The sequence below is a fragment of the Hemiscyllium ocellatum genome, chromosome 3, assembly GCF_020745735.1.
Source record: "Hemiscyllium ocellatum isolate sHemOce1 chromosome 3, sHemOce1.pat.X.cur, whole genome shotgun sequence".
Lineage (NCBI taxonomy): Eukaryota > Metazoa > Chordata > Chondrichthyes > Orectolobiformes > Hemiscylliidae > Hemiscyllium > Hemiscyllium ocellatum.
In genome coordinates this window covers 78393165-78638050 of record NC_083403.1, presented here as the reverse complement: position 1 = coordinate 78638050, position 244886 = coordinate 78393165, and the positions used below count along the sequence as shown (strand labels likewise).

The 244886-nt window shown below is 39.7% G+C and overlaps 1 protein-coding gene across 14 annotated transcripts; it reads left to right on the top strand.

Annotated features, from left to right (window-relative positions):
• Nucleotides 1–18342: 18342 nt before the first annotated feature.
• epb41l2 (erythrocyte membrane protein band 4.1 like 2) lies at nucleotides 18343–230012 on the top strand. 14 transcript variants are annotated; one of them, XM_060851157.1, is made up of 23 exons: nucleotides 18343–18540; nucleotides 47156–47249; nucleotides 107983–108500; nucleotides 111068–111292; nucleotides 130213–130317; nucleotides 156169–156211; nucleotides 160438–160513; nucleotides 162629–162847; nucleotides 172636–172723; nucleotides 188203–188355; nucleotides 196492–196589; nucleotides 197125–197297; nucleotides 198083–198279; nucleotides 203088–203150; nucleotides 204035–204181; nucleotides 206025–206192; nucleotides 206499–206552; nucleotides 206709–207218; nucleotides 207684–207812; nucleotides 212125–212223; nucleotides 215309–215389; nucleotides 223713–223826; nucleotides 228867–230012. In XM_060851157.1, the coding sequence occupies exons 3-22, from the start codon at nucleotides 107997–107999 to the stop codon at nucleotides 223818–223820; spliced, it is 3240 nt and encodes a 1079-aa protein (XP_060707140.1). In that variant the 5' UTR covers nucleotides 18343–18540; nucleotides 47156–47249; nucleotides 107983–107996; the 3' UTR covers nucleotides 223821–223826; nucleotides 228867–230012. The 14 variants fall into 14 exon arrangements, with proteins under 14 accessions (XP_060707140.1, XP_060707204.1, XP_060707132.1 ...); XM_060851202.1 differs by lacking the exon at nucleotides 47156–47249 and having other exon boundaries at nucleotides 18344–18540; nucleotides 206709–206786; nucleotides 207072–207218; XM_060851221.1 differs by lacking the exon at nucleotides 47156–47249 and having other exon boundaries at nucleotides 206709–206786.
• The last annotated feature ends 14874 nt before the right edge of the window (nucleotides 230013–244886 follow it).

Here is a 244886-nt window from a genome sequence, read left to right as displayed (position 1 = left end):
GTATATGGGAATCATTAAATTTAAGATTTGGCTTTTGCCAAATTTTCATTCTAGTCTTTTTAAGTCTAAGGTGTATCAGAAAAGTACATCACTCTCTGACACTCCAGGAGATAGATTGTAGCCTTCTCGTGGCTGAGTTTAGCCACACCCTTAACTAACTTAGCTTCGTATTCAGCCGTTCATTTATCTCACTTTTCAAAACACCTGGTTGATGGCCAAATTACTGGTGAATTGCCTGTTCTCATTTATGTTGTTGAATCTTCATCTTTACTTTGGGCTTGGACCAGACTGGTGTATGTGAATACTGGGAACCTTTATGTGAACATGGCAGAAGGGCACTGGGGTCAGATTTATAATCGCACTGTCAATCCTGAACTGAATAAAATATATCTTCACCCTCAACCAGTCCCCAGTTGAGATTACTCTTTTCCTTTTCTAATTTTTGTCTGGGTCCCAAAACACATTGAAAGCCTCTCTGGTTGGAAATCTGTGACTCTAAGACATGTTGGTGTTTAGAATGATCAGCGTTCTGCACTTGTTGCTCACGCTATCCTTGATACAATACTTAGGTGCTGCCTGGAGATCTTTATATTTACTTTCTAGTTCCTGAGTCTTAAATTTTGACTCCTGAACTTGCCCCAGTGTCTTTTCAGCATTTCTATTCAAATCAGTTTTGATCATTTGAGAGGTAAACTATCCACTCTGGATTGTTAATCTCTAGGGATTTAACCTTTCCCTTTAACTCTGTTTTAACATCCCTTTCCTGACTAACAGTCTGTCGGGTATAAAGTTTCTGTTTTAGCTCTGCATTTTCTGACTTTAATTCCACATTTACTGACTTTAACTCACTTATCTCAGCATTTCTCTGCTTTAACACATACTTCAGATACCAAAATTCTGCAAAAAGATAATAAATTCCCACAAACTTCCTGACTGACTCTAACAAATAATCTACAAGCTTCACAATTCTCTCTCCGCTTTAGTAACTTCTTATTCAAATATTCCTTAACCAAACTCACCCATTCAGATTAATTCTCCGCCATAATTTCAAAGCTAAGTTTCAATCAGAAATCAGAAAATTACATACCTCCATCCTCATCCATCTGACACGATTTCTGATAATACAAGGCTGGTAAGTTCAACCTCAAAGCAATTTAAACTCACTTCTTATCAAAGTCCACCCAGGGACGCCAATTGCTGTGTGTAAATCACCACAAGTTACCTTTCAATCGGCTACTTATTAAGAAATTGAGAGACAATCAAATACTGAAACAAAAATTTAAATTTTATTGCATGTAGCAACCAAATAAAAAACCCCCTAGAGTAGGCAGGTGTAAGCCTACCATCCAACTTATCTATTACCTGATTAATAGTGAAATCTGGCCAGGACTTCAACCAACAGTGGTCTGTCTTTGGAAATTTCCAGGGTTCAATCCTTCTGCACTGTTGTTCTTTGATGTTCAGCTCAGGTGGGGTTCTGGTGTTCGATTCTTACATAGATTTTTGTCCTTTGGTTTATGTGTGATATTATTGATGGCTTTTTAGAAAGTCCTTTTATCAAAATTACTGCAAGTCTGCAGCTGACTTTCTTATCAGAAGTAATTTCTTTGTTTCGAGTCAGAGAGTCATAGAGATGTACAGCATGTAAACAGACAATATGGTCCAACTTGGTCATGCTGACCAGGTATCCTAAATTAATCTAGTCCCTTTTGCCAGCATTTGGCCTATATTCCTCCAAACTTTCCTATTCATGTCTCCATTCGGACGCTTTTCTAATGTTATAATTATACCAGCTTCCACCACTTCCTCTTGTAGCGTATTCCACATATGCATCACCCTCTGCGTGAAAACGTTGCCCCTTAGGTCCCTTTTAAATCTTTACCCTCTTATCTTAACCTATGCCCTCTCGTTTTGGACTCCCCTACCCTAGGGAAAAGACCGTGTCCCTCATGATTTTATAAACCTTTATAAGATCACTCCACAACCTTCGACACTCCAAGGAAAATAGTCCCAGCCTATTTAACCTCTCCCTATAGCTCAAATGCTCCAACTCTGGCAACAGCCTTGTAAATCTTTTCTGAATCCTTTCAAGTTTCACAACATCCTTTCAAGAGCAGAGAGACCAGAATTGAACACACTATTTCAGAAGTAACTTAACTTATGTCCTGCTTCTTCTTTCTTTTGAGATTGACTGACTGTTTGAAGACACAGCTTTCCTGTGAGTAACTCCTTAAATTCTTCTGCAGGATGATCAGTTATCCTTGTGGCAAAAAGCCTCCAGTTTATCAAGTGGGTGTCACTGCAGTTTTGTCTATGTAGCCTCCATTCCCAGACATGGCTAATTGCTTTCAATTCTTGTATAAATTTGTCCTTGTCCTTTAATAGTTTATCCCAGACAGAGCTATTACTGTGTGTAATATCTTGTCTTTTGTTGATTCATTCAGTCCACGAACAGTTATTAATGTTCTTAAATCTATAACATCACAATTGATAAAAAGAAAGCCGTCGATTTAATATATTTGGATTTTCGTGTGTTGATAAGGTACCACACATTAGGCTGCTTAAGAAGATGAGAGCCCATGGTATTGGAGATAGTCTATTAGCCTGGAATAGAGGTTTGGCTAAATATAAGACTGATGGCAACCTGTAACTAATTGCATGCCACAGGGATCTGTGCTGGTGTGCAATTATTTTCAATATATTGTTATGAAGTTGAAGGCATGTACTGTACCTTTAAGAGAGAATGAATGTTGTTCTGAGAGATTACAAGCACCTGTGATATGACAAGATGGCAATCCCAGTGTATCTTGGAAAATTGAAAATAGGTAACATTTAGATGTGAAAGAGATACCTGGATTTTGGTTGCTGTTTTGACAACAATTTGAGTTTAATTTATGCCCCAGGATACTAAAACCCAATCGAGTTTGAATTTATTATTTTTCAAATATCAAACCAATGAGATGACCCGATGTTGGGGGTATAAAAATGTGGACATTTTGAAAGTTGGAGAGAGAGCAACTGCCATCGAGACATCTTACTTTCCAAGAAATTAGGAAACACTCTCTATCAAAGGTACCTTTTCATATGAAACATACTTGCAGTAAAAAGAAAGAAAACAACCCAGGGAGATCTTTAGCTGGAAGAAGAAAGACAGAAGATGACAGCAGTTGTGTGGTTTTGAAATAAAGTTGATGTACTTTTAATCAGTGTCCTATTGGAACAGCATATTGTTATAGAGTCGGAGGCAGTTAATAAACAGTTATGAGAAAGGGGGACTTAGAATTGTGAATAGTTGTTTAATGTTCACTTCTAGAGTTAGAAAATAATTTGATGTTATTTTCTTTAAATGGAATTTGGGAGTTCTCGGTCACTCATATTTTACAGATTACAAGACGAGATGGGTTTTTCTGGGTGTTTAGTTTAATTAACAGAAGGGTTCATCTCTGTGTTGAAACAATATATTAATGATTTGGATGAGGCAAGTGAAGGTACTATAACTAGGTTTGTGGATGACATAAACATAAGAGGGAAGGAACATGGTGAGGATGTTAGGAAGAGTCTACACAAGGATGCAGCCAGGTTAAGCAAGTGGGCAGAAAATTGGCAGATGGAATATGACGTGGTGAAATATAAGGTTATATATTTGGCAGGAAGAATAGAGGATCTGAATATTGTTTAAATGGAGAAATACTACAGAAAGCCATGTAACAGAAGGATTTGAAAGTCTCTGTCCATGAATCACAAAAAGCTAGCATGCAAGTTCAGCAACTAATAGGGAAGGCAAATAGAATATTGGCCTTTATTTAAAGGATATGACATATAAAAGTGGGGAAAATTTTCTCAAAATATACAAGGCATGAATCAGACTACAGTTGGAATACTGTGAACAGCTTTTGTGCATCTTATTTAAGATAAGACATGCTGGCACTGGAGGCAATCTAGAGAATGCTCACTCTGCTGATACGAGGTATGGAAGGGCTATCTTATGAGGAGAGGTTGATTAGGTTAGTTCCGTACTCTTTGAAAAATAGAAGATTTTTAAGGGATATGCCAGGGTTGATGCAGAAGGGTTGTTTTACCTTGTGGGAGAGTTTCAGAACAGAGACCATATTTTCAGCATAAGGAGTTGCAGATTTAAAACAGAGATGAGGAGGAATTTCTGCTTTTAGAGGCTAGCAAAAGGATAGAATTCTTTACTGCAGAGGACTGTCAAGGCTGAACCATTAAGTATATTCAAGGTGAAGTTAAACTGTGTTTTCAACCAGTTGGGGAATCAAAGGGGAAAAGGCAAGAAAATGGAGTTGAGGGTTATCAGATCAGCCATCGTGTCACTGAGTGATGGAGCAAGCATAATGGTCTGAATGGCCTACTTCTCCACCCATGTTTTACGTTCTTATGTTCGGAAACACAACTCATCTGAAAGGCTCTGAGCAACATACCTGCTAATTTTAATTTTATTTGTGTGGACCTCCAAGGTCTGTATGTGGCAGTGGCTTATGGGACTGGAGGTCAATACTGCAAACAGCTTTGGCACAGGCAATTGCTTTATGTAGAATCTCAGAATTGCCGTGCTGCCACACGGCTTAGAGAGAATTACTTGACAGCAAAACTTTAAACTGCTGGAAAACTGAGCTTTTCCTCTGATCAAGTTAAATTCCCCCATTCTTGACCTGTACATTCCACCCAATGATCACACTTTGCCTTAAAGGCACTGGAACTTATTTTTACATCCAAAGATCTAGGAGCTGCACTTGCTGCGTGCTTGACGAATTTTGTGATAAGCCTAATGAGGAAAATAGATTTGGCAATGAAGTTTGTTCACTAATATTGTTCTGTGTGCGAAAAGAGCTGAGCCAGCTGGTGCATCATTTATCAAGATTGATTCATGTCAGAACTATGCATATCTATTCCATGTCTATCAGTTCTGGTAGTGCATTCTTGATGTAGAAATTAGTTGGGAAGCTAGGATTTTGAACAATTCAGTGTTTTGATGACTAGTTTTTATAGATCCAAAATAAAATGTTGCTGATTGTACCTGGGACGAGAAACTAAATTGATAGATAAATCTGACAGTCACAAACATTGACAATGGGTGTTGATTCATATAATTCTAACTCGTGAAGACTGGTTTTCTTCACATGAGTCACCTTGCATAATACCACTTTTCAAGTTTGATCCCATGTGCATTTTTTCTTTTAAAAGACCAAGTTGCTTTAAAAAATGCTTATGGACTCTGCTTCCATAACAGTTGGTGGTAAAGAATGCCACATTCACACTACCCACTGTTTCAAGAATTTGGCCCCTAAGCAAAGGCATAAGTCAAGACTTGCACTTTTGTGGGAGCTGGAATTTACAACAGGCATTAATTTTGCCTGATTGTATTTTCTGATACTTCATTGGGTGTGGAAACTCTGCTTCTGAGTGGCAGTCATTTTTAAGTCAAAGATATTGCATGGGGTGATGTAGTCGGCTGTAAATCCCACAAATTCTGCCCTTGCATCTGATTGAACATGACTTCCATGATAGGTGCAGTCACCAAAACCTACTCATCAAAACTGAAGTGTTTATTTGAGGAGAATATGCAGTTGAGGACTGTTTCTACATTGATTTGGTAATCTCTTAGGACTGACGGGAATTAGTTGAAAAGTTCTTCACTTCAGGAAGCCTTCATTTATATTCCCTAATACCCACACAATTTGGGAGAAACTTTCTGAAGGGAAATCCTACTTGAAATTTCATTTTACTTGATGAGGGGAGCAGCTACAAGGCTATAGAGTGTGGCAAATTAATCAAGAAACTTTAAAGCACAGCTAAACTATTCCAATGTTTTCCATCCACAGGATGTATTGACCTCATACACTTTCTGAGATTTCTCACATGAGCAGCTTCAATCATGAAGCTTTGAAGATCTCTGTTGTTGCAGAGAGAGATCTACAATCAACATGGACAGAGAAGGTAACTACAGTCTCAACATTAATATGTCAATGACAGTGCAGCATTCCTACAGCATGACATTAAAGTAGCACCTTATAAGCGTACAATCACTTTAATCTATAAGGGATAAGGGCAGCAGATGCATGGGAACTTCACCACTTGCAATTTCCACTCTATGGTACTCACCATCTTGATTTGGAAATATATCATCACTCCTTCTGATGTGATAGGCCAAAGGGCGATCTCTAAAGCTCTATGGTTCTGTGACTCTATGACCCTCCCCTGTCATTTCCACAATAAGATTTGTCTTCTTTCTCAATTACAAGTACAGCACCTTAGAGATCCACTGACATACTTTCCTTCTTTCAATCCCATTTGGGTTGAGAGTGTAGCAGACAACATGGTGTGGGATGAGGTGAAGAGCAGTCATATCAAGGAATGAGTCTTGGTTAGAAGATTCTTAAAGTGCTCCTTCCAACAAATGCTGACTATACTCAGTTGGATGCAGCAAGCAATGAAGAAGGCAAGTTCATCTCAAGTGGATTTGAATGCAGGAGTAAAAATACCTTGCTGCAATTGTATGGAGGCTTGGTGAGACAGCACCTTGATTATTGTGTACAGTTTCAAACTTCTTATCTAAGAAAGGTTGCAGTTGTCATTTAGCAAATGGAACAAATGTTCATTAGGCTGTTTCTTGGGATGGTGGGATTATTTTATGAGAAGAGATTGTGGAAACAGAGCCTTTTTTTAGAATGCCCATGGCAGACGTGTATAAGACCAGAGGGATAAGTTTAAGGTTGACAAACAAATGGTAGAAATATAGGATGCGTTGTGTGAGATGGTCGTGGAGACAGGTACTCACAAAACAATTAAGAAGCATCTAAATGAGCGCTTAAAATTCCAGGACATTGTAGTCTATGGACCGAGTGCAGGTAAATTGGATTAGTTTAGTTTGGTATTTTTTGGTTAGCATAGACATGGTGAGCTAAAGGACCTGTTGCTATGCTTTTGACTCTGTGACATTTTAGAGTTGAAGAATGAAAGGAACCCTCATTGACACCAACAAAGAATTCTTTCGAAAACAGGTAAAATATAGATAAAATATTTTCCTGAATCAGGCGATATAATCTCAGAATAAGTATTAGGCAATTTTAGATCGAGTTTCAGATGAATTACTTCCCTAAGGAGTGATGAATCTTTGGAATTCTCCACACGAGAGAGCTGTCAAAGTTCAATCATTGAGGACATTCAAAACAGAAAGCAGGAAATTAAAGCCATCAAGAATATGAGGATAGTGTGAGAAAATGATGATTTTTCTCTTGGAAAATGAAAAAATGAAAATCAACCATAATTTAATTGAATAGCAAAGCAGGTTCAACAGGCTAAATAGACTATTCTTGCTGCAATGTTCCCATAATATGTTCCAGAGTTTTCTCTCAATATATAAGGAGGTGGAATATTTGACACACCAATTTGATACATAATTTTATTTTGGTAATATTCAAGGACAGACCAGATCTCTTGTATGCAGAATTCATGAGATCGAGAGTGGCTAACAAATCTAGCGTAGAGTGGACAACAACACTGCAGTAATCTGTAAACTGCAGATCATGTATATCTATGGTGGTCAGTTTAGTTTTGGTGGAGCGGTGACCAAATAGAACAGTTTTCTATCTAGGTGGTATTTACTACTCAAACCAAAGAGCAGTTGATCCTTGATAAAGTAAATAACCATTGTCAGGAAGATTGTAAGTAGTACAGAGATTATCGTTCAGCCACGCTTAACACTGTTAAGAATTTTAGAGGTATCTATTTCAGATCTCCCTCTCAATATAGTTGCAGTCATGAAACAGTTGCAAGATTGCAGTTAATTTTCTAGGATGTCCAAATCTTTGGAAAACAATCCACAGATTCTCATGATTTACTTCATCAAATGCTTTGGTCGAATCACTGAATGCAATGAAGAGTTCCTGGAATTGTTCTTGCCAATGCTTTTTGGAATTTTCTCAGATTAAGGGCCATGTTAGTGGTTCTTTGCAAGGTCTAATACTGTGCCCTAACTCTAGGAGGAATCCTTCATGCAAAGGGATTTGGCAATTCAGGAGATTGTGTGTCAGAATTGATCATGCCTATAGACTACAGGGAAATACCTTGGTACATTCCATGGCATGATTTATCTCCGGGTAAAAAGTGAGGTCTGCAGATGCTGGAGATCACAGCTGAAAATGTGTTGCTGGTTAAAGCACAGCAGGTCAGGCAGCATCCAAGGAATAGGAAATTCGACGTTTCGGGCATAAGCCCTTCATCAGGAATGAGGAGAGTGTGCCAAGCAGGCTAAGATAAAAGGTAGGGAGGAGGGACTTGGGGGAGGGGTGATGGAGATGTGATAGGTGGAAGGAGGTCAAGGTGAGGGTGATAGGCCGGAGTGGGGTGGGGGCGGAGAGGTCAGGAAGAAGATTGCAGGTTAGGAGGGTGGTGCTGAGTTGAGGGAACTGACTGAGACAAGGTGAGGGGAGGGGAAATGAGGAAACTGGAGAAATCTGAGTTCATTCCTTGTGGTTGGAGGGTTCCCAGGCGGAAGATGAGGCGCTCCTCCTCCAGCCGTCGTGTTGTTATGTTCTGCCGGTGGAGGAGTCCAAGGACCTGCATGTCCTCGGTGGAGTGGGAGGGAGAGTTAAAGTGTTGAGCCACGGGGTGGTTGGGTTGGTTGGTCCGGGCGTCCCAGAGGTGTTCTCTGAAGCGTTCCGCAAGTAAGCGGCCCGTCTCCCCAATATAGAGGAGGCCACATCGGGTGCAGCGGATGCAATAGATGATGTGTGTGGAGGTACAGATGAACTTGTGGCGGATATGGAAGGATCCCTTGGGGCCTTGGAGGGAAGTGAGGGAGGAGGTGTGGCGCAAGTTTTACATTTCCTGCGGTTGCAGGGGAAGGTGCCGGGAGTGGAGGTTGGGTTGGTGGGGGGTGTGGACCTGACGAGGGAGTCACGAAGGGAGTGGTCTTTGCGGAATGCTGATAGGGGAGGGGAGGGAAATATATCCCTGGTGGTGGGGTCCGTTTGGAGGTGGTGGAAATGACGGCGGATGATACGTTGTATACGGAGGTTGGTGGGGTGGTAGGTGAGAACCAGTGGGGTTCTGTCTTGGTGGCGGTTGGAGGAGCGGGGCTCAAGGGCGGAGGAGCGGGAAGTGGAGGAGATGCGGTGGAGGGCATCGTCGATCACGTCTGGGGGGAATCTGCGGTCCTTGAAGAAGGAGGCCATCTGGGCTGTGCGGTGTTGGAACTGGTCCTCCTGGGAGCAGATGCGGCGGAGACGAAGGAAATGGGAATATGGGATGGAGTTTTTACAGGGGGCAGGGTGGGAGGAGGTGTAGTCCAGGTAGTTGTGGGAGTCAGTCGGTTTATAGTCTTGAAGACAGTTACAATTTGAGTATTGCTGAAAAAAAGACACATTTTTATGAAGTTTTTCATCTTGCACTCGGTAATACAATTCGCAAGAATCTCAACTTAAAGGGAAAGCCAACGTTTATACTATATGAAAGGAGAATGCTGATAGGTTGATAAGTGGTTGAAAATGGTTTATTAGATTCTTGAAGACAGTTTACCTGAGAGAGGAGTGGTGAGGTTTGCTTTGTCTGAACACAATATGTTTGTGCTGTACCTAGTCTCAACACAGGTGTATTAGTGCTGCAGATGTTCCTAATTTGAGTGTGTTTGCACTATTGCATGCATTGTCAAAACTCAGCAGTCTCAGTGCATTGCATTATCTGAACTTGTAATTGTTAACGTTGTATGCTCCATGCATACAGGAATGTTAAGATTTCATACTCTTGAACTCAGGGATTTCATCATTTTATGTTGTCAGCAAACACTGCCAGAAATACACTTTTTGATTGAAAACAGGATTAACGTTCCCCTAAGATGTTCAATTAAATTGTACATTTTAATCATTATCTCAAGAGGTTTTTAAACAAATTATTCTTTAATCTTTTCTAACTCAATCAGGAGAATTAAATCCTTTAGTAAAAATTGTTACAAGTTGTACGTTTACAGGAATTGTGAAGTCCTTATTCTCTGCTATAATAGAAGACAAATTAACAATTGTATGAAAGTTCTTTGCCAAGTTGACTGAAAACAATTTCAGCATCACTTCACACAGGAAACAAAAAAAGTGCCCACACAGTTCAACTGCTAATCTGAAAAACACGCATGAGTAAAAAATGTGCAGAAAGGCATGAAGAAGCTTTGACTAAATGAATAAAGATTAAAACAAAGCATAATAGGGAGCAAAATGAGTCTAGACCTTGTTAAAATTTCAGAATAATAAATCTGTAAATTTGTGATTAAAATACTTTACAAAGAAAACAACTGGAAAGTTGAAACTTTTGGAAACCAAAAAAAACTGCAGATGCTGTAAATCAGAAACAAAAACAGAAGTTGCTGGAAAAGCTCAGCAGACCTGGCAATATCTGTGAAGAGAAATCAGAGTTAATGCTTCAAGTCCGATGTCCCTTCCTCAGGATCTATTCTGAGGAAAAGTCACCAGGCCCAAAACGTTTACCCTGATTTCTCTTCTCAGACGCTGCCACACCTTCAAGTTTTTCCAGCAACTTCTGTTTTTGAAATTGTAACTTTTATATGCTTTCTGGACTTGAAAACAAAGTTAACTCTGCATCTTGTGTACAGGAAATTCGACGTTTCGGGCCAGAGCCCTTCATCAGGAACGATGCTCTGGCCCGAAACGTCGAATTTCCTGTTCCTTGGATGCTGCCTAACCTGCTGTGCTTTAACCAGCAACACATTTTCAGCTCTGATCTCCAGCATCTGCAGACCTCACTTTTAACTCTGCATCTTCAAAACTCAATTCAAATGTTGAATTAATTTTAATTCATATGTTAAATCAACCATTAATCCGTTTAGTAAAATTAATAATATTTTGCATATCACCTCTTCAATTCTACCAGAATATGTTACATTTTAAATTTCTGTTTCACTGTTCTTGTTTTTTGTGATTCTGCATTACTGCATCATCCCTGAAAAAGAAGGATGCATGCACAAATGTCATATACAGAAATTAATCATATCCCGAACAAAAAGATAATTTCTTGCTTTTATATTTGTTACACTCCAAATATATACAGCTCCATGCAGTTGATAAACTCAACTCACTTCATGTCAGCATTCACCCTTAACATCACTTAAAAGATATAAACAGGTTTTCAGCTTTTTTCAAAAGTTCTATAGTTAGACCACAAACGCTGCTGCAGTTAACGTAAATGAACTCCATGTTTCTAATTAAGACAACCAAACTGCTGCAAAGTTAATTTCCAAAGGTATTGATGAGGCTAACATCCATACATCTCTTTCCAAGAGAGTACAGTATAATTAGGTGGTATTCTGAAGTGCAGAGGCACACATCTGATTTCAATGCACAATGAATGATTTTTGAGGTTTAGTAACCTGGTCTAATTTCTTAAGGTATTTCTTGTCTGTGTTCCTGGCAATTAGCAGGATCAAATTCATGTTGTACCCATCTCTGACTGAATTTTTGTTGATTGGTTTTGCAGAACTGACTCTGGATCTTGACATCAATCTGTCCATATTTCAGGGTATCTGCATCCAATAATTCCAAGATCTATCACAAAGGATGTAAATACTACATGTTTCAAAAACAATTGGTTGATTGAACAGTGTAACTGTGGATTTTTGAAGGAGAATTTATATTTGACAAACTTTATTATGTTGTTTGAATATGTTAGAATTGATGGGAGAGCCAATGGAGTTTTGGATGCTTTTGATAAAGTTTGACACAAAAGACTAGTAAACAAAATTAAAGCACATGGAACTGTGGGTAATATACCAACATGGATTGAAAATTAGTTATCAGACAGAATGTAGAGAATAGGAAATAAATAATTTCTCCAATTGGTAGGCTGTGACCAATAGGGTAACTCACTTGTTCCCCAGATTCACAATGTGTACAAAATTTGGTGGGAATGTAAGTCTTGAGAAGAGAGTAAAGAGGATTCAAGATTTAGACTGGCTGAGTGTGCATGCAAGAAATTGGCAGATGGAATAAAACATTGACAGATGGGAAAAGCTCAGTCTATTTCTTAAATTGTGAGTGTTTGAAAAGATTTGATGTCCAAAAATGCCCTTGTTCATAAGTCCTTGAAAGCTAGGATGCAAGCACACCTACAAATCAGAAATCAAACAATGTGTTAGTCTTTATTGCAAGGGGATATGAGTCCAAGAGGAAAGATGTTTTGGTTCAGTTGTTTAGAGCACTGGCGAAGCTGCATCAAGAGTACTATGTGCAATTTTAGACCCCTTGTGTAAGGACAATAAAGCACTACACTAATGGTTAACCATGCTTAACCCAGGGATGCTGGTCTGTCCTGTTAAGAGAAATAGAGAAGCATCCACTTGAGTTTAGAAGAATAAGAAGCTATCTAATAGAAGCTTACAGCTTTAAAAGGATAGACAGAATTAGATGCAAAAAGGATGTTTCGTCTCACTGTAGTGTCTAGAAACATGGGACACAGTCTCAGAAGAAAAGACAATCCATTCAAGACTGAGATGAGGGGGCATTTCTTCACTCAGAAGCTAGTGAATCTTTGGAATTCGCTACTGTAGGGGCTGCGGAAACCCAGTCATTAAGTAAGTTCAAGACAGAGATTGATAGAGTCCTAGTTATTAGTGACATCAGGGAGGTAGCAACAACACAGGAGTGTGGCACTGAGGTAGATGATCAGCCACAATCTATAATAGCCAGGGAAGTTCAAGAAGCTGAAAGACATACTCATGCTTCTGTGATCTTATGGAGCACATCTTTCTAGCTCATGGGGTGCAGATTTGACTGATTTCAGTGCACACTTGGTGCAATCTGAGTTTAAGTGCATCTCCTCATTTTCCCAATTCATTTATGTCTTCTTGCATACTTCATGCACATTTTTTATTGTCATAATTTAACCAATCATTTTAAATTTAAGACTAGAAACCACTCATTTAAATAAGGTTTTTACAATCACTGATCATTCACTGAATGTGAACCCCAGTGGTCTAATGGATAAGGTAATCCAGGGATTATGGGTTCAAGTGGCTCAGTGGTTAGCACTGCTGCCTCACAGCACCAGGGTCTCAGGTTCAATTCCATGACTCAGGTGACTGTCTTTGTGGAGTTTGCACGTTCTCCCAGTGTCTGTGTGGGTTTCCTCTCACAGTCCAAAGATGTGCAGGTTAGGTGAATTGGCCGTGTTAAATTGTCCATAGTGTTCGGTGCATTAATCAGAGGAAAATGGGTCTGGGTGGGTTCCTCTTCAGAGGGTCAGTGCGGACTTGTTGGGCTGAAGAGCCTGTTTCCACACTGTAGGGAATCTAATTTAATCAAAAGTCCTATTTGGGGTGTTTGGTTTTAGGGTAATTTCATTCAGTTATTTCAAGGCTGAGACAGATTTTTCTGTGTGGCATGGTGGCTCAGTGGTTGGCACCGCTGTGTCATGTGTAAGGGACATGGATCGATCCCAGCTTGCCTGACTGTCTGTGTGCAGTTTCAATGTTCTCTCGTGTTAGTGTGGGTTTCTGCCTAGTGCTACTGTTTCTTCCCACAGGCCAAAGATGTGCAGATAAGAATTGGCCATGCTAAATCGCCCTGCAGTGCCCAGGGATATTCAGGCTAGGTATTTAAACATGGTTAATGCAGGATTCCAGGAATGGGATAAGGGGCTGGAGTTGGGGCTTTGTCTGTGTGGGATGATCTTTGGAGGGTCAGTGCAGGCTCAATGGGCTGAATGGCTTATTTCTGCAACATAGGGATTCTACAATTCGATTCAAGTATTTCACCTATTGAGTACTTTTCAAGTAAGATCTGCAACAACTAGTTTACGCATAGCAAATACAAATTACAAAATAATAACCTAATTTCTTTTGTAATGCTAATTGAAGGATAAATATTGGCTGGGACATCAAGAATGTTGATTCAACCAATCTATTGGAATGTTTTGAGGAAGTACTAGAACTGTATATAAAGGAGAATTGGTGGATGTACTCTATTTAAACTTCCAGTATATATGTTAAAAAGTCATATTAAATGTTCTTACAGAAAACAAAAACTCATGGGGTATCTGATAGTATATTAACATAGACGAGAGACTGGCTGGCTAGCAGGAAGCAGAAACATCAAACCGCCATTTTCAGATTGGAAGGATACAACAAGCTGTATGTATCAGGGCTGGAACCTCATACATCTAAGACTTGGATGAAAAATAAAAGATATAATTAACAATTTGTTTGTGTCACTAAAACGTAAGTAAATTAGGAAGAAGACACTGAGATGTAGACTAAATGTTTTCATATGATTTATTCTAAGTTTGGGTTCTGATTATTAAGTTAGTATCCGGTAGGTTTTCTGTGATTTTTTTTAAGGAAGATGTAGTTATTGTCTTGATAAGCAAAGATGTGGAAGGTTATTAGGCGTCCGGCTGCAGGAATATGGAATACAGTTACAATTAGATCAGCCATGATCTTATAAAATAATGGATCAGGCTTGGAATGCCGAAGGGCCTTCGCCAGATTCTTGTTCCTAAAACACTGAAATTAAAAAATCAAAAACGTTCGTTTCCGAAGACACCTGAAAATCTGGTAGCAATGTCGAGCCCTCTCTCCCACAGTCCGACTAACGGCAATTGGAAGTGTTTGGCGATGAGCGGTGACAGAGTGTTTGTGCTGAAGGTTGGATGGACAGACAGTATATGACGGCGGCTTGGGGACAAGTTACAGTTGCGTGAGAACCTCGATCTCACACATACATATTCGTTCTAAACTGCATAGCGGTCATGTGCGCAAGTTACAGGTATATTTGGGTCGAAATGCAGAAGAAACTCTGGGTCAAAAATGCTTGTCGTTCTGCCACGTCTGTCGTAGCCTTTCCTTTCTTATTTTCATATATTGCTATTTTTCATTTTGATGTATTGTATGGCCTGTTAAAACTGCGACATGTTATCAACTTGTTATCAGCAACAGATATCAAAATAGCTTACATTATTATTGGTCACAAACTCGGGATTGAACTAATGAAACGTGTATATTAAATCTTATGGGTATCGAATATGCTTTTCAAAACAAAATGTATTTATTTTCACTGGAAGGCCTTTGTGACATGACCAGCAGGTCCCCTGTTTTGCTCCATTGCCCGTGGATATTAGAGACTTGGCTGTCAAGGCGAATTAGCAGTCAAGCGTTCATTTACGAATTATTGAGAACGTGACAGTTCAAGGTTTGAATGGTGGTCGATATAACCCTATTGGTTTGTTAAATATAAACAGCAAAATTACTGTTCAATTCAGCTGTTAATTCGAAGATTTATGGAAAATATGACTTGCCAATTTCCTACCGACAGTAATTGGGCGCTAGCACTACCTTAGGTATTGATTTTTTTGAAAAAAATTGCTTCTTAATGATAACAATTTACTCCAATTATGTAAATGTCTGCGAGAAGCAGTAGGAATCACTAGCCACAAAGAACGACAATGTTAGATGAAACTGCAAGCAAAAAGACACAAACAACAGTGAAATAACACGACCCTACAATTTAAATACATTCCGAATTGAGAGAAGTTTAGGAATGAACTGCGGAGAGTGAGAGGCAAGTAGGTGATAGGAGAAAGATTCAAATGGGACCTGAGGAGCAACTATATGACTCGAAGTGTAAATTCAGGATTTATTGCAGTGAGTTTCAACTAATTAATTGCTAATAACCACACAACACCAGATTGTGGTGATTAGATTAGACTCCCTACAGTGTGGAAACAGGCCCTTCGGCCCAACAGATCCACACTGACCCTCCAAGAGCAACCCACCCCTCTCTGACTAATGCGCTTAACACGATGGGCAATTTAACATGGTCAATTCACCTGCCCTGTATATCTTTGGACTGTGGGAGGAAACCCACGTAGAATATGTAAATTCAGACAGTCGTTGAACCTAAGGCCCTAGTGCTAGGAGGCAGCAGTACAAACCAAGTTGATTTGGAAGCACTAGCTTTCAAAGTCCTGCAGATTCATCAGCTGGTTGTGGGGTATAAGATAGTAGCACACAGAATTTAAAGCAAAAGTTTACAGGGTGATGCAACTCAAATTATATATTGAAAAAGACCTGCTTTGCTTGCTATGTCGCGTATCGTTTAGAATGGCTATGTTGGTTTCAGTTCTTAAAAAAAAATCTGGGACTTACATATGAAAGTTACATTCTCAAGTGAATTTTAACAATAGGTGCCATGTTGGCCCAGATAATGCATTGAAGGTGTGAGGATATTTCTTAAAAAAAAGGGATTTACAGAATCTTATATGGATTCATGCAGTTTTTGAGCAAAATAAAACGTAATTCTATAAGTATAAATTCACCTCACAAACTTATTTGTGTATGTGTGCATGTGGGTGTGTGTGTTGGGGGGGAGCAGTATGAGTGTGAGTGTAAAGGGGTATAAGTCTGAGAGAGTGTTGGTGTATGGGTGCAAGTATGCATGTGTATGTATCAGCATATGAGAGAGAGCTTGTCTGTGAGAGAAGGTCTACACGAGTGTATGGGTCTGTAGGAGTGTGTGTGTTTGTGTGTGAGTGTGAGGGTGTAGTGCAATGGGGTCACCTCTAGAGTGACATGAACCCAAGGTCTCAGTTGAGGCCAACCCATGGATACCAAACTTGGCTATCAGCCTCTGCTTGGCCACTTTGCCTGAAGTCTGCCTTGGAGCATGGTCACCTGAAGGTCTAAGGTCGAATGTCTTGGACCGCTGAAGTGTTCTCCAACTGGGAAATAACACTCCTCTCTGTTGATTGTTGTGTGGTGTCCATTCAGGCATTTCCGTAACCTCTGCTCAGTCTTGCCAATGTACTTTGCCTCTATTTGAGATTTGGTGGTTGTTTAAAGACGAGCACGGGAGGTGTGGGGAAGGTCTTGGTGAGGTGCTCATTCTCATTGATAATGTGTTGCAGGTTGCAAAGAACAGAGCTTTTTTTTGGCTCCTGAGAAGTACTGGACGATGAAGAGGAGCCTGTTGGTTGCAGCTCATGTCTGTCTCCTGAGGAGATCATTACAGTTTCTCTTTGTGGCACAATGATGAATTGAGCATCATACCCCGTTCTTATGAGGGCATCCTTGAGTACTTCCAAGTGCCTGTCACGCTTCCCCTCATCTGAACAGATCCTGTGTATGTGTAGGCCTTGTCCATAGGGGATGGCTGTTTTAATATGTTTCAGGTTGAAGCTGGAGAAATGTAGCATCATAAGGTTATCCGTGGGTTTGCAGTAGAGTGAGGTGCATGTGTCCAAGAATGAGATAGATATTAAAGAATAATCCATGGTGAGTTTGATGGTAGGATGAAACTCCTCGATATCACTGTGTAGCTGTTTCAGTATTGAGAACTGAGACTGTTGCCATGATGCTGTCAACATGGGGGATGTTGCTGTACAGTGCTGACACATCCATTGTGACAAGGAATGTTCCTAGTTCGACTGGCCCTTTGGGTACTGAGTTTCTTTAAGAAGTCTGAAATGTCACAACAGAAGCTGGGCATCCTTTGTACAGTGAGTTTCAAGATGCCTTTGACATTGCCTAGTATCCAAGCACAGACGGATAGCCAAGTTCAGTACCCATGGGGATAGCCTCAACCAGGAACGTGGGTTCATGTGACATTACAGATGACCCCACTGCACCACACACACACACACTCTCTCTCTCTGTATGACTCACGCACATACAGAACTTCCAAATGAACGTCGTGTTGTGTGATTTTGAACTTTGTACACCCTAGTCTAACACCAGCTAGTCCAAATCCTAATTAATTGCAGCATCTTATATTGACGTCCATATGCTATAACATGGTTTATTTTTTGACAGGTTTGGCTTTCCAATTTAAACACTGCACAGTCAAACTGTCACTTCTTTAGATTCATTTCCTGTTGATTTCTCTTTCCTGGGCACAGTATAAGACGAAGACTTTCTCTAACCCAGAATATATCAGACAGTCGCGGAATAGATAATTGATACAAAATTGAACCACTCACAAAGCAGGGATTTAGAGTGATTGACGTCACACACGGAATCGAGCCAATAGATTGCGCCCCTTGAAGGTTTGGGACACACCTTAAGATTTTTAAAGAGCGGGAGGCAGGAATTGATTGGCTTCGGGGAGGGGGCGGAGTGGAGGTGGGGGAGAGGTGACCAGAACTGCTACCCCGCCCCTAATAGTAGGCTGACGTCTGCCGCTTGGCCCCGCCCCCCTCAGGGAGATCGATGGCCGCCCTCGGCCCCGCCCCCTCCTGGGTGATTGATGCCCGCCATATCGGCCCCGCCCTCCTCAGTGGGAATGACGCCCACCGCTCGAGAGGGGGGGGGCGAACGATGCGCGCCAGTCAGTACCGCCCCCCTGAGCTGTCGTGGAAGCTCAGTCAGTTTAGCGCGCGCTCGAGTAAAATTTCAAGTGTGGAGTGTGAGTGCGCGCACGGTGTGTTTACCGCTGTCTGCACCGAGGGTGTTGGGTTCCCAGTCCCCGGGCAGGCGGGCAATATTCACACAGCAACAGCGGCAGTGAGAGCCAGCAGCTCCGAGAGCAGGTAACCGCTGTGGGCAGGGGGCTAATGCCGAGGTTCAGTACGGGTTGTCGGTTTCGGGACTATCGTACCGGCCGAGGCGGGGGGGGAGGGGGCCTTTACTCCCGCTGTCTGATTCTCCCCACCAGCGTTGGCGCCATTTTGAGTGGAGATCCCTGATTTTTACAATTTTTACTATTTTTTTTGGTGGTTTCTCTTTTCGTTTTCTTTTTCCTTCTCCCCGCAATGTGTGTTTAACGATGCCTTGTCTGGAATTGCCAAATAGTACAAGAGCGGAAAGAAATCACCCTGAATGTTGCCCATCAGCCAATTCCTCCATCTGATTTGTGTTTGCGTAAGGGATAGTGAGTTTCTTTTTAGTTGTTTTTCTTTCTGAGCGGATCTCTCTATTCCCCTTGCTGCTGGCTGTGTAACGGTGTCTCTTGACAGCAGCGGCGTGTCGAGCACCCAGTCATTCCGCTTTTAAAGACCCGCGGCTAATATTCGCCTCGCCCACATTATCACGCTGAGGTTTGCAAAACTCTTCTCTTCTCCCCCCACAAAACAACTTCATTTTAATGGGGACTTTCTGAATGAAGTTTTTGCGCTGTCGTGTTTTTAAATTTCGCGATTACTGTTCAGACGCTTGCAACAGTTTGCTTATGCAGCTTTACTGAAACTGGGACGCTGTTCGTAGAGGAAAAATAACAACTGAAAATCCCTACTTGACCGACAGTTAAGGTTTGACCGCTGCCATTTGTAGAATGAATGCAATAGTTGTTTTGCTGTGGTTTTGAAAATTGTGGATCCGATCTCGTTTTTGCAATAACTTGCGCGAATGTCACCCTCGTTCCCTAGCTGTGTTGCATGTCATAAGTTTACATGCAGTTATTTGCCCCAAACAACTGTTGGTTTTAGATTTTGGGTTAGTCGTCCCACTATTGTATTGCCCCAAAGAACTGCATTAATTTCTGTTTTGATACTTTTAAAAAGTGTTGAACCCACATTTGGTTTGCTGCATATCGTTCGCATTCTGCGGTGTACATCTGTTGTTGAGCAGTTCACATTTTGAGTTCAAATGCAGTTTTGTCTGTAAGGTATGTGATAAATAAAAGATGCATCCGGCACCAGCCTATAACTTATTGAGGCTTAAGAGTGCTTAATTTGTGACCTTTTGGTACGGAAGGGATACGAGAGTTTTTTGTCAGTGCTTTAGGAGTGTACTGTATTTGGATCTTTCTAGAGAGCCACTGTACTGTGCCTTTTGCTTTTTTTCTTCGCTGGTTGCTCTTTAACAATCTCAACTTTTTAAAAAACTTGTACGAAGAGTTCAGTGCAACACTGAGTCATTTCACAAGGAACGTTAATGAAAAAGTTAGAAAAGGTAGAAGCATTGACAGTTTTTGATGACACCAGGAGCTGGATAAAGATAAAGCAAGACGAAAGGATTTTGCAGAAGAGTTTCAGTGCGGCTTTATGGTGGCAGAAAGCTCAAAACCTGATGCTGAAATCGAAGGCTTCGAGAACAGGAACAGTGTCCAGGAGCAATGGTTGAGCAGATGGAGTATGTGATTGAGAATACTTAATCTGTTTGCTGAAGGAGGGGGCACTGTGAGAAGGGTTAGGTTGCTCGTTTGTTAGTCATAGTACGTTTAATAAACAGGATGGCCCCCTACTGAGATGTAAAGTTTCCATATATTCTAAATATGTGAAAAGGAGGAATGTGTAGGGATATGGAATTGTTCCTTACAAGGATCAGCATGGACGTGATAGGCCAAACCGTTTTCTGTACAATAACAGTTTTGTAAATATATTGCAAACAGTACAGTTTGGGTTGGGTAGACGTTTGCATGGAATTGAGCTTGAAAATTATGGCTGACTCAGGAGGTGTCAAAAATATGACAGAAAATTAGTTCTTGCTAATGAATAGGGCATTGAAGCTCAACCCCCAATACCAAAGGGCTCCATAGCATTTTTTGAGCATTATTGAAACTGTACAGGAGGCCAGGGATAGATCTGGAGTGGGACATAGAATTTGAGGAATGCAACGGGGTGCTTGGAGTTACTCTTGCTTAAAGAAAGGAGGCGTTCAGTGAAATGTTCAGTTAATCTGTTTCGCTTGTTGCAACTAGGATGGGAAGGATGTACTGGTAATTGAGCGATGTTAGTGGTATCGTTAGTATAAATGTGTTGATTCCCTTTTGTACTCCTATGTAGAATAAAAGGGACTTTCACCAGATTTCTTTTTTTAAATCAAAGTTAACCTGTTTAAGGTACCACAAAACTAATTTCTAAAAACAAGTGGCAAACCTTGTTAATCTCAAAACTATAATCTGGAATTAGAACTATATCCCATTTAATCCCAAAACAAAAACACACTCGACATAAGACAACAAAGACTCTACCAAGCAAAAGAAAAAGTACTCTTATTGCCCAGTGGGCTGAAAAACTAAGGATAGAAATTAATGAATCCTCATGATCCACTGGGCTTCTGTGCCTATGGGTTTCTTGTGGCTGACAATCAAAGGCTAAAGCAAGGTCTTCTAAACAAGTTTCAACTTTGATGAAATATAATATGGTTCCATGTGTGTAGAAAATAGTCATAGGTCAGCTTCTCAAAGTTTACAAGGCAGTCAAAATAATAAGATGTGGAAACATTATCGGGTTGCCAATTTCTTGGAGGGGTGGGGTGGGTGGGGGTAGAGACAGACAGAGAGACTTGCAGCTCTGGTACAAGCTTTGGAAGTTTTCTTCCTTTTGAACCCCTAGGCATTGAAAACAGAAACTAAGCCCAGAAATGGTTGCTAGTCCACTTTCAGCTCAGGTGTCCGTTCTCTCTTCCAAAACTGGGTTTTTCAGAAAATAAGGTCAATTAACCCCATCTCTTAGCTTCTTAAAAGCGTTACTTGGCTGTTTCTTCCAAATTCATTTGTAATGACCTAAAAGCTACTTTAAGGAGAAAGTGAGGACTGCAGATGCTGGAGATCAGAGTCAAAATGCGCAGTGCTGGAAAAGCACAGCTGGTCAGCAGCAACATTGAGGAGCAAGAGAGTTGACGTTTTAAGCAGAAGCTCTTCAGGAATGTCGGGAGGCAGAGTGGTGGCCCAAGGTGGCAGAGAGATAAATGGGAGAGGAGTAGGGCTGGGGGAAGGGGGGATAGCTAGGGATGTGATAAGTAGATGGAAGTGGAGATGGAGGTGGGGTTGATGGTGATAGGTTGGTGCAGAGTATGGTATGGATACTGCCTTCTTGAACTGTTCTATCTGTTGATCTTTCTTCCTACCTATCTGCTCCAACCTACCACCTTTACCCCTCCACCTCTATCGTGTTCCCCACACCTCCTGTCCACCCCCTCCCATTTATTTCTCAGCCCCCTTGCCCCCCCCCATTCCTGATGAAGAGCTTGTGCTCGAAACATCAACTCTCCTGTTCCTTTGATGCTGCCTGACTGGCTACGCTTTTCTAGCGCCACCCTTTTTGACTAAATGTTACATTGAAGATCTTATTTGCTTAAAAATCATGGATTCTGGTGGGGGAGGGGGGTAACTGTTAACTGTAGCTCTGTAGTATATTTTAAATTTTTTCATCCTATCGTGGGGTGCCTGGGTCAAGGGTGGGGCACTGGTTGGGAGAGGATATGAGGGACTTTTGGAAAGGAAGTGATGCCCCTTGGGAACAAAGGGGAAAATCTCCATTTAAGTACGTTTTATATTTTTTTTATTTAGAAATAGTTTTTTATTATATTGATGTGAGTGTATTAAAGAGCCTTCGTTTTTGTGAATTTTATATGCTCTATGCTCGGGATATTCTGGATAGTGTTTCCCTTCCTGAGGGGTCTCGGACTTGCCTGGACGATTATGGTTAATCAGTCTGTTAAATAGTGCACCTGGAATGTCAAGGGGAATAATTCACCAGTCAAAAGGAAGAAAATATTATCCAAACTCAAGAAAGAAAGGATTGATATAGCTCTCCTATAGGAGACACACTTATTGGATAAAGAGCATTTGAAATTACGACAGGGTGGATTTGATCAGGCCTTCTTTTCTTCCTTCAGCTCAAAAAGTAGGGGAGTTGTTATTCTTATTTGGAAGAATTTCCCTTTCAAAATCCTAAATCATATAAAAGACTAATCTGATTAAAGCCCTTATAAATGGAGAGGAATATGGGATCTTAAATTTGTATTGCCCTCCCCGGCACATCTTTTAAATTTATAACGGAAGCCTTCTCAAACTTGATGGTTCTTGGTGCTCATCATACAATTATAGGGGAAGATTTTAGGATTCCCAAGAGTACTGCAGGAGTATCTCCTAGATCTAGACAATTGGTGGATTTGAACAAAGAATTAGGACTAGTAGATGTATGGAGATGCCTTCGCCCATAGGGCAGAGATTTTTCTTTTTACTCCAATCCACATAAATGTCAAACCAGAATTGATATGTTTTTTGCCCCCTCGATTTTTAAAAAATTCCATATCGTCCTGTAAAATAGGCAGTAAAGCAATTTCTGATCACGCTGCTGTATATATGGAAATCAAGGCGAAGAACAATGAGACATCCTCCCCCCGCCCCAGCATTGGCGTATGGACCCCTTCCTGATGAAAGATAGTAAATTTGTAAAGTACTTTTTTCAAGAATTTAAAACTTTTTTAGAAATTAATTCAGGTACGGCTAGCAACTCATCAATGATATGGGAGACCATCAAAGCTTACGTGCGAGGTTTGATCATTTCATACTCAGCGACCCAGAAAAAATTAAAGGGAGAACAAGAGCGTCTGCTCAAAGCTCGCTTAAAAGCGGCTGAAACAGCATATGCTGACAGACCTGAAAATGTGTTGCTGGAAAAGCGCAGCAGGTCAGGCAGCATCCAAAGAGCAGGAGAATCGACATTTCGGGCATGAGCCCTTCAGGCCCGAAACATCGATTTTCCCACTCCTTGGATACTGCCTGACCTACTGCGCTTTTCCAGCAACACATTTTCAGCTCTGATCTCCAGCATCTTCAGTCCTCACTTTCTTCTACGCTGACAGACCTTCTATTATCAAATTACAAAGGGTTATGACCCTTGGGACAGCTCTAAACACCACACTTACCTAAACGGCTAAGAGAGAAATATTATTTGCAAAACAAAGGTTATATGAATTTGGCGATAAACCTGGTAGATACTTAGCATTTCTCGCAAAGAAAAAAAAGGCCCCTCAAACTATCACGTCTATCAAGGAAAGTACTGGTTTTCTGACTCATGATCATAAAAGGATTAACGCAATCTTTAGAAAATTTTATTCTGAGTTATATAAATCACAGTATTGCGAAGACAGAGCTAGGAGGATGTAGTCATTTTTTAAAAACCTGACCTTTCCGGATCTAACTCCAGCATAGGTATTGGTCCTGAATGTTCCCCTAACAAGCCAAAAAATACTTGACACAATCGGACAACTTCAGAGCGGTAAGGCGCCTGGCCCAGATGGCTTTCAAGCAGAATTCTATATAGAATTTACAGGAATATTAGCTGACCCACTTATGGACATGTATAACTACATATACAGTCAGGGCTGCCTCCTGCCTTCCCTGAAAGAGGCGAATATCTCTCATCCTCAAAAAAAAGGAAAGGACCCAGAAGATTGCGTGTCATTCAGTCCAATATCCTTGCTAAATGTAGATTTTAAAACCCCCTCTAAAACGTTAGCATTGAGGCTAGAAAGGGTATTGCCACACATCCTAAAGGAGGATCAGACTAGGTTTATTAAGGGCCGTAGATCATCCAATAATATTAGAAGGGTTTTGAATATGATTCAAGCCTGCCATCAGGGAAAGATCCCAGGAGTAGTTGTCTCATTAGACTTATTAACCTCTTTTAACCTCTTGTTTTCAGACAAGAGGAAAATCATCACAGATTAATGTAAAAACCCTATAATACTAAACACAATTAAAGCTTGGAATATAATGCGGCAAAACGAGGGCAACTCACATAAAATATCCCCCTATGCTCTGATAGTGGGAGCATGTGGATTTCAACCAGGGCTTACAGATGCCACTTTCAAACTCTGGAGATCCAGTGATATCTACTGTTTAGGGGGTCTGTTTAAAGAAGGGGTCCTGATGTCTTTTGAACAGCTGCATCAGAAATTTGAATTACCTAATGGAGACCTCTTTCGATACTTCCAAATTAGAAATTACATACAAAAGAAGACTACGCTATTAGATAGTCTTTATAAATCAGATAGAGAATGTAGAGTGTTATGGCCAATAGGGGTATCTTCCTTCAGCACTATTTATCATTTATTACATGATGAACTATCGGGAGATATGGACAATATGCTTAAAACATGGGATCAGGATTTGGGACTGGAAATCTCTATAGAAATGTGGAAAGACATTTGGGAAAATGCCAGAAGAATCTCCCATCTGCAACAGGACTCAGGCCATTCAGTTTTAGATACTTCATAGGGCCCATATAGCACCGGACCGATAGGCAAAATTTAAGGCAGGAGCATCTCCAATGTGTCCCAATGTAAAATAGAGGTGGGCACTCTTGTACATTGCTTATGGACCTGTCATAAGATCTGTAGATATTCGACTAAAGTAGCAAGTGCTCTGACAGAAATCTTAAGAACGGAAATTAGAGTGGATCCTGTATCTCTCCTTTTGGGCTTTTCGAACTTACCCTCCCTGGATAAGCACAGGAAGAGATTGTTTTCAATTCACTCTTTCTGTGCAAGGAAAAATATTTTGGTAAACTGGGTGGCTGAGGGCCCCCCGGACTTTCAGATTGGCACAGAATAATCATGGAATGTATTCCCCTTGACTTCCTTACAAATATGGTGTACCAAAAGACCAAAATATTCCATAAAATATGGCAGCCCTTCTTGAATTACATAAGTAGAGGGCTTTTATTTAACTGAGATGGCAAACCTGGCTGGTCCGGGGCCCCTTGGGAGTAGAATCCCGCACGAATACAGGTTTTGTTACGATCTGATGTTAACACATTCCGAGCATGTATCTCACTACTCAATTTCTCTGTTATCCGTCGGTTTTTATTTTCTTCTCTGAATAATGTAAGAGGCTTAATTATACACTCTGGTTAGGTGTAGGTTAGATTAGTAGTTAGTTGAATTTTGTTTTCTCTCTCTTGGAATCTCTTTTTTCTTTTTCTGTTTGATAAATTTTGGTTATTATTTATTTAAGATTTAATTGTATATCAATGTTTATACTTGGGTTTTTTTATTTGTAAACTTGTAAAAATGTTAAATTTTCAATAAAAATATCTATTTAAAAAAACATCATGGGTTCCCTTCTTCCTTGAATGTTTTTGTAAAACCCTGCTTCATCCAGGTGTCCAAGCAGTTCATTGTCTTCCAGGTTTCCACATCGTCCATAAATGTAGATGTGTAGTCTCAAAGGGTGTCTGATGCAAAACTGTATACAGTATATCGTAAGCTTTTTGGAAAGTGAATGTGGTGGGAGGTCAGTGGCTAGGTGTTGGATCTCCTGGACCACCATGGAATGAACAGAGATTCTGTTTAATATAATAATATGGAATCCTTGAGAAATCAGTAAATTACAAAAGATCATATGTGGAAAATAATGTAGCAGGTATAAGCTGAGATTGAGAAACTGAGAAGAGGATGGAGTTCTTGAAAGCCTTGTTTGATACTAAAGCTATGAAGCATTTAGAGGCATTTTACAATTTAAAAAAAAGTGATATGCAAGCTTGCCACAATTGGAGAGGGAGAAAAAATACATGTGGGAATTAGTGGGATTGTAATAGGTGAGATAAGAGCAACTGCCCTTGTAATCAATGGGTACTTGACCAAATGTGGCATCAAGGAGTCCTAACAACACTAGAGTTAACAGAAACTTGGGAGAAAACTCTCCGCTGGTTGAATCATCCCTAACACGAGGAAGATGATTACGATTGTTGGAGGTCGGTCATCTCATCTTCAGTACATCAGGTGTGTCGATATCAATGGGATAGTGTTTTTGGTCCAAATATCTTCAGCTGCTTCATCGATGATCTTTCCTCCATCAGAATGTCAGTCATGCAATTTGCTAATAATTGCACAGCGTTCAGCATAATTTGTGAATCCTTAGATTCTAGAACAGACCATGACCTAGTTTTGCTGCATTTGGACAATATCCAGGCGTGGACTGATGAGTGGCAATTAACATTTGTGCTAGGTAATGACGGTCTCCAGCAAAAGAGAATCAAACTGTTGTCCCTTGGCATTCAAAGGCAGTGCTGCAGCCCATCCTGAACATTCTGGGGCATCACCATTCACCAGATAATGAACTGGAATAGTGGAATAAACATAGTGAGTCAGAGGCTTGGAATACTGCAGCAAGTAATTCAGCAAAGCCTTTTCACCACCTGAAAGGCACAAGTCAGAAGTGTGATGTACACTTCCCACTTGCCTGGATGAGTGAAATCGAATACCATCTGCAAGGTGTATTGCAGAAATTCAGCAAGGCTCCTAAGACATTGCCTTCCGATCTCATGATGATTCTCATTTAGAAAGACAAGAGCAGCAGATGCAAGGGAAAGCCATCTGCAAACTCCCCTCCAAGTCGGTCACAAAGATCCAAGAACTCTCTCGCTAATAGCATTGTCAGTCTACATCACCAAATGGCTTGCAGTATTTCAGGAAGGTAACTCACTACCAGCTTCTCAATGGGAATTAAGAATGGGTAATAAATACTGGCCAAGTCAGCAGTGCCCACTTCCCTGAATGCATTGAACATGTGAGCAAGGAACAACAGTAAGCTATTTGCTCCTCTCATGTCTGCTCTGCCATTTAATAAAACCATGTCTGATCTGATTTTAACCTCAACTTTACATTCCTGCATACCCCCATAATTTCTCATCCCTTTAGTCAAAATGAATCTGCTTTCAAAATATTTAAACATTCTACATCCACTGCCTTTTGAGGAAGGGCATTCTAAAGGCACTTGACCCTCTAGGAGAAGAAAAGAATTTCCATCTCAGTCTTAAATGGGCAATCGCCTTTGTCAAGAAAGAAGTCGTTGCAGGAAAAACTCAGCAGGTCTGGCCGAATCTGTGAGGAAAAAACAATTAACATTTCTGGTCTGTTGACCCTTCCTCAGAACCACCTTGTCCCGAGTTCTAGATTCTCCCATTAGAGGAAACAGATTTTCCACAGAGGTCTAGTCGAGACTCCTTAGGATCTTGTATCCTTGAATTCCGTCACTCTTTATTGACTGTGTCAAACTTCGGAGGATGTAGCCTAGCCTTTCCACAAAACAACAGTTTGCGTATTCTACGTATTAGTCTAGTAAATCTTGACTGAACTATATAGTTAACATTCTTCTGTAATTAGCCAAATGGCAGTGGACACTTTCAGAATACTTGAAAGTGTATGGTAAATTAAGGCAAAGTCAGCATGGTTTCATCAAAGGGAGGTCATCCCTGACAAATCTGCTGGTCGGCATGGACAGGTTGGACCGAAGGGTCTGTTTCCATACTGTACATCTCTATGACTAAGTAATGAGCAGGTTAAACCAAAGAGAACCAATGGATGTTATCTACCTGGACTTCAAGAAGACCTTTTAACAAGGTGCTACACAGGCTATTTAGTAAGCTAAGGGGCCCATGGTGTCAGATGCAAACTTGGCAGAAAGCAGAGAGTGGGGATAAAAGGTTCCTTCTCAGGGTGGTAGCCGATGACTAGTGGTATTCAGCAAGGCTCACTGTTGGGAATATAACTTTTCACTTTATACATTAACAATATAAAAGAAGGAAGTGAGGGCATTCTGACTAAGTTTGCAGATGATACAGAGAGAGATAGAAGGATAGGAAGCATTGGGGAGGCTCAGAAGGATTTGGATAGTTTAGCAGAGTGGGCAAAGAAGTGGCAGATGGAGTACAAGGTGGAATAGTGAGGTCATGCACTGGTAGGAAGAATAGAGGCATGGACTATTTTCTAACTGGGGAGAAAATTCAGAAGTCTGAAGTGCAAAGAGACCTGGGAGTTCTAGTCCAGGATTCTTTCAAGATAAATTTATAGATTGAGTTAGTAGTTAGGAAAGCAAATGAAATGATGGCATTTATTTTGAGAAGACTTGAATATAAAAGCAGGGATGTAGTTCTGAGGCTCTATAAGGCTCTGGTCAGAACAAATTTTGAGTATTGAGAGTAGTTTTTGGCCCTAATATCTGAGGAAGGTTGTACTGGTCTTGAAATGTGTTCCGAGGAGGTTTATGAGAATAGTCCCAGGATTGAAAGCTTAACATATGAGGAATGTTGGAGGACTTTGGTTTATACTAAAAGGAGTTTAGAAGGATTGGGGGGGGTGGAATTAATTGAAATATACAAAATACTGAATGGCCTGGACAGCGTGGACATTGGGACGATGTTTTCATTGGTAGGAGGGACTGGGACCCGAGGGCACAGCTTGAGTGTAAAAGGAGGACCTTTTAGAACAGAGATAAGGAGAAATTTCTTCAGCCAGAGAGTGGTGAATCTATGGAATTCATTGCCACAGAGGCTGTGGAGGCCAGGCCATTGAGTAGATTTAAGACTGAGATAGTTAATTGATTGTCAAGGGGATGAAGGGTTATGGGGAGAAAGTGAGAGAATGGGGTTGAGAAACCTATCAGCCATGATTGAATGATGGAGAAGAATCGATGGGCTGAATGGCCTTGTTTCTGCTCCCATGTCTTATGGTTTTATGGTTTCTTTTTTCTTTATCTTTTTATTTTCTCTGTTTTCTTTCATCGTCTTCTCTTTCTTCTCTGCATCGGACTCCCTACCTTAGTGCGGACTTGGACTCCTGACCCAATGTGATGGTCTTTCAGCCCAGCATGGACTTGAGGTGATTCCAGAGTGGTCTTCCACCTTGAACCTGGAGGTGAAACCCTGCAATTTCTGAAGACTAGGTGCCAGTGTGGACTGAGTTGGAAGAACCGTTCTTCTGGCCTGATAATTTCTCTATTTTCTAATTTATTTCTACAATTTGCAATGCTGGTCTTTTTCTTTCTTTCCTTTTCTAGTTTTTTTTCCTAAGATTTGTACTAAAGGATCTGTCCCTAGATACCTTTGTACCTAAGATGGCACCGTAAGTGATGACTTGTAAACTTTTCACTGTACTCATTTGAGTACATGTGACCCTAAAGCTAATTCAATCCAAGTACATTGGCCAGTACTGTACACAGAATGTCAGATGCTGTCCTACCAGTGCCTTATACTATATATATTCATCAGGACCTGGGGTCAACTTGCAGTTCCAACAGTTTGCTTGTACTATTCTTTGGTAATTATAATTTTCATGACTTCCTCCCTCTTTTCAATTCTTGATTTACAGCTATCTCTGGGATACCAATTTTGTCTTTTGTGGTGAAGACTGATACCTGTTCAATTTGTCTGCCATTGCTTTATCCTTTATTACTAATTCCCAGACTCCTTTTCTAAAGTATGAATACTTCCCTGTGAATTCTTTAAATATCTGAAGAACTGTTTGCTAAAATTCTCTTGTACTCTAATTTTCCCTCATTAGCCTTATGGTAATGCTTTGGTTTTATTTTAATGTTCTGTTTAATCTTGTGACCTGCCACTATCTATCTGTATTCAGTTAAATGTCTTTTTTTTGAGTCTGATATGATCCTTAACTTTTTCAGTTAATCACAGTCTATGCCTTAGAATTTTTTTTATTTGTTGGAATGCATCTATTCTACACTTTCTGGAATATTTTAAAAAATGTTTGCTATTGCATCTCTATTGACCTATTCCTTAACCTAAATTGCCAGTTCACTTTACCTAGCTCTGCTTTCATGACTTGATAATTACCTTTTTCTTAATTTCAGAATAATAGTCTTAGACCCACATTTCTGTTCCTTTAAACTGTAAGGACAATTCAATCATATTATGGTCTGGGGAAGTTCTACCCAGAGGCACTTCCACTGTGAGCTCAGTAGTTAATCCTATCTCATTAGTCAAAACCAGGTCTCATAAGCCTGCTCTCTGGTGCCACAACATGCTGGTCAAAGAAATTGCCTAGAAAACAATTGGCACGTTCCTCATTGAGTCAACTTTTACCCAACTGATTTTTTTCCGGTCTGTATAGGTTAAAATCCCCCATGTTGCATTTTTACTTTTGGTAGTCTTTTATTTATGTCTCAATATCCTGCACTACCGTGCAGTTAGTGTTAGGGGGCTGTATACAAATCATATAAGTTCATCTCTATCCAGACTTTATCCTGGTTTCTTGAATTTAGAGGAGAAAGTGAGGTCTGCAGATGCTGGAGATCAGAGCTGAAAATGTGTTGCTGGAAAAGCGCAGCAGGTCAGGCAGCATCCAAGGAAATTCGACGTTTCGGGCAAAAACCCTTTTTCAGGAATGAGGAAAGTGTGTCCAGCAGGCTAAGATAAAACTTTTATGCCTGATTTTATGCCAGCAACACATTTTCAGTTCTTGAATTTAGATCGTTACTCTTTATTGTACTAATATCTTTAATTATCGGAGCCAATCCCCTACCCTCCTAGCTTTCTATCATAGAAGGTTGTCATGCTTCCTGCTTTTGAAGCAAATGTTATCAGTGGAAAAGACTTCCATTCTTGAAAAAGGAGAGTTAAAAATAAATAACTTGAAGGTAAAGCACAGATGGAAATTTTGAGGCATCATTAAAATTCCCTAGATCATGATGGAAGCAGGAGACAACACTGACAGAAGTAATCAGAGGAAAGGGAATGCACTGAGTAAGAATAGAAAGAAAAAATGTTCCAAAAGCAAAATATAAAGGTAGATATTGCTTGGAAACATACCGGTTAATGCATTTTTAAATTTGCATGTACATTATTGAAAGGATCCTACTCCTTGTAGCAATTTATTTTGAGATTACTATTTTCCAGTGTATCTCCTGCTCCTTAAAAAAACTTCCTCTGATAATCTTGACGTGCATATTCAGTGGGGACCATGCAGTTGTTATTTAAAAGGGTCAGGTCTAAGGTTACTTGCTGTCTTGACTGGGCAAGTCTGGCAGCATCTGTGGAGAGAAAACAGAGTTCTAGTTTCTAGTCCAGTAACCGTTTACAAGAACTAGCAGCAGCTTACAAAAAAGATTTGGTGGGGTATTGTTGTGGATGATATCCATTGCCTGCATTGTCTCCCCAATGTAGAGGAGACCCATTGTGAATAGGAAGTGGAGATAACTGTGATCTTGGATGGATTTGAAACATGAGGCTGAAACTACAATTGGAATCCACATGGAGTAAGTCTGAGCCAGAAGCAGTCACTAAGGAACGATAATTTGCTATATTCGCTGCTCACAATGTGGTCTCCTCTACATTGCGGAGAGGAAACCTAGATTGTGTGACTGCTTTGCGAGCACCTACGTTTTGTCCATAAAAATAACCCTGAGCTTCCAGTTGGCTGTTGGATCAGAACCACTGTAATCCCATACATTTCTGTCTGAAGCCTGCTGCGGTACTTCAGCGAGACTCAACACAAGCTCATTGTCTTTCTCTTAGGTACCTGATAGCATTCAGGGCTCGATATTGAGTTAAACCATTTCTGAGCATGAACCTTTTTCACTAACAACCTACAATCCTATTGCTTGTGATGAAATGGGTTGCTTTCACCACAACTGAATTATTTTCACCTACACAATCCCCATTGTCAACTACGTAACATTTCCTCTTTGGCTTAGTATAAACAATCCCTTTGTTCACTCTCTCTCTCAGTCTCTCTCTCTCAGTCTCTCTCTCTCAGTCTCTCTCTCTCAGTCTCTCTCTCTCAGTCTCTCTCTCTCAGTCTCTCTCTCTCAGTCTCTCTCTCTCAGTCTCTCTCTCTCAGTCTCTCTCTCTCAGTCTCTCTCTCTCAGTCTCTCTCTCTCAGTCTCTCTCTCTCAGTCTCTCTCTCTCAGTCTCTCTCTCTCTCAGATCACCTATTTGCTCATTGTAGGCTTTCCCTGGTCCAAGGTGTCCAAACATTGCCCTGTTGGTCCTCTTCACCAGCCTGGTGTGTTTGTTAGTATTAAAGAATACTACTCCCTGATTCCAAGCCCAGAAGCTACACATGAAGCAAATGAGTAGGCCAGGTTGGTACTCCATATTTTATGCAACAACCCAACAATGGTGGGAGATGGAATTTCATGATCCATAACTTGTACACAAGCTTACTGGCAGCCTGTGCAATGTTTAGTGTATAACTTTTAGCTATCTTTGGTATAAAATCATAAATCCTCTGGCATCCACATTGCCAGTTGCTATGATGAGACCTCTCAAGCTCATGATAACCTACATATTGCCTTGCAGAACAGAAGGGGCTTATTATGGACTCTTGCATGTTATGTGTAACTTCCTACTGCAAACAGTAAGGAGTGTTTAAGTAACAATCTTGAGTTTTTTTTTGACTAGATTGTCATGGAAGATGTGAGGTTTGGGTGAGAGAGAGAGATTTGAGGATTAACAGCTGAAGTGGTGTTGTGCATTGATTTTTAGAAACTTATAAAAAGCAGGTGAAAGACATTTTGATAGTATTGTGACTGCAAGTGTGAGCTAACAGTAAGAGACAAGATACTTATTTAACAACTGAGAACATGATTTTTTTTCCCCCAAAATTAAAGCCAAGTTCTCTGAATTAGGTTCTGAGCAGTGGGTTCCTCCACCAACTCTTCCATTTGCTGGTATTGTCTTTTTACGTACAGGCAATCAAGATCTCATGTTTTTGAGTACCTTCTGAACCAGGGTTTCTGTAGTTTCTGGAATACTGGCAGCCATTTTTAAATCTCCAAATTTACTCCGGTGTTTGCCCAAATGTAAATGTCATCCTTGCTACCTGCCTTTTAAATATCATCATAAAAGACTAGTTCTCTTTTTTTTCACCACATCCTGAAGTCGTCTTACACTGTCTTTCTTTTCCCCCCATCATCAAATCACCTGTGTTTTTTTTTCATCAATGAACCGCCACCACCAGTAAATCACCCATGTTTTCCAACTGATTAAGTTACATGCAAAGGGCAAATCAGACCATAAAAGTTGAGCGAGAGGGGAGGGGGGTGCACATGTCTGGTTCTCTCCTCGCTACTCAATCCCAAACAGGTGTGCAGACATCAAACAGTACAGGCTGGTTACCAGCACACTTCACCCATAATGAGCTGTTGAGAAAAACTGATGGTTGCCCTGAACTCATGTGAACAGGTATGCAAAATAGTTTAGATTTAATTTTTAGCTTCCTTTTGTTTCATTAATTCCTCTACACATGCATCTTATTGACAATCATCACTTCTACTATATAACCATCTTTTTTCCATTTTGAGTAAATTTCCAGGTCATATTTCCTTCCTGTTAGTTTTCCTTTCAAATCCTGCTCTGATCTGTTAAAGAGCTGTTCACCTCTGAACAGCTTCGAGTGCTAATGACTAGGCAACACTTGAACTATTAATTTTTCTGTTGCTTTTGCCAATGTTGTCTGGCCTGAGCTTTTCTAACACTTTTTTTTCTTAAACGTTCATTGTATCTAGCCCTCAACGTATACTATTTCATGGGATGTTGTGTCGGTTTGACACTATTGCAGATAGTAAGACTTTATGCGGATGAGTGAAGTGTCAAATGCTTATTACATTGTGGCAATATTCTTATTGTGAAATTTTCTTATGGATTTATAATATTTGGGCTCCACACAGGCTGATAACTGTAGTTCAGGTTTCATAAATATAGGGTACTGTTAAGTTGTTCGATTGAAAATTGTATCAGTTATACTGAGGATGAAACTCTGAATTGTGCTGTCAGTTAAAATGTTTAGATCACACATTTTGGTGTTTGGACCTGTAGGAATTCCAGAGATTTTTGCTGTTTTCAGATTTCTTGTATTTAATGATTTACTAGTACATTACTTTCTGTTGTCAGGCATATAATTTTAAAAATTTTTTTCCTTGGTGTATTTGATGCAATTTGGGAATTTAGATTGGTTTTCCTGGAAATGCTCAATAGACCTCAAAACAAAAAAAAGTTGACCCCCAGTTAGTAGTGGACCCTTGAACAACTTTAAAATTGGGTTTGATATTGAGAGTGGATTTGGTAAAAGAAACTGCTGTCTTATTACAGAGAGCTACTGATGATTTAACCCAAGGGTCACCTTGCGTCAGGCATGGGGACAGATTGAGAAGGAGAGTCCTTCATGGTAACCTCAGCTGGTGTGGGAATTGAACCAATGCTGTTGGAGTTACTTTGCATTGGAAACCAGCCATCCAGCAGAGCTAACCGATGCCCTCAGGTTAAACAGTCTTTTGTCTGAGAGAACACCGTATGGTCCACTTGGACAGGGAGTCAGTAAGGACTGCAGATGCTAGAAGTCAGAGTCGATAGATGTGAAGCTGGAAGAACACAGCAGGACAGACAGCATCTGGGGAGCAAGAAAGTCAATGTTTTGGTCTGAAACATTGAGTTCCCTGTTCCTTGGATGCTGTCTGATCTGCAGTGCTCTTCCGGTTTCACATCTATTGATTCGGTCCCATTGGACCAAGGGTGACTTCACTTGGAGATGGTACAATATGTGAGACTGCTTCAGCAAGTCTCTTCTTTGCTTAGAAGTGAGGTTGCGCTCTGAGTCCGTGCTCATAGTAAATCTGTGTGCAAATGCATCCTACTGAGCAGTACAGTCAACTATTTGGAAGAGTACCATTGTGATTAAATTGCATGTTGTAATATTGTAATAAAAATGTTATTTTAAATCAGAAGTAACTTGGAAACAAATCATTATAGCAACTAGAATTGCTTTGCAAGTGCATGTCTGAATTCAATTTTTCAAAAAAATGTGGGCAAGGTAGTGTTATAAACAAACACACAGATCTAGATACCATCTATCAACCCCTCAAAATGAACAGGAAATGACATCACCACAAACCCCAGGAACCCCATCCAGGAGAAAGATATAAGTAGAAAGCAGGAGACAACAGCTTCGCTTCACTTGGAGATCTCCGTTGACGATGTTACCTAGCCAGGTAATGAAATGTCTAGATATCAAACCTACAGCTCAGTGAGCAAACCTACACCCTAAACCTCAACCTGAGCTGCAAACCTTGCGGTGTTATTGACCTTGCCATTTTTTGGGTACTTTTAAGACTCCATTTTTTTATTCTTCTATCATTGCTAACTTCTCATATCAACATTGCCTACATCAAACAGCAAAAGAGATTTTCTAAAAACAATGATTAAATATGAGGAAGATCAATTGAAGGTGACACTTGATTTTGTTTTGCTGATTTCTTAGTAATTTAGTATACTGTTTGAAAAGACACTTAAGTGCAAACTTAATTATCCAGTTCTGTACATTTGAATATTCTGTTTGAAGCCAATTAATTGATGTAATTGGTTTATAATGCAGTAATGATTTGGAAAGGAAGGTACTGTGTGATCTAGTACAGTCTAAAGCAGTCTCCAGTGGTAAATTACACAGCTGTATAGTGTTTCCTAATCTTTGTTTATACTGGCATGTAAAACAATGTGTACTGCTAAAGCTGGATTGTCTGGCTCATACCCTAGGCCTCCATTAATACCACCCTAAGACCTTTTCTGTACTGTGCATCCAGTACATTGAGTTTCAGGAAAACAAAGCTCAGTCTTAGCTTTGAGTGTTTTACATTTGTAATGATTGGAACCAGGTGGACCTCTTGTCTACAAGATCCTTGACTGGAATTGTTAATCTGGGCCAATCAGGAGGCATTGGCTGACCAATATTAACAAGGGATTTTCTGCCAACACTTTTTGAAATCTTTATGTAACATCACATCTTAAATGGATCAGATGTGTTGTGATGTAAATTCAAGTCTAAAGTGTATCTCTAATAAAATGACCCAAGCCAATGATAATTTAAAAAAAAAATTAAGAAGGGATTTAGAATCTCCTCAGTTCAGGAGACTGACTCTGACTCTGAGCTGGCTGGCTGGCCAGCCACAAGTTTAGGGTGAGTTGGTGAAGGGATACTGATCTCTGTGCAGATAGTTCAACAGTGAGTTGGATGCTTTTGAAGCTCCTCCAGTCCCCTTTCTCAGCGCAATAATTGTTAACTAATGATAAAGACTATTTGCCCTTTGTTACTGAATCATAGGGTTATAAAGAATTGTTACATTAGCGGAGGAGGCTATGCATTTGATCTCTCTTTATGCTGGTTCTTACAAAGAACAAGTCAGGTATTTCACCAATCGCCATTTTTCTTGTGGCCTTGCAAACTATTTCCACTCACATGCTTACCCAATTTTCTTTAGAAAGCTGCATTTCTGTTTTCTTCCAACACATTGAACACTGCATTCTTGTTCAATAAAAAAAATCTTATTTTACCAATAGCTCCTTGCACTTCGCATTGGCGTTCTCTGGTCTTCCAACCTTTCACTGAGAATAGTTTCTCCTTATCTATTTAGTTTTGTCTAGACCGCTCCTTATTACAAACATCTAATCAAGTCCAATTGATTTCAGAACAGCTGTAGCTACTGCCATGTAACTGTCCAAGTAACTGAATAGTGGAGTTGTTCTGCGCAGTCACATAAACCTTTACTCCCTTCCTAATATATGGTGCCTTGAATTGAATGCACTACTCCACTAAAGGCTGAGCTTGTCTTTTGGAAAAGTTTGTAAAAACTTTGCTCTTGTACTTCATGTCTCTACTTATAAAGCTCGGTATATATTAGTATTTTCTTAACTTTTTAAACCTATTCTGCCACCTTTGGTTTGTGTGTGTATACATATACATAGATATGCACCAATATTTCTATGCTTTGGAATTGAAGCATTTATCTTTATAATACCAGTCCCACATTATTCCTACCAAAACACGTTACTTCTCTGCATGAAATTTGTTCTGCTACATGACTGCCATTTCCATCATTCTTGTCTAAGCCCAATTAAAATCTGAACCTATCCTCCTTTCAGTTAACTTCGCTTTCAAGTTTTGATGTTATGCAGTGTGCAATCATCTTGGGAAACTCCTTTGTTCAGTTTTCAGTAGATTATCCAGCATCATGGACTTGGAGAGTGTTTTTAGAATCTTAAATCTTTAAATCTTAGTCAGTAATTGTCATGAACAAGTTTCCTGAATTCAAGTTATTTAAAAGTAGCTCCCATTATGTTATCTCCCTGTCTTTACTTACTGTCCCACCAGCATCTACTTCCAGATCATTAGCTGCCATTTTCCCCACCTCCAGCGAGATGCCACCACCAGACAAATATTCCCCTCCCCTCTCTTGCCAGCCTTCTGCAGGAACAGTTCTCTCTGGGACACCCTGGTCCACTGTTCCCTCACTACCAACAACCCCCCCCCCCCTCCAACCACCAGCCTCTCAGCATCTTCTGCTGCAACTGCAGAAGGTGTAACATCTATCTGTTTACTTCCTGCTTCTGTATCCAAGGGCCCAAACATACCTTCCAGGTGAAGCAGCACTTTATCTGCACTTCTCACAATCTTGTCTATTACATTTGTTGCTCACAATGTGGTGATCTCTACATTGGGGAAATGAAGTGTAGACTGGGCGAACATTCTTTTCCATTCGCAAACAGGACCCTGAGCCTCTAGTTGCCTGCTACTTCTACATGCCACCCTGTTCTGTGGTCAACATCTGTCTCAGGCTTGCTGCAGTGCTCCAGCAAAGCTCAGTGCAAGCTGGAAGAACAGCACCTCATTTTCCAGTTGGGAACCCTAAAGTTTTCCAGACTCAATACAGAACTATATCGATTATCCGAACGAAACAGACAGGGAGTATTTTGTTCAGATAACGTTTTTACAGGATCTTGAGATCTTGTTTGAATAATCTGAAATTCGAATAATTGGTATTCAGATAACCGAAGCTGTTTTGTATACAGTGTCCTTATCCCCAACTCTGTCACATCAGGTCTTGTTAACACATCCTGCCAATACACACCACCTACTGTTAGCCACTTCCGTTGTCTGTTTCTCTGTCTCTCAAAGGGAATTTTTTTAGTTATGCACCTATTTGACTTGACGAAATTATTAATTCCTGGAATCTGGATTGACAAGACTCCAGTGATCAATCAGCAAGAACCTCATGCAGTAGTACCCTTGAAGCACTAAGAACATTGCACTCACTGTATCTGTGTACTTTGTACAGTGGTGCATCCTTCAAGGGCAAACTATACTAATTCCAAAACAAGGGTCGAAATAAAGGGTTTATGCTTGAATCTCCTGCTTCTTGGATGCCGCCTGATCTTCTGTGCTTTTCTTGCACTACACACTTTTCGCCTCTGATCTCCAGCAACTGCACTTCTCACATTTCTCTTAATTCCAAAACAAGACAACTTCAATTTTCTTGCTGCAGCACATTTTCCAATTTTTTTTCTTTTCCTTGTTCCTTTTGGCGTATGTTTTGTTACATGAGGTGCCATTTAAAACACATGGCTCTCTTTAAGTTAAGATTTTGATTCGCTTCTCTACTTGTTTGATTTATCTAAATGACAGACAACAAAATAATGCTAACAAATTACATTCAATATGACTGTTGTCCTTTGAATTGTCTGCAACCTTTGACGTGTGTGATTATATCTTGTCCAAATGGATGAGACTGTTTTCGGTCTTATTTATCGTGGGCAGCACGGTGGCACAGTGGTTAGCACTATTACCTCACGGTGCCAGAGATCCGGGTTCGATTCCCGCCTCGGGTGATTGTGAGGAGTTTGCACATTCTCAGCGTGGGTTTCCTCCGGGTTCTCCGGTTTCCTCCCGCAGGCCAAAAATGTGCAGGTCAGGTGAATTGGCCTTGCTAAATTGCCCGTAGTGTTAGGTGGATTAGTCAGGAGTGAATGTAGGGGAATGGGTGTGGGTGGGTTGCGCTTCGGCAGGTTGGTGTGGACTTGTTGGGCCGAAGGGCCTGTTTCCACACTAAGTAATCTAATCTTATCTATTTGTAACTTAGAGTATCACTTGCAATGGCTTTTATTCTCAGTCCTGCACCAGTATTTTTGGTGTCTTCCCCCACTCCCATGCTTCCAGTTGAGTGATGCGAGCTTTTTGGTAATATCACCGAGCTACAGCAAACCATTATTCACACATACATTGACTTTGAGCTTTGACTGGGCTGCCAAGGAAAGTTTTTCATTGCCCTTGAGAAGGTCATGATGAACTGCCATTTGTCTGATGCAGATGCAGCCACAGTGCTGTTGGGAGGAGAGTTCCAGGATATTGATCCAGAAGCAGTGAAGTAATGGCAATATATTTGCAAGCTAGGATGGCATTGGTTTGGAGGGAAATTTGCTGATGGTAATATTCCCATGAATCCGCAAGGTGATAGGAATTATGGGCTTGTTAGGTGTTGTCAAAGTACACTTGAGTTTCTGTTGTGCACAGAGATGGAGAGATTGAATGCTTAAGTTGGTGATTGGAATTACAATCAGACTTGGCCTCATGTGATGGATGATATAGAACTTCTTCAGTGTAGTTTGTGCTGCACTGATATAGACAAGTAGAGAGTATTCCATCACATTCCTGACCTGTGCTTTATAGCTGTGCGTCTGGAAGTGAGTTACCTACAGCAGAATTTCTCAGCCTCTATTGTACACTTACAGCCAGTGTTTATATGCTGGATTGATTCAGTGTTTGATGAGAGGTAACCTCCAGTATGATAATTGTGGTGATGCAGTGATGGTTATGTCATTTAATGCAAAGGGGAGACGTTTAGTTTATTTTTTATCGGAGATGGTCATTGTCTGGCACTTCTGTAACATGAATGTTATTTCCTCCTTATTAACCCAAGCCCAATTCATTTTCTGATCTGCATTTAATATCTGAGGACTAGGGAATCCTCTCAGCTGGCTCTGTGCTATTTCTTAATTCTCTAACTGCTTATCTAACATTAGTACTGGATGAGCAGAGATTTCTTCTAGTGTAACATTGGAAAGATTGAAGCTATTGTTTCAGTTTCTGTCTTAAACTAGAGCAGATTCTGTCGTCCTATCTGGCGATTTTCTGAAATTAGGCAAGGCTGTTTGCAACTTTAGTGTGACATTTAACTGTGAGCTGGGTTTCATCATGAAAATCACCTGGTTCCGCCTCCACAATATTGTCCAGCTGGTCTCCTGCTTTATGGCCTCTATAATTGAGGTCACCCAAAACCCTGCTGCTTTCTAACTTACACCCTGTCCACTTTTCCTATCACTCCAATAATTTCTGACTTATAAATGGTTCCTGTCAGGCAACATTTTGATTTCAAAATTTTCATCCTTGTTTTCAAATCGCTGCATGATCTTGCCACCATATCGTTGTAGTCTTCCTCACCCTCATAACCTTGAGACATTTATGCATTTTGACTTTAGTTGCACAACCATTGGTGGATGTTGCTTTTGTTGCCCAAACCATAAGCTCTGAAACTTCCTCTCTAAACTTATGTGCCCCTATCCAGCTTGATTCTTCAAAGCCACTTAGTAGAATGCACCTTTTTGGCCAAACATCTAGTCAAGACTTAACAGGATGTTGTTAGGAATGGAGAGTTTGTGAGTTAGAAAAGTAGGCTGGGACTTGTTTCACAGGAGCAAAGGAGGTTGAGGGGTGACCTTATATAGGTTTACAAAATCCTGACGGACATACATAGTTGAATGACAAGAGTCTTTTCCCTTGTGTGGGGGAGTTCAAAATGAGAGGACATGTTTTTGAGGTGAGTGGAAAAGCTTTTAAAAAGGACATGGGGGCAATTTGTTTTTGTGATTTTCATGTGGAATGAATTGCTAGAAAAAGTGGTGAATGGAAGTACAGTTAGAACACCTAAAAGACATTTGGATAAGTACAAGAATACAAATGATTTGGGGGGAGATGGGCCAAATGCAGACAGGTGGGACTAGTGTAGTTTAGAACATGGTTGGTACTACTTGGACTGGAGGGTCTGTTTCTGTGACTCTGACACTCTGATTTAATATTTCTTAATGTGGCTCATAATCATGCTTTGTTTCATTTTTTAAGAAAGCAAAAATGCAATCGGACAGTTTATTACATTGAAGGGGTGATGCAGTTATGTAAATATGGTTTCAGTTGAAATGACATAACAACCTGGACAAAAGTTTATTGTTGCTTTTGTGACGTTTGCTGTTGGAAGTGCCCCTGTTGATTTTAGTATTCGTTTCATTAATATTAGGATTATGGTTAAATGTTTTAAGCTTTTCAATTTGATTAGCAGTTTCCTGCAGTTTGACTTCATGTTTTATATATGTTTTACACATCTGTCATGCCCAGAAATATTGTGGGTATATTTCAGGTTCCAATGCAGAGTTGGATTTGCACTCTTATTGTTAAGCTCTTCACCAATATGCCAGACTTTCTTAGAATCTTCAGCAATTGATTTTTATTTCAGATTGCCAGAATTGGCAGCATTTTGCTATTTTCATATTTCAGGTTTATTTTTTAGCAATAAATTGTAGTCTTTTTGACTATTAATGGTTATGTAGTTTACTGATTGTGAAATGAAAGCTGAATAAGTGCCTCACATTTGATCAAATGTAACTTGTGTAAGTTGTGAACGAGATGTGTTGTGGACTGTATCGAAAGCGGGGTGCTAGAAAAGGTCAACAGGTTGGGCAGCATCTGAGGAGCAGGAAATCGACGTTTCGGGCAAGACAACTTCATCTGGATTCCTGATGGACTCTTGCCCAAAATGTCAATTCTCCTGCTCCTTGGATGCTGCCTGACCTACTGGGCCTTTCCAGCACCACACTCTTGACTCTGATCTCCAACATCTGCAGTCCTCATTTCTTCTGTGTTGTGTACCGTGCCGTAAACATGGCAAAAATCTGGCAATTGAGCAAATATGCTCAAAACAGGCTTGAGGGTCCCTTGTCTCTCGTAGAATGTCAACTGTGTGACTTAGTTGATGACACTCTTGGCTCTGAATTACAATGTTCTAAATTCAAATCCTACTCCAGAGCTTCAGCATAAGGATTAGATGTGCAGTGAGCAAATGCTTCACTGTCAAAGATGTTGGTTTTGGATGAGATATTTCTGGTGTCCTGTCAATGTTTATTCCTCAACAAATGTCACCAAGACAGATTGACTATTATCATGTTGCTGTGTGCATATTGTCTGTTGTGCTTTGTATGTAAGTGCTTTTGAGGTGCAGTCACTTAATTAGCAGTAATTATGCTTTGAGATATATATGCAGCTGTTTGTAGCTACATCTGTACATTTGGTATACTGAATATAAACTTTTAAAAAAATGTAGGCAATATAAGATTTGGAGGGTGGCTATAGATCTATGAACTAAACAATGCAAGTTCACCTGCAAAGGAAACTAGTGTAAAGTATGCTTTGTAACCACTAAAGCTAGTTGCATCTTGAACAAGCAGGAAGCATGCCAAATTCAGAGTTGAGTGTCTAATAGCTAGTTTTCCATTCAGAAGCAATGACTCTCATTATTGGCTGTATTTCAAAGTTGTTAAGTTACTACTTAAACTGAGTCTTAAAAGTAGAGTAATTTTGTTTGGAATTTTTCGTCTATCAGTGGATCCTAGTTAACAACTTGAGCTATCTCTTGTTAAAAATGTTCGAACAGGAAAGTTGTAAAGTTGAAACTCAAGAACTTAATGTGACAGTGTAATAGAGCACAATACATTAAAAAGTGATTTAGAACTCGTGAAAGTGTTGTAAATCTCTTTAAGAGGTGATAATTCCTTCCAAAGTCCATTTTATTTTTCTGCAGTTTTGTAACCGACGTGCATGCAATGAATTACGAGTGGAAATGTAGTTCACCTGTGTTTATATTCTATTGCAATGTATATGGAGGCATGTTCGAAGTTTGGGGTTACAGAATGATTAATCTTTTTTCATTGATTTATCAAACTATGTTTAATATTTGATCACACTGAAAGTAGATGAAATGTACTGTCGTCTTAAACAGCTGCAAAGAGGAAGTCTCCATAGTTTCACTAGTGTGATATAATGTCATTCTATTTACCAATAACTTGACTCAGTTATCAAATTGATGTCTGTGTAGTCTGGCTTATTTTAGTGATTCATTCTATCCATTTCATTTAGAGTCATAGAGATGTACAGTATGGAAACAGACCCTTCGATCCAACCCGTCTATGCCGACCAGATATCCCAACCCAATCTAGTCCCATCTGCCAGCACCCAGCCCATATCCCTCCAAATTCTTCCTATTCATATCTGTCATTAAACTGGGTTGTTGTTTTACTCTAGTAATGTCACACTCAACACTAAGTTGCCATTTTAGTAATCAACATTTTATTCCCTTTATTTGAGGCAATGGTGAGTGATTATGTCTGGACTAGTAGTCCAGTGTCTTAGATTATTGTTCTGGAATATGGGTTTGAAATTCACCATCTGCTTTGGTGGAACTTGAATTCAATAATGATATGGAAAAACTAGCCAGTGTTGAGCATTGGCAAATTTAACCTGACTGTTGATTGATCTTTTTTTTAAAAAGAACTACCTTATTTGCTTAAAACTTGTTTTGGCCTACATGTACCTGCAGACCCACAGCAATGTAGTTGACTTTTAAGTACACCTTGAATGGGCAATAATGTCTGGCCTAGGCAGCGCTGCCCACATCTCATGAACAGTAATAAGAAATAAATTGATAATTTATTCACCAATGTTACCATATTTTTATGATTGCAAGGCTGTTTGTGTCTCTGTTCTTGCTGTGGTTTTAAAGGCAATGCAGGAGAGCATGCCATATTTCAATATTAAACAGCTGTGTTGAATAGTATGTAGAGCGTGGCATGAGGTTATTTAGTATCATGTTTATTGTTTCTTCCACGAAAAAGTTGCATTTTTGAGTACAATATACACCATATTCAACAACTTCCCACACAAATTCTATTTCTGTGACTAATATTCTTGACTGTCCCATTGAAAATATAAACTGGCCATTTTGGTATTTGTGTTATTTGTCACACCCACTCAGCTGTATTTATGAAGTTTTGGAAAATGGACACTCTTTTTAAAACAGAATGGAAAATAATCTTTAAACCACATATTTGAGAGGTCAGGTAACCTCTTCTGTCAAATTAGGTGGAACTATAGAAGATTGTCTGGAAAGGACATTAAAATGCAAGCACAATTTTTTTGGACATTTAATTAAGAGAATGTCAAAATATAACAAACCTTTCCTATGGATTTATTTGTCATTGTCCAAAAGTAGACTATTCTATTAATGTTACCTCCTAGGTGCTACAAAGGGCAGAAACAAACCAGTGTCTTTCTGAAGCAAAATAAAACAAAACCTGTAGATGCTAGAGAAACTCAACCAATCTGAGAGCACCTGCTGCAGGCAAGCAGAGTTGATGTTTCTGGTCCAGTGACTTTTCCTAAGAACTATTAACAGCTTGGAAAATGTTCATGCTGAATTTGGGTTGGGGGAAGGTGAGTGGGTAGATGAAGATGGAGCCAAGAGAGAGAGATGAAAAGGATCGATAACAAGAAGATTATGGGAGGTGGGTTGGGGAGTAGCAGACCAACAGAGAGGAAAAGCTGAATAAATGATTTGAAGAGCAAAGAGTAGGTGAAAATGGATGAGCTTCGACTCCTCTCAATTCTTCTTTGCTTCAGATCAAAGATGTGGTCCCAGTTATGCCTGTTTCTTTGTGGGGTACATTGAACATTCCCTGTTCCACTCCTACTCTGGTCTCCCCCCAGAACACTCCGGTACATTGATGGCATCATCAGTACTGCTTTTCACCCCAGTTCTGATCAAGAATGATCAATTTTGCTTCCAATTTCCATCCTACCATCATCACCTGGACCATCTATGATTTCTCCCATTCCTTCCTTAACATACCTGTTTCTATTTCTGGGGATAGATTGCCCGTATATTTTGCAACTCCACCAACTTTCACAGTTACTTGACTATATATCCTCACACCCTGCTTCCTGTAAGCACTCCATCTCCCAGTTTCTACATTTTCTGTCGCATTGTTCTGACAATGGCACATTCTGCAGAGGGCCCTTACAAATGTCCACCTGTTTCTTCAACCCAGGGTTCCCCACTACTGGGATCGACATGGCCCTTAGATATGTTTGACCTATCTCTTGTACTTCTGCTCTTACCCCTTATACACCAATAATAGGGTCCTCACTTACCACCCCACCAACCTCTGCATCCAAAGGATTGTAAACTACCATTTCTGTCAACTTCAAAGGGATGCCGCAACCAGACACACTCCCCCTCCCCTTCCTTGTCAGCATTCCTCTGGGATCTCCTCTGGAACACTCTGGTCCACTCTTCTTCCATTCCTAATTTCTCCTCACAACCCCACAGCACCATCCCACGAAATTGCTATTGCTGTAACACCCACCCATTTGCTTCCTCACTGTCTAAGGCCTCCGACATACCTTCCAGTTGAAGTATTTTGAGTGCACTTTATTCAATCTAGTCTGTTTTATTCGCTGTTCACAATGTGGTCTGCTGTACGCTGGGAAGATGAAATGCAGACTAGGTGACTGCTTTGCAGACCACTTAGTTCTATCCGCAAAAGTGACCCTGAGCTCTCAGTTGCCTACCATGTAAACAGAACACCACCGTTTTTGTCACAGACCTGCTGTAGTATTCCAGTGGGCCTCAGTGAAGCTCGAAGAACAAAGTTCCACTTTCTGTTTGGGGACTGGGCAACCTTGGGGGTGATCGATATCGGATTCAATAACTTTACAGCTAATTCCAACCTTCCATCTTCTCTACCCACCTTATACCCAGTCTGTTAGGGCATGAGTTGCTTTTAGCACAGTCATTGCTTTGTTAAAAAAATAAATAATTTACATAATGCAGGCATCACTGGCTAAGTCAGCATTTATTGCCCATTCCTAATTGCCTAGAGGGCAGTTAAGAGTCAATCATTTTGCTGTAGGCTTGGAGTCACATGTAGGTCAGACATGATGAGGATGATAGTTTCCTTCTGTGAAGGACATTAGTGAATCAGATGAGTTTTTCCAACAATCAACAATGGTTTCATGTCATCATTAGATCCTTATTTCCAGATTTTTATTGATTTCAAATTCCACCATCTACCATTGCCTCCTTCACTTAATCACATATGGGTTGCAGTCATACACCTTTTTTATATTGTTTTTATTCACTCTTCTTCTTTCACTTTCTTTCTTTCTTTCTCTCTTTCTCTCTTTCTCTCTCTCTCTCTCTCTCTCTCTCTCTCTCTCTCTCTCTCTCTCTCTCTCTCTCAAAACAAATTACCCTCTATGACAAAATTAAGTGTTATTTCACTTGCAGCATCCCTCTCATTCTCACTTGCCCTGTATCCTTCCCAGACATCCTGTCAACCCAAGACAAGAAGCTTTGTTATTGCTCCTAGATTCCCAGTCTTACCAATGTAAACTAAGTGTTGGTCTGCTTGTGCATGAGCTGTACATTGTAATGTCAGATGTATCTGGAAGCTTGTCCCAGACAGTTAACATCACCAGCCCTGCATTTTGGCATTTGGAATAAAACCTCTAACCTCTAAGTAGTTGATTCTCAATGGGTTTGCACACTCCTTGTCGCAAAATGTAATTGCATGGAATGGATGTGTGAAGAATGCCATCAACTACAGAGATGCACAAACAGATGAAGCTCATAAACCAATGTGTCCCCGCAGCCAATTCATTGGGGACCATTTGGGTAGACAGTGGAAAACATATAATACGGCCAGCTGATATGAACCAACTTCTGATAAATATATTTTCCTTTTAATATAGTTCTTGAGAGCAATTTCAGTCTGTCACACAAGAAGACATCAAGGTTCAGATCCAGAATAGCAAACAAAGGACTTTGCCTCAGTCCCATAAGCAGGTAGGACTGGGGTTAAAACTACCGATTTAAAGAACAAGACCACATTTTTACTACATCAGTTCAAATGAATGGAGCCTGAAACCTGTTTCTGTAAGCGGTGAACCACGGCAATACAAAGGAAATTATCAGTGTTTTATCTCATTGGAATGAGGTATAAAAGTGCATTTTTTTGCTTTCTTAGAAGTCAAGAATAAGCTACCTCTTTTGCAACCATTTCTTGTGTATGTGTGTCTGTCAATCAGTGTGTGTGGGTGCTGTTGCAAAGACATTTAGATGTCATGAAATAAATATTTATTTGAAAAAAAACTGTTTTTGGGAGGTCTCCATACTGACTTAAAAAGCAATTTCTTTTATAAAGCATCAATCCCTAGTAAGTCAGGAGCTGGATAAAGGGATACTATCATCCCTCCCTTGTCCATATCATGCTGAAGATTGGAGAAGACATTTGGGTATAAATTATAAAACTGTATCATAAATTAATTTCAGATGAGAAATGCGGATGGTGTGATAAACACCAAATATACTTGAGTAAAAGTTGATCTTGGATACATATCGATTCCTTTTGGACCAAAAAGTCCATGTACTTCATATTTGTCACTCGTGCTGCTGAAGTCAAACTGGCCCTGATACATGCCTACTCATTCAAAGGGAACTAATCAACCCCTTGTTTCTGCTTCCATCACCCCCATAGTGTCCAAGTTTGTTGTCCATTGTAAGGGGGAGGTAATGACCTAGTGTTATTATCACTGGGCTGTTTCCCAATTAACAGCCATGGCAGATGGAATTTGAACTCAAAGAATCTGTAAGTGAGAGCTTAATGATGACGGCGAACCATTGTCAATTATCAGAAAAGCCCATCTGATTCACTAATGCCCTTTAGGGAAGAAAATCTGCCATCCTTACTTGATCCTTACCAGTGTTATGGTTGACTCTTAACTGCCCTCTGGGCAATTAGGGTTAAACAATAAATGCTGGCCTGACCAGCGATGCCCTCATTCCATGAATGTATATAAAAAACCCCACTGATTCCACCTTTCTTGTATGACAATATGATAAAAGGAAGGAACAGCTTATGTACAGCCCGGTTTGGTCTTGAAGTGGATGAGATCATTGTGTAGTACTGAGAAAACCCAAGACATCTGTGGGTGGCACGGTGGCATAGCAGTTAGCACTGCTGCCTCACGGCGCCAGAGACCTGGGTTCAATTTCTGCCTCTCTGTGTGGAGTTTGCACATTCTCCCCGTGTCTGTGTGGGTTTCCTCTGGGTGCTCTGGTTTCCTCCCACAGTCCAAAAATGTGCAGGTTAGGTGAATTGGCCATGCTAAATTGCCTGTAGTGTTAGGTGAAGGGGTAAATGTAGGGGAATAGGAATGGGTCTGGGTGGGTTGCTTCGGCGGGTCGGTATGAACTTGTTGGGCCGAAGGGCCTGTTTCCACACTAAGTAATCTAATCCAATCTAACATCAGAGATTTAGTTTTAAAAATGTCTCTACAGTTTAGGCAAATGTCTAAGAAGTGGAAAGCCTAATGTTAGCTTGAAAATGAAGTTGCAAAATATGTCACAGAAAATTATCAGAATGGTGTCTGTTTCCATGGATGATTAAAAAAATCAATAATAAAAATACTTTTTGATTCCTTTTGCATTAAGTTTAAGTGTGCGGTTGGTAAGAATACTCCAATCCTTCAACTCCGGTCAGCTGCTGTACTTGGTAGCAACATTATGGGGGAATTAAAATTAGTTTTAACTACTCAATTATTGCTTTGGACAAGTTGAATTCTTATATTTTTGACTAAAATTGTGGTCTCAGGAATTCTACATTTTCATGAGTTACAGTAGTTACTGAAATGTTTTCTTTGTATATTTGCTGGATAAAGTTACACTGTTGTTGCTTTAAATGTATACATTATGTATTACCATATGGTATAATACATCAAATTTTGTGGTGCACCAAATATAAAATATTCATTTAACCAACATTTTGGTTCCTGTCATTTACTATAAAGAATTTTTGTATACTCGAGTGAGCTTTGACCCAAATCAATCAAACTGTTCTGGTGTTCTTAATAAATCATTGGCTCACTTAGTCCATTTTAATTTGATATTGTGCAATGGCCATAATGAAACTTGCTTGTCCCTTCCTGGTTTCTTCTGACTTATTGACCAGGAATTGCTGGACCTGCAATATTAGTATAGAGAATTAGAAATTTCCCCCGACCTTTGTTTTATATGTTTTTTATATAGCAAGTTGTTGAAAATGCACATAGCTGGTGTGGTGATATTGGGCATGTGATCTTTTGAATGACTAGTCCAATTTCCTGTCTTAGCCAATTAAGTGTGTACATAGTGAAAGAAATAAAGCAAGTGACAGAAGGAAATAGCTCATTTGACTCAAATTCACACTACGAAGGAGAAGTAGAGGCAGAAAGAGTGGCTTAAGGGAAAATAGACAAAAAAAGTAAGGAAAAATAAGTTCTATTAAAGTCTCTGCTTCTTTCCCATCACTAAGGAAGCACGATTCCTTGGCTTTCTGTGATTGCTCATAGGTAGGAAACTATAGAACAAACCTACTCCTTTTAACAGAAACAGCGTGCATACAATGATTATTGCACCTCTGGGAAATCTATTTTTTGTCATTTAATACTACCTACTCCATCCAGTATAAGCATCATTACTTCACAATAGACAATAAAAATGAATACAGGCTTTACAAAATCCATATGTGTCATATAATTAGCCTATATGATCTGAGAGGATTGAGAAGAAACCAGTAATTAACCTAATCCTTACATCAGCACTCTATGTAATGAATGTCACCACATTGAAAGAAGAAAGTTCTAAATTCCAACCTCACCCTCTGTGTGACTGGCACTATCTAAGGTGCTGTAGATTAATCATCAGTTATCAATTGATGTTGCCCCAGCAGATCAAATAAAGAATGAAACACATTGTGTATATCAACAAAAACTCCAAATATCTTTAAAGCTGTGTAATCAATTTAAGTACCACACAGCTATTATTAAACCATGCTAAAGAAGTATGACCAGTTAACAAAATTATCTTGGCAACCCAATAACCATTTGGTGGTGGTTCCTTCAGCGTTTTCCTGTTGTGTAAAGTTGGAGAACTATGTACATGATTCTACACCACTGTTTATGCTGTTGGCAATCGATAACATTTTCTACCCAGTTTCACATGCCATCATATTATATTTTTCCTTCATTTGCTTCCTGATATTTGAACTTTTGTTTGCAGCAGGATTATCTTACCTTGTTTTCCTTTTCCTTTGGCAGTTTTGAAATTTCTTTTCCTGCTACTATATTTCAATTGGAGCTTTTCAAATAATCACCAAACGTTGATTGGTCGGACACAATTTAACCATTGGTACAACAAGTCGAGCTGTCTCAGCTTTTTGTTTGGCACTCATCAGAGCTATGACAAAAGAAACAGACTTCAAATAAAAGGGCACTAATCTATACTGCATGAGTTCAGTTGGGCCAGTGCTGATGTGGCGATGCAACAGGAGCAGTTAACTGTCAATTTTATTTCTTCGATTAGGCAGGTAGATTTTGATTGAGATTAATAATATAGGTGTGCAGCAGAGATTGACAGTGTTCATGATCCTTTTTTTAATATCAAAAAGGTGCAACGTATATACAAATTTGTTTTATCTATTAATGTTACTAGTTTTGACTTCTAGCATGCACAATTGCATGACTCTGCAAGCCTGATTGGTGATCTTAAACTGGGTTCTGATGTAACTCATAGCACAGTCCAGATTATTTAATAACTGATTCCAATAGAATCACATCTCATGTTGGATACACCTTTCTGAGGCTTGCAAGGATTGCCTGATTGAATATGAGTAGTATGCCATCTGCTGTGAATAGTGAACTGAATGGGTTGTTTGATATGGTTTACCAGTTATTGAAAAATATTACCTCTACCCAGTATCATGCTGGTATTGAAACTTATACTATCTCAATTGTGTGGCAAGCAGAGGTCTTTTTGGCTATTTGACATCATCCTATTAGTGGGGAAAGCCACTTGTGTATTTACTGTGTAGTAGGAGTGTGACGCAGCTACCTTCACCTCTTGTACAAAGTTTTGAGACACATTTCCCTTTCAAAGAATTATTTAATGGAATTGTTACAGTGCAGAAGGAGGTCGCCTGTGCCAGTTCTAGTTACAAATAACAATCTCCAGCCTTTTCTACATATCCCTGCACATCATTTCCATCAAGTAATCATAATTGCTGGGTCACCTAAGGTAGATTGGGCACTGGACACAGCTAAAAGCGAGATGAGGGCAGAGCAGTGGACGTGATCTATATGGACTTCAGTAAGGCGTTCGACAAAGTTTCTCATGGTAGACTGGTTAGCAAGGTTAGATCTCATGGAACAGATGTAGAATCAGCTATTTGGATACATAACTGAGGGTGGTGAGTAGAGGGTTGTTTTTCAGACTGCAGGTCTGTGACCAGTGGTGTGCCACAAAGATCACTGGGTTCGCTGCATTTATGTAAATGATTTGGATATGAACGTAGAAGGTGTAGTTAGTAAATTTGCAGATGGCACCAACGTTGGAGATGTAGTGTACAGTGAAGGAGGTTACCTTAGTACAACGGGATCTCGATCAGATAGGCCAATGGCCTAGGGAGTGGCAGATTGAGTTTAATTTAGATAAATGTAAGGTGCTACATTTTGGAAAGGCAAATCAGGGCAGGACTTGTACACTTAATGGTAAGGTACTAGGGAGTGATGCTGAGCAAGGAGACCTTGGAGTGTGGGGTCATAGCTACTTGAAAGTAGAGATGCATTAGCCATTATTGGAATACTATATGCAATTTTGGTCTCCCTGCTATAAGAAGGATGTTGTGAAACCTGAAAAGGTTCAGAAAAGATTGACAAGAATGTTGCAAAGGTTGGTGGATTGAGCTATTGGGAGAGACTGAGTAGGCTGGGTCTGTTTTCCCTGGAGCATCGGAGGCTGAGGGGTGTGTTTCTTGAAGTTTATAAAATCATGTGGGGCATGGATAGGATAAATAGACAAGGTCTTTTCTCTGGGGAGGGGGAATCCAAAACTAGAGGACATAGATTTAAGGTGAGAAGGAGAAGATTTAGAAGGGACTTAAGGGGCAATGTTTTCACGCAGAGCCCGGTGTATGTATGGAATGAGCTACCGGAGGAAGTGCTGGAGGCTGGTACAATTATAAAATTTAAGAGACATCTGGATGGATACATGAATAGGAAGGGTTTGGAGGGATAGAGGCCAAATGCTGGCAAAAGGGCTAGATTTGTTTAGGATATCTAGTTGGTGTGGATGAGTTGATTCGAATGGTCTGTTTCTATGCTGCATATCACTATGGCTGTATGACTCTAAGTGTTGATGGTAGAGTGAGTGAATGTTGGAACATGCAGTGCCAATCAAGTGAATGGCCTTGTTATGGCTGGTGTTAAGCTTCTTGTGTTGTTGGAGCTGAGCTCATTCAGCAAAATGGATAATATTCGCGACACTCTTGACATATTCCTAATACATACTGGACAGTCTTTGGGGAGTTGGAAGCTGAGTTTTGCTGCAGGATATTGATAATGGGCAGTTTAGAGATGGCAATGCCATTGAAACGGACCAGAGAGTGAAACATACCACACTTGGCCTTGTGTAATCTAACAGCATTCAATCATGATCTCCAGTAATGGCACCTCTGTGTAGTCACAATATTGATGTGTTGAATTTTACATCTAGTTTGAAAGAGAGAGAGGAATACCTCTAAGGCTAATATTTTAAATAAAGGTTTCTGTGTGGCCATGAGAATTTAATTCCAGGGTGAGGGCTTAGCTTCTATGATTAACTAACAACTTGAGGCAAGCATCAAACTTAAGGACAGAGTATATAAGTTGATGTAGGCTTGCTCGCTGAGCTGGAAGGTTCATTTCCAGACACTTTGTCACCCTACTAGGTAACATCTTCAATGGGCCTCTGGGTGAAGCATTGTTGATAATTCCTACTTTATGTTTGGGTTTCTTTGGGTTGGTGGTGTCATTTCCTGTTCTTTATCTCAGGAGGTGGTGGATGGACTCTAACTCTGTGTTGGTTGATAGAGTTCCAGTTGGAATGCCATGCTTCTAGGAGTTCTTGTGCGTGTCTCTGGCTTGATCTAGGATGGATGTGTTGTCCCAGTTGAAGTGGTGTCCTTTCTTATCTGTATGTAAGGATACTAGTTGTTTTGTGGCTAGTTGATGTTCATGTATCCTAGTGGCTAGTTTTCCACTTGTTTGTCCAATGTATTGTTTGTTACAGTCCTTGCAAGGTAGTTTGTAAATAACATCGGTTTTGTTTGTTGTCTGTATAGGGTCTTTCAAGTTCATTAACTGCTGTTTTAGTTTGTTGATGGGTTTGTGGCCTACCATAAATAGAAAGCAGGAATTATCAACAGTGCTTCGTGGTGATGAAATGTCTAGAAATGAACTTTGCAGCTCAGTGAGCAAACCTACATCCATAACCTCAACCTGAGCTACAAATTTTCTCAAAAGTGTATAAATGAGCAAAAATGAGTGGCAGGCCAGATAATTGTTTGTATTCTAACCAATGGCAAAGAATTTTTTATAAGTTAATCAGGACTAATTGTAGTCCGAGGGGAATCCATCTAGCAATGAAAAAAACAGACCACACGAGTTTCAATGGTTATCTAAAATGAGAAAGAGTCAGTGAATTGAATATTGGTCTTCTAGAGGATTAGAATGAAGAGCTAGTAGTAGATAATGATATGGCAGATGTAATAAATGATGAATTTGCTTCTGTCTTTGTTATAAAGGCTTCAAAATCACACCAGTTATACCTGTAAATCAGTAGGTGGAAGGGAGAGGGAAACTTGGTAAAATTATAATAAAAAGTGAAGTGGTACTGAACAAACAGATGAAATCGTGGGTTAATGAGACTCTGGATCCTTGTATACTTCATCCTAGGGGGTCTTAAAAGAGCTTGGTAAAAACAATGACTGCAGATGCTGGAAACCAGATTTTGGATTAGTGGTGCTGGAAGAGCACAGCAGCTCAGGCAGCATCCAAGGAGCAGCAAAATCTATGTTTCAGGCAAAAGCCCTTCATCAGGAATAAAGGCAGAGAGCCTGAAGCATGGAGAGGTCTTCAAAGAGCTGGCTAATGAGTCAGTGGGCCATAAGAATTAGGAACAGGAGTAGGCTATTCAGCTCTTCAAGGTAAAAACAATGACTACAGATGCTGGAAATATTGTCTAGATTAGTGGTGCTGTGCTTTTCCAGCACCACTCTAATCTAGACTCTGCCCTTCAAACCTGCTCCACTTTTTGAGAGTCATGGCTAATCCAGCATTCCTCACATTCCCTTTCCTGTGTTTATCCCATAACCCTTGTCCCACTTACTGGTCAAGAATCTATCTCAGCTTTAGTACAGTATCCACAATAACTCTGTCCCCACAGCTCACTGTGGCAAAGACACTCAGCCCTCTGAGAGAAGAAATTTTTTCTCAGTCGTAAATTGGCACTTCTTTATTCTGAGATTATACAGTTTGATCCTAGATTCTCTCATAAGGGGAAACCCCTAAAGAATGTTGCATACTTCAGTAAGATCACCTCTCATTCTTCTAAATTTCAATGAGTACAGTCCCAATCTGTTTAACCTTTGCTCATAAGACAATCTCTCCATACTGGGGACCATCCGAGTGAACTTTCTTTGAACTGCTTCCAATGAAATGTATTTCTCTTTGAGGTATTGTAGTATAAGCTATCTTTATTAACTCACCAGCTCACAATATTCATTAATACTAGGTTCCTGTTCATTGATTCATAACTCCTTACTAACCTCTTATTTACTATGATAGATTTTCATCCATCCATCCATCCAGCCATTCATAAAACTGTAGTTTTGTAGTATGTACCTTTAGAAATGAACTGACAAGACAGCACTTGTATGAAATTGTATGAATGAAACTCCTGCTGGCAAACAGTAAATAAATCTCACCACACAGCTGCAGTAGTCAGTTTAATATCCTTTATTCTTTTATTAAGATTTCCAACTTTTTTAGAGAAAAAGGTCAAGTATTTTTATACTAACATTTACTAATTTGAAAGACAAAAGAACTAACACCTCTAATTATACAAGCAGACCGGACAGACGTCCCAGCAGAAATAGCAGCCAGCAGTTAACACATTCTTAACCCATCTCCTATCTCCCAGGACAGAAGCCCTTCATACTTTGTGTAGATTAGATTAGATTACTTACAGTGTGGAAACAGGCCCTTCGGCCCAACAAGTCCACACCGACCCGCCGAAGCGCAACCCACCCATACCCCTACATACACCCCTTACCTAACACTACGCGCAATTTAGCATGGCCAATTCACCTGACCCGCACATCTTTTGGACTGTGGGAGGAAACCGGAGCACCCGGAGGAAACCCACGCAGACACGGGGAGAACATGCAAACTCCACACAGTCAGTCGCCTGAGTCGGGAATTGAACCCGGGTCTCAGGCGCTGTGAGGCAGCAGTGCTAACCACTGTGCCACTGTAGATGAAAAATGTAACACTATAGTAGTGACATGTAAGAACTGTGTATTTTGGGTTTCTATTGCTGCCTTGACCTTGAACTGTGATTGCTGAATAAAGAGACTATTTTTGCCACTCACTGATTTTGGTCATTATTTGAACACGATCCCACACCTTAAGTAAGGGTGCTAGTACTTCAGGTCTACTATCACTAGCAATGCCGTAAGATTTCCCTACTCTTGTATTCCAGCCCTATTGAAATAAGGACCAACATTCCATTCTCATTCTTGATTACCTGCTGTACCCTGTGTGCTTGTTTTGTGAACAACTAATCCCAAATTCCCTTTTCTGTTGCAGTTTTTTACAGTTTTTCTCCACTTAAATAATGCTCTTTCTTTTGTGACAATACCATGGCTTTAAGAGAAATATTTTGTCTTTTTTTCAAGAGAGATTTTCAGACAGGTTCCAAGCTGTAAAGTACAGTGAACAGCTTGAGTGGCCCTGGGTTTTTCTTTAAAGTTAGAAGTGCAAGTTCATAGTTCCTTGAAAGTGGAGTTGCAGGTTGATAGGATAGTGAAGAAGGCGTTTGGTATGTTTTCCTTTATTGGTCAGAGTATTGAGTACAGGAGTTGGGAGGTCATGTTGCGGCCCTACAGGACTTTGGTTAGTCCACTATTGGAATATTGCTTGCAACGCTGGTCTTCCTGTCAGAAAGATGTTGTGAAACTTGAAATGGTTTAGAAAAGATTTACAAGGATGTTGCCAGGGTTGGACAATCTGAGCTATAGGGAGAGACTGAACAGGCTGGGGCTGTTTTCCCTGGAGCGTCGGAGGCTGAGGGGTGACCTTATAGAGGTTTACAAAATCATGAAGGGCATAGATAGGATAAATAGACAAAGTCATTTCCCTGGGATCAGGGAGTCCAGAACTGGAGGGCAGAGGTTTAGGGTGTGATGGGAAAGATATAAAAGAGACCTAAGGGACAACCTTTTCAAGCAGCAGTGGTATGTGCATGGAATGAGCTGCCAGAGGAAGTGGTGGAGGCTGGTACAATTGCAACATTTAAAAGGCATTTGGATGGGTATGTGAATAGGAAGGATTTGGAGGGATATGGGCCAGGTGCTGGCAGGTGGGACGAGATTGAGTTAGGATATCTGGTCGGCAAGGGCAGGTTGGACTGAAGGGTCTGTTTCCATGCTGTACATCTCTATGACTCTATATTAGAAGCAGTGTGAATGGGTGGAGTTGGATTCCCTCAGAACCAGGGCTTAAATAACTTTTCAGTTGTTGGGGCTTTGAAGTTGGTTGTGAAAACTGCCATACCCCTCTTTCTACCAGAGTTTTCTCTTGGTGTTCTTTTCTCATGTACTGGAGAAACATCACATTTGAGACAATCTATTTTACTGCATTTGCTTTGTCAAGGGTGTGTTTATGGGTTACTTTTGGAAGAGTTGCTGTTTATTAGTTAAATACACTATTATTTTAAGTGTTCCAATAGAATTAAAGTTATACCAATTGTTTTTGTTTTGTTTATGTTTTATGTAGATATAAGCTGGCACAGTGGTTAGCACTGCTGCCTCACAGTGCCTGAGACCCGGGTTCAATTCCCGACTCAGGCGACTGACTGTGTGGAGTTTGCACGTTCTCCCCGTGTCTGCGTGGGTTTCCTCCGGGTGCTCCGGTTTCCTCCCACAGTCCAAAGATGTGTGAGTCAGGTGAATTGGCCATGCTAAATTGCCCGTAGTGTTAGGTAAGGAGTAAATGTAGGGGTATGGGTGGGTTGCGCTTCGGCGGGTCGGTGTGGACTTGTTGGGCCGAAGGGCCTGTTTCCACACTGTAAGTCTAATCTAATCTAAAAAAAAAGCATAAAGTGCCTTTTGCTTAAAACGGAATACTGTAACAAATCAAATTACATCTGGAACACAGCACCTTCCACTTATCTTGAAATAAGATAAAAGTTAGAGTCTAGGCTATTCCCTTGATATATTTGAAGGGTCTGGTCCATACAGTTCTCCCTTCCAAAATGGACAATTTCTAGTTTCCCACATTAACCATTTGCCAACTTTATGCCCACTTACTGAATCTGTACATATCTCTCTTATTCCCATCGCAGCTTGTGTTTTTTTTAACCTATCTTTTGTCATATTTTATTATCCCCACTCACTGTTTCCTGCCTATCAACCAATTCTCTATCTATCTCCATCATCATAAGCTCTTATCTTATGACTTCATCTTCTGTGAGCTGTCTTGTCAAAACCTTTCTGGAAATCTAAACCCAACACATGAACTAGTTCCCCTCTATCCCTTCTAGTTGAGAGTTGTCAAAAGATTCTTATAGTCAGGCATGATTTCCCTTTGCTTGATTAGATTACCATTTTCCACATGTGCTGCTATTACTTCCTTAGTAATGGATTTCAGTGTTTTTCCAACAATAGATATTGGCTAATCAGCCATAGTTTCCCGCTTTTTGCCTCTCCTGCCTTTTTGAATAGGGGTGTCGCACTGGCAGTTTTAAAATCCTCCAATACTTCACCAAGGATTTTTGGAAAATTACAACCGCTACCTCTAGCTTCTTTGGCTTCTGCTTTTTACATGAAATACATCAAGCCAGGGGGCTTAATTGCGTTTAGCTCCATTAGTTTGTACAATATTACCACTCCAGTAATGGTACTTAATTTTTCCCCATATTTTTTAGTATTAATGGAAGATTCAAGGTATCATCCACCATAAAGACTAATGCAAGATTTGATGCAAACAATCCTGTGCTGTTTCCTTGTTTCCCATAATTATCTTCCCAGATTAATTGTCTTAAGGGGTTTATGTTCTCTTTGGCTTCTCTCTTCCTTTTTATATATTTAGAGAAACTGCTATTGTCAGTTTTTATATGCCTTGCTAGTTTGCCCTTATAGTTCATTTTCTGTCTTGTCTTTTTAATCCTACTTTGCTGGATTCTGAATTTATCCCAGTCTTCGGGGCTATCTTTGACTTTTGGTTCTTTTGTATGCTTTTTCTTTCAATTTAATATTCTCCTTAACTTGCTTGATTAGTCATGGTTGGTTTATCTCTCTCTTAATATCTTTTTCCTTCTTAGAGAGATATTTTCCTTCCTTCCTTGTCTTTCTGAAAGTTCAAATATCTTTGTATGCAAGTTCCCAATTCTATGTCTCTGTAATTACCCAGTGATCATATCCATTTACCTTTAACTCGCTGTTAGTTCATCTACCTTTTTTCTGAATGCTTCACTTATTAAGACTCAAAGCCTTTAGGCTTGCATTTTTGGTGTTTATGATCATCCTGACTTTTCATTGTACTGTGGCTCTATTTGCTCTTCGTCCTTGATTACCCTCTACTGTTTTTTTGCATTTTGCTGTTATGTTTTTTAAATTGCTTGTCATGTTTCTCATCAATGTTGGCCTGTTTCGGTCCTCACCCCCCCCCCCCCCTCCTCCTCACCCCCCTCCTCCTCACTACCACTACTGGCTGTTCACTCTCTGCTGTAGCTGCTCTGAGACATCCATGGCCCTAACAGCAGGGATGCAACAAAAAACTCGGAAGAACTGCAAATACTGGAGGTTTGAAATAAAAACAAATTGCTGAACAGTCTTAGCAGGTATGGCAGCATTTGTGGAGAGAAATCAAAGTTAATGTTTTGGGTCCAGTGACCTGCCTTCAGCCCAGAATGAGGATACATTGTCCTATGGTCTTATTGTTCTGAAAAAAAGTGAATGTGGACCTTACATAGATCAGCCATGATCTTATTGAATGGGTTGAAGAGTCATATGGCCTACTTATGTCCCAAATTTGAATGTTTGTATCTGTGTATTTAATATGCAGAAGAATCTGAAAGTATGTGGATCCAGCTGAGATACAATGGAAATTTCATTTCCTTGTAGAAAATGCCTTTTTTATTTGTTGACCAGAACTTAACAATATGATAGTCTATAATGTCCTGACAAGGAGGGTATTTTGTTGCATCAACATCTTCAATAATTAAATAGTCTTTGTATGTATAGAAACTAGTGAGAGCTCAGTGAGCTAACTTACACACTTACCATCAGCCTGAGCTACAAATGTTCTCAATAGTCTTCGTTTTGGGCAGTTAGAAAATAGCACATTTTGGTACATCTATCAGTTGTAGAAGATGCATAATGTTTTTGTTATACAGTATGGTTTACTTAACATGTTTGTGACAATACATTATAGGAAGGATTAGATTAGTGCTATTTAATAATTCTGTAGTACTTGTGGGCTACCCCTCTGTTCAAACTTCTTCCACTTATGATATATCTCTACAAGAAATTAGTGCTCTACTTGCTGGAGAAGAAACATGAATTATTTTACCAGTGGAGGCTTTTCTTTGTTGTTTGAGTGGATATGGTACAAGAATAATCACAAGATAATGATTAACTAATTTAAGAGAAAAATGGTGGCATTTCAAACTTTGGTTTGGTGCTTTGAGTGACTGTCTTGCCAACCTCACTGCACTATTCTTCAAAGTCTGATTGAAATTCATAACAGCAGCCCTGTAACTAGCTGAGAGGGGCGTGGTATTGCTTTCTCCATAAAAGTTGTCTGTCTTGACTGTCTACGTGCAAAATCATGAGATATTGATATGTGCTTCAACACATAAAGACAACACTGACCTTTCTCTGGGGAATAGATGTCACTTTTTAAAGGGATTGATACATTACAATGTGATCCTATATTGAATTATTTCCAATATATGTTTGTCCCTCACTCCAAAAATTCTTTTTAGTTCTTTTTATTACATTTAGTTCAGCACACTGTGGAACAAAAAAAATGATTGTTTCCTTATTTTAATAGTTAATCATACACTAATGTGAAATTCATTTTATTTAGCCAACAGTGTTTGAAAAAGGCAGTATTCTGAGAACTAATCTATCACTCCCATCCTGATTCTGTTCCATCAATGCTTCCTTGGCTATTGCATTTTCTCCATGCTGAGCAAATTTTAATGCATGCAAAATTTAGTTTATATCCCAGATTGCACCAGGTGTTGCTTGTGTATCATCCATCCTTCCTGGTCTACATTGGCTTCTGATCCCCAGAGCTTCAAAGTTTAACATTCTCACATTTGCGAGTAAAGCTTTCCATAGTCTCAACAGTCTACTCTATTGCTAGTTCTCCATTCCTCTGACTCTGGTCAGTTGTGCAGTTAATTGTCAGCAAGTATGCCTTTAGAGGTCTAGATTTTAAGGAGCAATGCATTCACAAATGTAAAATAACTCCTGCTTAGTGAGTTATATATCTGTAACAAAAGAAATCTTGTGACAGCTACTCTTATTGTGTAATTGGTATGTGTTATTTGGTTACTTGAAGTAATTTGCTTAAACATTTAAATTATCAAAAGATTTGAATTAAACACAGCAAAACACTTTCTACGAAAGGAAAAAACCTAGCAAGTATTGAGATGCAAAATTGAAGTTTGAGCACTGCAATGTACAAGCTGCACAATGCAAACTTTAGTCATTCGCAAAATGGTACCTCGTGATGTTTTATGTTAATAGCACATTCTGTCCACAAACATTTAATACAGATAAAAATTCCATTAGGACACCTGATTTTATTGTACTAATTTCTCAGACAAAATTGGATGGATATCATGTTTGGAGAAATGTATTTGTATACTGTATACTTGCCATTGTTGTGTGATCTTGGATGTATTTTCTTTTGGTTTTTATGAGGCAAAAACCATCAATATCTGCCTGTAGAACAGACTTGATGAAGGGCTGTTGCCCAAAATGTTGATCCTCCTGTTCGATGCTGCCTGACCTGCTGTGATTTTCCAGCACCACGCTCTCAACTCTGATATCCAGCATCTGCAGTCCGCACTTTCTTCCTGTATAACAGACCTGCTGAGCTTTTCCAGAAATTTGATTTTGTTTTTGATTTTGATTTCCAGCATCTGCAGTTCTTTCAGTTTTTACCTCTGTCAGCAGTTTGGTTTTGTTATTTTTGTAGCTTTCTGAGCAACTTGCATCTCTGTCGTTTCATATGAGGAACATGTCCCAAGATACTTCAGATGCACATTAGAGAAAGGGGTGGAGGGTAAGGGGAGTGTCAGAAACCAATTCCTTTTGTGGGAAGGATTATGAGGAGGCAAGGGGTGGAGTTGAATAAGTGCCTTGGTAAGAGCAAGCAAAGCAAGTCACAGTCAGATGTATAGCACGGAAGCAGACCCTTCGGTCCAACCCGTCCATGCTGACCAGATATCCCAATGCAATCTAGTCCCACTCGACAGCACCTGGCCCATATCCCTCCAAACCCTTCCTATTCATACATCCATCCAGATACCTTTAAATGTTGCAACTGTACCAGCCTCCTCCACGTCCTCTGGCACCTCATTCCATACACGTACCACCCACTGTCTGAAAAAGGTTGCCCCTTAGGTCTCTTATATATCTTTCCCTTCTCACCCTAAACCTCTGCCCTCTAGTTCTGGACGATCCTAGTGAAAAGACTTTGCCTATTTATCCTAACTATGCCTCTCCCTATAGCTCAAATCCTCCAACCCTGGCAACATTCTTGTAAATCTTTTCTGAACCCTTTCAAGTTTCACAATAGCCTTCCGATAGGAAGGAGATCAGAATTGCACGCAATATTCCAACAGTGGCCTAACCAATGTCCTGTATAGCTGCAACATGATCTCCCAACTCCTGTACTCAGTACTCTGACCAGTTCTTCACTATCCTACCAACCTGCAACTCCACTTTCAAGGTGCTAGGAATCTGCACTCCAAGGTCTCTTTGTTCAACGACACTCCCAAGGACCTTACCGTTTAGTGCAAAAGCCCTGCAGTGAATGGCTTTCCCAAAATGCAGCACCTCGCATTTATCTGAATGAAACTCCATCTGCCACCTCTCAGCCCATTGGCCCACACCTGCTCAAGATCTTCATCAATGGAAATAAAAACAAAGTGTTTACAGAGAGCCTTTAAGAGTATTAAGAAGCAAGAATATTTAGGAAGGATAGGAGCCTGGGAAAAGATGTAAGGGTAGCTCTATTCATAAATGGATGATAGCAACGTTTTAGAGGCAAACGACCCAAGTTCAACACATTGCGTAGAGGCAGTTTGGATCAAGGTGAGAAATGATAAAAGTAAGAAACAGTTTGTAGAATAATATGCTGTCCCCTAATAGCAGTCACATAATAGCATTGAGCATAACAGAGGATAAAACAGGAGCTTACAAGCAATACTCTGACTATTTCTTCTGTGTAGACCTCCGAGGTCCATGTGCAGCAGCAACGTCTGAAATTGGAAGTTCTTCCATTGGCATGCCGGTCAACATGTGCAGACCCTTGCAACTGTACATTTTAAAGGGAACATTACTTGGCGGAAAGATACAGTGATAATTGTGGGGGATTTTAATCTACATAGACTAGAAAAGTCAAATAGACAAAAGTAGTTTCTATGACAAATTCTTAAAATATTTTGAGAATTGTTTCTTAGAATATCGTATTGTGTAACCAACCAGAGAACTGGCTATGGTCGACCTGGTATTGTGTTTTGAGATTGACTTAATCAGTTATGAAGATATGAAAGTGAATTGGTGAATAGGTCAATAGAAATTCAGTGGCAGACACATAAGACAATGTTTTGGACAACATTGCAGTGTTATGACGGATTAGAACCGAGAGTATTTGTGGATATGTTTTACTTTTAATTCCAAAATATCTTCCTTTTAAAAGGAGAGCTACAACAGAAAAACTACAGGTTTAAATTTTGTGACTGTTTGGTAAAATACTCTGTGAAGCCAATGGAATGTCATACATGTGAATCGTCAGGGCAACTTCAAATAGGGTGAGACTTGACAAGAAGAGAAAACGACAGGGCTGACTATCACTTCGTTCTTGATGGAAATCCACCATCTTGCAGACATGTCTGTTTTACCATCCAGAAATATTCAAGGACATGGATTAAAAAGACAATTTCAGTTCCACTGGAGTGAACTAGTGGAATTGAATACACTCATGGATCAGCCTGTGTTAGAGCATTACCATATTATTGAGGTCATAGTCAAAGAACTTTTCCCAGTTACCTTTGTGTTGCAAATAAGACTGTGTTTCTAACTCAGTCTGCAAATCAGTTAAAAAGGATACAGGACAACATAGGGCTCTCTCACCCATATTTCATTTCAATCATAATCAAAAAGCATCAGAGCGGCAGAATCTCAACCAAACTGCAAAACTAAGGATTGCAAAGTCTGCTGCTCACCTACTAATGTCAATATTACTGATAACCTCCACTGCAAAGGTCATAATGTTCAACTGTCTAGTCTTTGTGAACAATTTAGATGGATCCATATATCTCTTTTACACTTCAAAGGAGGGCCCCAAGCTATAAATCCTTGAACCACATTTTGGCCAGACTCTTCCATGGTCTTGAGCATTGGTAGCCTGTCAGAAAAGTGTATTACAAGGGTTTATAGTTTGGGGCCCTCCTTTGAAGTGTAAAAGTGCTGGTTAATTTTGTAAGCCCTTTTATGATTTCATCCACCATGGAACATTTATGTGCCACTGTAATTTCTTTCGCTGAAGCTTGAGCAGCTTCCACTAAAAGACGCAGTGATATTCTGGAAGCTCAAGTTGCATTTTCTTTTAAGCATAGATTGAATTCTTGCATGCCACAGTGGTTAAGGGATATAATGGGCAAGAGACCTTGCAGGGTATCACAGTATTCCTCATTTTATTGTGTAATATGTAATATTACAAGGATTGCTGAGGTTCTACCCTGAGAAACTGCTGTGGTCCTCTGAAGGACAGCATTCCCTCTCCTGTCCGTTAGGCAACTAGCCCTGACTACTGTCCAGTGCTGAGGTGGTGCACCTGTTCTTTGAGTTTCATGAAGTCATCTTCTTTGATCACCAGATGTTTACTTTGTTTCCATGAGCCCTTCAGCAACACTTGGAAGCCAAGCCTGAGCCGAATGTGGTGGAGTGATTTTGTTTTGTTAACAACACGTAAGGACTTGATTTATAAATTTGTAATGCTTATTTTGTGTTGGTCTTGTATTTGTGTTGTGTTGCTAAAATAACGCAGTGGCCAGTGACAACTGAAAGATGAGCTATGTGAATGGATAATTCAGTCGCATTCACAGGTATTTACAGGTACTAGTTCTTTCGCAACAGTGTGGCCAGAAATGGGTGGGTTAACTTCCTTGGTTGTTTTCTTTCTTTATCTTTCTATTCCTGCTCTTAAACTGCTTGCTCTATTACAGTTAATACAGGGCTAATTTATACAGAATACAGCAGGCCATGATTAATTTTGACACTTACTGTGAGTACCACAGGCTACTCAGAAATCCGGGCAATGGAGCATAATTTCAGCATAGCAGTGAAATCATGTTCATATGGAAACATCCTTGTATGAATTTTGCAGACAAATTGTTTGGCTATTAGTCATCAATTGTGTAGTGGATGGATAGCATTTATTGCCCATTATTTTGTTTGCTAATGCAGCTTGTGATGTTGGCACAATGAACTGCTGCACAATGAAGCCATCGTAACAGTTTCCATATGGTCACACGTTAGGTACATGTGGAGAAAGTGTAATCACTCAGTTATGGTATGGGGCAGAGTTGGTGCCCATAAAATGATGTATATATGTTTGACAGCATTGTGTTCCAAGAGAAAGTCTACAGTCTTGGCAAAGCTGCCTGTTCACTTTGCCTTCTGTCTGGTTATAAGGGATGAAATGTACTGAGCCTTCAGTATGTAGTGAATGTCACTAACCCCCCCGGGCAACAATAGATGGCAAACTGCAAGATATTGCAGATATTTTCAGCTCCAGCCTGTGAGAAATCAGGCATATAAATGATCATGATCACCTGGTTGGTGCTGGCCATTCAGTCCTTGCACTGCTTAGAAGTTGCAGTCACACACTGTTCCTTGCTGAGGTCCAAAAATGAAGATTGCTCCCTGAGTACCCTAAGTAGATAGGCAGGTGGCTGGAAGAACACAGCAAACAAGGCAGCATCAGGAGGTGGACAAGTTGATGTTTCCGGTGTAACCCTTTCTCAGGACTGGGGATGGGTGTAGGAGGAGCTGCAGATAAAAGGGGTGTCAGGGGCAGGGTGGTGAAGTGGGAATAGATGGAGACAGGTAGAGGTCAATGGGAAAAATGAATTGAGTTGGTGGCAGCGAGGAGTGGAAGGAGTTGGGGTTAGGAGTGGTGTTTTGCTGGGAAGGAAGTCGGGGGAAGGGACAGGAGGTTAATTGAAAATGAAGAACTCAATGTTGAGTCTCTGGGCTGTAGGCCGCCAGGTGGAAGATGAGGTGGTGTTCATCCAAGTCACACTGTGCTCCATTTTGGCAATGGAGGAGGCCAAGGATGGTCATGTTGGAAAGGGAGTGGGAAGGGGAATTGAAATGGGTGGTGACTGGGAGGTCTGGTGAGCCCTTGCAGGCTCAGCTGTGATGCTCAGTGAACCATTCTGTAAGTTTACATTTGGTCTCCCTGATGCAGAGAAGACCGCACCGGGAGTACCTGATGCAGTAAACTCGATTGGAAGAGAGGCAGGTGAACCTGTCTGTTTTAGGTCTGGATGGAGATGAAGGGGGTGGTGTGCCGGCAGGTTTTGCATATTTTCTGTTTGCAGGGCGAGATACCTGGGGATTCAGGCGTTTGGCTGGGAGAGTGGTGCAAACTAAGGACTATCAAAGGGAGCAGACTTTGCGGAAAGCAGAGAGAGGTGGGGAAGGTAAGATATTCTTGGTAGTGGAGTTGGCAGAAGTGTCTAAGGGTGATGCATTGGATGCGGAGACTGGTAGGGTTATAGGTGAAGACCCTCTATTGCATTGGGGGAGGGGGGATTTAGAGCAGTGGAATGGGGAATGGAAGTGGTGTGGTGGAGGGATGTCGGGATAACAGGGTGAAAAAGTATGTTCGAAAGAGATGGACATCTCGGATGCTCACCAGTGGAATGTCTCCTCCTCTGAGTGGAGGGCGGAGGAACTGGGAGAATGGGATGGAATTCTTGCAGGATACTGGCTGGGAGGAGGTATAGTCCAGGTAGTTATGGGAGTCTGTGGGTTTGTAGTAAACATCTGTCTGGAGACTATCACCGGAGATGGAAATATTGAGGTGAAGAAAGGGGCAGGAGGTATCCGAGATGGACCAAGTGAGTTTGAGGGCGGGGTGGAAGCTGTGGGCAAAGTCAGTGAATTGCTCCAGTTCAGCCTGGGTGCAGTACACTGTACCAATGCAGTCATTGATGTAACGGCAGAAGAGTTGGGGCGCAGTACCTGTGTAGGTACTGAAGGGGGACTGTTCGGCATAGCAGACAAAGAAGCAGGCGTAGCTAGGGCCCATCTCGGTGCCTGTGGCCACTCCCTAGATTTGGAGTAAGTGGGAGGAGCTAATGAAAAAGTTATTGAGAGTGAGGACCAGTTTAGCGAGGTGACGGGTATTGGTGGAAGGGGACGAGATGGGTCTGTTGGGGAGGAAGAAATGGAGGGCCTGGAGGCATTCCTTGTTGGGTATGGACGTGTATAGGGACAGCATGTCCTTGGTGAAGATAAAGTACAAGGAGATGGGGAAATTGGAAGTTGCTAAAGAGATGGAGGATGTGGTTGGTGTTGCGGATGTAGGTGGGAAGTGCCTGAGCTAAAGGGAAGAGGATGGAGTTGGGGTAGGCTGAGATGAGATTGTTGGGCAGCTGCATGCCGAGATATGTAGTTGGGCTTGTGGATCTTGGGGAGCAGGTAGAGCCGGGCAGTGTGGGACTAGGGGACCATGAGTTTGGAGGCAGTGGAGGGGAGGTCACTGGAAGCAATGAGGGTATGGACAGTGAGAATGATTTTGGCCTGATGGGTTGTGGGCAAGAGGAAGGTAGGGCGTGATGCCGGAGAATACCCTAGATAGCTCTGCGCACTCTTGCCCTGTGTCCGTGCTTCAACCGTTCCCCCTCTAAGCATGTTGTCTTGTTCTATGTGATCTTTGTTCATTCTCGACATCTCATTCCCTTGCCATTCTCTTTGGTTGTGTGTACTGTACTTAAACCTGCAGTACCTTTTTTTTTGCACAATTGTACATGTGGTATCTTAAGGTGATGACTTGTGAATGACCTTCGTAGCAACTTCTAAATTGCCATGCTGCTTAAAACATACTTACTGAATTCCAAAGGGAATAACTACTGGTGCCCCAGTGTCTTCGAGCAAATCGTTTGCTCAAAAACCTGAAATCGGCAAATAATCTTTTTGCATTGTACTTTCAATTTTTTGCAAATTGAAATAGCTTGTAGAAAGTATCAACACTGAAAGCAACCAAAAGAAATCAACTAGCACCAACCTTGGGGTTGCTCATGTTTAAACTGTGCTTATGAGAATAAGAATCATGTCTGCTGTTGATTGAGTATTTAATTATGTGAGGTTAAGAGACAAGGTTAACTGTTGCAAATATCTAATTCTAATGGTTTTCTATGTAACCTTTAGAAAAGAGAAATCACGTATTAGCTGTAAGGGACTGGGAAAAGCCCTGTTTAAACTGCTGAACATTCAATGTGAATGTAATTCGGACAAGCTTGAGTTTAGTGCAAGGTTGACTTTTGTTGATTTTTGAGATTAACAGCTAGTAAGGTAAGTCGTAAAGGGGGACATAATGGTGTACTGGTAATTTCACTCAACTAGTAATCCAGAGGACCAAACTAATGTTCTGTAGAGACTGGTTCAGTTCTATCTCAAATCATACATGTATCTGGGATATAACTGCCATTTTCTTCAAGGCACTGCTACTCATGTCCCTCACACATGTCGAGGAGAGTCGAGCAGCTGCTCACTTTGCTTCATCCCTCACTTTTCCCAGCTGCAGAGGTCAGATCAACTGTACCAAAGTTGTTTTGAGAATTCTGTCACCAACCTGCAGAGTTCATCAACAGAAAAGGTTTCCATTCCCCCAGTGTTCAAGTTGTGTGACTATCGATGAGTTTCTGGGTGCTGCTTTAAATATATGAAAAGGGAGAGGTCAAAGTGAAAGTACTCCCGTTAGAGGCTGTGGAAATTACAGAGAACCGAAGAATGGCAGAGGAGTTGAATAAATATTTTGCATCCGTCTTAGTAGAGGACAATGGCATTCCAAAAGTACTAAATCAAAGGGCAAAAAGTGAGTAGAATATAAATGCAATTGTTGTTGCTTGAGGAAAAATATGAGGGAAACTAATGGCGCTGAAGGCTGATGTCCCTGGATCTGATGGATTGCATCCCTTGATACAATGGAAGTAACAGTATAGAAAGTAGATGTACTGGCAGTAACCTTTCAAGAATCGTTTAGGTTCCGTAAAGTCCCAGACAATTGGAAAACTGCCAATGTAACACATATTCAAAATGAGGAGATAAATGAAACGTTAACTATAAGGATGTCCTTGATACAGGCAAAATTGGGGAATGACAACTATCTCCGGAAGTTGTGGATGAGGATCAGGGCATTTACCAGGAAGGCCGTCCAAGAAAAGTCTGAGCAATACACTGTTGAGACCAGAAAAAAACCTAATTGAATTACTTTCAGAATTAATAAACTGGGTTTGGACTTTGTTAAATTGTTGAAAATTCTGTTGGTAACCTGGCAAGCAGTCCATGCTTAGTGCGGAAGATATGTGGGCCTTGTTATTTTTGCAGTTTTTCATCTTTTATGTAACTGGTTGATTATTCAGCTGACTGTATACTTGATTTCTTTGGATGATCCTATTTTTAAATAACTGCATGTTGCAGCGGACGTTGGAAATTTTAAACAAAACCAAAGTGCTGGAGAAACTGAGCTTGTCTGGTAGGATCTGTAAATCCGCACATTACATGTCCTGCTGAGTACAGTGTATAAGAGTAAAAACAGCAGTTAGTGACCAAGCACCAACATTGCACAGAACTAAGATTATATTGTTGTTAAGTCTTTCATCAGATGATTATATCTAATGTGTATAATGAAATGCCTCATGATGATTAGGCTGAGCAGAATCCTGTGAAATCTCCTTTGACTTTTCCATCATTGGTGGCCCTTCAGTGCATGTGAGAGACGATGCTTTGACAGACCAAAGTGCTATGAAAGAGAGCAAACATGTACTACCCTTTGGACACGTCTTTCGAATAGCAGCGTACTCCTTTTGAAAAGCTGATAGAACCTTTCCCTGCAGGAACTTGTGAAATCATCACTAATTTCATGTTCCAACTCACAAGGTGGGTGAAGGTATGCAATGATTTGTGCAAGACAATGCATGCTCCCTGCATATTGCATTTAACCCCAGTAATGTCCATTTCAAGAGCAAAACCTTGTCCACAATCCTCAACCTTAAGGACTCTGGTATTCCAAGCTATTTGCAGTCAAGGATTTTGTTATTTTTGAAAAATGAAGTATGTTTGGCCATTACACCTCCATTCAAGTTGGGTGTCTGAAGAGGCTACTATTATCTCAGATAATCAGGTTTGAAAGGGAATGTTTTTACTACATCAGACATTTTTTATATATGTGTGTATATATATGTTTAAAAGTGAAAGGTTGTTTATATTTACAATGTTTCACCTATGCCACCTCTCTGCCCTCAATAAATTTTTTTTTTCTGCAATTCTGACTTCTCCACTTTTTGATCCTGCCTATTGAGTACGCTGACAATCCTATCAGATTATTTGTATGCATTTTGAGAAAACCAGTTCAGGAACAGGGGGTTGTCTTCTCCATGTGACCTAACATGCACCTAGTTAATTACAGTCCACCAAGTGCCAGAGACCTGCAGTTATTTACTCATTTGGATGTTTGGGTTTCTTTATAACGGTTAAGTGAGTTGAGTTTCAAGATTTTCTAATATCATTTTCAGTATTGATTTGATCACTGGTCCTCATAATATACGGACCACAATATGCAGCTGTTCATTGCATGCAAAATCACTCATGCTGTGGTGTTTGGGAGAATGACCTGAGAAGGATATCTGACCTTGAGTAGCACCCATTGTGGCCAAAGATCAGGTGCTAATGATCTCAATCTTGCATGGTGTGACTTAGCCTTTTCAACTTTTGACCTTGAAAGATAGAGCATTTTTTTAAAGAAGTAATTTTAGAGATTATAACTGGGGGTTTAAAGTAACATTTTCTTGATGGTGGGCAGTACAGTATGGAGGGGGAGGCATGGAATGACAATTTAGAGCAAGTTAGGTGATGGGAGATTGGTATTTGAATAAAAGGAAATTGTCTCTTTTTTTATTTTCATATCAGACCTTGTCATGCCTTTGTAATGATAATATCTTTTTTTTAAACAACTAGCTAATATCTATTGAAACTGACTAGGAGTAAAATGATGACTCCCTGAAGCTCAATAACTGTCTATTTCTGATTTACTTAAACCAGAAAGACAGATGTGCTGATATGATATCTCAGCATCAACCACAAAGAAAGCCATTTAGGGTTTTTGATTAACTCTTAGCTTTAAAGAAGGACTCATTGTGTTGTCTGAGAGAATTCAAAGCTTCTGAAATTAAAAAAGAACACACTATGAAGATCCCACAGGGAATTTCAGTATAATTGACCTTGCATTTTTGAAGAATGATTCATCAGAGTTACATAGCAGCCATCTTAAATTTTTAATCTGGAAAAACAAATTGAGATATAATCTTATCCATATATACGGACTCGTATCTGTATTTTTCATTTATAGCTATTACTTTTTAATTCAGTGACCGTTGACCATTATCTTGCTGAAGACTGCTTTGCTCGTAGTTATCTTTAATTTGGCTGTTTTTTTTCAAATATTCCAAATGAGTTATGTAAATTCACATTTCCATTCTTTGGATATGCCTGTTGTGGTCATGACCATCCAATTTTCCCATTTAACCAGGACATTCAAATCTTTGGATTTTGAGTCCTACTTCCTCTTTTTCCAATCACATTTTAAATTGTGATCAGTAGTCACCTTAAAACAGAAGATAGTTTTTTTTTAAAACAAGGAGGCCATTTGACACATTATATCTGTGCCAGCTGTATGAACAGCAACTGGTTTACTGCCACACTGTACCTTTTCCCTGAATCTCTGAAAATCATTTCTGTCCAGATTATTCAGTTCTTTTTTTTTGTAAGCTATGAGTGCATCACATTACAGGCTGAATGTTTTGTATCTCAACCATGTGCCATTAACCATTGTCTTCATGATGCTTCTAATTCTTTTGCCAACTATGTGGTTTGTGACTCCTCTGATTCTTGACCCTCCTGTTGATGAGAGTTCTTTTAGTGGCTTTCGAGATTATTGTAGTTCCCTTTTTTAATTATTCTGCACACATACATTTGTCAATGATTTGCTAACTTCCAATATTTTACCTAGTTCATTTTGATGATTATTGACCAAATGTTGCCCTTGATTTAAGCCACTTATTTGCTGTGCTACCTTTGCAGAACAATGCTGAGCTTCGTTCCTTGGTTGAATAGCAATATTTTTTTTTCATTGTGTTGAAAACTGTTCTTAAAATGTCTCTGTGTGCATTTCTGACATGACAGCAGGAACATGGGCAGCACGGTGGCACAGTGGTTAGCACTGCTGCCTCACAGCGCTTGAGACCCGGGTTCAATTCCCGCCTCAGGCGACTGACTATGTGGAGTTTGCACGTTCTCCCCGTGTCTGCGTGGGTTTCCTCTGGGTGCTCCGGTTTCCTCCCACCAGTCCAAAGATGTGCGGGTCAGGTGAATTGGCCATGCTAAATTGCCCGTAGTGTTAGTTGAAGGGATAAATGTGGGGGAATGGGTCTGGGTGGGTTGCGCTTCGGCGGGTCGGTGTGGACTTGTTGGGCTGAAGGGCCTGTTTCCACACTGTAGGTAATCTAAAAAGAAACTTCAATAATGCATGGGGAAAATAAGTTCATATAGGTCAATGACATATATACTGGACATTTACAAAAATGGTTGAGTTGAACCTCTCAAATCATGTTCCATGAAACTGAAATTCATGCTCCTAAATTCTTAGTTCCACATTTTAATGCTGCACTAGATTTATTTATCTTTTGTAATCTTTTTTCAATGCAAGCATGCAAGTATCGAGAGTCTTTATACTTTGAAACCATTATCTGAAATTCTTGAATAGCCTTAAAATTCTTTTAATTCAGTTAGCATTAATGACCTTAAGTGAATAATGAGCAGTGAAATTTAATTTGCATGACTGGAAACCAAATTAGAATTAGGATTCACAATTATACCTCACAGTTTTAGTTATCTTTAATGTTCCGTTAATTCCTGTTCAGTTTGGAATGTTTCTCCTTTACAATATATAAAATAATGAGATATAGCTGATATTGCAGCTTTTAAAAGTTGCGCCTATACTATATTACAGTACATTAAAAAAATGCCAACGTACAAACTAAAGCAGTTCAAGCAGGTTCATGATGTCAGGGTGACTCTGGATAGGCAATAAATGTTGGTGGCACCCACATTTAAAATGAATAAAAGATGTTATATAAGCAAACATTTGCTGTCAAATACAGCTTTGTTAATCACCATTCTCTGTCTGTTTAAACTGCTTTGAAGCAGAAATTATAAGTATTTGTCAGCTGTAGTCTATGAAGTATGTAACCTTTCAAAAGTCTTTACCAAAGGCTAGTTGTTCAAGAACTGAAGCAGGTTATGTATAGCTTTTTTGTGTATTGCTCTGTGTTCAGTCTTTACATTGGATTAGAACAAATGGTATTTAATCTGTAGGTGTAATACAATTCCTTACTACTCCCAGTCCTCCATGAATTCTTGGTTTCCTGCCAGATTGTTCTTCCAGGCGTGAAGTAATATTATAAGATCAAGGGGAAGTAGGTCTTTTTTGGAAAATGATGAGCTTTTCTAAAATCAAATCTTTTACTGCAAATAAGTTTAGCAGGCAGGTATATTTAGAAATCTTAATGTATTTTTGAAATACTTTGTAACATATTATTGGATTTGACTAATAGTTATTGCTATGCTTTACTTTTTATGAGATGGAACATGTGATCAATCCTGATGCATAACTTATTGATTTTTTTTAAGCAGAGGAGTCTATTAACAGTTTAAAAGCGGAGAGGAAGCATAAGATATTTGAAAAATGTGGAACAGTCGTTGATTATTCATTTTGAAGTTATGGTCTAACTTTTCATATTTTATCAAGATTGCTATAAACATTGGCCTAGTTTCTGAATGTAAAGATTTACATGACACTCTTCTAAAATTTTATTGACGCATTATGTGCACATTTCAATATTGTTTGAAGGAATCTGTTTCCGATGTCTTCCTGGTAATCAATCGAGAAAGAAAATTGCGTTCGTCATGATGTCTAGGTTGAGCCATCTTGATAACCTGATGAAAGTTCTGATAATTAAGTCTTGATTCAACTTTGAGGAAAAATTGAAGGCAGAGAACAATTGGTGTAAGCAATGCAAAGTAGCACCATCTTGTGAGAGTACAATGACTTAGGCCATTTATTTAAAGATGATTTCTAAATGCAACGTAAAGTGTTACATATTGATAGCAAATGAAAATTTCTTGCACTGCACACACTATTTTGTGGTCCAACGTGAGCTGTGGTGGGAGGAGGGTACAGTGGCAGAGTGTGAGAAGTATCAGAGTGATGATGGCACTTGCAGTGATGGAATGGCAAAGAACATTGATTTTTTTTTCTACATTGCTGTACGTGCCAGAAGAAGACAGAGCTTGCTTTAACCTACTTACTTTTATATTCAATTCATCTCTTAATCAATGGTAGTATCCATTTGTCTTTTTAATCACTTGATGTGTGTGTCATGAATCATACAATAGAGCACCTAGATATCTCTGTTTGGAATTCTTCACCACTTCTTTCTCAAATAATATTCGCCTTTTCTTCCTGACAAATTGAACTACTTCACATTTTCCCATATTTTGACTGCCATGTTTTTGACATTCACTTAGCAAAGACTGCTAGATTATGTCATCTTCACAGCATGCTTACCTAACTATTATTACGATACTGGGTAAACCCTTGTGCTATTTTAACCCCGATACACAGAAGCTCACTTTGAGCCATAATCTGTTAAATTTTGAGAGGCAAAGAACTATCCCAGAGGTCACTAAAGTAAGAATTAACAATTTTATTCCTTAAGTCTAACAGAGAACATTAAAACAATTTAACAAATAACTGTTTTCTCTTAAACCTATCTTTTACCTCCCACTCTACAATACTGGTCTGATACAAAACCCCAATTAAGATTTACAAAAAAAAAATCACATTTCAAAACCAGTCAGCTTTATCAATTCTCCTTTGTAGCTTTTCCTCTGTAGATCTTTTTTTACCTAAGTCAGCTTCAGTGTTCTGCTGCACAAACTTCTTATAGACAGGTGCCTTTCAGAGGGCTGTTCTGCTAGCAGTCTGTACTTGGTGGCTTGACAGTCCTCCCCTTAACTGTTGAAAATGTCTGTTTTTATTCCCCAAAGCATCAGATCACTTCATTAGTTTTAATGTCATCAAAAAACATTATATTTCAAATTCAATTGTATTTTGGTGTCTTGGGGTATAATTTAAACAGATTGGCCCAGTTTGATTTGTTTTTGTTTCATGGCAACTCAGCTGCAGCTATTTGTTTTGACCAAGTGTTACATTTTTACTTTATTCAGGACTCTGTGTTTTGTTTGTCCTTGTTAACATTTCAACTCTCTTAAAGGTACAGTACACACTTGCACCTTCATAACTCAATCATTGTATCATCTTCAAATTTAGCCATCATGCCTACATTTCCCTCATCTCGGTCTTTGATATGAAGTATAATCAGTTGAGGGCCCAGGAGAGGACCCTACTTGTCACATCCTACCACTCTGAAAAAAGAGCCATCTGTGTGTAGTCTGTTTTCTACCATCCTCCACCCTCTGTCCATACTGATGTTGGTCTCTACACCATGTGTTTTCGCTTTACATAATAACCTGTTATGTGGCACATTGTCAAATTCCTTCTGGAATTCTGAATTCACTTATCTTTTAATAACTTTTAATAAGTGACAAAGTAATTTCTGTAAACTGACAATTTTGTGTTATTTGGTTCACTACTTTTAACTTTGAATTTACTTCCATTTCTCCGTTGGAGCAGAGAAATTTTAGATTATGTGGCAGCAAATTAGTTGGTTACTCAGCTTTTTTGGGACTATTTTGTGAAACAGGTAGAATTCACAAAAAAAATCTCCAAGTGTTTTGAGTTGATTTTAAAAGGTAGGATGAATTATCATTTGATAAGCAACTGTTAATACTTTGGAACTGATTATAAATATAATCTTCATCCCCATGCATTATGGCAGGATGATTTGGAATTTAAATTATGTTCTTTGTTCATCTGTAAACCTGACATATAGTTAGACAGTCCTATGTATAGTATCTTACAATTTGTGGCTTTGCCTGAATTTTTTATTATTTGTCAGTTTTTATTTATTACGTTAATACATTTTGTTCCCGTGTTTGATGCCTCACTACAATATGAGATGTCTGCACAGATGTGAGTAAATAGGATGTCAAGTGTTGTTTTAACTGTCATATGTGTTTGTTTTTCTTTATCAGATTTTCCTGACATTGAAGGTTAACTGTGTGAATTTGCAAACTCATTTGTTTGGGATAAAGTTAAAATAGAAAATCAATCAAAACAAATGGCAAAATGAAAGTGTCTCCTTTTATGTTGGAATGTACATTGGATCCTTTGGCTCAAGCAATACATTTCTTGAATCAGAAATACACCTGATACATTGGAACAGCAAAGCTACATAAAGATTACCAAAGATGATATCTCTTGCACATTTTTAATAAATACTCAAGTTTTAAATGTTCAAATATGACTTAGGAAACTTACCTCTAGGTCCCAAATGCATAGCTGCAGAGCAAGTTTAGATATCATTCACCAAGTACTGAACACCACCTAAAATGAGACTGGGCAATGACCTTCTGGTGAAGAGAGACAAGTTCGTTGTGACTAATATCAGAATCTGTGTACATCATATTTTTCTGAAGGAACATGTGAAGTCTCTTCACATAATTTTACAAAACACATTTGCTGCCAAATTTTGGATAATCTGCTGATTGTGATGGTTAGGTATCCTCACCTTGTGTACACAAATATCATTCCAGCTACTTAAGTTAGACATTTTTTTTTCTCCTTCAAAAGTGTTCAGTTTGTAATTGAAATACCACTTTCCTGTAGGTCAGTTGTCCTGTAGTCAATTTATCCAATATATGTTAGAATTTTCACTCTGAATTCCTGTGTTGAACGTTTTATTTCTCAATTATTTTCTGGTCTCTTTCTATAATTACACTGATCTGAATTATGTTGTGGTCGCTGTTAGCTGGATAATCTACAGGTTTAGCACTCTCAACATGACTGACTTCATTTTGTAGAACCAGATCCAACACTACTTCCTTGTTAGGCTGGCGATAAGTTCAATGTGTCTGATTTTAAATCTGTCTACGTGGATGGACCTTCAGTGGCTAATTCTTCATGTTACCACTTCAGTTATATCTGTTCATCCAGTGTCTCCCTTTTTCAACTAGTTAGCCTCCAGCCCTAGTTTTGACATGCTAGCAGTTTATTATTGGGCTTTCTTTCAGCCCCTGTCCTCCAGAGAATGCTGGTGTCTGCTCAGAAGATTGCTTACTCCATTCCAAATACTGAACTGAAACAATCTAACAAAAATCACATTGCCCCTGTTGGAGATACTGCATTCATATTTTTTAAAAATTGGCATCAAGGGATATGGAGGGAAGACATGCAAGTAGGAGTTAATATACAGGTCAGCACTAATCTAAGTGAATTGTGGATCAGGTTCACGAAGCATAATGATCTCCTATTCCTATGTATCTGTAATACTTCAATGAAAAGGAGATTTTTCTTTAAATAATTTATTCAACATGTCACAAAACTCGTGTGATGAACAACAAATTTTAATTTGCTATCAATATAAAACACCTTTACATTGCATTTATGTAGCATCTTTAAATAAATGTCCTAAGGTGGATTTGGTCTGATTTCAAGCAAAGTGAGTTGAGTTGTGCAAAGAGAATTATAGTGAGCAAAAGCAGTATTAGGATGCATTTTTCAAAACTAAACTAAGATGGTGAGGTTTAACGAAGGAATTTCAGAACTTGAGAAGCTCAAAAAAAACCACCACCAAAGGTAACGCAATAGATATTAGATTATAGAAGAATCTAGAAGTTTAAGACATCTGAAGGTTTTGGAACATGTGGAGATTAGATATGGGAAAGAGTGAGGCCAGGATTTGAAATAAATGATGGTGATGATACTATGGCTTTAAGAGGTGTATTTTGTCCTTTTTTTGATTACAGGTTTTCAGCCACATATGCTGACCTGGCTTTTCCAAGTCAATAAAGTAAATGGCTTTGTGAGGCCTTGGGTTTTTTTTTAAGTTGGAACAATAGAAGCAGCATGAATGGGTGGAGTCAGGCTCCCACAAACCAAAGTTTTTGTTTCCTTTCCAGCTTTTGTTGGGATTTCGAAATTCACTGTGGAAGCCGGTGGGTCGTCTGTCACACTCTCTCTTCCTGAATTTTCTCTGTGACAGCTAATAGATTGGGTTCTGTTTCTGCTACCAGAACCACATGAGACAATCTGTTTTACTAACTTTGCCAGGGGTATACTTATGGGATGTTGCTATGTTGGAACAGTTAATGTTTCGTAGTTAAGCGATCTATTATTTTGTTAAGTTTTCCAATGGAGTTCTAATTATACCAAATTCTTCCTTCTTTTGTTTGTATTTTAACCAAGGGTAATGTATGTTTTGCTTTAGTGTGACCAATTGAATTACATCCGAACACAGCATCTTACACTTACCTTAGATCTGAAACATTTATATTATTTAAAAGTATCTCCTCGATGTACAGAGGGATCTCGGCTATCCGGCATGCGATTACCCAAATTTTGGATTATCCGAACAAGATCGCAAGGTCCCGATGCTTGGCTGACTGTTATCTGGCACTTGATTAACTGAATAAAATACTCCCTGCCCGTGTCCTTCCGATAATAGAGGTTCCTCTGTACCTGAAGGAGGTTTAATCTGGTCTAAACAGGATGCTAATTTAAAAATTGAAGTATAGCTGAAACAAGTGACCGTGTAGATCAGATACCACATTTTGGCGTTGAGTAGTATGATGTGCAAGATGTGGGGTCGGTTAGCTTGATTGGCTGGACGGCTGATTTGCAGTACAGTGTGATGGTTTCAATTTCCATACCAGCTGAGTTTGACATCCAGGATTCTTTTTCTCAACATCTCCCCTCACCTGAGGTATGGTGAACCTCGGGTTAAACCACTGGCAGTCATCTCTAATGAGAGAGCAGCCTATGGTTTGGTAACTACACCCCTCCTGTGTGCACATTAGCATATCAGCAGAAAAACTTTGTACCTGCCTTAAACTTGAGCTTTTAACAAAGTCAGAAGCTCATCAGGGAAGCATTGGTGTCAATAGGTTTAGTATACATAGGTCGGTACAGATTCAATGGGCTGGAAGGCCTCTTTGGTGCTGTATGTCTTTGTTGGCAACTGAGATATGGATGAAAGTTTCAGCAACAAATATTCTGATATAAAGATGGGTGATATGAAATTGTTGTTGTGGACATAGACATGGAGTAGGTAAAGGATTAGAAATCAATCTCAAAATCACTCAAAACACCAAGGATGTGACTGGATCAACCTTAGCCAGTGACCAGAGAACAGTTTGTAGGGAGGAAAACACCAGATTCTTGGTTTCTCAATATTTATCTAATTTTATAGTTTATTTCCATTATCAAAAAGAGCCTGTCAATCCATGTTACTGTAGTACTTATTCTCCACGTGAACATTCACTTGCCCTTCTACATCTAACCTCATCGATATATACTTTGATACTATTCTCCCTCATATGTTTTATTTACCTTCCCTTTAAATGTTGTTGCTGTTAATTACATGTGGTGAGTTTTGCATTAACCTTTGACTGAAGAAAGAAATTTTCCCTGAATTCCCTTTTGAATTTATTGATGACTATCTTGCAATTATAGCTTATAATTCTTAACTGCCAATGGATGTAACCTACCTACATTTATCTTAACGAAAACTTTCATAATCTTCAAGACATCTTTAGGCTCCCCCTTTGTTTTATGAGAATAGTCCCAGTCTATCTGGCTTAAATCTCTTTGGACTTTCACTGTTCTTAGCTTTTGATTATTTTAAGCAAAATATGTTCTATCCCCTCCAGACCAGAAATCCATTGTTTGAAACTCCAATTTCTAGACATTTTTTTGAACAGACCCAAAATTCCCTTGATATTTTAAATGTAAAAGATACAGGATTTGGATAAGTGAAATTAGTTTTATTTCTGATAGTTCAAGTATGTATTTCAATTTCTTTTTTTTTGGTTCACCCACTTGAGGTTAAGTATTTTAATGTCATTCTACAATCCAGAAATTTCAAAATCCTGAAATAACTTGGTCCCAAGCACTCTGCGCTGGAGAGGTTGCAGTGTACTCTGATCTATCCTTTCATGATCCATAATAGATGACCTCACACTTGTCTGCGCCATCTGCCACAGTTTTGCTATGCACTTGATCAGTCATGCACATTGTAAATTTACATCCCGTCTACACAACTTATTATATCACCAATCTTTGTGTCATTGACAAACTTGGCTATTTGGACTTCTATTTGTCATTCAAAGTATTAAAGTAATGAATATTCTTGAAGACAAAAGTCACAAGAGCAAGTACTGCACAGTTTATATTGTTAACTTTTACACAATAACTTAAACAAAGTCTGCTCTGGGGTAACCATAAAAGCTCCCCAGACACTATTTTTAAAGAAGAGCTGGGGAATTATAACCAGTGTCCTGGCTGATATTTATCACTGAATCAGCATCATTGAAACAGATTGTGTGGTTTGTTTTAACCAGGGAAATTACTCTGCTTACATTAGCTTTAAGTTTTCTTACTTTGCAATAATGATTATATTTTGAGTACTTTGGTGTCAGTACGGTACTTTGGAGGGCCGTGAGGTTGTGAAAAACACCCTGTAACTCTCTCTGCTTTCCTTCTTTATTGTGTCAAATCATCATTGATTTGTCCCTGAGCTCCATTTACCTGGCTTTGTTCTTTGTCTCTTAATACCCAAACAAACAATCAATTGATTTGTGTCATTGTCATAGCATCCTACAGCACAGAAACTGATCCTTTGGTACAACTCTTCAATGTTGACCAGACATCCTAAACTGAACTTGTCCCATTTGCCCGCTTGTATCCCTCTCATCATGTATCCATTGAAATGTCTTTTAAATGTTGCAATTGTATCTGCCTCTACTACGTCCTCTGGCAGCTCACTCCATATATGCATAGCTTCTGTGTGAAAAGCTTGCACCTCGGGTCCCTTTTACATCTTTCCCCTCTCGCCTTAACGCTATGCTGTCTGATTTTAGACTCTCTACTCTAGGGACAAAATACCTTGGCTATTCACCTTGTGTATATCCCTCATAATCTTATAAACCTCTATGATCACCCCTGTACCTCCAATGCTCCAAGGAAACACATCCCAGCCTACCTAGACTCTCCTTATGATTTGAACCTTCCAGTCCCAGCAACACCCTTGTAATTTTTTTTTCATACCCTTTTTAGTTCAGCAACATCCTTCCTATAGCAGGGCAACCAGAATCGTGTGCAGTATTCTAAAAGAGGCCTTGCCAATGTCTTGTATGGCCACAACATGATGTGCCAACTCTTATACTCAATGCTGTGACCAGTGAAGGCAAGCATGCCATACACAACCTTCACACTTTCAAGGAACTGTGTACCCGCACTCCTAGGCCCTTCTGTTCAACAACACTTCTTAGGGCCCTGGCTTTAACTGTGTAAGTTTTATCCTGGTTTGCCTTACTAAAATGCACCACTTAGAAAAATGCAAACTTAAACTCCATCTGTCACTTTTAGAGTCATGGAGGGATCCAGCACAGAAATAGACTCTTCAGTCCAATGCATCCATGCTGATCGTAAATTCTAAATAAGTCTAGTTCCATTTGTCAGCATTTGGCCCATATCCCCCTCTGCCCCCTCAATGCATGTCCCCATCCAGATGCCATTTAAATGTTGTAATTGTACCAGCCTCCACAACTTCCTCCTCTGGTAGCTCATTCCACACATGCACCACCCTTGCGTGAAAAGGTTGCCCCTTGGGTCTCTCTTAAATCTGTCCCCTCCCACCTTAAGCCTATTGTAACGAAGATGTGTGTGAACTAATCTTTGAGTGCTAAAAGCTAGCAGTGACTGCACCAAGTGTTCTCAATAAGACACAATGTAATATGTCCGCCAGTTACTGGAGTAGCTGGTTGTCTGGAAACGACAAAACAGATTCAAATATAGCCATTCAGTTTAAATCATACCCCAAAAAATACTAATTTCCAATCAAGTTTGAATTGTGTATATTGACAATCATAAAAGCCAGTGATGCAATCCAACGTTCTGGCATAAAAGACTGTGGAAAAAATTGACCAGTTAGGAGGAGAACTGCTGAGCCCTAGAGGGTAACATATTTGCTTGAAAAATAGTTCTCTTAAAAGTACCTTTTTGATCAGTAACGTGTGACACATAAATTCCTAAAAAGATGGCACCGGAAGATCCAAATAGAAGAACCGAAGGCTGCCTGGTTTTGAGATAAGAAAGTTTTTGTTTTGTAAATTGTAATCGGGAGTTTTATGAGACTAGTATTATAGAAGGGAAGGTAAAAGATAGGTTAGACTAAGGACTTGTACATAGTTTTTAGTTAACTCTATTTCTTAAGATATAACAGAGAATAGTTAATTTTTACTTTTAAATACTTTTTGGCCACTCGAATATTTACAGATTACTGCATGGAATAAATCTTTTGTGTTGCTGGCTTTAGATTAAGTAGGAGGGTTTACCACGTGCCGAAACAGTTTGGGGGCTCAGGTCCGTGATTTGAACTGGTTTAGACAGATTTGAACAGATTTGGAGGTATAAAAAAATCCTAGTAGATTTAAACGCTTGCAGGTTAGTGTCCTAGATCTTTAAATATAATGTAGGTGAAGCAATTTGTTTAATTTTGGTGACCTGTCATTGATTTAAATTAAATGTGAGAGAAATGGCTCTTAAAATTGTTAAAGAGGTTCTGGAATTTGAAGATGATTCTCAAATTTGCCAAGAATATTTAAAAGGAAAGAAAAATGCCATACTTTTACAATTAACAGAGAAGTTAGATTTGTGTTTAACCAAGGAAAAAAGTAAAACTGAAATTGTAAGGAAGTTACTCAAACACTTAGGCATGTCAGAGAAACAGACAAGTGCAGTAGAAGTAGAAAAATATAAATTATAATTGAGGAAAATGGACCTGGATAAACGAAGAGAAAGGTAAGAGGGAGAGAGAAAGAGAGTGAAAAAGAAGGTTCTTAGCTGAGCAAAGAGAGAGGGAAGAAAGGGAGAGACAAAAAGAGAGATTTGAACTTGAGAAGTTGTGACTTAGTGAGCAAAGTCAAGTTACTGGGATGGAGATTAAAAGAGAAGGTGGTGATATATATACAAATATGTCAATACCCTGCCCCATTTTGATGAGAAAGATGTTGAAACTGCCTTTTATTTCATTTGAAAGATTGCCTAAGCAGGTGAAGTGGTCTGAGGATTTATCGGTAATGCTAGCTCAGATTAAACAGGTAGGCAATGCTAGTGAAGTATTTGCCGCACTGCCAAATGAGAGGTCATGAGATTATTAAGCGGTGAAACAGGGTATTTTAAGTGCTTATGAATTGGTATCAGAATCATACAGATAGTGGTTCAGAATCACAGAAGGAACCAGGTCAGACTTCGGTTGAGTTCGAAAGAATTAATAAGTCATTTTGATTGATGGGTGCGTGCTTTCAACACAGAGGACATTTGAGGCTCCAAGAGAGACTATTCTGCTAGTGAAGTTTAAAAACTCACTTCCAGAGATGGTAAGACTTCACATGGAGGAACAGAAAGTTCAGGAATTGAGAAGGGTAGTTAAATTAGCAGATGAGTACATGTTGGTGTGTAAGACGAAGCTTCCAGCCAGAATTTTGTCCTGCGATGGAGAGAACTTAGGAGAAGGGGTGATCCTGCACTACAAAACCAAGAGTAGAGCGTGCTGTTAAGAATTTACCACAGGATAAAAAAGATGCCCAAGAGTGTGGAAAGGAGGTGAAAGGCCTTGGGTGCTTCTTCTACTGCAGTAAATTGGGACATGTAAAGAGACAGTGCTGATCATTAAAGAAAGGCACGTTGGGAAAAGTTGTGGTAAAAGAAGCTAAGCCAGTGGCATTAGTGAAAGTAGTAAAGGAGACCCCAAGAAGAGCCGAGCAGCTGCAGGAGAGTGCACAGCCTAGGCAGGGGCTGGGTATGGAGTTAGTACCTGATCTCTACAAAGAATTCTCCTCTGTGGATAAAGTTTACTTAGAACAGGGGAAGAAAGACAAGAAGTCATAATTTTGAGAGATACAATATCTAACTAGTTACTGATAGTAAAGAGGTGAGTGAATAAGCACTCTTACCAATCTGTTACCTAAGAGTGTGGTAATTTGGGAGATAGATAGGCAGAAACATTGGGAGTGATTGACCGAGTGTCAGTTCGAGGAATTCAGTTTGTTCTTGGAAATGATTTGGTGGGATTCAAGGTGGGAGTGACACCCCTTGTTGTGGAGAAGCCCAAGGTAGACCAAGAAACTGAGGAGTTAAAACCAAAATAACCTGATATTTTGCCAGATGTGTAGTAACCGGATCCCACTATCATAAGTCACAGCACGAAGCAAAAAGTAGATAAAGATGAAGGTGTTGAAGTTCAGTTAGCAGTTATTCTGTTTGACGTAATGGTGCAGAAAAAGCCTGAACAAGCAGAGGGTCAGACAGAAGTGTTTAGTCCTGAAAGGCTAAGAGCCTTCCAACAGCGAGACCAGATAATAAAAGTTATATATGTGGATGCGTATTCTGAAAAGGAGGCAGAGAATATTCTCAAGGGTTATTATCTGAAAGATAGAATCCTAAGACGGTAATGGCGACCATAGCAGGTTAGTGCAGAGGAGAAATGGGCTGCATTGCCCCAGATTGTGGTGTTGGTAGCATACAGACAGGTGGTGTTATGGGCATCACATGAACTATCTGTAGGAGGTCACCTAGGGGTGCGAAAGACTCAGGCCTGGAGTGCACAAGGATATGGTTAACTTTTGATAAACATGTCATACCTGCCAAATGGTAGGTAAACCACAGGCGATAATAAAACCAGCACCTTTGTTGCCAATTCCTGCATTTGAAGAACCTTTTATGTGGGTTATAATTGATTGTATAGGTCCCCTCCCAAGAACTAAAAATGGGAATTAATTCTTATTAACCATAATGGATATGTCTACCAGATTTCTGGAGGCAATTCCATTCCGGAGTATCAAAGCAAAAAGGGTAGTAGAGTAATTTCTTCACGTGGCAAGGGTTACCCAGAAAGATTCATTCGGACAAAGGGTCAAATTTTGCTGTTAGGCTGTCAAGAGAGGTTATATTTAGCTTTGGTATACAGCACTTTAAATCCAGTGCGTATCATCCTGAATCCCAGGGAGCTTTATAAAGGTGGGACTAGACATTGAAGACTATGCTAAGAGCATACTGTCAGGATTACTCAAATTATTGGGATTAAGGTATCCTATTTATATTGTTTGCCATTAGATATGCCCCAAACAAATCTACTGTTTACTCCCTTTTGAGTTAATATTCAGGCGTGAAGTGTGAGGCCCTTTGAAATTAAGTAAAGAAAATTGACAGGACCAAAGTCTGAGATCTCACACTTCGATTAGCTATACCCAACTTTTCAAAACCTTTTTCAAGTCACTATCCATGCAACTGACATAAAGAGTTGGCGCTATACTCCTATGGAAAGATGAGGCTGGGATTGAATTGCCATTTGGTTACTTTTCGAAGAAGATCAACATCCACCAGAGGAAATACTCCACAATCGAAAAAGAACTATTGAGTTTGGTACTGGCCTTCCAACATTTTAATGTTTATGTCATGAACAATGTGTCGGAGACTGTTGTGTATATGGATCACAATCCGCTTACATTCTTTGAATGCTTTAAAGACAAGAATATGAGACTATTTCATTGGAGTCTTATGTTCCAGACTTTTAATTTAAATGATACATGTTGCGAGTTGAAAGAATGTAATCGCAGATAGGAAGAAGTTAAGGTGGATTTATATTAAAGCTAGCTGTATGTTAGGGTAATGTGGTTAAAAAATAGGGAAAAAAATGAGGCCATCTTTTCATTTTTTTTCTTAAGTGGGGAGTTGTTATGAAGATGTGGATGAACTATACCTTTTAAGAGAGTTTAAAAGCTAGCAGTGACAGTACCAAGTGATCTCAATTTTAAAAAAAAGTAACATGTGCTCCAGCTCGAGTAACTGGTTGCCTGGAAACGACAAAAAAATTGAATTAGTCCAATCAGTTTAATTTATTCTCTGAAAAATACCAATTTCCTTCAAATTTGAATTGAGTATATTGGCAATCTTAAAAGCCAATTACACAATCCAATGCTCTGGGGTATAAGACCAGGGAAAAATGAATAGTTGGGAGGAGAACTGCCAAGCCCCAGACGGTAACAGACTGCTTGAAAAATAGCTCTCTTAAAAGTACCTTTTTGATCAGTAACCTGTAACACAGAAATTCCTAAGAATGAAAGATGACACAGGAAGATCCAAATAGAAGAACAAAAAGCTGCCTGGTTTTAAGATAAGACGTTTTGTTTGTAAATCTTAATTGGGAGTTTTATGGGAAGTATAGAAGGGAAGGTAAAAGATAGTTTAGAGTGAGGGCTTGTACATTGTTATAAGTTAATTATTGTCTATTATACTTTAAGAAATAAAGTTGTTAGTTTTTACTTTAAATAGTTCTTGGCCACTCAATTCTTTATAGATTATTGCACATGATAAATCTTTTCTGTGTTGCTGACTTTAAATTAAGCAGGAGGGTTTACCCTGTGTCGTAACACTATGCCCTCTATTTTAGATTCCCCACCTCATGTAAAGATCATTTGTTATTTTACCCTATCCATGCCCCTCATGATTTTTTTTAAACCTCCATAAGGTCACCCTTCAGTCTCGGCCCTGCGCCTCATCTAATTAATATCTCATTGTACTCTTCTTCACTGTCCATTATACCACAAATGTGGATGTCATCCACAAACTTATGAACCATATCTCCTATATTCTCATCCAAATTGTTGACATATATGCTGAACAACAGTGGACTCAGAACAGCTGACCAGCATCCACAGCATGTTTAGGGAAAGAGTTGTAATTTCCTATAGCCCTATTTTTTTTTTAAATCTCAGATTTCAGCATCTGAATTGTGTGTCATTAATGAAATGAGTATTATTTTCACCTTTTGTAAGGCGTACTGATCATTTGCTCCTTTACTGTAATTGATGGGGTTTTGGAAAACATTGTAGACAAGGCTCCAGGTCTATTGCTGACTGAGAGAAATACCTCTGGACCACTAACAGATTAGAGCGCCAGTTCATCAGAATATTAATATTACTCGATGTAATTCAACAGGAAATGGTCGTAATACTCAGCAGTCAGGCAAAATCTGTGAAGAGAAGCAGAGTTGAAACATGTTGTACAGCATCAAGTTGCTATGGTTTCATGATAACTATAACTAAACATGTGAAATTTTCAATAATACCATGTAAACGATTTACTAAGAGGGTCTCATGGAGCAGATTCAGAAAAGATTGGGAGCGTGTGAGGGAGGGTTAGAGAAGACTGGTCTTGCACGAGTGCTCAAAATTGGTGAATATACTGTCACGTAGCATATCCGACACACCACACCTCCATTTCTCAGCAGTGATCAGCATTTAGGACTTGCCCCCTAAAATTCATATACTTAGCACACCTGCAGTCATTTGTCAATCCTTCAAGCTGCATACCTGCCTCGCTGCTGCATATGTCGAAACTATTCTTATTTGATAGGCACGTAGCTCAGATGTAATACTACACAATTAGTGTCAATGTTCCTGGGATAATATTGCATTCATAGAAAAGAACAAATTCAGAACTGAAAGATGCCTACTCCTGAACCTAATGGAGCCACATCACAGCACTAGCTGTGACCGTGCACATGGCTATCCTGTGTTTCCAAGAACATTGAGGGTGATAGTAACTTTCTGCTTTATGCACCACCTCAACTTCCAACTTGCTCATCCTATTGATGGTGTAACAAAGACCTCTTTGCTTCCAATTCCACCCACTTCTCATAGCATCGCAGTTAGCCTGTTGTCGCTGCCTTTAACAACCTAAGACTGTCTGTCTGGCCAGCCAGAACAACACGAGGAGTAAAAAGAGGAACAGCACAGCACTGATGAAGAGGCCCATCATTTTATCTGGCGCACAGAGCCTTCAGATCAAATTTTGACACTTCAGGTTTCTTTGAGGCTAGAGTAACATTTGTTAGTCATTTGGGATTGTACAGTCTGTGCCAGGCCAAGGATAATAAATAGACCTTTCATTTCCTAGCTCAGTAATAGACAGCAACACTCTCAAATCTGCTGCAGTAGTGTGGTTCATTTGACTGGTTTACCAAATGGTCTGTTGTCATTGTCATGGAGCATAGACAAGACCGGCTTCAACTTGGCAGGGAACACCAGAATTTGGTGTCTCTATAGCTTCTGATCTTTCTCACTGCCATCTTACAGACTCTGGCTTGACATGGCTATCCCCATCCCTGCTGCATTCTTTTGTGGACTGATCCTTTCCTATGAGGAGACAGCAACATTCCCTGACAAAAACAAGAGCACATTGCAGCACCTCCAAAACATTTAGTTATTCCAGATACTTGTAAAATCATAATTTTTAACAGTAATTTTAATGAACTTATGTTTGAAATTAATTTTTTTTGAGAGTGAGATGGTAAACGTGCCATAGCACTTCCTTCAGATGCTGTTGCAGTTTTCTATCTTGAGTTTGGTGTCTATTGTCTCAGAGATTGCGAGAGTTGTGTCTACCCACCAGAAAGAGGCTATGTGGTTGTAAGGACTTTCTGCTGTTTTCCTGTTTATCTGATAGGAAAAGATCACAGTCGCAAATCTTGCTAATATTGCACTTTGATATTTGTGATACTTTATAAAAAGAAATAGTATTCTTTCAATTACCCCAATACCTATGTATGAAATTTATCTTCACCGATACTTAAGCTGGTACTGCAGGGAATGAGATTTTTCAAGTGAAAATAAAAATTCCTTTGCATGTTTTTAAAAAAAAGCAGTTCTCTCAGATTTCTGGCCAGTATTTATCTATCAACATAAATTGTTAAACTTACTGCTTGTCAACTTGCTCTTTATGGGCTCTTGCTGTCTGTAAGTTGACTGTTTTCCTGAACTGCAACAGTAGTCTTGTTTCTAAAGCGTTTGGGAATGCCCTGAAGTATGAAAGTCACTGTACAACTGCAAGTGTCAAATTTTTGTTTCCAAAAGGAAATTGAAATTGAAGATTTCTGTATCTCTGTGTAATTTGGGACAATCTGTTTTCCTTTTAAAGAAAGTAGGTAAATGATTTATCTATATTCAAGTATGACTTACTGGAACTGAGTCACAATTGATTTTGAAGTTTTCATTGGCATAGGAAATTATCAGCAAGTTTCTATTTTCTGACAACACTAATTGCAATATTGTGAATATTTTCTAATTTCTCATTTGAAAATTCCACTTTTATTAAAATCATTATGTTCAACTTCATGAGGGTATTAGTATGACTTCATTTAAGCAGAATGCATTTCTGTCAACTTGGGTATTTGTGCAATGTGAAATGTGAAATACAGACAAGTTCAGTTTAAAGAATAGAACAGTGTCAGAAAACTGAGCTAGCAGGTCAGCCAGTTGAAATGAGCATTGAGCAAAGATTCCTTTATGTGCTGCTTAGTTTCCCAGATACGGGAAGACTGTGACTATTTCACAATCAGGAACAGATGCTTACTCGGGGGAGGTGTCAAGGGACTTGAATCAAGGGAACTTATTTGTTATATAATGACAAATAAGGAATGTTGCTGCAAGCAAAAATAGCCAAATTATTTTGGAAGCTGCAGATAATACAACAAAGACTTTTGAAGTTGATTTTAATATTGCCTGAGACCAAAAAACAATCTTGTTCATTCTTTGCAAGTTAAGAGTTTCAGATAATCTATACAGACCTATGCAGTATTTTGAAGATGGTATTTGCATACATCTCTCATGAGAAGACATTTAAATTGTATTGCTTTGTCTTCATATTTTGTTGATCAACTCAAAAGTACATTATTGGCAAATCCTAAACCAGGAATACAGTTCGCAATCTGTCATTGTTACTTCATGTTACTGAATTAAAATTCTGAAACTCCTTTCCTCACAGTATTGTGAGCAACACTTTCACCCCAAGGACAGCAGCAATTCATAATGGTAGCTCATTACCACCACCTCCAGGGCAATTAACGATGGGCAATAACTGCTGACTTAGCCAGTGATGCCCACATCCCATGAACATATTAACAAAAGTGGAATGCTACGATTTAAAAACCTGACATCTCAATCAAATTGTTCAACAATTTTATAGGTAAAAATGTATTTCCCTTACCCAACCAATTAAAGATAGTTTCAAACGCACTGAATTAGATTTTGCTGTCAAATATTAGTGAGGCTGCTTGTGCCTTCCACTTCAGTCCATAAATGACGCAAACTGTCAGAAAAGTGGAATACTAACGTTCAGAAATTGCTTCTGGGGAAGTCTAAATGTAAGATAGATTCTACCTCAGGACTTGTGATGTCAGAGCAAAGTGCAGATCTCCAACTGCAGTGTCTACCTAGTCCCCTGAAGTATGGGATCCATTGGATGATATTCAACATAACTTGCATTTGTTTTACTTATTAAACAGAAAAACAGCTCATGATAATTCTTCAAATGACAGTTTTGGCATGTAGAGTTGTAGAGTTATACAGCATGGAAACAGACTCTTTAGTCCAACTTGTCCATACTGACTAGGTATCCTAAATTAATCTAGTCCTATTTGCCAGCATTTGACCCATATCTGCCTAAACACTTCAAATTCATCTCCTCATCCAGATGCCTTTTAAATGTTGCAATTGTAACAGCCTCCTCAACCATCTCTGGCAGTTCATTCCATTCATGATCCATCCTCTGCATGAAAATGTTGCCCCTCCAGTCTCTTTTAAATCTTTCTCCATCTCACCTTATACTTAAGCTTTCTAGTTTTGGATACCCTCACTATAGGAAAAACACCTTGGCTATTCACTCTATCCATGCCTTTTATAAACTTCTATATCATCACTACTCAGTCTCCGATGCTCCAGGGGAAGAAAATCCTAACCTATTCAACCTCTTCCTATAACTCAAACCCTTCAATCCTGGCAGCATCCTTGTAAATCTTTTCTGAACCTTTTCAAGGTTAACAACATCCTATTGAAGGGTGGCCAGAATTGAATGCAGTATAGTAGAAATGACCTCACCAGTGTACTGTACAGCTGCACGTGCTGAGACCGCTCCTCAATGCCCTAACCAATAAAAGCAATTGTGCCAAATCCCTTTTTCAACACCCTGCAACTCCACTTTCAAGGAGCTATGCACATGCACCCTTAGGTCTCTTTGTTCAATAAAACTCCCCAGAGCCTTACCATTAAATGAGTAAAACCTGCCCTTGTTTGCCTTACCAAAATTCAACTCCTCACATTTATCTAAATTAAACTCCATCTGCCACTCCTTGGCCCATTGACCCATCTGGTTAAGGTCCCATTGTATATTGAGGCAACTATCTTCACTATCTACCACACTTCCAATTTCGGGGTCATCTGCAAACTTGCTAATCATTCCTTCTATATTTATGTCCAAATCATTTATATGAATAATGAAAAGCAGTGGGTCTAACATTGATCCTTGCAGGATACAGCTGGTCACAGGCCTCCAATACAAAAAACAACCTTCTGCTACCACCCTCTGTATCCTGTCTTCAAGCCAATCTTATGTGCAGTTGCTTAGCTCTACATGGATTCCATGTGATCTAACCCAGCTAACCAATCTACCATGCAGAACTTTATTGAACGCCTTACTGAAGTCCATATAGACAAGTTTTACTACTTTCCCTTCAAATTTCTTTATCAATTCCTGAAAAAACTCAATTGTGTTCGTGAGGCACTAGTTCCCATCACAAAGCCATGCTGATATCCCTAAATAGTCCTTATCTTTCCAAAAACATTTAAATCCTGTCCCTCAGAATCCCCTCCAACAACTTACCTATTGCTCACCAGTCTATAGTTCCCTGGCTTGTCCTGTAACCTTTCTTAAATAGTGACACCACATTAATTATCCTGTAGTCTTCTGGTACCTCACTTGTGGCTGTCGATGATACAAATATCTCCACAAGATGCCCAGCAATCTCTTGTGGAGTTCAGATACACCTGATCAGTTCCCAGGGATTCATCTTTGCTTTTTCAGGCCTCCAGCATCTCTTGTAAGACATCAACAGTCAGTTGGAGAATTTGCACATGGAAGCAGATATTAAGTGGAAAGCTTAAAGGTTTGGTCAAAGGTATGCCTTAAAGGAAAAGGAGATCGAAGAATGAAAAAAAGCTAGTACTTAAGATCAAACTGGCTAGAGACACGTGTGCGGCAGGGTAGGACAGTGGTTAGCACTGCTGCCTCAGCGCCAGAGACCCGGGTTCAATTCCCGTCTCAGGTGGCTGACTCTGTGGAGTTTGCACATTCTCCCCGTGTCTGCATGGGTTTCCTCCGGGTGCTCCAGTTTCCTCCCACAGTCCAAAAATGTGCAGGTTAGGTGAATTCGCCATGCTAAATTGCCCATAGTGTTAGCTGTATGGGTAAATCTAGGGGAATGGGTTGGGGGGTGCGCTTCAGTGGGTCGGTGTGGACTTGTTGGGCAGAAGAGCCTGTTTCCACACTGTAAGTAATCTAATCTAAAGACCCAATCATCAATGGTGATGTGAAAACAGAAGAGGAGACCAATGTTTGTGAAATGTAGAATTCTTGAATTTTCTTTTGTCTTCTGTTAAAGTAAAATTCAGTTTACTTCAGCAATTAATGTTTTGCTTTCCTGGAGTAGTGAAGGTAGAGAGGAGATCTGATAGAGGTGTAAGATATAAGGGACAAAGTTACAGTGGGTAGGATAGCATTTTTTTTTGAGCATGGAGGGTCAATACCAGGGAGCATAGATTTAAGGCAATTGGTACAAGACTAAGAGGAGAATTGAGAAAAACATTTTCAACTGGAATGTGGCATGAATCTCGAACTCACTGCCTGAAAGAGTGGTTGAGTCATTAGCATTTAAGCAATATTTAGATATTCAGTAGTCTCTGGAGTAGTGGGCCAAAAGCTGAAAAATGAGATTTGTGTAGTCAGATGTTTGTAAAACATCATGGATGCTATAGGCTGAGTGGCCAAATAGAAACTCTGTAATAAAAATATTGTAAACATCTGAGAGTCTATGAATGAAAGTTGAAATGTAACATTGCATACAAAAAGAAAATACAAAGTTCCTTATTGTATTCATATAATTGGTTCTGCTATAATGCATGTTTCTTCAACATGAATTCACTTAAACGTTACTGAAGAATTCTGAAGAATCTGTTTCCATCTGTACATCTCTGACTCTAGAATGCGAACTTTCCTTGTCTGTATTGCCCAAAACACGATTCTGGTCTCCTTAAATGGCGCTGCTATTCTGCGATTTTGTGTGCAATTGCATGAGAGCGGAACTATTGTGTAATACCAGAAACGACTGTACAATAGGTTCATACTTCACTGAAACTCAACGGTTGAGAGAAAGAAACCAAAGAACGCAAATGTGAATTTTACATTGAATCCAGCATTGCTGTGGAGAATCTTTCCCTGTTCTTTTGTTTCAGATTTAAAGATTAAATGCAATTACAATTTTTGTTTCTTTTGCCACTGTACATTTCATGACTGCTATCAAAAATATTCTGAACTTCTGTTAGGTTTTGGAAATGCCCAGGTGAATGGATGTTCCAAATTTAACACCTCTTTGTAATAAAATACTCAAATTTTCATTGAACTATGAATGTGACCCATAATACTTTGGATAGGAACTTGGTCTTTTATATAACTTGTATTTTAACTGCTGGTCATTAGTGAATTAAGTTGAATTTTCTGTGAAGAAAGATGAAGAACAGCTGTTGTTTTAACTTGGCCAAGACCTAAGCCTGGAATGTATTTATTTCTCTGAGGAAGGCCCTTCCCCTCTTTATTTTGGCTTCATATATAGTTAACATTTTTTCTTCTTTGGTCAACTAAATGCTGATAATAGGGAAACAAATGAAAACTGTTGAGATAATTGAGCTCAAGTTGAATTTCTTGTCAGGATTTTAACCCAGATGTATCAGAATTTTATCTGTTGAGGGTATTTAAATATGTGATATATTTTTAAGTAGTATGGGAATGTGGACTTGTAATTAATGGCAGACTATGAGCCAATGTGATGGCCTGGTACTGGATAATCAGGTTTCCTGTGCCCAGGCCTTCTAGCTATTCACTGAGAGCTCTCCTCATTACCGTCTGATCCTTCCCTCTTCATTTCATCAAATCCCAGAAAATTTTGTTTCTGTGCTGCCAGATATTGTTGCTTTATTCCATTCCCTATAGTTCTCAAGGCATTCCATTCCCTAGAGAAGGCAGATTCCAACACTCATTAGTGCAATATGCCTCTTTGAGGTAACATGCTCAATGATACCATGTAAATTAATGACATAACTTGTCAACTGTTATTAAAGAATATATTTTCTGATGCAATGATAAAGAATGACACATGATATATCTTAAAATGTATAATCTTTGACATGTCACTGTTATGATATACACGTTGAAAATTTGGTGTGCTCAGAAATTTGCTATGGACAGTATGAATCACAAGTGAGGCAACAACTATGAAGCAAATGTGAAAGCAATTAATCCCAAGTGAATAGTGAGAAAAAGATAATGCTGGATTCTTGCCCTTGGTCAGCTAAATGATAGGTTATCCCAAACCTTATTTTACTTTTTCAAAAAAAGTGTGCTTTTTAATTATCGGTTTCAATTGTTAGGATAAACCAATTCTGTTTAATCTGACACTGTCTGATTAATTTTTAACACTACTGTCTTTTCCTCATCAATAATATCTGCTATCAATCCTCTGCCCATGTTAATGTTTATCTTACTTCAAACCTGTCTATCGTGTCTATGCTATCTATTGTCTTTCCTTATTTTATCCTTTTCCAAGCAGTGGGCTGTTTCATACCAAAGGCTAGAGTAACAGTGACTATGGTACATCGTTTTTTCTTAACCTTTGAACAACCATCAACACTGGTCAAATTTCTCCCCCTGTTTAAGTCCTTAGGAGTGTATTTGGTGTTTTTACTTATCTAAAAACAGTCATAGTATCCGCAATAATGCTCAAGCTCCTTTAACTTTGTAATCTGGAATATTCCATCTTTGCGCTCTTCATCATACCACATCATGGAGACATAATTTGAAATCATTAGATCAGCTTCCACAAGTTGATTATACCTAGTTTTATTCCTTTGCAATCTCAGAACAGTCAATTTTGTCACATTGTTTTTTTTTCCCCCCCAACATGTAATCGTAAATGTGGTTCAATTTGCCTATCTAAATATTAGATGTGCCTCAATTTCCTTTAACTGAAGAATGATCATCTTAAGACTGCATTCCCAATGAGATTCACCTTCCTTGGCTACTCTTTAGGCTGAACTATGCAGCTGTTGTTGAAAACTGAGCTTAATGTGAATCTTCTACAGCACTGAAGTTTTAGTTTTATATCTATTGCTATTTTAAGGGTATCTGGCACTGAAATCCTTGCACTTTTGTCACCTTCAAACCTGATTACCTGAGTGTACTCCTGACAAACTTGCTACATTATTGCATTCGCCATAAAATTTACTTCATTCAAGCGTTTGCTATTCCTATCCTATTCCCCGCACATTGATCACCTATTGAACCAGTTTTTGTTGACTTGTTAGCCACCCTCAAATTTTAAATGTTCAAATGTTCATGCTGTGTTTAAATCCCTCACTCCCCTATTTTGTGCAACTTCCTCTAGTTCTAAACTTTTTGTTTCTATGATCTGGAGTTCTCGCGCTCTCGCTCGCTCTCACACTCTTGCTCTCTCTCTCTTACACTCTTTCTCTCGCTCTCTCTCTGTGTCTCTGTCTCGTACACGCTCTCGCTCTCACGCGCGCTCTCTCTCTCTCTCTCACACTCACACACACTCACACACACTCACACACACTCACACACACACACACACACACACACACACACACACACACACACACACACTCTGTCTCTCTCTCTCTGACTCTGTCTGACTCTCTCTGTCTCTCTCTCTGGGATGACCCAAAGTAATTCATAACCAATTAATACATTCAAAGTGTAGTGAGGAGATTAAAAAAGCTCCTGCCTCATGAAATAGACTGGAGAATTAAAGCAGTCTTCAGTTTGCTGAAAGTGTGCAGTTTAGAATCTTCCTAAGAAGGTGAACTTTTAATTTTACTCAAAGTATTAATTACATTCCTCCTGTGAACGAAAGTACAAAGCTTTTATTATGTCATTCTGAAGTGAAACAGAACACAGCTGAGCTCCATTTGGCCATTGCTGTTTGGTTCTTGGGTGGAATTGCTTACTCAGTAAGTTGCTGAGGGAAATAATGTTTCATTTTAATGAGTTTTGATGTTAACTTTGTTTTAGTTTGTAGTGCAAGTGAACTTGGTCAAATGCTTCAGAATTAAGAGCAAAGTAAGCAATTTTCAATTCTGAGATTTTATTCTTTAAAGCGAGAGAATGATCATAAAGACTAATCTGTTGCAAAGTTTATTTTTCTGCCTGTGTCCAATCTGATGTGTTTTTTAAAATCTGTTGGCGTTGCTATGATATTTATTGATATCCATATTTACTGTCTATCTTTTGCAAAAGAGCATTTGAAAGCATGACAGTATTTAATTACTGGTCTTGTGACCTTGTCAGTCGTAGTAGATGTTAATTGCATTTGACATGTTTTATTCCTCATGTAAAACAAAAACACAAGGTCTGCAGGATATGAGGTCTGCTAGTCCCAGAAAGCTTAGTGTTTGTGGTGTGTAGTTGTGGTGGGGTGGGGTTGTCACTTGTTGTGTGATAGAGTTAGAATTATGTTTGGCACGGAGAGCTTTCTGTGTTGACTAATTTGTCAGAATTGAAGGACATTTTCATGTGAAAGTTATGCCTGTGTCTATAGATCATGATCTAAAAGGTTGATTTAGGTTGGATTTTGCTGGAAATGGGAAAGATATGTCAGGTATTGAATCCCACACCTTTATTTGGGAGAGGTTGGGTTATTGGACAGTTATTCACTTTTCTTCCTGTCTGTGCACTTTGAGTCAATTGTGGTAGCAAAAAAGAGGAGATAAATTGAGGACTGTTTCAACTTCACACCAGCAGCCATTACTGAAGTTGTGATTCACTCTGGGGGGACATTTGTGTATTATGTTGAAGCAGTCTCCTAAATCAGAGGGAAACAGAGTGTCACGAGGACTGGAGGTCAGGTATTCAGGCATGAATAGAGTCTCCACTTAATGTATGTTGACCCAGATCTCTCACTTGAGGTTTTGAGAATGAAGGAGGTGATTATCTTTTTGAAGGGTGCAGGAGGAGACCTACACATATGGCAGCTTCAACTCTGTTTGGCATTGTCATAGAGTCATATAGCATGGAAACACACCCTTTGGTCCAACCTATCCATGCCGACCAGATATCTCAACCTAATCTAGTCCCACCTGCCAGCACCCGGCCCAAATCCCTCCAAATCCTTCCTATTCGCATCTTTTGTCTCTGCATCTGGAAATACCTTCTGTACTATTGATGTGCTGTTTCCTCTTGGAGCTTATATTTTATTCACTGTTGGGATGTGGCTACCTTTTTTGCCTATCCCTAATTGCCCTTGAGAGGGTACTGGTGAGCTGCTGCCTTAAATTGCCACGGTCCAATTGGTGAGAGTACATCCACAATGCCATTAGTAAGGAGTTGCAGAACTTTGATCCAGTGACACTGAAGGAATGTTGTGACATGGAAAAAGCTAGATCAATAGAGGAATCAAGTGTTGTAGGGAAAAGGCAGGGTGTGGATTTGAGGAATACCAGTTCAGCTATTCTCTCATTGAATGGCAGAGCAGACTTGGTGGGCTAAATGGCCTACGTGGGCACCCACGTCTTGTGTTTTTGTGAAGGGGATCATGCAAGTAGAGGTATTCCCATGTATCTGCTTGCCTTGTCCTTCTAGATTGTTATGTTTGTGGGTCTGGAAGGTGCTGTCTTAGGAACCTTGATGAATTTCTGCAATATATCTTGATCTTTCAATGGTGGCGAGCTGAATGTTTGTGGTTGTGGTGCCAGCCAAGAAGACTGCTTGTCCTGGATGTGTCAGGCTTCTTGAATTGCACTAATCTAGACAAGTAGGGAATATTCTATCACATTCCTGACTTGTGCCTTGCAGATGATAAACAAGCTTTGGAGTGATTTGGGAAATGCAAAATTCCCAGCCTCTGACTTGCTGTTGAATCCACAGCACTTATATGGCTAGTCTAGTTTATTTTCTGATCAATGGTAATTCTAGTATGTTGTGCAGCCAATCCCACTTATGACCTTCCATAAGGCCAGCAATGAAGATGGTTGGGGCTCTGACAGCATGATGAAGAACTCTGACAAGCATCCCGGAGTTGAAATAACTATCCGCCAACCATTACAACAGTCTTCCAGTGTGCCAGGTATGACTGCAACCAGTGAAGGAGTTTTACTTGTGGTTCCCATTGATTTTAGTTTTGCTAGAACTCTTTAATGCTATGCTTGGTCAAATGTGGCTTTGATATCAAGGGCAGATACTTTCACCTCACAGCTGAAGTTCAGCTCTTTTGACCATGTTTGGACCAAGTCTGTAATGAGGCCAGGTCACGAGAGTCGTGGAGCTATGCTAACTGAACATCAGTGAACAGTTTGCTAAACAAGTGCAATTTGATAACACTGTTGATAACATGTGCCATCACCTCATTGATCTTTGCACAAGGTCTACGTCTCTCTGGAAACCCATATTATGTGCCCTAGCTAACCACGATAACCCAAATTCTTGAAGGAGTTAGGGATATTACCACGGTGCCACAGGAGGCTTTGATGCAACTTCAGAAGACTGTTGCCCTACTCAGTGGTTTTTTTCCTGAGCAGGTGGCTCTAGAAGGCAGTCTTCAATGGGTATTCCTCACTCCCTAAGATTTTCCAGTCAGTTTAGTGGTTAGAGTGAAGATCTAAGTCAACATGGACTGATGAAGAATAAAGATGTCCTGGACCTGCCAGAGAAGGAAGCACACACATAGTGGCAGTTCTTGTGCTCACAGGTCAGTTGGACTGAATCCTCCTTGTTGTTAGATCACATAGTGTGGTCTTTTTGTGCATTGATGAATGCAATTGATTATACTCTGATACCGAGATGAAATCCAATGTGCTCTGAGAGGCTCTGTCCCACATGAATCGGATGTCTTTTCAGTTCTGGCAAGGAAAGCATTAGTACTTGAGTTGCAGAGGTCCTACGTTTTTGAGATGCGATTTCTCTGTGGCTAACTTTTGGAGTGAGCCAAAAGAGAGGAGGTAGAGTTCCGCAGTTACTTTAGTTACTGGCAGATCACACATGCAGTGTTGTGAGGTATGAGATCTTTGCTGATAAGAACATGTCTGTGATAAACAAACATGTTCAAAGCCTCCTGTGTCACTGTGGTAATATCCCTAACTCGGGTCCCAGTTGATCGAAATACTTGTCAAAATGTACTCGAACATATTCCATTCAACCCCTGAGTCTGCTCTGCCATTTAATAAGATCATGGCTGATTTGGTTGTGATCTCAAATACATATTTCAACCTACTCTAATTAACATTTCATGCCTTGATTTGCCATGGGTATATCTGTCTCTGCCATAAGTATGTTCAAAGACTGATTCCTCAGCCTTTTCAAGTAGAGACTTTCATAGTCTCATGACCTTTTGTGAGAAATAAAACAACTCATCTTTGTAGGTGGGAGAAATGGGTTATGTTGGCTATGGTGGGGATGGGATGAGATTGAGGAGGGTGTGGAGAGGTGGATTGCGCCTGATGGTGGGAGGGGAATCCATTTGAGGTTGAAGGGTTGGATCTGGTAGCAGGGGAGGACAGACTAAGTTGTCTAGTCTGGTAAGTGGGGGGAAGTGTTGATTTTGGTTATCTGGGTGTTTAAGGTGTCAGTGAAAGCTGTATATGTAGGTAAATATCAAGTCTGTTACTCATGTTTTAGACTATTTATTTAACAAGAGACAATGGCATAGTGGTAATATCTTTCGGCTAGTACTCTAAAACTCTAGGCTAATGTTCTGGGTTTGAATACCAACATGACAGCTGAATTCAATAAATTTTGAATTCAGTAAAAATCTAGAATAAAATGTTGACCTAATGGTGACCATAAAAATCACTTGATTGGTGTTAAAAATCATTTGGTTCACGAAAGTACATGTGATTCCAAATCCACACCAATGTGGTTGAATCTTAACTTCCCTTTGGATAATTAGGAACGGGCAATTAATGTTGGGTTAGGCAGTGATGCCCAAACTCTGCAAATAAATTTTAAAAAGTCAAACACTTCCTGAGTAGATATTTTATGGAATGCGCCACACATGCTGTTTTTAAATGCAAACTTTTGACAGGTTCTAGGTGTAGGCGAATTGCACAGCAGTAGAATGTTTTCCTTTGAGTGTGCTATGATTCCACAAGGTCCCCAGGCACAACTCCCATCTACACTGGAGTAATGACTGTCTTTCTGTCCAGCTGATAGTCTGGGCTGCTGTCTCCAGTACTGGCAGTGGTTGCACCTATTCCTGGATATGTGTTATCACAGCCCACTGAATGTGTTGCTCAGTCTTCCCTGATTTAATTGTTGCAAGCTTTAACAGGAAAGAATTATGAAGTGAACTGTGAATGTTTTCCCATGCTTAAACATTGACTGGGAGTTTGACTTTAACTGTCTTCTGAAATGACCTAGCTTCCACCATGTGAAGCTCGAGGGAAATGTTACCAGACTAATTCATTCTTGTTTAAAGATTCATATTAATATTCAAAATGCACATAAATCTTCCATTTTGACTGCTGTCATGCCCATAATCATGCATTGTAATCCAGGGTCATGCATGGACATTGAACTTTTAAATTCTCACATGTGCTTTTTATCAAAGGGATTGATGGAACCAAAATGACTGTAGCTATAAATCCAGTGACTGGTGAAGAAGTCTGGATTGTCGTGCGTGCAGGTATCAAAGAAACTTGTGCTACAAACTGAACTGTAATTGACAGTGGGCATCTTATACTGTGAACATCATTCTTGAGACAGCACGGTGGCTCAGCAGTTAGCACTGCTGCCTTACAGCACCAGAGACCCAGATTCCATTCCACCCTTGTGCAGCTGTCTGTGAAATTTGCACATTCTCTCCATGTCTGCGTGGAGTTTCTCCAGTTCTCCGGTATCCTCCCATGGTTCAAAGGTGGCAGGTTAGGTATATTGGCCATGCTAAACTGCCGATTGTATCCTGGGGTGTTCTGATTATGTGGATTAACCATGAGAAATGCAGGTCTACAAGGATAGGATAGGGGAGTGGGTCTGGTTGGGATGTTTTTTAGAAGGGTGTGGGCTTGATGGGCTGAATGGCCAGTTTCCACACTGGGATTCTGTAATTCAATTATTCTACAAAAAAAACTTCATTGAGAGGCATAATTGTATTTTCTCCCTTCAATAAGGTATAGTCATGATCTGGCTGAGTTAGTGACCTAATTTCTTAGTGTATGGATCAGTGTGTAATGAAGGTCTCAGTTTTAAGATTAGTTATTATACACCCCTACATTATTGGTAATGGTAGGGCCAACATGCTGGAGCATTCTGAATGCTGGCTGCCAGCCAGCCATGTGTCAAAAGGAACCAGGCAAAAGTAGTTCAATCAAAAGTAGTCTCAAGATCAAATGTTCAACTGTCAGCATAACACTGCTGGTTGCAAGTGGATTGTTCTTCCATCTACATTTCAGAAACAACTCCAAAACTGATCCAGATATTTTAGCCCAGTGGTTAGCACTGCTGCCTCATAGTGCCAGGCATCCAGGTTCAATTCTGGCCTCAGGCTACTGTCTGTGTGGAGTTTGCACATTCTCCCCGTGTCTGTGTGGGTTTCCTCCGGGTGCTTTGTTTTCCTCCCGCAATCCATAGATGTGTAGGTTAGGTGAATTGTCTAAACTAAATTCCCCATAGTGTTCAGGGATGTGTAGGTCAGGTGCATGAAGTAGGTGTAAATGTAGGGTAATAGGATAGGGAAATGGGTCTGAGTGGGTTACTCTTTCGAGGGTCAGTGTGGGCTTGTTTGGCAAATTGACCTGTTTCCACACTGTAGGGACTGTATGATTTTTTTAAAAACACTTTTATCTTTATTTAACTCACTACTTATTCCTAAATGGTATGTATGTATGTTGTACTTTTCTCTTGCATATATTTCCTGTAAACTCACTCTTTTAACTCAAGAAAGCTTGATTAAACTAGCTGCTTTTAAAACGTAAATGCATTTTGGCCTGCACGAATGGAATCCTCAAGTAGGGAATCCTTTGTCAATGAATCTTGTTGCAACAGAGGATGTGGATGACGAAAGAAGTGGAGCCATTTCCTACTACTTCATGAGAGATTAACAATTGGAGGTATCCCATCTGGAATGGTAATAACTTCACTCAGGATCTGGTCATGACACTGCCCTGCTTGACCTTTTGTGTGGTTTTGTCATTAAATTGTAGGACACTATTATTGAATAAACCCTTATCAGACCATTCAAAGAATGCAATGTATCCAACTAACTGGATTAGGAAGTTAATTAGTTGTGGAAGTATGATTCTAAAACCAAAAGCACAAAATTTGATCCAGAGTAGGATCCTTATAAAGTTGTAGTAGCCAAAGTGATTTGAAATGAATTCAATGAACTCGTCAGATTGGATGCTACAGAGACAGAATTTGTCAATTTTGAAAATATACCATTGGAGAATTAATCCATTAATTTCAGTCATGTTGATTGAATATGAATGATAAATGTTGTTTCTTTTCACATTTAAAATGGGGACCACCTACACTAACTCAGCTGGTTCACATTTTATGCTTTCCATCTTATTCAACCCCACTTCTGGAAAGATTTTTATGAGGCTTCAGAGACTGACCTGCCTTGATCTACAGTATTTCGATGTCTTTTATGAATGGTATGCCATGGACAGTGTTGTGGATATTAGAATACGATTGCACTTCAATTTTTGTGACATTTTCTTCTCCATTTGAAGGAAGCAAATGAAAATTTTGGATCTTGTTGAAACATTTGGGGTTTTACAGATGGGCATTTGTTTGAATTGAAAAGCTAAGCTTCACTTGGAAGTACGCTACGGAATATTATCACTTCCTCAGAACTGTTCTGAGGAAGGGTCACTGGACCCAAACCGTTAATTCTGATTTCTCTTTACAGATGCTGCCAGTCGTGCTGAATGTTTTTGTTTCTGATTTATAGTATTGTAGTTCTTCTGGGTTTTATTGGGAGTATTCTCCTTGAATAGGCTGAAATCTTATTTGAAAGCTAAGATGAAGCTGGCATCTGCGGTAGCTGGCACACACTGTTCATCCTCTGTATACCTTCCAACAGAAGAATGTGTCCAATCTTCAAAGTAGTGTGCTACATTTTATGTAAGACTGTGATATTTATTAATGGAAGTATTTATACTTAGTGCTGAAGCATACAAACTTGTTAAAAGGACATTAACCTCATGAAATTTCAGGGAAATGTTTTCAGGCAACTTTATTCTTTCATTCCAGTTTAGAAATTCTTGTGATTACCTGCAATGCACAAAAATCTGTCTTCCTTTTTGACCTTTGAAAATAAGGGTGCTTTTACAGAATAGGCATTAGCAGATAAAAGTAAAATAGAAATAATTCACTTATTTTGACAAATCTATCATCATGTTTTTGCAAAATCTCAATTCCAGCACTGGGAAAATTTCTTAAGAAAAGGACTCTGCAGGAATGTATGTTCTCAAACGATGAATTATTTACATTGGGCTAAATATATTGGTTATATTAGAACAAGTCAATTATATATGTATACCAAAAAAATTTGCTATAATCCCACATACATATAAATGAATTGAAAGAATTGTTGTTCAAAATAATCACTTATACACTGATCCAGCAGTTTGAATGAAAGATCTGCACACACTGCTTGTTCCCACCCTATCAACAATAAAACTTTAGCTCCTCTTTCTCTGTCCTTTCTAAAAGTATTGCCAGCCTTACTGTCACCATTTCAAGACTTAAATGTTTTTACACCAATTTCTGAATGTTTGCATTGTTGCTTGACAGCACATGCAACACATACTGGAAAAGCTCAGCACGTCTGGCAGCATCTGTGAGTAGAAATCACAGTAACTGGGTCCAGAAGCACTTTGTCAGAACAAACTATTTCAGCTATTTGACCTCTGCCTTAAATAAGAGGATATGTAGGGAAGCTGTTAAGTTGTTTGATATAGACTGTCATTGCTATAACAATTAATAAAGCTCCTATCAGGGGAGTGTAGTACAAAAGGAGAAATATCCAAGTATCAATGACTCCCCAATGATCCTTTCATTGTTCTTTGAGGCAATGAGCTGCAGGCTGAAAAAATAAATCCAATGCTATTTTATATATATTGAATCCTTATAGTTATGCCAGAGAATTATTTCTGGGATACAGGTTGACCTGCGGAGAAATACAGTTATTGAATAAATATGGCCAGAAGGACAAAGCCTTGCCTTGTACTTGGTTTTTTGGAGCAAGGTGGACCTGCAGGTGAAATGTACATGGAGATTGTGAGGAGTGTTCCAGAGAGCACTGCTCTTCCAGGAGAGGGGTAATATGCTCAGGTGTATCTTGAGTTTGAAAATAAGAATGAACCCTGAGATCTCAGGAAAGATGTAAATTGATTTCTTGGTGAGTTCCACAGTGTGCGCAAAGTTGGAATGTAGAAAAGTGTAATATTTTAAAACAATTTTTAAATCCCTATCTTTGAATTAAGTGATAGTGGCAGAAATTCCGTTATTCATAAATTGTAAGATTTATTGGATTACAAAGATTTAAATTAGTGCCCAGTGTGAAGAGGCATTAATGTAATTCAGTAATTAGGAAAATGATTAAAGTGACAATTTCGATGGTAAGGCAGCTGAAGTATTGTGAAGGCAGATTGAGTGAATTCCTGGACACTATTGTTGTCCATTGCAAATGTGTCTACAGTAGTCATAGCCTAGAGTTTGTGAACTGGAGGCTGAATTCAGACACTGCATGCAACACATTGGTGGGGGTGGTGGCAGAGGAAAGTTAACTGGACACTTTGTTTCAGAAGACACTTTCACTTCATAGCATAGGATCTTCTGATTTAGGACAGTGGCAGCAATAGGATTCAGTGACTGTGAGAAAAGTACAGGGAACCCAGTTAGCAGTCTTTGCAATTTTCAAGTGCGTTTGTTGTTGTAGCTTTTATGGATGAAAGAGGTGGCTGAATGGTGGATGAGAAAACTGGCCATGATATAAGAAATCATTTAAGTGTGGAGCATTAATAGCAATGTGTGGTTGTAGGGGAATAGTATAGTCAGAGGAATTGGCTAGGAGCTAGTTGTCTGCTCTGTGCCAAAGTTCATGACATGTACTCTGGGCTGGAGAGGAACCTGCAATGGAAAGGGAAGGATCTAGTGATCATTGTTCAATGGTGTATCAATGACAGGTAGAACTTTGGCAGAAGTTCAGCTGAAGCAGTAGCTAAGGGCTAATAATTGTCTCAGTATTACTACCTGACTAAGGAGTTAGGAGAAAATTTATGCGAGTTAAATCCATGCCTTAAAGATTGCAGACGAAATGGGTTTTGATCCATGAGATGTTAACACCACCATTGAGGAAAGTGGAAACCTTGTGGTGAGTTGTATAACTCGCATGGTAGGGGGCCTTTGAACTAGATAGTGAGGGCCAGGAATTGTCTTAGAAGATGTGATAAATTGAATAGAGAAGATAAAGCAATGCAGCAAGGTAGAATAAGGCAAGTAATGATCAGTGTGGTAGGAAAGAACAGTGTGTGTAAACTTAAGATGCACCAGCAGATGAGGCTAAAGATTTCAATAATGCTAAAAGGACTGAATGGAAGGCTGTGTACCTGAAGGCATGTAACATTTACAACAAAGCAGATGAATTGATCGCACAAAAAAAGTACTTGTGTAGCCATAACAGTGACATGATTGCAAGTGGACAAAGACTGGACCTGAATGTCTAAGAGTGCACGAGATTTAGGAAGTAGAGAAAGCTAGAATAACATCCAGGGATAAATCTGTTAATTATGGATGATGTTGACTGTTTGGATGATGACAGGATATTTCTCTTGGTGGGAGAGACCAGGACAAGGTGAAGCACCTTAAAGAAAAAAGGGGGGTCTCTCATTAATGATGGAAGTAAGGTAAAATGTTTGAGGATTGAGTTTTTTGAACTTTCTTCCACAGAGAGCAGTGGAGGCTGAGACATTGAATATTTTTTAAGGGAGAAGTAGATTTTTCAATAACAAGAGTATTAATACTTTGGTCGATAGGGAATGTGAAGTTGAGACTACATTTAGATCAGCCATAATATTATTTTATCGCAGATCAGTGAATGAATGGCATACTCCCCTTAATTTCTATGTTCTTATATATGTTCATATAAGTGGAGGAAATTGTTTACTTTGGTTGTCAAAGGTTCAAAATGTGTGTCCCAACTATTTTTTTTCAATTCAAACCATTATATTGAAATGTTTTACTCTCCACTGGTAATGCATTTAATCATTGTCCTCTGATGTTAATCTAAAAAGAAAATTCTTTAATCTTCTTTCTGCCCAAAAAGAAAGATTGCATGTTCCTTCTAAGTAACCTAATGTCTTAGAGAACAAGATGAGAATTACATTTTTGAATCAGCACTTGAGGTCTGCCTATTATGTTACTGGTTGCATTGGGTTTGCTGCCACCTATAGTGAAATTTCAGAGAACATCAGTTCAAAGCATAGTTCTTCTAGACAGAGATGATAAGGTATGATGGCTTTGAATACTAGATACATCAAAGCAAGAGTGGAGACTAATAATATGATTTTCAGCCAGTGAATAACCTTACCAAGTGTTGACTTTGAGTTGTTTTGGAAGCATGCTAATTTAATCCAAGAGTCACATAATGATGCAATGTATATAAGCCATGTCATGGGCCATACAGCAGGTTGAGCAAAATGTATAAAGTTATTGTCACTCTTGTTCTTCAAGCATTGTCCAGTTTCCTGTTGCATAGCTATAGAACTGGGGATAGCTATGTTCTTGGTGACATATCCTGTTGCTGAAGTTTCTCACATATAGCTGGGAGAGAACACACTGCTTTCAAAATTATCAACCCAGCAGGTAGAATGTTCGTGTGTATATTTCCACGTAGCATCATGCATACATCTTGACCACAGATGGTTCACAATGCTGTTTGAGCTGGCAATTAGCTCTCCCATTCGATCATAGAACTGTGTGGTCATGTCTGGCTTGGAAGACAGCCTACTGCCACCTTCACAAGGGCAATTAGGGATGGGCAATAAACGCTGGTCAGCCAACGATACCCACATCCCACGAGTGAATATATTTTTAAAAAAGAACTAAATGAAGTGAGATGTATGACCACAATGGTGGCAATGTCCTTTGGCACTGAGAAATTGATAGACAATAAATGAGTAATTTCAAACTAATTTACTGAACTGAGATATTGTACAATTTTATTTGTATTTTTTTTCTTTATCTGTGAGTGATTATGCAATATTCTAGCTGAGATTGCTACATTGTATACCCTCAGGAGGAGAACTTTTTTTTAGCAAAATGCTTTTTATTACTGTAATTATGAGTTTAGGGTTACATGAATGTATACTCACAGTTTAAACTTCAAATTAAATCTGCAGACAATTGTAAATCTTATGAGTCTTCAAATAATGATGTTTGAGATTTTGTTCTTGTTTAAATCAAGTTTGAGTTGTAATTTAGTGTCAATTCATGAAATAATATAAATTTCCTTGTAAAGCGCAGTGAAATAATAAATTTTCTTTGAATTTCAGTTTCTGCTTTGATCATGACAACCAAAGGTGGATCTCTAACTGAAGTTAAGGAAGAGCCAGAACAAATTGAAGAGGATCATGTTGAAGCTTCAGATTCTCAAGAACCTGTCAACATAAGTCAAGAACAAGAGAATGATGTCAAAGATGATGGACAGCCAGAATCCATAGAGCAACCTCTGAAAGAACAGGAAATAAATTCTCCAGCTCCAAATGCAAGTGCCCAAGCTAGTCCTTCTAGCAGTGAAAGAAAGGAGCAGACAGTTGGTAAAGGGCTGTCACGTTTTTTACCTGGATGGCTTAAAAAGCAAAAATCACTATCCCCACTAGAAACCACAGAAGACAAGGAAGCTGAGAAGGACATACCTCAAGCTGAGGATATGCACCCAGTTGAGGAAGAACAGCCAGAGCCAGTATGTACTTCATCAGAGCTTGAAGTAAAGAAAGAGGAGAAGGTGGATGAAGAGACTAAGATTGATGAAAGAGTGGAGCAGCTTTCAGTGAACAGTGGAGAGTTACAGGTATAGTAAATTCTTGTACATTATCAATTTTACTCTGGAATTTAGTATAGCAGTTTAAAGTAATATGTATCTGTAATTTGTTAAAATACTTCTGAATTAAATATAAAAATTCCTACAACGTGATAATTAACCATGATTACTCATGATTTCTGAAGTTAATTCATCTGATGTAAATTAAGAAGAAATTGTAACATTTGTAAATCTCAATTAAGAACACAAATGCAGCGTATGCACAGCAGTTCCTACATTTTCTCAAAGAGAAAGGCAGGTCGATATTTTAGAAATTAACTGATTTTCTTTCAAAAAGACTATGCGTCAGCTTTTTATTTCCAATGTTATCTGATTTGATGCAAATATTCAATAAAAATTAACACATATACACTTAATTGTTCTCTATATAACCTAAAATGTGTGCAAGAAAATATTTTTCAGGATCATTCAAAACCAATTTATAATATTTGAACATATAATGAGCCTAAGAGCAATCTTCATGTGTAACAACTTAACATTTAACAAGTATTTAGTTGTGCACTTGTGATGCCAAGACTATGGGCCAAGGTTAGAATAATTGGGCAGTTATTTTAGTCCAAGGATGTGCAGGTTGGGTGAATTGGCCATGCTAAAATTGCCCATAGTGCTAGGTACATCATTCAGAGAGGAATGGATCTGGGGGGGTGGGGGTGGGGGGGTTACTTCAGAGGGTTGGTGTGGATTGGTTGGGCCGAAGGGCCTGTTACCGAACTGTAGGGAATCTAATCTAATCTTTTCTGAAGCGTAGACTTAATGCTATAGGAAGGATGTTGTGAAACTTGAAAGGGCTCAGAAAAGATTTATTAGGATGTTGCTAGGATTGGAGGATTTCAGATATAGGGAGAGGCTGAATTTCCTTGGAGCGTCGGAGCCTGAGGGATGACCTTATAGAGGTTTATAAAATCATTGATAGACATGGATAGTGTGAATTGGGGTGTCCTAAACTGGAGGGCATTGGTTAAAGGTGAGAGGGGAAAGATTTTAAAGGCACCTGAGGGACAACTTTCTCATGCAGAAGGTGGTGTGTGCATGGAATGAGCTATCACAGGAAGTGGAAGAGGCTGGTAAAGTTATAACATTTGAGGCATCTGGATAGACATGAATAGGAAGGGTTAAGAGGGATATGGGTCAACTGCTGACAAATGGGCACTAGATTAATTCAGGCTATCTGGTCGGCATGGCGAAGTTGGACCGAAGGGCCTATTTCCAGGTTGTGTATCTCTGACTCTATAATGAGATAAATTGGAAAATCAGGAATATAACACCTCTATTCGACACAGGACGGTGAAAGACAGCCTAAAGTGAATGGGGAAAATAGGTGATAAAGTAGGAGATTTGAAGACACAGTGCTAGATATTTTAAGAAAGTTCATGACTCTCAACAAAGGTATCTTTCATTGGGAGACGACAACTCCAGGAGAAGAATGTACTGCCCATGGATGCAAAGGAATTTTGGAGTGGAATCTAATTGAAAGAAAGGAGATAGCACCAAGATGTTTAGAAAATCAAAATACAAATAGGCAAAATCAACATGGTTTTGTAAAAATGAAATCATGCAGGCAAATTCCAGAGAAGTATAAAGGTGGTAATATTAGGTGATTTCAACTGTCCAGCATTAACTTGGGGTAGTCACAATGTAAAAGGTTTAAATAGAGTTGAATTCTTAAGTTGGTATGTTGAAGGCCCTACAAGTGGGAGGACGGCCTTGGACTTAATTAAGCCAGGTAAGTGGTTGAGGGATCAGTCGGGGAGCATTTTGCAGATCATAATTATAACTGTTAGATTCAAGAATGTTATGGAAAAAGTCAAGGGTGGGTCTGAAATCAGGAGGAAAGGCTGATTTTAATAGGATTAGAAAAGATAAGATGCCAAAATGGACTGGAAGCAAAAACTTTGTAGCCAGAGATTGATGGGAATCTGGGATGGCAGTAGAGGTGGGAAGCGTCATACCTTTTAAAAGTACATGAATGAGCACTTATAGTGTCATAACATACAAGGCTATGGGACAAGTCCTGGAAAGCCTGATTGGTACAGGTAGATTGGTGTAATATGGGCTAAAGGGCTTCATCTGTGCTCTGACTCTTTGACTGCCTTAGAAGGGGAGGCAGTCTCTTTGCATCTACCTTGTTAAATCCCATAAGAATCTTTTATGTTTCAATTTGATCACCTCTCATTCTAAATTTGAGAGTCCAGGCTCAATCTCCTCGTAAGAGAGTCCTTCCATCAGCCTAGTGAACCTTTTTGGGAATGTCTCCAATACCAGTATATTTTTCCTTGGATAAGGTGCCTACAATTATTCACAGTATTCCAAATGTTGACTGACTCTTGACTTGGATTACCTTATTTTTATACTCCATTCCTTTTAAAAAGTAGGTTAGTGTTCCATTTGCCTTCCCTTTTTACCTGCTGGAAGTTTTAGTTTTGAAGCATAAAATATCAGTTATAAAATAACCAGTATTTTGAAATTCACTGACTTAAAGATGAGTCACATTTTTTTGTAATTAGTGAAATATATTAAACTTAAATCCACTTTTACAGCCAGTTGAAGAGGAGAAGATTGTGGAATCGTTGGAAAAAGATGTTGGTATGAATAATGCAGATGTGATAACAGAGGAGAAAAAGGAGGAAAGTAACAAAGGTGAAGACCCTCAGAAAGCTGAAGATACAAGCAAAAGGTCCCCTCTGAAAATTCCCAAAAAAATCAAGGTTATGCAAAGCAAAGTCCTTATGTTGGATGGTTCAGAATCCAGCTATGAAATTGAGGTAAGGAAAAGTTTAGTTAATGATAACAGTAGTTTTGTGAGCATTACGGACAGCATATGCACTCAATTTGGATGTCGTAGGACTTATTTGCCACAGCAGGGAGTACACCTCCAAATCATAAGTTGTTTAATATGTTCACTTCCAAGTTATCCTAGAATGTGAACACTAGCATATTTAAATGTTTAGATAAGAACTTTCATGGTTTTCAGGCAGTTGGAGTGGACATAGAGCAAATAGGTTTTTAATATTGTTGAGAAAAAAATTCATTTTATTAAAGCTTTTCATCTTCTACACATTAGGTTAATTCGTAAGAATTACCAAAGTGAAGGAACAGCAACATTTAGACTGTATGAGACACATGCTGCTTGGATGGTGAATGTATTCTAATTAGTAGAAGTATTGATGTAGACAATGCACCAGTCAGTGATAAGTGGTGATTAACTGCTAAATTTTACTTACATTCTAAATCAAATGGTTACTTCTGGTGAAGGCATTGTTTTGAGGAATGAAGCAGAGATTGGCTGTCACTGATTTTGTTGCATTGAAACAAGCAATGTCTGTATATATGTGTATATATATCCTTTCTGTCTGCAAAAAACAGGGCTCTGTGTACCAATATATGTAACTTTTGAGTACACGCAACTGCACAATACTGTAAACCTGGCTGCTTATTCTAAACTGGTTCTCAGCAGAATTATTGACATAATTGGGATTATTTAGCAAATGTTCTTTACTCACAGAATCAAATCTAATGTTGAACACTGAGTTGATATTGCAAGTTCAGCGTGGTCAGTATTTGCTTTTTGCGAACAGTTGAAGGAATGTTAGCTTCCACTGCATAATGGCACTTATTCAAACTTTTGAGATATCTTGTCTTTTTGAGGATAATCTGAGAGAGACTGAGCGTTTTTCAGATCCAACAATTTAGGCTTATCCAGCAAGAAATGATCTGATTAGGGGAGTTGTTAACCTGCACAGTCACTTTGATGTGCTCTATTTCCGCATCTGGCTTGCACAGTGACCAAATTGCTCTGGCCCTAATTACGAACTTGTCAATAATGCCAGCTGTGTGCACAATTGTAAGAGTCCTCATGAATTCATTGACCAAAGAAGGAAGACTTGTGGTAGATGGTATAAGAGAATCTTGGGCTTCCTTAACTAGGACATTGAAGAAAGGGAGATTAATTGACTGCACTATTTCAAAAGGCATTTGTGCATTCTTCAGAAATGTTTTCTAAATCCGCATAAGTAGATGCACAATAGTTTGGATGGTTCACACAGCTCCCTGATCCCCTGTAAAGGATGTTAGACTGAAATGGATTTCTAGTCAGGTACAAAATCTATGGCAAAATGTAATAAATGGCTGACATTTTTCGATTATAAAGTCCAGATCACTGAAAAGTCAGCTATTGAAAATGGAAGCATTTTAGTTCAAACTAAATTGTGTCTGCAGTTCCGAGTTGAGATGCATTATGTAATATCATTCATATATTAGTAAATATATTTGAAGAATCAGAAATAATTATTGTTGAAAACTTAAGTTTGCTCGGGAATGAAGTCCTTGAAGAAACTGTTGAAGAGGAGAAGGGGACTTGATAGTTGTATCACAATTTTAGGTGTTTGAATTGGGTATGTGTTGGAATATGCAGCTGGCAGACTTGATTTGGTCGACCAGAAAGAATGGGTTTTCTAGAGGGTGTCCTGAAATGCGTAGTCTTTGATGATTTGTAGTGAAAATAAAGGATGTGTGTGTATGAAGGAAATAGGCATGTAGAACCCTGGAAAGCAGAGAAGGTCATAAGATAATGGGTGGTGAGATAACTGCAGTTGCTGCTACAGGTGAGCTAATGATCCATGTGATAGGTTTGGCATGGGAAAGAGGTAGCTCAGACCCCAAGTATTGGTCTTTAGGCTATTAAAACTGTTCTATTATTTAAATGTTTACACTACACTAAAGTCCAATTCAATTTCCTGAGTTAGATGAGAGAACTTGTGGCCAGTGACATTAATATGCTGATGAATACATTGTTCTTTACATGACATATGGATTGAACTGTCTGAGGAAAAATGGCACAGATATGCTTAACATTTTATTATTATTTCAATGCTGAGAAACCATTTGTCACATCTCTTTGTGTCCTCTTTCAGCAGGATGCTAACATGACAGTTCATAGCTCCAGCAGGTCACATTGTTTAAGGAACTAGAATGTTGGAAAGTATAGATTACTAAGTATAGGTTATCAAACAGCAAAGTGCTGCAGATATTGGAGATCTGAAATAAAAACAGGATAAGCTGGAGAAGCTCAGCAGGTCCGGCAGTATCTGTGGAAAGAGAAACAAAAGTAACATGTTGTTAATTCTTCTATTGACTTGGATAGGAGTGGTTCCCTTGGGTTTCTATAAAAGAGTCATCGTGGATGTGAAACATTTCACAGATTTAACTTTTCAAGTTAATACTCATTAATTACTTGCGTATCAGCCACATTTTATATCAGATGTTGATTTCTAATTCAAAAGCACAGATGAAGAAAAATGTATGTTATTTCGAAGTATTACAAGATATTCATTGCAGTTCGCAAGTTTGACAGAAGGTTTTTGTACTTGGAAGTCTGCTTGGGAGAGGGTAAGAAAATAAATTCATCTGCTAGGAAACACACCAAAGACAGAGTGGATCGAAATGGAGAGTAAGGCTCAGAGCTACACTTAACTCGAGAAAACAGGCTTACAAGGAACCACACTGGGAACTGACCAGGATATAAACAGAGCATGACCTTTGGCTACATATTCCTGGGAGGGAACAGAGAATGGAACTGCAAGGAAAGACAAAGGACAGAGAAGGTGAAAATCAAACTGGAATATCACAGCAAAGTTATGAGCTGATTGGTTGCTGAGTATCTAAGGTGCATGTCTAATTGCTAAGAGCTAGATTCATTGGAGCTCAATTTTTTTCATTTCTTCTTATTCTAGTCTCCAGTAAAAGATAGGAAAATATTAGAAGCTAATCTTAAAACAAGTTACAGCAGAACATTTGGGTATGTTCAAGGTAATGAGGCTGAGTCAACATGGATTGTAAAAGGGAAATCACATTCAACAAGTCTATTGGAATTCTTTGAGGAATGTCACGGGTGTGGATATAAGGAAGCTGTTGGATGTACCGGGCTTGGATTTCCAGAAAGTATTTTAAATTGTACAGCATAGCATAATTTCATGAATAAAAGATTGGCTGGCCAACAAGAAACAGTCGGCATAAATTGGTCTTTTTCAGAATGATAAGATGTAACAATAGTGAGCCACAAGAATTGGTGTTGGGACCTCAAATTTCTTAAATGACTTAAATGATTTAGAAAAACAACAAAGTATGGTTGCTAAGTCTGGTGACAGTGATAGATTGAACAGTAAGTTGTGAAGAGGACTTAAAGAGGCTACAAGAAGACAAAAGATGGGTAAAGATAATAGGTAACTGGAATATAATGTGGAAAAATGTGAAACCTTCCATTTTGTCAGGGAGAATAAAAATGCATATAATTTCAGTGGTGAGAGATTAGTGTCCTACAGTCGTGCATGAATTACAAAAGGTTATGCAGGTATTGGGAAAGCTTATAGAATATTATACTTTATTGTATGAAAGTTGAGTCTTTTGAATTCTCTTCTTGAAAAGAGTCCTTGAATATTTTAAGGCTAAACTGGATAGATTTTTGTTAAGCAAGAGGATGAAATAATGTCAGGATTAGGCAGGAATGTGGGCTGGAAATTACAATCAGATCAGCCATGATCTTTCTGAATAGCTGAGCAGCCTTGAGGGCCTGAATGGTCTACTTAATTTTGGGGTCTAGTCAAAGATCTTTTGTGACCTCTGAGCTTCAAGCATCTTCGATTGTAATTTTTTCTTGTTCAGTTTCAGGTTTGTCTGGTGAGTTCTGTCTAGCAGTTGTGCCAGACTTTTTTTTTTGGTCAGCAATCCTTCTTCCATTGTGTCACCATATCCATAAACTAACTGATCATCTTCCATGGCCTCTGCTCCAGTAAGATTACTAAGTAGTTTATGTTGTCTAGTTCATATTCCTCTGGAGCTGTGGATAGGTTAATGGCATGCACAGCTCTGAAAGGTAATTCAAAATTTACTGAGGGAGCTGCTGATTTCATCCAATTTCACTTGCCACTAACTCTTTTGCATGCTTTGGTAAAGGTAATTGCATGTGCAGGTTGTGGCAAAATCCTTCAGTGGTTGGCATGGGGTGGGGAGATCTCTGAAGCTTTATTTACTTTTTTTATATTGACATATACTCTTAGATTTTCAGGTTGTTTCACTGCTACTGTACTGCTAAACTAACCTGTAGGAGTTGTCACTTTCTTGATTATTTCCTTCCCTTTCAGCATCTCTGTATTTAGTAGTAGATTTGCCAACTTTAAGGGCATTTAACTGGTTGTTGGATAAACATATGGATGAACATGGGATAGTGTAGGGTAGGTAGGCTTCAGATTGTTTCCACAGGTCTGCACAACATCAAGGGTCGAAGGACCTGTACTGCGCTGTAATGTTCTATGTTCTATTGTCTTTCAGACCAGACTTGAGGGCGGCAGCTACTGAACTGGTCTTACGTTCTCATTTAGTTTGAGATGATTTTCTCCAGGAAAGCACCTGCAAATGCATTATACCCTTGCTAGGTTTTAAAATATTCATTCATGTAGGCATTGTTGGCCAGACCAGCATTTATTGCAGATCCCTAGTTGTCCTTAAGGTGGTGGTGAGCTGTCGTCTTGAACTGTTTCAGTCCATTTTGTTGTAGGTATACTCAGAATATGTTTAGGAAGATGGATCTGTTCTACAGTCAATGGTTTAATGTTGCAAATCTCTTTTTTTTTTAAAATTTTTCTTTTGGAGGTTTCCAGTCAAATGTTCAAGACGGCTCGGAACAACGTGGCATTCATCAATTTTATTGCTTTTCTCTTGAGTGTGTCTCTAAGATGGTTGCCTGCAATATGTGTGCCTCATAGTGGAAATCACATAATTACACATGATCATAAAGAACATTTGTACTTAATTATACTTCATTCCAAGCAGTTCATTCTTAGTATGTTGTGTGGTGGTGTGATGATATACCTCCTACCAGCATATGGTTGTAGGCAGAGGTGTAATTTGTGTGAAATCTTTTTTAAAAAAGAAAATTTAACCTCCCTTTCAAGGAAACCAGCTCGATTTAGCACTATTAGTGTAGGGAAACATCCTGAATATCCATTTAATCAGAACAAAGTTGAATGAGGAACCAAAGGAGGAGATATTAAAGAGTTATTAAAAGCTTGGCCATTGAGAGAGATTTTTGACAAGTGTCTTAAAGGTGAAGGGGTGCAACAGCTTAGGGATGGAATTTCAGAGTATAATAACCAATTCTGCATATCTAGAGTTAACAAAATCATCCAGCTTAATTGTTGCCACATTCTACCAACAACTGTTCCCAGATGCTAGAAATTGATTTGTGCATCTTTTTAATTGTTAGAGTTTTATGCAATTCACTTGTCCAATAATCTGTGTATATACCTTGTCTTTTCTCACCTATAGCAGTTAATAAACTCGCCCTTATTAACTCAAAAAAGGCTGGTTAAACTGACTCCTCTTAAAACATAAGTACATTTAGACTGGGAGAAGGCATTCATGAGGAAGGGATCCTTTTTAAAATTAACTTATTAACCAGGAAAAGGATAAGTGAAGAATGGGAGCCAGTTCATCCCTCTTCACTCAGGAACTACAATTTGGAGGTAGTCTATCCAGAATCCTAATGAATTAGGTGCCCTTACCCAGAGTCCAATCATAGCATGTTACTCAGAAGGATTGGGGTGATCTTCATTTTCAGGGCTGAGGAGACTACCTTTGTCATTTATTTCTGCTGTGGCCATAACAGGAGCATATCCAGAAGGGAAATGCAGTCATCCTGTCTGTTGTTCCTCTGTTCATGGGTCAAAGTGTGGCGCTGGAAAAGGGCAGCAGGTCAGACAGCATCCGAGGCGTAGGAGAATCGGCACTTTGAGTATTAACCAAATGTGGAGGGTAAAGAGGGCTGAGAGATAAATTGGGGGTTAGGGCTGGATTGGGGTGGGCGGTGCAGGTAGCTGGGAAAGTAATAGTTGGATGCAGGTGGGGAGGGTGGAGTGGATAGGTGGGAAGGAAGATGGGCAGGTAGGACAGGTCAAGTGGACAGTGCCAAGTTGGAGGGTTGGATCTGGGATCAGATGGGGGGAGGGTGATTTGGAAACTAGTGAAGTTGATTGTTGATGCCCTGTGGTTGAAGGGTTCCAAGGTAGAAGATGAGGTGGTCTTCTTCCTGTTGGCGGGTTTCTTTGGTTTGGCGATGGAGGTGGCCTGGGGCTTGCATGTCCTTGGGGGAGTGGGAGTGGGAGGGGGAGTTGAAGTGGTCGGCCACAGAGTGGTGGGGTTTTTTTGTTTTGATGTGTGTGTCCTAGAGATATTCCCTGAAATGCACCATGAGGTGGGGTCCTGTCTCCCTGATATAGAGGGGCCACATTGAGAGCCACGGACACAGTAGTTGAGGTGGGCGAATGTGCATGAAAAGTTCTGCCAGATGTGGAAAGATCCTTTGGGGCCTTGGGTGGCAGTGACGGGAATGTGTAGGCGCAGGTTTTACATCGCATGTGGTGGCAAGGGAAGGTGCTGGGAGTGGAGGGTTAGTTGGTGGGGAGTCATAGAGGGAATGGTCTCTGCAGAATACACGGTAAGGGAATTATATCTTTGGTGGTGGGGTGTGATCGGAGGTGGTGGAAATGGCAGAGGATAATGCGCTGTGTCTGGAGATTAGTGGGATGGAACGTGAAGACTGGGTGCGGTGTGGTTTTATTCTTTTTGAGGTTGGAGAGAGTGAGATTCAAGGGCCAGAGGTGCAGGAAGTGAAGGAGATGCACTAGAGGGCATTGTTGAACACGTGAGAGGGAAATTACGGTCCTTGAAATAGGAGGCCATCTGTGTTGTCCTGGAGGTGGAATCCTGGGAGTAGATAAGTGGTGGAGGAAGATGGATTCGGAGTAAGGGATCATGTTTTTACAGGAGGGTGGGTGGGAGGAGGTGTATTCAAAGTAGCTGTGGGAGTCATTGGGTTTGAAATAGATGTCTGTGTTGAGTCAGTCACCAGAGATAGAGATGGAGAGGTCCAGGAGGGGATGGGAGGTGTCACAGATGGTCTGTGAGAGCTTAAGGTCAAGGTGGAAAGTGTCAGTGAGTTGATGAACTGATCAACCTCCTCTTGAGAGCACAAGGTGGCGCCAGTACAATCATCAATCAGGCGGGGATAAAGCTGGGGTATGGTGCTGTTGTGACTGTGTAAGATGGACTCTTCCACATAGCCTATGAAGAGGCAGGGATAGCTAGGGATGCCTCTGGCTACCCCTTTGGTCTGAAGGAAGTGGGCGGATTCGAAGGAGAAGTTGTTGAGGGCAAGGACCAGTTCCGCCAATCAAATGAGTGTCGGTGAAAGGTACTGGTTGGCAGTGGGAGAGGTAGAAACTGAGGGCTTGGATGCCTCCATCATGGCAGAAGGATGTGTCCATGGCAGAGATGAGGTTTTGGGGGCTGGGGAAACGAACATTAGGGAGGAAGTGGAGAGTGTGTGTGGTGTCCTGAATATATGTGGGGAGTTCCTGGACCAAAGGGGAACAAGACTGTGTCGAGATATGAAGAGGTAAGTTCAGGCAAAGACAATTTGCATCAGATTGCCTAGGGCAGTCAGGTTTTTGGATTTTGGGTAAGAGGTGGAATTGGGCGGTGTGGGGTTGCAGAACTATGAGGTTGGAGGCTGTGGATGGGAGATTCCTTGAGGTGATGAGGTTGTGGATAGTTTGGTGATGGGAGGTGAGGTCATGGTTGAGGGGCGGAGGGGTGCAGTAGGAGGAGGTGTCTGTGACTTTCAGGCATAAGCCCCCCATCAGTAATGTGAATGCTGCCTGACCTGTGCTTTTCCAACACTATACTTTTCACCTCAGACTCCAGCATCTGCAGTCCGCACTTCCTTCTGATCATGAGGAATATGTTTACTGGACTCGAATGCAAAGACATTAATAATAGTTTACTAACTAAAATTGTGAATTTCCAATCTTCATGGCACAACTATTTGAATATTCATAGAATAATAATGCTGGAACAAATGCTCATTATCTTGTTTGCACAATTCACAGTAGATAGAAAGTTTAGTTTTCAATATTGTGGCTGACAAATAAATAATCTACTGCTGCACCAAATTCACGTAATTTGTCGCCAAGTTCAAGTGATACCCCAAAACCGCCTTTATGCTGTTTAGATATGAAGGTAGAATGTGATTTCGATGGATTTTTTTGTCAATTTTGAAAATAGGATGCAAAACAGACAAATACCTTTCAGATTTACCATTGTTATGTCCCATGTCATACTCAGATATTGTGAACATAGTTCAGTCTGGCTGAGGTTGGCTTGAAGGACTCCTCTTCTCAACTCTCCCCTTGCCTGAGGGTGGGCTGACTGTCAGAGTAAACCACCCATCATTTTTCTCTAATGACAGCACAGATCTTTGATGCAGTGCAAGTGTGTGACTTTATCTCATATAAATTAGCAGCTATTGGAATATTTTAATGTTAAGCATTTGTTGCAGTATGCCTACAAAATAATTTTCAATAAACTACTTCATGTATATACCAAACTTTTGTAGTTGAGATTTATCAATAACTGTGAAGCTATTGATATGATTAGCATATGTTAATTATGCAATGGAAAACATTAACAGGACATTGAATGCATATTAATCACCAAAATTAGGTTCTGATAGTCTGAGAAGATCCCAGCATATGATTGCTCAGCAGTGAGAGCAAATCATATCACACTTGCTTCAACTTTAACTAATAATGTAGTGAACAATAGTTTCATAGAGTTGTATATTTCAGAATATTGTATAACCTGTATGATTGTCAATTTTTTTTGTTGTGTTAATAAGCTGTGATGTTGATTTCTTGGAATTATAACAGTAGCTAGAATACGTAATTGGTCTGTTGAAATTCAATCTGTGCGATTAGACAATATAAACAAGTTTGGAGCAACATACCAGTGCAAATGTTCAATAAAGGCAACACATTCATTGCTTTTGAATCCTGGATTCATAATGGTTTATAATTTAGTAGGCATTTTTTAAAAATGCTTACTGGTGTTGGGTGTTATGCTGAATTGAATAAAAGTCCTTTGTGTATTGAAGTTTGTTGTAAAGATCTTTTGGAATTGATCCCAAAAAGAAGGATCAGAGAGCCTTGGACAAATGGCTTGTTTTTTTTTAAACCTTTGTTTAAAGGTAGCTGATAATACAAGGAACGGACTCTGCTAAATGTGAAATAAGGATCATTCAATGTAGAAGGAAAGTATCAATAGTTATTACATCTGTTGCAGTTTGTTGGGCAAAAGAAAATGTGCAACGTTTGGTGTAATGTAGCAAACGAACTCTTGTGAGGGATGTGTTCTTCATGTTGGTATTACATTGTATTTGTCAAATTCAGTGGATGACATTCTACCAGAATAGGAAGTGAGGGCAAGAGGGCCCGGTCTGAAAGAGGGTATTTGGGTACAACCAAATACCCAATATACCTTCAATAACTTAAATTTATATTGCATCATGAATGAAGTAACACCATTCTAAGTGATTAAAGACTTAACAGCGATCTAGGTTTGTTCAATACTTTGCATCAGTTGTACAACAGAGAATGTACAACATGATAGCGCAGTACAGACCCTCTGGCCCTTGATGTTGCGCTGACTTGTGGAACCTGTCTGAAGCCGATCTAACCTACACTATTCTATTCGCATCAAGATGGCTATCCAATGACCATTTAAATGCTCCTAAAGTTTGCGAGTCTACTACTGTTGCAGGCAGTGCATTCCACGCCTATGTTGCTCTGAGTAAAGAAACTACTTCTGAAATCTGATCTATATCTATCACCCCTCAATTTAAAACTGTGTCCCCTCGTGCCAGCCATCGCCATCCGAGGAAAAGGGCTCTCGCTGTCCACCCTATCTTAACCCTCTGATTATCTTATGTCTGAATTAAGTCGCTTCTCAACTGTCTTTTCTTTGATGAAAACAGCCTCAAGTCCCTCAGCCTTACCTCGTAAGACCTTCCCTCCATACCAAGCAACATCCTAGTAAATCTCTGAGCCCTTTTCAAACCTTCCACGAACTTCCTATAATGCAGTGACCAGAACTGTACACAATACTCCAAATGTGGCCGTACCAGAGTTTTCTGCAGCTGCAGCTTGATCTTATGGTTTCAAAACTCAATACTGCAAATGTGTTGCTGGTCAAAGCACAGCAGGCCAGGCAGCATCTCAGGAATAGAGATGCTGCCTGGCCTGCTGTGCTTTGACCAGCAACACATTTGCAGCTGTGATCTCCAGCATCTACAGACCTCATTTTTCACTCAAAACTCAATACCTCTACCAATAAAAGCTAACACACTGTATGCTGCCTTAACAACCCTATCAATTTAGGTGGCAACTTTCAAAGATATATGTACCTGGACACCGGGATCTCTCTGCTCATCTACATTACCAAGAACCTTACCGTTAGTCCAGAGCTCTGTATTCCTGTTACTCCTCCCAAAGTGAATCACCTCTCGCTTTTCCGCATTAAATTCCATTTGTCACCTCTCAGTCCAGCTCTGTAGCTTATCTATGTCCCTCTGTAACCTGCAACATCCTACAGCACTATCCACAACTCCACCGACCACCTTGTCATCCACATATTTACTAACCCATCCTTCCACGCCCTCATCCAGATCATTTACATAAATGACAAACAACAGCAGACCCAAAACAGATCCTTGAGGTACCCCACTAGTAACTGAACTCCAGGGTGAATATGTCCTATCAACCACCACCCTCTGTCATTTTTCAGCCAGCCAATTTCTGATCCAAACCACTAAATCATCCTCCATCCAATGTCTTCATATTTTGTGCAATAACCTACCATGGGGAACCTTCTCAAATGCCTTGCTGAAATCCATATGCACCACACCAGCCGTTTTACCTCATTCACCTGTTTGGACACCTTCTCAAAGAACTCAATAAGATTTGTGAGGCACAACTTATCCTTCACAAAACCATGTTGACTATCCCTAATAAACTTATTCCTCTCTAGATGATTATAAATCCTATCTCTTATAACCTTTTCCAACACTTTACCCACAACTGAATTAAGGCTCACAGATCTATAATTTCCAGGGTTGACTCTACATCCCTTCTTGAACAAGGGAACAGCATTTGCTACCCTCCAATCTTCTGGCAATATTCCTGTAAACAGTGACAATGTAAAGGTCAAAGCCAAAGGCTTGGCAATCTCCTCCCTGGCTTCCCAGAAAATCCTAGGATAAATCCCATCCGGTCTAGGGGACATCTATTTTTACACTTTCTAGAATCGCTAACACCACCTACTTGCGCACCTTAATCCCATCTAGTCTAGTAGCATGTATCTTCGTATTTTCCTTGCCCACATTGTCTTTTTCTAGTGTGAATACTGACAATAAGTATTCATTTAGTGCTTCCCCTTTTTCCTCTGACTCCCACACACAACTTCCCACTGCTATGCTTGATTGGCCCTAATCTTACTCTAGTCATTCTTTTATTCCTGATGTAGAAAGCCTTGGGGTTTTCCTTGATCCTATCTGCCAGTGACTTCTTATGTCCCCTCCTGGCTGCTCTTAGTTCTCTTTTTTGGTCTTTCTTGACTAACCTGTAATTCTCAAGTGCTCTAACTGAGCAATCACATCTCATTCTGATATAAGGCACCTTCTTCCTCTTGAGATTCAACTTCCTTAGGAAACCATGGCTCCCACGTTGGACGACTACTTCCCTACCTGACCGGTACATCCTTAACAAGGACCTGCAGTAGCTAGTCCTTGAATAAGCACCACATTTCAATTGTGCCCATCCCCTGCCCGTTGATAGTTCTATGGTCCCCTCACTGAGACCAGCTTTATGTTCCAAATTTTATTTACAAAATTCAAATTCTAGCAGCTGCCATGTCCCTATAGCATTAACCTCTTCCCTCTGGATTACTATTCTCGTGACATTGTCACAATGTCGTCATCACCCTATATACTGTCCCATCTAGGAATAAAGTGCTCATTGAAAAATGATTTTCAAACTTCTCTCTTGCATCCTTGGATTTGCTTGCACAACATTCTTTTTTTAAATTGGCCAATAAAGACATAAATGTAGCTTTTGAAACCTTTTGATTTTAAAAGGCTTGTCTTGCATTGGAGTTTTGGGAGCATCACCACTCAGGTGTACATAATTCTGAATGTCTCACTGTTGTACTCAATGTAGAATTACCTAGTTGCTGAGGTTTTGAAAGGCTCCACATGAATACAACCATTTCTTTCATTTCTGTTATAAAGGAGGAGCTGAAGTGGCTAATTCTTTCTCGTTGGGTTATGAATTTTGACCTCCTGGGACTTGTGCGTTCTTTTATTGTTTTCAAGATAGCATCAGATCTTGGTGAAAATTTCAGAAAGTAGCAGACCTCTTTCATAGTTATTAGGAAAGCTAAATGATGCTTATAAAACTGTTATCTATCTATCTAGCTATCTATCTAACTATCTATCTATCTAAACTGGAACCAATATAATGACATTTATGAAACTGGTTAGACCACAGCTGGAGTACACAGGAACCTCAATTATCCAAATCAGATCGGCGGGCACTATTTCGTTTGGATAATTGATTATTCAGATAATCAATTTTAGCTTAAATGGGAAAACTACACTGATCTAAAGCTGTGCTCTATCGGAGAATTTGTTTAAATCTAAAATTTTAGTGTGTCTGCCATTTAAGCACACTAATCTTTGCAGTCTGCAAATTACTGGTTAAAACGAGAAGAACTGGACCCTTACAATGAAATCCCAGCATTAAATAAGGTCCCAAACAGCTTCTACAATCGCAAGCCCATTTACAGTATCAGTTTCCAGGAACTCATTCTCGTGATAGAAAGACAGAAGCCCCACCTCGCACGTGCATTTCCGTTCTCGGCTTTTTTTTAATGAACGGCCGGTTAAAGTGCCTGGAATACTGTAAAACACTTAGTTTTGCAAAGGGCTGTGTAGCAACCCTTATCTAAAAAAAATCCTGTCACTGATGCGTGACCTGCTTGTGTTTCTTTGTTTTTGCCAGCATTTTCACATCTTCAGTACAGGTAAATCGAATACACTTACCTTTTTAAAGTAACGTTTTTATGGGACCTTGAAATCCTCTTCGAATAATCAATTATTTGAGTAATTGGTTTATGGATAATGCAGGTTTCTCTGTATTACATCCAGTTTAGGGCACTGCAGTTTAAGATAGAAGTAAGGGTTGTCAAGAAGGTGGAAAGAAAATGTGCTTGAATGGCTTTAGGAATGAGGATTTTAACTGCAAGATTAGGTTGGAGAAGCTTTTTTTCCTGCTGGGAACAAAGGATTTTGAGGGGAGATTTCACAGAATCACAGAAGGGGAGTGTTCAGCCCACTGTTCTTGCACTCAATCATTAGGTGAACACAATTACCTATTATCAATTTTCTTCTTCCCATACTGTTGCACAATATTTTTATCCAAATACACATCCACTGTCCTCCTGCATGCCTCAGTTGAACCTGCCTCTATCACCTTTCCAGACATTGCATTCTATTAATTATTCACAAAGGGAAAAACCCATTTTCTTCACTTTGCCCTTTCTTCAGTTGCAGATCACTTTCAATCAATGTCCATTTTGTTCTTGTTCCTTTTGTAGGCAGGAGATCTATCCAGCCCACTTATGATTTTCTAACTGTCCCAACTAGTTCAGTCAATCCTCATAACCAAAGTTCCTCATCCCTGGAGCCATTCTTCTAAACTACTTTGCACTTTCTCCAATACACTCACATCTTTTCTATAATATGGTGCCCACAATTGCACACAGTACTCCAGCCGAAATCTAACCAGTGTTGTACACTTTAACATCATTAAAAGTCATATAACACCAAGTTGTAATCCAACAGATTTATTTGAAAGTACAAGCTTTCAGAGCGCTGCTCCATCGTCAGGTAGATAGGGGGCAGGTACATAGGACACAGGATTTATAAGTAAAAGATGAAAGTGTCATTCAATGGATGTGATGTATCACATAAACCGAAATGGCTGTTAAGTCTTTAATCACTTAGAATGAGGATGCAGGTTTCGATTGATGAATATGTAAATCCCAGAATTTCTTTCGAGGTAATTTAAGATTTTATCAGCAGATAATAAAGGGTGACCTCTCAGTTCAGATAAAGCATGAAAGGTGTGAAGTTAGAGTCTATCTGTATCCCAATCTGGAGTCAGAATGGTTTTATTTCCAAAGTAGGAATTTATAAAATGTCATATTGGCTGACTGCCTACAGATTGTGTGCTTTTTGTACAAAATAGAATGTACCTGCAAATACGAACCTGCAAATGCAAATTCACCCCGTAGACTTTTGTGTATGTCTGTCTGTGTGAGAGGGAGGGGGAAAGTGTGCGTGTATATATGTGGGAGAGAGGGAGAAAGTGTGTGCACGCGCGTGGATGTGTGCACATAAGAGAGTGCATGTGGAATTGTTAAGTTGAGCATCCTATCCCGTCCTTATGAGGGCATCCTCCAGCACCTTCAGGTGTCTATCACATTCCTCCTCATCTGAACAGATCCTATGTATGTGTAAGGCTTGTCGGTAGGGGATGGCTGTTTTAATATGTTTGGGATGGAAGCTCAAGAGTGCAGCACTGTGAGGTTTATCCACAAGCTTACTGTAGGGTGAGATACTGAGGTGTCCGTCCTTGATGGAGATGCATGTATCCAAGAATGAGATTGACTCTAAAGAGTAGTCCTTGTTAAGTCTGGTGGGATGAAACTTGTTGACGTCACTGTATAATTGTTTCAGTGACTCCTCGCCGTGGATCCGGAGAATGAGAAGGTCATTAATATATCTGCTGTACGTGTTGACTGGCGGTGTTTTCTGTCTGTCTTCCTGCTTTCCCATTAGTGAGGTTAATGTAACTAATCTGTAATTTCTAGCATTATCCTTATAACCTTTCTTGAGAAGGAATGTCATGTTTACAATTTTCCAGTCTTCTGGCACTTCCCAGAGTTTAGGTAGGAATGAGAGATTGTGGTCTTTGCTCCTTCAATTTTCTCTCTAACTTCCTTCAAATTTGAGCTTTGGGTACGAGACCAAAGGTTAGCAATTGGGCTTTCTGGATCTCCAATCAATGGGGTGGAGGTAAATAGTCATGCTGTCAAAGCAATTGGAACTGGTGGAATTATGGAGAGCATGGGAAAAGACTAGATAAAATGAGAAGAATATAGTTAGGTTGCATAAGTTCCAACGGGTAAAAGACAATTAGTGTCTGCCAGGCCAGTTGCATTTGTGGGTCTTGAGAAGTGTGCACTGTGTGGCTGAAGTTGGAGTCTGGAGAGAAAATTAATGTGTTTAAATCAATGACTCCACCTCCAATGGCAGACTGTGATCCAGAGGTGTTAGAACATGGTGTCAGAGTGTTCAGCCTCGATAATTTGGAGGCCAAGTCCATAAACAGCACCATGCTTGTCAACAGGTTAAGTGCTAATCAGGTATATTTAATGGTCTCCATATTGGATGTGTCCACTGGGTTGAGAGGCTGTGATAAGACTGTCTTGGTTGTGCACCTTCCTGGTCAGTGCTGGTGTGTCAGGTTTGTGCAGAGTGGATGTCTTACCTTTGAGAACTACCAACCAATCCAAGTCGAACAGTTCTCCAGTTGTACCCCTGCCACAGCAAGCAGTGACCATTGTCAGTACTGCAGTAGGGCCCAGGGTGCAGAAACACCATAGATCCCTGAGATTCTCATAAGTGGGATATACAGGCCTGGGTTGTTCAAGCAGGCCTTGGTGTGGGTGAGAGTATCATTTTAAAGGATTGTCTTTCCATGGGACTGCCCTTCCCTTTTGAAAGGGCCTTCCATTGGACATAGTGTGTCCAAGTAACTCTCCAAAGGTCTGGCAGATCATCTCTGGTATGCCTGATGATTTGACCACACTCCCTTGGTGCTGTTAGACAGTGACAGTGCTCAATTGCTCTCAGGATGGGAAGTCCATGCTTGACCCTACCCTCCCTTGACTTTGTTGCAGGGAGTCAGGCAAGCAAATGAATTTCCCAATCTGAGCTTTCGTATCCCATTTTACAGCTATCCTGAACTCCTAACCCACTCTACTCAATGTGTGAGTTGGATCTGAGAGAATGGAGTACTGAAAGGCAAGTTGAAAGGAGTAAATAGAGTAGAAAAATTGTGATGATGGATGTGCCACTGGCTGCTTCCAACAAAGCAAATCCTGCAGTTAAGAAGTCAGAAGGAGTGGTCCAAGTGAATTGAGAATTCTGAAGAATTGAGAGGCCTGACCAATCTGGGAGGCTAGGACTGAATGGGACAGGAGCAGAACCTCGTGCCATGCTCCATTCATCAAGGTAGTAAATGGCTGAAGCTGGATTCAAGAAAAGAACTGGTTGCTTTGGGGTCATAGAGGAAAGAAAGACTGAGAACATTTGAAAGAGGAATGGGTTTGATTGAAAAAGATTGGTAAGATGGATCTGGAGGTGTGTTCAGATGCAAGATTTGAGAAATTAGTAACATGATAAATTAGTTACTTATAAAGTGTTAATTGTTGGCAGGTGTCTCACCCAGCATCACTGGGGCAACCTTTGTTAGGGTCATGCTTAAAAGATTCCATTATTTGTGCACCAAATATATCCAGAAGCAGAGTGTTATTCTGTGCCAACCGATCTAAACAAGCATCATCCTCTTCAGACAAGAGAAATGTGCTAAACAAGATATACCCTTTTGCCCCTTTAGTACAGGATGCCACAGAATTTTCAGGAAAATTAGCTGACTACCAAAGCTCTGCGATGACATCGATCATACTTGGGCAGTTTCGGGTGAAGAATCAAGTGAAACAGAGCTATCTCCAAGCCCACCATTTTCTTTGATATATTCCAATTCATGTTCTTGAATTTTTCTTTCACTGCCAACATGGAAGGAATTTAATGCATATTGGGTAGGTGGCAAGCTCTAAAATTGTTCAGACTTTTAGTGAAAACAAAATGACAGGACATTTTGATCAAAGAGCTCCTGTACATTGCTGATGCATGCCACTCGTGCAGGTTTAGCTACAGCCAATCATGCAAACACTTTCCCATAGCTTTAACTTGTTTCTTTTGACTACAAGCATCAAGGTAGCTGTCATTGTAATTAGTTGTATGCCTGACCCCCTGCTTTATGGATACTTGCATATGTGACTTGACATCAACATCGCCTCTCACTCAGGGGGCACTTTCTGACAGGGAAGAAAATGATGTAATTGTCATGTGGTCCAATGAATTCAGCCATGATCACTGTCCACTTGGCAGCAGTGCCAACACACACATACCCAACATAATGATACCTGATAAACATTCCATATTGGCACATGTGATAGAAACTGTGTATTACTGATTAATAACGTCAGCTAACAGCAAAAGTGTGCTATATGGAGCTATACCAATCCAATAGGTTGGAATGTAAGAACTTAGGAATTAGCAGCACGTGTAGGCAATTCATGGCTGATCTTCTCCTGGTCCCAATTTCACTTTCCTACCTGCTTCCATCACCCTTTATCCCTCTTTTCATCAGAAACACATTTACTTCATTCTTGAATCTGGATATGATCCATATCCATAACCTTAAGCAGATGGAAGGATGCTGACAATGATGATTGCAATTGTAAATGTGATTTTATTTGCATTGTTGTATTAATTTGATACATACAAGGCTATTGAGAGTAATTTTTTTTCTTAAATGTTTACAGACATTTCAATATTCTGTCAGTTGGTACACCGATTTCTTTAATGGATTTTCTGTATTTACTAAAGTTTAGAATTTTGACAAACCAAATTATTTAATCCATATAACTATTTGAAGATCTGCATAATAATTCTGAACTGTCACTTTCTGCAAACAACTTTGAAAGTAAAACCGGATGCTGGAAATGTCCAGATGTCAGATAGCATCTGTAAAGAGGAAAGCAAAATTAGTAGCTAAGGTCCTAGCCTTTTATCAGAACTGCTTTTAAACCAAAGGGGAAACAAAAAACAAAAATATTCAAGGTGGAAGCTATGACAGAAAAAAAAATGAAACAATGATGGTGAAAGACAAAAGATAATGATTGGACAAAGTTGGTAATGAAGCATGGGTCCAATAAGGTGTAAATAGTTATAGATTTATACTACCTTTGCCTTGTTCCATATTTTTATTGCTTTCTCCACACATGACGAAATGTTTTGCTTTTATCTTGTCCTTTTCTTGGCTCTTTATTTGTTTAAAATTAGCTTTGTTAGTCCATAAATGTAGGGAAATTTCAGATGATAGCGAGATTTCAGAGATAGCGAACCCAAGTAAACCCAAACATATAAATAGAAAACGGGCTATACCACCAGTGCTTCATCCAGAGGCTCACTGAAGATGTTACCTAGTATGGTGATGAAACGTCTGAAAATGAACCTTCCAGCTCAGCGAGCAAACCTACATCCAAATTTTAGATGATTTTAAATTGTTGATATTTGTTTCATATGAAAATTGAAACATAAAATGCTGAGGATATTCAGCCAGGTAGTATCAGTTAGTGTTTCAGTTTGAAACAAGTTTACATTCAGTAATATTATTCAGCTTCATTTTAGCATGACCTTTCCAATCGTTGAGCAGAAATGATGAGCTTAAAATAAATTTGTTACTCTGTTCAACTACTTCTAATGACATTTTGCTGGCGATGCATATATGTCCCTTTTACATAAAATATTATTTTTGAATTTTTAGTGGGTATTTTTCACATTTAAATTTAAAATCTAAATTTGACTCTGACTTTTATTTGTTAGAAACGTGCCAAAGGCCAGGTACTATTCGACAAGGTGTGTGAGCAGATCAACCTGTTGGAAAGGGATTATTTTGGTCTTGCGTTTCGGGATGCTGCAGATGAAAAGGTAAGATCAAAAGTTTCAATAAAACTATTCAGAGCTTACTTTAAAGTGAAAAGCTGAAATAGGAGAGTTTCTAAATGCAAATATAACGCACACCAGCCAATGATGACAACAAACTACAAAACATCAATTAAAAAACTTGCTATTTGCACCTTTTCCTTTCAATTTATCATTTTGGAACATGATATTGCTGTAATTTGGAAACACATTTTCAGTACACAAAGTTGGAGCAATGAATGTCATTAGAGATTTACAGGGTAAAAAAACTGTATGATAAAGGTAAATCAAGCACATTGTCAGATGCATGACACACATTTTATCATGAAAAACCTAATTTAATATTGATGTGTGATAGAAGTTCTCCATGGAATTATGATCTGTCTTGTACTGTCTTATAATGATTAAAGATTAGGATTACTATCCTAGCGCATCTATTCAGAAAATAACCAGTTTCCATACCACACATGTTACTTAAATGATCCAAAACCTTACTCTACCCTATCTGATGTGTGCTGCTGCGTAATTGCCCAGTGCCATTCACTGGATCAGCAATCTGTTTATTTAGTATGCGTTCTTAAATTATTGGTACGGGTCGTTCTGTTACAACTCGTTTCGTTATCACAAATTCACTAAAGTAATTGGGGAATTGGGGTCACCTTTGAAGCATGTGTTGGCTGTAATGAGATTACATCGCCAACACTTTAAGCACTTAATAAAGCGCGACTTTTCTGTAACGCAGGGTTGCACAAAAACGCAGCCATTACATTATAGTAGAACCATTTGTATTTAGTCTTATTGTTACTACTTGTTGTCTGATTTAGTCTAGTTATTACTTGTAATAACATAGAATGTGGTTATTTTGGAATATAATAATGCCAGACACAAAGGTGTGCTTAAATGAAGCCTATCTTCTGAGTGTTCGACAATTTTCATCTTTTATGATTTAGACATTAAAACTGCAATTATACTCGATTATTTCAGAAGGGGAGTGCATCTCTGGTATTACCCAAAATATATTGTTGCAACCAAGTGAGAAGGAATGAACTGGCTTGCTTTTGTTCAAATTTCTTAGTTGATCACAAGGTTTAGAGTTTAAGATCATCTTGCACAAAGTTATACCTTTCTCCACATAAATATATTTGCCATGACAACTAAACGTACACTATTTCTTCAATCAAAGAAAGAGACATGTTGAACCCAAAGAAAAAACAAATGACAGCGCCAAGGTGGGGTTTGCACAGTGTTAATGTCACTAGATTAGTATCTGTGAACCCTAGGTTAATGTTCTGGGGATATGGGTTTGAATCCCACCAAGGCAGATTGAATTAAAATTTTTGCAATAAAATTTATGGAATTGCAGCCGGTCTCATAGTAACCATATAATCACCATTCATTGTCATAAAAACCCTTCTCATTCACAACTGTCTTTTAGGACAGGAAATCTGTGGTTGACTCTTGACTATCATGTGGGCACTTAGGGATGGGCAGTAAATGCTCCTAGCTAGTGACATCCACAACAAAACACAACACAGTCTTCATGTAGTCACTTGGTCCTCATATACATGTGCACATAGGTACTAAGTTAAAGTGGAATAGTATCAAATATAAAAGGAGATGAACGAATGTACATCCTAGACTCCTTTGATTGTCTTTGAAGCATCAGCTTTTAACCTGAGGTCAGTTTTTTGGCTAGTTTTTTTGGATGCAATCAATTGTAGGGTATAATGCAGGAGTTGAACATTTTGTTTCTTGATGATTGTCTCTGAAGCTATCTATGCGGGAATAGGGGTCTTAATAGGGACTGATTATGGATAGTCAACATGCCTTTGTGCGTGGGAAATCATGTCTCACAAACTTGATAGAGTTTTTCGAAGAAGTAACAAAGAGGATTGATGAGGGCAGAGCGGTAGATGTGATCTATATGGATTTCAGTAAGGCGTTCGACAAGGTTCCCCATGGGAGACTGATCAACAAGGTTAGACCTCATGGAATACAGGGAGAACTCACCATATGGATACAGAACTGGCTCAAAGGTAGAAGGCAGAGGGTGGTGGTGGAGGGTTGTTTTTCAGACTGGAGGCCTGTGACCAGTGGAGTGCCACAAGGATCGGTGCTGGGTTCTCTACTTTTTGTCATTTACATAAATGATTTGGATGCGAGCATAAGAGCTACAGGTTAGTAAACTTGCAGATGACACCAAAATTGGAGGGGGGTGGACAGCGAAGAGAGTTACCTCGGATTACAACAGGATCTTGACCAGATGGGTCAGTGGGCTGAGAAATGGCAGATGATGTTTAATCCAGATAAATGAGAAGTGCTGCATTTTGGGAAAGCAAATCTTAGCAGGACTTATACACTTAATGGTAATATCCTAGGGAGTGTTGCTGAACAAAGAGACCTTGGAGTGCAGGTTCATAGCTCCTTGAAAGTGGAGTCGCAGGCAGATAGGATAGTGAAGAAGGAATTTGGTATACTTTCCTTTATTGGTCAGAGTATTGAGTACAGGAGTTAGGAGGTCACGTTGCGGCTGTACAGGACATTGGTTAGGCCACTGTTGGAATATTGTGTGCAATTCTGGTCTCCTTCCTATTGGAAAGATGTTGCGAAACTTGAAATTGTTCAGAAAAGATTTACAAGGATGTTGCCAGGGATTGGAGGATTTGAGCTATAGGGAGAGGCTGAACAGGCTGGGGCTGTTTTCCCTGGAGCTTCAGAGGCTGAGGGGTGACCTTAAAGAGGTTTACAAAATTATGAGGGGCATGGATAGGATAAATAGACAACGTCTTTTCCCTTGGGGGCGGGGAGTCCAGAATTAGAGGGCATAGGATTAGGGTGAGAGGGGAAAGATAGAAAAGAGACCTAAGGGGCAACTTTGTCATGCAGAGGGTGGTACGTGTATGGAATGAGCTGCCAGAGAATGTGGTGGAGGCTGGTATGATTGCAACATTTAAGAGGCATTTGGATGGGTATATGAATAGGAAGGGTTTGGGGGGATATGGACCGGGTGCTGGTAGGTGGGACTAGATTGGGTTGGGATATCTGGTCGGCATGGTTGGACTGAAGGGTCTGTTTCCATGCTGTGCACCTCTGTGACTCTAAATTTCAGAAAGAAAACAATGGCGACAACATCTTCACTTCGATTGTCGGCCAATGTTCTCCCAGAACCTTTCTTGAAGTACTGGCTCCAGTGTGTATTTCTGAGGTTTGTTGGGTACGTTTGTCTGTCATGGCAGTTTTTTTCCTAAAATTTGCTTGTGGAACGTGAACATTGCTAGCTAGGTCAGTATTTTTGCCCATCCCCAGTTGCCCTTGAGAAGGTGTTGGTGTGCTGCTACAAACCAAGACCTGAAATGCCATGAGGGAGGGAACTCCAGATTTTGACCCAGCAGCAGTGAAGGAATGGCAATATATTTGCAAGTCATTGGTGAGTGGCTTGGAGCAGAATCTTCCAAGTTATTAGCTGTTCTTGTCCTTCTGTATGGAAATAGTAGTGGATTTGGAAGGTGTTGTTTTAAGGATTTTTGGTGAATTTCTGCAGTGCGTCTTGTAGACAGAACATATTTCTGCTATTCAGCATTGGTGGTGGAGTGACTGTTTGTTTGTTTGTTTGTTTGTTTGTTTGTTTGTGCCAAATAAGTGGCTGCTGGTCCTGGACAGTGTCAAGCTGCTTGTGTTTTTGGAATTGTGTAATGACAATTGTGTCAATGTCCAGTAGTTTGCAGACTTTAATGTCTTCCTGAAACTGTGATTGACCTTGGTGAAACATTGAACTATCCTAATAGAAACTTTGACTGAATAGTTGGATCAAGGGATCAAATTTGGGAAAATATTGTGGATCAAAGACTAGAGGCAGGGAAGAGAGGCTGTTATTAATGTGGGAAATAGTAAACAAAGACTGTGACAGGAAGTGGTAGCAAGTACAAATCGAACAGTAACTCCACCAATAAGGCTACTGGTTAGAAATAAAATATTCAAAAACAAGCCACACTGTGGAAAGATGGCATGTAAAGGAAGAAATAACAGAAGTTTGTCAGGAAGGTACAGGGATAACTATGGTAGATTTTAATTTATGTATAGACTAGAAAAATCAGTTGGGTAAAAGTCTCCTAAATGGGTTCAATGTTTTTGGGATAGTTTCTTAGAGCAGCATGTTCTGGAGTGAACTAGAGAGCAGGCAATAGCAGATATGATGTTGTGGTTCTGTTCGCCGAGCTGGGAATTTGTGTTGAAGATGTTTCGTCCCCTGTCTAGGTGACATCCTCACTGCTTGGGACCCTCTTGTGAAGCGCTTCTGTGATGTTTCCTCTGGCATTTATAGTGGTTTGTCTCTGCCGCTTCCGGTTGTCAGTTCCAGCTGTCCGCTGCAGTGGCCGGTATATTGCGTCCAGGTCGATGTGTTTGTTGATAGAGGCATGGCACTCATCCCCAGATTCCCCTCTCTGGTCTGATCTACATGTGATTCCACACCCACTCTTAAGTGCCTTCTGTGCAATTATAGGTAAGTAATTATTGCTGGTTTAGCCAGAGATGCCCACAACCTATGAAGAAATTTCTTGATGAGATTATTTTCAATAAAGATCCAGTGGCAGACAGATGTTTCAGAATACACAGGAAACGTTCTAATGAGAGAGAAAAATTCCAAAGTGCAGATTCACCATCTGTGTTTAACTAAAAAAAAGATACAATCTGACTTGTAGATTGGGCTTCTGGTTTTCCCACTACTCTTGGTGCCCATTTTTCATCGGAAGTGGAAAAATGACTCAGGCAAGAAACTCATTTATGTATCCAGTCTTATGAACTCAACATGAATAGTGCCAGATGCCTTTTCTTCATTCTTAGTTATGGGTTGAAGATAGCTATTGTTGAATCAAGGCAGAAAATTGCAATAATATTTTTGTAACTGGCTTTTTTGTTCAAGTTATGGGCTTAGAGGACTTTGCATCCCTACCTTGAATTAATGTTAAGCAGTTCTTTTATTGGATCCAAGCTTCTCTGTTAGCTGTTCAAAAAAAGCATAGTCGCCAGAAAATAAAATAAGTTAATTTGCAATATGAACCATGTTCACTTGTAAAGTTTGTTATAGTGTTTTGTCACCATGGGTGCTGCTGACTGGCTGGTTTGATTTGGGGGGTGGGAGTATAAATCTGATTTCCTTAAAAACCAAATTAATAAAGAGTGCAGTCATTTATTAGACTCATGCAGAGTCAGATTATTCTATTGAATATTGCAGGATATCTCCTTTGTTTACAAAGTTGTAAGTTATTCATAGCATAAAATAGCATAAAATAGATCAATCAGCCGAACATATATGCCAGTATGAATGCTCGATAGGAGCCTTCTGTTAGCCTCCTTAATGTAGCCCATCATATTCTATTCATGTCTCCCTTGTGTGTTCATCAAGCTTCTTAAATGCATCTAGGCTTGTGGTTTTCAAACTTTTTTATCTCTGTTTTTGCTTCCACATTAAATTCCACACGCTCCTACATTCTGTTAAAATGCAACAGTATTGAGACATGCAACAAATTATTTCATAAATGAAAGAATCTCTCCGTACTGTATTGTGAACTGAATTACTGCCTCTTGTATAGAATCATTAAGGGTACGGAGACATTTTTTAAAAGGAAAATTATGTTTAACTTATTTATTAGAGTTCTTTGAGGAAGTAATGCGCAAGGTAAGTAAAGGGTAATTTGCAGACTCAGTGTTTTGGATTTTCAGAAGGAATTTGATAAGGGGCCACAAAAGTTACTACATAAAACGGGCGGCACGGTGGCAAAACGGGCGGCACGGTGGCACAGTGGTTAGCACTGCTGCCTCACAGCTCCAGAGACCCGGGTTCAACTCCCGACTCAGGCGACTGACTGTGTGGAGTTTGCATGTTCTCCCCGTGTCTGCGTGGGTTTCCTCCGGGTGCTCCGGTTTCCTCCCACAGTCCAAAGATGTGCAGGTCAGGTGAATTGGCCATGCTAAATTGTCCATAGTGTTAGGTAAGGGGTAATGTAGGGGTATGGGTGGGTTTCGCTGCGGCGGGTCGGTGTGGACTTGTTGGGCCGAAGGGCCTGTTTCCACACTGTAAGTCTAATCTAATCTAAAAAAAACTGGGGTTGATGATGTGGTGAGCGGGGAAGTGGGTATGCAACATAGCATGCATAGAGAAATTGGATAGCTAATGGAAAGTAGCAATAAAGAGGTAATTTTCAAATTAGCGATCTGTTACCAGTGGAGAAACACAAGATCCTTTGTTAACCTTAACTATTCATAATCCATAGAAATTATTTAGATGAAGGGACAAAATCTGTGGTAGCTAAAGTTGCTCATGACAGAAAGATGATATGGAAAGTAAGCTGTTCGATGACATAGAATTAAATCTTTTTTTAAACGCTGAGTGGGGAAATGTTTGGCAGATCAGTAGATGTAGTGTACCTGGACTTTCAGAAAACTTTTGATGAAGTCTCACATAGGAGGTTAGTGAGCAAAGATAGGGCGCATGGTATTGGGGACAAAGTACTAACTTGGAATGAAAGTTGGTTGGCTGATAGGAAACAAAGAGTAGTGATAAATGGCTCCATTTCAGAATGGTAGGCAGTGACCAGTGGGGTACCGCAGGGATCAGTGCTGGGACTGCAGCTTTTTACAATATACGTTAATGATATAGAAGATGGTATTAGTAATAACATTAGCAAATTTGCTGATGCTACAAAGCTAGGTGAAATGTGAGGAGGATGTTAGGAGATTACAGGGTGACCTGGACAGGTTAGGTGAGTGGTCAGATGCATGGCAGATGCAGTTTAATGTGGATAAATGTATGGTTATCCACTTTGGTGGCAAGAACAGAAAGGCAGATTACTACCTAAATGGAATCAATTTAGGTAAAGGGGCAGTACAAAGCGATCTGAGTGTTCTTGTGCACCAGTCAATGAAGGTAAGCATGCAAGTACAGCAGGTAGTGAAGAAGGCTAATAGCCTGCTGGCCTTCATAACAAGAGGGATTGAGTATAGAAGCGAAGAGGTTCTTCTGCAGCTGTACAGGGCCCTGGCGAGACCACACCTGGAGTACTATGTGCAGTTCTGGTCTCCAAATTTGAGGAAAGACATTCTGGCTATTGAAGAAGTGCAGCATAGGTTCACGAGGTCAATTCCTGGAATGGCGGGACTACCTTACACTGAAAGACTGGAGCGACTGGCCTTGTATACCTTTGAGTTTAGAAGACTGAGAGGGGATCTGATTGAGACATATAAGATTATTAAAGGATTGGACAATCTGGAGGCAGGAAACATGTTTCCGCTGATGGGTGAGTGCCGAACTAGAGGACACAGCTTAAAAATACAGGGTAGACCATTTAGGACAGAGATGAGGAGTAACTTCACCCAGAGAGTGGTGGCTGTGTGGAATGCTCTGCCCAAGGGCAGTGGAGGCCCAGTCTCTGGATTCATTTAAGAAAGAGTTGGATAGAGCTCTCAAAGATAGTGGAATCAAGGGTTATGGAGATAAGGCAAGAACAGGATACTGATTAAGGATGATCAGCCATGATCATACTGAATAGTGGTGCAGGCTCGAAGGGCAGAATGGCCGACTCCTGCACCTATTGTCTATAATATGGGTAAATGTGAACCCGCTCATTATGGCACTAATGGTAGAAAGGCAATACATTATTTCAATGAAAAGGAACTTTAGAACTCTAAAGGATGGAGGGATTCAGAAATCCTGTATAGCAATCACAAAAGATTAGTATGCAGTTACAGCAGGTCATTAGGAATGCAAGTGAAATGTTGAATTTTATTGGAAGGAGAATAGAATTTAAGGAAGTGTTTTTGCAGTTGCACACTTTGAGTGAAACTGTTGGGAGCATGTTGTACAGTCTGGATTGCCTTAGTTGAAGGATTTAATTACATTAAACACAGTTCATTTGATTGACCTTCTCTAGTCGCCGAGATGAAGCAATTAACCTGTGATGAAAAGTTTGACCTGTGATGAAAGGTTTGGCCTGTATCTGTTAAAATGTTGAAAATTTGAGATGTGAACCAATTGAAACATCTAAAATCCTGATGAATCTTCAAAGATGAATGCTGAAAGGATGTTTTTCTTTGTGGAGGAGTTCACAGCAAGGAGATAAAGTTCAAAAACTAGCGGTTTCCTCTTATTGTGAGGATTCATAATCTGCAGAATTATCCAGGGAGAGCAATAGACATTGGGGCATTAAACATATCGAAGGTTGAGTTCAGTTTTTGATTGACAAAAGTGGAGTTGAGACCACAGTCCAATCAACCAGGATCTTATCAAATAGCAAAGCAGGCGTGATCGTTTAAATTACCTTCTCCTGCTCAGTTCTTGTATTTGTATCCTTTGATTCCCTGAGACATGAAATCTGTTTATCCCATAGTAAAATTTGTCAAATGTTGGACTTATAAAAACCTCCAGGTTAAGGAATTGAAGCAATTCACAACCATTTTGAGTGAAGAAATTTTACACAATTTGGTCATAAATTATTGACCCCTTTATCCTGAGACTTCCTCCATTTTCTACTTTCCCCAGCCAAGGAAGGCAACTTCAGTGTCTATTCTGTCAAGCTTTTTCAGAGTCTTGTGATTTCTTTGAAACATCACTTTTCATTCTTTAAAACTCCAGGGACTATAGGCTCCGTTTATTCAACTCCTCCTCAACACTCTGTTACTCCGAGGAGCGATTTATTGAACCACCTTTTTACTATCTCCAATATAAACATGTCTTTCCTTAAATATTATGAAGTTGAAGGCATGTGTACTGTACCTTTTGAGAGAGTGAATAATGTTGTGAACTGAGAGATTACAAGCACTTGTGTATATGATTGGATGGCAGTCCCAGAGTGTACTGGAAAATTGAGAATGTGTAATATTTGGCTGAGAAATGAATACTTGAGTTTTGGTTGCTGTTTTGACAACAATTTAAATTTAACTGATCAGTTTAAATTATGCCCCAGGATACTAAAATCCAATCCAGTTTGAATTTATTGTTTTGCCAACATCGAACCAATGAGACAGTATGATGTTGAGGGGTATAAAATGTAGTAATTTTGAAAATTGGTCAAACAGCAATTGCCATCAAGACAGAAATGTATGACGAGCTAGCACCTTGCTCTCCAAGAAATTAGGAAACACTCTCTATCAAATGTACCTTTTTTTTATATGAAACATACTCGTAGTAAAAAGAAAGAAGATGACCCAGGGAGATCCTTAGCCAGAAGAAGAAAGATACAGAAGACGACAGTGACTGTTGTTTTGAAATTAAGTTGATATAATTTTAATAAGTGTCTTATTGGGACAGTATATTGTGATAGAGTTGGAGGCAAATAGAAAGCAGAGAAAAGGGGGCTTAGCGTTGTGAATAGTTATTTAATGTTCACTTTTGGAATTAAAAAATAAATTGATGTTATTTTCTTTGAATAGTGGAATTTGTGTATTCTCTGCCACTCATATTTTAACAGATTATGAGGCAAGGTGAGCTTTCTTCAGTGTTTGGTTTAACTAGCAGAGGAGTTCACCTCCATGCCATAACAATATGGAGACCAAAACTTCGCACAGAATTCTAAAGACTCCTTTACTCTTGTACTCAATCGATTTGCAATAAAGATTAATAGTCCAATTGTCATCCTCATTGCTGCCTGCACTCACCTGTTTAATTTGTGTTCCTCATCCATCTAATTCCCTTTGAACATCAGCATTTGCAAGTTTCATACTACTTTAAATATATTCTGCTTGTTCATTCATAAGATCAGAGTGAATAAACTCTCATTTTTCCACATTAATTTTTTAATAATGGCACATGAAGTACAATATGTGGGTGTTACTGGCCAGGCCAGCATTCACCACCTATCCCTAATTGCCCAGACGACAGTTAAGTGTCAATAACACTGCTCTTTGTCTGGGGCACATATAGGTAAGGACAGCAGTTTCCTTCCTGAAAGGACATTAGTGAACCAAATGGGTTTTTCTGACATTCGACAATGTCACCATTATATTCCTAATTTCAACCCAGATTTACCATCATTTCCTTGTTGCCTATTTACTTGTTGATCCCTCTTTCCAGCTCCTGTGGAACCTCCCAACCTGCAGTCCTATCCAGCAGTATTCTAACTCTGTTTGTTGTTCATGTAGATTGTTAGTAAGATCCTAGCACAGACCCTTGAGGCATTGCATGGGTCATCATAGCATTTCATTGGTGACAGCCTGCCAACTTAATGTTCCATTTAACCCAGCTCATTCTTCACAATACAGTTAACTCTAACTCCATGAGCCTTAATCCCTTGTATTCATCTTTTGTGTGGCTCCTTATCAATGCATACTCCATCCACTGGTTCCCCTTTATCTATCCTATTATTTACACCATCAACAAACTCCCAACAAATTTGTCATGCACTGGATCCCTTTCACAAAACTAAGTTAACCTTTTCAATTCAAACCATGATTATCTCAGGGTGTTGTTAATAGATTCTAGCACTATCTTGATGCTTGACAGGTTTAATTGATGTGAAGTTCCTTGCTTTCTCGTTTCCTGCTTTCTGGTTTCCTCCTTTCCTTATGCTTGCTAGTTTCTAATCTACCAGGACTGTTCTAGAATCTAGGGCATTTAACAAAACAATGACCAGTCCTTGTAGCCATCTTTGTTAGAGCTCTTAGATGGAGGTCATCAGGTTTGGGGGGGATTTGTCAGATTTTCATCCTAGGAAGTATTTCCAAAATACTTTCACATTCATTACCCTCATTTCCTAGTCTTTTTAGCCCTAGGCTGCCCTCTATATTTCTGCCATTAGTGAATCGACATGGATCATTTGTTCACTGTCTGTGCTATTTCCCAGGGTAATTGTCCAGTCTCTGCTTGATAGCAATCGCTGGAGCAACTCTGTTCCTTTTTATCTACCTGAAAAATTCTTTAGATCTGTTTTTGTTATTGGTTTGTTTATTTTTATGTTCTACTTTTTCCTTTTTATCATCTTTGGGATAGGTGTGTCGCTGGTAAGACAGCCATTTTATTTTTTAATTCTTCATCCCTGATTGTCCTTAAAGATAATAATGGAATTCCTTCCTGAATCACTGCAGTCCATCTCGTGTAAATATGCTCGTAATTCTGTGAGGAATGGGCAATATAGTTCTAAGTTAGGATGATGCGTGACTTGGATAGGAATTTGTAGTCGGCGTTCTTGTGCCTCAGCTACCTTTATGGTGGTAGAAGATATTGGTTTGGAAAGTGCTGGTGAATTGCTGCAGTGCATTATATAGTTGGTAGACAATGCTGTCTCTTTGTCCTATTGCTGGAAGGAGTGATTATTTAATCTATGGACTGAGTGCCAGTCAAGTAGGTTGTTTTGTCCTGCATTGTGACCAGTTTCTTGGCTGATGTTGGAGTACACCCATACAGGTAAAAATAGATATTCCATTTGCAGTCGTGAAATGTGCCTGTTGAGAGTCAGGTGCAGAATTCCCGTCCTCTGACCTACTGTTTATATGACAGTTTAACTTCTGGTCAGTGTTAACCCCAAGATGTTGCTATTGACTATTTAATTGTGATATAATTGATTGTGAATGCATGCTGGCTAAGTCCTAGTTGGAGAAGGCCATTACCTTCTGCTTGTGCAGAGTGAATGTAATTTGCCACTTACCACCAAGTCTTGACGTAGTCCATATTATTCTGCATATGGATATGGGGTGTTTCAGTAGTTTGAACGATATTGACACCACCACCCACCCCCCAGTGTCATCCGTTTAGCCCTCCACCACACCACATCCATTCCCCGATCCACCCCACCAAATGCAATAAGACATAACCCTCCCCCTTGTCCTCACCTCCCATCTCACTAGTCTCCACATCCAACACATCATTCTGAAACACTTCCACCAACTCCAAATCGACCCCACCATCAAGAACATCTTCCCCTCCCCACCCCCTCCACCTTCTGCAAGGACTGCTCCCTTCGACCGTCCTTAGTTTGCGCTACTCTCCCCACCAACCCCCCTGGTACCTTCCCCTGCAACTGGGAAAGACCACCCCCCCTCACCTCCATCCAGGGTCCCAAGCAGTCCTTCCAGGTGAGACACCTGCTTCTCTTCCAACCAAGTGTACTGCATCAGGTACTCCTGATATGGTCTTCTGTCCACTGGAGAGACCAAACTGAGGGAATGGTTAGCTGAGCATCTCAGCCAGGCCTGCAGGGGACCTCCCAGTCACCGCCCATTTTAATTCCCCTTCCCACTCCCTTTCCGACATGACCATGCTTGGCCTCCTCCATTGCCACAACGAGCCACATCGCAAATTGGAGGACCAACACCACCTCTTCCGCCTGAGCAGCCTACAGCCCAGAGGACTGAACAATGAATTCTCCAATTTGAAATAACCTCCCTTCCCTTCCCGAAATTCCCTTCCCAGCCCCTTCTCCTCCCTTCCACTCTTCCCAGCCACCTACCGGGTTCATTTCTCCCACTGACCAACCAGGTTGTACCCTCTGCCTGTCATCACCTGTCTCCACTTCACCAACCGGCCCCTCACTCCTGCCAGCCCATCTGCAGCTCTCTCTTCTCTCTCTCCCCCCCCCCCCCCCACGCCCACCCCCCCGGTCCTGAAGAAGGGTTACACCTGAAACGTTGACATCTCTACCTCCTGATGCTGCCTGGCTTGCTCTGTTCTTTCAGCCTCCTGCTTGTCTATTTTGGATTCCAGCATCTGCAGTTTTTTGTCTCTAACCAAGTGGTGAACTTGGAAGTCTTTATAGAGAGACTGCAATATCTGTCTTTTTAGCTTTATTTCTTATTTTCCTAATTAATACAATGTATATCTGTAGTGTAGTATAACTTTTTTTTTATTTTTCTCAATTTTGTGTACTTAGGTACTTTTTACCTAGGATTGCACCATGTGCTGGCAACACTATACACTTTTCACTGTACTCCTATTTTTTTGTCATTTGAGTACACTGAAGATAAAAATAATTCTGATTTTAACTTCACCGGTACATTCCTGCTTATCCCCAATAATCTTATGTCCCCTTGGTAATGAAGAATCTATCTACCTATCTCTGCTGTATAAATATTTAAAGATGCTGCATGCACTGGCTTTTGAGGAAATAAATTCCAAAGACTGTCAACCCTCTGAGAGAAAATATTTTGAATAGATGCCCCTTTACATTTGAACTATTACTCCTGGTTTTAGATTCTTCCACAAGAGGAAACATGCTTTCAGCATCCAACCAGGCATTTCCCTCAGGATTGTATATCCTTCAATTAAGTCGCCAGCAATTAAATTTCACCTTTTCCATAATCCAAATGATACAGGCCTGGGTGTCTCGCCTTTCCTTACAAGGCATTCAGCTCATTCCAGGTATTAACCTGAACTGCTTCCAATGAATTAACATTCTCCCGTAAATACAAGGATCAGACCTGTACATACAGCTCCAGATGCGGTCTCTCAAATGCCCTGTATCACTGAAGCAAAGATTTCCTGGTCTTGCGTTCAGTGAGAGGGGAGGGAAAGGCCTCATGGTACTCTGACTAGACTATTAATCCAGAGACTAAGTAAAGTACTGAGGACCTGTCTTTGAATCCTGCCTTGGCAGATTGTTAAATTTGAATTCAGTTGGAAAACAAAAACTAGCATTATTAAGAGGCTAATAATGACCACAAAACCATTGTCAATTGTTGGAAAATCACATCTTGTTCATTAGTGTTCTTTAGAAAAGGAAATCTGTTATCCTTACCTGGTCTTGTCTACATGTGACTCTGAACTCACAGGTTGACTCTTAACTGTCCTCTGGGCATCTCGGGATGGACAGTAAATGCTGACCTAGCCAATAGCATCCACATCTCATGAAAGAATTTTTAAAAAATCCCTTGTCATAAACTGTAACATCCTATTAGCTTTACTGATTGCTTGCTGTACCTGTATACTAACATTCTGCGATTCATACACTAGACTACCCAGATCCCTCTGTATCTGAGTTCTGCAACTTCTCAATCCTGGATAACATGCTTTTTTAATCTTCCTACCAAAATTAACAATTGTGCATTTTTTTAAACATTATATTCCATTTGCTAGATCTTTGCCCACTCACTTCTATGCCCTTTGTAAGCTCCTCAAGTGCTCTTCACAACTCGTCACATCTAAACGCAATGGATCCACTGGTTCCTGTATAGCTACAGCATAAATTCCTTCTTTATAGAGCTCTAACAAATTAGTTAAATATGATTTCCTTTTGAAAAATGCTAGCTCTGCCTGATAAGCTTGAACTTATCCAAGTGCCCTGTTATAACCAATAACTAAAATATTCCCTTAGACTGATATTAAGCTAACCGGCCTATAGTTTCCTGCTTCTATCACTTTTTGAATAAAGACGTTGCACCAGCTATTTTCTGATCTAAAAGAGGCATTCCTCAATCTAATGAATTTTGGAAAATTAAATCCAATGCATCAATTATTTCACTAGTTACTTCTTTTAAGATCCTAGGATGGGTGGCACGATGGTTCAGTATTTAGCACTCCTGTGTCAGTGCTAGGGACTGGAATTCCATTCTAGTCTCTGGCAACTGTCTGCATGGAGTTTACATATTCTCCCTGCGTCTGAGTGGATTTCCTCCAGATGCTCCAGCTTCCTCCCGTAGCTGGTTAGGTGAATTGGCCATGCTCAATTACCCATCGTGTCCAGGGATGTGCAGGCTAGGTTGATTAGCTATGGGAAATGCTGGGTTACAGGGATAGGGTAGGGGCATGAGTCTGTGTGGGATGCTATTCGCTGGGTTAGTGTGGACTCAGAGTTGCTTGAGCACTGTAGGGATTCTATGATGAAATCCATCAAGACTTGGGGACTTATCAACTCAGTTCTAACAATTTATCAGTAATACTTAGTAATTGTAATGTTTTTTTGATTTCCTTCTTCCATTTCAATTCCTGATTACAGCTAATTATATAATGCTACTTATATCCTCTCCAGTGAAGACCATTGTAAAATGTCTGTACAAATTGTCTGCCATCTCTTTATCCTTCATTACTAATTTTCCAAGTCCATTTTCTGTAGGGACAGCACTTACAATGTTAACTTTTTCTTTTGAAAAACTTTTCCTATCTGTTTTTAAATTTTTGGCTAACTCATAGTCTAATTTCTCCCTCATTAATTTTTTGTAATTATTTTCCCTTTTTAATATTTTGTTCAACCCTCTCTTTTGCCACTCATGTTTGCGCAATTATATTGTTTCTTTGAGTTTGATGTTATCTTTATCCCACTGATGATGGATCTGTTCCTTGAAACATTTTCTTATTTATTATTATCTATTGTGTGCTTTCTGGAATATGCCATTAAATACTCACACTCCATCTCTATTGACCAATCCTTAAAAAGATTGCCAGTTCGCCTTCATGCCTCTATTTTCATGCGTTATATTTGCCTTTGTTTGACTTTAAAATAGTAGTCATGGACACACAGTTTTCTCCTTTAAGTTGTATGTAAAATTCAGTAATATTATGGTCTTTGCTACCTAGGGGCGCTTCCACTCTGAGATCAGCAATTAACCCTATCTCCTAGTTGATGCCATAAACATTAGAGAATGCGTTTTTAGCAATGAATAATCATGGTTGTAATTACTAGACTATTTTATATGCTAGATTTATGAATTGAATTTATATTCTGCCATTTCTTTTGCTGCATTTTTGAACCTGAATCTGCAGAAAATTAGCCCAACCCTTTGATAAATTAACCCTTTAATACTATGCCAGTTTTTCTCTCAATGATGGTTGAAATAAAGCTTTTAGATACTTAGACCTGGGCAGTATCCAGGCTTAGACTGAAAAGTAGCAAGTAAAGTTCATGCCAGACAAATGCAAGGTAATGACCAGCTCCAACAAGACACATTCAATGGCATTGCCATTACTGAATCCCAAACTTTCAACAGCCCAGGGGTTAATATTGATCAGAAACTGGCCTGGGTTCTCCACGCAATCACAGTAGTTACAAGAGCAGGTCAGAGGATAAAAATACTGCAATGATCTCCTGACTTCCCAAAGCCTGCCCATCATCTACAAGTCACAAGTCACGAATGTGATGGAATACTCCCCACTTGCCTGGATGAATGTAGCTCCAACAACACTCAAGAAACTAAACACCATCTCGGACAAAGCAGCCACTTGATTGGCATCACCCCCACAAATATTCAGTCTTTCACTATTGATGCTCACCAACAGCAGTGTAAACTATTTCTAAAATGCACTGCAGACATTTGCCAAAGTCCTTTCTAATCCCAGAAGGACAAGGGTAGCAGACACAACGGAACACCACCTTTGAGGTCCTCTCCAAGCCACTCATCATTCTGACTTGAAACTATATCGCTCACTGTCACTGAGTCAAAGTCCTGGAATTCCCTCCCTAAAAGTCTTGTGGGTTTACCTATAGCATATGAACTGCAGTGGTTCAAGAAGGCAGCAGCCCCCCCCACTATCTCAGTGGCAATTAGGGACAGGGAATAAACACTGGCCAGCCAGTGATGCCCATGTCTATCAACTGAATAACAAAAATCTGTTCAGACATGTTAAGATTTACCCCTAGAGGGATTTGGACACTAAAATTGCACACCAGTAGCTTTCAATATATGTCTTTTAGTTGATTATTTTTGATGATTCCCTTGAAATCTTCGGTTACTCCCCTGAAATAATGGCAATTCCATTTCTTCCTTAGCTCTGCTTCTGAAACCCTCCCAACTTGCATTTTTTTGTAACTATCTCTGCAGTTGCTGACAAATAGGCTCATGGTTGAGCAATTGCTCAAACTTAAAATTCTCAAACATGCTTCCAAATCCCTCTTTGACCTTGCTTCTTAAAATGTCTGTAACCTCCTTCAATCCTACGATCCTCACATTGATCCTGCTCCAACTCTGGTTCCTTGTGCCTTTCCTAAATTAACTGCTTCATGATTGATCATGCCTTGAGCTGCTGATGTCTTAAACTGTGGAATTTTCACCTTTATAATTGCTATTTCTCTATTTGTCTTCTCCTTTAAGACCCTATTTAAAATATACTTTAATTATAATTTGACCATTTGTCCTAATGTCGCTTTCTGGTCCAGTGTCAAATTTTTCATGACAATGCACATTGGGTTGGATTATGCAAATGTACATAATGATTTTAGTGAATCACACATTCTCATCACTCTCAGTAAAGGAGTTTCTTCTGATTTGTGTTTTTTAGTGACTATTGTAATAATACTTGTTTTAGTTCCTGAAACCTTTCTGGATTAACTGAAAATCACCCAAACAGAGTGAGAATGACATAACAAAAGTCTGAAAATTCAGTACTGCATTTTCTATTATTTGTGATGTGAGATAGAAATGTAAAAGTGCAATGCAAAAGGTGTACATGATTTCAAACAGTTTTAAAGTTGGCAAAAATCAAATAAAATGCGTGCTGGCTATCTCTTTATGGTGTCTTAAGATTTGCTTTCCTATATTGTAGGCGTTACAAGAATTTTGCTGTATAATTCCAAAATATTTGTCTTGCTTGCACTAATTCGTAATCTGTGGACACTTTTGTTAGTGCCCTTGGCACCAGTTGAATCTGTATTTTTTTTCTGCTTCCTCCCCTGCTGTGCTTGTTGATACTTCCATGTTCAAATGCTACAAATCTTTGACCTCCACTCAGTGCTTGCTGAATGCTTAATGATTTATTCTTACTGTTGCTCAGTTATCACAGCCAACATTTATCTGCCAGCTGTTCTCGGCTGCAGCTGGATAGTTTGTGAGCTGCATACCAACAACCCTCTGGCTGTGTTCATTAGGCTAGGCTTTATAATAGTGCAGCCGTGGGGCTATCATAGTTGATCCCAGGAGACAGCAGTGTAATAAATTATTTTGCTTTGGCCTTTGTCACTGCTAATTAGTCTAATGTGAGGTTGTCAGGTTTGGGGGTTAAGTAAGCAATGAAGTGTTTTCTGTGATGGAAGTTAAGCACTCCAAATCTGTTAACAGATCTATGTTGGTAATATTTCTGAATTCCTGTACAGCATAAATTAATCAACATATTAATGGTGCAAAATTTGACTTTTGGTTGGTGTTGTTTAGTAGAGGGAAGGATGCATGTAATTGAATGACACTGATTAAAATGAATAGAGCAGTTTGTAAATTATTTTTATACAAGCATTTCTGTCACTAATTATAAACAAACTTCTTTTTTTAGGTCTACTGCAAAAAGGTATATTTGAATAGTCTATCATGCAGCAGCCTTAGAATTATTTTATTAATTATACTTGGCGCAAGCCATTTTATGTTTTCAAGTAGACAGTGAGATGGTGTTGCTGAATATTTTCCAGGACCCAAGTCCTTGGAGTAGAGTTCCCACATGTTTACTAATATTAGTGCAATCCATGTAAAATCGCCAGATCAGCACAAACATTGAGAAATTTTAAACCTAACTGAATTATGCACAAACAACTTGCCTGAAAGTTCTTTGCGTTCGGACCAGGTTCCATCCATAAGTTCCAAACGTCAAGTTAAGGTTCCAACCTGAAACCTCAACTCCCCATCTCCTTTGATGCTGCTTGACCTGCTGTGCTTTTTTCAGCTTCACTCTTGATCCACTCTGATTCTCAAGCATCTGCAGTCCTCACCATCTCCTCAAAGTTTTTTAAAAAAAGGTCAGTTTTACGGTACAGAAAGATGTCCATTACATCTGCACAGATTATCAAGCACCTCTTCATTTGAATCCCATTTCCAGCACTTGGCCTAAAGCCTTGTATGCCAAGTTGTTTCAATGTTTTTTTTAATTGAGGGATTTTTTTTTACAAAATTACAAAAGAGAGAGTGTAATAACCATATGGGTACAACAATAATAACACACTAACTGCTTCTCAACAAAACAAATCAAAAATACCAAAGAAAAAGAACAATCTCCCCAAACTACAATAAATAATTAGATATAATGTAAATGAGGTTGAATTGAGTTAAACCAACTTAATTTACACCATTCAGTGCCACCCCACCGAAGCTCCCGTCATTGGGAGCATCAGTTAATATACCTGTATTTATTCAGGATTCTTCCTCTGAGTCCCCAGCCTGCCAGGTACAGTCTTTGTAGCTATACAAGGACCATAATCAGTATGGCTGACAAGTCTGCATCTGTGATTCAAAAAGGGCTGCCATGTCTTATGAAAAAAATTCAATTTTCTGTTCACTATACTTGTAAAGAAGTCTAGGGGAACATGCTCTATCACTATCCTACGCCATCCTGAAAGACCCAGGGAGTTTTCTGAGACCCAGCTCATCAGAATGTTCTTCCTCGCGCAATATGTAAGAATGTTAAACAATTTCTTCCTGTGCTTATATAGAGAAGTCAGATTCGGTGATTTTAAAAAGAGGGATACTGGATGTACCTTAACCTCAGTCTCCAAGATCTCCTCTAACACATTTGCTATGGTGCCCCAAAACTTACAAATCTTATGGCACAAGCACAAGCAATGTGTGAGTGTACCAATGTCTGTTTTACATTAAGGCCACTTTGGCAATGCTCCTTTTTTAAATTTTGCTAGCTGCTCTGGGGCCAGATGGGCCCTGTGGAGAATCTTTAGTTGCATGGCCTGCAGTTATTACAAATCAAAATCCTTTTTCTATTTCTCCCAGATATCCTCCCATACTTCTGACAAAATTTCTGCTCCCAATTGTTGATTCCAGATTCTGTAAAGCCTTTCAATATCTTCTGAGGCACCCCCTCTGTGTAGATGATAGAGGTTACTAATCGAGAGAGTGCCCGAGGACTGAAGCGCACTCCTCTCCACATCGGACTTATACGAATGAACCAATAGTGTGGTCCTTCTCTGTATAAAGTCCCTAATTTGAAAATAGCGGAAGATGTCCCTTCTGGATAAGCCATATTTATGACTCAGCTAATCAAAAGGCATCATGATCTTCCCCTCAAATAGATCTCCCAAACAGGAGACTCCCAGACTTCATAACATAAAGCCAGAATCCTTCGATCTCGGCCTAAATCCTGGTATTCCTACTATGAGGTTGAGTGGGGAGGTCTTATGCAAATTACCCTCGCTCTGTCACATGATTCGCCGTGCATTGACCATGTTAATGTCGATTGGATTTTTACAGTACTCTGCGACACTAATCATCCTGTCCATAATTAGCAAATTAATAAGGGGACTTTTTGCCTGGGAGGCCTCAATATCAAGCCAAATTGACTTCGGATCCTGACAAGCCCAATCATTCACATAAAACAATAACTAACTTATTTGATATCTTTTACACTCCTTTGATATCCCTCCCCCATTCCTTGTGGAAGCTGCAGCTGAGCAAATTTAATAAGAGGGTGCCTGTGGTGCCAAATGAAAGATTCAAGCCAAACAATAAGTCTCTGCAGCGCTTGCCGAGGTAACACCAGAGGGAGCATTCGCATGGGGTATGGTAGGTGAGGAAGAACATTCATTTTGATTAGAGCTGTTCAACCCAACCAGGCTATTGGTAGCTCCTCCCAAAATGAAGGTTTCCTTTTATCTTCTTGAGTAATTGTACGAAATTAACTTTGCACAATTAGTGAAAGGCGGGCTTAATGATAATACCTAAAAATAGGAAGCCTTTCTGTGATCAGCTAAAAAGAAATCAAATTTCATTTTCAAGATCAGGTACTCCCTCAAGATTCCCCTTAGGTATGACCTCTGATTTCATAAAATGCATTTTATATCCTGAAAAGGAGTCAAATAAATTAATATTTTGTATTAAATTGGGCACAGACATTGTTGGATGAGCCAGAAAGAGGAGGACATCATCTGCATAGAGAATGATTTTATGCTCTCCTATTCCCACTTCTGGGGTAACTATTTTGGGGTCCTTCCGAATAGTCTCTACTAGTAGTTCGATCACACTTGAATAAACAGCAGCAGTGAAAGGGGGCACCCTTGTCGGCTGCCTCTACCAATTCTAAAATTGTCTGATGTTATGCCATTTTTGAGAACCGCTGCCATGGGATCGCTATAAAACACTGCCACTACCTGGCGAGGACCTCCCAAGACCAAACCATCCCACAACATAAAAAAAAATGGCCGTTCCACCTGATCAAATGCTTTTTCCACATCTAGGGAGACTACCAAGCCCGGGTTCAATCTTTGCTGGCATGTCTGGACCATATTCAAAACTCTCCTGATGTTGTTCGAGGAGCTGCGACCCTTAATGAAATCTGTCTGGTCCTCCTTTACAATAGAGGGCAATATCTTCTCTAGCCTCAATGCTAACATTTTAGACAGAATTTTAAAATCCACATTTAGAAGGGAGATGGGTCTGTACAAGGCACAGTCCTCAGGATCTCTCTCCCCCTTAGGAATAAGGGGAATATTAGCTTCCCAGAGAGAGGGCGGGAGGCAGTCCTCACTGTACATGCCCAACTTTGGCTTGGCCAACATTTTTATGAACTCCTCATAAAACTCGCTCGGGAATCCATCTGGGCCAGGCGCTTCGCCACTTTGGAGCTGCCTTGCCATCTTTTGTATTTCTTGTGTTGTCAGAGGGGCATTCAAAACGGAGGCCTGTTCCGAATTTATACCTGGAAGATCCAAGTTCCCAAAAAAGGACTCCATCCTCGCCAACCCATCTTTCACCCCTCCGACCGCTTTAACTCTGCGTAAAGTTTCCTAAAATGCTGCGTTGATCTTTTTGGACTCTTGAGTGGGAGTACAAGTGCCCTCTCTAATGGACATGATAGATTGAGCAGCGCTCTTGTTCCTGGCCAGCTATCTCAAATATCTACCTGGCTTATCACCGTGCTTAAATAGTCTTTGCTTCTCAAAGGAAATCCCTCTCTTCACTGCCTGGTGAGCACGGTGTTCAGAGCAGCCCGGAGAGCTGTAATCCGCTGTAACTTAGTTACAGACAATCTGTCAAAATATGCTGTCTTGGCTGCCTTCAACTGAGCTTCAAGTATACACTGTTACTCTCTCGTCTGTCTCTTTTTGAGTCGCTGAGTACCAGATAATTATATCCTGTGAATAAGCCTTGGCAGTCTCCCAGAGCACTGATGGGTTACTGGCCATACCTGAATTAAACTCCCTTATGAAATATTCAATGAACTTACTGTCTTCCAAAAGAATAGGATCCATGCGCCAATGCCACGTATCTGTCCCATTACCCTTGATCTTAACCGCCAAATACACTTCTGCATGGTTCGAGATGGCTATATTCCCAATCTTACAGGTTAGTACCAAATCCAAAAAGGTCGGCGGGGCAAAATACTTGATCATTGTGTGGCATTTGTGCGGGTTGGAGGCGAAAGTAAAATCCCTTCCCTTTAAGTAAAGACATCTCCACACAACCACCAACCCCCAACTCCTCACATAGGTCCATCAACTGTTTGGATGACGGGGCGATGCCCGAAAGACCCCTTGGCATCCTATCCACCTTGGGATCTATTAGACGGTTGAAGTCTCCCCTTATAATCATGTGGCGCACTCCAAGAGCCATCAGGCTAGAAAGTGAATCAGTTAAAAATTTGAGGGTATGTGCTGGGGGGCAGTACACATTCAAAATGCCATACTCCTTCCCATGTATTAGGGCTTTGAGGATCACATGTCGCCCATGCTCATCCTTAATTTGGTCTAACAACTAGAATGGTAGATTCTTCTGTATAGCCACTCCTCTGCTTTTGAAATTAAAAGATGAGAACACCTGGCTGAACCCTCCCTGCTGTAACTTAAGATGCTTCTTATCATCTCAGTGAGTTTCTTGCACAGAGCAACATCGGCCCTCTCCTTTCTGAGACTTAACCGGTGAGTGACTCCCCTTTATGTTCCAGGTGTACCATATAAACGAACAACTAACCATAACCCTCTAAAGCAGCCTGTGAGCCCCACCTCCACCCCCCCCCTCCTCCCCCCAAGAAGAAGAACCCGACTCATAGTTCGCCAAGTGGAGGTAAGAAAAGATTCATAAAATCAAAAAAAAATACAATTACAAACATGATAAAAGCACAAATTCTAATTACAACTCCTGAAATAAACAAAAGACAAATAACTGGAGACGTTTCCCCTTGCTCAACCTACTCGCTGACACTTCCACGGCTCCTTCCGCACCCCAAACCCAGGCCAAAAAATATATCTTATACATGGAAATTAAAAGTGGGTATCCAACCTATCCCACGCATACATTGACCCCGCTTGTTGTCAATAAAAGAAATGACCACCCCAACCAAAAATAATAAAAAAGTGACTAGCAAAAAAAGCAAGAAAGGGAGAGGAAACACCCTACATATTACAGGAACAAAACCAGGCACGCAAAGTAAACAACAGAGAGAACGAAGGAAACACTATTGTCTATTGTATTTGACCCAACCAGTCTATTTTAAACTATCTAGGAAATAGCGAGTTTTGAGAAGATTTGTAGTTCAGGTTGAGGTTCTGGATTTGCTCGCTGAGCTGGAAGGTTCGTTTTCAGTGAGCAAACCTACATCCAGTATCTCGGAAATCCTTTGCCTTCTCTGCTGATTCAAAATTATGCACGGCCCCTCCATGGCTGAAGTGCAACACTGCTGGTCATCTTACAGAATATCGAATGTTCAAGTCTCTCAGCCTCCTCTATTTCATCATAAGATTTCCTCTTTCGGAACAGCCCCAGAAAAGTCATCATGGCCTTGGATCTTTCTGTAGTGTTCTGGAAGCTTCCATAAACATTTGTTTATCTCTGTAACACTGAAATCAAGCTAGGACCAGTGGCTGTTCCAATCTGGTGAGCCCACTCGACTCCCAATCCCTGGAGCTGCGAGAGTCATTGCTCCAGGAAGCTGACCAGCTGATCATCTTCCTCTCATTCTGGCAACCCGATAATGTGGATATTCTTTCTCCAACCTCGATTTTCAAGGTCATCGACCTGCTCGATTAAGACCTGCGCCTATTCTTCCAGTGCCTGAATCTGTCCCACTGAGGATTCCGCTGTGGTCTCTGATGCCATGATTTGCTGCTCTACCTCCTTCCCACGCTGCATGAGATGTTGGATCTCCTGCTCATGCATTTGTAGCATGGCCAAGAGAAGTTCCAATCTAGTCCGCGTTTCCTCCAATGCAGATTAAATCTTCTCTTGGAGTTTGACGAACTCTGAGACCAAACTCTGCTGGCTAGCTAAGTTCAAAGGCGCCTCCATGGGAGTTGGCATTACGGACATGGGTGTCTCTGCTGTTGCAGGAGCGTGCCCTGCATGTTGGGATCCACACAGTCCCTTTCCTTTAGTCATCTTTCCTGAGTGTTCAAAGTCATATTTACAAATTCTGGGGACTTTACGAAAATGACTAGTTAGGGGAGGGTGAAAGCACCACTGCCTGGATGGTGGTGCGGAACTCAGCAAGGCAGACCTGTTAGATCACCACCATCTTGAATCCCCATATTTCAATGTTCATTTAATGAATTCTTAAAGGTCTTGCGTGTTCCTGCCTCTACCACTTCCATTACAATTTTAGGCAGTCAGTTCCACATGGCACAACCCTAAGTAGGAGAAAAGAAATCCTTAAATCCCTTCTAAATCTCCTGCTCCTTACCTTAAAACTGTGCTTCAAAGTTTGAGAGAAGATTTGTAGCTCGGGTGCTTGTTGTTGTGGTTCTGTTGGCTGAGCTGGGAATTTGTGTTGCAGACGTTTTGTCCCCTGTCTAGGTGACATCCTCAGTGCTTGGGAGCCTCCTGCGAAGCACTTCTGTGATCTTTCCTCCAGCATTTGTAGTAGTTTGAATCTGCAGCTGGAACTGACAACCGGAAGCAGCAGATTCAAACCACTACAAATGCCGGAGGAAACATCACAGAAGTGCTTCACAAGAGGCTCCCAAGCACTGAGGATGTCACCTAGACAGGGGACGAAATGTCTGCAACACAAATTCCCAGCTTAAAACTGTGCTCCCAGCTACTGACTCTTCATCCAAAGGGAAAAGCTTTTCTTCATGTGTATGGCCCTCAGAAGTTTGTACACCTCACTCGATCTCTTTCTCCCCCCCCCCCCCCCCCCCCCCCCCCCCCCGCCAGGTGTTAATCGCACCAAGGAAAGTAAACCCTCAGGCTACTTGATTTCTCATCATAGATAACCCACTGCAGCTCAGGTATCATATGCATTCACACTCTTATACTGTAACAACCAGAACTGTAAACAGTACTCCACTTGTGGCCTAACAAATATTTTGCACAGTTCTATCATAACCTCCCTGCTCTTGCATTCAACACCTTGACTAATAAAGGCTAGTATCCCATATGCCGCCTTAACCACTTCATCGTCTTGCTGCTTTCAAGGTCCTTTTGACATCTTCTCCAAGGTCCTTATCATCCTTGGGATTTCTTAGTCCTACCAGAAGATTGTAAGCATTGCATTCTGCAATGGTTCAGAAAGATTCCAAGAATTGTTTACATTTTCTTTGTTGCAGAAACACCTTTTTGAAATTTCACACATGAAAAAGTATTGACTTTACTTAACTAATACATACTTGTTAATCTTTAAACTATTAAATGATTTGGTGTAGGTTTACAATGTAATTTTCAATCTGGTTACTTGTGGGTGAAGGAATAGATTCAAAATTGATGTGACTGTGCACTTCTGGGAAGTTTTTACGTTTCTAGATCTAATCATTACACAATGTGTATCATTTCTTTTCCATATTCCTCCTGTAGCATAGGTTGTTGTTCACTTTGAAATTTTGTGTTCTTTTAAGTGACATGATGAGTACAAGATGAAAGTTTTTGCAGCATGTTTCTCTTCAGAAATAGAACATAGAAAAGTAACAGCATAGAAGAGCTCTTTGGCCTACGATGTTGTGCAGAGTTGCTCTCCCATTTTGTATGCCCAAGAGATTATTTGCCCATTTGCTTAGTTCTAATGCACAACTCTATATCTTTTTTCAGAACTGGTTGGACCCGGCAAAGGAAATCAAGAAGCAAATTCGAAGTAAGTGCATTATTGTTAAACGTTAGTATGTTTCAGACAATTGAAGTTTAATTTTGTTATCTATAACAGTTGATCTTTATGCTGTGTGTGTAATCTTAATGAATACTTTTAGAAGCTATAATTGGAAGAAAAGATCAACAGGCAATTGGAGAAATTTGAGCTTGTTAAGGAGAGCCAGTATGGATATTGCCTGACTAACCTAATCAAATTTTTTGATGAAAAGACAGAAGATATTTGAGGGGAAAGGCTAGTTAAATAAATTGAGACTCATGGAACAAGGGATCAGTGCAAGCTCTACTACGTAGAAAAGACAGGTGAGTGGGATCAGGTTAGTTGTACATCCAGAGAGCTGGCATGAACATGACAAGCTGAATGGCCTCTATTTGTGTTCTGAACGTTTGTTAGTTCTATGGTTTAAAAAAGAATTATTTGGGAAAATTGGACAGAAAATGACAAATTGTGGTAAATGTGATTGTTTTATAGTTGGTGAATGGAACAGTGCAGTGTTCTCTCCTGGCACCCCAGGATTCCTAACTTTTAAAAGATATATGTATTCATGTTTAATTTCATTATGGGAATTCTACATAAATTACGAAAATTTGCTAAATAGAGTAAGATTGGAAGTATAGCAAATGACAAGGATGGTATCGTTCGAATGCATCTCTACAGAGGTTTGCAGAATGGACAGACAGGTTGTAGATGGGACTTGAGAGAAATGTAAAGTGATGACTTTTGGAGGAAAGGGTAATGAGAGCCACCATACACCACATGCTGCAGTTTTAACGAATTTTTGACAGAAGCATTGGATTTCATACGCTATATCTTTAAAGCTGGTAGGATATACTGAAAGAGTCATAAGCTAGATATTTGGATCTTGGACTTGTAAATAAAGACATTGAGTTCGTAAGCAGGGACATTATGCATGCTGCCCCATTAGAAAGCATTGGTTCGGCCATAATTGATTTTTTAAAAAATTATGTTTTGATCAGAACTTAGGAAAAATGTGTTTGATAAAATATCACACATTAGACAACTCAAAAAGATAAGAGCCCATGCTAATATACTGGATACAGTATATTAGCATGGAGAGAGATTTGGGTAACAAATGAAAGAGTGAGAGTGTGGAAAATGGGGCACATTTTCAGGATGGCAACCAGTAAATATGGGTGTGCCACATGATCAATGCTGAGGACATAATTATTTACAATATATATTAGTGACTTCAATGAGGATAATTAATGTGCAATAGCCACACTTACAGATGATATCAAGATACTTCGGAAGGCAAGTGGTAAGGATCTTATAAAGGGTCTGCAGAGGAATTTAGACAGATTAACTGAGGGGGAAAAATCTTGGCAGATACAATATAATATGGGGAAACTTGAGCTTCTGTAGTTTGGTAGGGAGGTTAGAGGAGCTGAATGTTTTAAATAGAGAAAGACTATAGAAAGCTACAGAACGGAGGAGTTTAAGAGTCTGCATTGAATTGTAAAAAAACTACCATTCAAGCACAGTGGATAAAAGGGCAAGCAAATGTTGGCCTTTATTTCAAAGGGAACGGAATATAAAAGTAGGGAGGATTTTGGTAAAATTTTGCAAGAAAGCTTAGACCATAGCTGGAATATTATGAACTGTTTTAAGTCCCTTATTAGATTAGATTAGATTAGATTAGATTACTTACAGTGTGGAAACAGGCCCTTCGGCCCAACAAGTCCACACCGACCTGCCGAAGCGTAACCCACCCATACCCCTACATTTACCCCTTATCTGACACTACGGGCAATTTAGCATGGCCAATTCACCTGACCCGCACATCTTTGGACTGTGGGAGGAAACCGGAGTACCCGGTGGAAACCCACGCAGACACGGGGAGAATGTGCAAACTCCACACAGTCTGTCACCTGAGTCAGGAAATGAACCCGGGTCTCTGGCGCTGTGAGGCAGCAGTGCTAACAACTGTGCCACCGTGCCGCCCACATATCTGAGGAAAGATATCTGCACTGCATCATATGCCAGTATAAAGTTCACTAGGTTGATATCAGGTATGGAGGGGCAGTTTTATGGGGGAAGAGGTTGAGTAGATTGTCCTTGTACTTGTCGAAATATTGAAAAATGAGAGGCGTTCTTGTTGAAACATCAGGATTCTATAGGGACTTGATATGGTAAATGTGGAAGATTATTTCTCTGTGGGAGAATCTAAAACTAGAGGGAATAATCTCAGATTAAGGAATTGAAATTAAGAGTTTCTTTTCGGAAGGTTGATGAATTCTTTACCACAGAGGGACTTTAAGGTTGGGGCATTAAGTATATTCATGGCTGATTCAACCAAGATTTGTTTGATGTGTCATTTCAGCTGCATGACACTGTAATCTTTTGCTATAAATTGTCTTATGATCATGCTTCGCTACTACCTGATGAAGAAGCAGTGATTTGAAAGCTACTGCCTCTTTTCAAGAACTTATTTCAAGTCACATTTCTGAGATAACTTAAAGTTTTATAAAGAAAAAAGACACCTCAACTCAGATGATACAGACTCTAACCTCACGCCTTTAATGTATGTATTCCAATCTAGTCAGACTAGCTCTATTTCCAAAGTAGGAATTTATAAAATATCACATGGATTATAAAAATTATTGGCCATCTACAGATTGTGCTACTTGAACGAAATAGAATATATGTGCAAATACAATTCTGTAAATGCAAATTCCCTCCCTATGTGTGTGTGTGTGTGTGTGTGTGTGTGTGTGTGTATATGTATGCTTGATAGTGTGTGTGTGTGTGTGTCTGTGCGAGTGTGTGATGGAGTATATGCGGTGAGAGTGTGTGTGTGTGAGAGAGAGTGAGTGAGTGAGAGAGATCACCTGTAGTGTGACATGAACCCAAGGTGGGAATGAATCGAAATCTGCAGCCATTCCAGAAGATTTCCTATTGGAAAGATGTTGTGAAACTTGAAAGGGTTCAGAAAAGATTTACAAGGATGTTGCCAGGGTTGGAGGTTTTGAGCTATAGGGAGAGGTTAAATAGGCTAGGGCTGTTTTCCCTGGAGTGTCGGAGACTGAGGGGGTGACATTATAGAGGTTTATAAAATCATGAGAGACATGGAAAGGATAAATAGGCAAAGTCTTTTCCCTGGGGTCGGGAGTCCAGAACTAAAGGGCATAGGTTTAGGGTGAGAGGGGAAAGATATAAAAGAGACCTAAGGGGCAACTTTTTCACACACAGAGTGGTACGTGTATGGAATGCGCTGCCAGAGGAAGTGGTGGAGGCTGGTACAATTGCAACATTTAAAAGGCATCTGGATGGGTATATGAATAGGAAGGGTTTGGAGGGATATGGGCCAGGTGCTGACAGGTGGGACTAGGTTGGGTTGGGATATCTGGTCGGCATGGACGAGTTGGACCGAAGGGTCTGGTTCCGTGCTGTATATCTCTCGCTCTGACTCTATTACAGATTTAAGAGCAATCCAGGTTTGTTCAATGTATCACATCAGTTGTATGACAGTATGATCTTTTGCTATAAATTCTGTGTCCTATGATCCTCCTCCACTAGCTACCTGATGAAGGAGCAGCGCTCTGAAAGCTTGTACTTGCAAATAAACCTGTTGGGCTATAACCTGGTGTTGTGATTTTTAACATTATCAGATCCTCCACAACCTCATTGGCAAAGCAAATTCCATGACCTACTTCTGCTCCTATGTCTTATGGTCTTATGTGATGGTCCTACCAGGATATAGTACAGATTAACCAGAATGAATTTTAGCTACAAGGTTAAGTTGGTGACCCAGAGTGGAGATTCTTGGAGCAAGTTGTGTTGATGGGGAGATTTGATTGTTACACAAGGTTATGTCAGGCATAGATAAGGGAAGAAAGAAAGCCATTCACCTTCGCTGAGAGTACAAGTACTGGGGGACACATTTAAGTTTTGGGCAAGAGATGCGGAGGAATGTGAGGAAGAAAATGTTTACACTGAGGATGCTAATAACCTAAACTTGCTGTCTATGAGATGACCAGAGATGATCAATTATTTCAAAAAGAAATTTGGTATCCATCAAGAAATTTGGTATCCACCTAGAAATTATCTTGTAGGACTACAGAAACAGAATGGCCAATGGAACTGACTGGATTGCTCTACAGAAAAACCTGCATCTCATCAATAGACCTGTACTGTAGTGACTTCTATGGCTCTGATTTGCTACATAGTTTAATACGACATGTTTTTAATTGCAGATTGTCCTTGGCAATTTTCCTTTAATGTAAAATTCTATCCTCCTGATCCTTCACAATTAACTGAAGACATCACAAGGTATAAATGCTTTGTTAGCTGAGCAAATTCTTGTGAAAATATTTTATAATCTTCCACAGTTTCAATCTGAAATTCAGCATAAAAAAGAAACTAGACTAATGTATTATATAAAATGTTTGTATGCATTACAAGAGTGTACTTTGGAATTCATTAACAGAACTACAAAAACAAAACCTAAAATTTGAACTAAAAATGAATTCAAGATATATAAAAAGTAAAGACAACTTAATATCTCAGTGTAAAACTAATACTGAAACTGTGTTATCTGCTTTTCCTCTTTATGGATACCAAGGCAACCTTTTGTTTTGTTTCAGTTCAGACAGCTCTATTTTCTTTATTAGGGATAAAGCTTAAGTATAATGTGGGTGGGAAATATGGCTATTCCTGGATTGGCAAACTGACTAGATGTGAGATCAGCTATGCAGTTCTTACATCACAAGTTGGGTCTCCTAGAGTTTTGGTGGGAAATGTTATGCAAAATGGTCAATGCTATTGAAGGAAGATTAGAGAAAGTTAAAAGTTTACAATCTAGAAACGTGGTGACTGTGAAGATCTTCACCAAAGTATTGAATTGCTAATTGGCATATGTGAAGTAAATGTAGATTTTTGTTTCAGGTTAAGAAAGTGAATCCTCTGAGCATGAATTAGTACATATGAAAAGTAATCTTGGAAAGCATATAGGGAAAAAAAATCTCCAAAACACACAATTCTTTAAAATTATAGTTGAAGCAAATTGAAGGCAATTATATCCCTCTCTTTTTTTAAAAGGGTGAGATGAGGTTTATTTGGCGACATAAATAGTTTTCATCTGACTTTCCTTAGATTCTGGAGTTAGAGTAAAGGAGAAAAATCATGGTGTCAAATTGATTTCATTCAGCAAGTGCGACATGTTTGGTATGAATCTATTTGCCATAGTGATTGATTGGGCCTTAGAGGGTCAATGGACGCAAAGCACCTTCCTAAGTAAGAGAAGTCATAGGTTTTTAAACTGGGATTCAGAGGCAGTCTCAAGGCTCTCAGTATGGCACACCTGCATATACTGGAAGGTATGTCTCTGAAAATACATGGATATAGATAGAAAGAACATGGACACATACTGCCTTTTTCACTTCAACATTCTCTGGTTCATTTCTCAGGGCTGTTCCTTGAGCGATCAGTGTCAATGTGCCATATTTAAAGTTAAAAATCACACACCAGGTCATAGTCCAACAGGTTTAATTGGAACCTGTTGGACTATAACCTGGTGTTGTGTGATTTTTAACTTTGTACACCCCAGTCCAACACCAACATCTCCAAATCATGCCATATTTAAAATTTTGACCAAGTTCACTGTCAGCTGATGCATTTTCCAGGGCAATACTTCTACCACTCAAAGTCCACTTGCCAAACAATCAGCATTTTCTTCTCATCCAGTATAAATGTTGTTTTCTCTTTACTTTGATGTTCCTTGTGAATTGTCCTAATGAATGCAAGATGAACAGCTTTAACAAAGTGTGTTTTTACAGCAATACTCATTGTTTATGTTGTAAACTTAGGCAAATATCGTATTGTTTATTGTAAACTTAGGCAAACATTGTATTGTTATCAAATGTGTTGCTGGTGGTCTTGCAAGTTCAATCAGCACACATTAAGCTGCATGTTTCTAATGTCATCAGTTCAACAAAAATAAAACTAATAAAATTTAATCAATGGCAAAACAAAAAGTTGGGAAATGTATAAATAAGTAGCATTGTGTAATTTTAGTGATAACTTCTAATGAAGATAGTTCAGAAGAGAAACATTCACTCTGGTTGGATCTTTATGTCAGCACGAAGATTTACCATGTCAGCATGGTAGATTTGAAATCCTTGAAAATAAGACTCAGTTAAATTTTTTTAAAGCTGTGTTGAATAGTATATCTTTATTACTGTGGTAGTTTGGTTCAGTATCAAGTTGCCTCAACTGAAGTCTTAATCTGATCAGTTTGAAGAATAACTAAATAATTCATTAGAATAAATTGTAATTTATATTTAGAGTGGGACAATAATAAAATCAATTGTGAGAACCGGTTTATGTTGTACTAAAGAGGGTATTTATTTTCTCTAAACTTGCTATCACCTCTTCTACCTACTGCAGATATTACTTATGCCTTCAACTCCGCCAAGATATCGTAAGCGGTCGTTTGCCATGCTCTTTTGTCACTCATGCCCTTCTTGGTTCTTGCACATTGCAAGCGGAACTCGGGGATTATGATGCAGATGAACATAAAACAGGTTATGTGTCAGAGTTACAGTTTGCACCACGCCAGACAAAGGAATTGGAAGAGAAAATCTGTGAACTGCATAAAACACACAGGTAGAATTAATGTTATTTCTTCTTCTTTTCTCGTGCACATCTATTTATTGCACCTTGGTAACAAGTTAGACACTTGTAGGGAATTGGCACTTTAACAAATGACAATAGACTATTTGATTGAAGTATATGATTTTTGAATAGTACTGTACTTAGAACCTAACAGCATTGTTGAATAAATTACCTGATAAAAATGCTCCAGTTAAATTATTGAAGCTTAATTTGGGTTTTGGACCATTGAGAAGTGAAATATTGCAACCAGTTGGTACAGAGCTAGGTTCCATAAACCACACACAACTGAGTTTAGAAACATTCAAATTAGGAGCAGGAGTAGACTATTTGAACTGATCAGCCTGTACTGCCATTCAATGTAATCATGGCTGATCTGATTGCAGATTCAACAGAACATTCCCATTTATAACTGGTAACCTTTGGCTCCTTTGTTAATCATTAACTCTGCCGTTGCTGCACTCTGGGTAAGACAGTTCCAAAGAAATGTTCATTTCTATCTTAAATAGGAGACTCCTTATTTTCAAATTGTTCTCTAATCATGGGATTTTCCACAGAATTCCTCTCAGGATGACTGACTACTTAAGGTGGTTTTCTTTTGCTTTTGAGCTATACCTGGAATGCCAGAGCTCACTGCTTTTGGAATGATTTTCATAATGGTTTATGCATCCACCTAGACAGGCAGACTGTTTATTCTCTCATCTGAAAGGTAGCCTTTCTGACAATTCCATCCCTTAACAAATTAGCTCAGATGTAGAAAAACTTATGGTAAAGAAAGTTAGTGAACAAAGTAAAAGTGTATTCAATGCGGGGTGAGATTGGCTAATGAGCAGAATCCTGTCAGGCTGTGACAAATGGAATACTACAAGGGTCAGTACTTAGGCCCCAATTGTTCACAATCTGTATCAGTGATTTGAATGTGGGGGCAATTGTAACGTTTCTCATGTTTGCAGGTGATACAGAACTTGGAGTTTGATTTAAAAGGGCAGCATGGTGGCACAGTGGTTAGCACTGCTGCCTCACAGTGCCAGAGACCCAGGTTCAATTCCTGCCTGAGGCGATTGTCTGTATGGAGTTTGCACGTTCTCCCTGTCTCTGCGTGGGTTTCCTCCCACAGTCCAAAAATGTGCATGTTAGGTGAATTGGCCATGCTAAATTGCCAATAGTGTTAGGTGAAGGGATAAATGTAGGGGAATGAGTCTGGATGGGTTGCACTTCGGCAGGTCAGTGTGGACTTGTTGGGCGGAAGGGCCTGTTTCCACACTGTAAGTAATCTAATCTAACCTAATCTAAAGTCAAGAGGTTTCAAGGGGATTTAGACTCTGAGCGAGTTGGAAAGAGCATAGCAGATGGAATATAATTTGGCTAAGTCTGAGGTTATCTGCTTTGGTAGGAGGAACACAAGAACAGAGCATTTCTGTAATGTTGAGAGTTTGTAAAGTGTGCAAAGGGACCTAGGTGCTCAGGAGCCAGAGAAAACCAGCATGCCAGTGCAGCAAGCAATTTTCAAGGCAAATGGTCTTAAGCAAGAGCTTTTGAGTATAGGAGCAAAGATGTTTTGCTTAAATTGTGTAGAATGTGCCAGGTGTATTGTGTGCAGTTCTGATTCCCTCACAAAAGGAAGAATGCACTTGCCAGTGCAGCAGAAGTTCACCATACTGATTCCTGGAATGGTGGGACTGTTCTATCAGGAAAGATCAAGGAGGCTGGGCCTGTACTATCTCGAGTTTAGAAAGATGGGTGGTGATTTCATAGAAATGTAGAAACTTGTTCAAGGAATGCAATGTAGATGTAGAAAGAATGTTTCTCCTGTTTATGTGTGCTAGAACCATGGTACACAGTCTTAGAATAAGAAGAAATACTATTGAAATACTGAGGAGGAACCTTGTCGCTCAGTATGGTGAATTTTTGAAAATCTGTGCCTAGAGGGCTAAGGAGCTTAATCATTAGTCATTAAGTAAAAAATTTCCAGTTAGTAGTGACATCGCGAATTATGTGGATAGCACAGGCGTATGATTAGCCAGGATCTAGAATGGCACTTCGGACTTGAGAAGCTGAAAAGCTAAATTGCTGCTTCAGTGCAGTGTTCCTTCTCATTTTCTTGCAGGCTGCATAGTCCTCCAAAAATCATACATGACAGTCACTTCCTCAACGAGCAGCTGTTGCCATGATCGGTGTCGGCAAATTAGATAGAACATTGCTGCTGTGTTCCAAAAAGCACTGGATTGGAATTTTTAACCAGTTTTCTGATTCAACTGGGAAACTGAGGCAAAAGCAGATTTTATACAGAATTTCTCAGACTGTACCTAACAGTTTTTTTTTTAAGTGAGCAGGACCACCACAAGATGGAGTGTTTATTCATCTGACATTTCCTTGTTGATGACTTTCAGATTTTAAATAGTATTACAATAAATATACAACATAAACATTAGATGGTCAGCCTAGCTAGTTGTTTATATTCCACGAGTCTCCTTATTTTCAATTCTAGTCCATCTGAGCCTTTTATTTAACCATCTCATCATTGTTTTTCTTTAACACCCCCTCTATTTTCCTTTCAAAACCATCTTCAATTATTTTGTCTAACTGTTTCAGTGGTAGTAAGATCCATGTTTGAAACAACAAATAAAGAAATTTATAAGGGTACTCTTCCAACCAAAAAGTAATTTGTATTCATAGTTTAGGATCCTCTGTTGTGGAAACATTCCACAATCCTGTCAAATCCATTCATAATTTTAAAGATTTCCCTCATATCAGCTCAACACCTTATTTCTATACGAAAATAAAACCCTGTTTTGTTCAAAGGTTTGAATACCAGTTCTCTCTCAATTCTGGTACCATCCTTATGATCTCATATTTATACGTTGTCTGGTGTTATATTGGTGTTGCAGTATGGAGACAGGACAATGTGCTGTGCTGTCTGACCAGAATCCAACATGATTTAAAATGTTTCAATACTTTTGAACAAATTTCATTTGTGAACTTTGAAGCATAAAACTAGGTAATTTTTACTTATCCATGTAGCCTCTGTCCGAATGGGATATTGTTGTAGTCCTACTAGAGTCTGAAGAAAGTATGCAATACTCCCTTTAGAATACTATTTCTTTTTAAAAATGGTCATCTTGTATGGTGTCATTGTCTGCAGTCATGTTGTATCGTTTTGACAGTTTCTGTGGCTATATTGCTCTGCAGTAAGTAACAAAAGTTGGGGACTTTGTCATGAAGAAATATTTGCATTTACTATTCATTAAATCTGTTGAAATGTGATTTTATCCTCCAATACTCCTAGTATGAAAAGCACTGATGGAGTTTTTCTACTGCATTTCATGTTGCAAAGTTGTCATTTCATAGAAGCCAAGTTGTGTAGCGCAAACATTGGCCGTCAGTGAGAATTGGAAAGTGAATGTTTGCAACCTTTCCAACCACAGGAGTGGCCTATCCTTAAGTGATGCCTGTCAGTAATGAATAAGTGAGGAACCCTGAATGACTATCTTTTCCCTCCCTGAACTGTGTACTGAAGCCAGCCTGAGCATTATGACCACCAGCAGTGTAACTTCGTTTATATCGTTTGTTGTTGTTACCTTATCAGGATGAGCCATTTGAGACCTGATCACAATTGGTATTTTGGTAATAAATACTAGCTTTATCCACCGCATCCACAACCTTGTTAAAATTTAAAATATTTTGTATTGTTTGTTATTTTGAAGATGTTTCATTAGCTTTCAAGTCAGTTGTCAGTAACTTCAGAGGTCATAACCGACAGTGCTATGGACTCAGAGCTGAAAGATGGGATTTTGTTTGTACATATGTAAACCTTCATAAATAAAATTATCCAAAGGCATTCTAGAGTGGTAAGGAAGCCAAAGTTATGTGTTAAGAATTACAGTTTGTAAAAGAGCAGTCAGAGGGAAAGAGTTCAATGTGAATAATTTGTAGTGCAGTAGAAGACTATAAGATAGAGGAACAAAATTAGGCCATTCAAGCCATCAAGTTTACTCTGCTCTTCAACCATGACCATGTTTCTCAACCCCATTCTTCTGCCTTCTTCCTATGACCCTTGATCCTTTTAGTAATCAAGAACCTATCTCTCTGTTTTTTAACTACACTCTGACTTGGCCTCCTCAGGCTGCTGTAGCAATGAGCTTGGTGCCACCACTGTCATCAGAAGCTAGTTGCTGCTCATTGTTGCTCACGGGTAAAACATGATGGCGGATTTCAATCCAGCAGGCACCGTAAGATAGAAGACCATAAGATATAGGAGCAGAATTAGGCCATTTGGCCAATCCAGTCTACAATGCCATTCAACTGTGTCTATGTTTCACTTTTGGATTTGCACATTAAACTGTGCATTTGCAAACTCTAGATGTTGCTGTCTGTTTTAAAGTTGTAATAGTAACATGCTGACAGTTTCACAATTATTACCATTGAAATGCACACTTGCAACTTTCGATAATTCTAAGATACAGGAATAGGCCATTAGATTCACCACATTCTGGCAGAAGAATTCGTCCTCATCTCTGTTCTAAAGGGTCCTCCTTTCACTCTGAGGCTGTGCCTTCAAATCCTAGTCTCTTCTACTAGTGGAAGCATCTTCTCCATGTCTACTCTATCCAGGTCTCTGGATAGTTTGTAAGTTTCAATGAGAACTCTATTCATTCTTCTAAACTCCATTGAGTACAGACCCAGAGTCCTCAATGTTGCCCTTTATCCCCAGGATCATTCTTGTAAATGTCCTCTGGACCCCCTCCAAATCTTGCACATCCATCCTTTGATTTGGGTTCCAAAATTATGCTCAGTATTCCAAATGCAATCTGGCCAGTGCCTTATACAGCCTCAGCAGTGCATCTCTGCTCTTGTATTCTAGTCCTCTTGAAATGAGTACTAACACTGCATCTTCCTTCCCAACTGCCAACTGAACCTGCATATTAACCTTGAGAAAATCCTGAACTAGGACTCCTAAGTCCCTTCAGATTTCTAAAGCCTTTCCCCACTTAGAAAATAATCTACTCTTCTACCTACCAAAATGCATAACGTCACATTCCCAAATTACATTCCTTCTTTGCCCACTCTCTTGGCCTGTCCAAGTTCTTCTGCAGCCTTCCCACTTCCTCAACACTTCCTGTCCCTCCACCTATCTTTGTGCCACCTATAAACTTTGCAACAATGTCATCAGTTCCTTCATCCAGATCATTAATGTATAACATGAATAATTGCCACAACACTGATCCCTGCAAAACTCCACTGGATGACATCCTGAAAAGGACTCCATCATCTCCACTTACTGCCTTCTGCCAGTCAACTAAACCTCTATCCACGCCAATACTTTGTCCCTAACACCATAAGTTCTTATCTTAATTAGCAGCCTTCTGTGCAGCACTATGTCAAAGGCCTTAATCATCGAGCTGTACAGCATGGAAATGGAAGCTTTAGACCAAGTTGTCTATGCCGACTAAATGTTATAAAATAATCTACTCCCATTTGCTACCAATTGGCCCATGTCCGTCTAAACCCTTGCTTCTTATATACCCATCCAGATGCCTTTTAAATGTGTGTATTGTACCAGCCTTCACCACTTCCTCTGGATGCTCATTCTGCATGAAAAAGTTGCCCCTTAGGTGTCTTTTACATCTTTCCCTTCTCACCTTAAACCTATGCCCTCTAGTTTTAGACTCCTGTCATTCCAGGGAAAAGATCTTGTCTCTTCACCCTCTCCATGCCCCTCATGATTTTGTAAACATTTGTAAGGTCATCCCTCAGCCTTCAAAGCTCCAGGGAAAATAATGCCCCAGCCTTTTCAGCCTCTCCCTGTAACACAAACCTTCCAACCCTGGCAACATCCTTCTGAATCTTTCCTGAACTCTTTCAAGTTTCACAGCATCCTTCCTATTGCAGGGAGACCAGAATTGCACGCAGTATACTAAAGTTGCCTAACCAATGTCCTGTACACCTCCCAACTCCTATACTCAGTGCACTGATCAATAAAAGCAAGCAGACCAAATGCCACCTTCACTATCCTGTCTATCTGCGACTCCACTTCCAGGAGTTATGAACCTGCAGGTCCAAGGTCTCTTTGTTCAGCAGCACTTTGCAGGACCTTACCATTATGTATAAGTCCTGTTCTGATTTGCCTTTCCAAAATACAGCATCTCACATTTATCTAAATTAATCTCCATCTGCCCTCTCATCAGTTCATTGGTCCATCTGATCAATATCCCGTTATATTCTGAGGTAACCTTCTTCACTGTCCACCATACCTCCGATTTGGTGTCATCTGCAAATTTACTAACCATACCTCCTACGTTCACATTCAAATTATTTACATAAGTGACGAAAAGCAGTGGACCCAGCACTGATCCTCATGACACACCACTGATCACTGGCCTCCAGTCTGAAAAGCAACCCTTCACCACCAAAAACCTCTGTCTTCTACCTTTTGAGCCGGTTCTGTATCCCAATAGCTAGTTTTCACTATATTCCATGTGATCTAACCCTGCTAACCAGTCTACCATGAAGAGCCTTGTCAAAAGCTTTCATACAGAGCATACAGAGCAAGTTCATACAGAGCAAGTCCACCACTCTGCCCTCATCAATCCTTTTTGTTACTTCAAAAATCTCAATCAAGTTTGTGAGACATGGTTTTCCACACACAAAGCCACGGTGACTTTCCCTAATCATCCCTTGCCTTTCTAAATACATGTGCATCTGTCTCTCGGGACTCCCTCCAACTTGCCCAACATCGATGTCAATCCATAGTTCCCTGGCTTTTCCTTACCATCTTTCTTAAATAGTGGCACCTCATTAGTCAACCTCCAGTCTTCTGGCATCTCACCTGTGGCTATCGATGACATAAATATCCCAGCAAGGGGCCCAGCATTCACTTTCCTAGCTTCCCACAGAAATCAAGGGTATGCCTGATCAGGTTCTGGTGATTTATCCACCTTTTTTGCGTTTCAAGACATCTAGTAGCATCACCTCTATAATATGGCCTTTTTTCAAGATATCACTGTTTATTTCCCCACTCTTTCCACTGGCTCTCCTTTGTCTAACTTGCAAGTTACCTCCTCAAAGAAGTCTAGTAAATTTTGCAGGTATGACCTCCTTTGAAGCTGACAAATTACAGTGGTGGGATTAATCTAGTCCATGAGGTAATTCCAATGCAATTTCATTTAAAGCTTGTATTAAAATAGCTTTGGTAGTCAAGGTGAATGAACAAAGTTTCTCACTTCTAATTCAAATTCTACAGAGAATGAAATAAGTGATTGTGGACAAAGTAGAAACAAAACTGTCCAAAACAGCTTTTAAAAACATACATTTTTAAAATAGATATTTCTTTACCTTCAAAGTTTGTGCGAAGATTTGTAGCTCGGGTGCTTGTTGTAGTGGTTCTGTTCGCCGATCTGACGAACTGACAGCCAGACTACTGCGACCCCTAGGACTCATAATGGCACACAAACCAACAGCCACGCTCAGACAACAACTTACTAGAACAAAGGGGCCAATACCCAACATGAACAAAACTAATGTAGTTTATAAAATACCATGCAAGGACTGCACAAAACACTATATAGGACAAACAGGAAGACCGCTAACAATCCGCATACATGAACACCAACTAACCACGAAACGACACGACCAGCTATCCCTAGTAGCCACACACTCAGACAAGCAACATGAATTCGACTGGGAAAACACTACTATCATAGGGCAAGCCAGACAGAGAACAGCCAGGGAATTCCTAGAGGCATGGCATTCATCCACAAACTCCATCAACAGACACATGGACCTGGACCCAATATACCAATCACTACAGCGGACAGCTGAAACTGACACACGGAAGCGGCAAGGACAGACCACTATAAATGCCGGAAGAAACATCAAAGAAGCGCTTCGCAGGAGGCTCCAGAGCACTGATGATGTCTCCTAGCCAGGGGACGAAACGTTTGCAACCAAAACTTCCAGCTCGGCGAACAGAACCATTTCTTTACCTTACTGAAGAAACTTGGAATTTTGCAAATATAAAGTGAGTTTTTCAGGGCCTGTGAAGCAATTCAATATTTGTAAATTATTGAGTCTAGATTTATTTTAGGATGAGGCCAGAGTGAGGCTACTTGGCCTATCTAGTTCATAGTACCTTTCGTATAAAGCATTCCAGTCAATTTCATTTCAATGCTGTCTCTCCCATTGCTCTACAAGTTTGTTAGAGAACTAGAATTAAGGTACAGGCTTTAGAGAATATTGACCACTGCCAATACCTTGGGAGAGTCCTGTCAGCCAAAGCAGCTATTGATGAAGAGATTCAGTACCACCTCCAGTGTTCTAGTGCAGTGGTCGGCTGCTTGAGGGAAAGGATGTTTGAGGACAATGATATCAGATCCGGCACCGAGATCACAGTTTACAGAGCTGGGTGGTTCCTATTCTCCTACATGTCTCTGCGATGTGAATTTTCTACAGCAAACGCCTCAAGGCACTACAGCAGTACCACCAATGCTGCCTGCACAAGATCCTGCAAATCCTTTTGGAAGAAAGACACGCTAACATTAGTGTCCTTCACCAGGTCAACATCCTCAGTATTGAGGGACTGACTTCCCTTGATTGGCTGGACACATCGTCTGTACAAGTGACATGAGACTCCCCAAACAGGTGTCTACTCCCAGCTTCAAAATGGCAGGCGGGGCCCCAGGTGAACCTTCAGTGATACCTTCAAGGCCTCACTGGCCCAAGACCAAAGTTGAGACGTGCCATCCAGAAAATGTCGAAGCCAGGTGAAAACAACGCACTGCCACACCAATGCCCCATCCACCCCTTCCCATGACCATCACCTGCCCCAAGTTTAACCAAACCTGCGGGACCCGCATCAGTCTGTACAGCCACAAATAGAATCACCCTGAGAGTGGAAGAGAGTTACCGTCAGTGAGGGACCATCAATGAATGAACACGTTTATTTTACTCCAGCATCCATCTGATTTCCTTTTGAAATCAATGTCTCTGATACCACCACTGTTGTCAGAAGCTTGTTCCTGCTCATCGTTACTCTATAAAAACACAATACCTGATTGCAATCCAGGAGATACTTCAACAGCACACCCCACGGAGAAGCAAATAGAATAGTGGAATCACTGATCGCACTTTTGGGTTTGCAAATTTCACTGTGCATTTACAAGCTCCCAGATATTGCTGTCTGTTTCAAAGTTTGAATAGTAACAAATGCTGACAATTATTCACAATTATTATCACTGAAACTCACACGTACAACTTTCCATCATTACATGGATAGAGGAATAGGCCATTGAGACTCTCGAGGCTTTTCTTTCTTTAAAGTAGATTAAGGCTAAACTATAGTTTAACTCAAATTTTCAATTATTAGCTTAACCTGAACAAAGGAAGTAAATCTCCATCTCGCATTTTAAATTGAACCAGTGTCCACAGCATCTTGATTTGTCCCCTATTCCCACCCACCGATTTTGTTGTCTCCTAACTGTCATCTGCCGTTTTATATATAATGCGATTCGCTCTTCAAAGTTGTTTTAAAAAAAAGTCTCTGTATCGAATCTAGGCCTCTTAAATTACCCAAATTGTAATCGAAGCACAGAAAGAGGCTAATGGTGTATTGCACCAGTCCAAATACTTACTCCTCAAATGCTGTGATCTACTTGATAGGTATTTTAAAAAGTAACTTGAAAAATGGTCTGAGCTTCTTCATTAGCCTTCATTATTTAAATTTGGAACTGATATCATAACCATGTGCCATTATGATTTTACATTTAACTTCCTTATCTTTCTATCAGGGGTTTAACTCCAGCCCAGGCTGATGCTCAATTTCTGGAAAATGCCAAGATGCTTTCCATGTATGGTGTTGACTTGCATCATGCTAAGGTAATTGCTTTCTCCTTATTTTCTTAGTGTGGTGGAAAATGAAGGTGACCTCTTGTTCACAAATCAGTTCAAGATTGTTCTACAGATCGTTTTTTGGAAGAATTACTGAATGTCTGTGTCAATCTCAGAATTATTCAAATTCTTGAAACAGCAAGAGTTAAGAGGAGCATTCCGTCCTCAAGGAAACCATTGATAATTTCATTAATGATTTCTACAGATTAGTGAAGAAATGCAACTAGACAATAGACAATAGGTGTAAGAGTAGGCCATTCTGCCTTTCGAGCCTGCACCACCATTCATTATGATCATGGCTGACTTCAGGTCAGAATTTGTAAGATGAGAATTGTTGTAGGAATTTTGATGAGTCTTTGTCAGATACATTACAGTCCAAACAAATCCTGACTCTCTAGAAAGCCACTCAGGTAGTGAGTGAAACAAAAGTCGGAAAGCAGTAGAGATTAAATCTAAGAGATCAATCTTGTCACAGGAGATTAGTAGTGTCCAGTGAGGAACACAAGGCTCAAAATGTGTTTGACATTCGAAACTAGTACAGTGAATATGACAAGCACCAGGGATTACAGGTCAGCACTGTGGAGCAAATTAAGCTCAGAGGAATAGGTAGTCCCTGTTTTCAAGCAGAATACCCAATAATAGAAAACCTCTGTTATATTCAAGAATTCTCACTCTTGAGTAGGAAGACATGTCTTGACCTCTACCTTCTCCAAATGGTGGAATGACTTAAAGTTAACAATTAACTGGTTGAGGAGCAATTAAAGGACCACCAACAGAAGATAACTTGGACTTAGGAAAGGTTTGGAGGGTTATGAGCCAAACGTGGGTAAGTGGGACTTGCTTTATTTTGGAAACTTGGTTGGCATGGGCAAGTTAGACCAAAAGGTTTAGTTCCATCCTGTGTGATCCTATGAGTCTACCATACTAGAATATTCAATTTAGGCATAGTTTCTAAAGCATTGCTTTCAAAAAAGTATTGTTTTCACACTGTGCTATAGGTAAATAACTCTATCTTTGAAGGAGGCCATTCAATTCATTGAGTCCATGCCAACTCCTTACATAGCAGTCCAGTTACTCCTACTCCATAGCATGACCTCTACAGCCTTCCAAGTTGATATCCTTCAAATGCCCATTAAATTTGCTTTTGAAATCATTGACTGTTTCTGTTTCTGCCACATACATAGGCAGAGGGTTCCAGGTCATTACCACTCACTGCAGAAAGTAGTTCTTCTTCAAATGTCCCTTTTCTTGGCCAAAATTTTGAATTTGTCTCCCCTAATGTTTGAACCATGGGCTGATAGGCAAGGAAATACTTACCTATCTCGTCGAAGTCTTGAATACTTCAATCTCTGTGAGAAGGGGAACAGAAGCAGACGATTTAGCCCATTGAGTTTGCTCTGTCACTTATTGAGATCGTGGACGATCTGAAAATCCCCAATTCTACTTCCCTGCTTATTTGCTTTCCTTGCTGATTAAAAATATGCCCCCCTCATCCTGAATATACTTAATGATCCAGCCTGTACAATCCTCTGTAGTAAAGATTTCCACAGATTCACCACCATCTGAGAAAATAAATTCCTCTTCATCTGTCTTCCTTGAGTGACTCCTTACATTCTCCTCAACTCTCCCACAAAGGAAACATTGCTCTAGCCTTTCATGACTAACTATGAAGCTAAGTGAGTTGAAAGACTCCAGAATGTTTTTGACCACTGAATGACGTGGACCATGGGAGAATGTTAAATTGGTGCCTAACATTGAGTTCCTCATATCCTATAATCAAGAGACCACCCTAACTGGCAGACTGACTGTGCCCATGTTCCTTGAATGATATCACATGCTACCTTTGACTTGCTGTGCCAGGATCCTCTACCTAAAGGGTGTTTCTCCTGACTTAGATTTTTCCCTCTAGATTTTGAGACATGTCCATTTAATGGAAGCGCATTGTATGTTTACATCAAGACCTAGTTAACTTTCATGTATGTGCACGTATGTGGTTTAAGTGTTACTTGCAACTAAAATACCAGGCAATGATACCTGTAACAATTAAGAATCTAACCACATCTCCTCTACATTCAGTGGCACTTGCTATGTACTGTAGCTATGGGAACAGATCAGAAGTTAGAAATTCTCCAAGTGTCAAACCACCACCTCATTCTTCAAATTTTGTCCGCCGGTTCCAAGGTACAAATCAGGACCATAATGGATGGAATATTCTCCAGTTGAATGAATGCAGCTCCAACAACAAACTCAATACTATTCAGTCCAAAATGAGTTGCTTGATTGACACTCTACCTGTCACCTTAAACATTCACCTACTTCACCACGTGCTGACGAGACAATACAGCAATTTATGAAGGCTCCTTCAACAGCACCTTCCAAATCATGACCTCCGTCAGTATCAGTGATAGGAGCATTTTGAGTCAGTAATCCTGACCAAATTGAATCAAAGTTTGGAGAAGTCTGGGTTATATGCAAGTCTGTATAGATTTGTTTTGAAGGTAAATTATATTTGACAAATATGATCCAATTATTTGATTAATGGAGTGGCTCATAACGTGTCTGTGTATGGGATTTGAAAAGATATTTAACATACTGTCGTCCCCAAATCTATTGGGAAAAAATAAACTCCAAAAGATTAAAAAGCATTAACATCATTGATACAAAACTGGTTAAGATGCACTTGGTGTTTTCTCCAGATGTGTTTCTGGAGAAAAATGTACAGTGCATGTTATGGTGATGTTCCCTTTAAGAATTAGATTTTTCAAGAGAGATATATCTGGTATAACACCTTACTTCTAGGAACTAATCATGTGACCAAGTTACCTTTGAGATAAATAATAGAAAAAGGGTTGAGGGAAGCTAATTACAGTTGAGGTCATTTGTGTATGATTCTGGTCTCCAGTGGTTTTTTATTTTAGTTTTGATACAGCTTACTACAGGAACATCCCTTTAAGTCGAATTCGATTGAAATTCTGTATGCTGTCTAAAAGCATTTTAAACTCGTGAGCTGTTAGTTGAACATCTAAGGATGGCCTAGCTGAAAAGAACGGGAGAGTTTTAGATGCAGGACTCCAGTATTTGCATATTGGAGATAGGAGAGTTCTGACCCAACATGTCTACACTTAAGATGCTCGTGATGTCTGTGTTGAATCAGAAACCTTCAACAATGGAGTGATTGAAGGAAATTTGAAGACAAAGCCCTTTCTGAAATAAGCAGAATGTTCAAAGAAACATCAGCCTTTACTTGGATCTTTAAAGCAGCCCTCTGAAGTGGTTGACCTTCCAATTTTTGAGAAGTGTACTTAGGATACACTTCAAATGGATGTAGAATGAAACGTGAGCTAAGAAATTTGGTTGAGAGTATAAGTAACTGTGTTCATTTAATTTTATATCTTTTAAATCACATCCTAATTAAGATAACATGTATTAATGACTCTTTTTGTGTAGTAAAGTTATTATGTTCTAAACAGTGAACCTTGTGACTTCATTGGTTGGCATTATAATCAGTACTATGCTGATACATATTAAAGACCTGGATAGATAGGGCTTAATTTCAATATTCGCAAATGATATGCAATTCAAATGTAGCATGTATTTATGATAATTGACTTTAAAAGGACTTAGACTGCAAAACAAGTGGAAGATGAATTTTAGTACAGAGATGTGGGCAGAGTTATGTTTTGGCAGAAGAATGCAGAGAGGCAGAAAGAAAATTTACAAGGAATTTGGTGAAAGTGGAACGGAATTAATTCAATGGCTCAAAAACCTGCACCAACACATTGGGCTGAATGGCCTCCTTCTGGCTAATCTAATTCAATGATACCTATCTGTCAGAAGTAAATTCTATCCAAGTCCATACTTTCACAGAAACTTTACATAAGATTAGATTTGAGTTGTCTGGGCAGCAGCCTTAATTTACTTGTGTAAATACAATTCCAGCTGTAAAACTGTAGGACAATGTAGAGATTAGGAAGCATGTGTCTGAATTGTTAATTAAATGGGCCAGTTTGAGGGAGTTCTATATTTAGTGTTATTTAAGTAATTGGCTTCTCAACATTTTATTAATATAGGACTACACAATTTTGACTGAGGCAGACTTGATGCTGAAGTTATTATACAATAGCCCTTATGAAATTTATTGACAGTTAACTTTGTTTTTGCATTTGTGGCTACTGTGCTCAATTTCAAGACCTGGAGTGCTTGCAGTTATTAGACACCAGTTGGAAAACCCCTACTGCCTTTTATCATTGCATGACATTCTGAAGTATAAGATCTGCCCCAGTCTCACTCTGGGTCTTGTTAATCACACTTTCAGTATTAGAAACACATTTTGTTGTCAAAGATGTCCAACTCATTCCCTCACGAAACAAGGAGATCTCCGGATCTGCTCATTGTGTACACTTAACTCAGGTCAGCAATGAAATGTGAGCGTTTTTGATTTTAATTATGACCATGGGATGTGAGTGTAATTTGTAAGGCCAGTGAGTATTGCATCCTATGTTTTCATATCATGAGAGGTATGTTTTGCAAGGGAGCCTGTAGATGGTAGTGTTCCCATGCACCTTCTACTCCTGTCCTTCTAAATGCTGCAATTGCAGATTTGCGTGCTGCTGATGAAGGAACCTTGAAGTGTTAACATAGAACATTACAGCATACACAAGTGACCTCAACTGTAATTAGCTTCCCTCAACCCTTTTTCTATTATTTATCTCAAAGGTAACTTGGTCACATGATTAGTTCCTAGAAGTAACGTGTTATACCAGATATATCTCTCTTGAAAAATCTAATTCTTAAAGGGAACATCACATTACAGCGCAGTACAGGTCCTTCGGTCCTCGATGTTGTGCAGCCCTGACGTACTAATTTAAAGCCCATCTAACCTACACTATTCCATGTACGTCCATATGCTTGTCCAATGACGACTTAAATGCACTTAAACTTGGCGAATCTACTACCGTAGCAGGCAAAGCATTCCATACCCTTACTAGTCTCTGAGTAAAGAAACCACCTCTGACATCTGTCTTATACCTATCTCCCATCACTCTAAAGTTGTGTCCCCTCGTGTTTGCCTTCCCCATACTTGGAGAAAGGCTCTCTCTGTCCACCGTATCTAACCCTCTGATTATCTTATGTCTCTATTAAGTCACCTCTCAACCATCTTCTCTCCAACGAGAACAGCCTCAAGGCCCTCAGCCTTTCCTCCTTCCATACCAGGCAACATCCTAGTAAATCTCCTCTGCACCCTTTCCAAAGCTTCCACATCCTTCTTATAATGTGGTGACCAGAACTGTACACAATACTCAAAGTGTGGCCGTACCAGAGCTTTGTACAGCTGCAGCATAACCTCCTGGTTCCGGAACTCAATCCCCCTATTAATAAAGGCCAAAACACTGTGTGCCTTCTTAACAACCCTGTCAATCTGGGTGGCAACTTTCAGGGATCTGTGTACATGGACACTGAGATCTCTCTGCTCATCTGCACTCCTAAGAATCTTACCATTAGCTCAGTACTTTGCTGCAATGCAACCTTGTAAATGATGCAGCTGCCATGCCAGTGAAAATTAAACACTTTATGTTTTGGAAAATGTGACAATCAAGTGCTTTGGTCTGTACATTATTGAACTTGGTGAGCTTACATTCCCAACTGTTACATTCTTCTCTTAGACATAAACGTATCAATCACCATAAGAACAGAACAGAGAGAAGTATTCGGCTCATTGAGTCTGTTTTGCTATTCAGTGGTGGCTAATACGTTTCAATTCTCCTACCTTCTCCCTGTAACTTTTGATCCTCTATTTATTTCTGTCTTAATACACTCAATGATTTGACCTCCACAGCCTTCTATTGCAACGAGCTCCACAAATTCACCATCCTCGAGCCAAAGAAATTCCTACTTCTCTTGGTTCCAAAGGATCGTCACTCTGAAACTGTGCCCTTGGGTCCTAGTCTCTTCTAGCGGAAACATTGTCTCCATGTCCACTTTATTCTGGCCTCCCAGTATTTTGTAAAGTTCAATGAGATGTCCCCTCACCATTCTAAATCCATCAAATACACACACTGCACACCTCGTATGACCAAGCTCTTCATCCCAGGATGGTTCTTGTAAACATCTTTTTAACCCCCTTCAAGACCAGCGCATCTTTCCTTAGATACAGGGCCCAAAACTTTTCACAATATTCCAAATGTTGTCTTACCAGAGCCTTATACAGCCTCAGTAATGCATCTTTGCTGTTGTATTCTAGCCCTCTTGAAATGAATGCAAATGTTGCATTTGCCTTCCTAACTGCCAGCTGAATCTGCATGTTAACCTTAGGAGAATCCTGAACTAAGACTCCCAAGCCTTTTGTAGTTCAGATTTCCCCATTTAGAAAATATTTTTCGTCTCTGTTTTTCCTACCAAAGTGCATAATTTTATACATTCCCACACGGTATTCTGTCTGCCACTCCTTTGCCTACTGTCCTTGCCTGTCCAAGTCGTCCTAACAGCCTTCCATCTCTTCAACATTAGCTGTCCCTCCAGCTATCTTCGTTGCTAAGTTTATAGATAACACAATGTTCTCACTTCCTTCGTCCTGTTCGTTAACATATAACGTGAATAATTGTGGTTCCAACATTGACCCCTGTGAAACTCCACTAGTCACCGACTGTCATCCTGAAAAAGATGCTTTTATCCCCATTGTCTGCCTTCTGTCAGAGAGCCAATCCTCTTTCCTGCCAGTGCCTTACCCTAACACCAAGGACTCTTATCTTATTTAGCAGCCTCCTGTGCGGCACTTTGTTAGAGGCCCTCTGGAAATACAAATAGAGTGCATCCATTGGCTCATCTTTGTCTAACTTGTTAAATCCACAAAGAATTGTAACAGATCTGACAGGCATGACCTCCTGTTGATGAAGCCATGCTGCCTATTTTAACCACGCATTTCCAAGTACTCAGCAATCTCATCCATGACAATGGTCTTGAATCTTACTAATGAGCGTGGTGAGGCTATCATGCTATAATTTCCTGTTTTCTGGTCCCCTCTTTTAAACATAGGTGTTATATTAGCCATTTTTCAGTCCTTTTGGACCCTTCCTGACTTCATTCTTTCCTGAAAGATCATCACCAATGCCTCCACAATCTCTGCAGCTACCTCTTTCAGAAGTCTGGGATATAGTCCAACCAATCTGGGTGATCTTTCCACCTTCAAACCTTTCAGCTTACCCTGCACCTTCTCCTTAGTGATGGCCATGATTCTCTCCTCTGTCCCTTGACTCAAGGATTGGTGAAATTGAAATAATCTGAGCATTTTATTTGAAGATTGTGATGCCAAGGCAGACAGGGTTATGGGCCAAGTGCTTAAAAATGGGATTAGACTAGTGTTGTGCATTCTTTGTTTGGATGATAATTTAATTCCCACTTGAATGCCTTGATTAAACTGCTTCCACCACACTCTCAGGCACTGCATTCCAGATCCCAACCACTTGCTATGCAGAAGATTTTTCCAATGTCTGAATTGTTTCTTTTAACAATTATCTTAAGTCTGTGTGCTCTGATTTTCAATCTTTCCACTAGTGGAGACAGTTTCTTCATGCCTACACCGTCCAGCCTCCCCATCATTTTGCACAGCTCCATTAACCATCTGCTCCACCTTCTTTTCTCCAAAGAGTATTGTCCTAATTTATGTAATCTGTCTGCAATCCTTTTATGTCATTGGAATTCCTTATCCTTGGAACCATTCTCATGAATCCAGCCTGGGTCGGATTTTGCTCCTTGATTGTTTTGGATTGAGCTAGGTGTGGTCAGCAGTATTCCATTCCATGGTAGTCAGTTTCTTTTCATTGCTGGTTTGCAATGTGGAGTGATGCGAATGGCTTAGGTTCAAGTCCTGTACTGTCAGAGGTTACCATAAAGGACTATTCTTGTCAATCACCACCATCCTGAAACGACGGTGGCCACTTTTATTCCATTGTACTCCTGACTCATCCCGTGTAGATGGTGGGTGGGTTTTGTAGAATCAGGTGGTGTCAGTATTTATGTAGCTACTCTAGTTAAATTTCTGGTCAATGATACCTCCAGGATGTTGAATGTTAAGCTACTAGGAGATTCTCCCTTGTTGGAGATGGTTAATACCTGGCAACTCTGTTTAGGTTTGGAATTCTATTTGCTTTGTTGAATGCAACTCCAGCTTAGTCAGGCTTACTAAATGTCAAACCCCTAGTAAAACTCCTCAATCCCTTTGTACTTTCATTCACAGGTACCGGTAGTTCTTCTATAATGCAATGGCTGTGTTGTTGTGCAACCCCGCATTATAGAGAAACCGCTTAAAGTGTTGGTGATGTAATTGCGTTGCAGCCAACACGTTTTAAAAGTTTGTGCTTCAGAAACAATGTCCCCAATTTGTCAATCACATTAGTGAATTTGCATTAATGAAATAAGCATTTTAGCAGAATGACCTGTATGTTAAAAACATAAAGCTATATACTTTGTCAATTATTTTCCTCAGTTCACAGTTCCCTTCTCCATATTAAATGCAGTATACAATTATTTTGTCTAATTAAGTGTCTTTAATTCAGTTTAGCTTTCTAAGCTGTTCAGAATCAATTGCTCATGTTTGGTGTCTTTGTAAAGTTAACTATTTAATATTGATGGAACTTTGGTTATGCCTTTCCATAGTTTACTTGTGATTTTAACATATTGGAAAAATATAGGCATATTAGATCTGTCAATAACCTTCCTCTTCTGTTTTATTAAGTTTTAAGTCAATCCAAACTAAATGGATTGCATTCTTTAGCATGGTATTATAGCAAGACTCCTGCTGATGTTTGCCCTAGCTTTGTGTACAATAATGGCTTTGTGTACAAATGGCTGACTATTTGTGCTACCTCACAAATAGTCCTTTAGGTGCTGGATTAAATATTCATTTATCACTGGTGAGTTAGTTGCTTGGAACCTGTATAACCTTTCCAGGGTTTCCATTCTATTTATTTCTGCTTAGGTTATCACTGCCATTTAATCTGGCACATTTTGCTGATGCTAAATCAAGGCATACACTACCTGTGCTGACTTTGCTGAGTTACGAATTACTGATCCACCATATTGCTCTGAGTCCTAATTCTGTATTCACAGTACATATCAGCTTGTTTTTATTTTAAATAAGTATTCAACAGTGTCACTGTTGGAATTGAAAGTTCAGATTAAGCCAAGTTTATTTTTGTTGTATGAGCGCTTTTGAGTGTTACAATACGGATTTCAGAAGTTACACTGAATCTCATCAGTGAAGACCGCTGTTACTGAAACACTCTTCCCAAAGGACAGATGGAGCAAATTTACAAATTACTTTTTCATGCTTACCTGATAATTAAAGCAAAAGATTGAGGCAAAGGTATGAAGTGTATTTGCATCACAAATATTGCAATGAATCTAGTAATAATACTGCAACTGTTTTTTGCTATGGTGTATTTATTTTCAAATGTATGAAGCCACATGAATTTGGAAATTCGTGTTATAATGTGATAGCATATTTATTTACATTCACGTTTTAGCAGTTTAGCAGATATCACCATTAAAGCTTATTACAAATACTTACTTATTCAGCGATTGGAGATATATTTGTGCTTGGGGCATTTAAGCAGCTGATGGCAAGCCTGTCTTTTTAGTGCAGTATGAGTAGACACAAAGCATGAGTTGATAACTAAAAGTAGTTTTTTAAAAAAGGGTCTTGGCTATTACTGTTAATTGATGAGTTTGATACTGTATAATTTTTCTTTGATACTGTATAACAATCTTTTGTTTCTTTATACAATACAATATTTTGAATAAAGCTGAAACATTAATGGGAGCCCTAATGTACAGTTTCCTTTTACAAATAGCACAGCCATGGCATTCTGCATCATTTAGATATTTATGCCTGACATGCCAGCAAAGATTGCTGGCAAAAGAATCATAGGTCATAAGAGGGAAAATGATTTTTACATAGCAAGTTGTTAGCATCTGGATTTCCCTCGCTGAGGCCATGGTGGAGAGAAATTCAGTTATTGTTTCCAAATGGGATTTGGATAATTATCTAAAAGCAGAAAATACGATTGACAAGCCTTTAATGAGCAGGCCAGGGAGTGAGCCTCGTTAAATAGCTCTTAGAGCTGGCAAGATGGAGCGAATGGCCTCTTCCTGTACTATAATGTAACCATTCCATAATTAGTTTTATACATTATAATTTGATTAATTTAATAAGTAAAGCTGATGTGACAAAACTAACAAAGTAGGCATCGGCAACAAGAAGGATTATTATTCAATAAAGTCTGGAAGGATGCTTGAAACCTAATGGAAGTAGAGAAGAGATGATGAATAATTTAAGTGCTAATTGGTGAGAACTCCATTTATAAAAATAGCAAGCACAGCTATTGGGGTCTGTACTGTATGAGCTAGAAATTAAATTCTGGCTGGAGGTGTACATGACTGGACTCTGTTCATATTGGTAGCAGAAGATGGTGAGCTGTTTGTAAGTCAAGAATTGAAAACTAAGCAGTCTTCTAAACCAAGAGTAATTTCGAGAAAACTGTAAAAAAGATATCTGAATCTTAATGTAAAGTAGCGAGGCATGATTACACTTTTGTGCTTTCTGAAAATGAATCTTTTAAGGTAACCATGTGGCTGATGGTTACTGCCTTGACCAAGTTTTTTTTTGGAGTTGGAGCTTGACCATTTGAACACACGTGAAGGTTTGGGTATAATAACTGAAATGGAAAAATTGTCAAAAAGATGATTTATGAACTGCTTATGAAGTATGGTCAATTTTTGACAAATTTGGATTGAATGAAGGTTAAATAGAAAATTACATGATGAAAACCAGTAAGATATATATAAGACTCCAGAAATTCCAGCTAGAAATTCTTCCAGCTGTGCTGGCACTTAATTTATTAAAACAGTGCAGAAGTATCAAATACAGATGCATTTCTAGTTTTGATGGGAGTTAATTTTGGAGATAAACATACACTGCTTGAGCAAATGTTGGAACATTAAAAAATTATTTGGAAAACACTCAGTCATGGATCATACAACATAGAAACAGACCCTTCGGTCCAATTCATCCGTGTCGGCTAGAAATCCCAATCTGACCTAGTTCCATTTGCCAGCATTTGGCCAAACCCTTCTCAACTCTTCCTATTCATAAATGCACCTATGTGCCATTTAAATATTGTAATAGTACCTGCCTCCACTACTTCCTCTGGCAGCTCGTTCCATACATGCACCATCCTCTGTGTGAAAAAGTTATCCCTTAGGTTCTTTCTAAATCTTTTCCTTCTCACCTAAAGCTTATGCCTTCTAGTTTTCATGGTGCAATTAGGATAATCAATTAAAAGACAGAAAATGGAGGACACAATGATGCGATACCCTCTAGATCCAGGTCACAGGAGACAGTATAAAATAACTTTAGAAGAATTGAGAACAGACAATCTCCATGGTGGAGAGAAATTCAGTTTTGACAACCTTGAAGAGCAAAAAAAAATTTGAGACTTAGCATAAAAGATTAAATGGGCAGCACGATGGCACAGTGGTTAGCACTGCTGCCTCACAGCTCAAGAGACCTGGGTTCAATTCCCGACTCGGGCGACTGACTGTGTGGAGTTTGCATGTTCTCCCCATGTCTGCGTGGGTTTTCTCTGGGTGCTCCGGTTTCCTCGCACAGTCCAAAGATGTGCAGGTCAGGTGAATTGGCCATGTTAAATTGCCCGTAGTGTTAGGTGCAGGAGTAAATGTAAGGAATGGTTCTGGGTGGATTGCGCTTCGGTGGGTCGGTGTGGACTTGTTGTGCCGAAGGGCCTGTTTCCACACTGAAAGGAATCTAATCTAATCTAAAAATGTCCAGGCTCTGGTCAGTTAATGTTTAAGATGTGATTTAAAAAATACCATTATGCCATGAATTTTTCAAATCAGTACAACAGAATGTTTGTAACATAACATGAAGCAGAGGATTTGGAGGAAGAAACTGGTGACATGGTTCAAAGAGAGGCATTTGTATTGATTACAAGAAGTTTACCCATTGATGAATATGTTGGTGGCAGAATCCTTCAGTTGTGTGACATTAGACAGGAGGCAGTGACCATATGTGGAATGAACTGACTAAATGCAACTTGGACTCTGAATAATAAGGATTGGAGCAAAGTTAAGGAATTTGAGAGTTCCAGCTTCAGAACCAGGTTGGCACACTAAAATTTTTTTTTAAAAAAGGAGTAGTCAGTCCTTGGAAAATACCTTGAGACAATTATTTTGTTAGTAAGGGTGCAGATTGTTTAATTGCAGATGTAATTGTTAGAGGTAATTGCAAAAATTACAGATGAAATTGGATGTGGAAAATATCAATGCTCGTATTTGGAAAATCAGTGAAATTGCAATTTACACAAATTAGGCACGTATTTATTTAATGGAATATAACCTCTCCACTATTTTAAAACGAATGTGTTCTTGATATCAGTGGTGAGGAACTTAGAAAACAACAAGACAATTGTGTTAATACAGCATAGGCCATTTATCCATCTATCCTACAAAAGGTTAAAAATGTTATCAAAGGATGCATTAAAAAGGGATGTGAATTATAATATGCTTATGCAAGAGATAAGTGATGAGCGTTAGATTTGCAAGAAATATTGAAGAACAGTGTCACGGTCTGATAATTCGACCCTTGGGATTTCAACAGAATGGTGGTATGGGATCTAAAGATGTGGAATAAATTATGGAATCCTTACAATTAGCCCATCGAGTCCACACGGACCCTCTGATGAGCATCCCACCCAGGCCTCCATCCCTGTAACCCTGCATTTTGTTTGGCTATCTCCCTAATATGCATATCCCCAACATGATGTGCAGTTTAGAATGGCCAGTCCACCTAACCCACCCACTTTGGATTGTGGGAGAAAACTGGAGCACCTGGAGGAAATCCACACAGACACAGGAAGAATATCCGCACAGCCGAGTTGCCAGAGGATAGAATTGGACACAGGTCCATGGCACTGTGAGGCAGCAGTGCTAACCATTGAGCCACCATGCTGTCCCAAAAGAAGAAAAATTTTCATTTTGTATATAGTTTATATGGATTTACGGAGTCAAACAATATAGTAAAGTTAATGTTTCATATGACCATTGCTGGAGCCTTTAATCTTCGTTTGAATCACAAGATTTGTTTTGAATGATTCCCTCTGGTTTGTCATAAGACTGAGGCCTAACTGTCAGCTTTACGGAGCAGCCTCTCACACCCTCTTCCTCCAACTGACCTCTTTCCATGCCTGAAACTTCACCTTCCAGCATCTTTTCATGCCTGAATCTCTGACCTGCAACCTTTTCCCATACCAGACTCTAACTCACCACTTCTCTCTCCTAACCTGCACTCCTTTTGAAATTCTGGTCTAATTCAAATCTACAGTTCTAATATTGTGTCCCCTGTGGTGCAGAATTGTTGAGCTGGGGCTGTTTGAATCCTGATTTTTTTTTTAACTGACTGCATCTCACTTGTTGTTTATATACATAATCTTTGCTCAAGCAGAGATTCAAGAATGGCAGCAATTTAAAAATGCATAGATCTTGAATGAATTGTAGGTTCAAGAGATAAGAAGGGTCAGAGTGAGGTCAGAAGCTGGAGGTTCAGAGAGTAAGTTGGAATGTAAAAGGGGATATCAATTTTCAGCAACCATGAAAGTCAGTGTGGAAGGTTTGGGAAACAGGATTAATTGTGAGCGGGGGAGGCATTGTAATTAGAAGTTACATTTTTCTTTTCAAGAAGACAGGTATCAAAGCCATTTCATTTATCAGTAGAAGGAATTCGGAAGTAGATTGGCAAGGGGATTGGAATCTAAGATGGAGCTCAGATTCAAGAGAAAAATGTTGAACTCACAAAAATGATGATGAATTCAATGCACAAATTGAGGAAAATCGATATGATTTAATTGCCTTCACAGAGAAGGGGCTACTGGGTGACCGAGATTGGAAACTATATCTGAATGGATGATGATTTGTTTGGAGACGTGTGAAAAGGAATGCAATGTGGGCAGTTCTCCTAAGAAGAGATGATCTTAGTTTATTTGCAAGGGAGAATCTTCTATCTAAAGATCAAAATGTAGGGTGTTTTTCTTTTCCCAGCAAGTTAAAGGCATGGATAATGGTTTCAATGTCCAGATGAGAATCTTGCTTGTAAGTGGTGAGAGCCTGATTTTCAAACATCGACGCTTTATTATGTAATGCTGCCTCATTTATATCCAGGATGCTATTTTTCCAAGTTCCAGTGAGAAACCAGATGGTGAAAGTCAGAGTGGTTATCTGACAGCTGCAGCTCACTGGTGTTTTCTCCAGGCCGCCAAGTTGTCCAACGTTCCCCAGTATCATAGATCATGTTGGATGACAACACTCCCTGAACCCTCCATTCCGAGAAGTCACTATCCACAATGCATGAGCATACCACGTCATCATGATATATCTGAGATTTTGGAGCTCAAAGCTTGCACTCCCACCCAGACTTGCATTCTCAGTAAACTTGGATTGTTAGGAGAATAAAACAAAGAACTGCAGCTGCTGGAAATCTGAAACAAAAACAGAAAGTGCTGGAGAAACTCAGAAGGTCAGGAACATCTGTGGAGACAAAAACAGAGTTAATGTTTCGAGCCCAGTGGCCCTTTTATCAGAACTGTTAGATAGTCTAAATCATCGATTTAGATTGTAAATAGCTGAGGCCACCAAAGTTGATCTTTGTAGCAATCCACTAATAGGCTGCTAACTTGAAATGCCAAGTTTATCCCCAGTATCTGCCATTGGACATTAAACATTTGCGTCCAGACTTGATTGAGCAGACCCAATTGGCCAAATGCCCTCTTTCTGCTCCTTTGTCTTGTGACTTTGTGCCCTGCCAGTTATCCAGTAATGAGCCATAAATAATTTGAAAGGACGCGTAAAATTAATTGTCTCCTACCAGTCCGCCAGGGACGTGCAAGTTCTGGACCACCTCCAGCACCAAATCCAAGCCACCTGACGACTGGAGGAAGTACACCTCATCTTTCATCTTGGGTCCCTCAAAGCACTCAGTATCAACATCGACTTCACCAGTTTCCTTATCTCCACTCCCCCACCTCGTCCCAGATCAAAACCTCCAACTTGGCACTGCCCTCTTGACCTGTCCTACCTGTCCATCTTCCTCCCCCCCCCCCCCGCCCCCATCTGCTCCACCCTCTCCTCCAACCTATCATTATCACACATCACCTGCATCTACCTAGTGCCTTCCCATCTAAGCATCTCACTCACTCCTGATTGAAGGGCCTATGCCCGGAACATCAACTCTCCTGCTCCTCGGATGCTGCCTGACCTGTTGTGCTTTTCCAGCGCCACACTGTTGATGGTTATCATTATCTGTCAATTTACCTTGAAAATTAGTCTTTAGTATTCTCAAGACTTAGCAATGCTATGTTGACTTTTAAAAGTTCATTATTTTTCTGTTTTTTTGTAAATAGGATTCTGAAGGAGTGGATATTATGTTGGGCATATGTGCAAATGGGCTGCTCATCTATAAGGATCGTCTCCGAATTAACCGTTTTGCTTGGCCAAAAATTCTTAAAATTTCCTATAAACGAAGCAATTTTTATATTAAAATTCGACCTGGAGAGGTAAGATGTTGTCCAAACATCATTTTATATATATTTAGAGTTAGCTTTAACTTATTTAAAACTAACGATGCAAATTAAAAGCAGATTAAAAATTTATGTTCTATGCTAATAAGCTTTAGCATTTGTGTACCCTGATTTTAAAAACAAAAACTTCATAAAATGTTTGAAATGCTCAGGCAACTGACAAAAGAAAAGTGGTTGGCAAAATGACCACTTGATCTCTGGTTTTCCCATTATTAGAGGAGACTACCCTACAGCAGAGAATAAGATGTATTAGAGTACAAGAAAAGCCTGTCACTTCCATCTCATCCAGACTTGGAATGTGTCAAAGTGTTGTAGATCCTGCTACTGCATAGGAAATTGGACGGAAGAAGAGTAGACAAAGGTATTATAGAGGCATTCCTAATGAGGTATAGAGATATTAGTTGTAGCTGGTTATTTGCAAAATACGAAGGAGTTACGGAAGATGGGTTCAAGAGAGGATTCTGATGTAATTGAGTCAGATGGGATGGACTAAGAACAGAGGCTAAGATTTGAAAGTCAAGGGTCCTCTTGACTACTGTGGATGACAAGTTTTTAGGGAAACTGACATCTCAGGAAATGTTGTGATGTAAATGTATCAAAGAGGAATGGAACTTTGTGAAAACGCAGTGGAAAAAAGCTTAATCCAAATAGTTCTAAAAGCAGATTTGTAAGGAAAGCCCTTTTCTTGACAGAAAAGCAGTAAAGTCCAGAGAGAGAGAGTCAGAGATGGCCTGAAGGATGGAGGAAAATTAGAAATATAGTAAATTAAGCTATCTGAATCAAAGTGAGAGCACAAAGTTGGATGTAAATAATTGTACTTCAAGAAAGCTTTGTAAGGTCCAGAGTAGATTCTGGAGACAATTTGGCTGGAAGTGGCTTGATAGTTGGTGGGAGCTCAGTTAGTTTTTGAGATGAGTTATGCTTATTTTGGAATTTGATGGAATCTGAGAAATGGAAGCCATTTGCAATGTCAGCTAGCATGTAAATTTGAAAGGAGATTTCAGTGGAAGTGAAGTTTAAAGTAACAGGAAATGTATTTGAAACAAAATATTGTGGATGCTGGAACTTTGAAATGAAAATGTTGGAGTCAGTCTAATTTAAGCAGCATTTGTGAACACCATTGCTGAGGTTGCATCACCAGGCAGAGAATGCCTCAATAGTAGCGCTTCCTTGGTACAAATCACTGCTTGGAGGACCAGACCCATGCAAGCAGGATCTGACAGTTGGGTGGTGCACCTGCAGCACTGTTGCTGTGGGATGGCCATTACCACTATGTGGCACCCCTTATCTGGTTTGGAGTATGCCTTAATGCTGGGTCTAAAATAAACAAAAACAGAAATTGCTGGAGAAACTCAGATATGGCAGCATCCATGAAGAGAAAATGGTTAACTTTTCGAGTCCAGTGACTCTCCTTCAGACCTGAAAACAGCTAAGAAAAGATAATACTTATGCTGGTAACAGGGATTGGAGGATGGGAGACGGAATGAGCAGGTAAGTGGAGAGGGAGCCCAGAGAGAGAGAAATACAGGACAAGAAGACAAGGGGATTGGTGAATGTAAGTCCAGGATGAAGAGAAGCTAAGTAGATGATAATGGGACTATGTGCTGTTGGAAATGGGTTGGCTATTCTGAAAGCAACCCATTTTCATAAAGAGTCACTGGACTCAAACTGTTAACTCTATTTTCTTTTCACAGATGCTTCTGAGTTTCTCTTGCAATTTCTGATTTTTTTTTGTTTCAGATCTCCTGTATCTGCAGGTCTTTGTTTTGTTAAACTCTGGGTCTGTATTGTCTTGATAGGTTTGAGTGAATCAGATTCTTCAGTCATTTGATTTGAGTGCTTCAGCATGCCAACTTTACAGTCTTCCCACTATAGCACCTGGTTATGTCTTACATGAGTCCAGTAGCCTGATTTTAAACGCTCGTGACAAATTAGAACACGACCTTGTCGCAATAAAGAGTAAAATTCTTGTGGCAAATTGTCAATTTAAGTATTGACCTATGCATAACTGCATCATCATCAGAGTGAGCAATCACATGTATGTGTTATTTGTGTCACGACCGATATTGAAAACTGCTGAACTGTTCATTGTATAATCTTGCCTATTTAATTCCATCAACCTACCTCTTAAACAATAATTGAAATACTGCAGTAGGAAAATTCATATTGAATGTCTCCAGCATCCTGCAAAGACAGATCTTCTCAGCTGGCATCTCTCATGCAGTCTCATTAATCCCAGCCAATAGGAGCTGATGTGTATCCACACTGCCTGGTCCAATCTAAATTTCGCCACGATTAACACCAACAGAGATTTTTGGCTTCTTTACCTGGAAATACAGAGATTAGCTTGATGGTAGAGGAGCTATTCGAATGTAAACACAAGATTTTCACATACTGAAAGCATCACTACATTGCAACAGAAAAGTAAACGTATCAACAGTACAACAAACAACTGGATCGCTTGTGAACAAATGGTGGGTGGAAAAAGTACAGGCAATCAATCCACTTGTGGTCAACCGTGATATGCATGTAACTGTCTACACCCCAAATATTCAAGGGATGCACCTTGCTAAGGACAAAGGACAGGGGCATTCTCTGTCCTTTGGATGAACGTTTCTAAGAACATCCCCAACTGAGATTTGTTCTTGACCCGAGCATCCTTCAACCCATTCCCAAATTATCCAGTTTGACCATACTGCAATGAGTTTGAACTTAGATTCTGTACTCGAGCAGTATACTGATGGGCTGGAAACTCTGCGGAACCCCTGGGACTGCATACCTGGCAAAGATATGTCCTTATTGTTTGGCAGAGCAGGCTTGAGGGACCAAATAGCCTATCCATGCTTCGAATTGATATGTCCATGTCCCAACACTATCCAGGCTTGAATAAAAGTTCATTGATCAGTTGAAAAGCAACAAGGCTTATGGAGTAGATAAATCTATTGAATGTCAGAATCACAGTTGATTGTAAGAGCTCCCCATCCCTCACCTGGGAAGAGGAGCTCATGATGTGAAATCTTGAGTTACTGTAATCATGTTCATCTCCAAGAAATGAGTTAAATCTGCTGTAAAAACGTAGGAGTCTCCCTGATTTTTTTTTTCAATAGAGCAGCATTGCAAGAATCCTCCAAAATTCCAAACCCAGAAACCAATAATGACCATTTTACATAATGTTTTGATCTCATGAAAGCCTTGGACTCTAAGTGATTTCCTCAAATTTGTTTGTACTCAAACATTTGTCACCATCCTTTGATTATTAATTTTTGGCATGCAAATCTGACCCTTACTAACTGGACCATTTCAATTTTCAAATGCAGCTGTGTCATTAATACAACATTTTTTTTCATTCTGCGTCACTATAATTCAACACTGTTCTTCCAGCAAGTTCCCCGTAGAAATCATCAGGATGGATATGAAATTATTCAATCGTTTTTGCCTCTATTCCAAAACTAAATCACTTCACTCTCCGTCATCAGACTTCAGTACACAGATAATGCTTCTGTGTATGTCGTAAACTCCATGTTATTATTATTGCTTCTTTCACTGAGGCATTAAAGGGGATGGACCTTAATTTAAACATCTGGATAACTAAGATCCTTTTGAACTCACTCCTGGAGCATAACATTACTCTCTTCTTTGATTAAGATCCAAAGTGAAAAAGTGAACTACTTTGCACACTTGCTAAATAATTCTCAGTATGAAGAAATTATAATGACAACCAATTTAGGACTGTTAGACTTAGAATGGAGTGCCTTTGTATACTGTGAGCTACCTATATAAATATAGAAGACTCAGCATCTTTGTGGCTGCAAAGAACAGTATGTTTATATTTTCTGTTTCCACTCCACATTCAGTTACATTACATGTTGTAAGTGTCTGCAGAATGCACATGGTTAGCCATCTCTGAGTGCATAGAACTAGAGTGGAACCAAGATATCCTTGGTCCTGAAGGACTGCTCAAGTTATCCTGTTTTACATTTAAAAAAGTTGAAATTTAATTGCTTTTGTTCTTATGTTTTATCGTCATAGAAAAAAAGTGTGTTTCTTTTGTGGGTCCGCAAAGAGTTTTTTTTTCAAAGAAGCTTTTATAAAATGTAGAAAATACAGCGCAGTACAGGCCCTTTGGCCCTCGATGTTGCGCCGACCCAAGCCCACCTAATCTACACTAGCCCACTTTCCTCCATATGCCTATCCAATGCCCGTTTAAATGCCCATAAAGAGGGAGAGTCCACCACTGCTACTGGCAGGGCATTCCATGAACTCACGACTTGCTGAGTAAAGAATCTACCCCTAACATCATCCTATACCTACCTCCCCTTAATTTAAAGCTATGCCCCCTCGTAATAGCTAACTCCATACGTGGAAAAAGGTTCTCATTGTCAACCCTATCTAAACCCCTAATCATCTTGTACACCTCTATCAAGTCAGCCCTAAACCTTCTTTTCTCCAATGAAAACAGCCCCAAGTGCCTCAGCCTTTCCTCATACGATCTTCCTACCATAGCAGGCAAAATCCTGGTAAACCTCCTCTGCACCCGTTTCAGTGCCTCCACATCCTTCCTATAGTATGGCGACCAAAACTGCACACAATACTCCAGATGCGGCCGCACCAGAGTCTTATACAACTGCAACATGACCTCAGGACTCAGGAACTCAATTCCTCTACCAATAAAAGCCAGTACACCATATGCCTTCTTCGCAGCACTATTTACCTGGGTGGCAACTTTCAGAGATCTGTGTACATGGACACCAAGAACCCTCTGCTCATCCACACTACCAAGTATCTGACCATTAGCCCAGTACTCCATCTTCTTGTTACTCTTGCCAAAGTGAATCACTTCACACTTACCTACATTGAACTCCATTTGCCATCTTTCTGCCCAGCTCTGCAGCTTATCCATATCCCGCTGTAACCTGCCACATCCTTCATCACTGTCAACAACTCCATCGACTTTTGTATCATCCGCAAACTTGCTCACCCAACCTTCTAGCTCCTCCTCCCAGTCATTTATAAAAATGACAAACAGCAATGGTCCCAAAACAGATCCTTGCGGAACACCGCTAGTAACTGCACTCCAAGATGAACATTTACAATCAATTACTACCCTCTGTCTTCTTCCAGCCAGCCAATTCCTAATCCAAACCTCTAACACACCCTCAATGCCATACCTCCGTATTTTTTGCAGTAGCCTACCATGGGGAACCTTATCAAACGCCTTACTAAAATCCATATAACCACATCTACCGCTTTACCCTCGTCCACCTCCTTAGTCACCTTCTCAAAGAATTCAGTAAGGTTTGTGAGGCACGACCTGCCCTTCACAAAACCATGCTGACTATCCTTGATCACATTCTTCCTATTCAGATGTTCATAAATCCTATCCCTTGCAATTCACTCTAAGACTTTGCCCACAACAGAAGTGAGACTCACCGGCCTATAGTTACTAGGGTTATCCCTACTCCCCTTCTTGAACAAGGGAACCACATTTGCTATCCTCCAGTTTTCTGGCACTATTCCTGTAGACAATGAGTACATAAAAATTAAGGCCAATGGCTCTGCAATCTCCTCCCTTGCTCCCCAGAGAATCCTAGGATAAATGCCACCAGGCCCAGGGGACTTATCTATTTTCACCCTTTCCAGAATTTCCAACACCTCTTCCCTACATACCTCAAAGCCATCCATTCTCATTAATTGTGACTCAATATTCACATCGGCAACAATGTCCTGTTCCTGAGTGAATACTGACGAAAAGTATTCATTCAGTGTCTCTCCAATCTCTTCAGCCTCCACGCACAACTTCCCACTACTATCCTTGACTGGACCTATTCCTACCCTAGTCATTCTTTTATTCCTGACATACCTGTAGAAAGCCTTTGAGTTTTCCCTAATCCTACCAACCAAGGACTCTTCATGTCCCCTCCTTGCTGCTCTTAGCTCTCTCTTTAGGTAGTTCCTGGCTACCTTCGAACTCTCAATCGCCCCAATTGAACCTTCACGTCTCATCTTTACATAGGCTGCTCTCTTCCCTTTAACAAGGGATTCCAATTCCTTATTAAACCACGGCACCCTCACACGACCCTTTCCTCCCTGCCTAACAAGTACATACTTATCAAGGACACTCGGTAGCTGCTCCTTGAACAAGCTCCACATATCGTTTGTGCCCTTCCCTTGAAGCCTACTTTTCCAAGCCACGCATTCTAAGTCATGCCTCACTGCATCATAATTTCCCTGTCCCCAGCTATAACTCTTGCCCTGCAGTGCACACTTATCTCTCTCCATCACTAGAGTAAAAGTCACCGAATCGTGGTCAATGTCCCCAAAGTGCTCATCTACCTCCAATTCTAACACCTGGCCTGGTTCATTACCCAGAACCAAATCCAGTATGGCCTCACCTCTTGTTGGCCTGTCTACATATTGTGTCAGGAAACCCTCCTGCACACATTGGACAAACACCGACCCATCTAACGTACTCGAGCTATAGCTTTCCCAGTCAATATCTGGAAAGTTAAAGTCCCTCATAACAACCACCCAATTACTTTCACTCTTCTCCTGAATCATCCTCGCAATCCTTCTACGTCTCCAGGACTATTAGGAGCCCTGTAGAAAACTCCTAACAGGGTGACCTCACCTTTCCTATTTCTAACCTCAGCCCAAACTACCTCAGATGGTGAGTCTTCATCCATCGTCCTTTCCACCGCTGTAATACTATTCTTGACAAGCAATGCCACACCTCCCCCGCTTTTACCCCCACCTCTGACCCTACTAAAACATTTAAACCCTGGAATCTGCAACAGCTGTCCCTGTTCTACCCATGTCTCCGTAATAGTCACAACATCGAAATCTCAGGTTCCAACCCATGCTGCAAGTTCACCTACCTTATTTCGTATACTTCTCGCATTGAAGTATACACACTTCAAGCCACCTTCCTGTTTACAGGCACCCTCCTTCAAGATTGATGCCATGTTCCTAACCTCCCTACACTCAAGGTCCTGCACCCTAAAGCTACAGTCCAGGTTCCCATGCCCCTGCAGAGTTAGTTTAAACCCCCCCCCCCACCCAAAGAGCACTAGCAAACCTCCCCCCAAGGATACTGGTGCCCCTCAGGTTCAGATGTAGACCATCCTGTTTATAGAGGTCCCAGTTATCCAGATACCGGAATACTTCCCTCCTACACCATCCCTGTAGCCACGCATTTAACTGTTCTCTCTCCCTATTCCTCGACTCTCTATTACATGGCACGGGTAACAAGCCAGAGACAACAACTCTGTTTGTTCTAACTCTGAGCTTCCAACCTAGCTCCCTGAAAGCCTGCCTAACATCCTTATCCGAGTAAAAGTCTTGCAAGGATGCCCCTACTGCGAATCCTCTTGCAAGGATGCCTTCCTTGAAGAAGCTCTCTTCCTCCCTCTACAAAGATGAAGGGTTTTTGCCCGAAACGTCGAACTTCCTGTTTCTTGGATGCTGCCTGACCTGCTGCGCTTTAACCAGCAACACATTTTCAGCTAACATCCTTATCCCTCTTCCTACCTATGTCGTTGGTGCCAATGTGGACCACGACTTCGGGCTGCTCCCCCTCCCCCTTAAGGACCCGGAAAACACGATCAGAGATGTTACGTACCCTTGCACCTGGGAGGCAACATACCAATCGGGAGTCTCTCTTGCCCCCGCAAAACCGCCTATCTGTGCCCCGAACTATCGAGTCCCCATTAACTATTGCTGAGCTCTTCTCCACCCTTCCCTTCTGAGCAACGGGGACAGGTTTGGTGCCAGAGGCCTGAACCCCATTGCTTACCCCGATAAGTCGTCCCCCCCCCACAAGTATCCAAAACGGTATACTTGTTCTTGAGGGGAACGACCGCAAGGGGTCCCTGCACTGGCTGCTTCCTCCCAGTCCCCCTCACTGTCACCCCTCTGTCTGCAATCTTTGGAGTTACTACTTCCCTAAAGCTCCGATCTATGACCCCCTCTGCCTCCCAAATGATCCTAAGTTCATCCAACTCCAGCTCCATGTTGAAACAAAAGTGCAAAATATTATTTCTTGGAGAAGCAAATGCTTATTTTGTTGGGAGTCCCCTTTTAAAGTTGGAAATTTTTAATTATATTCCTTTCTAGACAGAACAGTTTGAAAGTACTATTGGTTTCAAGTTGCCTAATCACCGAGCAGCAAAGCGATTGTGGAAGGTTTGTGTGGAGCATCATACTTTCTTCAGGTAAGGCTGTTCTGTATTTGTCGGATCAGCCAAAGTAATGAATGGTAATCTTTAGCAATTCAAATGTAGGCAGTCCTAACAAAATGGTATTTACGATAGTAATAGAAAACAATCCTTTATTAATGAGTGCACAAGTGTTCCCTTTGCTTTCATTTTTTTCTGTCTTTTTACAATTTCCAGAAAACATCTTTATCCATGATCCTTTTAAAAATTGCTTTATACATAAATCTATACTATAAAGAAGGAAAAATAGTTGCATATTTTTAAAATGAAGTACTCCCTACAACAAATTCATGTCTGATATGGATAGTTTCTCAATGAAATGAATTGCATTTATGTTTGTACTCAAAATGCAGTACAGTGTAAAAGCTTCCCCATGACATTCCTTGTTAAATTCCTTTAATTTAGAGGATTTCAGAACATTTTTCTTAGTAGTTGCTTCTTAAATTTGAACCAATGCATGAAAGTGTTGTAATATTATATAAATATTGCAAAGCAGTTAATTCTGAAATACATGAAATCCTTTTTTTTTCAGGCTGCTATCCCCTGAACAAACTCCAAAAAGTAAATTCTTGACTTTAGGCTCAAAGTTTCGTTATAGTGGCCGCACACAGGCTCAAACACGGGAGGCCAGTACACTCATAGATAGACCTGCACCTTATTTTGAGCGTACTTCAAGTAAGCGACTGTCCAGAAGTCTTGATGGAGGTAGGTGGCCCGTGAATTTCAATAAACCATCAAACTTTAATCTGTCCTCAGAAGAAACATCTAGAGAAATCACTTTCTCTTAAGTAATCACTAACAAACCTTTTGCTAAAAAAGAGAATTTTAGATTTAAATGTCTGCTATTCTCAGTTCTTTTTTGCTCCAGAACGTGTGCAGTTCAGTGGTCCACCAGGCCATAAATGGATATTACTTTGTATTAAACTGACCTGTAGAAAACTGTCCCTATAATCTCTATTGATGGAGTGTGCAACAATACCTGGACAATTATTTTTCAGCCTGTGAGATTTATGGCATTGTTCTGACTTGATTTTGACTCCAGTTCTTTGTCTGGCAATAACTTCTTTCCTGGACACACACAATGCAAAACAGAAATTGGGTGGAGAGATATGTCCATTTTCTTCCCTGTGCTATATCAACTGTTGATGTCACAAATTATTTCCTTTCTCAGCACTGATCTCTCTATTGGATAAGTGTATATTTAACAGATAACCTACAATATTAGTGTGACCTCTGGACTTTTATGTGTGAAGTTAACCATAGTTCACAATAGACCTTGAGTACATCTATCCATTTGAGAGGCAGAATTGATTACTTGTATCTTGATGGACACCACTCCACAAACCTGGGGCAAGGAGGGGAGGCAAACCTCTGTGAATTAATACAAGCAGAATTTGAATTGAATCCACATTGATGGTTACTTGCTGCATCATGTTCTAACTGAACTAATGATTACAAATTTAAGCAAAAAGGTTTCTTTCCTCTAACAGGCCCAGTAGATGGCATTAATGAAGTGGGCCTGTTGCAAGATTCATCTTCTCTAGATGTTCCTCAGAGTTCAACAGCAGAGGTGACTGCCTCCAAAGTTGGTGTCATTAAAGTAGAAGCAACTGATGAAAAGATAGAAGTAAAAGGCAAAACTACTCCTTCAAAAGAATCACAACTAGAAATGCCAATGGAAATGAAGGTATTGTAGATTTTTATTAGAAATTATAGGCATCAAGTTTTTGAGTTAGTGCACAATAGTAACTAATATTGTACCATGCAAGTGATACATGACTTATTTTTCCCACTCACTTCAAGTATCAGATGAGTATTTCTGGGAAAAGGGTAGGAATAATTGCAGCTGAAAATGTGTTGCTGGAAAAGCGCAGCAGGTCAGGCCGCATCCAAGGAGCAGGAGAATCGACGTTTCGGGCATGAGCCCTTCTTCAGGAATGAGGAAAGTGTGTCCAGCAGGCTAAGATAAAAGGTAGGGAGGAGGGACTTGGGGGAGGGACGTTGGAAATGTGATAGGTGGAAGGAAGTCAAGGTGAGGGTGATAGGCAGGAGTGGGGGGGGGGGGGGGCGGAGAGGTCAGGAAGAAGATTGCAAGTTAGGAAGACGGCAGCACCGCCTTCCTAACCTGCAATCTTCTTCCTGACCTCTCCGCGCCCCACCCCCACTCCTGCCTATCACCCTCACCTTGACTTCCTTCCACCTATCACATTTCCAACGTCCCTCCCCCAAGTCCCTCCTCCCTGCCTTTTATCTTAGCCTGCTGGACACACTTTCCTCATTCCTGAAGAAGGGCTCATGCCCGAAACGTCGATTCTCCTGCTCCTTGGATGCGGCCTGACCTGCTGCGCTTTTCCAGCAACACATTTTCAGATCTGATCTCCAGCATCTGCAGTCCTCACTTTTTCCAGGAATAATTGCAGTAAAATCTAGCTGTGTGTAATATATTTTGTGACTAAATCAATACATTATTTGCATTTTCTACAGAGAAAAAAATCAGTGTCTATTTATTGATTCTTGGGGGAGGTTGATGAAAGAGATTGAATACAGTGGGACTGATTAAAAATGTCCTTTAGTTTGGGGGGAAAGGGGAATGGAAGGAAATGTAATATGAGCATTGCCTGTCACCAGTGAGGTACATTTTATTTTCTCTTATTGACCTAGATGAAAGGAAGTGTAATTTCTCTCTTTAAATTATGTGCAGTCACTTATTCTAACAATAAAGGTAGCAAAATTATTTGTGGTTAGGTATATTTACTGAACAAATGAGAGAAAAGATTCAAGGGAGCAGAAAATTAATGAATTCACTGAGATTGAATGTTTCAAAATATTACTGCTTTTAAATTTGTTAAACTATAAAGTAGCTTTTATCAGATATGCTGACTTTTCCAACTCTGCATGTGCATAACTCTGGGATATGTAATTAATTGTCGATGTCAAAATTAATAAGAATAAATGTAAATGTTGAAAAGCAAGGGACTTCCCTGATTCATTGTTGAGATGTATTGGAAAGTTTGGATGCAGCAAAAAAATGCAGGAAATTTGGGCAGTCAGAACACATACTCATGAAGAAACCACAATATTATCTTTCACCATTTTATTTTAATGTCTCACAAATCTTATCAGCTTAACCTTTTGATATTTGTTGATCTTAGGTAATCTGATGTGGTCGCACAGGAATTATGTAAAGCACCAAAATGTTTTGAATTATATTTCAAGTGTCACTATTAGAAGCACTGTATTCTTAATAGCTAAAGTTAACACAAAGGACCATGTCTTATAAAATGTAGCTAGGCTATTTGTAGAAAGAAAACTGCGCAATTTTACTATTGATGAACAATTTTCCCGTGTTTTGCATTTCAAGGCATTTGGGAACAAGCAATTAAAGGCTGATTCAACCAGCAAAGTCCACATCCTTTGAATAAATACAAAGGAAAATGATAAAAGGAGAAAACTGGGTAGTAACCAAGCTGAAGTTTAGTAATCATTATGCAAAAGATGTACGGTGTTTGCTTGTTCTTCCTTGTTGTGTTTTCCCCATCCATCTTGCAAGAGCTAAAGTTGTCTGCATCCATTTGTTTGAATTTGTGGCACATCTGGAGTGACTTTCTGACTAATGTTGTTTCTCTTTTCTTTTTTATTTCCTTCTATTCTCTCTATACTTTCTGCTACATAAACATGTGTCTACTGGGTTTAATTTAGTTCCATGACACACATCCCCCATCTCCTATCTGTTCCAGTTATTCTCCCTCTCTAAGTCTCTTTCCTATTCCTGAGACAGATTTTCTCTCTGATATTTCAGAGGATAGTGCTTTTTCAGCTGGTGAATTAGACAAAGAATGTGTGTTTGAAACTCTTTCTTCCAATCCTAGTCCACATGTAACGATTCCAGAGCACGAAGCAGCATTATTAACTAAGCCTCTTCAACCTGATCCTGTATTGACCACAACTGTTCAATGTAATCATTTTGTACAACAGGATCTGAAGGAAATAGAAATTGGCACTAATCCTGTAAGAAAGACATTGACGTTCGCATTTTTAAATCTTTACAAGTGTTTTCCTCCCAAATTACCTTCGTTGCTTGATGAGGATGGATATATAAGCTTTCCCAGCCTTCCTGATGACTGTTCAGCTTTGATTCCACCAAGCTTTCAAAAGTACATTCCTATTACGTCTCCATCACTCATTCCATCTATCATCATTATGTTTGTGCTGCTTTTGTCTGCATCCCAGTCTGTCCCTTTCTCACTCACCCTTTCCCTTCCTCTTGCTCTGTCTCTCTGCTACCTGGAGCCTAAGGCGACAACATTATATGCCTCTTATGACAATGACCTGAATGAGAAAGCAGAGGAAGAGGAGGTGTGTAAATTTGTCGCTAAATGTGTGGCATTTGAAAATAGATTTTTTTGGGTGGATAGTTTAAAATAAATTAAAAATGATCGTTTTGGCAGAAACCCGGACTGAATATATTGACCAACGTTGAATCTTGACCTACTCGTCTGAACCTCCAGCCTATTCTATCTACTCTAATGATCCCAAATTTCTGTTTTAATCTTGAACTATCTGGACATGCACTTATATTGTAGCATGCTTCTGACAAACTTAGAAACAAAGATGTTCAATCACGCTGCCATGTAATTTGCAGTTAGTTTCCATTTTATTACTCTCAAACTGAACTTGAATAGATGTATTTGAGCTACTAAAATTTCATGATATGTCGTTTTTTTTAAAAAGAATGAAATTTAATACAAAAGCTTTCTTTTCCAAGTACAGTATTTTACTTTCTGAAGAAATGATTTTGCAGCAGCTGCAAGGCAGGTGGCACTATTCCACTTCAAAACAGATAAATTTGTGCTGGTAATCAGGGCTACGTTCGATAAAATTACTTCCCATTGTCCCAAAATCCTTCCTCTCTTCTCCACTCAATTCTGACAATTTGGTTGCTCATTTGAAGCACAGCAACCAACAAAATGGACAAAAATAAGTGTTTAGGATCCCTCTTAGTCCTACTGAAGACATGATAGAGGTGGGAAGATGTTGCATATCTGTATCAAAGCAAAGTGACATCACAAGGAACTGCTTTCAAACATAAATTCCCTTGGTCCTCATTTTCCCAGCAAAAAAAAACATTGAATGTATATATCGTTGTCAAAAAGGAATGCTTTTAACTAATAATTGTAAAAAGGCATTGGGCAAACCACATCTGATGTACTGTATAAAGATTTGGTCTCTGCTTCAGAAGAATATGTTTGTAATTAAAATGGTTCACTGGGCTGACTTCCAGGATGAAGAAGTTGCATTTTGAGGAAAGGTAAACTCATTAGACTTCAGAAGAATAAAAGGTGATCTTAATGTAAGATTCTGAGTAAACTTGACAGCTTAGATACTGAGAGGGTATTTCCCTCAGAACTGGAAAAAGCAGTTTAAAAGTAAGTGATTTTCCCCCTCCTTACGGAAGTGAAGTGAAATTTCTTCTTTTGTAGGGTTTTTCAAGTCTGGTATGTGCTGGCACTTGTTGGTTGTAGGACCTATGTCATAGTCTTCCTATAGGCGGGTAGTAGGCTGTGTTTATGCATGGCTCCAATACCGCAACTAGGTGGAGGACCAGATGTTGACAATTGTAAAGACGCCTTAAAATGCAGGTGCCAGTAAAAGCGATAACACACTTAATTCAGGTGAGGAAAAATGGTAGTTCCCTCTCCAGAAAGATTATTTGATCAATTAATTGCAGTTTGAGGTCTTAACTGTATAAGTCTACCTCTGAGCGTCAGGCTGCACTGCACTTCCCAGGTTGCAACAGGAAGGTTCCCCAACAACAGGAGTGCATTAGGGAGCCAGCCCTGTGTTGGGCATGTCCCTGTGTCCCTGGCCTTCCACCCTGATCCTTCATCACACGAAGCTCTCACCAGAGGGCTGGGAAAACAGTGCATAGCTTCAGATTCCCAAAACTCAAGCATAAAATGATAAACCAATAGAAATAGTATGTTTAAAAAAATCATGCAATTAATTAATGCAAATTTGTAGAGGGCATATGTAAATATCTGAAATTTCTAACTGTTCTAGCCCTGTTAATATAGTACTAAAATTTTGAAAATTTTCAAAGAACAATTGTGGAAAGTTAAAGTGGAGTAGGGCAAAAATATACTGGAAGTACAGACGTAGCTGCAGTATGAGAATTGTGGTTGAGATATTATTTGTTGCATAACGTTGCTTTTTCTCATTGTTTTTTTTTGAAAGCAAAGAAATAATTAATATTTTCTTTTGCAATTTGCTGAATACATTCAGTTGGAGCAACAAGAAGAAAAAATGCAGCTGCAAAAGGTTGATTCAACTTAAATTGCATTTTTTTCCATTTTGGCTATTAGGTTTTAGTGCTCTAAGATGTCATATGGGGTGTTGTGGTATGCGTTCTCCATTCTTTGATTTTTTTTTGTTTTAGTGTCTGCATGTCCCATGTGAGATTTTTATGTTGGAGTTTTCTTTCTCTCAATTTTACAGAATAAATCATTGAGCATAGAAGGAGAAAATATTTATATCAGACATAGCAATTTAATGTTGGAGGTTTGTATAAAATCCAAGTATATAGATGGGCTGATGATTTGCACTGGATGATTCTTTTCACTAGCAGCCTGTTGTAATGGATCTTGCATGTGATGCATGAGAGTGCAAAACAGAATGCGCGCTTCACATCCCAAAGTTGTATTTTTCAAAATCTGTGCTGTGATTGATTTAGCTTGGTATATTAGCATGCAGTATCAACCACATACAAGGTAGAACCAAAAGTATTTTTGCTGCAGTTACTTCAAGATGAATGAGCACATTTACTAACCAGGATCACTGCAGACTAGTAACTGAGCTAACTGATATTCAGATATAATTTTGAGATTTTATTAAGAAATATGTATAATCTGTACTAAAATCAAACAGACCACTGCAGGGTCTCACACTAAGTGTGCAATTACATATGCCTTGCCTCACTGAATATCTAATGTTAAATCTTGAAAGGGACTGTCATTTTCTTTTGTTCTTTTTCTAAAGCTTGTATCATCTTTGTTTTTAGCACAGTTCCTAAAATGTACAGCAAATGAAAGAGACCTAATTCTGTCAATCATGATTCTCTTTTAGGCAAAGATGCATCTGAAATTATTTTTGTCATTGAAATTAATATTTCACATTCCAAATTGCTAATGTGTTTAATGCAACATCTAAGTTGTCTTATTAGTAAATAGGCATCACTAGACAAGTAATATATGGTAATACTTATTTAAGTAAGTTCTAAGCAATTATGGTTTATAAAAACTAAACAAGCCACTTTCCTTCAATCAGTAAGGAACAGATTTTCAGTGAGCCTAGGCATTCCTGTGTATTATTCATTTTTTTGACTTGACTAATTTAGTTCTAATCCATTGTGTCTCATTCTAATTGTGTACATATGCGGAAATTAGGACCTTGATAAGACGCAGGAGGATCTATTGAAACATCAAGCTAGCATTAGCGAGCTAAAACGCAGTTTCATGGAATCCACACCTGAACCGTGTCCAAATGAATGGGAAAATCGACTGACCAAACCCTTATCACTGCAAACAGAAGGGGTATGTGTCAGCAGCAGAATCTGAGGATAAAATTGAAAGCTTAATCCAACATGATGGATGTTTGTGTTTGTGCAGCTTGTAATGCTTTCATACATATTAGAAAACTATTTACAATGCTAGTTTGGATTAGCACCTTTGTGGTTGAGTGTATTAACAAATTATAATGTTGGTAACCTACCAATCATTCCTAATTTATTCTTCCTATTACATAATTGCATTTCCTTATGTTGAAATCTAAATTATTATTTCAAGCCCACCACTTTTATTCACAATAAATAATTTTAAAGAACATGCAGTACGAACTCCTTTACAATTTAACATTCATACTTTTTATTTACAACTTAACTCGGAAGCATTGTCAAAAGAATAATGAGATCAAATATTGTGCAGGATTTATCTTTCTCAATTACAGGAATGAGAGGTTTCCAGTTTGGGTTTATGCTAGCAACTGTAGGAAGCCTGACCATAGTTTCACCATGGGCAAACTGATGTAATGTCATGTGCAATTTAGGAGAATTTGCCAATTCTACCTCTAGCAGCAACTCCATGCCAATTACTTGTTCTACACAATGATGCATGTAAGAATTTTCCCATCCTAGTGCTATCATGTCTCCTGTAAGATGTGTACATTTGTGTTTCTTCTTGTAAATCTTTATGATCTGTCACTATGACATCCTTTCTTCTGTTGATGCACTATTTATGTCTGTTTCCATTGCTAAAGTTGAAAAGCATTTTGTTCTCATCAAAGACGAAGGGTGGTTAGTATTTGAAAATAAAGCATTTCTCCTTAGTTGCTTAACTAAGCAACTGCCAATTCAGGAGTCGCATACTGCTACAGAATGAAATTCTCCCCCTCTCCTGTTTCAGCCTTGTATCAATACTCTGTGCCACACTTGCATGCTGCTTCCTTTCTCCCCCACACTAACTGTCCTTATGGTTTCTCTAGTATTATGATTGTCAAATTACAAGTGAAGCTGACTAAGAATTAATTATAATTTTGTAAAATTATTCATACCATCAGTGTGCTTGGGGCTCTTTATTAGTATGGGTGAGATTTAACCTTCAGATTCCAGATCAAAAGGATATTTTGCTCTCATAGCACACAATCCAGGTCCAATAAGCAATTCTTAAAATTGTTCCATTAGTTTTGAGTCCCCATAAATCATTTTATTTTTTGCTGCAGTTTGGTTCTGATTTTTTTTAAATGATTGCTTTTAATTTCTCGTTTTCCACCTCTATGGTGTTTTTGCTTTGGAACAATTTTGCTCTGGCCAGTTTCTGGCATTTGTTCACACCAATAAATAGAATCTTTAGTTTAGCAATTATAATGATTTGGTGCAAAAATTGTTTATTGGGGTATGTTTGTAGATTTGAGTTTTGAGTTGCACATTCCTTCACAAAATTGTCAACTTATAATTTTCTAATGCTTCCAGTCAGAGGCATTTTCAACACACCTCTGGGAACATTGGTGTTAAGTGAAGTAAATGGCAGATGTTGAATGGGAATGCATATTTAATAATTCTCTAAACTCTGAGGCTTTGAACATCAAAATGCCACATGTTTATAATTCTGAAATTCTATTATGTGGATTGAGATTTTGCTATTGAAAATATGTTTGAGACTGAACAGTCATATTGCCTTAAAACCTGTTTGCTTATTATGTTTAGACGAGTGCATGGATATGAAGATATGGTGTTCGAATATGCTGTAAAAACTGCATGTTTTGTTACTTACAACCAATAATATATAGATGCGTGATATGATGTAACTTCTGTCTCTTTTTTTCTTCTGTAAGACTTTGTTATCTTTGTTAATCTTTATTCTCAATTTTCTAACTGCGTAGAGCTTAGAAGAGGAGATAACATCGCTTTTACTTAGTAAAGAGAGCTTCTCACCAGGCTTGATGACTTCCTTCTCGTCTGCTATTTCTCAGGCATCAGAGGGTGATGGGTTCAAAGAAAAAGCTGCTGCTGAATCTGTTTCTCTCATATGCTCCAAGCAGTTGTCTGAGGTGCTTTTAGAATGGAATTTATGATTGGTAGTTTTAAAAGTCACAGTATGTCTGACATGTTGCTATGAATTTTGTGTTTTGTTCCGGTCATTATTTGTACATCCTGTTGAATTTTACACATTTTTAAAAACCAATTGCTCTGCTTTCATGTTGTGTGTAGCTATATGGTAATTTTTCACAGTTCTGCATTCTATATATATTTACATGTGGGGAGTACCTTTTAATCTGTCATAGTTGATTTCTTCCCATCAATTATTGGTAAAGACTACTCATTCTATGTTGTTGTGACTGCTTACTGTCCTCCAGGATCATGCTTCAAGAGCAGAAGGGTTTCCAGCGGGGGCCGGAGATATTGGCAAGGTGGTTCTTATTAAGCAATTCCACCAGCGCATAGCCACTGTAACATCACTAATCACTTATTGTCTTGGTTTCAGTGATCATCCTTTTACGTTTGCATGGTTGTATTTCATGCTTCTTGCCTCATCCCTTATTTTTTTCATTCATTTCCTTATGTAGAGCTCAGATGAGAAACAGAAATCCGAGACGGAGGAGCAGGCAGAGGTTGTAGTGGAAGAAACAATAGTGATTGAAGAGGTAAAGAGAGCACCCAGCCATTCAAAAGTAAAACTTGAAAAAGCTGTTGAAAGCAGCACAGTTGTACCCGCCTCTAAAGTGTCATCAAAAGAGGGTCATGCCTCATCCTCCGATAGCCATAGTGAGAGTGAGGAAGAGGCAGAGTACCACCCACAGATCAAGGAAGGAGAAAATATAAAGAGAGAAAAAAATGAATTTAAGACATTTACTACAGTAGGAATGGAGTCCAAGGTTTCGGTAACAGAATTTGACAAAGTGCGTTTTCCTATGGTACATAAAATGCAGGATGTCCCGGAAGAAAGTTTGCAAGAATTGCAGAATGGAGAGCTTCAGGAAGCAAAGCAAAAGCAAGAAGACACAAGACCCAAACTAAATGGAGATGTTTCCTATGTTGATAGTGATGCTGTGCCAGAAGTTGTGTGTTGCTCAGAGGTAAATGTTCGCAGCAATTGAGTTAGAAGTAAACGTTCATGTGTGGAGTCCTCTCCAGTGTATAATGCCTCTCTCTTGGTCTGTTATGGGTTTTCTGGAGCAACCTCCATTCACTTAGATTCAACAAGTTTTTTCTCTTCTGCAAAATGGACAGAAATAGTTATCAGCCGACCCTCTGCCTGCTTCAGTCTTGGTTTCTGGCTGCCTTGCTTGCATTGGAGGTCTGAGCAGCCACTAAATTATTTTTGTGATGTTGTATTTACTTTAGTTTAATGTTTGTGTCCTAGTGTCATGCTGTCTGTTTGAAAATAAATGTTTTTAATTTTTCCATTAGCCCACTTCTGGTTTAAATATTTTCCATTCTTTTAATTTCACTTTATTCTTGCTATGGGTTTTTAGTAAAATCTGTTTTTAGCTTATTCTCCGTTTATGCATGGTTTTTACTTATTTAACTTTTTTTAATAGCCTCCTGTGGTAAAGACAGAAATGGTGACAATCTCTGATACAGTGAGCCCTGACAAGACTGAAATTTCAACGAAAGAAGTTCCAATTGTTCAAACAGAGACTAAAACTATTACATATGAAGCTGCCCAGGTAGACCCTAATCTTCCTAACAAAGCAATGAAGTTTCATTTATCATTATTACCATACAGTGAGGAATGCAATATTTGTATACTATGTAAATTGTAAGTGGCACTTTATATACTTCCAAATCTTTTCAAAGTTGTAAAACTGTTCTGTTAACCTACAGCATTTTGAAAAATTGTAATTTAAAATTTATCACTATTCTACATTTTTAAAGTTAAAAATTTCACACTTGGCTATAGGTTTCCAACAGGTTTATTTGGAAGCACTAGCTTTCAGAGTGCTGCACCTTCATCAGGTGGTTGTGGAGTGTAAGATCAGAAGATGCAGAATTTACAGCAAAAGTTTACAGTGTGATGCAACTGAAATGATATATTGAAAAAGACCTGGATTGCTTGTTAAGTCTCTCCTCTTTTAGAATGACTATGTTGGTTTCAATTCGTTCTTATGTAAATCCCAGAACTTTTTTAAAGTCACATTCTCAAGTGAACTTTAATAGGTGCCATGTCAGCTCAGATAATACATTGAAGGTGTGAGGTGCCCCGTGTGAGGCGGGGTCCCAATGTTCAGACTGATTCTATTTCTAAAAAAATGGAATTTACAGAATCTTGCATGGATTCGTGCAGTTTTTGAGCAAACTAAAACATAATTCTGCAAATACAAATTCACCACACAAATGGGTGTGTGTTTGTGTGTTGACGGTGGAGGTATGAGCCTTTGAGAGAGGGTGTGAGTGTGGGTGTGTATGAGAGAGGGTCTGTGTGAGTATATGGGTCTGTAGGAGTGTGAGAGTATGTAGTGCAGTGGGGTCACCTGTAGTATGACATGAACCCAAGGTCCTGGTTGATGCTATCCCCATGGGTACCAAACTTGGCTATCAGCCTCTGCTTGGCCACTTTGCATTGTTGCCTGTCCCGAAGTCCACCTTGGCGGATGGTCACCCAAAGCTCCGAGGTCAAAGGTCCAGGACCACTGAAGCGCTGTCCGACTGGGAGGGAACACTCCTGTATGGTGATTGTTGTGCAGTGTCCATTCCTCCATTGCTGTAGCCACTGCTCGGTCTCGCCAGTATACCATGCCTCAGGGCATCCTTGCCTGTAATGTATGGGATAGACAACGTTGGCAGAGACACGAGTATCTGCTATGTACATGGTCGATGGTGTCCTCGACCACAATGTTTTCACCTTTGCAACCAGTTCTTCATCCAGATACATGGAACAGCCAAGGGGACCAAATTTTCACAGCTATTTCAACATTTTAATGCACAGGTTCGTACAGGACTTCTCTACACAGGACCACCAACCAACACTACACACCAGGTACATTGACGACATTTTCTTCTTCTGGACCCATGGTGAGGAGTCATTGAAACAACTACATAGTGATATCAACATGTTTTATCCCACCATCAAACTCACCATGGACTACACTCTCGTATCCTTTTGGACCTCCATCAAGGATGGGCACCTCAGAACCATGCTGTAAGGCAAACCTCACGATGCTACACTTCTCCAGCTTCCACCCGAAACATATTAAAACAGCCATCCCCTAAGGGCAAGCTCTACAGGATCTGAATAGATGAGGAATGTGACAGGCATTTGGGTGGTATCCGTGTCAACACTCTGACACATCTTGCAATGCCTGCCATGACAGGCTTGTATGGTGCTGTCCTGAAAGCCGGATTGTTTGCTGCAAACAATGACCTGTTTGAGATTTGGTGGTTGTTTAGAGGTGGAGGTGTGGGCGTGGTCTTGGCGAGGTGCTTATCCTCCGTGATCATGTGTTGCAGGCTGCAAAGAACATGGTGTAGTTTTTCAGCTCCTAGGAAATACTGGACAACGAAGGGCACCCTGTCGGTTGCAGCACCTGTCTGTCTCCTGAGGAGGACATTAGGGTTTCTCGCTGTGGCACGTCAGCAGTCAATGAGTTGAGCATCATGCCCCATTCTTATGAGGGTATCCTTGAGTACTCCCAAATGCCTGTCACATTCCTCCTCATCTGATCAGAATCCTGTGTATACATAGGGCTTGTCCTTAGGGGATGGCTGTTTTAATATGTTTCGGGTGGAAGCTGGAGAAGTGTGGCATTGTGAGGTTATCCATGGGTTTGCAGTAGAATGAGGTGCTGAGGTGCCTATCCTTGATGGAGGTCCAAGAATGAGACAGATACTAGAGAGTAGTCCATGGTGAGTTTGATGGTGGGATGAAACTTGTTGATATCACTATGTAGTTGTTTCAATGACTCCTCACCATGGGTCCAGAGGAAGAAAATGCCATCAATGTACATGGTGTGTAGTGTTGGTTGGTGGTCCTGTGTAGAGAAGTCCTGTACGAACCTGTGCATGAAAATGTTGACATAGGTGTGCAAATTTGGTCCCCTTGGCTGTTCCATGTATCTGGATGAAGAACTGGTTGTCAAAGGTGAAAACATTGTGGTTGAGGATAAAGCAGATGAGTTGTAGGACGGTGCTTTGCGATTGGCAGTTGTTGGTGCTGAGTACTGAGACTGTTGCCACGATGCTGTCATCGTGTAGAGTGCTGAAACATACGTTGTGACGAAGAATGTTCCCGGTTCGACTGGTCCATGGGTGCGGAATTTCTGTAAGAAATCTGTAATCACAACAGAAGCTGGGGGTCCCCTGTGCAATGGGTTTCAAGGTGCCTTCGACAGGGCACCTCACATTTTCAATACATTATCTGAGCCGACACTGCACCTGTTGTTAAAGTTCACTTGAGAATGTAACTTCTAAAAAAAAAGTTCTAGGATTTACACATGAAAGAATTGAAACCAATATGGTCATTCTAAAAGATGAGACTTAACAAACAATCCAGGTCTTTTTCAATATATGATTTCAGTTGCATAACACTGTAAACTTTTGCTATGAATTCTGTGTCTTACAATCTTATACTCCATAACCACCTAATGAAGGAGCAGTGCTCTGAAACTAGTGCTTCCAAATAAACCTGTTTAAACTGTGTACACCCCAGTTCAACACCGGCATCTTCGAATCATGGCAACATTTTTAAGTGTATTTTAAAGCTAGATTCCTGCTTTTGCTATCACTGTCCCTGGTGATACATTTTCATCCTTTCTCAATGGAAGGAAAGTAGATGATCTTCTGTCCACCAGTCTTTTTAACTATCTTGCTGGATAGAAGTTTGGGTAAAAATAAGTTCTCTAACTCTTTCATAAAGCAGCTCACCACTATCTTCTCAAGGTCAACTAACTTCTGTTCTCAAAGTAATAACTGCTGGTCAACTAGCAATGTCCATATCCCACAAATGAATTTTAAAAAAATGACAGTCATTTAATCTCCAGTTGAATACTCCAATATATTTGCTGAGAGGTTGCTGCACTTTATCGATGTGTGTCTCCTCAATTCAAAGTGACGTTCAAAATTTTGATGTATGTCCTAACACACTGCGTCTATATACAGAACAACTTGTGTTATCCAAATTTTGGATTATCCAGACAAGACCTCAAGGTCCTTTTTAAATCCTTCCTTTGTTTACGATCAGATCAGTTGTCCGAACAATCAATCAGTTGTCCGAACAATCAATCAGTTGTCCGAACAATCAATCAGTTGTCCGAACAATCAATCAGTTGTCCGAGCAATCAATCAGTTGTCCGAGCAATCAATCAGTTGTCCGAGCAATCAATCAGTTGTCGGAGCAATCAATCAGTTGTCCGAGCAATCAATCAGCTCCCTGTCCATCTCGTTCAGATAATTGAGCTTGTTCTGTAGTTGTATCAATTCTTGTTGTATAGTGAATTTTAACATGCAATACTGCACTGTTATATGCTTTTCATTGTGAGTAGGTACCCTGTCACAGTAAGTCTGTATTTTAAATCTATTAAATGTGCATTTAAGTGAGTGAAATTTGAAACATTCTTCTTTTCTAGAGATGGAATAGTTATAATATAGATATAATATTCGATTTATGCTACACTTCAGCTGCATTTGTCAATTTTCATCTGGTATCCTGAGAAATCAGGGACACACCACATGATATATTAATATTTGTACCCATTATTGGCTCTCCCTGCATTGTCACTTATTTGCTGAATATTCAGGTGGTGAATCAGATGTTAATGGCTTGAAGACCATGTTAGCTGATGACTTCTGCTATTGTTTAGCTCCATCAAGCAATTATGTTAAAATGTTTGTGTTAAGTAAAATTTAAGCAATTGAATATTTTTAAACAATGCATTTGCTTTAACAGACTTATTAATGTAGGATGGGTATTCTATTCATTCAACAGCACAATATTGTTATTTCTGGCCAAACTGATTGGACTTCCTCATTTTGCTGTATTTTAAGGGTGATGGCAGTGGAGATAATGATCCTGGTGTCCTGATGAGTGCTCAGACTATAACTTCTGAATCTATTTGTACAACAATGACAACCCAGATTACCAAGGTATGCAATCGGTAGTAGACCATTACGTCAGAGTTTGGCCTGGATAATTAAATAAGTACAGTTCTGTTTGCATGCTGTCATTGAAGTTTACTATGAATTTAAGCTCCTTTTCTTTCCAAATCCCTATTCATCTTGCTAACAAAACCTTTACTGTTGTTCGTAGCGTTACAGCTTAATTATAATGATTTACTTTGACTGCAACTAGTGAACTATCACTTGCCATTATAATCAATTGGAACTCCTGTCATTGAATACTATACATTTAAAAGAAAATAGATCTGTTATTATGAATTTCTAGTAACCTAAAAGCAACATTATTTGAAACACTAAGCACTAAAGTAAGCATCTCGCTCCCTAAAGTTCCCCTATTTAATTTTTCAACATCTATCAGCTAAAAGCTTCCAAGGGGGTTACCATTGATCAGAAACTGAACTGAACTAGCCATATAAATAGAGTAGTTACAAGAGCAGGGGAGAGGGTAAAATAGAATAAAAATTAGAATTAGCTTTATTGTCACATGTACTCAAGTGAGCACAGTGAAAAGTTTACAAATCCCTGCTTATGGCGCCATCTTAGGTACAAAGATATGTAGGTACAGATTCTTAATTACAAATTCTTGTGTGGGGGGGGGGGGGAGGGTGGAGGAAATTAGAAAAATAAATAGGAAAAGTGCAAGAAGTAACGCATCTCCTGACTTTCCAAAGCCTGTCCTCCAACTACAAAGCATAAGTCAGAAGTGTGACTGAATATTTCCCACATGTCTGGATGAGTGGAGCTGCAATCACACTAAAGGAGCTTGACACCATCTAGAATGAAGCAGCTCACTTGATTGGTGTCACCTCCATAAGCATTCATCACTCCACCACTGATGTTCAGTAGCCGCTATGTAGATGTCTAAATGATGCACTGTTAAAATACATCAAGCCTCTTGAACAGTATCTTCCAAATCCATGACTATTACCAACTAGAAGGACAAAGCAGCAGGTACCTGGAAAAACCACCATCTGCAAGTTCCCCTGCAAGTCACTCACTATCCTGACTTGGAAGTATATTGCTGTTCCTTCAGTGCTGAGTCAAAATTCTGGAGTTCTTTCCTGAACAAAATTGTAGGTGTATCTATCACACCTGGAACTCAGTGATTCAAGAAGGCAGCTTGTCACCACCTCAAGGGCAATTAGAGATGGGCACTTTAGTATGCCCATATCCAATGAGTGAATTAAAAAAGAACACTCTGTTTGGCAGCAAATATGACACCAGTGCCTGGTCCAACTTCAAACAATTCCTGGAAAAGTCAGTACTCGGAAACAGTTGTATGAGAATCAAAGACATTGCTTCTGTCTTTCCAATATTTAATTGGAGGAAAGTTTTTTTCATCTAATATCGATCATGAAATGCATTGGAGGATGTAAGAGATGGTAGTGAAGTAGATCTTGGGTGTTAGAACATAGAACATCACAGCTCGGTACAGTCCCTTTAGCTCTTGATGTTACGTCGATTTGTGAAATGAACCTGCTGCCTATCTTACCTCCACAGTTCCATTATTATCCACACATGTGTCTAATGCCCATTTAAATTCCCTTAACGTTGGCGAGTCTACTACTGTTGCAGGCAGGCTGCTCCACGCCCTACTAATCTGAGTAAAGAAACTACCCTGATATCTGTCCTAAGACTATCACCCCTCAATTTAAAGCTATGCCCCCTCATGTTAGCCTTCACCATCCTAGGAAAAAGGGTCTCACTGTCCACACTATCTAACCTTCTGATTATCTTATACTCTCGATTGAGTCACCTCTCAATCATCATCTCTCCAACGAAAGCAGCCTCCGTTCCCTCAGCCTTTCCTTATATGACCTTCCTTCCATGCAGGCAACACTATAGTAAATCTCCTCTGAAGCCTTTTCAAAGCTTCCACGGCCTTCCTGTAATGCGGTGTCCAGAACTGTATGCAATACTCCAGTTGTGGCCTCAGCAGTGTCTTGTACAGCTGAAGCATGATCTTGTGGCTCCAAAACTCAATCCCCCACACCTAAAAAACGTCAACACATCATGTGCCTTCTGAACAACACTATCAACCTGGATTTTCAGGGATTTATGCAGCTGGACACACCGATCTCTCTGTTGTCTACACTGCCACTAACTTTACCATTAGCCCAGTACTCTGCATTCCTGTTACTACCACTGAATTGAGCTACCTCACATTTTTCTGCATTAAACTCCATTTGCCACTTCTCAGCCCAGCTCTGCCTCTTATCCATGTCCCTCTGTAACCCATAACAGCTTCGGCACTATCCACAACTCTGCCTCCCTTAGTGTCAATCCGCAAATTTACTAACCCATCCTTCTATGCCTACATCCACTTATGAAAATAGCAAACATCAGTGGCCCCAAAACAGATCCTTGTGGCATACCACTGGTAACTGAGCTCCAGGGTGAGCATTTCACATTAACCACCAACCTCTGTCTTCTTTCAACTAGCCAATTTCTGATCCAAACTGCTAAATCAACTCTAATCAGAATGAAAACTAATGCTGTATTTTTAGATTTTATTTCCCAGGTTTAGCAGTGAAATAAGAAATAGGGGGGGGGGGCTAAGGATATAGCTGTAAGAGAAACCTGAGATCATGATGCAGCAGCTAAAAGAACCTAACAACATAAGCAATATCAGGAGAAGATTATATTGGCCTGATACCTGCTCTATCATTCAGTATGATCATGGCTGATCAGCCTGAACTCCACATCCCTTTGCCCTTGATTGCTTGAGACACTCAATCTCTCTATTTGAGCCTCTAATCATGGAACACCCACAATCCATTGGAAAAGAGAATTTCAAGAATTCCAGCTCTGAGTGAAGAAATTTGCTTTCTTCGCTGTAAATTCTATCTCACCCTTGCTTGTCCAAACTCTTTCACACTCCCGCCTCCCCTTGAGTGAGCATAATGAATGGCTTAGCTACTGTATTCATTACAGAGAGCAAAATCCAGCCTACTGAAACTGGCTACAAAAGTGACTTCAATTTTACATCATCATAATCGTGGGGAGGGGGGAGAAAAAAAACAACACTGACATACTCTGAATTTATCCTCAGACTGTGAAAGGTGGAGTCTCTGAAACAAGAATTGAAAAGCGAATTGTTATCACAGGGGATACCGACATTGACCATGATCAGGTCAGTTTTATTTTACCTTTCATATGTATTTTACAAATTAGCTTGTATTTCAAATATTTTTGAAGTAACCTAGCAGTGGATCAGTAATAAATTGCGAGTAGAATAAAAGTTATGTATCTTGAATTAATATATGGGAGCAGATTAATGTTGACTAATTTTAATGCAGAATTTTAAGCTTTTTGATGGAATTTTCAATATTTACAATCCGAGATACTTTTGAATTTTCTGTACCTAGAATTTTTATTTGTGAAATATTTAAGTGAGTTAAACAAGTTATGCAATATTTTCTCATCTAAATGTTAGAGTTCAGTTTGGGTTAAATGAGTTTACTGGAACGATTACATAATTTTGGAGTGATTCATGTTGATGTCAATACTTATTGCCTGTAATTCTATGTCAAATGTTAAAGAATAAATAAACCTGTAATTCCATGTAATCCTTGTCACTACTATTAAAGTGAAAAACTAAATACTTGTGTCTTTGAGCCAATGAGTACTTTTGAACTATTGTAAAACATCCTCAGGTTAGTTAATCTATATTCGTGGGAGTTTTGCTTTAAAACCTGAGCATTGTATGAGTTGGTCAATTTTGACTTTGAATTTTGGATCTGTAGCAGCAGATGAATCTGTATAATGCTTGTAGTCTCGGTGAAGACTTGTTTTTCCGCATTATTTTCTCTACAGCTGCTGTATTCTGAGATAAGATTTCTTATTGTCACCAGTTAATTTTCCTACTTTGTGTTCTGCTGCTCAAAACCAACTGCTGGAATATTGTTCAGTTTATATTGTTCAGGTTAGCTCCAATGTCTTTCTAAGTCAGAGAATTGATGAGTGTGTCTTTAAATTCCTAATTGTGAAATTTACACATATATATTAAACTAGGGTTGCAAATTTCTTAATTTGTTTGCCAGGTGAAAATGGTAATTTATCTTCAGGATGGTTTAGTTTGTTCCACATGGGTCTTTCTATGCTTGCCCTAGTCTGTGGTCAAGTGACCACTGCAGCCATTTTAGTTCATGTTTCTTGCCATTTGGAAGGTCTGGTGTATCATAGTTAGATAATGGGAGTTAAAATTTAATTGTCCACATGAATCACAACCATAACTTTCTAATTTTTGTTTAAACTGTACATTATTTCTGTGCTATTTGTAACTTTTCTACATTTTTGAAGAATTTTGAAGAAATTCAATGACTATTTTGTATGCTTAGAGGATGCTTTTCCAGGATTGATGTGTGAACTGTTTAATTGAGTACTAATCCTCATCAGTGAAAAAAAAATCTCAATGTGCTTTAAATGGTTTTGCTAATTTAAATTCACAATGCAAATTCATAAGACATAGAAAAATATTCCCAATGTTTGAAGTTTTGGTGGATTGCCATCCCCAGTCTGAAATTTGTGCAAATGTTAGAAAGAATTCACAAGGTTATCAGACAGTCAGTGCTTCCTCTCTCAGAATCACACAACTGTTGCAGTGCAGAAGGAAACCATTAGGTCCGTCATGTCCACCCCAGCTCTCTGAACATTTTAACTTTGTCCTGCCTAGAACCCCTGCATCGTTTATATATAAAATGGTAGATAAAGAGTGGAGCTTGAAAAAGCAGGTCAAGCAGCATCAAGGAGAAGGGGAGTCAAGGTTTCAGGTCTAAACCTTCTGCAATAGTAGAGTCATAGAGATGTACAGCATGGAAACAGATCCTTTGGTCCAATTTTTCCATGCTGACCAGATATCCCAAAGCAATCTAGTCCCACCTGCATGCACCCAGCCCATATCCCTCTAAACTCTTCCTATTCATTTACCCATCCAGATGCCTTTTAAGTGTTGCAATTGTACTAGCCTCCATCACTTCCTCTGGCAGCTCACTCCGTATACGCTCTACCCTCTGAGTGAAAACGTTGCCCCTCTTTTATATCTTGGTTCTCTTTTATATCTTTCTACTCTCACCCTAAACCTATGCCCTCTAGTTCTGAATTCCTCCACTCCAGGGAAAAGAGTTTGTCTATTTATTTGATCCATGCCCCTCAAACTCTAGGGAAAACAGCCCCAGCCTATTCAACCTCACCCTATAGCTCAAATCCTCCAACCTCGGCAACATCCTTGTAAATCTTTTCTGAGCCCTTTCAAGTTTCACAACATCCTTCCGAGAGGAAGGAGACCAGAATTGCACGCAATATTCCAAAAGTGGCCTAACCAATGTCCTGTACAGCTGCAACATGACTCCCAACTCCTGTACTCAATACTCTGACCAGTAAAGGAAAGCATACCAAATGCTGCCTTCACTATCCTATCTACCTGCGACTTCACTTTCAAGCAACTATGAACCTGCACCCCAAGGTCTCTTTGTTCAGCAACACTCCCTAGGACCTTACCATTAAGTGTATAAGTCCTGCTAAGATTTGCTTTCCCATAAATGCAGCACCTGTCATTTATCTAAATTTAACTCCTTCTGCCACTTCGCAGTCCTTTTGCCCATATTAACAAGATCCCATTGTAATCTGAGGTAACCTTCTTGGCTGTCCGCTACACCTCCAATTTTGGTGTCATCTGCAAACCTACTAACTATACCTGTTATGCTCACATCCAAATCCTTACTAACTCATATAAATAGTCATCCAAACCCTCTTTTAATGCATCGCTTGAACCTGCGTCCAGCACACTCACAGGCAGTGTATCTCTGACCCAATCACTCGCAGTGTGAAATAACTGCTCTCTGGTTCTTGATCCGTTTGTGAGCAAGAACAGTTTGAATCGAATTGAATTGAACTTATCGTCACATGTACCGAGGCACAGTGAAAAACATTGTCTTGGGAGCAATGCAGACAGATCACATAGTTAAATAGCATAGATGGTAAATAATAGGTAAAGAGCGGCCAAATCAAAAACACAGGTACAGGCGAATGTTAAGGGTTTGTGAGTGCATTCAGTATTCTAACAACAGTAGGGTAGAAACTGTTACAAAACCAGCTGGTGCATGTGTTCAAGCTTCTGTACCTTCTCCCCAGTGGTAGAGGTTGTAGAAAAACATTGCCAGGGTGGGATGGATCTTGAGAATGTCGGTAGCCTTTCCTTGACAGCGGGCCTGGTAGATGGATTCTATAGATGGGAAGTTGGCGTTTGTGATTGTCCGGTCTAGGCTCACCACTCTCTGTAGCTGTCTCCGATTTGGAATGGTACAGTTGCCATAGCAGGTAGTGATACATTCAGACAGAATGCTCTCTATGGCGCACCTATAAACATTGGCAAGGGTATTCGCCGTCATGCCAAATTTCCTCAGCTGCCTGAGGAAGAGGGGATGTTGGGAATTTGTAACCAATGCATCCACATGAAGATTCCAACAAAGCATATTGTGGATGACCACTTCCAGGAGCTTGACACTCTCTACGCCTTCCACCTCTGTGCTGTTAATGTGTAGGGGGGCATGAGTAACATCCTGCCAAAGGTCAATAATGAGTTCCTTGGTTTTGCTAGCATTGAGAGCTAGGTTGTTCTCAGTGCACCATTTTCCCAGGTCTTTTACAGCCTATCTGTAGTCTGTTTTGTTGCCACCTGAGATTCGACCGATTATGGTGGTGTCATTAGCGAACTTGTAAATGGCATTAGTCTGGTATTAGGCGACGCAGTCATGGGTATATAGTGAGTACAGTAGGAGGCTGAGTACTCACTCCTCAGGGGCTCCAGTGTTGAGTGAGAACAAAATATTGTCCCCAATCTTCATTGATTGTGGCCTGTAGGTCAGGAAACTGAGGATCCAGTTGCAGAGAATGGGGCTTAGTCCGAGATCACTAAGTTTAATGATCAGTCTCGAGGGGATAATAGTGTTGAAGGCTGAACTGTCGTCAATGGGGTAGGATTCTTCCGTAGCTGTTCTTGGTGTCAAGATGTTCAAGTTGAGTGAAGGGCACGTGGTATGGCATCTGATGTGGATCTGTTCGTCCGATTGGCAAATTGGAGTGGGTCAAGAGTAGTGGGGAAGCTGGAGTTGATTAATGCAACGACCAGCCTTTCAGTTTCTCACTGCTTTATCCATTCTCCTCATGATTTTGACAGCTTCTGTTAAATCTCCTCTCCAAGGAAAACAATTTCTCAATTTCTCCAGTCTAACCACGTAACTGAAGTGTTTTATCCCTGTAATCATTCTTCTGCACTCTCTTCAAAGCATTCACATTCTTCCTTTAATGTGGCAGCTAAATGTACTCAAAATACTCATCTGAGGCTAACTAATGGTTAATGTAAGTTCATTTGAATCTTTCTGCTCTTGTACTCTGTGTACCTATTAATAAATCCTTGAACACTGTATGATTTATTAACAGTTCCCTCTACCTGTCCTGCCACCTTTAATGACTTAGGTGCATGTATACACAGGGTTTTTTCTGCTCCTGTCCCTTTAGAATAGCACCTTTTATTTTATGTTGTTTCTCCATGTTCTTTGTACCACATTTGTTCTGCATTGTATTTCATTAAATTGTCCATGTCGTTCAGGAGTTCTACACTATTCCACACTACACTGTAAACTATTCAGTTTATAATTCTCCCAGGTTTTGTGTCATCTGTAAAGTTTGAAATTGTCCCATGCACACCAAGATTTAGATATCAGGAGAAAACAAAGGAATCTCAATACCAGTCTTTGAGCAACTCCACTGCAAACCTCCTTTCAGTCCAAAAGGTATCTGTTAACTATTGCTCCCTGTTTCTTATCCCTCAGCCAATTTTTGTCCACGTTGCTCATTTTATTCCATGATCTATAACTCTTCCTACAAGCCTATTTTATGGCATTGTAAAAGACATCTTTTATAATTCATCTATATCACATCATTAGCCTTATTAAACTTCTCTTTTAAAAAAAGCCTTAAGTTAGTGAGGTACGGTTTTCTCTTCCCAATTCAACCCACATTTTTCCACATAACAATTTTGTACCAAATCAATGTTTCTAGAAATTTCCTTGGCTTTGATGTTAAACTTACTGATCTGTAATTGCTGGGCCAATCTTTACAAGCTTTTTTGAACAAGAGCATAATGTCCAATGCACCACTCCAAATCCAGGGAAGATTGAAAGACCCTTACCAGTACTTCTGCAATTTCCATTTCCACTTCCTTCAATATCTGGTACCATTTCTTAAGTGTAGTGTTGGATTATTGCAATTTTTTTTTCTTGGTGTGGTCGAAGTAAACAGTTTCACTTCTGGCTCAGCATTATGCTTTGAATTTAGAGAAATGCTAAAGAAAAGCCTAATAGTAGCATTGTGTCTTGGACACATGTATTACTTCAATCTCTTGAATTGAATACTTGAATTGTTGAAAAAACATTTGATAAAGCCTCAGATAAACGGTTGATTATCTGCTTTATTTCACAATGTGAAGGTACAATATGTCACTCGATCATACTGTCTATCTTCTTCCGCTTTCCTGTATTGTTTAATTCAATGGGACTGTCCTCATACAGCATAGAAGCAGTCCCTTCAATCCAACGTATCCATGCCGATCAAGTTTCCCAAACTAATCTAGTCTCATTTTCTTGCATTTGGCCTATATATGTCTTAAATGGTATGAAGATATCTGCCTCTACCAACCTTAGAAGCAGTGAGTTCCAGGTTCCCTCTGAGTGAAAATAATCTTCCTTACATCACGTCTAAATTTCCTGCCCCTTCCCTTAAAATGTATGCTTACTGTTCATTTATCCCTACGTCTAGGGAAAAAGTTAATTTCTGTAGTAAAGCATTGTTCAGGATTGGTTGACATTCCAACTTCGTTTCACCTTTCCCTGGGAGGAAGTGAGCACTGCAGATGCTGGAGATCAACGTCGAAGCATGTACTGCTGGAAAGGCACAGCTGGACAGGCAGCATCCGAGGAGCAGGAGAATTGACGCCTCAAACATGAGCTCTTCTTCAGGAATCACCTTTCCCTGACCTATTGCAATCAGAGAATCTCCTGCAGTTACTTACCTTCCTGACCTGCAACATTACTTAGTGTCATTCCTTTTCCCCTTTTCATTGCAGTTGAGGCCACGCACAACTAAATCACAAGATTCTGACTTCTGGTTCTGGTCCTGCATCTGAGTTTCAGCAAAAAACAAATGAGAGCCTGACAATTATTTGCATTTTTCAGGGTTTGTTGTACTATTTGAGAGAAACAGTCTTTCAGATGAGTTGTTAAGTACAAGCCCTGTCTACCTGCTCAGACAGATGTTAAAGATCCTACAAGTCTACATTGAAGAAGAGAAGGGTAGTTATTCCTGGTGTCCTGACCAATATTTATCCCTCATTCTACATTACAGTAATCATTTTGTCACCATCTAGTCTAATTAAGACTATCGCTGTTGACAGGAGTTTGTTGATTGCAATTTACTGTCACATTTCTTGCATTACATAATGACCACATTTCAAAAAAAGTTACTTCATAGCTATAAAATACTTTGCAAGATGTGAAAGTACTCTTTGAATACTATTTATCATTGACATTCTGTTCCTCAGTAAAATTATCCAAAAATTGTCACATCAATTTTGACGTATGCTGTCAATCCTGAACAATACTTTACTGCAGAAATGAGCTTTTCCCCTTGATGTAGGGATCAGTGAACAATAAGCATAGATTTAAGGGAAGGGACAAGAGATTTAGAGGTGATATAAGGAAGATTCTTTTCACTCAAAGGGTGGTGGGAATCTGGAACTTACTGCCTGTAATGGTGATAGAGGCAGAAACCTTCAAAATAGCCAAGAAACACTTAGATGTGAACATGCAAAGCCAAAGCATAATTCATGGGCCAACTGCTGGAAATTGGGATTAGAACAAGTAGTGCTTGATGTTGACCAGTTCAGATTTGAAGGGACACAAAGCATGTCTTTCAATGCTGTAGTCCTCTGTGACTCCATGTTCACTGAACCCTACCATTGGAAATGTTTGTTCCTGTAGTGAAGCATTGTTGGGAATTGACAGCAAACATGTGAAACTTGATGTGATATTTTTAGATGATTTTACCAAAGGGCAGAATGTTGATGATAAATGGTATTATACAATATTTTCACAAGTACATGACCTCACAAAGAGCTGTTGACTTCTGTTCACTCTACGACTACCACTGGTCTCCTTCTCCCCATGCAGATTTTTATGCAGTCTGGCCTCTAATGTACTGAGTTTTCCTCCAATTTAGCAGTAGAAATTGAATTTTTTAAATTAAAGCCCCTTCAACAAACCCATTCTCTTTTTTCAATTCTAATACATCACCTCCACCCCTTGGTTTGGCTGAGCCAAAGTTGCCACAACTGCATCATCCAATTTTACTGTGACCTGAGAATATTTAAACATGTACGACTAGCAGGTAGGCCATTCAGTCCATCAGGCCTGCTGCACACATGTCAGATTCCATCAGAAATGTCATCCACTACCTTCATAATATTAGCCATTGGTGAACACCAACCACCATCCCCAAATGTGCTGAAACTGTCACCCATGCTTTTATTAGCACTAGACATAATATTCTGGCCAGGCTTCTATTTTGTCTCCTTCAAATGTCTGATCTCATCTAAAACTCTGCAAGCTTAATTCAGCCTTATACTCACTGCATTGGCACCTGAAATTTTCTTCCTCCTTTAAAATCCCTCCAAAGTCTCAGCCCCTTCCCTATGTCTCTATTCTCATGCAACCTTATAACATCTCAGATATCTACACTTATCTAGTTCTGACCACATGTGCATCCCAATTTTAAATGTTCCACCATTTATGTGACTGTGACTAAAGTGCTAAGTTCTGGAATTTCCTTCCTCAACCTCCCTGCCGTTCTTCTACTTCAGCAAACTTACGGATGCCTCCTTAAAAACTATCCCTCTGACCAAGCATCTGGTCATCCAACTAATATATATCTCCTTAAGTTGTGGATTGGAGGAACTACTTTGAAAGAAGTCCAGCCTAACCCCTCTGGTCCATATTTCTTAAAGGTGGAATATTGATTTTAAATGAGCTTGTCATTGGGCCAAGTCTGTAGATGTATGTTTTTATCAAGAAGTGTGTGACAAAACCTGTTCCATCACTCCAGAAACATGTTCTGATAGGGGTAAGCACACTGGTTTTAAATGGACATTTGTGCAATAGCTGATTTATGAAAGACGCTTTTATTTGGAAATTGGTTAGTTCATTATCAGTAAGTAACTTTTTAAAAAATTGTTTTCCGATTTTAAGATCTTTCATACAAGATTAAATTGTGTTTAATAAATACTGTTTATTTTACCCTACAAATGTTGTAAGTTTAACTTAGTTTAATTATGCCATTGTTTGTTGCGTATTTTGACTTGTTTTCTTTCCCCAATGCATTAATATTGTTTGTAATTCTGGTAGGCCTTGGCCCAGGCAATAAAAGAAGCCAAAGAGCAGCATCCAGACATGTCAGTCACCAGGGTAGTGGTACATAAAGAAACAGAGCTCACTGAGGATGGCGATGAATGAGTTAAGGTAAGGGACCACAACATCTACTGAGACAGCAAACTTAATACATAGTGAGAGCAAATATAATGTTATTTACAACATGTCATTATTTTTCTAGACAGACTTTCTTTTTCTATTTAGGGATGTATGCAGGTTATGATCATGTTTTTATCCTTAATTGCTTCCTAGCCAGCAATATCTGGCAGTAAGTCCACCTTTTTTTTAAATTTTGTCTGATCAAAGTCATAATACTACAGTTGACCTTAATATGCTTCAAATGGTTGAATCAAAATTATGGCAAAGTATTAACTGAACACTGGACTCAACTAGGTCTCAATAAACATTCCAAAACAATTAGAGAAACATTTAAAATTACTGGTCAGAAATTTGGCTAGCACAATTTTATGTGTATTTTATCTGAAAAGTCAGAAATAAATTGTTAACTGAAATGCAGTAGAAAATAATGACTGCAATTTTATATCATAATTCTCAAATTATAATAACATTTTAACAAACCAGATAGTTTTCACATCCTCGCTAGTTAAATCAGTGGCCTTTACCAAAATTGAGCCCAATTTCCACCCTTTTGGCTTCCCTCCTGCAATTAATTGGTTACCTTCAAGTTAAATGAGAAATACTGCAGTATGTATTTAAGGAGTTTCAGTTACATTAGATTTCATATTTAAGTTGTATGATTTCTGTTTTTGCAATTCATTACAAAATCCTTGGCTGTAAATGTTGTAGTTTTCTTCATAGAACATCTGTCGTTAGAAGTGTGTTTAAGTCACAGTGATAACATATGGATGAATAGAGTTCTCAGACTAAAGGACTGTGCCCCAAAATCTTTTAAAAAGCAGTCTTATTTAACTATCACCCTATTGTAAATTGCAGAAATTTGTATTTGAGATTTGATGCTTTTTTTAAAACTGGGTTGTCTCCAAAGCTTCCTTTTAAAATTACTTATTGCTAGCAAACATCTCTTTCTTCAGTGGATTGATTACAAATGTGTGATACTGTATCAACATTATTGACAGTAAATGTTGAAAAACACAATGCACTGTTTTAAGGAAGTATTGCTTTCAAGAAAACTACTGATCTAACACATTGACTCTATGGCAAGTGAAAATGTATATCGAAGTGGCAACAGCGTTCTTGCTAGTGGGAAGGAGAAAAATGTTTTGGTGTCACCGGAGTTTCACTTCAGAAATATTTACAGTTTACTAAGGGCCTCCTCAGTGGAACCACTGATAGTTTTGATTCTTTAAAGTGAATCAACTGAAAATAGGAATAAGAACATAATTTTACCAAAAAAAATGGCAAATACACAAAATTACAAATAGCCAGTTTTGAGAAGATTTGTAGCTCAGGTTGAGGTTTTGGATGTAGGTTTGCTCGCTGAGCTGGAAGGTTCATTTCCAGATGTTTTGTTACCCTACTGGGTAACATCTTCAGTGGGCCTCAACCCAAGCAATGCTGAAAATTCCTGCTTTCTATTTATTTGGTTGGGTTTCTTTGGGTTGGTTATGTCATTTCCTGTGGTGATGTTATTTCCTGTGGTGAAGTCACTTCTGGTGTCTTTTCTCAGGGGTGGTAGATGGGGTCTAACTCTGTGTTTGTTGATAGAAATCCGGTTGGAATGTCATATTTCTAGGAATTCTTGTGCATGTCTTTGTTTGACTTGTCCTAAGACGGATGTGTTGTCCCAGTCAAAGTGGTGTCCTTCCTCATCCTTATGTGAGGATACTAGTGAGAGAGGTCATGTCATTTTGTGGCTAGTTGGTGTTCATGCATCCTGGTGGCTAGTTTTCTGCCTGTTTGTCCAATGTAGTATTTGTTACAGTCCTTGTAACAAGGTGTATTTTGTAAATGACATTAGTTTTGCCCATTGTCTGTATAGGGTCTTTTAAGTTCATTAGCTGCTGGTGGATTGGTGTTGGTGGATTTGTGGGCTACCATGGCGCCAAGGAGTGTGAGTAGTCTGGCAGTCATTTCAGAGATGTCTTTGATGTAGGGGAGAGCGGCTAGGGTTTCTGGATGTGTCTTGACTGTTTATTTGGGTTTGTTGCTGAGAAATCGGCGGACTGTGTTCATTGGGTACCCATTCTTTTTGAATACACGGTATAGGTGATTTTCCTCTGCTCTGTGTAGTTCCTCTGTGCTGCAGTGTGCGTTGGCTCATTGACACAATGTTCTGATACAGCTTCATTTGTGGGTGTTGGGGTGATTGCTTTTGTAGTTCAATATTTGGTCCGTATGTGGTGTTTTCCTACAGGAAAACACATACGGATGAGGAAGGACACCACTTTGACTGGGACAAAGCCAAACAATGACACGCACGAGAATTTCTAGAAGCATGGCATTCCAACCAGAACTCTATTAACAAACACATCGAGTTAGACCCCATCTACCACCCCCTGAGAAAAGGAACAGGAAGTAACTTCACCACAGGAAATAACATCACCAACTGAAACATATAAATAGAAAGCAGGAATTTTCACCATTGCTTCTCCTGAGGCCCACCGAAGATGTTACCTAGTAGAGTAACAAAATGTCTGCAAATGAACATTCCAGCTCAGCGAACATACCTACATCCAAAATTACAATTGCTGAGCAATTTATAGGTAGTTTTGATAAGGGTGTATGATGTTATTTCCATGGTATATTAAGTATTGAAACTTTGCAGTGGTACACAGATTCAAAGCAATTCAATATAGCTGACAAATTTAAACTAAGGAGAAACACAGCATAAGAAGATTCTGGGAAAGGAAGACATTTGTGTAGTCTGATATGATTTAGTTAAAAGAAGTGGCAACAGGGGTTTCAGGCTAAATTACTTTCAAAGTCAGTTTGGGAAATTAGGTATCATATAAAAGACTGGTCTAATTTGGAAGTTATTTATTTTGTACATTGAAGAGAGCGCTTCAGATCTACGGGTTACCTCTTGGACAAAAGGAATCTATATTCATAATAGGCTTTATCTAATTTAACTAACTATGTTCATCTTACTATTCTATTACGATAGATCACTGGGGAAGGTCTAAGCAGTAAGTTCAAAACTAGAATATGGAGCAAGTATGAGAAGTTAAAGAAAAGCATAGACAAGGGAACAACAAAAAAAGCTAAATATTATCAGATAAATCAGAGGATTGAGAAAGCCTTAAAATCCAACAAAAGATAATCAAAAAAGAAAATAAACAGAGCAAACTAGCAATATAAAAACAGACAGTAAGAGCTTGTTTAAATATATGAAAAGTAAACAAGGGAAGACTATGAACATGGGGGTCCCTGACAGAATGAGCTGAGGAAATAATAATGAGGAGCCAGAAAAGAGTTGAACAATTACTTTGCATCAGTTTTCATGGTGAAGGACTCTAATGGCATTCCAAAAATACTCTATAATCAAGGAGCTAAGGCTGGGGGTTAGTAAAGGAGCAAATATCACTTAATAGTTATCAGTAGAGAAAAACATTTGGGAAACAAATGGGGTTATAGGCCAATAAATACTCTGGACCTACTGGAGTGCATCCTAGGATTTTAAAAGAAGGAGCTGAGAAGTAGTGGATGTATTGGTAGTAATCTTGTAATTGAGAGATTTTGCATTTTGACAGAAAGAATAGAGGAGCTGAATGTTTTTAAATAGGAAAAGAGCACAACATGCTGCAAGTCAAAATGATTGAGTCTTAGTGTGTGAATCACAAAAACACCAGCATCCAAGTTCAGCGGCTAATAAGGGAGACAAATGGAATGTCTGCTTTTTCCCAAAGAGAATAGAGTATAAGAATAGTGAAGTCTTGCTAAAACTATAAAATGCTGCAGTCATACCTAAACTGGAATACACTGAGCACTTTTGGGCCCCTTACCTAAAAATATGCAGGTATTGGAGGCAGTCCAGAGAAGTTGTTTCCGGGACGGATGGATTTTTCTTATGGGACAAAGCCAAACAATGACACGCACGAGAATTTCTAGAAGCATGGCATTCCAACCGGAACTCTATTAACAAACACATCGAGTTAGACCCCATCTACCACCCCCTGAGAAAAGGAACAGGAAGTAACTTCACCACAGGAAATAACATCACCAACCGAAACACATAAATAGAAAGCAGGAATTTTCACCATTGCTTCTCCTGAGGCCCACCGAAGATGTTACCTAATAGAGTAACAAAATGTCTGCAAATGAACATTCCAGCTCAGCGAACATACCTACATCCAAAATTACAATTGCTGAGCAATTTATAGGTAGTTTTGATAAGGGTGTATGATGTTATTTCCATGGTATATTAAGTATGGTATATTAATTTCTTATGAGGATTTTTCTCCTCATTGGACTTTAGAAGAATGCAAAGAGACAAGATTGAAACATAAGTGATACTTGGGGACCTTGATGGGATAGATGCAGAGAGGTGTTTTGCCTGTGGGAGAGACTAGGACATAATCTCAGAGTACTAAGTTGCCTATTTAGGACAGAGATGAGAAATTCCTTCTCCTGAGGGTAGTCAATCTGGAATTCTTTACGACAGAGCGCTGTCATGTCATTTACATATATTCAAGGCTAAAGTAGTGAGATTTTTAATTAGTAAGGGAATCGAAAGTTATGGAGTAAAAGCAGGAAAGTGGAGTTGAAGGTTATCAGATAAGCCATGATCTCATTTAAACAGTGGAGCAAACTCAGTGGGTTGATTGGCCGACTTCTGCTCCTACGTCTTACAGCCTTATCAGTATTTTTTAACCTTTCATTTCTACATAAATTTAATTTCAAAGGTTTCAGCACAGTTTTTACAAAAATCTTGAAACTGAAGTTACATATATTGGAGTGGTTGTAACTTTTTGCAGTTTCTGTTTAATGTATAGTACAAATCAGCAGCACTTGACTACATGCTGAAGATAAGTCGTTATACACTACTCATCTGGTAGGACAGTCATTCTGAATTTTTCCTTAGCAACTGACAGATATTGGGAACAAATGCAGAAATGTGCTTTCACTGAACAACCTGTGAATGCCGATATTTTCAGTTTTTGTAGGTTATCTTAGATGCTACATCACTAATGTTGTGTTCTTTACTTCCAGAAATGAATATTGCCTGAAATCAAATGACGATCTTTACCATCAGAGTGACCACTGCCATGAACAGTAGCACAAAATGTCCTCTGAGCATTAGCAAATAGCATCCTATCTAAAAGTCACACATAGTGCGAATATTGGAAGATGCCAGCAGCCTTCTAAAAAGCATAATTGGAGTTAGTTATTTAAAATCATTAGTCTGTAATTTGATCATTTACTCTTTAGTAATTTGATGGCTTATTAACATATCACTTCTGTATACCATTAGAATTTAATAACTGCAAGTAAATAATACAAAAATGGCTAAAAGTAGATATCTTTTTAGATGAGTTTTGTACAGGATGTCATAATTAACTTAGTAAGTGGTTCACTTTCAAAAAAAATGAATAAGTATGTGTAATCCTGTTGCAGAAGCATTTTTAGCATGATCAAGTAGTTACCAAATATTGTGGAAAAGAGAAATATGGAAAGACTTTGTTCAAACTTTTCCAGTATCACTTCATACTCTTAACATGTCAGTTCAAAATAATTATGTGTGTTTATCAAGAATCTCCTAGCCTACCTATTACTGAAATAAAGATTAAAGAGGACCTAATGCTAAATAAAACATCATTCCATTTTTTAAAAAAAATCACTATATTGCATTTACTATATAATATTTTTTTAAGTCATCCATGAAACTGGGAGATCCATATTGAAAAGGGGTACTTTTCTAATTACTTATCAGTTCTATAACATAACTTGGTTGGCAGCTTAAAATTTTGTGCTTTTAAATCATTTTTCCTTAAAATGAAAAAAAAATCACTATATTAAATACATTTCTATAAATTCTTTTTCATTCTGGATCTTGATGTGAAAACATGATCTTTATAGTTAATGGGCAAATTGTATTGCATTTTGAATGGCTTTGTCTAATGTTTGAGAAAGGTTTTGGAAAAACAATCTGTTTAATATTTGATCTTTTCTGTAGATATTATTGCAGAAATTTTTCAGCATTTGTTTGAAAACTGTACTAAATCTTGACTGTCAATTGCTTTTGACCCATACATAGAGATAAGCAAGCAAAATAATATTTTAGCAGCTTCAAAGTTGTGTTGAATGATATTCTTGCTCCATGTAATGCTATTGAAAATAAATTTCGCTTAAAAATGATGTTCTGACTATTCTATTTTCCTATGTTTGATTCCATTATTGAACTCCTTAAATAGTACAAATGGCACGGATGTTTTGAGGAAACCAAAGTTTTCACAGCTAATGGGCAATTATTTCAATTGCTATACTTGCCTGTAATGCTACAAAACTAAATTTTTAAGTAGTAATTTATTTTTAAAAAGTTCAAATGTGTTTCTTTGCTTTTTGATTCCCTTTGCTTGTTCTATGCACACTTTAAATCTGCTACTGACAGTCCCTCTCTACCTGACATACTGTTCCACTTTCTCTTTCAATCTATTATTCATTAATTTTTCCATACCCTAGGCTTTGACGCTGAGTAACTCATGCGCCACTTAGGGAAAATGACAGAACCACATTGTGACTTTGGAGATATTGAAAAGTAAAAGGGCTAATATAGTGAAACACAAGCAATGAAAATGAAATTATTAAATTATACGGACACCTCAATGGGAAAGATGTCACAATCTTGGGGGAGAGAGAAAGCAAAGTAATCAAAGATCCAAAAACATGACACAGAATTTTGAAAAAGCAAAGGAGCAGTTACATAGAGATATTTGGTTTGGCGAAAAACATTGTTTACCTCTATCGTGATTGTGTTTTATACAAGTGTTGTTACAAATTGATCTGTACACTTTGAACAATGCCTTGTGTGAGAACTACTGTAGATGCTTCAAGCATTTACTTTTAGTAAGATGTAGCTGAATGAATCAATGTATTAATAGTCTAAAGCAAGCACAGAAATATTAGAACATTTAACTTAAAACCCATAAACACTTTAATACAAATTAACATGGATAAATTGTTAAAACATTTAAGCTTTTGCTCAGGTAATTTTCAGTTACATCATGATCTGTAGAGGTGGGGCAACTATAAAGTATACTATGATTCAGAATGGTTTGAACACTATATTCTTTACACAATATGTTTACAATTCTTTAAAATTTAATAACTTTCTTTAAACTTCACTTTCCTGCAAGATCTGCCCCCGCCCCCATTCTGAGACCTTGGAAGATCTGGTGCTTGAGAATTTTGATCATGAGCGGTCTTTGTGAAGAGGAAAATGCCATGTCAGTGAGTATTGCAAGTTTCTTTTGCTTTGGATTTGGGTCATTCTGCCAGCCAGAGACAGTATTGCATTTGCTAGTTTTCAATCCTCATGATTTTTATTAAACCTCCTGACCGAAAATCCAAGTATTTCTTTACAGGCATAGATGATAATTGGCTTAAGGACGTCCCAAGGACTGTAGGCTCATTTTCTATCTTTGATTGAAGTTTCATAGTTTTCATTCCAAAGACATTGTTGAAATTGGTTGCTTTTGATTGGATCTTTCAGAACCTTGACATTGATCTTTCATGGATCCTCTTCTGTTGTGTCTGTCGTTTAGGGACAGTTTGATAGACATGATTGGATTAGTAAGTAGGTGACCATTTTTTGACTGAACAAAGACCTTTGCCTCTGTAAACTGTGCAAAACTCTGGACGATTCTGAAGTATGAATATCCTCAAATTCTTCCTCATCTGCTTCATGGTAATATGCAAGTGGTGATCTTGAACAATGGGACTTCTTACAGAGCTAATTCTAGGTTAAGCCAGGATAATTCTCCATATGACCAGACATAATCTCCCAGTTGGGCAGCAGCTTATTTAGTAATGAACTGTAAACTATTAAACTTCAGATGACTCCAATCAAAAATTAAGACCACCTCAACTTCAGCTGTTGAATACAATGATGCTGCTGTTAGTGACGTCAGAAACTGGACTTCAGAGAATCATTAACATATTGAGGCACAAGAGAAAATTGGGTTCACGGTCAACATTCAGAAGGTCAAACTCTTCAATCATCAAGCTGTTCACACCCCAGCTCCATTGACTAGGATTCATGATGAGTACCTGGAAAGTGTGGAATAGTTTCTAGCATCTTGCAGGCTATCTTTTGCAAAAGACTAACATTGACAGAGAAATCTAGTATTGACTAAAATATGCTGGTGCAGCCTTCAGTTGTCGGAGGAAATAGGTGTGTGAAAATCTTAATATTAAATCTGAAATCAAGCTCATGATCTTCCATTCATTCACGATCTTTCACTTATGGTATAGCCCCTAAAACATGGACTATATACAGGAGGCTCCTCAAAATATTAACCATCATACCATCAAAGTTGACTGCAGAAGATTTTACACATCAAATGGACCGATGCAGCAACACTAATATCTGTTTGTGTTATCTCTCAAGCTATCAATTTCATTGGATTGGTCGTATTTTGATTGTTTTTAATTGAAGGAACGTACAACTGTGATAGAACAATAAGTTCTAATGTGACAACAGTCTACTTATTAAAATAAGCATCTGTCTTTGTTGAGATTCACTTGCTGCAAATTGTAGTTCGTGCTCTATATTCAGTTGAACCATGATGAGTGTGTTTTTTAATGTCCTTAATGTCTTTAGAATCTTGAATGATGGCCAGCTCATTGTTCACTGTTGAGAAAACAGATTATTACAGATCATGAAAATAAATTAGTTTGTTGTATGTTGACAGAAGCATGATTTGGAAGTTTCCTGACAATGTTGAACTGAAGTTATTTATGTACAAGTTAAAGCATGGAACTATCATTTCTGGTCATTTGTTTATGATTAGTAAGTAATGTGGTGAGAGTTGCATCAGCTTTAAATTGATATTGTATTTAATTCCCCCTTTATGCATTAAGGAGATGACCCATGCTCTGTTCAAGATTTGTGTACTTGATTTGGCTCTGGATTGTGTAGATCGGATATTTGCTCATTCACCGTATCTAGAATTTCCCGGGTACAAGATGTCACCAGCTGCACACACATGGCCGTCAAGATTCCCAAGGGCGAGTCAATGACCTTCATCAGTTTCCATGATCGGAGATTACTGAAAATGGGCCCTTCCCAAAAAACAGACATAGAGTCAGAGAGATGTACGGCACGGAAACAGACCCTTCGGATCAACTTGTCCATGCCGAATAGATTTCCCAACCCAATCTAGTCCCATCTGCCAGAACCCGACCCATATCCTCCCAACCCTTCCTATTCATATACCCATCCAGATGCCTTTTAAATGTTGCAATGGTACTAGCCTCCACCACTTCCTCTGGTAGTTCACTCTATACATGCACCACCCTCTGCATGAAAAGGTGTCTTTTCTATCTTTCCCCTTTTACCCTAAACCTATGCCCTCTATCTGGACTCCCCACCCCAGGGAAAAGACTTTGTCTATTTATCCTATCCTTGCCCCTCATGATTTTATAAACCTCTATAAGGTCACCCCTCAGCCTCCGAAACTCCGGGGAAAATAGCCCCAGACTATTCAATCTCTTCCTATAGCTCAAATTCTCCAACCCCAGCAACATCCTTGTAAATCTTTTTGATACCATTTCAAGTTTCACAACATCCTTCCGATTGGAAGAAGATCAGCATTGCATGCAATATTCCAACAGTGACCTAACCAATGTCCTGTATACTGCAACATGACCTCCCAACTCCTGTACTCAATACTCTGACCAATAAAGGAAAGCATACCAAACGCCACCTTCATTATCCTATCTACTTGCAACTGTACTTTCAAGGAGCTATGAACCTGCACTCCAAGGTCTCTCTGTTCAGCATCACTCCCTAGGGCCTTACCATTAAGTGTATAAGTCCTGCTAAGATTTGCTTTCCCAAAATGCAGCACCTCTGTTTATCTAAATTAAGCTCCATCTGCCTCGCCCCAGCCCATTTGTTCATCTGATCAAGATCCTGTTGTAATCTGAGGTAACCTTCACTGTCCACTACACCTCCAATTTTGGTGTCATCTGCAAACTTACTAACTATACCTCTTATGCTCGCATCCAAATCATTTATATAAATTTCGAAAAGCAGTGGACCCAACATCGATCCTTTACCACCCTCTGTCTACCTTTGAGCCAGTTCTGTATCCAAATGACTAGTTCTCCCTGAATTCCATGAGATCTAACTTTGCTAACCAGTGTCCCATGGGGAACCTTGTAGAACGCCCTACCGAAGTCCATATAGATAATTTCCACCACTCTGCCTTTATCAATCCTCTTTGCTAATTCTTCATAAAAACTCAATCGAGTTTGTGAGACATGATTTCCCACGCATAAAACCATGTTGACTATCCCTAACCTGTCCTTGCCTTTCCAACTACGTGTACATCCTGTCCCTCAGGATTCCCTCCAACAACTTGCCCACCACCAACGTCAGGCTCACTGATCTATAGTTCCCTGACTTGTCCTCACCACCTTTCTTAAAAGTGGCACCATGTTAGCCAACCTACAGTCTTCTGGCACCTCATCTGTGACTATCGATGATCCAAATATCTCAACAAGGGATCCAGCAACCACTTCCCTAGCTTCTCAGAGTTTATGGGTACATCTGATCAGATCCTGGGATTCATCCATTTTTATGTATTTCAAGACAAGCAGCAGTTCTTCCTCTGTAGTATGGACATGTTTCATGATGTCACCATCTCTTTCCCTACATTCTGTATCTTCCATGTCCTTTTCCACAGTAAACACTGATGCAGAATACTCATTTAGTATCTACCCTATCTCCTGTGGCTCCACATATAGGCTGCCTTGCTGATCTTTGAGGGACCCTATTCTCTCCCTAGTTACCCTTTTATCCTTAATATATTTGTAAACACCCTTTGGATTCTCCTTAATTTTATTTGCCAAAGCTATCTCATGTCACCTTTTTGCCCTCTTGATTTCCCTTTTAAATATACTCTTACTTCCTTTATAGTCTTCTAAGGATTAATTTGATCTATCCTGTCTATATGTGACACGTGCTACCTTCTTTTTCTTAACCAAACCTTCAATTTCTTTAGTCATCCAGCATTCCCTATACCTACCAGCCTTTCCTTTCACCCTAACAGGAATATACTTTCTCTGGATACTCATTATCTTGTTTCTGGAGGCTTCCCATTTTCCAGCGGTCCATTTACCTGCGAACATTTGCCCCCCAATCTGCTTTTGAAAGTTCTTGCCTAATACCATCAAAATTGGCCTTCCTCCAATTTAGAACTTCAACTTTTAAATCCAGTCTATCCTTTTCCATCACTATATTAAAACTAATAGAATTATTGTTGCTGGCCGTAATGTGCTCCCCCACTGACACCTCAGTCACTTGCCCTGCCGTATTTCCCAAAAGTAGATCAAGTTTTGCACCTCCTCCTAGTAAGTACTGAATCAGAAAATTTTCTCGTATACACTTAACAATTTACTCTCCAACTAGACCCTTAACACTATGGCAGTCTCCATCTATGTTTGGAAAGTTAAAATCCCCTCCCATAACTACCCTATTATTCTTAGAGGTAACTGAAATCTCCTTAAAAATTTGTTTCTCAATTTCCCTCTGACCATTAGGGGGTCTATAATACAATCTCAATAAGGTTATCATCCCTTTCTTATTTCTCAGTTCAACCCATATAACTTCCCTGGATGTGTTTCTGGGAATATCCTCCCTCAGCACAGCTGTAATGCTATCCTTTATCAAAAACTCCACTCCCCCTCCTCTCTTGCCTTCTTTTCTGTCCTTCCTGTAGCATTTGTATCCTGGAACATTAAGCTGCCAATCCTGCCCAGCCCTGAGCCATGTTTCTGTAATTGCTATGATAGCTGAAAATGTGTTGCTGGAAAAGTGCAGCAGGTCAGGCAGCATCCAAGGAACAGGAGAATCGACGTTTCGGGCATAAGCCCTTCTTCAGGAACGAGGAAAGTAGCTATGGTATGCTATGATATCCCAGTCCCATGTTCCTTACCATGCCCTGAGTTCATCTGCCTTCCCTGTTAGGCCCCTTGCATTGAAATAGATGCAGTTTAATTTATCAGTCCTACCTTGTTCTCTGCTTTTTCCCTGCCTGCCCCTGACTGTTTAAGCTGGTTCTTTTCCAGTCTCAGATTGATCTCTTACCTCTATGTCCCTGGATCCCACCTCTTTTCCCCCCATTTTAAATCCTCCCAAGCAGCTCAAGCAAATCTCCCTGCTCGTATATTAGTCCCCTTCCAATTTAGGTGCAATCTATCTTGTACAGGTCACTTCCAACCCAGGAGAGATTCCAATGATCCAAAAATGTGAATCCTTCTCCCATACACCACCTTCTCAGCCATGCATTAATCTGCTCTATCCTCCTATTCTACTCTCACTAGCTCACAGCACCAGGAGTAATCCAGATATTACTACTTTTAAGGATCTCATTTTTAAATTCCGGCCTAACTTTCTCTCCCTTCAGAATCTCATCTTTTTCCCTTCCTATGTTATTGGTTCCAATGTGAACAATGACCTCCTGCTGTTCCCTCTCCTCCTTGAGAACATTTTCCACCCTCTCTGAGACATCCTTGATCTGGTACCAGGGAATCACACTATTCTGATGTTTCACTGCTGGCCACAGAAACATCTGTCTGTGCCTCAGATTAGAGAGTCACCTAACATAATAGATCTCTTGAAACCCAATGTACCCCTCATTACATTAGAGCCAGTCTCAATACCAAAAACCTGGCTGTTCCCCTGAGAATCCATCACCCCCTACATTTTCCAAATCAGCATCACTTGTTTGAAATGGGGATAGCCACAGAAGACTCCTGCACTACCTGCCTATCTCTCTTACCTTTCCTGGAGTTAACCCATCTATGTGACTGTGTCTGCAACTTTTTCCCCTTCCTTTAACTGCCATTCATCACATCCCCTTGTTCTTGCAAATTCCTCATTGCCTCTAACTGTCTCCCAAACCAATCCATTCAATCTGATTGGATTCGCAACCAACATTTATTGCAAATATAATCCTCAGTAACAAATAAACTCTCCCTAAACTCCCACATCTGACAAGAAGAGCATATCCCTCTACTATAGGCCATTTTTGCTTCTTTCAATCTACAGACCCAGAAAATAACACTGCCTTATTCCTCTACAAAATGCCACTCTGGGCTTACTTAATGCTTCTGGCTTATATGCTTAAGTTTAATCAAGAGACATATCCCAATAAAACATATCAAGAAAGAACTCACTCTACTTACTACTGTCTACTTACTGTAAGACCACAGTTAAAAATATTCCCTTATCTGTTTCTGTGCTGTGACCTTTCAAAACAGGTTCCTCCAAGATCAGTTATGAATTTCACTGTTTGTTAATTTTCCCAGACTCATTCCAATGTCCAGTGATACATGAATTCAAACAGCAAAGGCAGTAACTGCACAGTTTCACTGCTGTCAGTTAGCAGTGTGGGCCTCCCTCCCTCTCTCCTTCTCTCTCCCCTGCAGTGACCTCAGCATGTGCTGCCTTTGTCCATATAAAACAGTAATTGTTGCTCCTGGAATTCAAGAAAATCACCTCCAACACCTAAAATACCTCAAAAAAGGAGCACACTGTTACAGCCAGAAATGTTTCCCATCCTCCAATCTAGAATACCCAGATGATGCCTAAATGATGGGCCTGACATCCTCACAACTTTTATGGTTCCCCATGTGCCTTCAATGCGATTCTTGGGGACAGAGGCACTGGGACCATAACCTCAATAGGCAACCTGGAGAAGCCTCACTCTAGCAGAGGAGAGTTATAGTACTTAGTATGGGTACAACTGAGTGCCCAGTGAGTGGGTTATCTGCTGCTGAAGTTGAGTTCCAGTTCAATTCAATTGAATAGTCTGTACACCCTTGTAATGGTCTTGGGCATAATGGTTGTTTGCTTGTTCTGGATAATTTAGCACCACAGAACATGGGGGCGAAGGGAGAAGAGTGAGCTCTTTAAATCATTGAGCACTCCCAACCACTGATAAAGATGAGGAGGAGCCTGAGCAGGAAGCACAGGATAAGTAACCTCTTTCATCAGAGGTGAGGGGAGTTGAGACACACAGGGGAGGTTCAGGACAATCTCTCACATGCCCAGTACCAATGACAATGGTCTTTCGCAATTGCAATCAAAATGCATCTGTATTCCATCCTGCTGCTATCACCTCATGTCATGTTTCATTGCCAAGTGCCAAGTACTGTCCACAGTGTTTGCTGACAAAGTTTAGGGACTGATCAAATGTATCTGAGTTCAATATAAAAGGTCCGTTAAGAGAACAAAACTGTAGATGAGATCTAATAAGGCAAAATGAAATGAACAGATGACCAGTAGATGCATCCTAACATTTGTGTATTGCCGTTAAATTAAAAAGCCTCAATATGTACAAAGTCGATATAACACATGAACCCCAAGCATATCTGCATATTCTTCATACCTCACTTATGAGTGTTCCCACATGGTGCAATCTCTGTAACTGAGGTGGAGAGTGCTAGCACTCTGAGGGGCAAATACAAGGAGAGCCCACTTATGTCGACTTGGAGACTTGGGGTGCTGGGGCTACTGACAAAGAGCCAGAGAAACTGCTAAGAGTGCCCTGAGTGGAGCCCCCAGCTGTTCTCTTTCATCTGTAAGGTTTATGAAATTCTCCTAACTGAGCTGAGGAGAATGTGGAAGTGATGGAAACTCCAGATGCTTTGCCCCCCTCCCACCGTCATGGCTGCATTGACCTCATGGACAATGTAGTGTGGCATGGGTTTGTGTACATCTCCCATATCCGTTGGCAGGAGCTGGTGCTCCATGACAGTCACCAGTCTTTCAACTGAAGTAGTCTACATGCACAAAGCTGAGACAGACCAATTTACGAATTGGAGGGATTCCTCCATTGTCCACACAACGATGCACATCGCCTCTGGCAGCTTTGCCAAATGTTGTCTTATTCTGTTGCAGTGATGGTAGTTTCCGTGTTACCCAATAACTCCAGAGTCTCACCACCAGCCTGGGCCATAGCACAGACTCGGCCTCTCACCTGTCTAACTCTCAGTGCTCTTGGCTGTTATCACTTCTATCAGGCACAACTGTGATGGGAACACCGTCTTATGACCCTCAATCTAAATATGATTGGACACGCTGCTGTGGAAGTATCTGACTGGTGGAAGGTGGGCTGGAGATTGGTATGACAATACACCTCCTGAGGATCTGCCCCGCCCCCCAAACTCAGAAGTAAATGGATAGCCTCTGCTCTCTCCACATGTGCACGAAAGACTTCTCTGTAGGAACACAAACCCATCTCCTCATCCTGACTCTATCAAATGTGGAATTCAATGTCTTGTAATGGACATATGAGCACATAGAGTCATAGAGATGTACAGCATGGAAACAGACCCTTCAATCCATGCCGACAGATATCCCAACCCAATCTAGTTCCACCTGCCAGCACCCGGCCCATATCCCTCCAAACCCTTCCTATTCATAAACCCATCCAAATGCCTCTTAAATGTTTCAATTGGACCAGCCTCCACCACTTCCTCTGGCATCTCATTCCATACGCAAACCACCCTCTGTGTGAAAAAGTTGCCCCTCGGGTCTCTTTTATACCTTTTCCCTCTCACCCTAAATCTATGCCCTTTAGTTCTGGACTCCCTGACCCCAGGGTAAAGACTTTGTCTATTTACCCTATCCATTCCCCTCATAATTTTGTAAACCTCTATAAGGTCACCCCTCAGCCTTTGACGTTCCAGGGAAAACAGCCCCGGCCTGTTCAGCCTCTCCCTATAGCTCAAATCTTCCAACCCTGGTAACATCCTTGTAAATCATTTCTGAGCCCTTTCAAGTTTCACTACGTCCTTCTGACAGGGAGGAGACCTGAATTGCATGCAACATTGCAACAGCGGCCCAACCACTGTCCTGTACAGCCACAACATGACCTCCCAACCCCTGTACTCATTACTCTGACCAATAAAGGAAAGCATACCAAACACCTTCTTCACTAAACTATCTACCTGCGACTCCACTTTCAAGGAGCTATGAACCTGGTCTCTTTGTTCAGCAACACTCCCTAGGACCTTACCATTAAGTGTACAAGTCCTGCTAAGATTTGCTTTCCCAAAATGCAGCACCTCGCATTTATCTGAATTAAACTCCATCTGCCACTTCTCAGCCCATTGGCCCATCTGATCAAGATCCTGTTATAATCTGAGGTAACCCTCCTCGCTGTCCACTACACCTCCAATTTTGGTGTCATCTGCAAACTTATTAATTGTACCTCTTATGCTTGCAACCAAACCATTTATGTAAATGATAAAAAGTAGTGGGCCCAGCACCGATCCTTGTGGCACTCCACTGGTCACAGGCCTCCAGTCTGAAAAACAACCCTCCACCACGACCCTCTTTCTTCTACCTTTGAGCCAGTTCTGTATCCAAATGGCTAGTTCTCCCTTGGTAATCAGTCTCCCATGGGGAACCTTGTCGAACACTTTACTGAAATCCATATAGATCAGATCTACCGCTCTGCCCTCATAATCCTCTTTGCTGCTTCTTCAAAAACTCAATCAAGTTTGTGAGACACAATTTCCCACGCACAAAGCCGTGTTGACTATCCCTAATCAGTCCTTGCCTTTCCAAATACATGTACATTCTGTTGCTCAGGATTTCCTCCAACAACTTGTCCACCACTGAGGTCAGGCTCACTGGTCTACAGTTCCCTGGTTTGTCCTTACCACCCTTATTAAACAGTGGTACCACGTTTGCCAACCATCAGTCTTCCAGCACCTCAACCGTGACTATCGATGATACAAATATCTCAGCAAGAGGCCCAGCAATCACTTCTCTAGCTTCCCACAGAGTTCTTGGGTACACCTGATCAGGTCCTGGGGATTTATCCACCTTTACCTGTTTCAAGACATCCAGCACTTCCTCCTCTGTAATCTGGACATTTTGCAAGATGTCACCATCTATTTTCCTACAGTCTATATCTTCCATATCCTTTTCCACAGTAAATACTGACGCAAAATATTCATTTAGTATCTCCCCCATTTTCTGTGGCTCCACCCAAAGGTCGCCTTGTTGATCTTTGACGGGCTGAAGATGTGTTGCTGGAAAAGTGCAGTAGGTCAGGCAGCATCCAAGGAGCAGGAGAATTGACGTTTCGGGCATGAGCCCTTCTTCAGGAATTCTGAAGAAGGACTTCTCCTGAAGAAGGACTCATGCCCGAAACGTCAATTCTCCTGTTCCTTGGATGCTGCCTGACCTGCTGCAGTTTTCCAGCAACACATTTTCAGCTCTGATCTCCAGCATCTGCAGAACTCACTTTCTCCTAGCTGATCTTTGAAGGGCCCTATTCTCTCCCTAGTTACCCTTTTGTCCTTAATGTATTTGTAAAAACCCTTTGGATTCTCTTTAATTCTATTTGCCAAAGCTATCTCATGTCCTCTTTTTGCCCTCCTGATTTCCCTCTTAAGTGTACTCCTCCTTCCTTTATGCTCTTCTAAGGATTCACTTGATCTATCCTGTCTATACCTGACATATGCTTCCTTCATTTTCTTAACCAAACCTTCAATTTCTTTAGTCATCCAGCATTCCCTATACCTGCCAGCCTTTCCTTTCACCCTGACCGGAATATACTTTCTCTGGATTCTCGTTTTCTCATTTCTGAAGACTTTCCATTTTCCAGCCATCCCTTTACCTGCGAACACCTGTGTCCAATCAGCTTTTGAATGTTCTTGCCTAATACCATCAAAATTGGCCTTTCTCCTATTTAGAACTTCAACTTTTAGATCTGGTTTATCCTTTTCCATCACTACATTAAAACTAATAGAATTATGGTCACTGGCCGCAAAGTACTCCCCCACTGACACCTCAGTCACCTACCCTGCCGTATTTCCCAAGAGTGGTTCAAGTTTTGCACCTTCTCTAGTATGTACATCCACATACTGAATCAGAAAATTGTCTTGTAGGCACTTATCAAATTCCTCTCCATCTAAACCTTTAACAATATGGTAGGCCCAGTCTATGTGTAGCTCAGAACTACCTTCGTACTCTGCACATGTTCACTCACCCCCTTGGATTGACAATTGCATTTGACTGTCCTGTGACCCATCTGGTTTCCTTCCCCAGAGTCCGAGTGTTAATTTCAGGGACACACGCACTGCTCTTGGATTTTCTTTATTGATATATACCCATCGCCCCAACAAACCCAGTTTGTTTCCCCATAAAATCTAGCACAACTCCTGTCTTAGTGGTGGCCAACTCACCCAAGAAGCAGTTCACAAATTCCTGCCCTCCAGGTTCCTTCCACCAAAGACTGAAGGGTAAGCAGCTGCAGCAGTGCTGCTGAAAGGGAAGTTTGCTGCTTTGCACCCTGCTCAGAGAACTGGGTGGTCACTCCCTGTCCATCAGTGCACGCTTTCATATTGCCACATGCAAGCCCCAAACACTGAAAATTCATTTTCACGGCATATAGGATATCATTGACCCTTTGTAAAACTGCAACAGTATTGATGTGTAACCCCATATATGCTATGACCCTTTGTAAAACTGCACCAGTATTGATCCTGTTGGACATCTTTGCAATCTCCATGCGCTCCTGATTGGTCAGGCTGGTTTGTTTCTTGCTGTCCCTCAGGAAGAGAAACTCTTGCCTTTTCCATGCAGTCTGAAGGTGAACATGAAGGGTGAAACTGTAATCACTCAGCATCTTCCCTCTGCCATGGACTGCCTCTCTATTCTTTGGGTCTTCTGATTTGGTAGGGGAGGTTCTCTACATTGTTACTGATGTAAACAATTCAAAGAAAATTGAGTGCAAACAGGGCTGTGACAGTCCTTTAATATGGTGCCAGAACCGTACTTTGAATTAGCTAATGTGACCATCTGAGTCTTGTTGCCCTGTCCACCCCACCCCATCCTACCCCACCTCAATCCTTAATGGATGGGGCCCTCCCCATTAATTAATTGCTGTGTGATTGGGAATTAGTGAACTGCATGATACTCAAGGCACAGCCACTTCTAGTGTCATCATCATGACCTGAGATATCAATGCAATCAAACCCTTGGTCTCCTGGTATTATATCTAAGAAATAGGACTTCACTATGAAGTGTAGGCATTGAAATGTTGGTAGGAGAACACATACTGTGATATGTGTTCCTCTGTCCTATTGAATCTTTGGCTACAGAATGGTTTTCAGAAAATTTTCAATGTTTCCTTTCAAAGAAATTGTCAGTTGAATTACTCATTTCAATGTCCTAAGTATATTAAAGTTCATGCATTTTCCATCTGAATAATAATCTTTCTTTTGAAATGTTACCTGTAGAGATTATGTATAAAGTTAACTCTTAGACATCAGCCTCACTACTAGAACAAGTTTTATATTCTAATATTTGCTCTGATGAAATCTGAGAAGTTAATAACATGCTTTGTGCTTTTTTTTAAGGGTACAGTAAATGAAATGTAGATTATTAATATGCATACCTTCCATTAGTTTCAATCTGAGGTAAGCGATTATCAGCAACAAGAGCAAAAAAACTGGGATAAATATTCCAAATATAAGAAACCACTGCGGCAGAACTTGAAATACCTCCGCGAATGCTGAGAGTCTGTACATCATGATATCGTCTTCAGTCTTCAGTTGCAGTCACTGACTCCTTTTGCTTTAAGCAGATATCAAAGTGCACTTTTTGAACTTTGGTCCGTTTAAATGCGCTTGTGATTTGTAGGCTAGTTTATAACTTTACTCTCTGCAATAGGCCTCAATGAATAAGTCAACTCGGCTATACTTTTTATCTTTGCTGTTTGTGTTCTTGATTTAACAAAATCTGTCCTAAGCAAATGTCTTTAAAAACTGATTTTGTATAAACAATATAGTGTTAATGATTGTCCCAAAATAAATAAGCATGACCAAAGCAAACCCAGTTCCTTATTTTGCTGCTGAAATGATTTATGCCTGTTAGTTACTTATTTAATGATTACAGAGTGAAAGAAGGCCACTCATGTATGTGTTCTGTTGTTTTTCTGTAACAGCAATTTGCCTAGACCCACTCTGTCTTTTGCTGTGACTGAGTAAATGACAAATGTTGTAAAATGTATCTCAGTGTGAAGTTATGCAGTACAGTGTGGAAAGCAGAAAAGAAGAGTATTATTTAAAGAGTAAAATGTTGGGAAACATGGCTGTACAATGGGAACTGGGGATCGTTGTGTACCAGTCAATGAAAGTAGACAGGCAGGTGAAGCATGAAATTAGGAAGGCAAATGGTATATTGGCCTTCACTGCAATAGAATTTGAGTTCAGGAGGAGGAATGGCATACTGCAGTTATACAGGGCCTTGGTGAATGGCACATCTAGAACACTGTGTGCAGTTTTGATCTCCCTACCTAAGAATGGATAATCGCCATAGAGGGGGTGCAGCAGAGGTTCTAGACTGATACCAGGGATGGCAGACTGTCCCGTGAGGAGTGATTGGTTTGACTGGGCCTGTATTCACTAGACTTTAGGAAGATGAGAGAGGAACTGATTGAAATGTGTAAAATTCAAAGAGGGTTGCTCAGACTAGATACAGGGAGGATGGTTTTCCTGGTTGGGGAGTCTAGGACCATGGGGAACAGCCTCAGAATACAAGGTCGACGATTTAAGACTGAGATGAAATATTTCTCCTCTTGAAGGGTAATGAACCTATGGAAATCTCTATCACTGAAGGTTGTGGAAACTATGTCACAGAATATATTCAAGAGAGGGAGAGTTTTTTTTAAATATAAAAGGCATCAAGGGATCAGGGAGGAATATAGCATTGACATAGAGGATCAACTATGTCAGAGCAGACTCCAAGGGCTGAATGGGCTGCTCCTGTTCCAAGTCTCTGTGTCTCTGCCTGAGAAAAGTCTTCCTTTATAGATGATGATCCAATTCCCTTTGAAAACCATTACTGAATCTGATTCAAAAACATTGTTAGGCATTGCATTCCTGATTCTAACTACTTGCTGTTCAGAAAACTCCTTTGTTGGTGATTGTTTCTTTTGCCGATTACCTTAAATCTATCCACTCTGATCCTTGATCCTTCCA

What these genes read in the sequence shown, in the direction of transcription:
- epb41l2 (XM_060851149.1), top strand. Translation starts at nt 107,997, where the DNA reads ATGACAACCAAAGGTGGATCTCTAACTGAAGTTAAGGAAGAGCCAGAA. An exon ending in GGGCCGGAGATATTGGCAAG is followed by an intron (nt 206,553 to 206,708) that starts GTGGTTCTTATT and finishes TTCCTTATGTAG; the next exon opens with AGCTCAGATGAGAAACAGAA. An exon ending in TTACATATGAAGCTGCCCAG is followed by an intron (nt 207,813 to 212,124) that starts GTAGACCCTAAT and finishes CTGTATTTTAAG; the next exon opens with GGTGATGGCAGTGGAGATAA.